General features: G+C 35.8%; 33 protein-coding genes, 3 long non-coding RNA genes, 2 other non-coding genes and 1 pseudogene across 69 annotated transcripts; 18 read left to right on the forward strand and 21 right to left on the reverse strand.

Moving 5' to 3' along the window:
- The first annotated feature begins 3,460 nt into the window (after positions 1-3,460).
- LOC105169090 (uncharacterized) lies at positions 3,461-6,721 on the forward strand. The gene is given in 3 exon segments (XM_011089376.3): positions 3,461-6,051; positions 6,199-6,456; positions 6,459-6,721. Coding segments are annotated over 3 exon segments (3,111 nt in total). The 5' UTR covers position 3,461.
- A 1,079-nt stretch (positions 6,722-7,800) lies between these two features.
- LOC105169091 (uncharacterized) lies at positions 7,801-13,823 on the forward strand. Of its 4 annotated transcripts, none has more exons than XM_011089378.3 (10): positions 7,801-8,010; positions 8,809-8,861; positions 9,433-9,494; positions 10,242-10,389; positions 11,058-11,125; positions 11,287-11,646; positions 11,955-12,461; positions 12,661-12,873; positions 13,020-13,190; positions 13,424-13,823. In XM_011089378.3, exons 2-10 carry the CDS (start codon positions 8,834-8,836, stop codon positions 13,553-13,555), a joined length of 1,689 nt encoding a protein of 562 aa, XP_011087680.1. In that variant the 5' UTR covers positions 7,801-8,010; positions 8,809-8,833; the 3' UTR covers positions 13,556-13,823. The 4 variants fall into 4 exon arrangements, with proteins under 4 accessions (XP_011087680.1, XP_011087681.1, XP_020551930.1 ...); XM_020696271.2 differs by lacking the exon at positions 7,801-8,010 and adding an exon at positions 8,348-8,656; XM_011089379.3 differs by lacking the exon at positions 8,809-8,861 and having other exon boundaries at positions 7,802-8,010.
- A 573-nt stretch (positions 13,824-14,396) lies between these two features.
- Positions 14,397-15,883, reverse strand: LOC110012474 (agamous-like MADS-box protein AGL14). Its single transcript, XM_020696342.2, has one exon. The coding sequence runs from the start codon at positions 15,664-15,666 to the stop codon at positions 14,611-14,613; it is 1,056 nt and encodes a 351-aa protein (XP_020552001.1). The 5' UTR covers positions 15,667-15,883; the 3' UTR covers positions 14,397-14,610.
- A 1,266-nt stretch (positions 15,884-17,149) lies between these two features.
- On the forward strand, positions 17,150-20,980 carry LOC105169092 (uncharacterized). Of its 2 annotated transcripts, XM_011089380.3 has the most exons (10): positions 17,151-17,489; positions 17,647-17,703; positions 17,819-17,896; positions 18,410-18,463; positions 18,837-18,919; positions 19,401-19,500; positions 19,591-19,653; positions 19,832-20,086; positions 20,423-20,483; positions 20,570-20,980. In XM_011089380.3, exons 1-10 carry the CDS (start codon positions 17,205-17,207, stop codon positions 20,674-20,676), a joined length of 1,143 nt encoding a protein of 380 aa, XP_011087682.1. In that variant the 5' UTR covers positions 17,151-17,204; the 3' UTR covers positions 20,677-20,980. The 2 variants fall into 2 exon arrangements, with proteins under 2 accessions (XP_011087683.1, XP_011087682.1); XM_011089381.3 differs by lacking the exon at positions 17,647-17,703 and having other exon boundaries at positions 17,150-17,489.
- Positions 20,981-21,585: 605 nt separating this feature from the next.
- Positions 21,586-28,568, reverse strand: LOC105169093 (uncharacterized). 2 transcript variants are annotated; one of them, XM_011089383.3, is made up of 8 exons: positions 28,419-28,568; positions 26,261-26,997; positions 26,077-26,154; positions 25,327-25,570; positions 24,191-24,290; positions 23,539-23,680; positions 22,542-22,880; positions 21,586-22,059 (listed from the first exon to the last, which is right to left on the reverse strand). In XM_011089383.3, exons 2-8 carry the CDS (start codon positions 26,891-26,893, stop codon positions 21,856-21,858), a joined length of 1,740 nt encoding a protein of 579 aa, XP_011087685.1. In that variant the 5' UTR covers positions 26,894-26,997; positions 28,419-28,568; the 3' UTR covers positions 21,586-21,855. The 2 variants fall into 2 exon arrangements, with proteins under 2 accessions (XP_011087685.1, XP_011087684.1); XM_011089382.3 differs by lacking the exon at positions 28,419-28,568 and having other exon boundaries at positions 26,261-28,406.
- A 1,032-nt stretch (positions 28,569-29,600) lies between these two features.
- Positions 29,601-41,079, reverse strand: LOC105169094 (uncharacterized). 4 transcript variants are annotated; one of them, XM_011089384.3, is made up of 17 exons: positions 40,817-41,079; positions 39,190-39,623; positions 39,007-39,084; positions 38,651-38,894; positions 37,819-38,052; positions 36,494-36,727; positions 35,068-35,304; positions 32,243-32,476; positions 31,980-32,138; positions 31,648-31,889; positions 31,350-31,553; positions 31,080-31,172; positions 30,898-31,002; positions 30,414-30,767; positions 30,220-30,306; positions 29,941-29,989; positions 29,601-29,769 (listed from the first exon to the last, which is right to left on the reverse strand). In XM_011089384.3, exons 2-16 carry the CDS (start codon positions 39,601-39,603, stop codon positions 29,963-29,965), a joined length of 2,946 nt encoding a protein of 981 aa, XP_011087686.1. In that variant the 5' UTR covers positions 39,604-39,623; positions 40,817-41,079; the 3' UTR covers positions 29,601-29,769; positions 29,941-29,962. The 4 variants fall into 4 exon arrangements, with proteins under 4 accessions (XP_011087686.1, XP_020551828.1, XP_020551826.1 ...); XM_020696169.2 differs by having other exon boundaries at positions 30,414-30,764; positions 31,980-32,141; XM_020696167.2 differs by having other exon boundaries at positions 31,980-32,141.
- Positions 41,080-43,164: 2,085 nt separating this feature from the next.
- On the forward strand, positions 43,165-44,055 carry LOC105169422 (protein DMP3). The gene has a single exon (XM_011089814.3). The coding sequence runs from the start codon at positions 43,285-43,287 to the stop codon at positions 43,909-43,911; it is 627 nt and encodes a 208-aa protein (XP_011088116.1). The 5' UTR covers positions 43,165-43,284; the 3' UTR covers positions 43,912-44,055.
- Positions 44,056-44,911: 856 nt separating this feature from the next.
- LOC105169096 (protein DMP3 pseudogene) lies at positions 44,912-45,806 on the forward strand (annotated as a pseudogene).
- A 2,249-nt stretch (positions 45,807-48,055) lies between these two features.
- Positions 48,056-48,815, forward strand: LOC110012485 (uncharacterized). Its single transcript, XR_002287724.2, has 2 exons — positions 48,056-48,145; positions 48,468-48,815. It is a non-coding gene; the product is annotated as an uncharacterized LOC110012485 (long non-coding RNA).
- A 1,064-nt stretch (positions 48,816-49,879) lies between these two features.
- Positions 49,880-58,897, forward strand: LOC105169097 (putative ion channel POLLUX). Of its 4 annotated transcripts, XM_011089387.3 has the most exons (12): positions 49,883-50,625; positions 50,773-50,841; positions 51,089-51,718; positions 52,208-52,390; positions 52,535-52,594; positions 52,678-52,881; positions 53,743-53,991; positions 54,096-54,194; positions 55,272-55,466; positions 56,766-56,858; positions 57,329-57,595; positions 58,143-58,897. In XM_011089387.3, the coding sequence occupies exons 1-12, from the start codon at positions 49,957-49,959 to the stop codon at positions 58,359-58,361; spliced, it is 2,937 nt and encodes a 978-aa protein (XP_011087689.2). In that variant the 5' UTR covers positions 49,883-49,956; the 3' UTR covers positions 58,362-58,897. The 4 variants fall into 4 exon arrangements, with proteins under 4 accessions (XP_088739489.1, XP_088739487.1, XP_088739488.1 ...); XM_088883363.1 differs by lacking the exon at positions 57,329-57,595 and having other exon boundaries at positions 49,880-50,625; positions 56,782-56,858; positions 58,143-58,305; XM_088883361.1 differs by lacking the exon at positions 57,329-57,595 and having other exon boundaries at positions 49,881-50,625.
- A 175-nt stretch (positions 58,898-59,072) lies between these two features.
- Positions 59,073-63,291, reverse strand: LOC105169098 (Cysteine proteinases superfamily protein). Its single transcript, XM_011089388.3, has 3 exons — positions 63,187-63,291; positions 61,008-61,120; positions 59,073-60,125 (listed from the first exon to the last, which is right to left on the reverse strand). The coding sequence occupies exons 2-3, from the start codon at positions 61,109-61,111 to the stop codon at positions 59,249-59,251; spliced, it is 981 nt and encodes a 326-aa protein (XP_011087690.1). The 5' UTR covers positions 61,112-61,120; positions 63,187-63,291; the 3' UTR covers positions 59,073-59,248.
- A 4,914-nt stretch (positions 63,292-68,205) lies between these two features.
- Positions 68,206-70,092, reverse strand: LOC105169423 (glyoxylase I 4). The gene is made up of 3 exons (XM_011089815.3): positions 69,840-70,092; positions 68,787-69,127; positions 68,206-68,478 (listed from the first exon to the last, which is right to left on the reverse strand). Exons 1-3 carry the CDS (start codon positions 70,010-70,012, stop codon positions 68,399-68,401), a joined length of 594 nt encoding a protein of 197 aa, XP_011088117.2. The 5' UTR covers positions 70,013-70,092; the 3' UTR covers positions 68,206-68,398.
- Positions 70,093-75,880: 5,788 nt separating this feature from the next.
- Positions 75,881-78,752, reverse strand: LOC110012438 (protein WHAT'S THIS FACTOR 9, mitochondrial-like). Of its 4 annotated transcripts, XM_088883778.1 has the most exons (3): positions 78,414-78,752; positions 78,031-78,111; positions 75,881-77,685 (listed from the first exon to the last, which is right to left on the reverse strand). In XM_088883778.1, exon 3 carries the CDS (start codon positions 77,606-77,608, stop codon positions 76,379-76,381), a length of 1,230 nt encoding a protein of 409 aa, XP_088739904.1. In that variant the 5' UTR covers positions 77,609-77,685; positions 78,031-78,111; positions 78,414-78,752; the 3' UTR covers positions 75,881-76,378. The 4 variants fall into 4 exon arrangements, with proteins under 4 accessions (XP_088739904.1, XP_088739903.1, XP_088739902.1 ...); XM_088883777.1 differs by lacking the exon at positions 78,031-78,111 and having other exon boundaries at positions 75,881-77,697; XM_088883776.1 differs by lacking the exon at positions 78,031-78,111 and having other exon boundaries at positions 75,881-77,742; positions 78,414-78,751.
- LOC110012439 (uncharacterized) lies at positions 78,691-79,597 on the forward strand. The gene is made up of 3 exons (XR_002287614.2): positions 78,691-78,788; positions 78,896-79,192; positions 79,295-79,597. It is a non-coding gene; the product is annotated as an uncharacterized LOC110012439 (long non-coding RNA).
- Positions 79,598-79,841: 244 nt separating this feature from the next.
- Positions 79,842-82,341, reverse strand: LOC105169100 (uncharacterized protein At5g49945). Its single transcript, XM_011089391.3, has 3 exons — positions 81,094-82,341; positions 80,291-80,494; positions 79,842-80,172 (listed from the first exon to the last, which is right to left on the reverse strand). Exons 1-3 carry the CDS (start codon positions 82,144-82,146, stop codon positions 79,942-79,944), a joined length of 1,488 nt encoding a protein of 495 aa, XP_011087693.1. The 5' UTR covers positions 82,147-82,341; the 3' UTR covers positions 79,842-79,941.
- Positions 82,342-82,760: 419 nt separating this feature from the next.
- Positions 82,761-109,871, reverse strand: LOC105169099 (RNA helicase family protein). Of its 4 annotated transcripts, none has more exons than XM_088883772.1 (36): positions 109,501-109,871; positions 108,477-108,582; positions 108,154-108,341; positions 107,169-107,226; positions 106,567-106,713; positions 106,056-106,471; positions 105,489-105,707; positions 105,307-105,330; positions 102,107-102,218; positions 101,779-101,967; positions 101,119-101,198; positions 100,802-100,924; positions 100,594-100,680; positions 99,294-99,394; positions 98,300-98,357; positions 98,076-98,141; positions 97,095-97,177; positions 96,811-96,994; positions 95,131-95,277; positions 94,954-95,055; positions 94,696-94,848; positions 92,961-93,065; positions 92,174-92,314; positions 91,947-92,036; positions 91,780-91,836; positions 90,398-90,481; positions 88,925-89,023; positions 88,705-88,845; positions 87,645-87,715; positions 87,349-87,418; positions 86,274-86,366; positions 85,446-85,613; positions 84,300-84,392; positions 84,050-84,172; positions 83,121-83,301; positions 82,761-83,020 (listed from the first exon to the last, which is right to left on the reverse strand). In XM_088883772.1, exons 1-35 carry the CDS (start codon positions 109,780-109,782, stop codon positions 83,224-83,226), a joined length of 4,338 nt encoding a protein of 1,445 aa, XP_088739898.1. In that variant the 5' UTR covers positions 109,783-109,871; the 3' UTR covers positions 82,761-83,020; positions 83,121-83,223. The 4 variants fall into 4 exon arrangements, with proteins under 4 accessions (XP_088739898.1, XP_088739897.1, XP_088739900.1 ...); XM_088883771.1 differs by having other exon boundaries at positions 83,114-83,301; positions 109,501-109,870; XM_088883774.1 differs by lacking the exon at positions 105,307-105,330 and having other exon boundaries at positions 83,114-83,301; positions 106,567-106,717; positions 107,173-107,226; positions 109,501-109,870.
- A 193-nt stretch (positions 109,872-110,064) lies between these two features.
- Positions 110,065-111,189, reverse strand: LOC105169101 (WEB family protein). Its single transcript, XM_011089392.3, has one exon. It carries the CDS (start codon positions 111,031-111,033, stop codon positions 110,266-110,268), a length of 768 nt encoding a protein of 255 aa, XP_011087694.2. The 5' UTR covers positions 111,034-111,189; the 3' UTR covers positions 110,065-110,265.
- A 1,360-nt stretch (positions 111,190-112,549) lies between these two features.
- LOC105169102 (nifU-like protein 2, chloroplastic) lies at positions 112,550-115,116 on the forward strand. The gene is made up of 4 exons (XM_011089393.3): positions 112,550-112,795; positions 112,882-112,993; positions 113,628-113,938; positions 114,661-115,116. Exons 1-4 carry the CDS (start codon positions 112,673-112,675, stop codon positions 114,850-114,852), a joined length of 738 nt encoding a protein of 245 aa, XP_011087695.1. The 5' UTR covers positions 112,550-112,672; the 3' UTR covers positions 114,853-115,116.
- A 1,137-nt stretch (positions 115,117-116,253) lies between these two features.
- LOC105169103 (Transducin/WD40 repeat-like superfamily protein) lies at positions 116,254-123,164 on the reverse strand. 2 transcript variants are annotated; one of them, XM_011089394.3, is made up of 18 exons: positions 122,835-123,164; positions 122,231-122,299; positions 121,572-121,754; positions 121,123-121,277; positions 120,863-120,980; positions 120,634-120,735; positions 119,921-120,074; positions 119,675-119,783; positions 119,470-119,572; positions 119,194-119,344; positions 118,981-119,113; positions 118,797-118,903; positions 118,650-118,720; positions 118,471-118,531; positions 117,937-118,164; positions 117,731-117,815; positions 117,147-117,325; positions 116,254-116,743 (listed from the first exon to the last, which is right to left on the reverse strand). In XM_011089394.3, exons 1-18 carry the CDS (start codon positions 123,021-123,023, stop codon positions 116,658-116,660), a joined length of 2,283 nt encoding a protein of 760 aa, XP_011087696.2. In that variant the 5' UTR covers positions 123,024-123,164; the 3' UTR covers positions 116,254-116,657. The 2 variants fall into 2 exon arrangements, with proteins under 2 accessions (XP_011087696.2, XP_011087697.2); XM_011089395.3 differs by having other exon boundaries at positions 122,224-122,299; positions 122,835-122,886.
- Positions 123,165-123,984: 820 nt separating this feature from the next.
- Positions 123,985-128,978, reverse strand: LOC105169104 (ATP phosphoribosyltransferase 2, chloroplastic). Its single transcript, XM_088883779.1, has 11 exons — positions 128,578-128,978; positions 128,440-128,499; positions 127,615-127,728; positions 126,977-127,042; positions 126,762-126,869; positions 126,581-126,664; positions 125,394-125,495; positions 125,151-125,264; positions 124,998-125,078; positions 124,768-124,887; positions 123,985-124,379 (listed from the first exon to the last, which is right to left on the reverse strand). Exons 1-11 carry the CDS (start codon positions 128,818-128,820, stop codon positions 124,284-124,286), a joined length of 1,188 nt encoding a protein of 395 aa, XP_088739905.1. The 5' UTR covers positions 128,821-128,978; the 3' UTR covers positions 123,985-124,283.
- A 2,223-nt stretch (positions 128,979-131,201) lies between these two features.
- On the forward strand, positions 131,202-136,845 carry LOC105169106 (putative magnesium transporter NIPA4). The gene is made up of 9 exons (XM_011089397.3): positions 131,202-131,941; positions 132,892-132,948; positions 134,504-134,594; positions 134,671-134,831; positions 134,934-135,061; positions 135,180-135,317; positions 135,719-135,811; positions 136,384-136,489; positions 136,573-136,845. The coding sequence occupies exons 1-9, from the start codon at positions 131,731-131,733 to the stop codon at positions 136,677-136,679; spliced, it is 1,092 nt and encodes a 363-aa protein (XP_011087699.1). The 5' UTR covers positions 131,202-131,730; the 3' UTR covers positions 136,680-136,845.
- Positions 136,846-136,928: 83 nt separating this feature from the next.
- LOC105169107 (Cox19 family protein (CHCH motif)) lies at positions 136,929-139,351 on the reverse strand. Its single transcript, XM_011089398.3, has 2 exons — positions 139,072-139,351; positions 136,929-137,343 (listed from the first exon to the last, which is right to left on the reverse strand). The coding sequence occupies exons 1-2, from the start codon at positions 139,155-139,157 to the stop codon at positions 137,238-137,240; spliced, it is 192 nt and encodes a 63-aa protein (XP_011087700.1). The 5' UTR covers positions 139,158-139,351; the 3' UTR covers positions 136,929-137,237.
- A 621-nt stretch (positions 139,352-139,972) lies between these two features.
- Positions 139,973-145,373, forward strand: LOC105169108 (etoposide-induced protein). Of its 4 annotated transcripts, none has more exons than XR_002287718.2 (12): positions 139,973-140,238; positions 140,363-140,428; positions 140,947-141,097; positions 141,958-142,010; positions 142,229-142,363; positions 142,474-142,537; positions 142,623-142,708; positions 142,804-142,886; positions 143,937-144,013; positions 144,627-144,723; positions 144,890-144,987; positions 145,106-145,373. XR_002287718.2 is itself a non-coding variant. In XM_011089401.3 (12 exons), exons 1-11 carry the CDS (start codon positions 140,114-140,116, stop codon positions 144,957-144,959), a joined length of 1,026 nt encoding a protein of 341 aa, XP_011087703.1. In that variant the 5' UTR covers positions 139,975-140,113; the 3' UTR covers positions 144,960-144,987; positions 145,106-145,373. The 4 variants fall into 4 exon arrangements, 3 of the variants coding, with proteins under 3 accessions (XP_011087705.1, XP_011087703.1, XP_011087701.1); XM_011089401.3 differs by having other exon boundaries at positions 139,975-140,238; positions 144,608-144,723; XM_011089403.3 differs by having other exon boundaries at positions 144,890-145,373.
- A 3,436-nt stretch (positions 145,374-148,809) lies between these two features.
- TCP8 (TCP family transcription factor) lies at positions 148,810-151,246 on the reverse strand. Its single transcript, XM_011089404.3, has one exon. The coding sequence runs from the start codon at positions 150,903-150,905 to the stop codon at positions 149,391-149,393; it is 1,515 nt and encodes a 504-aa protein (XP_011087706.1). The 5' UTR covers positions 150,906-151,246; the 3' UTR covers positions 148,810-149,390.
- A 5,570-nt stretch (positions 151,247-156,816) lies between these two features.
- LOC105169110 (small ribosomal subunit protein eS12) lies at positions 156,817-159,440 on the reverse strand. Of its 3 annotated transcripts, none has more exons than XM_011089405.3 (5): positions 159,315-159,440; positions 158,892-158,922; positions 157,873-158,164; positions 157,143-157,208; positions 156,817-157,038 (listed from the first exon to the last, which is right to left on the reverse strand). In XM_011089405.3, the coding sequence occupies exons 2-5, from the start codon at positions 158,897-158,899 to the stop codon at positions 156,979-156,981; spliced, it is 426 nt and encodes a 141-aa protein (XP_011087707.1). In that variant the 5' UTR covers positions 158,900-158,922; positions 159,315-159,440; the 3' UTR covers positions 156,817-156,978. The 3 variants fall into 3 exon arrangements, with proteins under 3 accessions (XP_011087707.1, XP_011087708.1, XP_020551233.1); XM_011089406.3 differs by having other exon boundaries at positions 159,278-159,422; XM_020695574.2 differs by lacking the exons at positions 158,892-158,922; positions 159,315-159,440 and adding an exon at positions 158,262-158,285.
- LOC148787337 (small nucleolar RNA Z161/Z228) lies at positions 157,382-157,478 on the reverse strand. Its single transcript, XR_016067114.1, has one exon. It is a non-coding gene; the product is annotated as a small nucleolar RNA Z161/Z228 (small nucleolar RNA).
- A 2,205-nt stretch (positions 159,441-161,645) lies between the features above and the next one.
- On the forward strand, positions 161,646-166,942 carry LOC105169111 (uncharacterized). Of its 2 annotated transcripts, none has more exons than XR_848383.3 (3): positions 161,646-161,811; positions 164,149-164,351; positions 166,131-166,942. It is a non-coding gene; the product is annotated as an uncharacterized LOC105169111 (long non-coding RNA). The 2 variants fall into 2 exon arrangements; XR_848382.3 differs by having other exon boundaries at positions 166,134-166,942.
- Positions 166,943-171,736: 4,794 nt separating this feature from the next.
- On the forward strand, positions 171,737-175,933 carry LOC105169113 (ubiquitin family protein). Its single transcript, XM_011089407.3, has 6 exons — positions 171,737-172,180; positions 172,476-172,620; positions 172,773-172,887; positions 172,970-173,033; positions 173,895-174,060; positions 175,414-175,933. The coding sequence occupies exons 1-6, from the start codon at positions 171,900-171,902 to the stop codon at positions 175,657-175,659; spliced, it is 1,017 nt and encodes a 338-aa protein (XP_011087709.1). The 5' UTR covers positions 171,737-171,899; the 3' UTR covers positions 175,660-175,933.
- A 136-nt stretch (positions 175,934-176,069) lies between these two features.
- On the forward strand, positions 176,070-179,662 carry COBL6 (COBRA-like protein 6 precursor). The gene is made up of 6 exons (XM_011089408.3): positions 176,070-176,959; positions 177,085-177,167; positions 177,878-178,328; positions 178,436-178,586; positions 178,860-179,131; positions 179,241-179,662. The coding sequence occupies exons 1-6, from the start codon at positions 176,851-176,853 to the stop codon at positions 179,531-179,533; spliced, it is 1,359 nt and encodes a 452-aa protein (XP_011087710.1). The 5' UTR covers positions 176,070-176,850; the 3' UTR covers positions 179,534-179,662.
- Positions 179,663-180,217: 555 nt separating this feature from the next.
- Positions 180,218-187,530, reverse strand: LOC105169115 (uncharacterized protein At4g06598). Of its 4 annotated transcripts, none has more exons than XM_011089414.3 (6): positions 187,318-187,530; positions 185,296-185,408; positions 182,922-183,649; positions 182,365-182,440; positions 182,149-182,275; positions 180,218-180,909 (listed from the first exon to the last, which is right to left on the reverse strand). In XM_011089414.3, exons 3-6 carry the CDS (start codon positions 183,629-183,631, stop codon positions 180,710-180,712), a joined length of 1,113 nt encoding a protein of 370 aa, XP_011087716.1. In that variant the 5' UTR covers positions 183,632-183,649; positions 185,296-185,408; positions 187,318-187,530; the 3' UTR covers positions 180,218-180,709. The 4 variants fall into 4 exon arrangements, with proteins under 4 accessions (XP_011087716.1, XP_011087714.1, XP_011087712.1 ...); XM_011089412.3 differs by having other exon boundaries at positions 182,922-183,655; XM_011089410.3 differs by lacking the exon at positions 185,296-185,408.
- A 1,359-nt stretch (positions 187,531-188,889) lies between these two features.
- On the reverse strand, positions 188,890-192,256 carry LOC105169116 (uncharacterized). 3 transcript variants are annotated; one of them, XM_088884316.1, is made up of 4 exons: positions 191,848-192,256; positions 189,887-191,032; positions 189,709-189,793; positions 188,890-189,317 (listed from the first exon to the last, which is right to left on the reverse strand). In XM_088884316.1, the coding sequence occupies exon 2, from the start codon at positions 191,028-191,030 to the stop codon at positions 189,912-189,914; it is 1,119 nt and encodes a 372-aa protein (XP_088740442.1). In that variant the 5' UTR covers positions 191,031-191,032; positions 191,848-192,256; the 3' UTR covers positions 188,890-189,317; positions 189,709-189,793; positions 189,887-189,911. The 3 variants fall into 3 exon arrangements, with proteins under 3 accessions (XP_088740442.1, XP_088740441.1, XP_088740440.1); XM_088884315.1 differs by lacking the exon at positions 191,848-192,256 and having other exon boundaries at positions 189,709-189,758; positions 189,887-191,075; XM_088884314.1 differs by lacking the exon at positions 191,848-192,256 and having other exon boundaries at positions 189,887-191,075.
- A 778-nt stretch (positions 192,257-193,034) lies between these two features.
- On the reverse strand, positions 193,035-198,030 carry CPSF73-I (cleavage and polyadenylation specificity factor 73-I). Its single transcript, XM_011089418.3, has 5 exons — positions 197,667-198,030; positions 197,461-197,558; positions 196,401-196,446; positions 196,170-196,319; positions 193,035-194,930 (listed from the first exon to the last, which is right to left on the reverse strand). Exons 1-5 carry the CDS (start codon positions 197,814-197,816, stop codon positions 193,287-193,289), a joined length of 2,088 nt encoding a protein of 695 aa, XP_011087720.1. The 5' UTR covers positions 197,817-198,030; the 3' UTR covers positions 193,035-193,286.
- On the reverse strand, positions 197,989-198,062 carry TRNAR-UCG (transfer RNA arginine (anticodon UCG)). Its single transcript has one exon. It is a non-coding gene; the product is annotated as a tRNA-Arg (tRNA).
- A 658-nt stretch (positions 198,063-198,720) lies between these two features.
- On the reverse strand, positions 198,721-203,660 carry LOC105169118 (uncharacterized). The gene is made up of 5 exons (XM_011089419.3): positions 203,223-203,660; positions 200,764-200,861; positions 200,607-200,672; positions 199,821-200,512; positions 198,721-199,085 (listed from the first exon to the last, which is right to left on the reverse strand). Exons 1-4 carry the CDS (start codon positions 203,567-203,569, stop codon positions 199,830-199,832), a joined length of 1,194 nt encoding a protein of 397 aa, XP_011087721.1. The 5' UTR covers positions 203,570-203,660; the 3' UTR covers positions 198,721-199,085; positions 199,821-199,829.
- A 3,291-nt stretch (positions 203,661-206,951) lies between these two features.
- LOC105169119 (serine/threonine-protein kinase SRK2A) lies at positions 206,952-210,670 on the forward strand. Its single transcript, XM_011089421.3, has 9 exons — positions 206,952-207,736; positions 207,986-208,060; positions 208,151-208,252; positions 208,374-208,427; positions 208,540-208,632; positions 208,745-208,837; positions 209,258-209,362; positions 209,447-209,545; positions 210,031-210,670. Exons 1-9 carry the CDS (start codon positions 207,617-207,619, stop codon positions 210,346-210,348), a joined length of 1,059 nt encoding a protein of 352 aa, XP_011087723.1. The 5' UTR covers positions 206,952-207,616; the 3' UTR covers positions 210,349-210,670.
- A 1,278-nt stretch (positions 210,671-211,948) lies between these two features.
- TH1 (thiamine biosynthesis protein) lies at positions 211,949-217,520 on the reverse strand. Of its 2 annotated transcripts, none has more exons than XM_011089422.3 (9): positions 217,189-217,520; positions 216,609-216,683; positions 216,429-216,504; positions 216,255-216,330; positions 215,458-215,592; positions 214,938-215,002; positions 214,713-214,840; positions 213,651-213,907; positions 211,949-212,728 (listed from the first exon to the last, which is right to left on the reverse strand). In XM_011089422.3, the coding sequence occupies exons 1-9, from the start codon at positions 217,489-217,491 to the stop codon at positions 212,209-212,211; spliced, it is 1,635 nt and encodes a 544-aa protein (XP_011087724.1). In that variant the 5' UTR covers positions 217,492-217,520; the 3' UTR covers positions 211,949-212,208. The 2 variants fall into 2 exon arrangements, with proteins under 2 accessions (XP_011087724.1, XP_088739372.1); XM_088883246.1 differs by having other exon boundaries at positions 216,609-216,697; positions 217,189-217,328.
- Positions 217,521-219,617: 2,097 nt separating this feature from the next.
- On the forward strand, positions 219,618-232,606 carry RECQ4A (DNA helicase (RECQl4A)). Of its 2 annotated transcripts, XM_088884272.1 has the most exons (27): positions 219,618-219,840; positions 220,507-220,593; positions 220,970-221,067; positions 221,173-221,346; positions 221,754-221,808; positions 222,726-223,157; positions 223,769-223,939; positions 224,022-224,152; positions 224,424-224,802; positions 224,885-225,016; positions 225,809-225,895; positions 225,999-226,126; positions 227,496-227,616; positions 227,895-228,046; positions 228,111-228,246; positions 229,215-229,338; positions 229,404-229,474; positions 229,593-229,661; positions 229,836-229,958; positions 230,039-230,197; positions 230,375-230,455; positions 230,540-230,701; positions 230,878-230,933; positions 231,426-231,561; positions 231,669-231,763; positions 231,887-231,964; positions 232,056-232,606. In XM_088884272.1, the coding sequence occupies exons 3-27, from the start codon at positions 221,045-221,047 to the stop codon at positions 232,423-232,425; spliced, it is 3,645 nt and encodes a 1,214-aa protein (XP_088740398.1). In that variant the 5' UTR covers positions 219,618-219,840; positions 220,507-220,593; positions 220,970-221,044; the 3' UTR covers positions 232,426-232,606. The 2 variants fall into 2 exon arrangements, with proteins under 2 accessions (XP_088740398.1, XP_088740397.1); XM_088884271.1 differs by lacking the exon at positions 220,507-220,593.
- Positions 232,607-234,167: 1,561 nt separating this feature from the next.
- LOC105169122 (uncharacterized) lies at positions 234,168-236,018 on the forward strand. The gene is made up of 5 exons (XM_088883144.1): positions 234,168-234,586; positions 234,826-235,022; positions 235,151-235,249; positions 235,483-235,534; positions 235,674-236,018. Exons 1-5 carry the CDS (start codon positions 234,469-234,471, stop codon positions 235,811-235,813), a joined length of 606 nt encoding a protein of 201 aa, XP_088739270.1. The 5' UTR covers positions 234,168-234,468; the 3' UTR covers positions 235,814-236,018.
- Positions 236,019-236,958: 940 nt separating this feature from the next.
- On the forward strand, positions 236,959-242,591 carry LOC105169123 (uncharacterized). Its single transcript, XM_011089425.3, has 5 exons — positions 236,959-237,428; positions 238,222-238,418; positions 239,256-239,354; positions 241,457-241,508; positions 242,122-242,591. The coding sequence occupies exons 1-5, from the start codon at positions 237,116-237,118 to the stop codon at positions 242,259-242,261; spliced, it is 801 nt and encodes a 266-aa protein (XP_011087727.1). The 5' UTR covers positions 236,959-237,115; the 3' UTR covers positions 242,262-242,591.
- Positions 242,592-243,479: the final 888 nt, after the last annotated feature.

Consider the following 243,479-nt stretch of genomic DNA (forward strand, 5'->3'; position numbering starts at 1 on the left):
GATGAATGTGAGAATGATGTAATTTGGAGGTTGGGCAAAAGTGGTTAGGAACGTTAAGTTTGAATGTTTGAGAGGGTGAAGGAAGAGAGAGATGAGTCTTGCCGGGTCTCAAGACTTATGAGCCCAATCACATCCAGACCTTTTTATCTCCAAAAACAACATAAAAATGGCCCAACTCGGTGGAGGGCGATTCGAGTAATTGAATGTGGCCCATAAAAGCATTTGAGGCCCAATCCAGTATTAACTTATACTCATAGTGTCAATATTATTATAATAATATGTGCGAATGTAAAAGTATCCATTTTCTATCTATTATTTTATTAATATTCAATATATATATATATATAGTAATATCATTTAAAATTATCTTATTTTATATTCTTATCTCCATAGTCATGCTGGTGCAACATAGAGCAAAAGTAAAGTAGTATCTTCTTTCTTAATTTTAAAATAAAGTGAATCCACATTTTTTTTAAAATTTTTATAATTATAAATACCCATTAATCGGACTGATAGATAACAAATCATTCTTGAAATTTTTAAAATTTTACATACCTAAACTTTATGAACTCATTAATTACTCGAACCCAGACGAACTCAAGATAAGAAAAGATCATTGTTGGAAACTGCCGAATGATCCTACCATATGTATTCTTTTTTCAAGTACCCTGTTATATATTCGAGATCTTATACACCCAGAGGACCTCTAATCAAATCACCTTCATCAGTTACTAATAAGAACACCTAAGTATATTGATAGTAGACATAAACATTCCTCTTTTTTTCTCTTCATTTTTTGAAAAGCTAGGGGGAGAAACAAGGTGCAACTTTTTTCCCGCCAAAAGAGAAGAAAGAAAGATTGAAGATACAAACATCATTTGCTTTTTACCAAATGATCAACTGAGAAAGAATTTACAAGTTGATAAAACCCAATTAAATCAAACAGTTGTGAGAGAAAGTGTAGGGGTGAAATTCCAAGTTGATGGCTCCTCTTTTCCTGGGCAGCTTGGCGCCCTACTCAATCATATCACCCCTATTTCTGTGGATATGATGATTGTTTGTGTCGGTTTATTTTACTTTTGTGCATTCTGTAAAATTCATTCGTTTGGTTTAATTTCACTCCATATTTAATCAAAATGTAAATAAATCTGCTTGCGCGTCTATACAAGCAAACAAAAGTCCAATTTAACTTGAAGAGCCAATTATGCAATATTCAACTTTTATTACTTATTACCATTGTGCGTACAAATTTTTAATCCTTTTTCTTTTCTTTACTTTTTCTTTGCGCGTGTGTGTGGGGGGGGGGGGGGGGGAAGGGGTAAAGGAGAGGAATTATAATTTTAAATTATTTAAGGACCCAAACCACATCAATGACTATATTTAAGAACAAAAAAATGAATGAAAAAGTTGAAAGGTGGGCTTAAGTTCACATGTTCTTTCTAGTATTTTGAAGTTTGAGTCACATGTCCGATATAAGCTCTTGATGTATTTAGACAAGAAGGCTCTTCCCCCTTGAGTTAAAGTAGGGTGTGAATGACTACATAAGAAACTGTAAGAAACTTCACTACCTTACATAATTATGTGAGGCCACATGATAGAAAATGGCCCTTCAAAGCCCCCAAACCAGTTGGTTAGACAGACAAGACCCCTCAAAAGGACATCTCATGCACTTGCTACTATCACAATTTCGAACATCAACGGACCCCACCTTCGGATCTATCAGAAAATCCATATTTCAAGATTCATGTCCATTATGTGTGTGTGTATTGTTTGCAACTTCTTTATACTAATATCCCACCTCTCTTAAATTTCTTATGTTTCTTATTTTTTAAGAAAAAACTTCAATTTCTTTCTGAATTTTAAAACTATCCTCTCATTTAAAGCAATAATCTGAAATCACTCACCCTCGATCATTGAATTTTAGAGGTAATAACATAATATACAACGAAACTTTTTCAACTATGGTGTAAAAGACTCAATGGGCAACCAAAATGAATACTGAGATGGAGAAAAGATAATAGTAGAGCACTCTTTTCCATGTACAAAAATAGAGGAGGAGGGACTCTCTTTTTCTTTGTTTTGGAGTGGAAGATCTAAAGCAAAGATCTGTCATCTCTGCTTTTACTTTTCAGCTCTCTCTTTAGGACTATCCCATCTTCTAATAAAGCTCAAATTGGTCCCATTCATGCAGGACAAAGACAGGGAGAAGGACTAAAGCACAAGGGGGGAGGGAGAGAGAGAGGGGGAAAAAAAGCTTCCTGGTGTTACTTTCTTGCAACCTATTCATACTACATAATTATAGATTTCATCAATCATCAAAATCATTGTAATCATATATTAATAATCCTCATCCTTCTACTTCTTTTACAGTCCAAGCTTGTGCAGGCACTGTGTCCCCAACTCTTCTTTTAGCAGTGTGGATTGCAGTGGGAAGCGGAAAATTGTTTACTCAAATGCTAAACTTTTCCTTTAATTTTCACAATTTTAGGAACTAATGCAAATTAACCAATGCAGCATGCTTGCCAAGATTAAAAACAGTTATGAGGACAAAATTCTTAACTGGTGGATAGAATACTGCTCCTAGTAAGGGCACAGTTAGGGGTATGTCAAGCAGCATATGCTAATATTTTTTGGCTTCATCAGAGGACTGGTCCTAGAGTTTTGATAGTCCACTAATATTAATTTTGTTTTCATATATTGCTAAAAAAATCACAAAATGCGTACTTTTGTTGAAAACTAGGATGCCACTGCCCAGCTCTTCTGTTGTCGTTATCATCCTTTCGGTTACTACATGAACATAGTTTGTAATAGTGGCATGAGGTTAGTAGAATACAGACTTTTTCCCTTTAATAGGGCATACATATCCAGGGAAAATCAGAATCCATGGTCATCATTTTTCAGAAATGTGAAAGCCAACTTGGCCGTTCTTGATTGCTGAAAGTGCAATTTCATCATCTCTCACTCAAAGAAAAAGCTATTCTTTTGATTAAAGATGCAGGGTGATTTGGTCATATGAATAAAGAAGGGGTAAGAAAGAAAGGGAGAGAACCAACTTTACCTTTTTTTTCCCCCTTCCTGTCTTTAAATTTCTGTTATCCAACGGCTGCTTCCTGACCACTAAAACCTTCTTTTCTTAGGCCCCATCCCTCCACCCCCTTGTCTGTCTTCCTTTGTTTTGCTAAAGCTAATGAAAAACCAGTACACAACAAATTTAACTCAAAAGTTGATCTTATTCATCTCTTCTTAGCTGAAAGAAAATGAGGAAAACAAGGAGGAGAAAAGGGGAGGCTTTAGCTTCTACCTTGAAGTTGAAAACTCAGATTCAAGATAATTGCTTTGAGCCTGTGCAAACTTGAAGTCCCTCCAATTCCATCTACATTATTTTCCTTTTCGGGAAAGTTCATCATCCGCCGCCCTCTTTAGACCCTTTATCTGATCTAGTCCTTCCACACTCACTTTCCATGAAATATTTCCAAGAAAATATGTTGTTACACATTGTCTTGACACTAGCATTCTTCTCACTTGTGGGAATTTCTGTTTCTTCCTCCATCATTTCTGATTTTCATGCATTAATCGCATTGAAACGAGGATTTGAGTACTCTAATTTGGCGATAAGCACTTGGAATGCTCCAAATCCCAACTTGGTTTGTTCATGGAGTGGAATCAAATGCTTCCGAGGCCGAGTAGCCTCTCTCAACATATCAAATACGGCTCTCAATGGCTTTGTTTCCCCTGATATTACAAGGCTCGACAAGTTGATGGAGCTGTCCATTGATGGAAACAATTTCACTGGAGAAATCAAGATAGAAAATATGACCCGTCTCCAGTTTCTCAACATATCGAATAACCAGTTTATTGGGAATTTGGAATGGAATTATTCCAGTCTTGCCAACTTACAAGTGCTCGATGCATATAATAACAACTTCTCTGGTTACCTTCCAATAGGGCTGTTGAGTTTGAAGAATCTCAAGTACTTGGAATTGGGAGGAAACTATTTTCATGGCAGAATCCCAGCAAGTTACGGGAATTTGGTTGAGCTGGAGTACTTGTCACTGGCAGGTAATGACCTTCGAGGGAAACTGCCCAGGGAATTGGGCAATCTCACAAACTTGAAGGAGATATACTTGGGCTATTATAATGTTTATGAGGGTGGAATTCCAGCGGAGTATGGGAAGTTAGTGAATTTAGTGCACATGGATCTTTCAATTTGTGAATTGAATGGTTCAATCCCTGCAGAGTTGGGGAACTTGAAGTCACTTGATACTCTTTATCTGCATATAAACCGGCTATCAGGGCCAATCCCGAAGGAATTAGGAAACTTGACGAATCTGGTATATCTTGATCTTTCTGTCAATGAATTAACAGGAGAAATCCCTTATGAACTCACCAACCTCAAGCAAATCAGGCTTCTCAAACTGTTCATGAATAGATTGCATGGTTCAATACCAGAGTTTGTTGCTGATTATCCCAAGTTGGAAACTCTTGCTCTTTGGATGAACAATTTCACAGGTTTTATCCCAAGGAATCTTGGCCAGAATCAGAGTCTGCAGGACCTCGATTTGTCATCAAACAAGCTCACTGGTACAATCCCTAAAAACCTGTGTGCCTCAAAGCAGCTTAGCATCCTTATTCTCAGAGTGAACTTTCTCTTTGGCTCCATACCAGAAGACATGGGTACATGTTCAAGTCTTGTCAGGGTGAGATTGGGGAAGAACTACTTGAATGGCAGCATTCCAAGTGGCTTGATATACCTGCCTGAGCTATATTTTCTTGAACTGGAGAACAATATGTTGTCTGGGCCTTTGTCTGAAAATAGTAATACTTCCTTGAACCAAACTAAACTAGGACAAATTAATCTATCCAACAATAAGCTTTCTGGACCCTTGCCATTCTCCCTTTCAAATTTTCCTTCCCTCCAAATCCTTCTACTTAGTGGAAACAGTTTTTCTGGTCCACTCCCTCCTTCCATAGGTGAACTCCACCAAGCAGTAAAGCTTGACCTAAGTGGAAATGCTCTTACAGGTGAAATCCCACATGAAATTGGGAACTGTGTGCATCTCGATTATCTTGATTTGAGTCAGAACAACCTTTCTGGTCCAATCCCGGAAGAGATATCTAGTATTCGGATCTTGAATTACTTAAACCTATCAAGGAATCACTTCAGCGAGACCATACCTGATTCAATAGGCTCAATGAAAAGCCTTACAAAAGCTGATTTTTCATTCAACAATCTCTCCGGAATGCTACCCGTATCAGGCCAGTTTTCAGTCTTCAATGCTTCTTCATTCATAGGAAATCCACAACTCTGTGGACCCTTATTGAAAAATCCCTGCAGAAGTATAACAATCACAAGGCCACCTGGGAAACCCCACAATGTATTCAAACTTATTTTTCCTATTGCCCTGTTAATGTGCTTGCTTGCTACTGCAGCTATCATCAAGGCCAAGTCATCCAAGGAAAATGGCTCAAAGTCTTGGAAAATGACTGCCTTCCAAAAGCTTGATTTTAAAGTTACCGATATCCTGGAATGCCTGAAAGATGGGAATGTGATTGGCAGGGGAGGAGCTGGGGTCGTCTATCATGGCAAAATGCCTAATGGGGTCGAAATTGCTATAAAAAAACTCCTAGGATTTGACGGCATCAACAGCCACGATCATGGCTTCAAAGCTGAGATTCGAACACTGGGTAACATCAGGCACAGAAACATAGTAAGACTCCTAGCATTTTGCTCAAATAAAGACACAAACCTTCTCATTTACGAGTACATGAGAAACGGCAGCTTGGGCGATGCACTGCACGGGAAAAAGGGTGGAACTTTGAGCTGGAACTTGAGATACAAAATTGCACTGGATGCTGCTAAAGGTTTGTGCTATCTGCATCATGATTGCTCGCCTCTAGTCGTGCATCGGGACGTGAAATCAAACAACATATTGTTGAATTCGAGCTTTGAAGCTCATATCGCAGATTTTGGGCTGGCCAAGTTCTTGGTAGATGGGGGCGCCTCACAATGCATGTCAGCCATTGCAGGTTCATATGGTTACATTGCTCCAGGTACATTTTGTTTCCTTGTTCACGTTCTCTTGATTTTCCCTATGAAATGTATTTAACTTGTGCACTAGTAACCAGCTAACTTTACACATGCATTCTACCAAAAGGCTATGATTATATTAAAATGAGCTAACGTCCATCCTACTGCAGAATACGCATATACCTTGAAGGTAGACGAGAAGAGCGACGTCTACAGCTTCGGGGTAGTCCTCCTCGAACTCGTCACCGGCCACCGCCCCGTCGGCGGCTTCGGAGAAGGCGTGGACATCGTGCAGTGGATTAGGTGTTCGACGAATTGCAACAGAGAAGAAGTCACTCGCATCATCGACCCCCGGCTCACCGTCGTGCCAAAGGATGAAGCCATGCACTTGTTCTTCGTCGCCATGCTCTGCGTCCAAGAAAACTGCGTCGAGCGGCCCACCATGAGGGAGGTGGTGCAGATGTTATCGGAATTCCCCCGCCGATCGCCGGAACACCAATCGTCGTCTTCCTCGATCAGCCACCAATTACAGCATCAGCACAAGAACAACAAATCAGATTTTTCTCAACCCTTTTCGTGATTTTTCCAATATGCCTTGATTTCTGTAACATTTTTCCTCTTGTTGCTGTCATTGGATCTTATAAGAACAGGAGATTTGGTGAGCAAATAGAAACAGGAGGAAAATTTGTTTGAAAATACGTAGAGGTAGCCGATCCTTGTACAATAATGTATAAATAGTACGTAATTTCAATCTGCATGCACAGCTTTTCTATCCTACTTTGATATTTTTCATGTCAACTACAAACCAACGTGCCTCAAACTCACTTCTTCCGACTCTTTTACAAGTTGTATAAATATTTATTGCTATTATATTTCATTACAGTCTCTCGTACTAAGACATGGGAGGAGACATCACCCTCCTATGAAACCTCCACATCTACCTCACTTAATTTTGATTTTGTATTTGTCCTTCCTAATTACAACTCCTATTGTCCAATCTTAATAAAAATTCAGATCTATGTGTCTGACCTACCAGATTGATTAATTTTTTTTCTTCAGTCAATTAATATTATTATTTTTAAAAAAATATTGTTTATAAATACCCAATAAACTATTTTTATACATACGGTATAAAATTTTTACATATTAAATAATACTTTTTTTTAATAATTTAATAATTATTTAGGGTGGATCCATTGTAGCCTTTGAACAAATTTGAGTCCACCCCAAGTCCAAATTTTTTTTAAAAATTTAAACTCATTACCAAACCCAAATCTAATCTGCATTCTCACCCCATTTGGGTTGGATCTGTCTAATTGTCATCTCTAATTTTAAATAGATTTTTTAGATATGTGAATTTACCTTAATGTTATTTAATATTTTTTAATAAATTATAAACATAATTTATCAAATTCATATAATTCTTTTTTGATGTAGTGATCATATAACAAAATATTAGTTTTTGTGAGCTTGTAAACTTGCACATTAAAGATTTGAGTCAATTAAGAAGTTATCCAGTCATGAAATTTCAAATATTGAAAAAGTTATTTTTGAATAATATAATAACAATAATAATAAGGGATAATTTTACTCCCCTCCTAGTTTCATATAATTAGACGAAAAATTCATGTGATTAGAAAAATTACATATAATAATAATAATAATATATATATTTATTTAATTTAGTGAAAATACAAAGAAACAGGAGTCTTTGGGCCTTGGGATGCAACGTCGACTCCAACACTATAAAGCTTCTTCAATATAACAGGGTTCTTAAACCCTTTCCCTGACCAGTCCTCAGCAGCTGATCCAACGGGCAGCTGCGCTTTTCTCCTAATCAAGAAAACAACAGCAGCCGTCCGATCTGAACAAGGGTTTAGTCACAGTCCTCTCACTACACACGCCCCCCCTTGTTTCTTCTCTTCTATTCTATTGCCAACGTTCTCTGCAGGTCAAGAAACAGAGTGATATTGTCTCAAGAGGTGGGTTTTTGCGTGTTTCTTTTGTGGACATGCTGAGCGTTTGTAGTCTAGCAGTAATACGATGTTTTCTTTACTGTTTGCTGTCAAGTTTGAAATGGGTCGGGTTCAGATCTCCGTACTCTGTTCTTTTGTATAGTTCTTGGGGGTTGGGGGTGGCTGTCGTGGATGTGTTGACTGTTCCTCTGCTTATTGAACTAGCACGTAGCACATCTGGATTTGTGGGTAGTATGGCGTTTGTCTTTTCCTTATTTTGTGCGTGGCGTGCGATATTCCACATATGGAAGTATATTAATTTCATTTTGTCTTTTTAAGTGGTTCAGATTTTTGTGGGAGGATGAAAATACAGATATATCTAGTTGAAAAATATCCATTTTTCATGGAGTTTATTTGATTCCAAGTGTTAAAATATCCCTTTTGTTTATATCTTAAGCCAACTAAAATTCCTTACTGTTTTATGGCCTTTTGTTCCATGATGTGCAAAAGCTAAGTAGTCTTTTTATGCGTATATATATTTAGAAATTTATAAAGGACACGAATCTTGATCTTCTTTTTTATGTGGGAAGAATAGAATCCTCTTTTGCAAGGGGCATGGGCTTTTCTCTGTAACATTTTACTTTTGCATACTTGATTTTGTGGCCATGGAAAGGTTGTTTGTGTTAATAGAGTGAATAGTGATTCTTGTGCGTGTAAAAGTGTTTCTGCTGTGTTGTTACTAGAGTAAATGCCTGATTCCTGTTTGTGTAAATGTGTCTTTGCTCTGTTCTTACTTTTCTTTTGCTTGGTTTTGGTTCTGTGTAGGTTGGAAGGTTATACTGAATTGAAAATGTCTGGGGAGAAGAATATCGAAGCAAGTATGATCTTTGGTTCTCTAACTGATGGTCTTGTGATTATGATGCGTGTAGCTGTTAGCATATCAAGAGTTCATCAATTGTTTATTTTTGAACTTTGTTTCCTTCTGTTTTTCGTGAGTGTTTAGTTGAACGGTTGTCATGTCATGGTTGAAATGTTCTTAACGATTTATTTGTCTTTATATGGTTACTTGTGTGGCTGTGTTAGGAATACCCACCTCCCATCCCCTAAATTGTGTGAACTGTGTGCTAACGTTCTTATGTTGTTTTGTTGTGGTTATCCCATGCCAATATCAATTTTTCAATTCTGTAATTTTTTATGGGTGTGTTGGTATTCTAATCCTAAGATTTTGCATTCTTGGGATGATGTTTACTTCTTGAATGTGATAGAGTTAATACGAGGGCTTTAAATTCACTTCTAAGTGGGCAATGGGGTTTGTTATACATGTAAACTTTTGAATTAATATGCATAATATCTTAAATTTAGACTTACAGTTTTATATTGGAATGCGTACTTTGTATATGATTTAACGGAAGCCCGTGTTTGATGTCATTGGATATCCCCATTTTGCAGCTGAGCTGATAGCGCCTGGTCCCATATCCGATTCCACAGTGAAACTTTCTGAAAAAGATATGGTATGCTTGTTAACAATGATTGGCTCTAGCGTTATAAGTTTTATCTTTTCTAATTTCTCATTTCTTATGGAGTTGGATTCTCTCACGATTGGATTTCCTGATTTGTTTGTATTGCATGCCTTCCATGTTCGTATTTACATTTTTCTGCTCCCTTTTATTTGACTTGGTTGGTTAGCACTTCTGCATTCCCTTGGTGATAAATAAATAATAATCAAGAATAAATAACACCTTTTTTGCTTAGATTCCTTTGGTAATAGTTGTATTTCTTTCATGAGTTGTTGTGGTTTCATATTATGGTGACACAATGTCTAACCCTTTTCTTTTAGCAACATATGCATCAAATAATTGATAAAGCTATTTGCAAGTATACTATATGACTTCCTAACTGAGGCCTGCTCAGCCCATAAGTGTTCTTAGCATGCAGTACATGTTCTCTGTTTGTCCTTCAAAAAATTGTTTGCATCTCTGCATGTTAGTAGTACATTCAGGAATTTCATTGCGGAAGAGACAATACCATGAGTTGTTTATGCTTCCTCACACATACTTTTGAATGGGCCTTGAAGTATTCTCCTCTCCATAATTACGCTGGCAACTAGAGACATTGTATCATGTGATATAAATAACTTTGACATTTGAAATTTAGTCAATCTCCAGTGTACATGTCATTATGTAGCTGTAAAACTTGTGCCTAGGCCTGCACCTTTGATTTTATTTGAGAATATGTACAATAAGCTCTGATTTTTTCAGGGGAAAGATGGAATTCCTTCCAATTCAATTTCTTCTGTTTCTGCTGCTAGCGATACTGTGTCAGGAAGCAAAGTGGTTGATCAGGCGTCGGCTTTAGAGCATGGGGTTTATTACCCAGCTACGAGCTGTTATGATTACTACTATCCAGGTGAATATTGAATCTTTCTATCTCTGAGGTGGTCTCTATTCATCTTATTCCATATGAACAATTAGTAATTTATTTTTTGGCTTACAGTTACTATAATTAAAATGTTCTCAGAGTATTAGAGCATAATTTAAGACTAGATACTATTGGTATTTTCCCCTGCAATTCATTTGCACCCAAGGCCAGTTTGACCAACTTCTGACAACTCTGTTGTTACTTGGGATCACGAGATTTCATCATATCGCAGCTTCTTTAAAGTCCTTATGAATTTTGCTTTTGATTTGTTAACTTGTGACTCATGAGTAGCATGCCATATACATTAATGGGTCATGTGCTATTTGAATGCATTTTGACTCCTCAATTACTGAGTAATGACTGTGTCTTTTTGCATTCCTTTTGTTTCTCTTTGTTTCTTGCATTTCCCTATTTCGCTCGGGAGATAAATTTACACTTTGGTGTACGGATATTATTACTATAACTAGGAAACACGTGGGCAATGAGGGGGGGATAGGTCCATAGATGGCAGTTTGGTGTTAGGGTCGAAATGATGGTCCTGGGTTCACTATGTTTTTTCATTGAACGATCTGATATGGAGAGGTCGAGGAGTTCTGTAGATCAACCAAATATTTCTTCCCATGTTTGTAATTTAATTATTTTTTCTGTTTCTGCAGGATACAATTGTACCTTTGCACAGTCAGATGACAAAGGCTATTTTAATGCGGCTGGTGGTTCTTACAGAGTATGTTCTTTTCCAACAAACTTGCTGCGTGTTGGCTGATTTATGTTTCATCTTTGAATCTGGCATTTCTATATACCAAATATGGAAATTTATGAGGCACTCATTCATTTGATCTTCTGGATCGTTACCCATCAAATGATGATTTTATGATTTCTTTTCAGGGCATTCAGTCAGATAATACTTCCCTCCTTTATTACCTTCCTGGCTATTCTTATGCAACTGGATATATGGGGGTTGATGGAAAGCCTACTTACGCATCATCCGAGTATCTTCAGCAGCCCTGCTCATATGGATCAGAAGCCTTTCCGTGCTACTCATATGATTCAACTTATTCTGGAAGTGGTTCAACTGGCAAAGCTGCTGGATCCGACTCTGTGAAGTCAAGTGGACATAACATTGCTAAAACAAATACCAATCTCTCAAGCAAGACTTCAGCATTGCCATATAATTCAAAAGTTCAACAGCCGGCTAATGTTTCAAAGTCTGTTTATCAAAATCAGCCTCTAAAGTCACTGAATAAGGTATCTTATCATCAGATCAATGTTCATTCACTTTCATGTTGGTGCAAATTATGAATTTATGCAATCATTTGTTATTGTTGAAATGAGGTGCTGCCTTTTTAACATGTCTCTTGATGCTCCTTTTTTCCTCCGGAGGTTGGGGGGGGTGAGTATGTCCCTTTTTTCTTTTTTTTGGCAATCAACGGCACAACTGGAGCACAGAATTTGGAAATACTTTTGATCTTTGCTTGCCTTAGGTTCATTTTCCAGACTGATGTTGGGTGTCATGCGGATGTCTTACCTTGTTCTTTACTTGCCATATCCTGCAGTTAGGAGGTGGTTTCCAGTCCACTGGCCTCATGAAGGGATTTCACCCTGCTACTAAGTTCTCATCATTTGCAAACCGAAACTCTGGTGTTTTTATGCAATATGGTCCAGTGCATTACCAATCAAATGGTAGAGTATGGAACAACAATTACAGGTACAGGTCACGAGAAAGTTTTGGGAGAAATGCAGAATTCGAAGCGTTAACAGAGTTAACTCGTGGCCCCAGGTCTGACAGTAGGAACAATACCCCAAAGGTGTCCGCTGAGGGACGGACCGGGCTGCCTATTGATACAGATAAATATAACTTAAATGAATTTCAGATAGAATATGATGATGCAAAGTTCTATATTATAAAGTCGTACAGTGAGGATGATGTTCACAAATGCATCAAATATGATGTTTGGTCAAGCACTCCAAACGGAAACAGGAAATTAGATGCTGCTTTCCGCGAGGCAGATGCTAAAACAAGTGAAACAGGCACAAAGTGTCCCGTATTTCTATTTTTTTCAGTAAGCTCCTCCTTTTTCTTTTCTTTTCCTTTCTTTCTTTCTTATTTTCATCTTTGCAAACATAGTCATTCAATAGTATTTATTGCTGGTTTTGTCACATGAAATGAAGTTGATCTTGTCTATCTGCTATTGGCCTATTGTTTTTCTTTTCCGTCTTAGTTAATTGACTTTATGGTTTTGATGGTTGCTCTACCTTCAGGTGAACGGTAGTGGACAGTTTGTGGGAGTTGCCGAGATGGTCGGACAGGTTGATTTCAGCAAAAATATGGACTTTTGGCAGCTTGATAAGTGGAATGGTTTCTTTCCTATTAAGTGGCACATAATTAAAGATGTCCCCAATGCACTATTGAAACACATCATCCTTGAGAACAATGAAAATAGGCCTGTAACTTACAGCAGGGATACCCAGGAGGTATTTTCCTTTTTAACTCAAATCCTAATATTTGACATAGGGACACCATTTAAAAAATCTGCCAGCTAAATTTGACAATAAACTGGAAATTCATGACTTGGATTTTTCATTGTAAATTCCCTAATATCATATTTGTTCTTTGACAGATTGGATTGAAACAAGGGTTAGAAATGCTGAGCATTTTCAAGACTCACTCTGGAAAGACATCTGTACTAGACGACTTCAATTTTTATGAAGACCGTGAAAAGTCACTCAAAGCAAAGAGGAACTCCAGAACAGCTTCTCAGACCAATGGTTTTCAATATGGTGACCGTAAGGTGAGTTTTTCTTCCCCTCCATCAGCTGGCATTCTTATTTATATACGCGTGGTGTAGAAGATGACATAGTTGTCGTGCTTTGCCTTTAAACTTTACTGGTCGAACAAGATTTGTAACCTAAACACAAGCACATGTTGAGTCAAGAAACATTAAACTGCACCCATCTTATGCTTCGACTGCATAGTTATGTCTTTTCATGATTGAGATGTTTTCCCCGTGTTATAATGGTGCAGAAGCATTCGGAGGGAGGAAAAGGGATAATCCGAGAACAACCCACAAAGACGAATGAGCCAGATCCATCATCTCTCATCTCTCTTACCAAGAACCTCTCACTCAATTCTCAGCCACTGAAGAGCAGTATATAGTTAGACGTGCCGTGCCTCCAAGATGCACATAGGTTGATGCTGCCGGAGAATTCCACAGTTCCATGAATTTTTCTTCCCTGATCTCTCATTGAGGCTTCTTTTGTCTTGGGTTGTTAGATTTTGCTGGTATCGATTTAGTTGCTAGTCATCATCAGTTCACCTTTTCATTTTTGATGATTCATCAGTTCCCTCATGATGAGAGAAAAAGTGTTCTTTTTTGGGTTAATGTAGTAGTATCACAAGTATCTTAGTAGCTGTTTTGCATTCATCGGCTTTTTCCTTCTTGAATTCACCTTTCTCATGCTCTAAAAGCTTCTTCCACGAGTATTCTGGTGTCGATAGGTTTTTTGTGAATTTACCTTTTGAATTCCTCTCTCCAAACAAGTCGGAAAAGATTTAAGTTTCATTAAAATTTCGGAAACATGTTCAGTTGAAAGATTTGAAATTCTCTGTATTAATATTCCTAATTTCAAATTAATAATAACGTAATTGAATTGTTATTGTTCCAGACAATGTCTTAAGTGCGAACCATGTATATGATGTAATGATTACAATAAAGTGGCAAGAACTTCTGGAAACTAATTCAGGCTAAGAATTGAATTTGAGGCTAACACAGTTATCAACAAACTTAGATATTGACCGAAAGAAAACACTGATTACATTTGTTGTACATACACTATGATTTAAAGCAATATGATTAATGATTTATCCAACTTTGAGCAAATATTTCCAAAGGGTTTAAGTGTTTATTACTCTCGTCAATTGAATGAACAATGAAAACGACTGGAGTCAGGAGATGTCATAATGAGATTATCCTACTGATCAAAATGACACCATTGTGAACAAACTGTCCTAGCCAAGAATTTTAATTCAGATCAAGATTGATTGATCGCACTTGATATGGATAAAGGTTATCCTCATTCTGACTTGACCTTTCATCGTTTACAATAAAACAAATTTCTGCAGTGTCCTAAAATCAACATTCAAGACAGAGATAACTTCCAAATTCACTAACCTACACATCTCCCAATTCTAACATCATAGCTCTGTCCTTCCTAGTCATAGTACCTTGTCCAATTGTTCTTCATCTGATACTGCACAAACTCCTCTTGTCCACCACCATCATTGTTCTCCCTTGCCGACAACTCCAGCTGCGGCAGTGCCACCCCCGGCACTGCTGGACACTGCATGTACGTCGTGGGCGGAACCTGAACCGCGGGCAGAACAGGCGGTAGTATTGTTGGGGCGTAGTACCTTGCCAGCGGCCTCGGGCTGTGGCAAATCATGGGGTCAACCACGCCCCGTCCGGCCGTGGACTCATAGAAAACGGCCTGGCGCTTAAACGAGGTGGCGCACTGGATGTTCCCGGTGGTGGATGCGCCACCCAACTGCACGCAGTGATCATTGTCGTTCATCAGAAGCATCATCATGGAGTTCTGGTTGAGGGAATGCAATTCTTGGAGGTGATCGATCGTGGGGTAGTGAATGGCCTGCTGATTTATCACTTCCAATTCTATCCCTCGCACACCCGGAGTGTAAAAGCTGTGTGATTGGCTCAACCTCGAATGAGCAAAATCCAACATGTTGCCGTTATTCATGTTGTTCATATTCATATTCATGTCTGAAAACCCTTCCTTGCTCGATCTCTTCAAGAATTCAATCCTAGATTTCAAGTACTCCGCTTTATTCCTCAATGCGGCAGCAAACTGGCGCAAGTGGGGTTCTGTCCTGGAGTTCATGAACTCGAGCCAAGTCGGGTACTTGGCCTCCATGTTTTTCTTGCGTAGTTTCGCAAGCTCGTCCTCGATCTTCCTCTTACGATCATGGAAGAAGTCCGACAGGCCGAATGTCTTGTTGCCGGAATCCCTGTTCTTGGACTTGTAAATGTCGATGATCCGACGTACCTCGTCGAGGTCTTGAGGCCAGATTTCCGGGTCGTTTGATCCACCCTTGTCTTGCTTGGGACCATAGATGATCATGCATGCACTCACATCGCACAATGTAGTGAACTCATGCATTTTCCTGATCAATCCCTCTTTCCTTTTCTTGAATGTTATGTTTCTCGACTTCTCTTTGCTTATCAGTTCCATGTTCAGTTTCGCTCGTCCCATCTCTGACAAATCAAGAAACACACAGTAAGAAGTACAAATTAATGCTATACTGTAGTAATAAAACAAGCAATTTGATCAAAGTTAACATAGAGTATACTAGGAAACTCATCATTAAGACAAGAAAGTACCTTTTCGGAGTTCTTGAGAGAGAAAACAAAAAAGGGGTTTCTGTAATAATCTCTTAGGGTTTTTAGCCAAATTAATTACCCTATGATTGTTATATATAGTAAAACAAAAAAGAAAAAAGAAAAGAGATAGAGAAGGGGGTTTTCTTCAATGCCAAGATGTATGCGCAATCAATAATGTGACACCAAGATTCTTTAGATTTTTGCCATAATTAACAGCTGTTGTTTGGGAATTTTCCATTTTCCCAAATGTATTTTATGGTAAAAGAATTTTCCATGATTATTTTCTCCATATATATATATATATAAAGTCTTTTCCCAAGAAAAGGGGAATCATTAAAAACCCTTAATTTTGAGGATCCAATGTAATTATAAAACCCCTCATTTCAAAAAAAAAATATTTTTCATCCTATAATTTAAGTACCGTATACTTTGATTTCTATTAATTATGAAATCTTTTCTTTTGGTTTAAATAAATTTTAAAAAGTACTCAGTTTCTGTATTTTGGCAGCTCTCTCAATTAGCTATTTTACGGAAAATAACACGTTCCATGCATCGTGCGGGCGGATAACGATCATGTGGCTATGTTAACTTAGTAATTAGCACGTACTCTTTTCCGTTAAATGACAACAAAAGGTTGTCACATGATTAAAAGTGAAAATTTTCAAATTTATCATATAAAAACTAAATATTTATAGTTAATGGGATCAAAAGTGTACGATCCCTTAATTACACGATAAAAAAATACATATATTTCAATAAATTACTTTATTATTATCTTTTGTGATTTTTTTTCTAGCTTAATTGGATATAATACGATTTTCTTTCTATTAATGAAGAAAGTAGCTGCTGAATTTTGTCAAACTTAACTGATTAATATACACACGTGTGACTAATTAATTATTGAATAGATCATTAATTAATTATTATTGAGATTTTCAAGATTCATCAACTTCTGTTAATGGGAAACTAATCCATTCAACTGTAATTAATTAACAAAGTAATTATTACATGTAGTTGGTAGCTAACTATATATATATATATATATATATAATACATTTTTCCTAAATATACATTTTATACATTTGTTGTCAGTAATTTGTCAAAGTGGAATTATTTACAATTGAAATAAAATTGATTTTTAATTATATCGCAATTTTATAATTAAGTTATAATTATATATATTTTTAATATAATTATAAATTTTAATATATAGAAAGTATCATAGTTGTTAATAATTAACATGAATTGACTTTTTTTTATAAAGAAAAATGCATCGAATTATTTCAAGCATTAACTAATATAAAAATTAATTTTAAATAAAAAATGTGTATAGTGTATATTACTTGTGTTATTATTCAAAGCTCAGAACAAAACCCTAAAAATCCCGCCTTTGCTGTGTGGGAAAACCAGATGACAGACGAGCAATCATCTCCGTCTCTTCCGCAGACTTCCCAGTTATCGCAAAATCAATGTCCTGATTTCCTCGAGCGTCCCTCGAAACTGCCCAGAATCGACGGCCGAGATTTCCCCGACGGCGGGGAAGAAGAGGAAGAAGAGAGAGAATTCGTTGAGAGGAATATGCAGAGCACGAATCCCGGGATTCAGAGATATTTAGTCGCGATTGAGTATATTGGTTCTAGATTTTCTGGTGCGCAAAAGCAGTCCACTTGCAGAACCGTTGTTGGTGTGCTCGAGGTGACTTTGTTATATTTTTTTTTGCCTCAGAATTAGTTTCTAGTTTGTTTGATTGAGAGATTTAATTGAAATTAAGTTTGTTTCTAGTTTGTTTGATTGAGAGATTTAATTGAAATTAAGTTTAAGGTTTATTCTGTTTGTCTTTTTTATTGATTAGGATGCGTTTGAAAAATTTATTGGACAGCCAGTTTCCATTTTTTGCTCGAGTCGGACTGTGAGTTTTTTGATTAATTATGTTGTACTTGCGATCTTTTCCTTTTTATTTCTTTCTATAGTTTCCTACTGAAAATGGTTGTTGTAGCTTTTTAATTGTTGAGACAATCTTTTAGGATGCCGGGGTTCATGCACTATCAAATGTATGTCATGTAGATGTTGAGAGGATAAGCAAAAGAAAACCTGGTGAAGTGGTGAGTTACTTTTTGATATGAGTTCTTGCTTTATTATTTATTATTTTAATTAGTCCACTGCTTTAAAAACCGCCTCTAGTTTGTATCCTCTACTAAATAATAATTGGCGTTGATGCTCGTTTTCCCCCTCATTTTGTGATGAAGTTGGATGAGAATTACTTCTGTTTTTTACCCTTTACCTTCATTAGTCCGACCAGCTTCAGAAAATAAAGGGCTAAACAGCTAGAGGTGTTGAGATACTTTGCATTTCTATAGCCTTCCTTTCTCTCCTGATCAAGCTGGGGATGTGGCTGCCTTCTTTCATTACCTACAATACTCTCCACATAACCTGAGCTAACCCGTTACATTCTGTGCTGTCAAGCTAATATGCTCTTTTCTTTTTTTTTAAAGTTTATTAGATAAAGTTTCCCTCTTCTGCTTTGAGACTGATGGACGTCATCAGAAATTCTTCATAATGTGTATAAATCAAATTTAAAGTTATATTAAGTTCCTTTTTACTGTTTTGATTTTCAGTTACCACCTCATGACCCTTCTGTGGTGAAAAGAGCTGTTAATCATTTTTTACAGGTATGCTTTGCCATTCTAATAAAACTGGATTTACACTAGATTCGTAATTTGGTTCTTGCATGCAAGGTTGATTAATCTGTAGGACAACACTGTTTTCCATTTCTCTTTTCCCTACGAAAATCTCTCTTATGTATTTCTGTGCTGAATCCTGGTGTAATGAGCTTTTGATACTTATCCTGCATGCATAATTGTGCCAAAATTTCACATAGTAATATACTAATATCTAATTGATTTATGGTGGTTAGCTTCTTTAATAGCTCGGCGCCATTCTTATGGGCTAAGTTTGTCTTAAATTTTGAGTTGAGTTGCAATTTGTAATTTTAACTTAATCTTTGAGAAATTGATATATATATTTAGTATGGTTTTACTGCAGAAGAACGAAGGTGATATTATGGTGATTGATGTGCGATGTGTTCCATCTGATTTTCATTCTCGATATAAAGCTCAGGAACGCACGTATGTATCAACAAGAAACATGACTTTGGCAAATTGTTACTTGTCCATGAGAATTGACTTGTTCATGTGCACTTATGCAATTTCACCATTTACAAGTCATAAAGTTTCTGATTAGTTTTACTTGTGTCTATGATTTAACAATTATGATCCAAGTACTGGATCATAACGACTTTGGAAGGATTTTGATGGATGTCAAGCTGGTAATCTTAATTGACTTTTTTGGCATTGTAAACATAGTATTTCAAAAGGATTCCAATTTCGATTGTCATATGCAACGGGAAAGAATCTTATGACATCAAATCAAAAAGTTAAGCTAGTTAAGATGAAGTTCAGTACTATCAGTTTATTTGTCACCTGGATGCTCTGTTTGACTGCTCACTTTGCCTATTTCCTTCTGATGATTGATTTGCATGGTACTTTGTTGTTAACTATGTTCCGTGAAGCCTAAAAAGTAAGAACTGTTGTTTTTGTTTTGCTTTAGGTACTTCTACAGATTGTTGTCTGGGAAGGAGCCTTTGTCTACCTTTGAGAAAGACCGGGCTTGGCATGTACCTGAAGATCTTGATCTTTTAGCTATGCAGGTTAACTGGCAAATTTACAGGATTTTTTTCCAATTATTATTTATTCACATTTTAAATTACTGAAGTGTTTTAGTTCTTGTCATTATCCAGAAGGCATGCCAAGTACTTGTTGGACGCCATGATTTTAGTTCTTTTAGGGCTGCTGGCTGCCAGGTTTGTTATGTCTTCAGTTTTACCTAAATTGATATGCTCTTATATCAGATTTTTGTTTCTGAACTTACATCTCTACCTGTTGAAAATTTGAATTTGCACATTCTTTTAACATTGTGTACTTTCTGCTTATATTGTGTAGTATATAAAGTTACCTCTACCTTTTCTTACTTGTTGACAGGCTAAGTCACCCATTAGAACTCTAGAGGAATTAACTATTACTGAGGTTGCATCAAGCCCATATTTTCCTTCAATCTTGGAGAGAGAACAAAGCAATTATGCCAAAACAGAAACTGATTCTCCTTGTGTTCCTGGCATGCATAATCAACATAAGATAGAAAATCCTGGTGACCTGACTATTCATGGATTCGGTGTACGGCAACGGCATCGTTGCTTTGTGGTTACTGCACGAGCATGCTCCTTCCTTTACCATCAGGTAGCTTTTATTTTTCTTAACTAATCGTCTGATGTGTTTTCATCTATTTGCTTCATCCATCCTTTTTTAAATATCTGGAAAACCAGCATGCCACTGTTTTTAGTCATAGGAAAAATAGGCATCAAAGAAAACTTTGTACATATCTTGTCTTGCTTCAAAGAGATTATTCAATTGAACAAGGTTCATGATATTGTTTGGCCGTATGCAGTCTCATCTTTTACATGCAAATGAACACCATCTCACTGCTATTCAGTAAATCTTATATTGTTTCTATGATTGTCAGTTGATTTTTTATGCATTTCACATCTCTTACCAAGCAAAAAATTATGAGCACAGGTTAGATTGCTTGTTGGGGTTCTGAAATCAGTGGGCACTGGTGATCTCACAGTTTCTGATGGTAAGACCGTGTAAAACACCTTCCAGTGGATGTATAAATTCTTCGTGAACTAAATCTTACTACCTGAGCCCAATGCTTCTTTTCAGTTAAACGAATCCTGGAAGCAAAGACTATAAGTGCTGCAAGTCCTATGGCCCCTGCATGTGGACTCTACCTTGGACATGTGAAGTATGACCTCCCTTCAGATGTATGACTTGCAGATGAACCTGTATTCAATGTCGAATCCTTGCATCTTGATGTTTTGTAGGCGGGAGATTGTTCCAATTTCTTGGTTTTAGCCTAATAATTTTTGCACTAGGTTTTGTAGCAGGTAAATGACCTAAAATTTTGTTGGGCGAACCGTCGAAGAAATGACGAGGCACGACTGAGTTTAGGCCCTAAATTAGGAGAACATTTTCATTTTCTTCTGGTCTTCAACGCATGACCTGGGGTTTCTTGTTTGTGCTTGGAACATAAAATGTTGATATTTGTAATGGGTAATTATATTTATACCCCTATTTGTGGTCTCTTTATATAAATTATTCCCCCCCCCCCCCCTCTTTTTTTTTTATGCAACTATCTTTGCCTTTTGGCTAACTACTTATATACCCACTATATCAACATTAATAACAAAAACTACCTTTATTTTTTGAAAATTATACATGCATTGTCAAAATATCTACATTATTACACACATTTCTTTATTTTTGGTGGCTAGGAATTTTTTACAATTTTGCAAGAGTGATAATTTGTGTAAGTAAACCTAGATGAAGAAATGCAAATATAATTATTCCTATTTATAATCGTGTTATACTAGATGATTGGAAGTAAATTTGACGAGATGATGAACATGTAAAAAGAGATGGTGCAAAACTGTTTTTCCGTTATGGTTGCTTTTATTCTTATGAACTTTATACAAGTTTCTCGTATCATAACTAGTTAGAACACTGGAGAGCAACGAGCACAGAGTTAAATAGAGAATGGAAAAGTGTCGACCCACTTGAAATGTGTTCTCAGACACTGTTCTAAAATTTCAAAGTGTAAATAATCATTTAGGTAGGCTCCATATTTTGGAATCTCAAAACTCGAAGACCTGGGAACAACATTCACTCGACAGATCAAATTCTGTGAAATAATACCATGCACCACATCTAAAACATTTGGAGTCCATTACAAAGTCATCATGCTAGTAATATACTCTAAATCTTACAAGCTCTTGAATGCAGATCTCATGAGATGTAAGCCTACACTCTCAATATCATCAACAGAAAAGTAAAGTTCAAGTTAGTGCTCATATGTCTGAATCTACATTTTTGTAAACCTACCATCGCTCAAGCAACAGCACGAATGCAGTGCCTGATTCTCCTGTATGGGGAAAGCAAAAGCAGAGCAACTACTTCATAAATGAAGAAATAGCGGAATGAAGGGAACTCCTCCGTTTGGAAACCCTGTTGTGATCAACCAAAGAATGAGGTCCATTCCAGAAAGAGCTGGAATTGTCGGTAAAGAGGGTCCCGTATAACTCCAAAAGCATTGGATTCTCCAGATAATGGAGATTCTCCAACATTTTAGCTCTCTGATTCTTGTCCAATAACTCCTGCATTTAGTCAGTAAGAACAAAGTCAGGAATTGAAAAGGACTATTTAACAAAGAGATTGCCCAAGATAAAGTAACATCATCTCTAACAAGAACACAGATTACCAAGTAAAGAAGAAAACATCAAACGCATGGGGGGGGGGGGGGGGAGAGAGAGAAGAGGAGGAGGAGGAGTGGGAAGGGGGAGGGAGTAGATGTACAAGGAAAAACAGAAACAATTACAAAACCAGAGAACAAGAAGCAAATAAAACGAAAAAGTAAGATAAATTCTCTTTGACTCCACCAAGAAGCCCAATTTTTGCTAGACTTAATAGGTACAGCATCTCATTAGAATTTCAAGGAGAAGCATACTTCTGAACTTCTCCTTAATAGAGAAAAGCACTTCATATTTAGAAAGTTCCAATGACGACAAGATTAAAAGGAGTAAGAAAGCATTAGTAGTCCATGAGGTTAATAATAGATTAGGTCAAAGACTTTTGCTACCTTCGACCTCTGTTGGTCACCTGCAGCACTTCCATCCTCGTTCTGCTTAGACAATTCTTTCTGAGTCTCATTTGATATGCTGCCACCTGAGCCAATACGTGGTGTCTGATAATGTAGACCATTCTCATCTCCAGATCTATGACTTAACTGAAAATCCTGAGAACCCTCATGTGTTCCTGCAAGTTTAACATCATCCCCATTCTGCTGAGCATAGAAATTTCTGATATGTCCCAATTTCATCTCTTGGCCTTTCCGTTCAATATCAGTATCTGCTTCTGGGGAGTTCTCTATATTTGAGGAAGCATACTCACCAAAGGGACTTTCGCCGTGCGCAATCCCCTTCAACAATTTGAAAAGAAGAAGATTATTGGCAATGAAAAGAAAACAAACAGGTAAAACATGAGTGTTTAAGATTTCTCTCCCCAGAGAACCTTAACCAGCATCTTCAAGTGGGCTGCCACATGGGTGGGCAGATTTTGCAGAAGCAGGATTGAACGTCAGAATGACCATGTCTTAATCCAACCTTCAATCCATAAGGAAAGAAAAAGAACAATCCTCTCATGTGTATTTGAATAGAAGTAAGCAAACAACCCCAAGTATAATAAGGCTGTTATAATTTGAAACAGACTTTGAACCCAGCCAATAATCTATCTTCATTCTTTCTTCTGTGTCCGACTCCCTTCTTCCCAAATAATATAAAAACACACCATACATTGTCCGTGTTTAAGATGTTTAGTTATCAGTTTCAGCATACTCTCTCGCTCTTCCCACCTACTTTTCTTTGCATGACTATCAATGGGTGAGTGTGTCATGAAAAGAAAACTACTCTCAGTACATATTAAAGATTGAAGCTGCAGGCGTTTGAAATAAGACACTTAAAAACCAATGGCACAGGAGAAACTAATACTTCTGAGTCCTAAGGAGAGACACATCTTTGAGTTCTGATGACTAAAGAGCACCTAATAGAAGATAGGAACCAAAATCAGATAGAAAATACCTCTGGCTTAATATCTTCACCCTGCGAGTCTTCACTACCTTCAGTTTGTCCTCCCAGCATACGAGCAATCTCTTCTCGCTCTTGCCTGCGCCGCATCATTACACATATAGCACATTGGCAACCTTCCTTGTGCTTCTTAAGTCTGTAAAGAAAATGTAGAGAAATTAAGAAAAGAGCAACATTTATGATGACCATGATGCATGTAATCCAGTTGCAACTTCATGTTCAGAAAAAATAAAAATAATAAACCCATCAACAAAATTGAAGTTAGCAAAAGGAAGAATAAACCAACAATCTCTACTATGACTGGATCAAACAAAGGAAATGTGGAAGAATAAGACAGGAAGGAATTAAGACAGCAACCAAGGATTCAAGGGAGGAGAACTGCTAGAAGAAAAAATTAAAGATTCAGCAAAAAGGAGTTCTTTAGCTAAGCCCTCCTGTCCATCTACAAGCTAGCCACTCTATCATGGTTCTATTTATCTTTCATCTGATATCCACAGCTAAATTAGTAATGATATTTCCAAGAACAATAGTTTCTTCGCTCATAAATAAATTTCTGAGTTTTCAAATATTTTCTAATTTTGCCTTATGAAATGCAGAAAATAAACAGGGATAAAAAAATGATCTACTGCTTCTTGCAACATCATACCCGTGGAACTTTTTGCCTGAAAGCATCAAAGCACCACCATTCACTGGTGTGTTCCCTTCACTCGAAGGGGTAAGCTCTGCTACTGGATTGCCTTCCAGACCTACAGAACAAGAAATGTCTAGTAAATAACAGAAAAAAGAGTATTTCAAGGAACAGAGGAAATTTTCAAAAACGGAATTGTTAAAACTTTTCATCCCCATAGAAATTGTCCAAAATTGTACTATATAACTTACTATTTTGTACAACAAACAACTGCTACTCCAGATGGATGGTGGTGAATTGACACCCTTGATAGAATATTGTTACAAGGGATAGCCATCAATCCCTTCCTCAGACAATCATGGAGCTAACTTGACTAGACATGGAGTTTTAGATTAGTTGGAAAAACTTACGTTTTCTGGACTTCTGCACCATCGCCTTTAAAAGAAGAGGTGGGGGCCTAGTTTCATATTGTTACTTTAATTGAGATGATTGATTTGGACCAAAAGATCTACTTGGATTTCATCTTAACTTTCAGATTTTATTTAAGTTTGATAACATACAATGTTTTAGAAATAATAATGGTCGAAAATTGGTAGGTATACTATTACATACACTAGTATGTTGTGCCAGCTAGCCCAACTGATCGGTTAAATAAAAGCAAATTCGAGTCAGTAGGGTCAGAAGGAACTTCAGATGAAGCAGTAAAATGGGGATAGGGATGAATATCCATAGTTAGATTTTGAAGTTAACAACCAAGCAAGAAATTTTAGAGTTTACTAACTTGACTCGAGCTGGACAACAAGAAAAGAAGACAAAATTGACCATGAAAATATCCACCCACATGAAGCTCATTGTGAAGATGTACAAGTGAGCAATATTGTGAACAAGTATAGAGTATAGACCTTTCATGATTCAATGTTTGAAGTTTTAAGTTCTTTAGGTTTGAAAGGCCCAAGTTAAGACATAAATTTTACATTAATTCAACCTGAATAGGCATCATGGATGAAAGTTTACTTTTAGACATCAAGAGCACAATCTTTCAAATTCTTGTAAGAAGAGAATTGTAAATCCAACTGATAACGTAAAAGAGTTTGAGCCAAGTGCATCATCCAAACCCAGAGAACGAAGATGAAAAGCATAAATAGAAATATTACCACTAGTTTCCTGGGGTTGATCATTGAATAAACCAGCTGTTGTCCAATACTTGGTGAAGTTTTTCTTCACCCGCTTCATAAGCTCCACAATATAATCACCTTTATTATTGTACCTGTAACAGTTATCCCATATATACTGCACATCTTTGAAAACGTCCTCTGAGTTCTTGTACTTCACACCTTTTTCAAGGTTACTGCATATTGTACCGAAATCCATAGGTGTATCGATGACATCAAAGTAGTCCTGTTTTCATTCCACACAAGCTTATCAATAAAAAACTATTTGGTTATAATACAAGAAGACAATGCCTCGGATCAAGAGCTAAAATCACTTCAAAATCGAGGGCCCTAATGTAGTGAGCTATGCTTAGGCATATCACAATGGTTACCAGCATAAGAATCAGAAGTAAGAGCAAAATAGATTTGTATCTTCAGAGTGTTATGTTCCTCCAATCAAGTGTTGACGGAAAGCAACAATGATAATCATCATATGTTAGGACAAAAAGCTTGATTTTCTATTTTTCTGGAAGGATATGAGTAGTAGGAAGAACCTAAATATTCACACAAGTAAAAGAAGATAGTAGTAAATTATTCACCACATGGTAATCACAGAGCCATGTAAAAACTACGACCTCCCCTCCCCTTCCTCCAATTCCCTCTCACTGGTGAAGTCATACTTAAGAACCATAATACAAAACCTACTGGGCTTCCAACCACACCAACAGAAATGCATAAAAAAGCTCTGCTTACCGGTATTCCAAGAGCAACGGGATTGACGGGGACATTGAAGGGCTCCGCTGCATCCATCTTCATAACCTTTCTTATTACCTAGGAGAAGAACAAGTGAAGGAAGTTAATGTAAGGAAAGTTATTGTAAGAAAAGTTATCATATTTCCCGTATATATTAATTAACTTCATGTACTAGCAGTGTTACCTCTAATGAAGCTTTCAGTTCTTGTTCGTTGTATCTTGACTCCTGATGATGCGATTCAGCATCTTTCTTCTCTGTCGTATCTGTCTTGACCGGCTCAGTATTGCTACATGGGCTCATACTTGAAGAACCTAATCCCCTAGATGGTTTAATCTTTATACCCATAGACTTTTTCAATGTATTCCCAGAAACTCCTCCATTAGTCTCAGATAAAGAGTTGGCACTATCCTCCATTTTCTCGCTAGGACCTCCCTGCTTTTCAGAACCCACTTGCTGGCTGCTCTTATCAGTATCACTTTGAGTTGGAGCATCTGAAGAAGTGTGTTGAGATTCCAAATTTTTTGAGGTCTTGATTTTCACTTTTACCCGTGTATATACTGCTCTACCAAAAGTGCTATTAATTGGTCGTCCTACAGAATTAACATTAGCAAGTACTTCTGGTTGACTAGTTCCAGATGGGGATGGCGTTGCCTCAGTCTCCGCATCCATTCCAGAGTCAATTTCTTCATTGTCAAACTCATCCACACCAGAGTTTTCTTCTGTATTTAAACTAACAACATTTGATGCCACCTCATTTGTGCTAACCAACTTTGGTTTCTTGGCTCTTCCTTTCTTGTTTCCACGCTTTCGCTTCATCTAATCTCACAATCACTTGTCTTTTCTTGGTAAGCTCCCCAGTGGAGACCCAAGCACAACTAGGAAAAACTCTAATTTACTTGATCCGGTAAGATATTTTCAGCCTATGCAACATCATAGGCAAATGATGAAAAAGGGCATTAACAAATTTCTGCATAAAACTAAATAAATCTGCAATAATGTAAGATACTATGTGCAGAACCTTAAAACATTGGCTTTAATAATTAGTGCAATAATAACTTTCTTCTAGCTTCATTTGAAAGAAAGGATGCATTCAGATCTGGATGTCATGATTTGCTAATTGGATCAATTTTTCTATAAATATAAGGCATAAAAAGAATGGAATCTCGAAATTATCTTCTGCCTTCTGGTTGAGGAGGAACAAAATCAGAATTTCACAAAGGTGTGATAGTTTACAGTCTGAGGCAAGCGCCAGAATATGACTTTCAAACACAGATCTTACAGTTGATCCAAGAGAATTTCATTTCAGCCTCACAACTACAACTTCATTTAGACCTCAAAAGACTTACAGGAGAATCCAATAGACACAGATGTTACGTTTACATAATCATGGTATCCTTTCTCTTCCACTGCCAGAATTCCATGTGACAACAAATCAAATGTAACATTAACTACTTATATTGGTTACCCACAGATTAATTAGAAACTCTCAAGGCCTATTCTTAAAAGTAAAAGAAAACAATTTTTCTGCAAGTTTAGCAACTATTGATTCTTATCAGAAGCCTTAATTTGTAAATGAGAACAAATTTTCATGAATTATCAGTTCAGAAAGAAAACAAAAAACAAAAAACAATTCTTCAAGAATTGACGAAGATTCTCCTTTTACTAGTATAATGTTCACTCTGCAGCAATGTAACATAATAGAATTAAAATGATAAAGTTGTCCTAGCCACACTATTCTAGTTAATAGTATTACCATGTTGTTACAATGTAATCCCAAATATTTCTCGTAACTTAGTAATTCCCACTCGAAATGAATAATTACAGATCACCATGGACACAAAATATAGGTTCAAACTTTGCTGTTTTCAATCCCACCAAAAATATCCCGAAATTCATCCAATTACCACGGATGAAAGGGATCTCCGGATCGTCCCATCATAAACAATTCCCCAGAAACAACCCAAGAAAAAGTTGAGCTTCACAAATTTCCGAATCAAAAACCCCCACAACATCCACATGAACAAACCCCAAACCCCACCAATCAGAAACCCTAAAAGAACAACACCCATTGTCACATAATTAACAGGAACTGCACCACGGGCTCGTTTCACACAAAAATTCACAGAAACACGCGTGGAAAACAACAAAAACAATTTAAAAATCGAAACAAAGAAGGATTCTGGAAGGGCATTCATGCAAGAACTACGGTGGCATCCAAACCGAACAGCTTCCACCATTAACAAGAAGATAAAGAGAGAGGGGGAAACCAGAGAACACAGAAACAACAAGTGTCAGTGTATGTGATGTGTACGTATGTATGTATGTATGTATAGATACATACCTCTTTCGAATATTTATTTATATCCGATTTTTCCAAAGTAAAAACATTAATCTGATTGAATTTGCGCTTAAACAGTAAGAGCTTCTGCTTTTTATTATCTTCTTTTCTGTGGAGCCGCTATTTTTGCTATTTCCACTCTCTTGAGAGCTTTTCTGGACGAAAAAGCCCTTAGCAGAGACACATATCATCATGACTAGGGACAAAAAAGGAAATTCATTCTTCCTCCCTTCCCTTCCCTTCGAAATACAAAAATTAAAGTGAAAGGTATTAGATATAATTAAATAAATAACACAAACGATTAAATAAAATATATTCTTATTAATAAGTTAGTAAATACCTTTTCATAATTATATTAGTGCAAATATTTAAATATCTGTACTTTTGCATTTTCGTCAGTATATATGAATAAAACTATTATCTTTCAACACTCTTTTGGTCATAATTAAGAAAATAGGACAGATCAAAAAAAAATTGAAGACACCGTAAGAATGTTATTCAAATATAAAAGAACTGTGCTGTGATTTCTGATATTGATCTTCAACTTAGTCAAAAAAGATATTACATAATTGAAGATATTATATATATATATATATATATATATATATACAGTTTTCAAATTTGGAGGCAGAAGTTATTTTTTATTTGAATGGTCATGAGATATAAATGTGTGTATCCCTTTTTAAACTCATGCAACCCAACACACAGATAAACACCCCAAAATTCAAATACGAGACTTCCTATAAAATATATATAAAAAAAAATTGTACTCGAACCATTAGATCGTACCTATGGAACGTGGGTTATTCTCTACTTGTTGGAAAAGAGATCCAAATACTATATAGTAATTTGTTTTTGAGTAAGTTATTATGTAATGTGTATTCTAATTATAATAAGACATTTATTTATTTGTGAAAATTTTCTTTCTATAGTTAAGTCACAAGTAACAAGTGATAAAAATAATTAGTAGTTATCTGATGTAGTTAATTTGAAATAAGTCCCATGTTTAAACAATATAATACAGCAATGGAGTTGAGCATGAAGGTGGCCTCAGACAAGACAACATATGTTTGATGTTTATGTTATTATTATATGTGTTTTTCATTAAGTATTAATGAAGGGCATTTCTTGTTTATTTCCCTTTTTCAGCAGATATTTTAATTATCACACACATTTAATAATAGGTTATAGAAATAGCACTAGCATGCATACTTGACTCAAAAGTCCAAAATATATAGAGTGCTAATACAACCATGGTTCAAAGCATATTTATAAATATATATATATGTGAACTTGACGTTCTATAACAAAAGTCAATCCACAAGATCTGACGTTTAGTTCAAACTGCCGCAGCCTGTGGACAACAATAACAAAAATTAGGAGTAGATTTTGGTATGAAATTCAATGAAGGGATAAAGTGTATTACTAAGGGCATTATACCCATAAATGAGGAGCTTGACAAGTTATCCCTCGAGTTGTTTTAGAAACAAATAATCATCATCTTGAACTATATAAAACATTTTACCTTGATGGATGTTGCCCGTATTCTAGATTTTTCGTTTGCTCCAACGTGTCTGCATTTCATTAGCCGAGTTCATAATAAGATAAAATGTTTGATGGCGATGAATAAATAATGTAACTTCAAATTAAGGGGGTGATTCTTGTAAGGTCGCTAAACAATCTCAACCATGCATCTGATTGTGTTCATGTCTAATCCATCATATATTTAGTGGTTCTGATTGTTAGCAACTCAAGGTCCTGGGGCATCTAAGAGGCACTCAATCAAAGGGAAGATAGTGCTGACCTGACGCATTGAGGCTCCACGTGTAGTTGGCCTGGTGTCTACTGCCTGAGCCGCTGGGTGGTCGGAAGCACTGGAAGTATTAGCAACCTGTCATAAAGAAAAAAATATACCACTTCTTCACCTTTCATGCAGTGAATAAAAATAGAAGGCCTGGTAAAGGTAAAATCTGAGACCTGCTCTTTTAAGGAACCTACCATATCAGGGACATTCCTATCAGGTGTATTTTTATGCATGGAAGACACCATTGACACTAATGCTGCCATCTGAGAGACCATCTGCGTACAAGTTTTCTCCATGACTGCCATTTTCTCTTTGAGGTCTCGTATTTCAGCATTAGCATCTGATTCTGACACCATTCTGGTGGATTCCGAACAAGCTGGTTTTGGGCTTCCAAGGTCAGGAGGGTAGGAGGGGCCTAATTCAATGCCTAACTCAATACAACGGGTACGGCCTCTTTTATCTGAACCAATGATTTGTGATAAGACGTCTCCTTGCTTATTGCTGTCCTGTGGGGTATCCTGGCCATTTACCCGATACTGGAGTTTCTTCTATCAAAATAAAATTAAAAAAATGAAAGTGCTTTTAAAGATTAGACAACCCCACATTTAACTGTAAGCTTAGAAGAGAGAATAAACTGAAGGTGAATGAAATAAAAAAAATTTCAAATCCAAATCATACAATCACTTCTGAAGATGCTTCATTCACAGGCTTCCCATCCTTGCGTGTGCGTGTCAATATGAATAGTTCTGCTCGTGATAGTTCCTTCCCGTCAGGCCTATTTCGCTGTACTCAACAGATTCAGACATAGTAAGCTCATACAGATAGCTTGTACCTGAAGCCTCAGAAACCATGAAAATTACCTGCTCCTCACGTATGCGTGCAAAACTCTTGCGGCCTGATGCATGGATATACTTTGCCTTCATACGATTGGCCCTATTTGTAGCACTGTTTTTCTGCGGTGTGATAAACTTTATTATCACATTGACCAATCTCAGGTAAAGAAATTCATAACTGAACTGGTACAATTCAAAATCTTATGGTCATAGCCATATATAAAGATATTTTTTTTTCTGGGAGGAAGTGATGTCCTTGGATTTTTTAACTTGAAATGAAGCCATACTAACGAATACCTGAGCTGACTCAGTACTCCATAGTTTAACAAGGGCTGCCCACTGATCTGGAAGGATCCTCTCATCACAATCAGCAAGTCGCGCCTCATCTGTTTGATGAGGGTAGTAATGTGCAGTCTTCAACTTGGATTTCCAATCCTTCCATCTTCGACCAAGGGATTGCAGGACCCAATTCTTACTTGTAGGGTCAATATCAAACCTCAACTTCATCAAATTTGGACATAAATGGAGCGAATTTGTGAGTGCATGACTAGTGCAAAAGAAACCACAAAAAGTATGTGTCAAGTTCTCCACATACCTGAACTTTCTCCCACATATTTTTCTTTTTCTCGGAGGGCACATGCCTCCAGTCAAGATAAGTAAGGGGTAGAAAGTGCCCATTCCGTGCTAGGGTACCCAGGAAGGAAACTAACTTTTGTGCATGCGGGCCAACTGGCTGCCCTTGTGCATTGGTAGGGATTGGTATGCGATCTCCTCCAAATGCCGTGCCATGAGTGGGTTCCTGACCTCCAGATTTCCTCTGCCACTTTCTATTGTGATCTGTTCAGGATAACAGTTGCTCAAGCATACATAATATGCAACTTCTGAAAGAAAGTACAGATTTCAACAAGAAGTAGCGGTATCTCAAACCTGCAGTGGGAGATAATGGCTGTGATTCGGGGGATATAGTTGGGATTTTGCAGGTATTTTCTTGATGCTGATGTTTCTGGCTGTTCATCATGGATGATGATTGCTCTTGGCACTGTATCTGCGTCTGACCTCGAGTTATCCTTTTGAAGAAATTATTATCTGCTAATGACCACAGCCAAAAACAATATGTGAATGAAACAGGCAAGCTTGAGAAAGAAGAAGTTTCTGCCAACATTAAATGATGGTATCATGGAATAGTGTACCTGCTGTTGAATGCAAATGTTCTGATGGACTTGATTCTGGTTGGTTTTGGCAGGTCTTTTCCACCGGATGGCATGCCATGATGTTAATCATAGATGATGATTGCTCAGGAATGGGGTTTATCTGATTTAGCTCCCGGCAGCTAGTGTCATCAGTAACAGGGGGCCGTGGACATTCAGTAGTATGCTTAGTGCAGTTACCATTTAATATTGTTGGAGGTGGTACTTGCAGATTTCCTACAAAAAGGTCAAGTGAAAGGTCAAATCAAATTATCAGAAAGTGGTGGAGTCAAACCATTTGAAGCAAATAAGGTGGCCAACTTCTGATCGAACTCAAAATATAACTATAAATAACATGCACACATCAATTTGAGCAAACTTAATCTATATACTAGTGCAATTACCATCAGCCACACAGAGGTGGTAAATTTGCTGTTATATTTTACATTGAATGGAGACTTAAATGACAGGCAAGAAAATAGCAAAAGGAAATAAACTTGGCCTTTTATTGTTGTAGCCTCATCAGTCATCTCACATAACTACAGGGCTTACAGTCTAGTTTCAAGATACAAATGATATAATATAAATGAGCAAAGATCAGTTATAAAAATTTCATGGTTTCAGTAGCTTTTATACATACCAATGCTGAAACAGGAAACGTTATGCTTAAAAAATTCATGGAGGGATCATATGAATAAAGCTATATTATTCTTATTTTCTGTCAAAATAGCATATCACATAGATTACTTAAGGAACAACTTAATGTCAACATCTCAAACATACTTCAATAAAAAAAATCACAAAACACTAGTAATCACAAGCATGTTCAATTATGATAATGAATTTCAAAAGCAAAAGGATTTACATTACTAAATTCATTTGAGCTGTATGGCCTTGTAAGTAGGGAAATCCTTCACAGATTCTGCTGCCATGCTAATGACTTTGCTCTTTTATTAACATGAAGCTTAGCCACAGATTCCCCTTCCAAAACTATTTGCACTATTACCTGATATGGCCATTATAAGTCTCATTGGCTGCTCCTTTCAACCCCACTACCATCTATACCATCATCTCAACAATCAATTTTGTTTTAACTCTTGCCCTTCGATTGGTTCAAGCATTTTAACACTTAGTTTGCTTCGAGGAATTTGATGAGGAAAGAATAAAACTAGGAAAAAGGAAACTACAGTCAAAGTAGTACAAAATCTCAAGTTTGTTCAGTGGTTTAACGAATAAAGGTACTAAGGATAACAGAGGTAATGATTGTGTCGGAGAAGAGGTGGCCAAATAGGCTTTTCCTTTATTTCCCTTATACATTTCTGAGGGAATTGAGTTTCGTCCAATTATGGGCTATATCTTCCCTAAACAAAATCCTGGTGTCAAACAAAGTGTCTTAGCATGCTTCACAATGGCGATGTTATTCTCAATATGTTAGGTTGTTATCCTGCACGTCATCTTTAACATAAATTGTAGGGATAAATTTTACTTTTCATCCTCCAAGTATGTCACTAGTCCACATTTGGTCCCATGGTACACGGCTCATCATATTGACTCCTCAAAGTTTAAAATTTTCATCAAATGTGGTCCTTGCCGTCAACTCCCTGATAGCTTCTAACAGAAAAGTCACGTGCTACTCTTTCCCTCCCCTGAAACATTGGTGGAAAAATTTCCAATTTCTTCCATTTGCTCTCCCAAATACATTAAGATGGAAATCTAAATTCCTAAATCTCCACCAAGTCTGAACACAAACTTCCTGAATCCAAGCCAAAATTTTGTATTTTTCCCATCGACATCCCTAATTTTCCCAATCCCAAACCCTACTCTTCTTAATTCAATCTGATGACCCGCGTATCAGGGGACCACATGCAGATTACGGACATGCTTGGAGGACGAAAAGTGAAGTTAAACATCAATTATATTTGTCTGTCATCGCCTCAGCATCACTATGAGTAAGCATCACCATGAGTAATAAATCTTTTTAGCATATGTCAAACCCAATAAAGAGAATTCTCCAGTTACTACAGAAACTATTCCCTGAAGGAAACCTTAACTGATAAGTGCAGCAGGTGAGAATATTCCAGTTATAGCAAATTCATCTCAATGAATTTCCAGCAATTCGGAATATAGCTTTTCGCTTATGCAATGGTAAGAGATATTTGTATCCGATACACGATTGTGTAACATCTTTTAGTAAATGACATGTGTATTGGTGTGTGGTTGTTTTGGAGGAGGTTAGAGAGAAAAAAATGTGGCTATGGAGATAAAACTGAAATTTCCCTTCCATATTACATGTGTCTTCTACTAGAGAGTAACAGAATATTTGAATTGCATATGAACGTCCATGCAGAAAATTACTAATTTGGTTCTTCGAATCTTCCAATAGAATACAGAATAACAAACTCAGAACTCCATCCAAAAATGTTGGAGGCCCTGGTTAAACAGTAGCAGGGACAGTTCCAACAACAGCAACTCTGAGCATAAGTTCTAATGCCAATTATTTTCGGACGTCATCAATTGGTCAAGGGATAATAATTATTTACAAAAATTTAGAGTTGTTTGAACTAGTGCATACTGAGTGAACGTCCAACTAATGGAAAAATACAACTATGCAGCTAGCAGGAATCCAAACTAAGTAGAAAACAAGAATCAAATGAAAAGGAAATCTTCAATATTAAACTAAGTGACAGCACAAGAAATTAAATGAGTTGTTCGATGGACATGATTTGCCGGCCAGGAAGTGTAATAATTAATGATTATGATACCTAGATGCGAAGTCCAAGTCAAAAAGCATCAGCATATACAAATTACACCTTAATGACATGGCATACCTCTACAATCACTGTTTCTAGGGCCCTTAGCATGAGAACTTAGCAACTGCTGACAAGTACTCTGATTGAGATGATGCACAGGCATGCAGCTAGCTGAAGGGTCATAAGCCTGCATGTGAGCTGAGTCCATCTGACACTGTTGTTGGTGGTACCTATCTTCAGCATCCCGGCCCAAACCGAATGCATCGCATTTGGTGAAATTCGATGTAGGCTCTCTATGAGGTAAACACGAATGCCCTTCAAAAGAATTAGCATGACATCAGACAGACAACAATATTTGTGTGATATATCATATTACCTGTTGGTAATAATACAGAGGCAATGTAGCATGACAATGTTTAGTTAATGACCCAGTTGAAGCAAGAAGCAATAAACATGGAAACCGCAGAACCATACATGGTCTTCAACATTACTTGATTCAATCAAAATGTGAAAGCGAAACTAGTAAGTGATCTAGTTTCTCCAGTTTCAGATAGGGGCGGATCGGGGGAGTGCACAAGAGACCACAAGTGCAACAAACTTTAGAACAACAAACTTTCTGCGATCAAAGTGACAATGGACTTTTTCACGTACAACTTGCTTAGAGAATCTCAGAATCCACCAAGTCAAAGAGTTAGATAGGAATGAAACACCAAATAATGTCAAAAACCAAATGAAGCTCATATTTTTACAAGAAATTGCAAAAGAACTGTTCTTGATAATATTGCAGAGGTGCCACCACAGAGTCAGGATTTAATAAGGTTTTATACATCCTTTAAATGACAGATGAACAAACATGAAATGAAAGAAATCACAACCACCATGTCTCTTTGATATATACTTATTACGTCTTAATTCTTTCAAATCTGGAACTTCTTTCTCTTCCAGCGGCTTGGGAGGGAGGATGGATTCTATATGATGAATCATACCCACACAAGATTAATGTGCTAAGCAACCAACATAGATTTTGTGCCCTCCAAGGTAGCAGAAAAATATAGCAGAAGTAATCTTTAACAGAGTTATTAATGTCTCAACCAAATTTACTGATATAAAAAATCATTTCACATTTTGCCAAAATCGACTTTTAGGCTCAAGAATCATGTGCCCAACCCCCCAAAACAAGATCTTAATATTCATTAAGCGAGGGAATATAGTATGTACGGAAAGAGAATACTTCGCTCTAGCCTCCACATGGAAAAGATCACTGATTACCTCAGGTGCTTCAATAATAGGATGTCAACTAGCTTCACAAAACTTCAATGCAAAATGCCAAACTGAAATATTCAGACCATCGTTACAAACTAATTGTCATCAGGCATAACATCATAATGCCTTCCCGTGGGATGGACTCTAGCGTATGCATCCATAAGGAAGCATTACCCCTTCACTATAAGACAGATAACAGCATTTCTAACTGTAAAGAATATTCTACACAAACACAACAGACCTGCACTCTGAGAATTTGTGCCACCTTCTATTTGGGAGGGTGGCAATTGGCATAAGCTTGACTGATGCATGCATCCTCTCTGCTGGTGACGGGCCATAAGGCTGCAACTAGGTGGGGGTTGACAAGAGTGCGACAAACTTGGAGTTGCCTCACTGACCCTCTGGCTGCAGCACTTGCCATTCATGAGGTCCCCTGGGTGCAAATGTGCAAAACTGGTTTGCGGTGCAGCCAAGTCTGAGAAAGTTTGAACATTAATGTGTTTTCAATAAATAAAAGGATCATATGTAACACATGATTAACTAGAAAAACTTCCAACCTGAGATAATTAGGTTACTAGGTTACTGACTCATCTCTTCCTTTTCCAATATTACCAAAACCTCAATCCTTCCTTTATGGATAGGGGTGGAATTTGTGGTGTCAGCAAAACATTTAACTGGCTTCTCATTTTACCCCTTACTCTTCTGTCTTAATATGCACGCAACAGAATACTCTTGGGGTACATTGAAGCTAAGAGAGGGCTAAATGTAATGAAGTACAATTTATGGCTAAATGTTGCCTCCTTTATAAGTTTCTCCTTTCAGCTACAATTTGTTCGTGTTGATATTAACATGGACATGTACGCTTATTTTTGCAAATAGTTTACATTTGTTTTTAGTTATTACAACAAATTACTGAACAATTTAACTACCACAGTTATACTTAATGTCATAGAGAAGAATCATTTAAACAATGTGGAAGAAGGTAGGTCAGCATAGGGAGGTGGCAGCGAGGAAGGATAAGGGAGAGAGAGGCAGCATCAAACTTGGACAGGGAGAAGGAAAGGGTTGGACAAGACAGTGGCAAGTGGACACAAAGAGTTTATTATAGGGCTTCACGGTGATTGGCCTTTTCTCATTGTGTCTGAACAACAAAAATTGAGATGGGGGTCAATTACAAATCCACACTCTATAATTGGGGTCAAAATTGACAGATGCATTTAAGATATGTCTTTAAGTTCTTTTAATTAAAAAAAAAAGGTTAAAATCTTCAAATAGACGTGAAAATTATCAGTTCCCTACTTCAGTCCCCGTTTGTCATGAAGAAAACTGAGTGGGATATTTTGTTTCTCAGAAGATATAGGAAAACCAGTAATTTAGCTATTTTAGAAGATACAAAGATTTACAAAGACATAAGCGTGTACCGGGAACACTAAAATGACGGCTCAGCAAAATTAGCAGGAAAGCAGCAAGAATTGATGAATCAATTTTGTAGAAGAAAATGAAAGGAAAAAATAATATAAGCATATACAATTTTCACATAGTAACAATCTATTCACATATACCTACCATGCTGGTGCAGGCCAGGTTGTAGATGTCCAGAGTTCAATGAGCACTGGCAGTGGTAGGATATCTCCTGGGGCTCAAAATTGTGGGTGCCACAAGTTGAAAGTTTCTGATATTGCCTTTGTTTCAAGACTGTCCAATTGTGCTGTTGCAAGGGGGCAGAACTGCTGATGGTTGAACCCCCAGGATCCATATGCACAGCAACTTGACATGGTTGCGGATTATGGCACAGATGTCCTTCATGAAAGATAAGAATGCTTAATAGAATCTGGCAATGCATAAATAAGTACTATATACTACCCAAAATGATATTCCAAAGCCAGGCCTAGGAGCTTGGTCCACTCATTTTATCTCAAAACTGTTAAGATGCCACATTTCTAGTTTGTTGACCTTTCATCAGATAAAAGGATACGGTCTATTGGAACACATAGAATTGATATCTGAATACTAATTAGAGCAATAATATGTCAATATCTCGCAAAGCATAGAAGTTGAAAAGTCATTCATAAGTTCCAGACAACCAATCTGAAGAGCAGAATATGATCTTCCAGGAAATTATAAAGTGAATTTCAACAAACATCCCTAACCAAACAGACACTTAAATTGCTGAAGAAAAAACGATGACCTTTACTCTTGTTTTGAGGATGAATGACTGAGTCAATACTTGATGCCAAACGGTATGATATAACTTAAAAACTTAGCAACACCAATTAAGCAAGTTATATAAACTATCATGGAAAAAAGGGCCTTGGAAACAATAGCTAGTCATCTCAAGTTGAAATAACACTAGATTGAAATCAATAGCAGCACCAACAGGAGCATAATCCATTCTTACCAGTAGTGGCAGTGGATTGTTCCCTGTACAACCCAGCTGCAGTCCACTGCCTCTTGAAGTTGATCTTGACCCGTTTCATGAGCTCCAGTATCAAGGAACCTTTTTTATTATACTTGCAACAATTATCCCAAATAAGTTCCACATCCTTAAACACTTCCTCTGAATTTCTGTACTTGAGACCACTTTCCAGTTTACTACAGATGGTTCGGAAATCCATAGGTGTATCAATTATATCAAAATAATCCTGATTTCAAGTCCATACCACCGAGAAAGAAGGAGAAAGAAAAGAAACATGTCAGTCCAATATCAGAAAAAGATGTGGAGCTAAAGTGTCTGCAATTAGTAAGAAAACATACGGGAATCCCGAGTGCAATAGGATCAACTGGAGCATTGAAGGGCGCAGCTGCTTCCATTTTCATAATCTTCTTAATCACCTAGGAAATAATGGGGCAAGAAATTGTAACAAACATATCTAAAATATCTCGAGCAACGATTAAAAATTAAACTAAATAGCTTGTAACAATGCAACTAACTCTTACCTTATGGGCAGCATCTAGTTCTTGTTTGTTGTATACAGGCTCCTGATGAGAAGACTTTGGCTCCTTTTGTCCGACTCTCTCACGCTGTTGTGAGACTATATCGTTTATTGGATTCACATGTGAAGAAGATATAGCCCTAGCCAACTTTGCAACAGCACCACTAACTGTCTCATTATTTGTTGTCTGATTATCTAAAACCGCATGCAGACCGCTCAGCTTGGTGTGTACTGCCCTTGTTCCTATCTCTGTTCTAGACACAAGTTCATCATTTTCTTCGTTCCTGTCAGAATAATATCCAGGCTCTACAAAGACTTCGCCAGACCCTCCAGTAGAAGGTTTCTTTGATTTTCGTTTTCCAGCTCCACGCTTGCGCTTCATTTCCTCTTTAATTTTTGTTACTAAACAAAAACACATGCCAAAGCTTCTTGAGCCACCTAACGACAGGAAAATGTAGAGTAATCATCATAAGCTAATTTCATCTACAACATGGAGCCTTAAGAAACGAAGGTAAAATTTATAACAGGCACTGCAGATAGAGAAATTGATATAACAACAAATTAGAATTTCAAATTAACATATCACAAGTCAGAATTCAATATATCAAAGGTGGAACAATTTCTAACCAACCATTGTGATGAAAAGAATATGCCAAAGATTTCCAGAACACCTAATCCATAAACCCAAAACCATCCAAACATCTGATATCACTTTGCCATCCTAGACTTTGAATCATCAAGTATAAACCCTTCCATTCCTAGATTCTTCAGTTACAACATGCTGGATTCTCAAGGGACTAGGAGCACCATATAGCAGGGTATATTTGATTATATGATGTCCACCAGTTCCTCATTCCTTCATTTTTCTACCTCCATCTTTGAAAAAATAAATATACCCAAAACTTTCTTGATGGCGATATATTTTATTTCAACAAATGGATTCATAAACTAAATGCTTGTTTTTGTTCCTGATACAAAATAAAATTTGCTTCATCACTTCTAGCATCTGTTACTCATTCAACTTATTGTTTATTCTTTATATTCCACAAATTTTACAGCCTATTCTCATTTGCTATATTCCGCAACTATATGTCTTTAGTGTACAAACATACACGAAAAATCAATTATCTTCTTAAATTGTTAGCTGTTTCTACTACCACAGAAAACTATTACTGGAAATTATAAATAAATAAAGAATAGAGGATTTGATAAGGACAGTTTCTAAATTTGCTCAATTCCTCCCAAAAAACAAGGATTAAGAAAAAAATAAAATAATCCAATCATATACCCAATGCAGAGACCCAGCATGCAAACAGACATAAGAAACGCAACCAAAAAGCTAAATAATAATTCAGAAATCCAGAATTACTCTAACTCCAACCTCATCAAAACAGACTGAATTTCATCCTAGCAACAGCAACGATTAAACTAACACCTCAACTAAACCTAAGCCCCAAAACAGATTACCAGATAATCCCAAGAAAAAGTAAATCCACAGCAACAATTCAGGAGACCTTAAAACCCTTCAGTGCAACTAATAAAGTCAATACATGATCAGAAAGGGAAAAAAAAAAAAAGGAACCTCAAAACCTAAAAACAAAAATTAACAGTTTGTATTATCGGAAATGTACCTCCATCAGCATGATTTCATGATCATATACCCATCACAGAAGAAGCGCTCCCGAGTGCGGCTTTGTGTGGAAGGGATAGAGACAGTTTACTCACAGAGTAGACTGTCGAGGTGAATGTATAATCCGTCGCTTAATATAACGTGGCAGGCCCAACTTGTGATCGTGGCCGTCTGTTTGAGTAACCAATGGCCAAGATCTCATAAAAACTTGCGTCGATTTATTGTTTGGAAGGTATAACCCACCCGCGACCATTTGATACGGAATCGGTGGCAGTATTTCTACTTCCTTGGTGTCAAATACAGTCATCATTCACAAATATACGTATGATATACGTATTTTCCTTCATTCTTCATTTATTTTCATTTTACATAACTAGAAAAATATATCGAGAATATTATCTATAATAAAATAATAGCATATACACAGTACACTCGATGTGTGTAAATATATTTTTAAAATTATAAGTAATTATTTTTTTATAAAAGATTTGATCGTACGTATATATTTATTTAATTGCTTTGTGTTTAAATAAAATTTATAAATTTTGAAACATATTTGATACAGAAAAAGATATATAATACTTTAAGATAAAAATAAACAATTTTGAAGATAAAATATGAAAAACTCAAAATGAAAAAAGAGGAACAAATAAAAATGAAATAAAAAAATATTACTATTATAAAGTTATTGCACAGGAGAAATATTTAAAAAAAAAATGGTTATTTGACATATGTTTTCATTTTGATGTAATTGTTGTTTTAAAAAATATTTTTAGGTGGGGCCCCACCAAATTATTTAAAAGATTTAGATATATTTAATAATTTTGTTAATTGTTCTAAAAAGGAAAAAAAAATATTTAATCGATGTAAAGCCACCAGAAGCATGTGATTTTTCACTATAATTAATTATTATGGCATAGTAAAAAATGACAAACACGAATTAATTATAGCACTGCAACAACTATTAATTATTATTTCTGCAAGTGAGGTCAAAATATTAGTTATTGTTAAAATCATAACAAATGTTTTGTAGATAACTAAAAATTATGGCAAATGTTGATTAATCATGATAAAAATTTAAATTTTTGCAGTGATTTTATTTGAGTATGGTTAATAATAATAATTTATTATGATTTTTAAGTAGTGATCATTTATAGTGTAGTGAAAAATTAATTATTATAGTAAATATGTTTCAACGTGTATATGAAGTGTAAAATAATTGAACGGCTTTTTTATGGGAATATAAAAATTACACTGGAAGAATTATAATATTTAATTACGGCTAATTGCCATGATTAAATTGACCACGATCATGCAACGATAGTCGATTTTGATTTTTGCGAGGGTGGCTATTTGATATTGTCATATATATATATATGATCAAAGGCGAGATGAAAATAGAAAATTACATAATTAATTAGTTATATATTTTTTTTAAAAAAAAAAAGAAACTATAGACACGAAGAATCCATAAAAAATGGTGGACTTGAAGATATACAGATTAGTCCTTGTAGTAGTAATTGGGCATGTTGTCTTAGCAGCCATAGCACAAATATATATATATATATATTTAAATAAATCCATTGGTTGTATATTAATTATATAATTAGGACACGTAATTAGACCATTAATGAATTGTCCATCCACAATTCTTAAATATTTTCAAATATAAAATAAATTCGTTTTCCAGTCAAAATTTTGGTGCTTGAATCAATTCAAATAGAATGCGAAAGAAGGTAAAGTTCGTCAACCTTAATTTATATATACACATGTTTATATATTTATCAACATGTGGAATATACATTTTAGATAAAAAAAAAAAAATCGAAATTTGGAGGATGACATGGGGATGTCATATTACGCCTATAATTTAATTTTTTGTTGAAAAAAAAATGTGTACGAACAACTCAGCTTTCGTTTGACACTTTTGCTATTTTTCAAAACATTTCTAATTCAAATCGGATTTGGTCAAAACTAATTGTATGATATGTGCAATATACTTGCTGTGTGATTGGTGTATAATTAAAAAAAAAATGATCAATCACATGACAAATGTATTACGCTTATTCGGTGATATTTTATGAACAAATTCAGGATTACGAATTCAAATAGTATCAGATGTATGTATTTGTTTCCTTTATAATTTATTTTATTATTATTAATTAGTTATATTAATGTATTTATTAAATTAATATAATGCTAAATTCATCAAAATACCCCGTAAAATATCAAATCAAATATGACCTTAGCAGCCTAGACTAAATCTAAATGTAGATATAACCAAGAAACACACATGCATGCAAGTTGCAACCTTTGCAAACACATATAAATACCTAACACATCTTTGCTTAAGAGATTATTCTATCTATCCCCCACCACATAGTCCACAACTAATTTGCATATATAAACCAACACATCCCTCAAACATCCTTACCTATTTCAAAAACCAACTTCCCCTCCGAATCCAACATGTCCGATCTTAGACAAAGATCGTCAATCTCCAACCTCGACTCGCCACCGCCACCGCCACCGCCACCGCCATCGCGGCCTTCACAAAGCATGCTCTCTCAAGCGCTAGAGAGCTCGGCACACCTGGCCAACCTCCTCCCCACCGGCACCTTATTGGCATTTCAACTCCTAACGCCTGTCTTCACCAACAACGGCTCGTGCGACATGGTAACACGAAACATGACGTTGGTTCTGTTGTTCATACTAGCTTTTTCTTGCTTCCTCGCGTCGTTCACGGACAGCATCAAGGCCTCGGACGGCCAAGTCTATTACGGTTTCGCTACGTCTAGAGGGATGTGGCTGTTTGATTACCCTACCGTAGCAGCGTCGGGGCCGGCGATTGAGCTGAGCAAGTACCGGTTACGTCTAGTTGATTTGGTGCACGCGGTGCTGTCCGTGCTCGTGTTTGCTGCGGTGGCTTTGAGGGACAAGAATGTGGTGAGCTGCTTGTATCCGAGTCCAGGGCATGAGGTTCAGGAGGTGTTGGACATTGTTCCTATGGGAATTGGGCTGATTTCGAGTTTGTTGTTTGTGATTTTCCCCACCAAACGACATGGTATTGGGTACCCTATTACACGGGACCGCTGATTCTTTTGTTCTTGATATGGCGTTCGATTCGATTCATTGGTGTATTATGGTAATTTGATGTATGTTGAAAATATTTATCTCAATTATGTTTAATGTATTCCTATTTTGATTAATAAATTATTATTCTTAATTATAACAATTTAATTTTTTAAATAATGTGTCATTTAATAATGTTTCAGACCACTTAAATAATTAAGCATAGCCCTGCTAACTTCGAAATTAAAAGGCCTGTGTTAAAATATTAATATTAAATGATTTCTCATGTACACTGTCTAAATATTAAGATGTAGAGGATGTTTGGGGAACTTATTTAATATGTCTTATAAGATATTTTTAGAATTTATAAGATGAAAGTAGGATATTCTATGTTGATTGTTATAGTACTTTGAGCTTTAATAAAAATAGGAATATCATTTACAACAGGCTCTTTTAAAATTTGCCTAAATTATAAGTACCTTCTCGTTTTTGAAAAATTACAAATACTCTCTTACAATGAGCTGTCACAAGGGGTATTTGTAAATTTAGAAGATAATGATAACTTTTTAAATAATAGTAGAATATTTATAATTATGATAAATTTTAAAAAAAAAATCAATTATAATTCATCTTATATATTAAAAAAAAAAGAAATTACAGATAGGAAGAATCCATCAAAAATGGTGGACTTCGAATTAAATATATGTAGTCTCCTGGTGTAGCAGTTTATAATTTTAAATTTGAGAAAGAAAGACCAAGTTCAGATAAGGACAGACACTGCAACAATGTCTCAATCATGAAGCAATTAGGGGAATCGAAATAATTAATTGCAAGAAACTGACAATTATTTCACATATGTTTCATTATATAATTGTTGCCTTACCAGAAATATATTAATTATGTATGTGGACAACCGAGGCCTATATAAATTAATGTCCAAACTAAGTTTGAATTTCGTGTAAAACATGAAACAACGCAGACATGAATCATTTTTAAACTTTTGATCCACCAAGGAACTCCCTCAATGAACTACCCATCCAACCAAGCATACATACCTAACACATTTTTCCTTACCAAAAGTCTTCCATCCCACGACTATTTATACATACCAAACATCCATACCTATTTCAAATATCCACGCACAACAAAACTTCCCAAAACATGTCGTCCCTTAGACAAAGATCATCCACTACTCCGGTCGACAACGATGTCGACTTGCTACCACCACCCCCACCGCCGCCACGGCCTTCACAAAGCGCTCTCTCTCAAGCCTTAGAGAGCTCGGCCCACCTAGCCAACCTCCTCCCTACCGGCACCCTATTGGCGTTTCAACTCCTAATGCCTATCTTCACCAACAACGGTGTGTGCGACATGGCCACACGTCCGATGACGTTGGGTTTGTTGTTCGTGCTAGCTCTTTCTTGCTTTCTAGCGTCGTTCACCGACAGCATCAAGGCCTCGGACGGCCAAGTCTATTATGGTTTCGCTACGTTTAGAGGGATGTGGCTGTTTGATTACTTGAATGCAGAGAGCTCAGGGCTGCCGGCCGAGCTGAGCAAGTACCGGTTGGGTTTCATTGACTTCGTCCATGCGGTGCTGTCCGTGCTTGTGTTCGCTGCTGTGGCGTTGAGGGACAAGAATGTGGTGAGCTGCTTGTATCCGAGTCCAGGGCATGAGGTTCAGGAGGTGTTGGACATTGTTCCTATTGGAATTGGGCTGATTTCGAGTCTGATGTTTGTGATATTTCCGACCAAAAGGCATGGTATTGGGTACCCGGTTACACGGGACCGATGATTTTTCCTTCTTGATATGGTGTTTGATTCATCGTGTATTGGTAATTTGATGTATGTTGAATTTTTTATGTTGTTGTTGTCTGAATTATGTTGAATGTTAATTAAGGCAGCTGGATTGTAGCGTAACGGCATGAAATTCAACTGAGTAACTTGAAAGAAGAAGCAAGGATTGATGTCATCGACACAACATTAACCAAGTACCCAAGAAATTAGGAGTGCGAAATATGTAATTGCCAGCAAGCAATCGAGGTATTATTGACTAGCTAGCATGCATGCATATTCCTACAAGATTCCCATTCCCAGATTATTACATCATAAGCTCCTTATTTACAATATTGGAGCAAAAACGACCAAGACACAAACACTACTCTCCAATTCACATGACCTTAAACAAACATAATTCCACCAGAAATGGCTGCCTAATTGGCCCCTCCAAACTTTCTAATTCTCCTTTCGAATTAGTGTAAATTACAGGGGCCTAATTCTATCATATTTATTAATTATAATTATAAATAAATCTTAATTATTTGAAAAATTATAAATGCTTCTTAAAATTAACGGCCGTTCAACAAATACTTCGTCTTGACAGTTAATTGGAAAAGGATACTATTTGTTAGACTGTTGTTAATTCTGAGTGATTATTTATAATTTTTCAAATAATAAGGGAATACTCGTAATTATGACAAAATTTCAAAGGAGATTATTATAATTTACGTTTAGAATTATGTATACATTTTGATTATGTGTATTTATATATATATATTAACCTCTCCGATTATTTTAATGATGGACCTCAAAATAATGTGACAATATAAGTACAAAATAGTAAAGTTCAAGATATATATATATATATATATATAACTTTGTGTGATCCCCTAAAGCTTTTATTTTGGATCCGTCCGTGCTGTAACCACCTCGGCACAAATTTGATCAGCCATACGTAGGACTGTCTGCGATGCAGGTTAGGTTAATTTAGGTAATTTTTCAACTCAATTTAATATTTGTGATTTTTAAAAAATTTAGTCTAAGCCGAACTCGACAATCATTAAAATCGTACTTTGCGGTCTAATTACAAGATTGGGGTGGATTTTACGATTTTTAGTATAGAATTAATCACTTGTATAATTATAATAATATTTTATGACAATTTATGCTTTTAGTATAATTATTTACCATAATCAATGCATTTTTCTACAGTGATAGTTAGCAAAAATATGAAAATATAATATATCAATTATGATATGTGAAACATACATGGTTATATATTTACTATAGAAGAATAAAAATAAATGTAAAAAACTTACCTATTTTTTTAATAAGACTGTGAAAAGGCCCTTATTTCGAATTAAATTATAAATTAAACTGACCATAATAATATATAAATATTAAAAAAAATATTATAATTTAATATTTGTTGGTTTTTTTAATTATGGTTTAATAGTTGTAGTTAAATATTTTCAGTAAGCCTCATACATTTTCAATAAATATTACTCTACCTTGATGATCACATTACATAAACAAACAACAAAAATAATAGACATTGTCCCATAGATTACTTTTGTTCATAAAAAAAAATATGCTTTTTCAAGTTTCTACGTCGTATTTTCTTCTATTTATGTAGCCTATATATTTTTCCTAGTTACTATTAAATTTTTTAAATATTATTATTTAAATAGTGCGACCAAAACTTTATTATTATTACTATGTGGCCGAACGCGGTCTATGTTGTTTATGTAAGTATAAAATCAATCTCAATTACCAAAATACGATCTCTTTTTACTAGTCCAAAATCAACCCAATTCACCCTTAACCCATCAATTATGGTACGATTTGAGTTGGGACAATCGTACGATTTTAATAAACACCCCAACTGTACATACATGTTTCGTTTTCGCACTGTGTAATATCTATCTTGACCTTACCAATATAGAGACATATATAGATGATGAATATGACCTTCCTTATTAATTCATATGTGGTCAAATAGTCAATTTTCAAATATACAAAGAAGGACAACCTAATCCTAACAAGCAATGTGGATAAATCTCAAAAGGATTATTGCAACCCAATATAAATATCAGTCTAGAATCCTCGTACAATGGATAAACCTTATACAATAGAGAGATTTGTGTAATATTTGACAAAGAAGCTTTTCATAAATATTCTTTTGACCTATATATTTTCCATTCAATCTCTACTTTCTTAATATATTTTTGCTATCTTATTATTATCTTTACAAGGTTGAATAATAATTCAGAATAAAGAATTTATTGCATTCAAATTTAGGAAATCTTCTTTATTATTACTTCCCATTTATATAATTAATAAAGTATATTATTATTGTACTATATATATTTAAAAAAAAAAACATTCAATTTCAAAATATTGGGAAGAAATTGTGCTGCAAATGGCAAACCTCTTCCACTCTTTTCTGGCTGCTATCTTTTTCTTTGTTCTCATCTCAGGTACAAATTATGTATTTAACATTTCTCTGTTTTATCCAAATAATTAGATATCAAAATATATTAAATATTTGTTTTGTTCTTATGAATTATATATAATTTGAGTAATATTTCGGCAAATAATCAAATATAAAAGATTAAAAGATCGATTTTTCATATACATATCATAAAAAAATAAATCCGTACCTGTAGTTCATAGTTTTTTTTTCTAATTGTAATTTTCGTAAACCCGAATAATTAGATATAAAAAGAAAAAAAATAAACACGCCCTATTTTTATTAATGTGTCGAAAAATTTTATAATTTTAAAATTTTAAAATTTGCAGGGGGTTTGGGGAAAACTTGCCAATTGGACATAGGAGATACCTGCACGTTGCAGGCTCCATCAGTGTGTGATGGCATATGCAGAAACTACATGGGAGATGTGTTTGAGTACTCACAATGTCTGAATGCACCAGGTCACAAAGATTTCTACCATTGCAGGTGCTTTTACAAGTGTAATGGTTGAAGCCACTCCACTTAATTGGTGTCTCAATATATTATCAACTATTACTTTGCATTTGTTGGGTGTTGGGGTGTATTTCATAATTAAGGGTTCTTGGTGGCCTCTTGTTGTAATAATTTGTTGTCGTGGTTATTGGCTGTTGTTTTTATGTTATTATATTTTGTATGTATGATAGAGAATGGTCGAAATCTGGAAGGATCGACTTTAAAAATTATATTAATATAAATTATAGTAAATAATCCTCTTAATTAGGAACGGCAATTGAGTGAGTTATTTTGTTGTCATTCAGAAATTTGCTTTTTTTAATTTTAGTAATACTTAAAACCCTAATTACAAAAACTTAGAAGTCGTTAAGCCCCACTTCTACCATGTTTGCCACACATATATGGTGAAAGCGCATAGTGAAAAGTTCGCTCCAAAACCAATTCAATACTGTTCAGGATCAACCATTCAATGGTCCTGAATGAAATAGTAAAAAAGCAACATATAAACATTGTAAGCGTAGAAAAAAGAGAGAATGAATGGTGAAAGCATGTTAATCCCGAGATCCGCCGTCCATGGAAATGAAGGATTAGTTTAATGAAAAGGAGTATATTCCGTTCACAAAATTAACTTAATTAATTACCTTTTTTGCACTTTGATCCTTTTAGTAATTAGCCAAATCACACACCCCTTTGCCCTTTGAGATTATCTCGTCAAGGAATCGAATCTTGCTTTTTTTTTTTTTGGCCCCCAAATCCTTCATCACTCCCAAGAAAAAAGAAAGTAATATTGAATTATTACGGTTTATTCTTGGAGCATGTTCGATGCGTATGTATATTTGACCAAAGATAGCTACTACAGTTGTTCACAATTAATCAATATAGATTCATCGCTCAGCATTTGTTTGGTCATGCGATTAAGCAGATTAAACTTGCACCAATTCAACTACTATTATCAAGTTCGAAAAGAAAAATTTATTTTTCTTCAAACCCAGAATCGGGTATGAGAATAAGACGCTTCTGGCTGTTTTTGTAATATTATTTAGGGTGAATAAGGAGCTCCGCTGATCACAATGTATGAGTATAAAAAATTTCTTTTATATTAATATAAAAATGAATAAATAGAATTTTTTAAATTACGTTTAGGAAGAGCTCTTTATAATTTAATTTTAAATATTCTTAAAAGAGAAGGGGTAAAAGAGGAAGTTAATTAATTAATTTCCATGTTATTGTTTTCTCATCTCCTCTCTTATCATAACTGTAAAAACAATAAACTAACACTCATCCGACAGTCTGAGTCACCTTCGTTTCTCTCTCACACTCACACACATGCAAGCCACCAACGCTCACTCCGTCGCCGGCCAGACTCCGGGGAAGCCCGAGAGGCCACCCCTGAACAAGAAGTCCAGGACGACCGACTCCGGCGGTGATGACGCCCAAACCCCTCACTTCCCCGCCGCCCGCCGCCTCTCCCCTTCCGCTTCTTTCAATTCCACTTCCTCCACTACCTCCACCACCACGAATGCATCTTCCTCTGCCCCTACTACCACCGGTGGTGGGCTCAGCAGCAGCAGCAGCGATGCTTTCAGCTTTAATTTCTCGGATCGGGACTACGTCTTCCCTTCCAATCTCGGTCCATACTCCACTCGCCGAAGCGTCACTGTCAAATCTTCTTCTTCTTTCTCCAAATCTCAGCAGCAGAAGCAGAAACCGCAGTCTCAATTGCCTGTTCGTAGCACCTCCATGCCGCCTAGTTTGAGTAGTGCTGGAGGGGGAGGGGGTTCCACAGCTGACTCGGCTCGGGGGATTGGTTCCCCAGTCAGTAAACCCAAATTAAGAGCAGAAAAGGATTTGAAAGCGTTGTCGCTTCAAGCATCTGCCTCAGCGTCGTCGGCCTTGGTTCGTACCTCGTCGGTGGTATCTGAGCCTCGTGATTCAGCTAATTCTTGTAGTGTTCAGAAGACTTTCTCGTTCCGAAATTCTTGCAAGGCATTTTGGGTGAGCACATATTCTCATCCTTCTTCGCTTTGTGTTTTCGTCACTTTCTTCTCAAAATAATCATTGACAATGATAGAGACTTCAAATTCTAATACTGCCATTACTATTGATGAGTTGGGGATTGATACTTTTTCCTTTCACTTGCAGCTCAAGTTTTTCTGCTTCGTTTCTGTTTCTTATGCAATTTTCTTGAGGAATAAAGTCACAAGGCTTCAGGTATGTGCAAAGTAGAATACCTGCATCTTATATTCATACTTTGTAGAACTATGACCACCATTAGGAAGTGAATAAGTCTCTAGTTCCCTTCATCCCCTCCTTTTTGAACTGTTCGCGATGGCATGTGGTTTGATCTTCGGATTAATCAAATTGTGTACACAAAAATAAATAAAAGAATAAGTAAAACTGATTGTGTAAGCATGTCATTCATCAATATCTGATTAGAAGGTTGATATTATCATTGCAGGAAGAGCACACCAACCTTCGTAGATTTTGTAGTTACGGAAACACTATTGGTAGTAACAGTATTGAAGTCTTGGAGCTTGAAAATGGGAGATCATTTTTGTACTTAAGCAAGACTGACCCCAGAGCGATAGCTTTATACACAGTTCTCGTTACTCTCATAACACCATTTCTGTTGTACAAATACGTTGATTATCTTCCGCGAATAAAAAATCTTTCCAAGCGGATGAAGGATAGCAAAGAGGAGGTTCCATTGAAGAAAAGAATTGCCTACATGGTGGACGTGTGTTTCTCTGTCTATCCTTATGCAAAGCTGCTAGCACTTCTCTTTGCCACTCTGTTTCTCATTGGATTTGGAGGCTTAGCATTGTATGCTGTAAGTGATGGCAGCTTTACTGAAGCTCTTTGGCTTTCTTGGACCTTTGTGGCAGACTCAGGAAATCATGCAGATAGGGTTGGTACTGGACCGAGGATTGTTTCAGTTTCTATAAGTTCAGGAGGCATGCTTATATTTGCCATGATGCTGGGACTTGTTTCAGATGCTATTTCAGAGAAGGTGGACTCACTGCGCAAGGGCAAGAGTGAGGTCATTGAAAGTAACCATATTCTCATTCTTGGATGGAGTGACAAATTGGTAATCCTTTCATTCTTGGTGGTAGATTGTTATCGTTGGATCTTACTGGCTTTTGCTTTGTTCTGCCATGAAGCATATTATCTTAAGCTTGAAAATGTTCTTTTGCAAATTTACTGATTGTTACTTTTCTTTCTTTCTTAGAGGCCACTATTTACTGCTCCTCAACCATAGATTCCTAGTTTGATGGATGAAAAACTTGCTTGACCAATCTATTAAACCGTGTTGCTTTGTGATGGCTACTTCATTTTCTTTGCTGGACCAAGAAGTAGACCCATTAGATCATTGTATTTATGCTGGATCCTATCAGTGCATTGAGCTTATTTTGTTTGTAATTGGGCTCCTAGCTTTCTGGCTTTTGCCCTTAAAACTATGGACAGTGTAGTATACTTCAATTCCTACCAGCACTGTCCTCTATGCTATTGAAGCCTATGAACTCTCATCTGGAGATGTGTTTTCATTTTAAGATTAAGGAATGATCCTTTATTACAGGGTTCGCTTTTAAAGCAGCTTGCAATAGCAAACAAGAGCATTGGTGGTGGTGTTATTGTTGTACTTGCAGAAAGAGACAAGGAGGAAATGGAGATGGATATAGCAAAGCTTGAATTTGACTTGATGGGAACATCAGTTATCTGCAGAAGTGGTAGCCCTCTTATACTGGCCGACTTAAAAAAGGTACCTTAGCTCAACAATTTTCATGGTAAAACCAGTATTAAGATGTATCATGAGGGATTATAATTTTTCTTATAGTCACATTGGTGATCCCTTTTCTCCCTGGCGAAGCATTCTATTTTCATTTCTCATTTTCTTTTGATGTAGGTCTCTGTCTCGAAGGCACGTGCAATCATTGTATTAGCATCTGATGAGAATGCTGATCAGGTCTTAACTTTTGATCTAAAATCTCTTACCATGGTTAATGTTTGGGACAACTGTATGCTTACTGTTTTGTAACTTGAAATCAGAGTGATGCACGCGCTCTCAGGGTTGTGCTTAGTTTAACTGGAGTAAAAGAGGGCTTGAGGGGGCATGTTGTTGTAGAAATGAGTGATCTTGACAATGAGCCCTTGGTTAAGCTTGTTGGAGGAGAACTTATAGAAACTGTTGTTGCACATGATGTGATTGGACGACTCATGATACAGTGTGCTCTGCAGCCTGGCCTTGCACAGGTCAGCTAAATGTGATTTTGCAAATCTTCTTTATGATTGTGGTATATAAGATCATGTGCAAATGATAAGTTCACTCACTCATTCAGATTGTCTACCTCTTATTATCACAATTATCATAAGAAACCATCGTTCATAGAGTATTGTGTGATCTTATTATCACAATGATCAGAGAAAACCAATCTGAGAGTTACATATATCAGTAAAATCGTTCTGTAGAGAAACGTGCTTCCTTGTGGGAGCAGTAGAGTTGTGATGCAGAGAGGTGGGCTGCTGTCTTCAAGAGCTCTTCAGAAATTATGTGAAATTAAAGGATTCTTTTTCTTGTCCCTTTTTTCACTCAATCATGTCTTGGGGGCCATACAAACTAGAGCTGCATGTTAGTTGAAGATTGCTTTTTCCTTGAGTAACTAATTATAGTTATCAATTACAGCTGAAAACCATGTTTTTAATGATTATTTGTGTCGGTTAACAGTTAAGTGGATCAAGGTGCTTGTTTATGATAGTGTGTAAGAAACAAATGATCCTCTGATGTTCTATATATTTAACTTTGTGAATTTCAAAACTAGAAATCTATGTTCATTAATTAACAACAGCCATCCAAAATATGATTCTCTGCTTCTGATAATCAACACTAAACTTATCAAATTGAAAGAAGTAGAGATTCAAATGACAGTTATGGTAATCCTCTATAACATCCTTTTTGCTTGAAAATGTTTCATTAATTTCAGTTTCCATTTTTTAATAGAAGTGAGGTCTTGAAATGCTGAAGTTGCTTCTTTTAGCCTGCGGATATGACATCAGCAGTTGCTCGTGCTCTTTCATTTTTCTTGGGTGTACTTAAATAGCGTCCTGGCTTTGCAGATATGGGAAGACATTTTGGGGTTTGAAAATGCAGAGTTTTATATCAAAAGATGGCCGGAACTGGATGGCCTTCGTTTTGAAGATGTACTCGTTTCTTTCCCTGATGCAATTCCTTGTGGAGTAAAGGTTTTTGCAGATGGTGGAAAGATCAAAATAAATCCAGATGATAATTATATTTTACGAGAAGGTGATGAGATTCTTGTCATAGCTGAGGATGATGACACATATGCCCCAGGTCCATTACCAAAGGTCATACTCTCTACTTTGACACATTAGATGGTTTCTACGGGATGCGTTAAACCCTGTACACGTGTACCATTCAATGTGGTTCTCATACACCATATCTCGTGCAGATTCGGAAGGGTCTATGTCCTAAAATAATTGATCCTCCAAAATTTCCAGAAAAGATTCTATTTTGTGGTTGGCGACGTGACATTGACGATATGATTATGGTGATTTTCTCTACTTGTTACATTCACGTTTCATATATTTTCGTATTTATCTCTCTTATATCGCACTTTTTGGAGTTCTTTCATTTTACCATCTTAAGTGTGGTTTGATGGGTTAAAGTTGTTTAAATTGGAGCAATTCCTGGCTGCTAAGACAAATTGCTTTACGCATAGCGTGTGTGTGTTGGTTGAGGAAAGGGTCGGAAAAAAATGCTAAAGTGATAAAAAAAGAAAGTGTTATTGCCAATCAATTCATTTTCTAAGGGGAGGTGATAATTTTGTCATGCCTCAATCTCAATTGGTGGCCTGAGCTGCAGTCTCCAGCTCCTACTTAGGCTTGTCATCACGAGGACGATCTAACTTGTAGGGTCAATGAGTAGTTCATTCCTCTTCTAATATTGGCCCTTGCAGTTCGACAAGTTAAAGTCTGGCACTTATAATACTCAGCAGCATGTTAAAAGTCCAACATGAGATGAAACTTGGAATGATATCTCATTTGACAATTAAATCTACTCTGTACCCATACTGGCCTATAGAGAAAAATGGTTAATCTGTTTCATTTTGGTTAATTATCAACTACAAAAGAATGCATCTCTCTCCCATGTGAACGATGACGAGATGCTGACACCATATAAGATGAGTACAAACCTATTGTGCATATGCTTCTTAAGTTTCGTCTTTCCCAAAAAATTCTAAGCATGTTATCTTAGTCTTGTTCTTCAGTCAGCTTCTCCTTTAATTGCTCATCGACAAAATAGAGCATTATCTCACGCACTTGGTTGTAAGAAAGTTGATGCATCTGTGACTTCATTCCAACAAATTAGACTATGAAATTTCACATTTCATAATGTTGTACTTTGTAATGCTAATCGCTTTTTGAACATCTGATCGTGAAATGTGACATGCAATGTGCGCACCCTGATCTTAATCCAAAACTGAATTGCTTTTTAAACCATCTCTAATATCACTTTCTGGATATAAATTTTTGTTCAAATGCCCTATTAGTTTAACTTTAGGCTTCTGAATTCGTTCATTCTTATCTGTAGAACTTGTTTGTTATACTGCTGTGCCATTTCTTAGGTATTAGAGGCGTTTTTGGCTCCAGGATCGGAATTGTGGATGTTCAACGAGGTTCCTGAAAAGGACCGAGAAAAGAAGTTAACAGATGGTGGCCTTGACATTTCAGGATTGGTTAACTTAAAACTGGTCCATCGTGAAGGGAATGCAGTCATTCGACGTCACTTGGAGAGTCTTCCATTAGAGACATTTGATTCTGTAAGTATTGTCATGATCCTCTTGAGTTCATGTCGCGACACCTCATGAATGCACCATCTTAGTTGATACCTTCATTTGGTAATCTTGAGTTCCCAAGGAAATTGTTTGGATATGAAGTATTTTAAAGAGTTCTACTGCAGATATAAACGCCTGGAAATTGAATTGTATTACTCTGAAACTCAGCTAAACCAAAACAGTTAATGTAGAGGAAATGTAATAAGTCGTTTATTTCATCACTTAGGTTTGTTTCAACAAGGGAAGTCAATGCATGTATAGGCTCTACCAAATGTGAACAGAAAGATGGAAATAAATGAGCCAAGGAACCAAAGTTGAGAAGGTTATTCTTGAAATTCTTTTAGTGTGGAATAGATCCCCTAATGTTGTTCCCGGAATCTCCATCAAGCTCTTTTTTCTGGATGTGATGCCCTTGGAGCTAGAATGCTCTTTTTTTCTTAAATTTAAATTAAAATGAAACTATGTAGCTTTATCTTGTCAAATAGCAATCTGAATGGGTAAATTGGCCAAATCTGTTCTTCTGTTTGTAATGAAATGACTAAATCGAATCCATTATATGGGGAGCTAACGGCAACAGTTTGCAACTTATCAAACAGAAGTTGGAATCGGTGATTTGACCCACATATGTTTACTATTTATTCTGGAAGTCTAGGGAATCCTTGGAAAATGAACTACATGGGGGCAAACAGATCTTCACATTTTGTTATCTTCCTGTTTCTTAAGTGCTCAGGGAGCTCTACTGTCGAATATATGAATTTCCTCCTTACAGGTTTACATATGCTGTTATTGTCTGAAGTTTCTTAGAACAAGTTTGGTTTGAACTTTTACCATAATTAGTCAATGGATAGTATATAGTATTATTATAAGAAACTCTCTACTTTCTGTTACATGTGATTTTATTACTAGACACCCTGAGCATGCATCTAAACTAAACTACATAGCTGCTGAGAAATTTGCAATTATTTAAACTTGGTTGGCCATATACAATGATATTGTGGTTTTTTTCTGCTACACTTATGAAAAAAATACTGAGCTCAAGTTGTTGGTCTTTAAGGATTCCAAGACCAGACATCAGGCAAAATGTAATACATATACTGTGCCAAAGAAAATTTGGCCTGACTCATTTAATTCAGAAGTCTGTTTTTCTCCACCTAATGATTCTGCAACTTGACTTGGAAATAAACTTGATTACTCTCAAGCTTGCATTTCTGAAACATTCAAAGACTTGTTAAATTTGAGTTTCTAGGTTCGCTACTGTGGCAATTACTAACTCTAAGAGAACAGATTTTAATTCTTGCAGATGAATCTGTGGAAGACTCTATTGTTCACTCTGATTCACGATCTCTCGCCACTCTCCTCCTTATTAGAGATATACAGGTCATTTATCTTTCTGCTTTCACTTGCAGCATAGAATCAATACCTAGATCTCATTGCAACTGCTTTCTTGGTTTTTCTATATTGTTTTCTGTTAGTAGCATTGTCTTATGCTTTCTTTTTACCTGGATTCCTGTTCTCTATGCTCTTAGGTTCGCCTGTGCTCTTTTCTGGGTTTGAACTCGGTATTTTTGGTCGTCGGATTTTGTTTTTTCCTTTTTACATTTTATTTCCAAAAAGTTCAATTTCTTTCTAATTTTGCAGTGGTAGGATATAACGTTGGATGGACATATGATTGTTATAATGTATATTTTGTGAGAGATGTTAATTGATTGCGGGAAATGCAGATATGCAACAATTGTTTTTCTGGGTCATATGGCTTCATGTTTTGCATCTGTTTTCACATTACATGTACATGAACCTAAGGTTTTGGATTCTTGAAACTAAGTAAAACCCCTTATGCGTTGCTGCAGTCAAAGCGACTTCCTTACAAAGACACTAAGTCCCTTCCTTTAAGGCATTCCGGATTCTCCCAAAGTTCATGGATTCGAGAAATGCAGCAAGCTTCAGACAAGTCAATAATTATAAGCGAGATATTGGATTCTAGAACTAGAAATCTCGTGTCAGTAACAAGGATTAGTGATTATGTACTATCGAATGAGCTGGTGAGCATGGCTCTAGCCATGGTGGCAGAAGACAAACAAATCAATCGTGTACTAGAAGAACTTTTCGCAGAAGAGGTATTTGTCATTATCACTCAAGCATCTGGAAGAACAATTTTCCTTTTAAGTACTAACTATATAAAGCAAGGTTATTATAGAGAATCAGGGTTTCTTTCCCACGACCAAATGATCATGAATTAGGATATGCAAAGTGTTCAAACAAGTACAGTTCCTCTTATATTCTCCGAGAATGTCATTTTTGTTTATAACACATAGAATGTAATTTTGATCCAACAGTGCTCCACAAGTTCTATCAGCAACTTATTTTGGTGAAACTGTCTATTGTCTCGAAATGAAAATTTGCAAAACTATCAGCAACTTTGGTCATTTGTAAAGTTTCATAACTGGTAAAATTTATTTATTACAATCTGTGCTGGAGGCAAATTGATGTGATTTAGCTATAATTTTTTGCATGAAGTTGGGGTTTGTAACTGCAGTTACGACTGCGATACAACCATAGAACTATTTACTTTCTCAAGCTGCTAGCTTTCTGCAAGTTAACATAGCTAGATTCTACGTAGTCTAGATGCTATAGAAATCTCAATAATAGCTCTATGATATGCAGGGAAATGAGCTGTGCATAAAGCCAGCAGAATTCTATCTTTATGACCAGGAAGAACTCTGCTTCTATGACATAATGATTAGGGGTCGGCAGCGAAAGGAAATTGTGATTGGATATCGACTAGCAACAGCAGAGCGTGCAGTGATCAACCCTGTCAGCAAATCAACACCTCGTAAATGGTCTATTGACGATGTTTTCGTAGTCATTTCCTCAGGTGAATGAGAGAGAAGTAACAAGTGATGCGTCAATGATCTTCCAAATGCTTATAGGATGAATGAAGTCTGGACATCTGCCCTACAGCACTATGGAACATGTGCTCATGTTGTTCATGGAGAAATGCCAAACATCATGATCCCGTGAACAATGGCATTCTTCAGTTCAGATTCAAGAAAACGCAGAAGACAGAGGGAGGGACAATGTGTTTCTGTTTAAGAAAAAGCCGCTAATTTAGGCGACAATTGAAGTTCAAGAATGGGGTAGCTACACTGACATGATGAGTATTTTAAGTACATGTTAAGAGACATCCTCTGACTCGAAGGTAACTCAGGTGTAAGAAGATTTATAGGAGGATGCACTAATAACTCTTTGTCGAAGAAAATTACCAGGTGTAGGCTACCTAGGCATATATCCCCAAACTCATTTTGTATGTTTCTCCAAATTTGAAATATTAATATTGAGGATTGGATATGTGCAAATATTGTGCAATTAATCGGTTCCCATTGCAAATAAAGGCTGTAGGGAGAAGTTATTAGCCTTCATATTTTTTTTCTTCACTTGGACCTCCTTTATTTTTCTTCCCATACATAAGTGCTAAGGTGCTTGAACAAGGGTAACCCTTCAAAATACAATAAACAGGTGGTCATCAAGTAGACAATCTTTTATCAAGTGATCATATTAGTAAATTTTTAAGGTATAACCTTCAGCAGACAACAATGATCAGGAACACAAATGCATTGTTTTCCCAAAACATGCTTGAACAGAAACAAGGTCTGTTAGCATCTCCAACATCATCAACAATTTGATAAGAGAGCACATTATAGCTTCAACTCATTGTGCCCTGGTATTAGATACATAGTATCATTCCAAGCATTTTTTAAGCACAAAAACGATTATCGCACTGAACTGGGGACAACAGAGTTGTAATGCTCACCAAGCCCGAAAGCATGCCTGTGATATGACAGCATAATACTCAGACTAGACGGTCCAGTCTCGTCACCAGATTTGTACTCCTTTCCCATCTCTACATCAGGAAAAGATCCTGAAAAAATCATGATATGTTTCTTGAGACAATGGGTCAGAGCACCAAGTTCTAGTTGTCCACCCCATGCTGCCGTCGACTCAATTTCCCGACAATAATTCTCAAACCTTTCTGTAAGGGAGTCCTCTGGTTCTCCATCTGCCATATTCTCTGAGAGGAAGAATGGGAGAAAATCCATTGCATGCTTCCGCATATAAGCAGCCACCATTTCCCGAAGCTCTTGGTAAGTATAAGGAGAAGACCCTCCTGAGTGGAGGGCCAACTGATCCTCGACAGCTCGGTAGAGGCAGTGCCCATCGGGCTTGATCTCGTTGATGGTAAATCCAAGGGGCTCTAATTTTTGTTCCAACCTTTCATTTTCAATCAATCGATCACTCACAATCTGGCTCTGCTCTTCTTGTATTCTTTGTTCCCTGGCTGCTTCCTGTTGAGCTCTTTTCTCACGCCTTTTGACGCTCTTACTGGGCTTTGACTGTTCCACATGATTGGTGACTGAAACCCCAGCTATGGCTTTAACTATATTATCAAGATTTCCTTTCTGTTTATCAGTAGTGTTACTATAGCCTAACAAAGCTAGTTCCTCGGCCTGTCTTTCTTTAAGCTTGGTTGAAAGTCGATGTATCTCTTCATCAACTTGCTTCTTCTTAGCCTTCTGCTCAGCCTTGCTGCCTTTGGCTGCGGCCTTTTTCATTGCCATTTCCTTGCTCTGCAGATCATTAGTCTCTTTCCTGCAATTGAAAATTTCGGACATGAGCTGCTAAACAACTTTCACAGTTTGATGGAGAGTACATTGTCTCTTAGCTCATCTTTTTCCTTCTTTCTCTGAACTAACCCACCCAGCCACTCAAATCAATTTCCTGCCTCCACAAGCCCACAGCCCACTCAAGCTCCTTCCCTAGCCCCTGAATCTGCACCTTCAATTCCTACATTCCCTAGTTCTCCAAACTCCAGCCCCTTCCATATCCAATATGTCCCAATCCCTCCCCCCTCCCCAGTCTCAGACATGTGCTCTTTGTGTATGTGTTTTACATGGGTGTAGTCTGTGGTATATATATGTCAGTGTTTGTATGTATAAATATGCTATGGAGAGAGAGAAAAGATGGGAAGACGTTTTGCAATTTCAATATTAAGCAAATTGGTAAAACGTCCGAATAATAATTTATTTTGGTTAATTCTTTTTTCTTTCAGCGGGCTGTCATTAGACGGACAAAAAGGCCTTTAGGCTCTTTTCAGCTTCCTATTTGCTTATCAGCGCGATTATCCGCTCAAGTAACTTGATTATACTTCAAAAGGTGTTAATGTAATTATCCCTTTTCTTTACAAATCATCCATAATACTATGATTTTCTATCTATTCTGGGGATCTCTGCAATTTATCATTGCATTAGCAAAAACAGAGCAAATGTTGCTATCAAATCTACCAGATGTGGATTCAATCTGATTTAACTCAATAAAACAAAATCGAAAACCTTTTTCAAAGTTCACCAAGGTTTAGAATAAAGAAAATCTTAAATCAGTCTCTATGCAAGTTTTTTCTTTTCTTTTTTTTTTTTTTGGGGGGGGGGGGGTGCTGGTTGCGCTTTACTAGAAGGTTAGACATAGAATTAGTACCGGTGTCTAGAAAGCATCTCTTCAAGGGTTTCTTTCTTCTGCTCGGACACATTCTCTGAGATCACTTCAGACAATTTATCATCTACTTGAGGATTGTCAGCCATTTAATTATCCTGAAATCAAACCGTTCAGAATGTTGTACTTTGAATTAATGGAAATCTAATTAATAATAAGAACCACGGGCATAATAAAAGTAGTTTGAAATACAGTTCAGCCAGTTTGAATAAAACAAGTCGCCTTCATTGGTAATAATCAGATACAAGTAGACCCATGATGGATATCAACACTCTTAACACAGTTAACAAGCCCATTTACCCTTCATATTAAGTTATAACATCTCAAATATAATCATAAAGCACTAATCAATCACGTATCAAGATCAACTTCAGATGTTAGTCCAGATCTTGATAGTGGTAATACAATCTATAAATACCAAGGATAAGACCAAACAAGTATGCAGAAACAAACTCTACCAGCATTAATGATTCCTACCGATGCTTTTTTTTTGTGGTTTTACAACTTGACACTCTAATCGATGCTTTTTAATTTGTCATTCTTTTTCTATTAGCTAGCTTCATACTGTGAGATCACAAAGTAAAATGCGCACATACACATACAAGTCCATTGAGAAATTCCGGATGAACTTAAGAGTTGGCGAAGCAACTTAACTTAGAAAATAATTAGGATCTTATGGTAAAATTTATCAGTATGAATGTATGGGTGAAAATATATACATGGAGAGAAATTCTTTGAGAATGTCTGTATCATTCACATTTCATATAGAAATAGGAGAAACAAGTTGAGCAAATAATAAACTCCAAATGTGTTTTCTTGGTGCCTTTTTGGACATACATGCTAAAGATGATGATGGTTCCAATGACTTGAACAAGATACACTAATCATCAGAATGTGCCATTCAGGCCGTATATACATCTAATGAGCCTGTTCACAGTAAATACTCAGCTCAGAAAAAGTTCCAGTCATGTTATGTTTTACACCCATCTTTATGGTTTTGTGCAATTAGTTATGTTTTAACGCCTTAAAACAAAGCCATATAAATCAGGTCTTCATATGCAAGCATCCACACTCATATTGCTGACAATAAAATGTCAATGTGACAACAGACTTCTTTCATAGTCATTGTTTATGCAACATAGTGCACCCGTTTTGTGTAATTAAGAAGGAAAGTAGGAAAGAGATTAACAAATAAATTTCATTATATTGTTCATACAGCTTTTCCTTTGCACTTTTACTGAATATTCTCAACTGTTACTTCCAGTCAAGTAAACGATCAAGACAAGTAAGCATCAGGTACTTCATGTTAAAACTTCATAATGGAAGCTACCAAGTAACCTAGGAAACATCTTAAATCCCAAATGCTATGGAAGAAAACACGTCCACTTGGCAGATGATACACAAACTAGATTCTAGGTCAGGAGCTGATGATAAAGAAGAGTTACAGAGTTAGAAACAACTAGGCTGCAAATCCAGTAAACCTAAAAATATAACTGAAGTTCCAAATATGTATAAAAACTACCTTTATAACTTGCACACCAAATAAGATAGTAAATGTATCAAATACAAAAAAAAAATCAAATAATAGTTTGAAACTGATAATGCATTGAAACAACCACTAAAAGACATGAACCCACCCAAGAAGAGAGGAAGGAAATGTACAAATTAAGAAACATAAACACAGTTATACAAGAAAGGCCACACATACAACTAAATTACTACTGCCATTAATAGCGCATCTCCATCGAAATAATTCAAAACACAGATACCCACACTGATGAACTAAAGCCACCAACTTTATAAGGCAAACATCCACCATAACAACAAAAGATAAACTAGAAAAACGTCAACAAAGATCAATTCTCTTCTTTTATTGACATTAGAGTTAAATCAAGCACACCCACATACAAAATCGAGTCCAAAATCAATTCACTTGAAACAAAAACGTAATCCCATGTCGGAACAAGCTCGACGATACACAAAAACCGCGCCCGCATGAAATGCGGCGGCGCCAGTCACTTGAGACGAATTTCTTGAGGAAAAAAAAATCACATGTAATTCCCGGAATTTCCTAAAAAATATGTCTCGATTGAAGTCTGAATAACACTGTTGCTACCAAATTGAAGAAACAGAGAGACAAAATGAAGAAGAAAGAAGAGCAAACCTGGTATTTGGACAAGCAATGGTAGAGAGGTGGGCGTTTGGATTGAGAGGGTATAGGTTTTGGGAGCATATACTTTGTCTTAAAGAATGAAATATGCCTTTTTCCTTTTCTTTTTTCTTCTAAAAATTTCTTTCTTTTATTAATCTTTTTATCCATTCTTAAAATTTAATTTGACATTTTAATTTAATTATTAAAAAAATTAATCAAATTCCACTCAATTATCCATCAATTATATTATAAATTTCAATCGTTAATAACTACAATAATCTGACATATCAATAATCAACATCAGATATCCATAATTAATCAATAACTATTATTAAAATAAAACGACACCCATAATTTTATAGTTATGCAATTTCAGTCCCATCAATATTATTAAAGAAAAAGAAAAAATATATATTCATACGAGTTTTTTTAGCTATATTATTATTTTTTATATTATATCTAACAGTGAAATAATGATTATATAAATAGATAATAAAATAAATAAATAAAAATTATTAATTGGATATCAAGTAGTATTAATAATAAAGTTCAAGTATTAATTAAATTATTTATAATTATTCAAGTATTAAAGCGACGCTAACCATAGGATTTTAGTACCAAAATAAATTTTATCTTTTATTAATCTGGTATGGGCCAGCCCATAAATAATTAAATCAGAGTGGAGGTTCTATTGGGCCTTGATTTGTTTCAAATCGGCCCAAAAAGATATACAATTGCAATCTCTTAGTCAAGTTATTTGGGCCGCACTCCGAAGATCCGAAACTCCATAAAGGCCCATGTAATGCCTGAGCTGGTTAGGTTGAAAGCTTTTCTTTTTTTTTTCTTTTTCTTTTTTTTTTAAATAAATCAATTACGAGTATACAATAAATTTATTCAATTATCAATAATCAACATACCAATTATTGATATTAAATATCTATACAACCAACCGACAACTAAGAACTATACATTGGCACAATTCAAACGCATAACCTCATGATTGTAGGATTTCAGTTTCTCCAAAAAACTCACATTTATTGCCGAAAGCTCTTCTTTTCTTTTTATTTACTAGCTGGTGTGGCACGTCGTTCCCACATACATATAATAATTATATTAAGTTTTAAAATATATTATAAATAAGAATAAAAGTATAAAAACCAACGAATCGCATTTCAAAAAAAATTATAAAAAGAAAACCAACTTAAAGTATTTGACACAGCAAAAGAATTGGTATAACAGTGTTAAAGAAAATCATGTTGTCATATTTTTAAGAAAGTAATTATAATTAATTTTAAGACCTATCCAATTATGGTATAATCATCGTATCTAAAAATTGATACGACAGTATCACTAACCACTGTTTGTGAGTGTAGACGTCTTTATATATATATATATATATATATATATTACTATAAATTAGTTATATTATTATATTATAATATCAAGTAGCAATGAATTAATAATTATTGCTATTATATTATCAATTAATGATTCTAAATGTAAGAATTGTGGGTATTTCTATTTACATTAGGCCTCATTAATTAAATATATGATAATTAAAATTTAATTTTTTTGCATAAAGTTAATTGTAAGAATGAGTGTTAAAGTCAAATCATAAAAATTATATTAAAGTCAAATTATTAGTGTGTCATACCAAAATATTACTAAAAAATACATATAATTAGTTTATAAAAATCATTACTATTATTTTTAATTGTATGTAAATATATTAAAAAAAAAAGTGATGGTTGAGATGAGAATGACAAAATATGTGTATATATTTATAAAGATATTTCTCAAAAGAAAAAAAAAATGATAAAAGGAAATATCATGTCAAGATAAAGTGTGTCGGATTTGGAGACAGCATTGAGGCCTCCCAAACCGTCTCTAAAAGTAACAACTTGAAAACAAATTATTGACTCAGTTAAATTGACAAAAACAAAATTATTATTGCAAGAAAAGAAGAAAAATATAATTCGTAGACATAGCATTATTTGATCTTCATCTTTTGGTGTAGTATTAAATAACAAGAAAGAAAAATAAAGATTGTAAATAATCGACATAATTTTGTCAAGCGAATACACAATACGTACTTGAATTAATAGCAAAAACGCCTTCAGAAATTCCGACAATAATATAATAACATTTTGTTCTAAATTAAATATAATTTATAAATGAAATAATTTAGATAATGATATAGGTATATATCTTATGAAGGTCGTACTACGACCTCCAACAGTAGTAGCGATATTCAGATAAATTCTAAATCCATTTTATTAAGTTAACATATTTACGATTCGACCCCAATATATCCTAAATCCTAATATGTATGGACTCCTTATGAGCATGAATCATTTTGACGTACGTGGTTCACGTCCAACCGTATAATTGAGATAAATCTATAAATAGTGGCCCTTCATAGAGTATTTACAATTTTTGATACCCTAATGTTCTTACAACTTGCATTGTTACTTCTCTTACAACTTACTGACTTAAATATCAAAGGGTTCTAAATTGAGACGTTTTCAATATGAGTCCAACGGTAGCGTATTTTTAGACTTACGATCGAAAGAATCAATTAAAACATCATATTTGACTATTTAAAAATAATAATAACACAATCTTAGTGATCCCAAAATTTGGATAGAACATGACAATTCTGATGAGTATTGTAACATGTGCACTGTATTATGATGGATGCATAAAGCAGAGCTTTTTGGTTTTGGATGGATGTGTATTTATTGAGGTATCATGCATGCCAATGGTCCCTAATTAGAATTTGGACTTTGGAGGGTCAAAATTCTAGTGCCTTCCAAAATATCTGCATGTCCATACAGCTTTTGTATGCAATTATTCTCAATTAATTATTTGCCTGCATTGCGTATCAATATCTTATATATTTTTTGAATTTATAATAAATGCAATAATATCTACAAGAAAAAAAATAATATTCGAGCGGTATTACTTTTCTGTATTTTATGTATTTATCATATCTTCGTATATTCAGAGGATTGTAAATTTTAATTTTATATATATTAGTTAGTTATTATGACACACTGTTCCTGCGTGTATATAAAAAATGATCTTTTACTCTTTAAAATATATAAAATCAATACATTATATTAAAAATATATAAAATTTTAAAAATTGAATAAGTTAGTTATCTTATTAGTTGAAGGGCGTTTTTGATTTTATGAAAAATTGGTGCGATAGTGTCACTAACCGTCGTTTGTGAGTATAGAGAGTATATTTTTCTTATATTAGTATAGAATACATTTTGGGTTAAAAAGACTAAAAAGCCCTCAGTGAGAAAGAAAACAACAAACCTAATAGCAACAAAAGAACAAATAATTAGAGGTGAAGTAATTAGAACCACAAATGTCCTAAACCTCATCCAAATCATAATACATTACCCCCACCCCCCAAAGAAAATAATTAAAAAATATATATATAATTAAAATAGTATGTGTGTATTTGACTCTTTGATGAGTGGAAGGGACCAAAAACAAGAAATGATTAGAATGGTGGGGGCAACCTGCAAAAACCTACTCCACATTGTAAGAAAATCAAATGATCCATGTCAGCATGTACGACAAAAGAATGTAAGAAATACAAATAGGCACCAAACATAAACATAATTACATATATGGTCACTTAAATTATTATTTATTTTAGATTATTATAATGTTTGATAAGTGCCTGCTTTTATACGTACTTGGAAAATGTGGTCACTTATCAAGTTAATTTTTTTTTTAATTTTATAAATCTCTCTCTCTCTCTCTCTCTTCTAAATAAATGATGAGTTGATTGAATTTTTTATTTTAAATAATATTATTATATTTTCCATTCTATGTTGCTATTTATTTTTCTCAAAAGTCGATTAATCACGTTATATATTTCATCAATATATCAAGATTAATTAGTTATTTTAAATTATTTAATTAAATTAACAAAATATCATTTTCAAATACAAGAAACTTAAATTAAAAAATGTGAAAATCTTGAGTCCTTATCAACAGTTGATCCAAAAATGGAGAAAAGTGAGGTAACATATATATATATATATATACAATTTATGACTATTTTTCCAATTGAGATATTTTTTCTCAGTGCATTTATTATCAATTGGTCAATATACCTACTCTAAGAACTTTATGGAAACTGACAAGTGATATTTATTGATATATATATTTATTAAATAAAGTTTCTCAAGAAAACGATTTTTGCTATATAACTATAACTATATATTTAAATTGAATAATGGGCCGGAATGTTAATTATGACGTTGTCTCTACATGGATAAAAACTCAAAACTGCTATTTTAATCAATACATCAATATATCTGAAAATAACAATCAAATCAGAAATATTAGTAAGATTAATAAAATTAAATTCATGACCTAAGTTGAAAGTGAATTTGATTTTACGACACTTAAAATTTTACTCTATAGTAACATAAAAAAGAAATATATCACTACCGCTATTTTTATTTAGTTCTTTGTTTTTAATAAAAATATGATGTGTTGGTTTATATATTTTATTCTTACTTAAAAATAATATATTTTAAAAATATGAAAAAATATTTATTATATATATATATGTAGAGACCACGTGTTAGGACAGCTAAATTTTTGTTAAATCAAGAGCTCAGCAGTGCAAATTTTCTAATAATATCAGCATTTGCACTTGCACTGAACTAATAATCACGAGTTATATTATTCAATTAAAGCACAACCATTGCACTTAATCATGTGCTTAAAAACAAAAACACTCTAATTATGTGACCAAACATGTTTGCGCACTACCAATCATGTCTTAGCTCTCCATTAGATACATTACAAATTTGAAATCACGAGTTTAAATAACATTGAATATATAGATATTTATCTCACTTTATGCGAATTTATTTAATTTAGCTCATTATTATTTTTTATATTAATGTATCGATCGATTCGATGATTTGCTTGATTTATTAAGTTATTAATGTAATAAATTACTCGTTGAAAAAAAAAAAAAAAAAGGAAAAACATGTTTGCACATCATTCAATGTTTTCACGATATCGCAATGAGCTTCAATTACAACAAGAAAACAACAAATTACAAACTATAATACACTACACTAAATATCATTTATGTTGGTGAAGAAATAATATAAATTTTTTTGCATATAAATATATATATATCATCAATCATCCATCATGATCATGATCATGATCATCATCTCTCAAATAGACAGGTTCAACATGTCCATTGCCAAATTCTCCATCATCAATGCTTCTACTTCTCCACTGCACTGCATCTTTCCTGCAAATTTCATTACTTTTTCAGATAAAAACTCGATATTTTAAACTATCACCCGTCAAATTACACATAAAAAAATATATTATTAAAAAAACCCTCGAAACTATATATTAAAATAGCATCAAACGGGCTACGTAAGAAGAAAATCTCCATAATAATACGATAATCGTGTTGATTAATTATAGCCCGTTCTCCAGCATGTGCTATACTATAGATATTTATAAATTAATATTTCGTCGCTTATATTTATTTAAAAAAATATCATGAAATTAAAATAAAAAATATATAGCTAGATAATTTGATTAACTTACCATAGAAAGAGGGTGCAGTAGTAGTGAGGTTGAGATTGGTGGAAGTAGGTATCTTCTTGAGGGGACAAGATGAGAGAGGAAGGACGGGGAGGTTTTGGCAGTTGCAGATTTCAATCATGTACCCATCAGGATCATGGAAGAATATCTGATCCACGATGATCCCACCCTCTCTCACCACTGCCTTCACGTACTCGATCTTCATCTCTTCCAACTGCTTCATGATCATATCCATGTCCGAGCACTGGAACGATATGTGGTTGTCTTTTGGGTTGATTTTCCCCTTCTTTCCGGCCACATTATCTGCTTGCAGCAAGTGGATTCCGATCCCATGGTTGAACAACCTGTAAATATAAATAATTCGATTATAAATTTATTATTTATTTAATGATAATTATAGCAGCACGACCACGAACACGAAAAGCTTTGAATTGATCTGTGGGGTCCCCAATTTTTACAAAGATTGAATCTCAAGTAATAATGGGAGGAACTCAATTTAGATGCAAAAAAGAGTATGTGTCGAAGTTTCTTCTGTAATTTGAGTTGGCCAATTAATGAGAGGCAGTTGGAGAGTGCACCAATTGATATCATGTCGTGTGAGCCCTATGTAGTCCAAAGAAACTTTAGGGCACGATGGGCCCGCCAAGTAATTTTTACTGGCCAGCTTCAGATATTTATTACTTGTACTTGTTTACATTTGTGGTTGCAAAAATTGGTCCTTTATTCATTAATTTCATGTATTATTTTTCTTTTATATATATTTATTTTGATATATTTTCTTCCTTAATTTATGTTAGAAGTGCTTATTCACGTTGATGCTATCAAAAAACATTCAAAATTTATTTAGGTTGAGAACTTGCGACAAAGATGACTCCACCTGGATTTGAGAATCGACAATTTTCAATTTTAAAAATATTATGTTTGAATTGATAAATTTAAAAAACGAGCAAAGATTGAGATTATAGAAATATGTTTTAGGCAATATTATTTGTGATTGAGATGGTGTATTGGAAGTTGAAAAGAAAAAGAATGTAGGTATGAGGAAGAAGATCGTACCAAGCACCTTCAAAGTCGAAGGAGGAAGGGCGTTTGATGAGGACAAAACCCAGAACCTGCTCGTAGAATTCCACAGATTTTGCAACAGATTTACACACAAAAGAAACATGGTTCAACGCCAGAAACGGCATCTCCCTCATTTCCTTCTTCTCATTCATAATCTCTTTTCCCATATCGATTTTTCACTCTCTGTCTCTCTATATGTGTGTGTTTGTGTGTGTGATACCTCTGCTCTACTTGCCTATCTATCTATCGTTCTGAGGAGGTGTATATATATATATACAAATTATATGATGATGACGTGGATATATGAACAGAGGATGGAATGATTGATTGGAGTCGGAGTCTGAGTCATGCCAACGCGAGACACACCTGATCCCTTTCCACCCAATTGCTATAGCTACGTACGATCTTATCCACCGACGCCCCATCCCCATCTTCTTATTCATCATGTGCCTCAAAACAAGTATCACTATTCTACTCTTCACTCAATGGACCACATGCACTCACACTTTTCCTCTCTCTCTCTCTCTATATATTTTTATTATTAATTATATTAATAAATACTTCTGCTTATATATTCTGAAATTTTTAATATTAAATTAATCTATTTACACCAACGTGAGGTTTCCATACAAGAGGTACACATATTTTAGGAGTTTATAATCCGGATTTGTCCAAATTTAAACTCTCAAGATATTTCATTCACACTATTAATGTTTGTTTGTTGAATTTAGGATTTTTACGCTAAAATTACAATTGAATGCTTCTGTATCCGATCTAGAAGTGCTCATGCTCCCATTATTTGCTTGCCGACCCACAATAGAGGCCTTCTGGCCCTTAAGGGCACATGTTGTTGTTCAAGCTCTCGTCGTGAACAAGTCACGTTGACTGTCATAAAATACAATCCCAATCAAACGACGAGTAAAAATACCCCATAATTATTATTATCCCACACCTCTATTAATACTATGTAATTGTCTATGTACAGGGAGTCGTGTTAAGGTAGGTTAGGATTGTTGCATAAACGTTATTTGTATTATAATTTAAATTACAGATTGAGATCAATTTAATTTGAAGTATATTATACTATATATTATATCTCTTATGATTATTAAATTTGGACAAAAATATTCGGGATGATTAGAATAATATTGCATGCTGATGAGGGAGATCTGCAACTAGTTGAATTAATAACAAAAGTTAGCATGAATACCACCAACACCATGGTGGTTTTGTAGTCGGCTGTCCAATTTTTATTTCAAGTCTCATTCAAAATATAGAATATGTTGTTTTAATTAGGTGTATTATGAAATAACGATAACTATCCCGTAATATTAGATTCGGTGATAGTTGAGTTTGACTTACTAGTATGTTAGTGGGACTACGATTACTAAGTTGAGTAATATTTAAAAAAAAAGAAATACGTACGTGACGATTAAGAATCCTATGTGGGACAGCCGCCACAACGAGTTTATCGATCCCAAAAAAGGGATGTTTAATTATCAAAAGAAATAAAGAGCAAGTTAGCATGAATATGGCTAAGATTTGTTGGAAAGTTGAGTAGGATGGTGATGTTCGCATGCTTTTGTATAATAGAAATTATGACAATCCAGCTCAATACCAACTTAGAATATGTCCATAATTTCAACATGTAAGAACCACACAAACCATCATATTATAAAACTCCACTTTTATTAATGACTTCATATATTCTTCTTCTTCATTCTCATGTTGATCTGACTCGAAATATGCAACTTTCTTAAACTGATTCAAATAAGTCATGTATTCTCTCTAGATTAGATTTTTAATAGGTTCTGAAGATTAAAATACGCACGTAAGGCTAGTCGGAACCATCGCCAACTAAGATCTTCCGACGCTCAAGTTAGTTCGATCAAGATAGAAATGTGCAATCCACAGACATACAATTGAAAGTAATAAATGCAGGTTATCTCAAATGATTTGTGTCTGGGTATTTATAAGGACCAAATGTACAGTGTTAACTGAGTCACGTGTAATAATTTGGGTGATTTTACCTTTCATCGTGTGATGGAGAGCCTGTACTGCTATCCAGGTAGATTTGCGGGTCCTAGCACGGGTTGAGGCTCTAAAGACCCAACCCGCGAGCGGGCACGTGGGTCCTGTGGGATTTTGTCTATTTTGCCCTTAAGTGAGGAACTTTTTCGTTCTTTTGAAATGAAATAAATATTAATCCTCGTCACATGTATATATCTTTTAGTGGGGCTGACTTGTTCGATTATTAATTTAATTTTTAAATTGTATTTGAATTGAAAATTCTAAATTCATATTATATAAGTCTATTAGATTTGAATTTACAAACATAAATTTGAAATTTTCAAATGCCAACTAACAAGAAAATATACATAATTAAATATGACGATATCTCACGTTATTTAGTACATATTAGATATTAAATTATGGTTGGTTAATCCTTGTTTGTATGTTTTGCAATTTGTGTTGTACGTGATATATATATATATATATATGCATATATGGGTAATAAGATTAAGATAGTTTGAGTGTAGAAAATTCAATAGCTTGCCAATTTTGCAATTGATGTCAAATAATCAACACAATTTACGTGTTGAACTATTGTCAATCGCTTCAATTGGTGCACAAAATATGACTTATGTTATGATTAATTTTCATAATTAAAATAAAATAAATTATGGTGAAAACTAATATCAACAACGGTTGCTCGTATAATGACTATTAGTCTTTATTTTTAGGTGAAACCAAAACATTAATTACAACAAAAATTATGATAAATAGTGGTTAAATTTAAATTTTTCATCGACTGTGGTGAATAATATTGATATAAGTTGTTCCGTACATTTTAATTAATTGTACTTTAATAGTTAATGTTGATTCCAATTTTATTTTTTTATTATATATATGATAATATAATAAGACATATATGTTGAGTGTACATAGAGAATTAATTAATTAAAACTTGCCCCATTAATTGCACTAAGTGAAGAAAATTAATTAATTTGGTTGTTTGAAAAGTCATGGCTCATTTAATTTCAAGTTACTTATAAGTATAATTAATAGAATTACAAGTTATAAATTCTATTTTAATATGCAAACCTCATCTCTAATTGATGTGACCCACACAATCATTCACACATTAATTAGTTCTTGTAATAAAATTATATTTTGTTCTCATAAACAGCGATGAAATTAAGGTTTTGGTCTCCGTGACTATGTGTTTTACTTATTCATTTATTTATCAAATATATTAAGATACTGATGTAATAAAACACTTTTACTCAAATAATCATGTTATTAACATTTTCAACAAATGTTGTTATATTTATTAATAAGGACAAGAAGGATTTTGATTAAGTGTAAGTATCACAATTATTAATAGGTAGTATGATTAGTTGATGTCGTACATAGTTAGGTTTAATCCACATCAAGGCCAATGGGGCCCTCCACTTATAACTCTGTTTTTTCAATCTCCTTCTTATCAGTAATTTGAATGTACGAGTTTTTAGATACTATTGTGCTTTAAAATTTTTAAATTCGCAATTTGAATTTATTATTATTATTATTTTTATCGACAGTCGAACTTTCCAACTACTCTTCATCAATAAACCAAGTGCACGTGTGTGGACCTATTTTTGTTCCACTTTACATGCTTAGCTTTAAAAGTTATGATGGAATTTAATATATTAATGTTATTACGGAAGTAATTAAAAAAACATATTAACCAAATATGAAACTCATAGTGATCAACATTTCAAATATTATGACATTAGATGAACGTTCGTATGCTATACGATATACAATTGAAAAGAAAACATGTAAAATAAGGGAAAGAGCACCGCGTCCGTGTTGTGGAGTTATTTGTGCATGTGAGCTTGAGTGAGAGTGAGAGTGAGAGTGAGACTCCACGTTAAATAAATTGAAATTCATGAAAAGAATAATGTTAAGTGGTTAGGACATTGATGATCGAAAACCTCTCCGCCTCCACTCTATGTGAACAAATTGAAATTCATCAAGAGAATAATGTTCGGTGGTTAGGACATTGATGACCGAAGACCTCTCCACCGTGAGCCCACGTGAAACAAATTGAAATTCATGAAGAGAATAATGCTAGGTAGTTAGAATATTGAACACCACAGACCTCTCCATCCCCACCTCACATGAAATAAATTGAAATTCATCGAGATAATAATATTAGAAAGCAAGCGGAGTAGGTGTTGGTGTTGGACGCGGTTTCTTGGAATTCCAAAGCTACTGCAAGAAAGAGTGGAAGTAGTTAGAACCCATCATCCAACGTGAACAATGTGCACTATTTTCTTCTCTTTTTTTCTTTTTTTTTGGTTGTCCTATTTTATTATTACTTTACATATTTAAATTTGAGGGTGTAATATGCTATTTTTTAAATTTTAAGATGTAATATGCAAAAATAATATAATTTGAAGGGGCAAAATGTCAATTACAAAAATTACTGAGCCAAGGAGAGAAGTGGGACTGTGGGAGAGTGGAGGCATAACTTTTTAATTAGACCATTGTGCCCTTTTTTTTTTTTTTTTTTTTTTTATGTCAACATCTTATGACATTGAATTTGATTTGAAATGGGCGGTCGGATATCGGACATGTTTTTCATGTGCATTGTTTACCCTTTTAAAAAATTAGTTGTTGTTGTGTGCGATTTCTTATAAGCATATAAAAAATAATAATTATATTTTATTATTTGAATTATAATTTTTTTATATTTTGATCTTTTAATTTTTTTTTAACAACTTAATATCTCAAGTTATGAAAATTTGCACTTTGTCATTTATAACTATTTTTTTCACAAGTATTTTTGTCAAAAAAAAAAAATCATGTAAAGTTTAAAAGTTATGTGATGCAATATTTTTCATATATGCACAGCATATGATATTTTTCTACAAAAAAAATCAGCAAAAAAAACGATCATATATGGTAAAGTGCAAATTTCGTAAATTTGAGATGGTAAGTTAACACACACAAAAAAAAGTTTAGATATCAAATTGTAAAAACAGACGTAGTTTAGATGACAAAAGGTAATTTATCCTATAAAAAATTATATTGTGAGATGAAGAGAAAAAAAAAAATTATAAATAGATACAAATCGTAATGGGATGATGAAAAAGAAAGAAGTATTTGAGAAAAAAGAAATGTGGGGTAAAATAAGAAAAAAAAAATAATGTGGATTTATTAAAAATATGAAAGTTTTAAGCAAAAATAAATAATAAGAACATGAGAGAGAAAAATGAAATAATGGGTTGAGAGGAAAAAATATAATTTTAAAATAATTAAAAAATAATAAAATTATGAATAATTTTTTTTAAAGAATAAAATAAATAAAAGCATAAAATGGGACAATAAAAAATTGATACGATCAATGACTTTCATATCATTATATTAAAATATAAATTATTAATTCAGTAAATTCTTCTATGAGCAATAGAGTAATAAGTGTAATAAATAATAAAAAAAATACCCATATATATATATTGACATTTGAACTAAAATTTTATTTTTGTGATTTTATTATAATTTAACTCCATATGATATTATAAATAAGTAAATTATCATTATTATAATTAATTTTTTTTATATTTTTTTTAAAATAAAATAATTACTCATTTGCAATATCATAAAATATCGCTTGCATTTCCCCCCTTATTTTTGTAAAGTTATGAAACTTGAGTCTAAACCTCACTTGTAATGTTTGGACATAGCACTTTCACTTTTTTATTTCTTGATTGATTAGACTTGGAGTTGGATTGGACCTAACCAAACAATTGCGTCCATCCCCATACTTTTTATGTTTACAGTCTTTTCTTTTTTGTTTTTCGTTTTCAAAATAATAATTATATTATTATGTTCAAATATAAATTAAGAAGTCAGTATATTTTTTATAACCAACTTACTAATAAGTTAAAAAGAAATAATTATTAAACTTAAAATTAAACTACTTAAATAGATTTAATAAAATTTTAGTACTCGTGATTGATATACAATTTAATAAGAGTGAGATGTGATTGGCGGAGTTGGAAAGGTGGATAAAATTTCCCCAAAATCAAGAAATGATTCTTTTACTATGTATCTCTTGACAGTAGAGAAGGATGAAATGGTGTAGTAAGAAACCTTGTCTCGTCTCAGACACAACCATAATTCTTCTCCCTCTCCTCTGTTTTGTATTTGCTAAGACAGAAAATGATCACAATTTGAATAACAATGCCCAGAGACTCTAATGAGTGTGTGTGTGTTAATGCCTTGAAAATCAAGCTCTTTTCAGCTACCATTTTCTCAGGTATATCAAACAGGAAGACTGGCTTCAAGTTTGCTCAAGACAACACTATTTCCAGATTTATATCATAGCTTCAATCCAGTTGCAGCATTGCTTTTGTGAATCTTACTCAACTCCACTCCTGTAATTCACATTTTCATTTCCCTCATCCAGAAATTCAACGGAACAGTAACATCATCATCAAAGTTCCGTTGCTGTTCACCCAAGACATTCGCAAATGCTGTCACTAATCCTCCTCATCGTTGCTTCTCCTCCACATGTTGCCCTCATCTTTCCTTTTCCTTCCTTTTGAAGAAGAAGCTGATCCTTTTCTACGGGCAGTGACTCCATTTCTAATTGGTTTTCCCCTTCTCAAAACCAGATTCATGAGACTAATGTACCTGTTTCTCATAACCATCAATGGATGCTTTTCAAGCAGTAGATTCTTTCTATACGCCTCCCTCAGAACGACAGTTTGGGTTCTGATCTTGTTCGATACATAGAAGATCCCTGGAAAATGCACCGAAGCCTTCTTAAACCTCACCCGCTCAAACCCCCAAAACTCCCCTAAACACAACACATTCTCCCTCTCCGTCTTCTTGGAAACCAGCAAACTCAGCAACTCGTGGATCACCCCCACCGCCCACTTCTCCGCCTGATCGCTGTTTGGTGCTAAATGAAATGCGTTCTCGTACGGGGAAATGTATGGCAACTTCTGCCACTCATCCACCCATTCTACCACCCTCTTCTGCAGATCAAATCCTCTTGGTAAATTCATCGAAAACATAACCCTCGTTCCACTTTCCCCTTCCCTTCTCGCCCTCTTCTCCATTTCCGAAACTGCCAATTCATCCCTCCAAGAAATCAACTCCAACCCGAAAACAGCGTCACCCCGCGAATTCCGAAAACCCATATTGCAAATTTGAAAATAATCGGGGAATTCCAGCAACAATGTCAACAAATAATCATGCGGCAACCCCAAATCGTACTTGAACATATCGATCAAATACAATGGAAGCTTTCCAGCCCGGTTCAGCATCAAAAGCTTAGCGAGCCTCTCCGCCACGCCTTTTCGATAATGAGACATACTAAGTATCAACATTTCATCGTGGTGAAGGGAGAGGACTTTAGGGGTGAGCTTAACGTGCGGAAGGGAATTGGCCCTGTTGGGCGGGAGGAAGATTTTGAAAATTAAGGGGTAGTCTCGGATGAACTTCTCGGCGGCGGTGGGGAGGTGGAGTTGGGGTTTCAAGGGGGAGATGGTGGAGAGGGATAGGGTTTGGGAGGGCTGGGAGAGGATGAGGGTTTTGAGAGAGAGCAAGGGTTTGAGGTTTTTTTCTCTCTCTACGGCGGTATCGAGGTATGGATCGCGGACCCATTTGATCCTGGCGTTGATGAAGGTACGGGATTGGTTATGGTGGAGGAGGCGGCGGAGATGGTGACGCACGGTGGTGGGGAAGTGGAGGACTGGAGCCATGTCTTCCAATTTCAAGAATGTTCATGTTTGTATAACAGCATGACTTAAGGATCTTGATTGTCATGCAAACTGAGATTCTGTTTGGAAAACTGAATTTAGATCAATCACCATCTTAATGCAAGATTGTGTTTAACCTAGAGATGAAATATAGCCGAAGAGAAGAGATGAAAAGCAAAAATCATCGACATGAAATGAAAGATAAAAGCATGTTGTAGAAAGGAATATCCAAAGCCTAAGCAGTAGTATAACTAAGTAAATTATACACTATAAACTATAGTTATTTTGACTTCATGTTGAGTAGTTCCTCTTGTTTTACCATAATAGCTTGAGATGTTATGTTTTACTAGATTCATGAAATCTTGTGTTCTTTAAAAAATGGGCAGAGAGTACCGCAGGAGAATGAAATATCCAATTGGTTTAACCTGTAAAGATATCACAGGCTGCACAAGTTCAAGCATCCAGCAAATCCAGACTTCAAAGATGATTATTTTAAAATGAAACAACTGCATATGGAGATCAAGCAACTCTATTAAGTAAACATTGGATTTGTAAAAGATCAAGCAACTCAAATGAATCCAAACTCAAGCATATGTAAAAGATCAAAGTGAATGGTTATATATCATGTATACAAATAGCTTTGTGCTTCAATTTGACATTTCAACAAACACTTAGCATGCATGAAAACTTACTTTCAAAATCAAAATATAAAACAAACCCACCACTAACCAAAAATCTAATTTCAACAAAAGTACATCACTGTTACATGATTTCATCAACAAAACAACTCCAATCGTTGAAAAATTACCTGGTGCAATGCTGAAAATTGGCAAAAAGCGAGCGCGGACTGTCAGCAAAGAAGGAGAGCTCGTCGACGTCTGGTGGGTGGCGCGGCCGCTGCGACGTCTGGTCGGCGACAGCAGCAACGGCGTAGCAAAGAAAAGGCTTTTGAGTTTTGGGGTGAAAAGAAAACACGTGAAATCTGACAGGAGAATGTGGCGTGTATAATGTATTGCTGAATTGCACTTTCTTTGATGCGTTTTTGTAGAATTTCACAGCTTAAAAATGTCCACTCTGACTAACAGGAGGCTGATAGTTAGCCAGAGATAATAACAAGGGAGGACTGTAATTCTCAAACCACTGGAGGCTTGTCTAATTATCTACAGTAACAAGGGAGGAAAATGTAAGTATTCCTGTAAGACAATTAAATGTGTTAGGCATAGACAGTTAATCTTTGATTAAAGGTTCTTTCCCACTACTGATTTTGTGTTTTGTTTGCTATTGTGACAGTGATTGTTGGAGAAATTGCAAATTTTTGCATTTGCCCCAGCCATTCTTGTTACCCCTCTTGGTGCACTCAGCATTATTATCAGGCATGTTACTATGTGGGAGACCTCAACTAATTACAGTACCTTGTTTTGGTTACTGATGTGTACGAGTGATTGCAGTGCTGTACGAGGCTACACCTTTTTGGTATTCTCGGTTGTGCTTTATGTGTTGTGGGTTCTACCACAATTGTCCTACATGCTCCACATGAACGTCAGATTGAATCTGTGAGAGAAGTCTGGGACCTTGCCACTGAGCCAGGTCAATTTCTGATCCAACTTTCTAGACCAATCTGGTTTATTGAATTGCAGTATTATTCTGTATTTTTTCTGCTGAGCTTAAATGATCTTGCATCTCCTGCAGCTTTTCTCTTATACGCCGCACTGGTGATAGCAATCGTCTTCATTCTAATATTTCATTGTATTCCACAATATGGACAGACGCATATATTGTTCTACATTGGTGTTTGTTCACTGGTTGGTTCATTGTCGGTAAGTCTTGCTAACTTTTAGTGTGCCCTCTTCAGTTTGCTCCTCCTTCCATCCTGCCTTCATACAACCCTAAACTATATTGCATCTTTTATTCTATTTTAATATATACAAACCAATGTTATGTGCTGTGCACCTTAAATGTGGTCGCTGTTACTACATCTCTAGACTAGTCATCAAGTGTTCCAGTGGAACGACGGTCAGTGAGAATTTTCGGAGAAAACATCAGGATTCTGCAGTCACATGACTTAATCACTTTCTTAAGGCAGTTACTGCGACCACCTCGATTTCCTTCCAATTCCCGCGATCTGGTAAGAGAGCTATTACCTGTTTCTTCATGGTAGAACTATGGCTACATTTAGGAACCACTGAAGTGGTCAAGTTGAATGATGTCTACAATGTCTAAGGTACACAACTGAGGATGAAGATAAAAGCAGGATCATGCCTCAATTGAACGAAAATTACTGTAACTCACAACAATTGCATGGGCATACAACATCACTAGTGTTTCGGAAATAGGATCTAATGAGCCCTAGTCATCTTGAGTTTTGGCATGCCCTTCTTCATTTGGCGGGCGCGCTCTTTAGCCTCCCTCTTGCGAAGAGCCTCAGCACTTAGCTTAGATTCAGCCTCATCCAACTTCTTTTTCTGATCAGCCTTCTTTTTCTGCAAAGCTTCTTGCCTCGCATTCTGAAGTTCTTTGTAAATCTCCTGGGCAACCTTTAATCTGGCTGCTTCTGTTTTAGATCGAGCCTGAGGCACGACATTGAAAGTCAGCAAGCAATCAAATTATAAGAAAATGCTTAAATATGAACAAATTTAACTCCTTATAGCAAAATGGGTAATGTTTCAAATATATGACTATACTTACATGTGAGCTTAGCTTGTATCGGCCAATTAGATCAATGTAGTAAGGTATAAGAGCAACCAGTCGAGTCATATCAGCCATGTTGTTAGCATCAGGGATGGCAAACTTAAACACTAGCATCTTCTTGTTCGAGCCCAAGTGTTGATCAGAGAAATGCATTGAGATGAATCCTTTTCCAAATTTCTCGAAAGCTTTATCACCAAAAACCTTCACAAATTCCAAAGAAACATTACAATTATCCTTTTACAAATTTCTCGAAAGCTTTATCACCAAAAACCTTCACAAATTCCAAAGAAACATTACAATTACATTGATGACGGGGCCATGATAAGTAACAAAGTAGCACATGATATGATAGGATCGAATTTGTTAGCACAAGATTCCAAAGAAACACTATAATGGGGGATAGGATAGATTTAGATAATATAAGATTGCAATGATATGTCTGGAAATCATGAGACAGATGGGAGCAGGGGCTAAGGAAGCCTATGATGCCTTCTGTATACTTCCGCAATGTAAAGGAGTTCTGGGAGTTCGTTTGTTTCAAAACTTGACACGAGTTCATCAGAAAGAAAGCCTTGAAATAATAAGCACAACCAATGCTTCACTGACTTGACAAGCTAATCGCTGAAATACCCAATAATCCAGTTAAGCTATAGCTTTACATAGTTGATATTACCATCATCAATCCCTCAATTCTTTAGACATAAGTCAAAAACTAAATTAACAATAAAATAACATATAAAAGATGAAAGCAAAATCCAGATATCAAGGAAGCCAAAAAAAGAAAGAAAAAGAAAATCTACCTGATCAAGCACAACATCAGTGATCAAATCCCCCGCCACCTCCTTGGATTCCGACACTATCTGCAGCTCCTCTGCCACCCACTTCCTCCCACTTGGAGGCGCCACCAGTGCTGCAAACCTCTGCAAGTCCCTTTCCTCCTTGTGCATCGTCTTTGCCAACTTCTTCCTCGCCAATGCAAAAACCACCTGGTCCATCGCATCATCACTCATATAAACCTCGAAAGTGATCTCATCCTTACAAGGCACCACCATATTGTACAACCTGGAGATCAAGTCATGCCTGCTCTTGAGCTCCATTGTGGCCAGCACTCCTGAGCAGAACCTCCTCCCACTAGCATAGAACCTAAACACATTCTGTCCTTCCTTCAACAAAAGCGGAGAGTCCTCAGTCTCCCCAACTCCCAACAAGCTGAAATTCTTATCGAAAATCGAGTCTTTGGCTGCAAACCTAGTCGCCCATGCCAAGGCAATATTCTCATTCTCCCTTTTCCCCATGAAATAATTAATCGTAAACAAGACCAAGAACGGAACACACACAATTTCAACCCAATACGATGTCAGCTTCTCTGGAAATTTCGCATCCGATCTCGGATCCTCGTCTGAATTCTTAGCTCCGGAACCCGCATCAGATTCAGAGACAGTAGCAGCAGATTCATCAACGACACGAGTGACGGGTGGCGAATTTAAGTTGTGAGGAATGCCTTCAAATTCATCCTCATCCCAGTAATCAAACGAGGAGGGGGAAGCGGGCTTGGGTATCGAATCAGAGTCGTGAGCGGAGACGGGAGAATCAGCCTGGGAGGCAGCGGAATAAGGGGGACCATGGTGAGACTCGGGAGTGGAAGTGGAGAGGGAGATGGAAGGAGGGGTGGAGCGGAGAGGAGGAACAATGGCGTCGGGTTTGAGGTCAGGGATGGAGAAATCATCGTCATCATCATCGGCGTCGAACCCCTCGAAGTGGGGGTGGGCAAGGGAGGCGGAGAGGTGGAGGAAGAGGGAGAGAATGGCGATGAGGAAGAGAGAGAGGGGGGAGAAGAAGAATCTTTTCGCCATTCTTGAATTTATTTGATCTTTCTGTCTGAGTTAATTGTGTTCAACAACTAGTGAATGGGCAGTGCTCTGCTCGCATTAACCAAAGTGGTAGCATTATTACTTTGTGTGTGTGTGTGAGAGAGAGAGAGAGAGAGAGAGAGGAGAGACATTTTTGGGTAAAATATTCATTATCCCAAACTTGGAAAAATGATACACGATGGTGTTCAGAAGACAGAAATTTATGAATGAGAACAAGCATGCATTATCATCATCAATCACCCTCATATTTTTATTCACAATCATTCATACTCTGATTTCTCAATTATACTACGTACTTATATTTGTCAATTACATTTTTGTGTTCCATTCCACCAATTATGAGTAGAAACTTTAACATCACTTCATGCCTCCCGTATAGATCGCCTTTTAGATTGTTCAAACTCTCCCCTCTGCCTCTGCAGCAAAGAGATTATAGGAGTTGGATGGATGACAAAATAACATGTCATGCCATTATTCTTCATGTTTAGCAAATTGAAAGGATGTTCTTGTTAAGCAAAAAGAATCCAGAAATTCTTCCATTTTTTTGTCATGACAAATACATGTTGATATTTCTTTCTGTTAGTCATACAGTAAAATATCAACAACTTATTAACAATAATACAATAAGCCATAAAGAGTACATGAAAATTTCTAGCATCAACATTTGACAATATGAGACATAATTAGAAGCTCAAAGTCTCATGGTCCATCCATACAGTTTGAGAAATTTACCCACATAACCTTCTTTTTTTTCTCCTACTAAATGTTCCTGAATATTAACTGAGCAGAAAATTAATCAACTGATGATGCAAGAGCTTCCATGTCCATCCAGAACATTTTGTGGGAATATAATAGCCTGCATTTTAAGTTAGCAAAACATGGCGTCAATATGTTGGGAACGGCTGGCTGCTGGCAAACATGAATCAGACTATGTTTTTTAACAACTCACAAGATACCAGGCTGTAATTCAATGGAGCAGCACACACCAATTGTCTTGTTAGATGCAACCATCTTGAAACACAGGCTTCTAGCATATGCTCCGGATGAGTATAGCACAAGTCACTTGGTCGGTTTATCTTCTTCCAGAAACAAGTGAATTATAGATCTGATAACTTCATTGTCGACTACTGCAGCATTCTGGAAGGCAAGTAAAGTGATATGATGAAAATTTAGTGAACTGAAGACCATATCCCCTTTTAAGCCTGCATGATTTATTAAAACTTGAAATAATGATGAAAAAATTAAGTGTTTTTACTAATAACAATAGCTAATGTGATGGTGAAATGCATGGTTCGCTATCAGAAGTTCCAACATAGCAGCAGACTCTAAGTTGGCAAATTGGCTTAGCCCTAGTTTAAGTTCTCATAACTGCTGTCCTAGCTAGCCCAAATCAAGACCATTACATCCAGCAATGTTGACAAAGACGCTTTCCTAGTCAGTTGCTGGACAAGATTTTACCACAGTTTGTAATAACAGTGATCTCATCCAACCAGGAACCACATCGACACACTAACATACTATCAGGTTATAAGGTGACACAAAACTCACACATGACGAAGTATTAGTGGATAAAAATATTTCAGTAAAACACACGTGCGTGCAGGTACTCCTAGAAATATATTAAGGCTCAATTTTAGGTCTAGTCACATTAGCTGGGACTATGATGTACTTTTGGATCCAACCAATAAAGGTTCGGTGAAAGAGAAGCTAGCAATCCAGGTGATGATCTATCCATCCATCATATGCAGGATACTAAACGTCAAGCATGTATAAACATGATATGCACGAGGTACAAACAAGGAGTGATTGTTTTAATTCCTTATCCAACGACAAACTGAGACTACAATCATGACAATCTTTAACCAGCAAAATCAGGATATAGTACCTGTGGCTTGCTAATGAGCTCCTTCAGAATAGAATGAAGAGTAAACCGAAGTTCTTTGAAGAGTACAGCAGTTTGTGCTGGTGCTGCCATTTTAAGCCAATTATCTACAATGATTAATCCACTCTGCAAACTCAAGAGCAGACATCATTAAAAACATTGGCTATCATGCTTTAAGGAGTACAGAGGAAAAGCAAAAAATGTGTGAAGCTGCCAATTCTAATATCTTTAATAAGGTCGATGAGAAAGCTACCTGATGCTGAACATTTATTGATCCACCAAACAACAATATAGAATAGGGGGAGACAATAGTTGTGTCTCGCAGGAACACTTTGTTTGTCTCAACCTGCAGTTATAATGAAAATAATTCCAACATAATGAATGGTAAAGTAGGGAAAGAATAAAAAGAGATGAAGAAGTATATACAATGGGAATATAAGAAAGAAAATAACTAGCCAAGACGTTCAAAATTTAAAATATATGATAAGTATGCGTGTCAACAGAAGCATATGCCTTTTGAATGTCAGTCTAAAATCCTAGTAGAAACTCAAAACCTAAAATGACCAAATATAAAAGGCTTTGAGCAAATCAATGCAAAGGACAACACGCCTAACAAATATAATGTAGAACACTCTCCACCAGATCATTTCAGGTCGTAGTTTTATTTAAGATTCATTTCTATTTATTTTTTATTTATTTATTTTAATAGAGATCTCAACTTCACTTTTGGGCATCACAAAACAAACAATCAGTTAAGCACATAAAGAGCTGTGAGATAACTCCTCATAGCTTCCTATTAACAGGAACTGCTAAAGAGCAAAGAGGACCGGTAAAAGAAATTTCTTAGTGACCCAATTTAGCTATCCAACTAGCATGATTTCTACCACAATATCCCCCTTTAAGAATACTTCTTCCCTCATTTTCTGTTTTCTCCTATACATAGACATGGGACACATCAAATCCTGAATGCCGACGCTTGGATTTTCCATCAAATGTCGAAAAAATAATGCACCCTATCTTCATGACAGAGTCAAAGTCACTCCACATACCATGGAGCACCCTCCCCCAACAATGGTAATGAAATTCTTGCAGAAAGTGAATATATGCTGCATCACTTTTCATGAACTTCTTTGTAGCTTTCTATGCCAAGAACTGCCAACTCCTATTGGGCAGAAGGGGAAGAAAGGAGCCACTATAATATTGAAGAAACCTAGGCACCAACTTCGAACCCAAACCCAATAGGCATTTTGCAAAAAAACCATTTTCGTGATGGACTGAGTGGTAGTTTTCTTTACTCCTTTTCTTTGTTTTGTTGTGAGTAGCAGGTTTAGCACTCATCAGTAAGCTTGCATAATTGCGGACCAGCCTGCAAGGCAATTGAGATTAGAAGTGCTCATACCTTTTCAAGAAAGACCAGATATGGATACTGAAAAGTTTTCTGGCTACTGTTGACAGAAGAAGGGTGTATGTGGACTTCTCTTTTTCCATCACACCACACAGGACGGCCTCCATTGTTGACTCCTTCAATGGTAGCAACATTAGGATACAGACCAGCACATAGTATTGCCTGCATATGCAGCTTGAGAATAAATAAGAAAAGAATTTTTTCCCCCTAAAACTCAGTGAAGTTAACATTACAATGGAGACCCATAGATGCTAATATCTTCTTCTCTTAACTGATGAATGATGGACCCTTCACTGTAGTTTTGTATTTCAGTTAAATTTATAACATCCTTGTTAATGCTAAATCTACCAGAAAACAGGACCAGGTTTGGTAGGCCATAGTAAACAAATTTCCATTCATATTTGACCAAGCTGTAAAAATAGCGTACAATCAAGTTCCAAATTCACAATAATGTGCTCTTGTAAGAGAGTGAACGCATATAACAAATTGGCTTTTCCCTCGACAAGACTTGATTGTCCCCAGGACTCTGAAAGAAAAAAGTAGCAAGGAAGAACCAGTAAAGAATAAAACCATCAAGCATAATGTATGCTTTAAATTCAGGGAAATGTGCTTTCGTCAGCGAGTAAAGACATAACTATAAATGGGTTTTACAAGCACACGGCGTGATTATTTGTAAAACTACAAAAGCAAAAAAATAGCAAATGGAAGAACATTACCGCACATCAACCCTAATGTCTAAACAGATTGTGAGAGCTACCTCATATTTAACATATATCAAGTGAATGAAATGCTAAAACTACTCTCCATACAAAAAAGTTTTACCTTCACTACCACAGAATGAGTTGAGTACTGATTGAATGGCTGCGAAAAATCTGAAAGGAAATTATCAAGCTTTTCTTTCTTTTTCCAGCCAACCTGCTTAAACAAATTTCTTGATATCAGAACAAAGGAAACATTTGACAGGCAAAAAAGTTCTAACATCTATGTTTATAGGCAGCAGGGGTTAGGGTGGGGGAGAAATCGTCACCAAGTCAAAAACGATTTAGTCAATACAACACACAAGCAATAAAAATAAAAGAAATATGATATCTCAATAATTTATAGATCTTCTGTTCATAACATGGGCCAGCTATCACATCCCAAGGTATATATCGATGAATCTCAAGAGAGATATCTGAATGTGCAAACCAAGAAAATTTGTATTTGTGTAGAATATGAAAAAGGACTATGATCTGCTTTTTTGTTAATTATGTTCCTACTTTCATCCTTAGCCGGCTTCTCAAAAGAATCACGTTCAATTTTTAACAAGAGTTTAGCACTCTTTGTGTGGTAAAATAAGTTGAGTAATGCATAAATGGGTTCACTCTAGGCGAAATCAAGTCCACCTCCTAACAGGATCTTTGGTAGATTGTGATAGATATATAAGGACTAACCAACACAGAGGGTTACTGTTTAGGAACAAATATCCCAAACCCATGCTGGAACAGTTCAACACGCACATTAATTATTCTCATTTGCCAATTTGTGATGTGTCAAGCTAGAGAATCAAGGAACCCAGTTGACCTCTGGTTAGGCAGAGAGCATCTCTGTGAGCATTTTTTAACAGTAGCATTCTACCTTTGATTCTTTTATGATCCTAATAGGATAAATTTGATATCAATGAGAATATTATGCATTTAAATCATCGACATTTTTATTACTTCAAATTCAATTTTTTTTTTGGCATATTGTACAGGACCATTACAATTCATTCCACTTAAAAGGACTCAAAACACACAAATCTAAATATAATAATCAGTGAAAAAGGACTATCTGCAGTCAGCAAGGACAAGCATCCACAAAGTTGATAACTGGCAACCGCAACCCATTGAAGATTGGGCAACTGAAGTAGACATACCTGATAATTCTTTGGAATATTTATCAGCCCGATATCAGCAAGCAATGTACCAAACTGTATCCTCATGTCCCTAGCATAATGGCACATGTATAACTATTTAAAATGTATGTTGTACATTTTAAATTTTAAAAATATAATCCATCCTTTCTTTTCTCAATAAAACTTATGTTGACTTCCATTTACTAATTAGCGAATGAATGTCACAATCAAAATAAAGAAACTGCAGTTTAGAAAGTCTCTGAGAAGTTTGAATTAATTATGGCCCGATCAAATCCAACCATAGAGAGACATCATACCTTATCATGTACATAACAGAGCTACTTAAGAAGTGGGAGCTGCAAAATTTTTGGGCTGCCTTAAGTCCATGCTGCCATAACAGAATAAATTGTTACCATAGATGTTCTTAAATTGGTGTGAAACACGCATCTTAACCATGAAAGATCAATGAAGGCGATTTCAAGAATATGACAATAGATTTCTTTTACTTTTAGCATATAGCAATAATGTAAGAAGGAAATGTAAAGTGACAAGATGTCTGAAAAAAATAACGTTAAGTAGATATACACATCCTAGTTATGAAAGATGCAATTCTAACAAGGTTGTGGAGAAATTCACTTTAAGTGTTTAGAACTTCATAACTCTTAAATGTATATCCAAAGTTATAAGTGAAAAACTGTAAGCAGAAATGGCAATTTCTTTAAATAAGCATATACACTATTTAGGTCTGTCCAGGATTTTCTTTTAGAAATATAAGCCCCCTCAAATGCAAGCATCTAAACTGTTCCCATGTGAGGCTAATTTATGATTTTCATTCATGTTCAAGCTGATAGTCGTTTTCCAGATTACAGCTAATGGGGGCATTTGTTAGACAAAGCAATTTTCATGAGGTGAAACAAATTTCAAAGGAGGAAGTGACTATAGACAGTATTTTAGGCAAACCTCAGGAATTATCTACATTCTACACATACTTAGGTGCTACTCCGATGCATGCTTCATTCTCAATTACATGTGTAATCAAGCAATATTTCAACTCTCAGTTTCCATGTGAACAGAATAGGAAAAAATAAACTCTTTGTAGGATCAACAAGAGCATGTAAACAATCAAGCTTTGTAACAAAATCTGGTAAACAAGTATTTTATCACATCTGAACATTGTGAAACTCAGGCAATAGTAATAGCAAATATGGTCTCAAAATCTACATCTCATATAGTTAGTGGCAAAGTAATAAGGCAGACAAGGATGCAGCACATAATATCTCAATTAGTTTAACATGAATATGATATGAAAAAATAAATTATAGCGGAAAGCTGGGGGCTTATCAAACAATACATGGATTGAGGATTAGACAGACTAACCACACTTAAAATTTTATCCCATTTTTGATATGCAACCATCATTACTAGATGATCAGATTGCCGGCTACCATCAGCTGCAACAGTTGAATCACTAGTCTTATCATCCAACAAAGCTAACTTTGCTCTTTCAACATTTTCCCTCTGCAAAATGTATAGTAGATATAGTATTGTCACTTCTTTCACATTCAAGAGAAAAGCAACAAAGTCTTATTGCAAGCACCTCATCTTTTGGATACACAAATGGAGACTTGTAGCTCAAGAATGCTGAAATAGTAAGAATGGGTGACAAACATCCAAATATTGCACCATATACCATCATCTGCAAGTTAAACAAAAAAAAAAAAATTAGATTGGCATTGACATAACACAGTAGCTCTTTTGAGTCCAGCTGAAGGCTAAACTTTTTCATCAAGAGAAAACACCAAAAAGACTCCATGTTCAGTTTCCCCAACTTCTTTTCTAAAACAAAACACTTGACTACACTTGGATCACCACCCTTGAACATATAATCAAATTCCAGCATAAATGCAATAGGCAAAGAATGTGCGACAAGAAGTCACTATCATGCATAATCCTCCAAATTGTTTGTGTACTATCTTAAAATTAGAAAATCTTAAGTTCCTTGCCCATGTTTTGCATGTGTTATACCATGATAAAAGTAGAATTTATTACTTCCAAGGTTTTCTTCCAATGGGCAGTGCCTCATGCTTAGGGTACTCCTACCAATGATGAAAGCCAACAGAAGTAAATGGAAGCAGGGAAATCATGAAGGTTTTATTTAGAGTTCTAAGTCACCTAGGATTAAAGATAGAGGATTAATTGACATGTAAAACCCATTCACAAGTCTAATCCTTATCCTTGTAAGAGAATCTTTCCAGATCTAGAAGTACTTATATAATCTTTGTAAGAATATTAGATATGTGAAGAGAGAAACAGAAGACAAAAACTTATGTGGTTCAGCCATACGCCCTACGTGCAGGAGGCAAATGCCCAAAGGGTTAAATTATGTTATTCTCTCTTAATTTGAGAATAAAACCTTCACCTATTTATATAGGTGAATTACATATGTCGATGATGGAAAATGGAGGAAATATCTCCAAAATCAAATCATATAGATATCACAAGAACCACTTAGATTTGAGATCAATTCATGATTCTCAACAATCTTCATTATGTCAATAGGGTGCATCATTGTTAAGAACTGATATCCAGTATGTGGAGAATTACCTCAATCAAAGTGATTCTTCTTCTTCGTCTTCTTTGACATTGTTATTAAGACTATCAATGCCAGTTTCTAGACCTACTTTTTCTTTACAGAGATAAACGACTTCAGAGAGCCCAATCAGTCAACCTGTCTAGTAAATGACATTTCCAAAAGTACCAGAAAAGGTATGTTCTTTGGTTTCTGTTAACCGCTATCTAGCATGTGAAAAGAAAATGCATCTTTTCACACATTCATCTCAAATTGTCCCATAGGCCATAATCAAAACATTGTCATTTTCTTGCGGCTTTCAACCATTAGATCTGGTAGAATTATAATAGAAATCTGACCATATCTGCTTTACAACAATATTGAAATATATATACACAACAAATTTTAACAGACATGCCTCAGGATGGTAAAATAAACCTTCAGTATCAAAACATTGAACATTTTGATAGTGTTAGAGAAAGGTGACTGTATGAAGTATACCTTTCCAATCAGTACATCAACTGGGAGTTTAGCCAGATGATAACCAAGAGGTGTCAGCTCTTCATTCCCCTCAATGGCACCAACCTATGCACGTGATTCGGTCAAAACATGGTCATTAGAAACACTACAAACACTAATGTCTTTACAACAAATTTCAGGTTGTTTATACAGACTGGTAAACAAAACAGAAATTAACATTAGCAAATATTTCCAAGGTGTTCAACATCAGAAATGAATATCTTAGCTTGAAAACATATTCTGGAAGAATGCAAAGATTTTTTAGGGAGGGTGCGTGAAGTTGTAAATTTCAGGTGGCTTATACTGACCAATAAAGGAAACAGAAACTAGCATTAGGGCATCGTAAACAAGCATCTTAGGCATAGTATTTGGCATCAGACTATAACATTAAGCACAAGCAAAAGACTCCTTAGGGCGGGTTAGGCAATCACGAATTCATGATGCTGTAAGAGTTGAAGTTAAACCAGCATTACGATCACCACATTAATCCAAATATCATCTTGAAACACAAGTTGTTTAGATAAAAAAAATCTCCCAATTAAACTACAACTCTGATAACGGTAACAGACAGAATACCCCTAACGTCTAAGAAGCAAAGTAAGTGGCTAAAAGAGGGCTGTTTGTTTGGGGAAGTTTGAGCATGTATCCATACCCAAATAAACCAGTAAGAACCATATCCTGGCATCTGCTAGATTACCCAATCCAGCAAAGTATATTACGAGCACTTAATCCACGACGACATCATCACACGGACATTTCCAGAACCATAAGCAGTATTTACTTTATTGAATGGCATAAATATTTATCTATTTGGAGATACTAGTCAAAAGCAGAATTTAGAGGAAGTTCAGGCCCCACAGTTTAATGTTAATACTATCAAATCTTGACGATGATTTAACCACTTTGGTAAAAAGCAGATAGCAAAAATGGGTTTTCATACTTGAGCTTTTCCATTCAGAAAATATGCACTAAACCATTGTTTAGGTTTCATGACAGAATGTCACTTGAATTCTACATAAACTCCTGGTTCTATTCATCAAAATCTAAGAATGCTGAAGTGCTGAGGTTTGGTTGCAGATACTTATCTTTGTCCAGTACAAGATCATTCAGTTAATTCAAATACATTATGAACAAAATCACATTAATCACAGTTATTTATAATAAGGGTTTAACATTTTTCCTTTCACTTTGTAACCCTCAAGCTATATCTATTGGATTTATACACTATCTACGTTTCTATAAGAAATCAATCCTTGGAGCTTGCCATTGTGCTTATAGAAATAAACATCTAGGTAATGCTTCCTTCTTTAATGCAATGGCCAGTAAGAAAGCTATGCTTTCCTAGCTAAGAACAACCACCCTACCTCATATAGCGAAGAAACTGCTGATGCAATAGCCCCTTCCCTTGGAGGTTCCAGAGCCTGAAAATTTTTAGAAAACAAGCTGAATGGAAAGAAATTTTGAATTTGCAACCAAGTCTACAAGGTATGCAAATCAAATAAACAGCCAATAGACCAATAAAAGAACTTGCCTTAGACAAAAATTGCTTTATTCCACCTAGAGAAAGTAATTTTACTTGCAGGCACAACTCTACCAGTGGCATTCTCATCATCTCAGGAATCTAGACAGCTCGAGCATATTGATACAGTGTCAGAGATAAAGAACAATCAAGCCACAATGAGGCAACTGCAGTTCACTAAAACAATGAACCTTATTATCTTTCTATTTATCATTACTGGTTCAAGGGGCAGTGAATACCTGATATGGCCGCATTAGCTTTTCATATCTGTGACGTGTATATAAACAAAAGCAAATTCCTGGCTTCACACGTCCAGCTCTACCTCGCCGTTGCCTAGCATTTGCTTGTGATATCCAATCCTCAACCATGCTTGACAGTTTCTATCCGCACCAATTACAGTACAAGGTGTTATGTTATGCTTACATGCAGAGGTATTATATGTATATCATATGGATCATACTCCAAAGAAACAGTTTCTCATGACTACCTCTTGTGGGTGCAGAGAGACCAAAAACATGCACCAGAAGGTGCACTAAGGCAAATCGATTAAGACATACACGCAACAATCACAATATTCCCTTATAGGAATGAAAAATGTTGTGACACCTATAAGATTGCAGGTTTCTCACAGCACTACTGCAGGGTTGTCTATGGAGCAAACTGATAACTAAAACCTCACTGAACTTCATTTCCTTTTGAAACATAAATAAAAGGCCCCCCGTTAATACTTCAGACCTTGGTGCGGCACACAAAATCTTTCATTAGCAGAGAACAGAGTTGACTACCTTCGTCAATCCATCAAGATAATGAAGTATGCGTATTACTGTATTTTTTTCTAAATACCCACATAGAAAAAGTATCCATATGACACCAGAGTTGGTTATGAGCATAATATAGTGCATTAATGATGCGTGCAATAAGAAAATTAAGTAAGCTGGAGCTTCCCATGCCAAATTAGGGCATGCTCTCTTGTGCTGTCAATGAACTGAACCTTCTTAAGGATGTTCAACAAAAATGAGCACCAACCTTCTGTGGATTATACCGATTCTCCTTGTGCTTTCCACAGTCTATCACATATACAACATCGTCGATAGTTATACTTGTTTCTGCAATATTTGTGGCGACTATAACCTGAAACACATTAAATAAATAAATAACTTTTTCATTACAATAAATATGAAAATAAAAAAATCCCACCATCAAATCCTACAGATAATAGAGTCGCTTTTGTTCCCAATTTTCCATTGTAAACAATATCTTCTCTTATTGACAAGAAAACAAAAAAATTTATGTTAAAGTTCTTTTAATGTATTAATATCTCTAAGAGAGGAAACAACCACTTGTTCACTGTAGGCAAAACAGAATAGTAGTCTTGTTTATTTCCTTAATAAGCCCACCAGAAATTTATGATCAACTTTTTAGGCATAATGAAGGTCATCTGGCATGTTTGCAAATTAGAATTGCTACTCAAAGCATACATGTTATAAGACGTAGAGTCATAAACTGCGCCACACTACAATTCCTGATTCTGAACAAATTATTTGGTCAATTAGAGATAAGTAATCCAAATTAGGGATCAAAAGGTAGAATGCATGTCCATGATTACTTTATGGCGTATCACTTGGCACTGCTAAATTACTAAAGCCACTTTACTTTCAAATTATGTCTTTTTTTCTAGCACGCATCCTTATCATTGAATTGCGCCAATTGGTCCTCTTACTTCATTTTCTATCTACCCGTGTCGTCCGGCGGTAACTAATATGTTCCTCCCTGTATTTGAACCATGCCTATATCCACAAAGTACAAATCATTTGCATATGACTATTTGTAGGAGTATTCATGCATCATGATACATTTTTATGACATAACATATGGTATCCTTAAAAGGTAAAAGTGTCTTCTAAGCATATCTGTCATTATTCTTTGACAAACTATAGATGATATACCATTGTATTGGATTAATCATAGTGGAGGTTTATATAATTGGACAAAGCACAATGGAGCTGCATTGACACACCATAAAACTCATGAGAGGTTCATTAGAGGTTTGTGTAAGTTTTTAACAACTGGATAGATAATATCCTCTAAACATTATGTTCTTTCTATGGATGTGAGCTTCAATGGAGCTACATGAAATTGGGTATATCACATGGAGGTGCCTGCATATTTGAGATATCTATGATTCCCCTTTATCTTATTTGGTTAACCTAAACATGATGCAGGAGAAACTATGTTTCCTTACAAAGTACACTATAATTAGATAAACGAATGAGAATACGCCTCGTAGCATCTCTGAACACATTTATGTTTTTTGAGTTTTCAAGACACCACTGTCTAGATGTGAAACTGTGGAGTCTGACATACATAATTTAATAAAGCTAGCCAAAGATATTTACATAAATCATCACCAAATTTTTCAATACCTAATCCCTATTAGGAGGGGTCAATTTACTGATTAAGATTTCTCTAGGTCACCAAGAAAATTTGTCCCACTTTTAATCTGAAAGTAAAGCTTCAGGAGTTCTACTACACTACATATTTTTTGTGCCAATAGATATAATATTACGTGATGCAACAACTTACAGAATGGAATCCATATAAAATGTGTATAAAAAGTCGTTCACCTTTATAAGAACTTCCAAAATAACAAACTTGAGAGGACATGAAAAACAACAATAAAAAGTTGAACGAAATCTCAAAGGCGAGATACTCAGCATAATTGAAATAGAATAACTATGTCAGATCAGTGAAGAAGAGTTACCTTGCGTATGTTAGCAGGAGGTTTCCGAAACACCTTCTTTTGTTCCTCAGGTGCTATAGATGAATGTAATGGGAGGAGCCATTCAGATGAATGCCCTCCGAATCGGCGAGAAGCAGCAAGTTTATCTAGTAGCAAATGTATTTCTGCAACACCCTGTCATATGGAAGACATATATGACATAGGGTCTAAACTGAAATTTTTAACATGCCATAGAGGCTGAAGGAACAATGACTCCATGAAAGTATAGCAGCGCCCTACCGGTAAAAAGACTAGTATCGCTCCCTCAGGATAAGTTTGATCAACATGGCATACCAGGTCCTCAAGAAGATCATAATCGATAATATCTTCATTCAATCTTCTCTGTAGTATGGTCATTCAGAAGTAATTGCAGCATTGCTCATGAAATGTAATACAAATGATACAAAAGATACATACCAAATTTTGGCGAGTTTGCTCACTGTAACTTAGATAATCACTTTTATTGTAATAAGGGTTAGTAATTTCTTCAGAAAGCAAGGACTCATCACCCCAGCCAGATAAGACAAGATTTTTCTTTCCTCTACTGTTGCCAACTGGAGCATTCTGCGAGAATTTTATATGAAAGCACACAGTCAATGTACAAGCAAGTGTGCCGTTATATAAGAAGCCAAAAACCATATATGCAAAACAAAAATTTCTGAAGACGATAAACGAGAAAACAAGCAATAATAGAATAAATAAACCTGGAGAAAAAGCCATTATATATTTTATATATATATATATGTATATGTATATCTCAATGAATTCCTTCTAAGTTACCAGGAGGAGAACAATAAGTCCTCATAAACACAGGAATAAATTACAGAAAAAATTGCTCACCAATCTCTATGGAGGGGCCCTTAAGTCAGACACCCAAATAAACCTAGTCCCTTGGACCAAAGAGAGGCAAGTTATGATTATCCGCCAAATGCAACTATTAGTTAATTAGTAATCATGGAGATACAGGCATTCTTTTTGGCCAAATAAACCAAGCCATAGCAACCAACTGATTTCCACAGCATCTTAAGACCAACAATCACAAACTCATACCTTCTAGAATTTCTACACCATTTCATATCTGTGGATTTATCAAGAAGGTGCATAGTTCACAAATCTTGTTCTTTAGGAACCTTGAAAGGATAAGAATTTCCTAGGAAGTAAACCTATATTAATTGACGATACCGCAGTGGCGTTTTATTGGCCAAGAAGAGTAATGTATGGTGATGATTTTTTACAGATGTCCAAGATCAATATGCCACACTTCATGTGTTGAAAGTGCAACATAGTGCAGATCTTTGGCTTCACCAAGAAGCTGCTGACTCTTTTCAGTCCATTTCGCTATCATGGAAGTAGAAATCAAATCATCTATGCATCACCATGACACAGATAACATTGTTTGATCTTTGTGACCAACATTCTTGGGAATGATACTCCATGGTCATCAGCTTGTTCGTCAGAATGATAATAAACCCCCGTCACAGAGAAAAAAGACAGGAAATGAAAAGAATAAGATATGCCAGAGAGTTTAACCACACAACATAACTTGAATCTAACAAGTTGGAGAAAACACACTACCTTACCTTGATTCTCAAAAATTCAGCATTAACAAATTAACTACAGGTCCTATTTTGTAATGTACCAAACGACTCCATAATTAGTTAGGCAATGTCAGCTTCAAGAATAGGGATAGGTGAGAGTGCATTGTGTCTTATACATATGGCACAAGGGAAAAGGCAAATTCTTTCACTAAGAAACACCTTCTTTGAGGAAGTTTAGTCAATGTCTTGTTGTTGAAGGATCCTCTTTAAAAGAATCCATCTGTCCCAGGGTGAGAAATGAGACTACAAACAAAAGAGAAATTGGAAACTTCACTACTCAAATGTTTCACAAAGTATTTCCTATTATGATAAGTAAATTTTTGAAAGGGCTTTATCATGAACAAACACCACTAACAAGAAGTCAGATGCCTACAATCGAGTTGAACAAGCATAAAATCGCTGAATGACCTTTATTTTGTGGTTATGAAGTTGTATAACAAGTTTTCAAGGCACCATAATTTTATGAAGTTGCCTTTATTTTGTGTTTATAAATTCGTACCTTTTCTATCCCAGCTATTCCATAGTTTATAGAGGCAGGAGAATCTGAAGCAAGACGGTAGCTCAAATTTTCATGTATATCCTCAAGAAACTGGGTTGACACAGGATGTGTTCGTCCTTGAGCAGTAATCACAGGGCAATTACCAAAGTACTGAGAAAACATGTGTGAATCAACAGTTGCAGACCTACATGACAATGTGTATACAACCATTCAGCATTATGTGCATCCTAGAACATATCAACCAGCAATACATGCCTTCACTGTAAAATAGATAGATTACATACATAAGAATAACTTTTAATTTCGATTTGCTGTGAGTACTTTGCTTCTCTATCAGATTCTTCAAAACAATGAGCAAAAAATCCCCCTGTTACACAATGAATCAGGGAGAGTTAGATCACTTTGCCAGGCAAAACTTAATGCACAATTACGTGGTGCCAAGAAGAAAGATAATTGCAAAAGGAACGGCTTCCCTGTATATGCCTCATTTTCAAAGTTATTAGTAATGTTGATCATGCTTATGCTTATGTGAAATGTAGGAGCTCTATTAAGGTGTACACTTCAATACCATGACATGAAAAGCTTGAGAAAGTCCCTAGTAAACTCAGAGAGAAGCAACCAAAAAGAAAAGCAAAGGGTGGAGAAACTACCTAACCTCGTCTTTGTTAAAGGTTTTGTATTGACATAACATAGAGACCAAGGTAGCTAGCTAAGGGGCTGTAGATGAAAATAATATTAGGAGATCAAGCGGATCAACAAACAATTCTTTTAATTTGGAAGTCTAAAGCACATAAACTGACTTCTCCAACTTCATAATCAAAGCTTATCTTAGTTTTATTTAGTAAAGCAGTGAAGCAATTTCTTCAAATAAGTAGATAAAATTCTTACAGTGCTACTGAAAAGAAAATTTTCAAAATAAAACCATAAACGAATCAATGACGCACATTCTTACAACTCTTATGAAACACCACTAAGATAGTATATATGTTCTATCAATTATATAAAATGTGCAAAACATTCAAAACTTGCACGTAAATTTTGAATACTAGATGTCATTGGGATGATTTTCTGAATCAGCAGAAGGAAATTCATTAAAGTTACAGTTGACTTAGTGTGCAAGAAATCATGTCTTCTCTTGTTAGTACTATGTATTTTAGTTACCAGAAATGATGATTCGATACAAGTATGCTTAAACATTTTCCAGTTAATATCCAGTAGGCATGGAATCCCAAAGATACACAAGATCAAAAGCATAATGAACTAACCAGAAGAGACCTCTCATGCACTTCATCAACTATGACATGACTAATATCAGCCAGGTCTCTATTTCCCTGCAAATTCAGAGCAGAATAAGGAAGAGAGGAAACGGACAACAGTATGCCCTTCATGCCAATTTTCGTTCTGCTTATACAACATCTACACTTACATCAGTAACATTTATAACTGGATCAAAATCAGTCTGCTGCCTAAAAGAAATCAGTGAACTTACCGATATCATCCTCAGAAGAATGCCAGTAGTACAAAAGAGAAGCTTCGTTCTTTCATTCCTAAAGCAATGAAAGCATTGATGAGGAAACACAAAGTAATCCACGATTCACCACAAGGTGGTGATGATAATAAATATAGGCATGTACTGGAAACACAACTAAATAGGTTTTTGGTGAAAATTAGCTTCTAATAGATTAATTGGTTTAGGGTAACGAATACACATTCAATGGGGGAACTAAGGCAGTGATTGGCTTTCAGAGTCTAAAACTCCATAAAAAATTACTTCATAATTAACCAGCATAAGATGTATCAGGTACATAACTTTACAGAAAATGCAATAAGGTTTTGAGCAAATACCTTCAGCCGACCAACTTTTCTGACCTTCAGATGTAGCAAATAATAATAAGTTCTACCACGTACCCTCACTCTTAAGAAACTAGCACATGCTCCTACAGACAGCATAAACATCTTGAAGTTTGTATCTAGAGTAATTTTTGGATTCTTTCTCAGCTAACTAAGAGACTACAGCCACACAATATAACCAACAGTGAATACATGCAAAGAAAAAGGCACAAGAGAAAGTGTTGGATTCCATTCTAATATATCTAAAAGTTTTCCACACAAACCGCCAACATTAATAAAAAATTCATGAATGCCTTATTGTGTTCCAGCATTGCTAACAATTTTCTAGGACTCACTAAAAGAAGCAATAAACCCATGTCTTATAAGAATAATCATGTCTCTGTTGCAAATATTGGCTCCGAGAACAGCAAGTCAGGCATAACTAAGTGAAAACAATTACAAGCATATTCCACATAAAAAAAGTTGAAATAAATACTGAAATAAATGGGATGTGAACCACAGATATGAAAGTTTTGCAGCATGAAATGACCATACCAACTGAAGATTCATTCTTAATTCGCTGAAGAAACCATTTATTTATGGAAACAAATATTGCAAAGAAGAATTTTTACAAAAGAATAATAATTGGGCACCTTGCACTATCTAGACGGACTTGATAACCAACCAAAGAATCATTTGATCCTGGAGATGATTCACAACGCTCATCAGCAACTCTTTCAGCAACAGAAATGGCCTAAAAAGGACCAATAAGTTAGTCTGGGCATAACCATCACGTGTTGAATCTTAAACTGAAATATGACATGATAGTTTTAACTTGACTGTTCATAGCTCTTCTGATCTAAATAATGAATTTTTGATCAAAATCCTGGGGAAGTTTCCGACTACGGGACACACTCAGGCATCAGTACTTTTTTGAAAAAAAAAATAAAAAGGTACACAATAATAAAGATGAAAACTGCATGCACCATTTGTAATTTATGTTTCCACACAAACATGTCAACATTTGTAACCAACCCAAGGTATTTCCTCAGTGTAGGTTCAACGTGAACAGACACTCCTTTTGACACTGTTAGATGAAGCCTATGCATTTTGTTGCTAGAGCTAGAGAGATGGAATATGGTAACTGGAGATGTAACACAGTTTTGCCAATACATCTTGTAATCTGCTGTCCTAGCAACTTGAATAAATTTAGGTAGACAGTGACGTATTCTCATAATTTTTTGGCTTCCCTTTTTCCTGGAAGGTCCAGGAGAAACAAGCTACTTTATCCAGTTTTTTTGGGCTTTAAGTTGAACAGAGGTCCTCATTCTCGAATTTGGAAAAGCAACCAATTATCTAGAAAATGGATTGAAAGCCCTCAAAGGCAGAAAGGTCACAACAGTGCGCCTAATCAGGGCTAATGATCCAATCGTCATCCCCACAAATGATACTCTATAGAAATCATGACATCTAGGTGAAATGGCATGGAAGAATGGACAGATTTATGGTTGAATGAAGGACATATAAATTCTTACTCTACACCATGGTTCATACTTGGACTCTCACTTGTCAGTTTTGTACGTAAATTTTCGCTAATAAGTGAAGATTGCATCCTAAGAGCCCAAGAGAGAATATGGACTGTTCATGGGACTTAATTTCTTGGTGAAAATGGTGTGCATTACTAATGAATATCACAAAAGGTTCAGCACCATAAAAACATGAACCAACATGATGGAAAGCGACTCTCATCAGGGGCACCCTTACAACAGGAAAAAAACTAACAGTACGTAAAATTGTGCCCATAATAGAAGAAACTGTAGCAAACTGAGTACTTTCACGCAGTCCACTACATCCAAAATATCAGAAAAGGAAAATTACCTTCAAATGGTTTCAAGGACAGGCTACACATAACTCAAAAATACCAGAATAACGGAATTGAGTTATACTACTAACCGCAATTCTCCTGGGCTGAGTGCAAATTATATTACAGTAACCACCATGACCTGCTTCAATCATGTTATCCAATATATACTGTGGCACCTACATAACCATCAACAATAAACAGAGAAAAAGTATTCCCAATAAGTAAAACCAGACCACGCAGACATTTAAAATTCCGGAACGAGTTTCTTGTTGAGGAAAACTACAATGGATCAAAGACCTGAGTTGTCTTTCCACAGCCTGTCTCTCCAGAAATAACCACAACATTGTTTTCTTCAAGTAAATTCAGAATGTCATCCTTCAATTCAGCAATAGGGAGGCTAGATCTTGACTGCAACATCTCCTTTTCAGCCCCCAAAAAAAATACAGACACCTCAATTATTATCTCAGATTTGTATAGAGCCACAAGAGATGCCCCAGCAACTAGGAAGGATTATTAGCCAGTTAAAGTTCATAAGTGGTCAAATCAGCTTTACATACAAACGCCCCCACTTGATCCCCAATGTCTCACAAATTTGCTAGACAGAGAAAACCAACCTTGTACTTCTTCATTTCTTTCTTACGCTCTTGTTCCTTCTTCAGATAAACGCTTTCAGCATGCATATTTCTACGCATGCCTGCAAATGAAAAATATGAAGGTAAGAAAAGGATCACAAAGGATACTCAAGAGCTTAAAGGAACATTGCATCTTGTGGTCAACAACAGCTCCAGACTTGCACTTAAAGCATCCATATCATCATGCATATATGGCTGCTTAGAGATTGGTCATTAGCATGCCTGATAAGAATGTTTTTAATGCTTTCTCTAATAGTCAAAATCATATCCTGCAGTACACAACTGATTGAACGCCTTAATCAATAGGCATAATGCCATGCCACATCACAAATACATCTAGGATTTCTTGTTGTATAAAACTAATTTTTTCCACAATTCCATAGCATACTTACAGAAAACTATGGCATATTTCGAATAGTGAGACAAATCAGCATAAAAATGAATCAGCAGAATCCGTAATGGAATGGAATAAAGGAAGTGCAAGTTGACTGCACGCATTAAGCTGACCTGATCATGTGCAGCAATACACAATATTACTACATCCTAAAATCCTTTTCCATGAGATGATATTGACCACACTTCCCTTGATAAATACCATAAAGATTATTTACATATATATAAAATCAAATATATTTGGCATACTTTCAGCATTGCAATCAGTCCCAGCAGCAGTATCTTCAACAATACATGGCATTTGAGTCTCCTCTTGATGAGCGCCATCACTGACATCAGCTTCAACAATACATTCAACCTTGTCAGCATTCAATAATGAGTCCACAAAACCAGCCCTTCTATCTTCAGGTTTATCTTTTACAGTTGTGAACAATTCTCCTGTAAATTTCAAACAATAAAACAACCAGAGGATTAGCTATACATAAAATGGTCATTAACTATAGAAATGAAAATTTTTCAGATGGGACAAAATTCACAGTTATCAACTTAAAAGAAATAGTGGGCAAAAGTAATGCACCTTCTTTCCATTTCAGTACGAGTGAAGCATATGGCTCTGAGAGTGCTAAGTGAACAGGTAGATCTGGAAAGAGTGAATGGAGTGCATAAGCTGCAACTCTGTTTTGTGCATCCTGGGGTGAAAAAGGTCAGGTGAGAGCTTTCTGGAAGAATTTAGTATAATAAATTCCCTCTGATGTTAAATGTTAAAAGAGAGAAGAGACCACTGTTTCCAAAAACAAACTTGTGATTGAACTGGAGAAGCAACTGGGAACTAGGTTACCAGTCGAATCGGTAGAATTGTTTCAGAAAACCAGCTGACCCGGACCCCACACACACACACATACATATATATATATATATAACATCAGTTTCGGAAAAGGTCTTCTGTAAATAATTGTCTACCCCATGATCATTTGGCAAGTTAAAATCTATCCACATAAACTGGTGCCTGCAAAATGTTGGGGAGGTGGCTCCATTTCCTCCTTTCTTTTATCATTAAAAAGTATATAGAAGTAAGAAATCATAAGGAAAACCCCGTTTTTCTCTTTGACATTCTTACTTCCCCTACTCATCCATCCACTCTTCCCTCCCTCCCTCCTTCTCTCTCTCTCTTTCATTATTCTCTTTCTTCTTTATATCAGTGTTATTATTTCTCCTGATAAATCCTCTTTATGGTCATTTATCGATGCCAGAAATACTGCATGACAACCGTGGGGCAGAACCATGTCCGGTTGCTGTTTAACTAGCTGGACAGCCCAGTCCAATCCGATTTTAAAAACAATGGAAAAGATAGATATTAAATGATGTCAATAAGCTGGTGCATAACCCTTAAAAGAAAGAGATGCTGATTAATCATCCCAATATAAACAGGTACTGAGGTAAATAATGGAGCTTTAGACCATTCTGAATCAAAATCAGGGTCAAATGAAATTGCAGACCAACAGCTCATTTGCAGCTAGAAGACTCAAACAAAGAATGCAAGTCTTCTCCACAAATTCTTCATGCTAAGCAAAGCATTTAATATGTTCAGGAAGATGAAACTCTAATATAATTTGATACCAGAGTTAATAGTTTGTAATATAATTAACATCTTTGGTTGGCTATAAAAAAGCATATCAGAAGATGAGGCTGCTCAATATAGAGCACTCTTTTGACTTAGGACATAGTGCATTCATGCATATAACAGTAGAAATATTTAAAAATTGGTTTTAAGGTCCATTTAGGAAGATCCTAAACTCCAAAAGGAGATAGGGGCCATCATTCCCTTAGCCTTGCCTGTCACATACTCCATTTCTGATTTTTTCTCCATTTCATGATCTTGGAATTATGACCTCTTGCACATGCTTATTCATAAGTTTTATTCCTCGTGTTGAAGGAAAAAGTTAGTGAAGGTTGGAGTTTCCACAATGCAAGAGCATGTGTATCTTACCCAAGAAGCTGTGATCTAAATCTCTAGGGAAAAGACTCCATTCTAGGTATTCGTCCTCTGGTTACTCAATGATGCGCATCAGGCTACAAAATCTCAAAGAGGGCTAAATTGCAAACTTTGTCCCACAAAGAAGGGCCGGTGCCATTTTTACCCCCATGATTTATGGGAATTCTTTTTTGGCCCAGAACGTTAAAACAGTTGCCCACTTAGTCCCGTTAGCAACTTTCCATCATTTTTTATCAGAAAATTGCAAATTACCGTGTCAAGTAACTCCATTTTTTTCCCTTGCTGCATGTGGGATCATGTTTTCAGGGAAATCTACAGCAAAAATTGAGCTTCCTCTCTCCTTAAAAGGTCAACATGTTGACCATGAATAAAAATGAACTTCCTCTCAAAATCCGGGTAGGCGATTCCACTCATATGCAAGAAGGGAATGGTTGTGGGTTCGTTGCTTGGGAGGATAATGCTTTTTGTATAAGTGCACATTTGATTATCCGCGAACTACTTCATCTGATAAATAGGATGGAAGAAGAGAATGCCAAGCAACGTCGAAGGAACAAAATCTTATACTTCCTTTTTGTGTGTGTGTGTTTTTTCTGATAATAATTTGAAATGTAAGGAAATTGAGATACGATTAAGTTTTTCTTATAATAAAACGTTGATGTTGTGCCTAAAGTGAAAGTGCAGAAAATATAGACTAGTGCCAAAAAGGAGTTTCTTTGATTTCCAATAGCATCGACAAAATAGAGGAAATTCAACACACAAAGCAACAAGACTTACCAAAAAGAAACAAAAAGTAGATTTTTTTGCTCAGACATCTCACCGTCGTGGCAACAGAAGAGAAGAAAGTAGATTTCTTTTTCACTTTTCTGGAAGCATATTTTGAAAGGAAGTTCATTGTTTTTCATGGTCAACATGCTGAGGTTTCAAGGAGAAAGAGAGCTCATTTTTTGCTGTAAGATTACCCCCCCCCCCAAAAAAAAAACCATGATCCTACGTGCAGCAAGAGAAAAAAAATGGAGTTTGTTGACAAACTAATGGTAATTTGCAATTTTCCTTTCAAAATTGACGGGAAGTTGCTAATGTGATTGATTTTGCAACTCCTTTTAACGTTTTGGGACCAAAAAAGAATTCCTGTAAATCACTGGACTGAAAAAGACATCGACCCTTCGTTATGGGACCAAATATGCAATTTAGCCTCTCAGAGAGCATTAAACTGGCCATATTTTTCTCATTTGAGGGAACATAAGGGTGATCATATCTGACTTGATTGTATATGGCACCATGTGACACTATGTTCCGAAAGTGTAGTACCACGGCACTGATTCAAAGTATACAACAAATTCACATGATAACTAAAAGAAATGACTGATAAATAAAAGATTTATTGCTCCTCAGTTCAGCATTTATGACACTAAACAACATATCACTAATTCTGTGTTTATCTTCCTAGTATCTGGAAAGTTTTTCAATATATCTGTTAGTAATTCTTAGTAATTCTGGATTTATCTTCCTATTATGAGATATAAGATATAAAAACATATTTCAACTGAACTACTACAACTTATATGCATATAAACACTCCTGTTCTTTTATAAGTAATATATGCAAAAAGATGAGGCATACTAGAGTTGGCAGGTCTACCCAATAGGTGTAAACATGTTTAACTAACACGAGAATGTGATATATCCTGCAGAAAAATCCCCAACCCCTGCCACCAACTAAGAGCTGCAACAATTTTGAAAATGCCTCACAATTTCTCCTACTCCTTTTGAGCGATATAGACTGACCTGTCCTGTGATGATTTTATGTTGCTGGAAGGGATCAGTTCTCCAGTGAATTTGAGAGTGAGAAAATGGTTGTAATCATTTGCACAACAAACATCAAAAGAACATCCCATTTAATATGTATTTTGCCAATTGTAATAACAATTTTTGCAACTGCTTGCAGTGACAGAGGCCAGGGTTTATACCTCAGGTGTATTAAAACTTTCATCCTGACTCGGGAGCTGAATAGTTGTCAAACCTCCAGCTTTTCTACTTTTACCCCTCCCACTAGCTTTCCGCAGTATGCTGATAGAGTAACCAGAATTATGCCCCTTACCAGAAACTTTATCATATTTTGGCGCTTCCCATCCTGATCTTTGGCAAAGTTGGTGAAGAAAAGCCTTTGGGATCTTCTTTGGATCTCCCTATGTTTATGATTATACAACAAGGATTAATAATATCCACAATGATGGAGAATGCAACAACCATTTAGTTCTGATGAAAACCAATTTAGCCACCAAGAGAGGGTAGGTAGAAATGAGAGAGAGGGGAGAAATGATGAGAGAGATGAAGATGATACATGATGAGGTAACGAGGATGATAGACCATATATTGACAAAAGAGAATAGGATATATCTTAGAATCATATAGAGTGTCAGAACAGATCGGATGGATGCAATACTACAACAAATAAAGCATTAGAAAATTCTTTCCTCAAATTGGCTCTGCTAGCATTTAATAGCCTGATCAGCCTCACTGATGGTGGATATTACCTTCTTCCAGATTCCTTCCATTTTCTCTAAGTTCTTCCCACTAGAAAGCTCTTTCATTTTTTCTTTCTTTTGTAGATCCAATATCTCAGGAGGTAAGACTTGATCGGGCACACTATCCTCCAAAAAGAATTCACCAAGTTCTACATCACCTGATTCCTTCTCCAAAGCATCTCCATTTTGCGAAGGGAAACTTGTGAATCCATTGTCAGTTGAATATTCATGTGAGTCAGAGCTGTCAACTAGCTTTTGATCAACTTCAACACTAAACCCAGTAGGGGCTGTTTCACCTTCCATATCAGATAGGTTAACAGGATGACCATCAGAGTTGTAAGAAGGTACAGGATCCGATGGTGCATCCTTAGATGCATGACTAGAAGAACTTACATATCCAGATTCCAGGATATCAACCGATAGACCTGAAAATCAATTTAAATTCAAAATTCTACAACATGCACCTTAAATGTGGTTGAGAAAGATGAAAGTGAAGACACGCGTTAACTTCGTCCAGTACCTAAGGCTGATATCTCCTGCTTGAGTTTCCGAATAATTAGACCTGCTTCTTCCTGGCTTTTTTTGTCACCCCTATCTTTTGCATTTGCAGCTTGCAGCCTAGCAGCATGGTAATCCTCAACAATAGACTCATAGCGCCTTGGTTCCAGTACCTGCCAGAAGATTTCAAACAACAATCAAAGCAGGATTTGCAATTCAAAGAAGGAAGCTTCTTACTCTTGTTTTCCATCAGTTAGACAGAAATCATCAATCCCCACAAGACATGGTTATGAGTTCACATATTCCAATTGGGGTCAGACTGAAATTTTCAAAACAAAGATCACTTTTTAAAGTGAAGACGTACAGGTTCAAGCAAATTGAATCAAGAAAAAAATAAAGGAAAACCTTGATGGTTATGTGACTGTCAGTCAAGCCAAGATGTCAGGATTCCTTGTAGGATGACATAAATGCTAAGATAGGCAGCACGAATAAATAAGATAAAACATAACGTAAAGAAAACAAATGTTACATCTTTATCTGTATCAATATGTGCATAGTTATCATTATTCTTGGTAAGAAGTCAGTGAATTCTCATGGTGCTACTGTAGACCACAATAACTGCAGGTACCTTCTTGGAAGAACCATCCTCCATCGAATGAGTTTCCCAAGAATCAGAATCATCCTGCAAAGTAAAATTTTATCATTAATCCTCCAAAAATGATGATGATTCAACACAATTATATCAATTTATCTTCTGTTAATGACTAGGCATAATATTTGACCTGATAAGAACTGAAAAAGATCGTTTTAACAACAATGAAAGAAAATGAGAAGTCCTGAATTCATTATAAATCCTAAAAAGAGCCATTACTCTTCACATTATTTGCTGCTATGAGTTTCTTGAAATTGGAAGAGCAGTTTTTTGGTGGTATGATAGGTGAAGAAAGACCCTATTTCATATAAACGTGGATCTGCTCTAAATGTGATCTTTACATTATTATGTGACTATCGTATGCTCAATTGCGTGGAGCTGAAAAATCAATCCATATTTCCCAGAAGCAAAGAAGACACTCGTCTAGGGTTTTGCATCACTCAAGCAAACACAATGACATGCCTCTATGCACAAACGGCAGACAGTGGATACAGTATTTAAAAAATCACAGGAAAAAATTTCTTGTTCCTTTTCTTTTCCCAGAGGGAAAGAAGATCCGGGGAAACTAAGTTATTGATGTTTTGCATATCGAATTATTATAGCCATAAAAATATCTCCAGAAAAGATCCATAGACACGCATGAATAGAGGAGACAAAGGAGGCAAAGAACTGTGCAAATGGACTCAAGGGGCATGTAATACTACACAGCAAGAGTCCTAATAAAATCCAGGCCAACAAGTTTGGTATAAACCTACGAATTAAGGACTAGCTAACTAATCCTTAACCCATCTCCCTCAGCTAGGAACACATTTATGTCCAAGGTTGGGGAATTCAGTGACCCCAAGATTCCCTTGCATGTTATAGATCTTTTATCCTACAGAGATGATGCAAATTTGTTTAATATAATAAATCAAGTCATCTGGGATGATTCAAATCTAAGCCGACATATGGAAGTACCTCTTCATGTTGTTCCATGTATCGACGGATCCAGTCTGCTTGAGAACGCTGAACGGAATCTAGTGTTTGATCATCCTTCCGCTCTTTAATTTTAAGACCAACTTCTGCCTTCTCATGAACTACACTTGCTGATATATCCCTCGACGAAACCCAATCTTCACGAGCAGTTGATATGACGGCAACAGAACCTGCCCGGAAAGTGCATTAGGATGTGGCTTATGCTCTGTGTCAAAACAAAATCCTTGGTAAAATGCCTATCAGGAAAATTTAGGCCTGAATTCAGTATTCATCTAAGATGTCATAAAAAATTTACATATCAGTACCTCCACTTGTTTGCAAAGAACTACCACTAGAAAACTTCAGTGGGAGCTCATTTCCTGGAATATTTAAGCACAGCCAATCCAAAGCAGTCTCATATGTTGCATTCTCCTAATGAATATAAACAAAGCAGAAGAGTTGGTACTGATTTTGAAAACTAGCCATGTTAACATAATACTATAACTAATACTTGAACTCAAACAAAATTTCTCATGATAGACAGAGGAAACACAATGGAGAATCAGTAGGCACGAAACACTTTACTAATATTTATAGACAAAATAGCAAAAAAGTGGTTCAGAAATATATATATAAAGCCAATATCAAACAGTTTTTAGCACTGGTGACATCTATGTAGAGTATTAATTATCACTTTACAGAAAGAAAAAAAATTTCTCGTGGTAGACTGAGGCAACATCTTGATGAAATGCATTCGTCAGAGCCAAAAACAATGAAGGTTCTCTCTATAATTGCCAAGCCAAGCCCAAGGCTGGGAAAGGGCCAGGAGGAGATTCAGGTGCAAAAGTTGAGCTAGCAACCACTTTTCGCTCATATTCACTTTTGCCAAAATATTTTTCTCTCACTGATACATGCACCATAACCTGTTCCAGTATTTGTATTTCACTTAGTACAGATTGTTACTTTTCTATCATCGGTAGAAGTACTATAACCACTCCAATTAACTTGCAGCGGTCTTCAACCGAGAATTCTTTCACTGATAAATGCCTATAGCCTCTCCCAACTTAGATGCATTTCACTTAGGTATTTGATCTCTGTACTTTTTCTATCATTGATGAAAGTACTATAACCACTCCAATTAACTTGCAGCGGTCTTCAACCGAGAATTCTTTCACTGATAAATGCCTATAGCCTCTCCCAACTTAGATGCATTTCACTTAGGTATTTGATCTCTGTACTTTTTCTATCATTGATGAAAGTACTATAACCACTCCAATCAACTTGGCACCGAACTTCAATCGGGGATTCTCAATTTAATTAAACAAGCCAACTCTAACTGCGCCAGCCAACCTTGAGAGCGGTGAGAGCAAGTTCAATCTGATCATCTTTAAATCCCTCGCAAGACAACTTCTCATAAACCGAGCGAAGCCTCTTGGCCTTCTGCTCCTTAGAGAGGGAGTCTTCAACGACCGGAGAAGGCGTCGATCGTCCGGAGTTTAGAAGAAGACGGCGGAGGCGGCTCTCATTCTCCGCCGAGAGTTGGAGTTTGGGACCGGTAGACGCCGTGGGTTTCCCCTTTGATGACGATGACGATGACGCCTTCTGCTTTTGCTGTTTCTTCTTCGGCGCCATTTTTGCGTACAACGCTATCACTACGCGCGCTTGTCACAGAGCTTTTCGAGAGGGAACTTCCGAAGGCGGGGATTCAGCGACGGGTTGAGATCCGCCGGAGTTTAATTGATGGGCCTTATACGAGTTGGGCTTATTTGTCTAACTTGGGCCGGACCATTAAGTGGCCCAGCAACACGTAGCTGGACGATTCAAGTCATGTATACTTTATTGCATGATGATGCATGTGTGTGATTTAATTTTTTATAAGTTATTATTTTAGCAATAAAAAAAATATACAAATAATTAAATTATCAAATGATAAAATTTGATTGAACAAGTACAATACTTTAGCACCCACCAAAAAACTATCATATTGGTAACACATTTTACACAATATAAACAAGATTTAAAGAAAGAAAGATAGAAAAAGTTAACACAATATATTCAAGAGAACAAAACAAAAACAACAAGCATTCTTATGATTCAACCTTATTCACACCATCATCAATTCCACTGCAGGTGAGAAGGTGCATAAAGAGGATTATGCAGAGTAGTGGAAGTTCTCTTTTTCCTTGAAAACAAGTCCCCTACAAGAGGAACAATTGGCTTCTTTTTCATCACTAACTTCCTCTCCTTTTTCCTCCCCACAAACAAACCTTCCTTCTCATCTCCAATACTCAAGATTTGTGCCAAGCTTTGTGAAGCACCACTCTCCATTTTCAAATATGCATCCCTTTTCTTCTCTTCCTCTCTTATAATCATCGCTCCATCGGCCCCGTCTCCGCCTCGGCTTGCCGCCCTAGCCGCCACTGCCGCCTCGGCCAACGCTAGTTTCGACATGTTCTTGTGGAGCTCAGCATTCAATGAGGCCAATGCCACCTCCGTCTCTGATTCTCTCTCCTTGAGCAGCTTAAGCTCGGCCTTAGTGTTCTCCAGCTCAGCCTCGAGCTTCCTCACTGTGTCTGAGAGCGTCGTGGCGTTACTACAGCTCGAACCCCTCGGACTAGGGGACGAGTGGCTCCAATGCTGTGGTTCTGGTTCCACTACAGGACTCGGTGCAAAGAACGGAGTCTCTTTCCTAGGAAAACTAAAGGGCTTAGGGGTGTAAATCTCTCCCGCCAAGAAACGCTCGCCAAATATGGCGACGGCCTCCTTGACGGAGCGAAAAGGCCTAGAAGTGTCGACGTTGGAACGGTAGTCGACACGGGCGGGGGGCGGGGTTTGGTCATGATCAACATTGGGATCAAGAACTTGGGGTAGTTCTAGTTCCATATGGTGTAGTACTCTCTAACACAAAGACAAAGGTGAGAAATGGGGTGGTTAAATTTCAATATTGCAAGAGATGGGACAAAGTATATAGGATGAGACATTTGAGTTTTCTTTGCTTATAAGCCAAAATATGAGGGGAAGGAATTAGATGTTGGTATAGTAGTATAGTGTGTGTGTGTGTGTGAGGAATGAGATACTGTGATTTGAAGGTTAAGCCAACATGGGATTTTGCAGGGGTGGTAGGAGGTAGACAACTCAACTAACTTTCAATGGATGTGGTATTATTGCATACACATACATTAAACATAGGAAAGATCAAGTTAAACAACATTAAATATTAGTGAAGTGTGTGTGTGTGTGTGTGTTCTAAAAGTTGTGTTTAGGTTTTGGGCTCTATGGATTGGGATATTCCAACAACCTATGCTTGTACATACCCTTAATTATCAAATGATTGGGTTCAGCAGACAAAGATTATGTGAGTGGTGCTGCTTGACTTTGTTATGGTGAAAACAAGAGTTAAAGAAAGAGATTGTAAAGATACTAATGATGAATAGTATTCTTGTAGTATAAGAATATCCAAATGGATATGGCCATGTGACGGGTCGGGTCAGGCGAGTCGGGTCGAACAAAGAAAGTTGCCCTCATCGTACCATACTAAAGTAATACTTACGCATAATATATAAAAAGATTTTATTCTACTTTACATATGAAGTTTTTGGTTTAGCATTATATTTTATTGAATCTTGATATCAAAATTATAATTTGAATAAAAAATTGAAAAAAAAAACTATTGTTTTTATATATTATGATAGTTTATTAGCAATGACAAATCACAAACAAAAAACTAATTTGAAAAACAAAAATATGTCTAAAGTGTCAAAAAATCGATCTAATGTATTATAATTGTACTTCTTGAAAAAGCGATTAAACATATTTGAACAATCTACAAGTTGCAAGGATTGTTTTTTAATTTTTCAAAAATTACAATTTTGGTCCCAAATGATAGAGTGTTGTATTTTTGTCCCATGCTTAATACGTTTAGTCGCATAAAATAAAAAATTATAACATTTCTGATCCCATAGAATAAAACTGTAGCACATCTAGTATCATAGGAAAAAAAATATAACATTTTTTATCTCAAGTGCTATCTATCGAACCAAATATAGTAAGCCAATAAACTATGAAACTAAAAGTACAAGTTCTTCTTTCGTAGCGGACCACAAATACAATTTTCCCTCCAACTTTTCTCCGTCTTCCCCCTCCAAAGTTGCTGTGGGGGTATTTTGGGTTCTAATTCTTAGTAAAATTCTATTCAAAAAAGAAATATATTTTTTACTTATAAACGATGATTTAGCATATTATTATATTAAATTTTTTATTATGTTAATAATACTCTTAATATTATTGTATCGGTTATATATAGTTTATTTTTATTATTAATTATATTTTAAAATATAAAAAATGATTTAGACGAAACGCGTGTTGGCATTCTATTGACCCTTGGAGGACGCATGAGAGTCACGGGGCTCCATTAAGTGAACAGTATTGGCGTTGGGTTGTGAAGAAGAGCCGAAAGCCCCACGATCACAAACACACAGCTCAACTCCACTGACTGAAAACAAAGTTTCGTTGGCACACTACCATGGCTGCTATCAACAATCACTCCTCTGTTCATCAATCCAGCCTCCGCCAAACCTTCGACCCCTCTTGTTCGCCTTCCTCTTCCTCCGCCGCCGCTCTATTCCGCCGGCCTCCCCCTCCCAAGGTCTCTTTCTTCTTCTTTTTCTACCATATATATCGCCGTCAAGGAAGTTATCGGATTTATGTTTCTTTCTGTTTAAATGTTCTTAGGTTTGTAGATTTTTGGGCAATCGGATTTCGGTTTCCCGGAGGGTCAATCTGGTGCGGGAGGCCTCGTCGTATCATTTTGGAATTGGTTGGCCTAGTGGTTCGCGGCGGCAGGGTGAGCTTTCCGGTCCACTGTCCTTGATTTGTATGAGTCTATTGTTTGTTTGGAATTCATAAATTGGTGTTGTTGATTCAGGTGAATTAGAGGATTGGTCAACTGTGTATAATCAAATTGTTCGAGTTCTTCTGCTACTTTTATGCTTGATTGTGGATTGGAAAATAATTGATATACGCTTGGAACAAACGAAGACAGTGTAGTTTTATTTTAGCTTTTCCTGTAGGCATCCGTCTCCAATCATGTTGATCACTTCCGTAGTCTTGCGTTAGAAAATTCAACTCTTTTGCATAATTCCAGATTGAGAACTTTTCGATGGGGGAAGGATATGAGAAATTAATTTATTGTTGTTTCTTACGTACATAAAAGTTGAACATTCCCTTTTGTGTCTACGCAGTAATTGTGTGATTTGAATCAACTATTATGTTTTCATTCTATTTTTGCCAAGATAATTTTGTATCCAAGTGGTAAGCCTTTCAGCTGTGCAGTGTGCAAATTGGGCATGAGTATAGATATTCGCTTAGAGTTACAAAGTTTTGTAAATTCTGAGTAGTCCGGATAATGTATGATACATTCAAACTCAAGTAAATAAAAGTATACTGTCAAGTTTTTAGAAACTGTATGGATTGTGCAGGTATAAAGGCAGTTGCCACTCCTGATTCGGCTTTGGAATTGCCACTCACAGCAGAAAATGTTGAGAGTGTGTTGGATGAAGTCCGCCCATATCTCATAGCTGATGGGGGAAATGTTGCATTACATGAGATCGACGGAAACATTGTAAAGTTGAAATTAAAAGGGGCATGTGGCTCCTGTCCTAGTTCTGAAATGACCATGAAAATGGGCATCGAGCGCCGTCTAATGGAAAAATTCCCCCAAGTTGTTGCTGTTGAGGCAGTTCCAGATGAAGAAACTGGCCTTGAGCTGAGTGAAGAAAATATAGAAAAGGTAGACATTCCTCCCACCTTTGCATGCTTCTCTTTCTTCGTAATGGTCTCAAGTTAATTGTGATATGTTGCTGTAGATTATGAAATTATCACCCACATTTTTGTTCCAGAGTCTTTGTAACTTTTTTCCTCCCCTCCACCATGTCTATATGCATGTTTCACCTTGGGCATATAGACCACAAGAACTAACAAAGTCCCGGATAATCGTAATGCTACTTTTTCTCCTTAAAAAGTATTCAACCAGTTTCCAAGACAACCCTCAATTTCTAATTGAGAAGTTTATAAATTTTTGCTTTTTGTTTGAGTTTGACGTGTAGATGCCCTCCTACATTTGGCCTTGGATATGGGGTGAGGAATGCTGTTTGTATGTTATATAGGGGTAGAGTGAATGGATATGGGGCGAGGGACACTGTTTGTATGTGATGTAGGAGTAGAGTGAAGCCCTTGCTCCTGGTCTATGTAATTGCCGTATGAGTACTACGCGTCCCTTTTTCTCCTTCCTAACTTCAACACCTACCCAAACTTCCTCTGTGCCCCACCCCCCAACCATTATCTCACACCACCTAGAATTAGCACTAACAAATTCCTAACGGAGCACCAGCCACTGCATAGCATTCTAAGTATTACAATCAAGTTGCTAAACATGCATCTCTTTATCTTTAGTGCCATCTTGTTCATTAAAGGCCTAGGTTCAGTTTAACCTGACGACTTGAACTTTATCAGGTACTCGAAGAAATAAGGCCTTACCTTGTTGGAGCAGCTGGTGGAGATCTAGAGCTAGTAGCAATTGAGGAGCCGATAGTTAAAGTACGAATAACTGGTCCTGCAGCTGGTGTGATGACTGTTCGAGTGGCTGTTACTCAGAAACTTCGAGAAAAAATTCCAGCCATTGCAGCTGTGCAGCTATTGTCGTAATGTATAATTTACAGATATCTCCATGCCAATTATATAGCACAAGCTCCTAAAATTGGAAGTCGGAATGAAGACTGGATGGAGGATTGGTGCAGTAAGTGAGATTTGAACCTTTACTACAAGTATTGGGCAGGTGTACACTTTAGCAGTAGCATGTATCCGTTTCAATGTCCTGCTGCTGTGTACATATAAACCGTGCCATTATTTATTATAGGATTTGCAGCTATTTACACAAAATATTTCTGCCTTCAACCTCAGGTTCTTTAACTTGGCAGCAGGCTGTAGCAGATAACATGTTATGTGCAACACGGTATAGTACATCATTTAAATCTCCAAAAACTTTCGGATTAGCCATTGTCGACATCTTGCACGAGAACACGTAGTGCCTACTAATTATGTCACCGCATCAGCTAAAACCACATTTTCTGTGCAAATCTCGATGTGAATTACTGTACATCTCCTGAAAATTGTTACTCTGTTTTGCAAGATCACCTCTGTTGTCTTGCCACAAATGCAATGAAGAAAACACCCTCAACCCTCAATCATAGTCCAAATGGACAGTGATCCATCACCAGGAAGCAAGAAAAAGAGGTAGAGAGAGAGAGAGAGAGAGATCACAAATGCAGGCTAAAAGTGAAATCATCTGAGAGTACTCCTGGCTTCAGCCTACCTAGTGAGGAACCAAAACGTTGGCAGCAGTTCATTGCGAATTGATGAATAGTCAGTTAAAATTTAGATCACTATGAAATATTAGAACGGCACCAATTCATCATAAATTCAGCCAACATTTGTTATTATTATACTGTTCAACGACAGTTCCAACTCAACCAACAATTTACCATCCTTCTACAAACAAAAAACAATGTAATGCAACTGAATACCAGGCATGATTCGTAATGTGATTTGATTTGGTTCTTCCAACATTAACAGGAAAAGAACATAGGTAAATTTTTACGACTGCGCTTCAATGTCTAAAGAGTGCCAAGGGTGCAAAATTTTAGCTTAAAGATCAGTCCCACTACAGAATGGCCTAATTCAAAAACCTTTGAACAGTGGAATGAACACTTATTGTTATCTTATTTTGTTGCTTAGGTTCTAGATTGGCTGGGGGGGGGGGGGGGGATGCCAGTCTCTTCCTTAATCTAATGCGGCCTCGGGTGGACATTGCCCAGTCCATCCAAGATTTCATCTCTAAGTATTTATATTCTTAGACTTGCAATACATGCCCTACCAAAACTGTCTTCCAATGAGTCAGTTGCAGAATACAGCTGGTCACATTCAGATTGTTTCAGCAAACTGATTTACGTGAACAAGCCAAACACCTTCTCACTTCAAATCCACACCAAAAGGCAATGAAAATCATAGTCAACACCAATAAATGATTGAAAAGGAAAATGCAAAGGGTTCATGGTAAACATTTTGTAAAGATCACATATCTTTAAGGAATGCCTGCTAAATTACAAAGTTTGCACATGTTCGGGGAGAGGGTTATTCCAGCTAGTTAATTAACAATGTAGAACAGGGATAACTCCACTGAAAAGCACATCAGATGTTATACAACTGGAACAACGTGTATAATAAAAACCGAAAATGGCATGAGACTTCAAAATAATGTAGCTCGATAAAAACAAAATTTTGGCTACTTTATCCTACAACCAGATAACTGATAATTCTTTGTGATGCAAATCTGTACGAAGGGAAGATGGAAGAAACCCGGATTGCCCACCCACCTCCCGACAGAAATTGACTAATCTTCAAGGCCTTCTATAAAGCTGACAGTGTAGGAATGCCCTTCAAGTATGAAGAACTTAATGACAATAGAGCTTGATCAAAGAATCAGCACCTGCAGTAAACAACCAAGGTTGCCTTGGATGGAACTTACAGTCCAAAACTCCTGCAAAAATCACCACCAGGAATATTACAGTAATAGAACTCCTGTACATGCCCATTAATAGTTATGAAACTGTCCCATGTCATAGTACACTTCTATCAGAATATATGAACACATAATCAGGCGTGAATAAAACAACCGCCGCCTCTTGCACATCTAATTACCAGAGGCAGGAGGTCAGGATTCGTAGACTCAAGACAGAATCACCCACAATAAAAACAGACCGAAAATTACACACAAAACTAGCACCCAAAATCGTAAATATTTATGTTATCTGGCCATCTTCAAAGAAAACTTTCTGCATGTAAAAGCCACAAACTGTACCTTCACTAAATACGTAATCAATAGGAATGAAGACCATAGAAATCATGATTGAAAATGAAGGCACAGATTAAGAAAAAATTACCTCTTCCATCAGCACTGGAATGCCCTCGAAGAATCTCCAAAGGAACAATCAACGGATTCTGATTCATATCCGAATAAACCATGCCATGAAAAACATAAGCCGTGCAATCATCAGAGCAAGAGGCAAATAAAGGGTAGGAGCGATGGTAGGCTACGCCAGTAATGTCCTTCGGATGACACCTGCATATTTGAATCAGAACCATAAGTTAGAGAAAACATTAACTATGAGTAACCACAAACGTGAATAGTTTAAATTCTCTTTCTTGTTTGTTATGCTAACATCTGCTATTAATCAGCATACGTTGAACATGGTCACGATAACGAATTGCCATTTTTTGATAATTGACCGAAATGCAGCAAAAGCACCAGTATTGTAAGATTCCTGATAATAAGCAGCATACCATTAAAATCATGAACATGGTTTTCTTGTTCATATAAATTTCTAATCACCGAAATGATGTCAATAAGTTAGTTCTGAAAAGCTTCAAGATGTAGATTATATGACTTCAGCCATATACAACAACTTCAAACTATCACGGCACTCAATCAGCAATTTCATAACAAGAATCAATTGTTATGACATACCTGAGGACTCTGTAAGGTCGAGATGAAAGGTCCATGTCAAACCAACACAATTTTCCATCTTTGCTTCCAACAATGGCATTATCACCTGCATTGACATGGGGCTCAGATATGTGTAATTTTGCATCATTCACCCATAACAGCATGCATGTGTCTGTTCACCGCATGCATGACGTGTTCGTGTGTATATGAGAGTGAGAAAGACATACCACCAGGGTGGATAGCTACGGAAGAGATTTCACGGACTCCAGCTTCAAGCTTTTTGATAAGCTTCTGCTTTAACAAATCATAGACACGAACATCTTTCTTTGTTGCAGTGAAGAATATGGAACGAGTGGGATGGAAAGCAGTAGAAACAGGAATTCCTTTTGTCTTGAATGGAATTCGCTGAGTAAGTCCTTTGGAGAGTTGGTGAATCAATACTGATCGCGATTCACGTACAACTAGGTCAAGAAATAACAAGGTCCGAATTGAAACATACTTCCTATTATAACATCACCTCATCCCCCCATAAAAGAATAAGCTATTTCTTCCTAAATGTACCACACATACTAAATATTGACAGCAACTTTAGTTTCATGCACCATGCAGTGCCAATAACTACTTCACAGAGCATAAATTCTTGCACTACACACCACACTTCCACCAGTACATTGATGACAGGTATTTCAGGAACGAAGTTGATATATAAATAGGGCAACATAATGAACCAACTAATGTATTCACAGCTGGGAAAAGGATATCAGATGGCATAAGTGTTGAGAGATAGTCTCCTTTCCGATGCCATTCCACTTTAGTTACAGTCTGCAATTCAATATTATCAACACTTAAATTCAATGATTAAATCCTGAATATACAGCATCTTCAGATCCATAAGACAACTTAAATTGAACTGTGGAACACAATTAAGACATAAAATTACCTTAAAATGCTTCAATCTGATTCCACCATGCCTATCATCTCGAACCCAGTTGACAATAGACGCACTTATATCTGAAGTAGCAGTTGTAGGTGAGTTGCAAAAGTTGAGAGTTAGATAAAGAGCACATAACTTTTTACTCATACTCACCGGAATCATCTGTTGCCTTTTGGGGTTCAACATGGAGTAGCTCTTCAATCTTTTTCTGTTGTTCATGACTTCCACATCCAGTGTCCAAGATAAACACATCTTGGCCCCTGCAAAGATCAGTTTTTACATACACTGACATCCAAATTTAATAAAAAAAAAATTAAGACCATGCATTTATTCTTACGCTGCGACAGCTAAGATAGGAAACTCCGTCAGAGGATTCCATGCAACTTCCTCGATGGTTTCACCTATATCCCAGACCTGGAGACATCTTCCAGTTTCGACTTCCCAAATGCGAACAGTTCCATCTTTAGAACCTTCATAAATTACAGAATCGGATTAAACCCACTTCTAACTTCCACATTTCATTGAACTCTAAATACAAATGAAATCAAACCAGAAGCAATCCATTGCCCTGTCGATTCTGTACAGATGGTAGTGACGGGACCCTTATGGCCTTTGTACTCGAGATAACAAGTGGTTGGATATGGTTTAAGATCTTTACGGCTAGGCAGCTTGGGTTTCAAGGACTCAGGATCAATATTAATCTGAAACAATTGAACAGGTTGTAATTCACCATGAATTATAGATTTTTAGCTTCAAAAATAGTTTCATGGACCAAATGAAAAGTCAATCTCAAGCATCTAGATAAGACATTATTCGTTATACATACACGCTTTTTCCGAACTCTTGGGCATAGATAGAGGTCCAAACACCGATCAAAAGTTTCTCGAACAGCTTTCTCATATGCAGGAACACTTCTCAAGGACGTGTGCCTAAAATTTCACAAAGAGGTTAATTTTTTCATCTCCCACTACAAAGTGGCAGACGTAAAAGATCATCAAAAACTGAAGAAACAAAAGCCGGAAGGCAGTTACTGTTTTGGAATGAATTTAGGTCGGTCTTCCTCAAACATGAGCTGGTAAGAATTTATTTCTTCTTGCGTTGGGATGTATTCTGGAGAAGGATTGTAAGACTCCTCATGACCTGAAACCATACTTTAGGTTAGAAGAAATAATAATCCTCGATCATTGTGAAAATTATATTCGTTATACATAGTCAAGCATACTGGTGCCATTAACAATACCCTGTTATTTCAGGTAGAGTGTGTATTGCAAGCACACCTGGCAATTTAGGTTTTGGTGCAGGAATATATGCCAACCCCTGTCTTTCTGCGGGGGTGGAATCATCCCACAGCGCATAAAATCGAGGCTCTTCCTTGGGTTTATCATCAAATTTAATCAGCCCCTTCCTGATGGCCCGGACATATCGAAGAACCTGTAGTTCAAAGAAGAATATAACGAATTAGCAACTTATGATAAGTAAAGTTCATAAAAATCTTTTACAAATTAACTACATCTGTTTTATCTGAATCCACGATACGCCAGCTCACTGATCATTTAGAATTTTAAACTGTGGCAGGGGAAGACAAGATAAAAAGGTCATTTGAGTACAGAGAAACAGGAAAAAGATGGAAAATGCTAGTACTAACAAGTCCTCACTCCATGAAAATTTATTCATCTAATTTCTGTTTGCGGAGAATGGGCAAAGAATACATTCATAAATGATACAAAAGTATTGAAACAACTACTTCATATTCTCACACCATGAGGTTAATCTCGTCAAAACTAAAAACATATTAACCAAGACAAACACTGGCCAATTACTCGGGATATAAGTATATCTGCAAAACCCCTTCATTTATGATGCTAATTAAGATTTGATAGAAACCTACTCCTTAATCCTTAGATAGAAATGAAAAGGAAAAACTTAAAAGTTTCAGCGAAAGAAAATGATTTCATATTAGGCATGAGTAACAAGTTTGAAAGCTATCTACCATTTTACTCTCCCACTTTGAAGGAATGAAGCGTCTCTTTGGTTCTGGTGCATTAGAGAGGGGATGCTTAGCACCATCCCAAGCAAACCAATCAACATAAGGCTGCACGGAAGACCAAGATCATAAAGAGTTGTTTGAAGGAAGAGGATACATAATCTGCACAATCGATATTTGGGGGTAAAAAGAATAATAGACAGCAAAAAATGAGGAAAATGAGGACACTACGCACAGCATATGGATCGAAATCAGCATGGGGTGCCTTTCCTTTCAGTAGTCTGCGAATAAGTTTGGTCTCTTCTTTCGTCAATTCCACTTCCTCATCATTATACTCATCATATATCTTACGCCTAAACACAACAGAGCAAAATATGAATTAATCATCATCTAGCATTTGTTAGGGATGTGGCATATCCTAAGCGTACGTGGTTTTGCCCCGCAATAACATAGGAACTTCAATTCAAACAGATACTACTGAAGTTACATACTCACCAATTCTTTGAGTCATCAACACTTGCAAGAAAAGAATCCAGCTTACTCTGTCTTTCCTTTTTCTTGATCTTCTTTCCAGATAAATCATATCCAATATGTTCCTCATCCTTGTACCATTCCAAAGGAACATTTCCAATGGTGTTACGAGGTGCAACCTGATTTTGCCCCCAAAAAGCATAGAAAATTAACCGCAGGCCAGCAAGTAAGAACTAATAAATAGGACAGCTCTTAGCAAACAATATGAGTGGCTGACTCTATTCCTCAATAATGAAGTTTAAATTGCAAAAGGTGAAGTATAAATAGCTGCAAGTTAGACTAGTTTTCTCAGACCGTTTTTCTTCTTTTTTACTGTGGTTCTTAATTTTCCAATCTATTCTCTTTCAACCTTCAGTCACTCAAGAGATGGAACTGATATTCCTAGTAACTTGAAACAGGTAAGTCAAACAGACCTCATCTTCAGATGAATCACTCTCCTCAACTACTTCACGGGAGTCATCACTTCCACCATGGCTGTCTTCACCATGATAATCATCATTATCATCACCTTCTCCAAGACTGTCTCCACTCGAATGGTCAGTATCATCATCACTAGCACCAGTAGGATTACCACCATCACCTGCTCGCACAACATCCTGCCACAATATGAAATCATATTATCTAAGAAATAAACTAATATTGAAGCAGGAATTCATCGATAGTTGGACTTTAACATAAAGTATATACAACAATACATCTGTCTGCTGATGCAACAAAAAGGGTCATTGAGTTCCCCCATAAACATGTAAAATACAATTAGAAAAAAAAAAACTACTGAAACAAATAGAAATCCCATCACACAAACACAAGTCCATACCAATCAGTATAACAAATAGCCACAGAATCAACAGTTAAACTTATGTCTATTCAATTTATAGTATCAGTCCTTCAGGTTACAACCATGTAGAGTAACAAGTTTAGAAATTTAAGTTCAAGATACATCAGCAAAGAGAAGAGGAATTATGACATAATAATATGAAGTCCAAGTGTCCAACCTGGCGACCACCTTGAGCATACTGAAATTTGCGTTGATTACAAGAATGACAAATCCAAATTGAGAATTACCATGTACCTCATCCTCCGAGAGTTTACTTTGCTCGGATCCAGATTCGCTTATTGAGCCATTGTCCTCAGATAGACTCTACATAAAGTACAAAAAGAAAAATAAAATCATTTAGTTTGATTCTTGTTTATAAACATTTTTTTTCTTCATTTCGTATCTCAGCACTTCAGATGTAACAAAATAAATGGTCATACTCAGCAGCTCAGTCACCCAAAGATCATTTGGTTTGCAAATTCTAGACTACATTACATGGCCTCTTCCATAAACTGCACTTTACAAGTAATATTAGGAGTAGATATTTAACAAAGTTTTGTCCTTACATAAACAAAATGAAGGCTACATCAAAAGTTGAACCTAACATTCTAACACTAAAATCTCAAGCATAATCGCTCCTGCAAGCAAAATATCTTAACAAACTTTTCCTTTCACTCAATTTTTTTTTTTAAAAAAAATCCATAGTCACACCCAAGATGAACAGTCGCTTCCTACAATTACGAGCATGTGCAGCTAAAACTCTCAATCAAACAATTCAAACTATCGGCAGAAAGGGAATCCAATACTTCACCAAAACAAGTCATGGCAACTGAAAAACCACTTAAATCTTAGGCAATACCTCGTCATCATCCTCTCCAGAGTCCGAAAGGAACGGGGAATCTTCGGAACTTTCAGCTGCTGCCTCTGCTTCTTCAATTCTTTTCAGATTTTCTTCCACGTTTTTCTCTTTCAGTTTCTGCACCTTTTTCTCGGCCTTTTCATTCTTGGGCTTGCCGGAGCCGTTCTCCTTCCGCGGCCTCGGTCCCATTCTGCGTGTATTGAGTGCGTGTTGTGTGGGTTAAGGAAAGAAGGAAGCAGAGTGCAGAGGGAAGGGGGCAATTGGGGATTCCAATCTAGGGTTTTATTGGGGTTTAGCCGTTTAGGTGAGCTTTCAGCGACTTTTTGTTCTACAATGCGCTTTTCATATTCGGATAATGAAGTCACCTTCACTATGGTCTTCTTAAGGCGATTTTAGTTTTATTTGGGTTTCGGCCCAAACTTGATGAATGAATGGGCCACAACTCTCGTAAGCAATCTTGATGTTGCTGATAAATTTCAGTGAAATGCTGATATTCTCATGCATAAATCAATACATATATATGTTATTGTCGCGTTTCACAGCCGAAACGGACTATTGAAGAGGACCGCACGATTGGGAAGGCTCATCTGAGCCATTGAATAGGGCGCGATAAATTTTGGGGGCTGATTGAAACATCGAAGCAAAAGCGGCGTCGTTGTGGAGAAATTAGGCACGAACAGATTAAGGAAGGAATTGGGGAAATTAAGCTCTGATACCCATTTCTCATTTGGGCAGACAACAAACCACGTGGATGGCGGGGATTTGTGCGGTAGCTAGGGGAATTTGGAGTTGCCTTTTTTAACTTTTTTGCAGAACAAAAGAACCAACCAATTGCAAGCTGAAGACGAAGGAGGAGCCAGATCGTTTTCTGAATTTATTGTCATTTTCAGCGTTTGTCTTTTGTTAATTTTTGTTGCAATTCCATGTAAAAGGAGCCAAGGGCATATTTGGGTTCATTGTCAAGAAATTTAAAGTTTGTTTCCTTTCCTCTCATCTGTGTCTCTCTTTCTTCTCCCATCCCTGGTTCTTGTTTTGGTTATCTTCTAAATTTCTCCCAAGTTCATTACAGATATAATTATTGTTTACAAGTTACACATTGAAAAATGAGATAGTTTTGTTTAGACTCCCTTAAGATTATGGCAACCTGGAATAAGCAGAAAACGTATATCCGTGAATATAAATAGATGTTCTCAACAGGAGTTTTTAGTTTAATCCGTTCCCTCTCATACAAATTAAAAGAGAAGATCCGCGATCATTCGCCTGAAACTTAACAACAGTATGTGGCCATAGCTATCATCTTATTTTAGATGCAACAAGAGATGATAAGCCTGTCCTACCAATCTAAAACAAATATTGGCATCTCCACTGAAAAAGTGTATATATAAGTATCTTTAATTTCTCAGAGCTGCAGCTCATGACTTCTCCCGAGGTCGTATGTATGGTATATGATTAAAGTCCCAAGTTTGAAAGAAGCTGGCGCCATCTTGGAGTTTCCTCATCGAAGATGTAGGTCAGAGGAGAAACCAGAACCCCGCTACCTCCAATCTGTGTGAGCGAGAGAGATTTTGAGTGTGCTAAAGGCAAAGAGGAAAATGAGCGAAACCAACAGAATGAGAACGCCTGTGATGAGGCTCAGAAAGCACACATCACACAAACACAGACCAAATTAAAAAAAGCAGAGAGAGAGAGAGGGAGGGGGGGAATAACAATAACTAATAGATTTAAAACAAAATATTTCTCAAACAATGAATTTTAAGATCCTGAAGTCAACCCATGATATATTATCAACTGTTGAAAGGATGTAGTTCAATCCCCTCCACCACTTTAGACTTTAAAGAGTCTGTAAATGTCCTAATCAAGATCACCATAGCAAATACATTATTCTTGTATCGGCATATACAAACAGATGCAGAATCTAAATAAGATTTCTTACCACCCTGAGCTGCTGAACAGACTTGTAAAGTGCTTTTTTTGGTACACAAATAACTATGGCATAATAGTCTGCTACCACTCGTCCATCACGTTTACAAAATACTGGGCTAACAGTCGGTCCCTGCATCCAAAGGCATGAATGTGAATTGTTTGCAATAGATAAAGGATGAAATTAATAGACGGTGCCTGTTAGAAGGTATTATTATGCAGAGGAGAAGTTGAACCAATAACCTGTAACCCAGATAAAGATGGTTGGCCTAGAACTCGCTCAGCCACTTCATCCGCGCTGCTTCCTCTCATGTTTGCAGTTACCTGTCATGAGAACTATAAATAATAGATATAACATGGAGCGGCAAAATAATGGAGGAAACAAATTATTCGCACCGTGAACTGACCAACAGCCATTAAACGTGCCTCTAATCTCTCAAGCATTTCATGAGTGATATCAAGCACACCTTTTCGCTGGACCAATGACCTTCTACTAGCAACAAGAACAGCCTGAGATGATAAACTGAGATCAGAAAATATTCTGGAAACAATTAGTCTATACCAATGGCCATAAACATTCCTCAGATGAGATCTCATCATAAGGTATGAGATTTGACCAGCAAACATTGAGCAAATTACCTGACTTTCCAAGATAACTCCACCTTTAATTTCTTTCAAATTATTTTCTCTCAGTGTTGTTCCACTACTTACAAGATCCACAATAGCATCAGCTATCCCCATCTAAACGAGAGAGAGAGTTGGGGGGGGGGGGGGGGGGAGAAAGAAAGAAGTAGTCAGCATTTCTCAGGTCATAACACATAAAAATGACATCCGTAGGTTGCATCATTCACACAATGAGAAACAAGTATCCACAAAATTATTGTAGCAATGCGATTTTTCATCAAAGCATCATATTAGAAATCCACATACATTCAAATAGCACATTTCAATGGAATTTCAAGATAACTTATCAGAACGGAGCCACTAGCAATAATGTACAAATCAAAAGAACCTGGGAGAGTTAAATTGAACAGCACCTAACAAATGTATCTTGTTGGCATGTGATTCAAGGAAATTAACCACTCTTTGTTGCTTGAGGACAGGTAAAATGTAATATAAGGGTAAGCTCCAGTATCTTCTCCCTCAGACACTCAATGTAATTTATCAACTGAAATTTCCATATTTTTACCTAAATAACTTTTTTGCAGTTCAAATTGCACAATTTCTGTTGCAAAGGGCTTGAAGTGGCTTCAAATATCCCACCAATGGATTGAACAACAATAAACCAATACTGGACATAATTAACGGTTCGCAGTGCAGGCATTCTCTGCAACACATATTATGCTAACAGAGTGACTGTTACAGCCTTTATTCACTGTTCTTCCCCCTGGGTTCATGATGCATGCATCCCAGGCTCCATGAAACAAAGTGATTTTAAATCAAGAATTTACAAGCCAAAGTAATTCATGATGCATGTTGTAGCAGAATCACGAGTTTCAACATCAAAGTATGTCAAGATAAATGTATTGGATTGGATATCTGAAAAGAGTCAACATTATTTATGCAGTGCACTTCTAGCACAAAGGACAAATGTTTATTTACAAATTTTCTCATAATTCCCCTCCAAATAGTAAATCCACCTTGCTCACTGAGGAAGTAAGAAATAAAACATAAAAGACCTCTACTTTTTAGAAAAGAAAAAGAGGGACAGAAGGTGAGCAAAAACTTAACGGGGTACCCAGGGAGGAGAAAATGCGAATATATATAAATTCCGCAATCATATTCCAGGAAGATATACATATTGATATTAAAAATTCAATGCTTACAGCAGGAGCTGCTTCCAAAGCACCATCAGCAGTAGAAAAGGTGACATATCTCATTCCATTTTCCTTCATAAACTTGGGACCCAACTGCAAACAAAAATGTGAGCTAAATAGAATCTTTTCAATATAAAGCAAATATAACATAAGGAAAAGAAAATGAGGGAAAAAAAAAATTAGATCATACATATGTAAATCCAGTAGCGACTCTTAGAGGTCTCTCGGTCGTCCATTGTGGCATCTGTGCTAGCTCTTTCAAAGAATTTACATTCTCAAATATGCCATAATTTGGAATCTAACAAAAGAATACAATTATATGGCCGCAAGCATATTCAAGTTAAAAGAACAGTCTAAGAAGAACAAAAATGTTTGCAATCTATTGCAGTTCTAAAAATTATTTACCGCCAGAGATAAACGGCAATCTCCATACTCAAGAGCATCATGGACAAGAATGAGATCTTCATTTCCCTACAATTATAATCTAAATGAGGAGAATTTAATTAATGAAGTTCGTCAAAGTTAATAACTCTTATATAGAAGTTATTAATAATCTTATACCAAAACCATCCAACATAATACATAAAAATATCATTTTGGAAAGACTAGAGTTGTTCTTTTATGCAGTGAGAACAAACCAAAGCAAAATACTTGCACCAATCCTCATTCTAGAAATATTGCTCCAATAGTAAGGAATGCTTCAAATTTTGACCTTGGAAGTTGGATGTAGATAGCCCTGTGGTTTGAGGGGGGAAATTCTAACACCTAACATCAGGAACTTGAAAAGATGTCCCATGAGGACCAAAGGAAAGAAGCCTAGGAGAGATAAATGTTCCCTGAAGAACACTGTAGGGCAGGAAAATTCACCAGTCACGGAGTCGGGAGCATGATATATGAAAAGAAAACTCTGGTTTGGTTGATTAAGCAAGTGAGAAACTATGAAAGAGAAAATTGAACATAAGAATTCTCCCTAGACTATTAACTAGCACTGGTCTCATACTAAATACATCATATATTGATAAAATAAACCCTGCCGGATCCACCTGCCCATATTCGTTTATTGTGTCCAAACCAACAATTCCAAGGTCTAAATCTCCGGATACCAATTTCCTCACAATGTCCTTCGGCCGCTGAAACCAAACTTCTAAATTTGAAAGCTGCATACCAGAAAAAAAGGCTATATGTTAACAACATAGAGATATATAAACCAGGTATATACTCATGTAGATGAGAACATGAGGAAAAACTAAACTCTCAGCTCAAACATATTCGCTATAGAGAGAGAGAGAATACATCACGAGGCATTGCAGAAATTAAATCCAGAGTTCAGCATGTATTGGAAAGGCTATTAGGAGAAGTATGTGAGAGTTTCGAGTATATGTTTCCAACATTAAGAACATAAACCCAATAGAGCTTCATCTTATACTTATTGGTATATGCTACATGGAATCTAGTTTTCGCACTTAACTCAGTCAGATGTCATATTTAATAAAGCAGAATGACTGAAATCCTTCTTAAAGTAGTCTGGCAAGTCCTAGAGCTTGTTTTCATCGATATAAATCAGGCCTCAATAACCAGAACCTGAATTTGCCTCTATGAGGTTCTTTCCTACGGTAGAAAACAAATAAAAACTTAACAGTTTCACTTAAAATTTAAAATCAACGATTATCTCAGAGTGATCCGCTGTTGTCGTCTGTGGAGAAAAGAAGACCAACACAATTAACTATTCTTAAATCAACAACCAAAATGAATTGATAACTTTTACTCAGCTGAAATACAATAAAGTACTAAGTAGTAACAGAAAAATGAATCAGGCAACAGTTAAATACACAATTCAACTTGCTTGCATACGTAAACGAAAGGCACACCTGAGGAATTTCCGCCACATACTGCCGTGGATTCACCTGTCTCACTGACAATTGACAATCCTGCACATAAAATAAAACGAGTTAACCTAGTAAAAAGTATGCCGAACACCACAAAAACATAATCACAAAATCAGATACCTTGAGAAGATCAAGAGTGTCTGTAGCCATTCGTCCTTTACTCGGCAATCCAAGCCGAACTTCATTCCTCTCCAAAGGCTTCTTATCCACATTCCCATTCACCAAAGTAACTGGCGACGCCGCCGAGCAACACGAAACAGAGAATTTCACGGAGACGCAGTTACCCGCAGAAGACGACGGCGTTGAGAACGGCGAAATCGAAGCCGGCAAAGTTTGCAGGAAAACCGTCCGCAACACAGACATTTCTTCCCGACGTGCAGTCCGTGTTGTACGTGAGAGAGAGAAAGGGAGGGGAGCGGAGGGGGAGACTCGTCTAGGAAGAGGGTGGCGTTAGCACTTAGCAGAATACTACTTGCACTTGGTGGTGGTGGTGATGCCGAATGACACGTGGCATTCTCGTGGGACTACGGCTGAGATTCCTTTGTGATTTTATTTTAGTACTCAAATTGGATTCTCTAAGCAAATTGAATTTTTATTAGCATCAGTGAATTAATTAAATTTTGATTAATAAAAAATTTATTTATTAAATAAAAACAACGAATCATATAAAAATTATATATAATTATACTAAATCATGCCACTTTCTTTTTTTTTTTTTTCCAATTGAGATCGTATTTATTTCTATGAACGAAGTTATTAATTATTATATTTGATTGAATAAATTATATCATACGAAAAGAACCCAATTTGGCCCCGACACTATTATCTGTATACAAATTATGTGGAGAAATTATAGTTTATGCTTGTGCCATGACATTGGATTTGATTCAACTAAATTAATTAATAATCTATTATAAAATTTATCTTAGTCAAGTGGGGCACAATTATTTTTATTAAATGGATTGCTAGATTGAGTTTGGTACATTATCCTGTCCAATTAAACGAAAAATGAAATATTTTAATAATTAATCATGTTATTATTAATAGTCAAAGTCTAACCACGTAAAAATCAGCCAACATATTTAAACATACGTTTAACCTCATTGGATGACTTTGTAATGATTCGGCTCGTATCATAAATGTGCGACGTTTAACCTCAAACGCTAAATTACAATGATTTATGATAATATATATGTATCACTCCCTACGGTACTAAATCTAATTTTCACTAATTAGTATACTATTTTCTTAATTACAATCCCTTTCTATAAGAAATTTCTATTTAACCCGTAAAATAAATTTTATTTTATCCATTTAATATATATATAAATATCGTTAGAGATAATAGTAATCGACAAAAATTTATAATTACTTTCCCATAAATGTACACAACTTAAAAAGGATATAGCAAACGTCCAACTGGACAAAAATCTAAAAGTGAACCCAACAACAACTAGGATGTATACAACCATATAACAATTCATTCAACATCCATGTAACACTAACAATTTTAAACATTTACTAGCAGTTTCATAGATATAAAGGTAATTATTACGACAGTCAGTATCCACAATCAAGTTACAAAACAATCCATATATTATAACCATATTAATATATATATACATATATAAACCAATTATACTTGCCTCAAATTTTCAAAACGGCTTTATTAACACGAAGAGCTGTTCAACCCTCCACTTTATTGTCACGTCCCATAGTAAATTATAATATATATAATCAATACCTCGTAAAAATAATAAATTCTAAATAAAATATTATATAATACTAGTATATTTCCAACCAATCTTTTTATACTGATTATATCGAAATTCAACCATCTTTCCATTCTCTTTTAAATAACTAAATTTTCTACACTTTTCATGTATATATTTAATTTATCGAATAACTCATACGAATTCGTTTTATTAAACCCCCAAAATAAATACCGTTCTTAATAATATTTATAATTTAAATTATTATAAAAATTTTATATTTTTTTAAATATATTTTTTTAATATTTTTATTAATTTCTATTAATTCCTCGCTATTATATAATATAATTATGTATTGAGTTAATAGGTCTATGTGAATTGACTTGTGGAGAAAGATGTCTATGTGAATGGTCATTCACAATGTTGATTGTTCCCAAGAAGTATAGAAATTATGCCATAAAGAGAAGTCATACAAGATTATGAAATCAAACTCCAAATTACAAATTCTTGAAATTACTAACAAAAGAAGAAATATTATCATTATTAATTAAAATTATGACAAAAAACGACCGCTTGACAACTAACGAAAGATAATATTCAGTATCATTTTATCAGATGCTTGTATGAATATGAGTTGTAAAAATCTTGAATTGATATATTATTCAGGAAATAAATTATTAGGAGCGTAGTTTATATTGGTTTGAGTATTATAAGAAATTTAAGCTTAAATTATAATGAGTTTTGATTAGATTTGTGATAATTACAAATATTCTATCGTTATTTTAAAAAATTATAAATATATTTTTAAAATTAATAGCCGTGTAACAAATAATTTTTTTGTGATATCTTAAGATAGAATATATTTATTAATTTAAAAAATAGTTATAATTATAACAAAATTTAACAGCCCTTATGTAATTTAAAAATGAAATAGGTAGAAGTATTCAAATGTATAGCTATACCGAAGAAATAAATAAATTATGGTGGAAAAAGGGATGATTTTTTTTATTAAGATAAAGCTATGAAGGTGGCGTGTTGTGCTCCGCTGCTTCAACCCATCAAAGCCCAAGTCGGAGACAAGTCCTTGTTTTGGTAAAAACTATTCTTACTGATAAACTATTCCTCTACTTCTACACTCCGCGATCTGAAAAGAATTCTCAGCGCAAAAATCCGTGTTCTTTGTTTGTTTTTTTGGGTCAATTTCCCAGCTGTTATTTCTCCATTGCCAGCCAACCATTTCTTCACTAGGCCTATCAGTGTTTTTTCTTTGCTTCGTCCGCCGACAATTATAGATCTTTCGTACACAAACAAGAACCCCGCAAAAATCCCATTTCATTTGATTATTATAATTGCTGTTTTCCATTTCTGGCTCGAGATCGCTAGACCCAGTATATCTTTCTACTGGGCCGGAGGTGGAAATTTTACAGACAGACATTGGAGGCGGAGGGAAGAGATAACCGACTTGTTTAGAGTGAGTTTTTGTTGTTGATGAGGTGGTGTACAATGAGAGTGTGATAGCTAGGATTCTGGGTTTTGTTTCTTTATTTGTGGAATTGTAAAGATGGCGGCTGCGACGGCGGCAGCGGCGGCGACGGTGACAGCGGCGGAGGTAGGTGCAGCTGTTGCTGCGACGTCGGGTTCGTACAAGGGGATGTCATCTGACAATGTAAAAGGATTGGTTTTGGCTTTATCTTCCAGCTTTTTCATTGGCGCCAGCTTCATTGTTAAGAAGAAAGGATTAAAGAAAGCCGGTGCTTCCGGCGTCAGAGCTGGTAACTTTAGACTTCATTTGTAGCTTTGTAGTGCCTGCATTTTGATGTGGTTTTCAGGGAGTTGAAAATTCAGGGAGGTCAGGTGTTTGATGTATTGTTTCGGGTTGCTGAATTAAGTTTTCTTGAGCAGAATGAAGTATTTTTGTTCTTGCTGGATTATTGTATTAAATTATGGTACTGTGCTGTGATTGCATTTAATGGTCAGGGTCTTGAGTTTTCTTTACTTGCTATTCTTGGGTGCTGGTTAATATATGTGATAAACAATTCTATGCTTGCTGTCAAGATCAATGCTGGATCCGGATCTGTTTACAGGATATAGTGTAGACAACATGCTTCAGGCTTTATCATTGCTCCGGAGGGACAACTTAATGGGCTGTAGTACCCTTGATAAACAAGTTGGTGGAATCTTGAATTGCTTTACGGATGTAGTTGCCTCATGTGAAGCATTTATATTCATATGTATAAGCCTATTGTTTCCTTGTTATAGTCTAAGGCGAGAAGTTAGCCAACACCAGACCATCTTGCTGTTTTTGCCCTCGACTCACCATTTTTTTTGAAGGCTCAATTTGATTTCTGGAAAGTGAAAACCATTGTTCTTTTCTGTATTAAGTTCCCTTGAAGCAGGGTCGGTCAGCTTCTATAAGTAGCTTGCCTGGATTTGCTGCTGAAGAAACTTTGCTTCTGAATTATAATAAGTGCTCCTTCCTATTTAATGAAACCTTTCTTTTGCAAATTTTTACTTGCCCATTTGTATTTTATCTTGGAGATGCTGATCTAATATCTATGAGACCGATCTGGAATATTTATTAGTTGATGAGAAACTAATCTAGGTTTTATGTCTTAATACCTATGCTTGTTCTCCTGTTTTTATGGTTATTTGCTCTTTGCTTGAATAAGTCAAGTTCTCTTTAGAATCTAGATTTTGATTTGTCTTATTCTTTCTTCTACAGGAGTTGGAGGCTATTCGTATCTATATGAGCCACTATGGTGGATAGGCATGACAGCAAGTGAGTTATCACCTCTATTTATGTTGAGTAAAACTCATGTCATGTTGAGTGGTATTTTAATAGAACAACATGACATACCCACATGGCACATTGTAGAGGGAAAAAAGAAACTACAATAATCATCCAGTGGCTAAATCCACAAGGATTGGTCTGTTCTTTCTATACAAGTTACTCACTCTTTACTTAGTGGGATCATAGAAACCTGGAGCATGTGTCTCTTGTTTAATGCACCAAGTTATCGCATGACTCCTCTTTCTATATTTAGATTAGTATATCATGCTCAAATGTAACAGAGCAATGTGAAGAATCAACTGTGCAATACAATTGCACGATAAAGATGAAGTTGATTATTATTTCTCATTGTAGTATGTTGGGTCATTGTTTGTGTCAATAATTCTTTTGCCTTGTGGAGCACTGTGGGTAAGCTACAGGAACTTAACAGGGGCACTAACAAAGGTGGGGAGTGTAGTCCATGCATGATTTCTCCCATTCCTGTATCTGACTGAAAAGTTATTGAGACAAAGATATGATGTTGCTGGCCAAAGCTTCTATAGACTAATAGGTGTCCTGCTGACTGTGATTTGACATTATGTTTTTCGTAAAATCTAGAAGTTTTTGAAGATAAAATCTGAAATAACTAACCTAGAAAGGTATGGTATGGTTATTGTTTAGCAGTAGAGGGATCTTGACGAAGAAAGGGAGAGTCAGCATTCTGATTTTGGTCCGTTTGATTGAAATGTAGGAAATAACTTAGAACAGGAGACCTTAAAGTTGCCAAATCATCTACTAGTCCTTTCGGTCTGTATTTATTACCAAGAAATTTCATCAGTTCTTTGGTTTCTTGAGCATCAGTACATGTGCCTTCGTATTTCAGTATTACTTAATGTTTCTATGGGGTGAAAAAAGAACACGTGAAATCTGACAGGAGAATGTGGCCTGTATAATGTATTGCTGAATTGCACTTTCTTTGACGCGTCTTTGTAACATTTCACAGCTTAAAATGTCCACTCTGACTGGAAAGTACCCTTCCAAATAAAATATCAATTGACTACCCTTAGAATCCTCATCTCTGTTTCGTTATTATTCTCAACCTCTCCCCCAATCGATAAGTTCCTTATTCAGCCAGTTTTCTACTTTTTATGTTTCTTCGCTTTGTAATAATGGGTCAATGAAGTGCATTCGCTTGTTCCTATGGATAATTACATAAACCTCCTCCTTTAGTTTCAAAATTAGAAATACCTCCTTCTGGCCTAGGGAATTTGAGCAATACTTTCTAATAAAGTTATCAAAATATGTGGGGAAGTATTGCAAAGTTTATAGAAAATAAGATTCCATTTTGATTACTACCAGGACGCTGATAGTTAGCCAGAGATAATGGCAAGGGAGGACTCTTATTCTTAAACCACTGGAGGCTTGTCTAATTATCTATAGTAAGAAGGGAGGAAAATGTAATTATTCCTGTAAGATAATTAAATGTGTTAGGCATAGACAGTTAATCTTTGATTAAAGGTTCTTCCCCACTACTGATTTGGTGTTTTGTTTGCTGTTGTGACAGTGATTGTTGGAGAAATTGCAAATTTTGCAGCTTATGCATTTGCCCCAGCCATTCTTGTTACCCCTCTTGGTGCACTCAGCATTATTATCAGGCATGTTACTATGTGGGAGACCTTAACTAATTACAGTACCTTGTTTTGGTTACTGATGTGTACGAGTGTATTGCAGTGCTGTACTTGCACATATTATTTTACGGGAGAGGCTACACCTTTTTGGTATTCTCGGTTGTGCTTTATGTGTTGTGGGGTCTACCACAATTGTCCTACATGCTCCACATGAACGTCAGATTGAATCTGTGAGAGAAGTTTGGGACCTTGCCACTGAGCCAGGTCAATTTCTGATCCAACTTTCTAGACCAATCTAGTTTATTGTATTGCAGTATTATTCTATATTTTTTCTGCTGAGCTTAAATGATCTTGCATCTCCTGCAGCTTTTCTCTTATACGCCGCACTGGTGATAGCAATCGTCTTCATTCTAATATTTCATTATATTCCACAATATGGACAGACGCATATATTGTTCTACATTGGTGTTTGTTCACTGGTTGGATCATTGTCGGTAAGTAGTGTGCCCTCTTCAGTTTGCTCCTCCTTCCATCCTGCCTTGATACAACCCTACAGCAGATGGTTATTCCAGCAGCTGTCTAAGTGTGAAATCATAAGAGATGTTTTGGCAGGTTATGAGTGTCAAAGCACTAGGAATTGCATTGAAGCTAACATTGTCAGGAACAAACCAGTTAATTTACCCCCAGACCTGGACCTTTGCTATGGTTGTCACTGTTTGTGTCCTCACACAAATGAATTACCTCAATAAGGTAAAGAATGATTTTCTCAGTCAATGAATTCTTCTCCACTCTGTAGATGTTTACCATAGTTAGCTTTTTCAACTTCTGCTCTATGTTGTGCTGAAAATAAACAACTTCTGCTGTACGTTTACTTGTTGCTATTTTCTGAAGTACATCTATCTTATTTAAATACCTTATTGATATTATAATTTAATGTCTCCATATCCTAACATGCCTGGTTTCTCTGAGGTAAAAAGATATATTTTCATTCTGGGCAACTTTTTTGCTTCTCATCTCTGGTTATGGACAAGTACAGTCACTACATTCATCTTTGATGATATAGGTTCTCATTGGTAATAGCATGAAACTGTTTTGCATTGCTCCCCTATTATCTGGTTGATTTTCTTATATTTGGTGAATATTGAATGCAGGCTCTCGACACATTCAACACCGCTGTCGTTTCACCTATTTACTACGTCATGTTTACATCATTGACTATCTTGGCAAGTGTGATCATGTTCAAGGTAATCACTCTGCTTATGGGATCTCAATTCAATTGTTATTTTGATGTTGTCATTAGTAGATGAAGGTATATAACTGGAAATCATGTTTCGGAAGACTGAATTAAGTTGTGAATTCGTTCTAATGGTGATGAGAGAACCTAATAGTTGCGGTCAATGGATCCAAAGTTCAACTCCTTTGGTTATGTTATGCAAAATTGTCCCTTATATATGTGGTCGAATTCTCGTTTGGTTGTGGAGTGGATAAGTAGCAAGTACCCAAATAAGTTAGCTTAGAATGAAATTACTATCACCACAAAATTATTGCTGGCAAACAGTTGTAGGTCCTGATGGTCCCTTGTGATTCTTGGCATATTTACTACCCATGCAATCAATGCACTCTTTCCCCATTTGCCCCATAAATGTCTTTTGTTGTGTAGAATTAGAGGAACTTCTCCGAGCCACACTATGATATCGTTTCTGTTTTGCTATTTCCATTATTAACCCGTCCTTCTCAAGAAGGAGAAGACGATGATGATGTGATGATAATTTCTGATGCATCACCATTAACGATATTCATTTGTCAACAAGAGCAGGACTGGGACAGGCAGAACCTAACTCAGATTGTCACAGAAATGTGTGGATTTGTGACTATTCTTTCTGGAACCTTTCTTCTTCACAAAACGAAAGACATGGCTGATGGTATGAACCCTTTGTGGATTAACTACTAGCTCGTGGTCGTTATAAAACAATGGAAATGTTTTACAACCACAATCTTCATGCAGGTTGCATATCAACAGCCACGAGACTTCCTAAACATGCTGATGAGGAGGATGGCTTTGGCCAAGAAGGCATCCCTTTAAAGCGGCAGGAATCGGCAAGAACACCCTAATGTAATTCTTTATTGCAACTTGTTTTTGTCAAAAGCCCAGCTGGTAAAATCAAGCTCTTTTGGAGAAGAGACCACACCCATGTCATATTGTATTTATCAGATACTGGAATCTCCCAACACAATTTTTTCTTCAAGTGAAAGGGAAGGAATGTTTCTTTTCTTGGCCTTTTCTTTCTTTCCCTTCAGTACTAGAAAATGCTATCCATGTTCTACTTCTGGATACAGCTGGAAAACAATCGTTGCCAAAACTTATGACTGAGAATTGAACTCTATTAATAAATCGGTATAAATTCCCATCATTGGAATATCCATGCAGGCTTTATAAGAGAGTAATGGTTGACACCTTTCCGGTCCTCTCTCTCTGTGTCTAAGCAGAGGACTGTAATAAATTATTCTGGACATCCACCAAGGATTCGGAATTTGTTAAGAAACTCTAATATTACAATTTACAACTTGTGTGCAACAAAATTTAGCATTTATAGACACTGAATCATTGATCTGGCCAATAGCAAAAGCAACAAAAATTTCTGCCTTGAGCCTGAACAAGCCATCCAAGGTTTACTTGTTGATTTGCTTCAGAAGACCCGATACTGATGCACAATGTGTTGATTTATATTCACATTGCTCGCAGCAAGATTGCAGCAACTGGATAACTTTGACACACCTACAGCACAACAACCAAGACAAGTGGATAAGGTATAAGCCCAGGAATATGACTATCTAGAACAGTGTCAAAGTAGTTTGATAAAAACAGCAGATAAAGTCTGAAATAATTCCTCGAAGAGTTATATGAGTACATATATATATATATATATAGCAAGCAGTCCACTTATCATAATGATAGCTTAGGAACATAAGAAATTAGAGTGTGTTCCAGCCAGGGACAGAGTTCAGTCTTAACAAGGTAACTAAAACCATTGACCTTTTTGAATGGAACTCCTAAACCATCTCTCAATCCTCATACCTCATATATCTAACAGTAATAATACCACATCATTTTAAATCACGAACTGCATTTGGACTAACCAGAGTAGTTGTTCATATGATTCAAAACTTCCACAGGCTCATTAGTTGTTCAGCAGAACAACAAAAGCTTAAATGGCTTCTAAATCTAAATCATGATGTATTTTCAGGCAACTCTTAACCTTTACTTACAAACGTTATATATATTTATGTAGAAGTAACCTCATAATTTAAATCATAACATCTTTCAGGTAACCATTGCTAATGCCGTTCAAATGTTTCAGTTTTTGTATGCTCACGTGTTCAGTAGGAAAAAAACAGAGCTGCAATGAAGTACTATCGGAGAACTAAGTGCCTAAGATTATTGAAGCAAGAGCACCTGTTCCTATAGAAATCAGGCTTTCTTGTAGTTCAGTCAATTCCATGAATCCCATGGCTTATCAAAAAATGACTGAGAAACTGAATCTATAGTGATGATATCAGTAAATGTACTAGTACTTTACACGACTTGCATAATTCACATGGCGCAATGAACTGACACACAAAGGAACACCTTATCATGCTTCATATAAAATGATAATTTCAAGAGCGATTAGAGGAGTTCTTATCATATTATCTTATCATTTCAACTACATTCCTAGCCAAGGATTTCATCTTTTGCCTTGAGCGGGAAAATCAACACCCGAAATGAAAACTCTCCCTTCTTCTCCCACAATTACGGATAGATTGATTGCATTTCCTTTGGAAATGTTCATAAATGGTAAACATAACACTGATTCCAACTCTAATAAATTCCTCAGTGGATACACAATGATCACCAATTTGATGACGACCACAAAGACTACAAAATATTTGAACTAGCATACATCCATGTTTCGATCAAAACTCAAAAGAAGCAACATTGGCCTGGATCATTCCTCCAATTAAATGAAATACAAGAAAATAAAAATAAAAATATCAAGAACACCTAATTTATCAAGCACTCTTCTTACTTGCAGGTTTTTAGTAAACAACACGCTGAAACATGGCAAGCAATTCCACAAATTAAAAAGAAACTGTATAGTGCTGCTTTATTTCACAAAGAAATCTGAATGAATTCATCAAAAAAGTTTTAAGTCTGGATAAAAGCTAAAAGCATGGTTGGAAATTTTGAACTTCCAAAAACCAAAGCAAACTACTCAAGTACTAAGTAACCGAGTCAGGGATATTAAACAACCACATTGAAATACAAGACACGCCAGAAAATATTCACATAATATTCCGGAAAGAAAACAAAAACCAAGTAAATAATCTACATAAAAAGGAAAACCTCGAACCGCTTCATGATCCCGCAAGAGAGGAAAGGGTTCTTTACTTCCTTTAAGACTTTTACATACATAAACTAATTACAGAAAGGAAAAATCATACCCTAAAATATAAAAAAGCTTACTTTTGCGGAAGGAAATTGTTCTTGGAGAGGCAGGCTTGAATATCGCAGGCTTGTTTCTTACATGGCTCTTTACTGGGCTGCCCCATTTCTGTCACTTCCCTTCTCCAATTCCCTCTTCTTCCCCTTCTACTTTATGAATTGGTGAGTATTAAGAAAAGGGCAGTCGATCAAATTGCCGATGCTTGGAATATAGTGGAGAAGGCCGATGATTCTTTCAAGTCTTGATAGAAAAACAGAACTTTTATGCAGTAGTCGGTTTGTTTAAGGTTCTGTTTGGATGTGTGCATTAGACACAAATATATATTTTAAAATACGGATAATTACACTCCATTTACGACGTAGTTACACGCAGATATCTTGTAATTTGTAAAATTATATTTAGTGTTTTTGAAATTTATTTATGTCTAATAAATAAATTCTTTTTTTAATAAAATTTTACCGAACTTGCTTATACTAACAAAAAAGAATAAAAAAAATCTATATTTATATTGTTAATGATTTATTGCAGATTAGTTTTATGATCAAATAATCCTCATACGTTTTCACGTATTAATATACGTGAGGAACATATTTTTACCATTATAAGGGTGGTTTAGTCAGAAAAAATTGTTTGATGTACTCTAAATTAGTACGAAGTCAATCGAGGGTATATTAATTTTAATTTAATTGTTTTTGTTAATATCAATAAATTTAATATTTTTTTATAAATATAGGGACTTATTTATTAAAAAAATAAATATCAAGAATATTAAATATAATTTTTAAAATTATAACAAATTTATGTATAATTATATTAAATTTAAAAGATTGTAATTATTTCTTTAAAATATACTAAATTCATTTTTCTAGAATTTTAGTAGGTATGGAGTGTATGGACTTCTAAATAATTGATTAACCCAAAGATCAACTAGAACAAGTGTTGGGGGGGCGGCTCATAAAATAAAAACCTTTTCTTCAAAGCAAAAAGATACCATTTTTGTTCTTACTCTTTATTCTTCCTAATCTCAGGACTCGTCCCAGATACCAATTTCTTGAAATTTTCATGTATACCTCCATGGACGGTTCGATGGGCAGCTTCGGAACTAGATTAAAGCAGGCATCGCTTCTATGGGTGGAGGGTTTCAGGGAGGCTTGCTGTCTTCACCGTGTTGTTATCTACTGTCGCAGGTGCTAAGACTGGTGAAACCCAATTGATGATAATTGCCAACTTCTTGCTTATCCAACCGAATTTTGACCTTGTTTGTATTTTGTCTTTTATCTGTTTGTTTGTTGGTCGCAATGGATGTTGAAGGTCAAGAGAGGTTGCCATCCGTACCGGACAGTGTTTCCTCTTGAATGGAATCATCTTCTTGGGAAGGTTCGTTTCTATCTCAAAACACACACACATGCCATGTCTGCTTGTGTGTCGTTAGAGAAGGAGCAGTAGACAGGAAATGCTTATTAAAGTTTGTATCTTTATTCAAATTTTCTTCTCGGTTGTTTGAGTGATTTTTTATGTTTGATTATATTGCCACATGCATCTTTCTTGTGTCGCCTGTTTGAACCATCTGGTATAAGATAAATGGGTGATCCTAGCGAGGATACTTGCGTCGTGCTTTATGTCATCTCCACTAATTGTATCCTAATGGATGTATCGTAATATTTCGCTCAGAAGTTTGTTGAGACTTTTCTTCTGTTGCATAATCAAACTACAAGGAGCACCTGTCATGTGTGGCATTCTGTGAAAAATTAGGACTTAAGACACAGCTAAAGATAGTTGCAAAGACGAAAGCATATACTAATAGGTGGACAGACTTTTTTATGATACCGATTTATTAACAAGGTGTGCAATGATGTGGTTTTTGCGATTGATTATACTATTATCATGTTTTGCAGCATACTTGTTCTAAGGTCTGTTGTCATTCCCACACTGCAATGGGTGTTGCCTGATGAGTGCCAGCTTATTAATTATCAGGAATCATGTCCTTTTGGGGGTATTTTCAGATTCTATTCCTTCTTACGACTTGGACTGATTCAACTCTTCTATGTGAGTGGTGTTTTTCGCTTCATAATGATCTCCATGGTTTATTTTGAGCTTTGCTTGAGTGAAAAAATTGCAGACAAACAAAAGATTCCCCAATCATTCTGTTTCATGTGTTCTCATTGTTGTCTAAAAATGCACAGGCATTGGGACTATAGATGGCTAAATCCAAGCAATGTGTTTGAGAAGTGCTAATCATTCAAGCATTCCTAATTGTTTTTATGATTTTAATTGCTCAAGTTCTCAAAGAATTTTGACCTTTCATGTTGCTTTTCTTATTGACTAATTGATCAGACTTGTCCAAGAGCTGCCCAAATAAATCTGGATGTTAACAGCTTGAATCCTACAGATTAGATGTAAGACGTTTGTGGCACTGGTATTTTTCCATAATCTTATCTTCAAGCTATAGGCCAACAAGAATGTGGGGTCAATATTGCAATAACAAGTAGGAATCATTAACTGACATTGTAATGACTAAAGCTGCTGCATAATGCCAAGAAATCTCATATGATATGGTAGTGACTCCATTTTATATCACCGTGAATTCTAATTATTTGGAGAACATTATTTTTGCTCTTTAAGATATCTTCTGATGATCTCTTAGGGCTCCTTTTTTTAGCTTGGAATATATAGTAGTTTTGCCTTTTGGTTGTTATTTGAATCTAATTTTGTCACTTATTCAAATTATTTGCTAAGACCATCAAAGAACCTCCTCTTTGGGTGTTCTGTTCATGAGAAGAATCCTGTGCCTTTCTCCCTCTCCCTCTCTCTCTAGACACACACAAAGTCTGCAAGAAGAGCATGCATTATGTGCTGTAAATGATTTCATTAAATTTTTTCAGTGGGTTGACATAGCAATTTTGCAGGTATTCTGGTTCTACCCTATGTACATATCCAGCTTTATTCTAAGCACCCTATGGTATTTTCGCCTCCTTTCTTTTCTTCTACCTGTCTTTTTTACTTTGATTATATTGATGCTCTTCCCACATTTTACCGCCTAACATTGTTGTCATATCTTACCCCAAATATAGTCACGGCCCTTGCTGATACACTATCTGTGGCATTGAAATCTAGAATAAACGTATTCTATATTGTTATCGTGCTTTGTCATCAAATCATCCTCATATTTCGATCCAGGTATAATGACATTGCAAAGTATGGGTTTTTCGCAATAGAGAAGAATGGGGCTTCTGGTTCCGAATTATCTGACAAAAAGGACTCAACTGCATCACAAAATATGTCTGCCAGTGATAAAACTACTGACCTTGAGGGGTATGCCTTGAGTTATCGCTTTTAGACTAATTTGTTCTGAAGAATGTGCTATCCCACAAGGTTCTAAATTATGCATACAAAATTCTCCTGCTGCATTGTTTTATCTGCAGCGTAATGATTGGGATAGCTGAACAGGTCTACTCAGTTCTCCTATTGAGTTTCTTCTTCCTGGAGGTAAAATATTGTAATATCTTTTTATCTTATAATCGACTGCTTATTCCACCTTTATATGAATTAGATAATCCTTAGTTGTTTGCAGGTATATATTACTGGATTCATCCCTTACATTGGAAAGGCATTGAACTTTCTGCTCCTTGTATGGATGTATGCTTATTATTGTTTCGAGTGAGTAGTGATGTCCATGCACTATTCGGTTATCATTTTGGATGCTCAATGGGCTGGAGAAATGTTACACTGACACGTTTCCTCTCATTTTTAAGGTATAAATGGAATTATTCTGGTGTGAGTTTGGACAAAAGGCTGGACTTCTTTGAATCCAACTGGCCATTTTTTGCTGGTTTTGGTAAGAATATAGTGACAGAAGTCTCTTGTTTTTTACAATTTTATCTGGAATTCACTTTGCTGCTTGGACGGACCAGTTTGTTGAGTTGGTTTGCGTTACCAATGATCATTTGAACTATGCTGAAACAATAAGTAATTGTCGACGGAATGTATTTCTCTCTCGTAAAAGATGAAATAAATACATTTTATAGACCTTTTATCAAGTTGACGCTAGTTTATTTAGCAACTCCTTGATGAGACTAAGTGAAAGGTTATAACATTAGATCTACATGTACATTGTTACTGTATAAAAATGGTAGTTTTGAGAAATTATGGTAGAGTGTGCATAACTTTGTCCTTTGATGCATTAAGATAACTTTGGAAACTAGAGAAGAGATAACAGCTTCTGATCCCCATCATTGAATTGACAACTTTTTCTATTAGATGCTGTACGAAATAAGTATGCAGCAAAAATAAAAGACGAACCATTTCTCTTGGAGTGGTTCAGCTTCTATGAGCTTGAAAACATAATTTCATCTTATCTACAGAAAGGGATGATATTTTATCATCGTCTATTATTTTAGATATAGATCAGATATTCCTTTATTCAACGGTCCCCGACTATTTTGACATGCTACTCGTCAATATAAAGCCCGCCAACAGAGAACTATATTTGTGGCGTTTATACAGTTTGATGAGATGAAATGGTTAAATGGGTTTTACTCTGCTGGATGTTCTGGTTTCAGATTTTTATCCCACATTCTCCAATTAATAGTCTATTTAAGGGATTAAAATAATCTTCAAAGAACGATAATCAGGTTTCTAAGACATGTGCTGCTATGAAATGTCAACCATGATGGATATCTATTTGAAAATGTCTCGAGTATTGAGTTCGTCTTCGTGATATGTTTGATGAACTTTAACTCCACAGGTGATACTGAATCCCCATTGCAAGGGGAAGATGTTACAACGTTTTGTGTTGAATCTGTCATCGAGAATTTATCTTAATAGAACTATTTGTGTAGATGTATTGATATTTTACTGATAGAATGTTACGATTGTATCCTATTAGGAAGCCCGTGTATTCTCGCAGTATTCTTTTACTCTCCCCTGGTTAGCTATGGGGTTATGGCTACACTCTATCCATTAGTAAGTGCTCTCTCTCTCTCTCTCTATATATATATATATAATATGTATGTGTGTGTGTGTATCTGAATGTGTCTGCATTCGCTCACTTGTGTGTGCATTGATGGTTTACATCTTCATTTCGAGTTTCTGTTCTTCCAAGTTAGGTGCTTTATGCAGCACCTGTTTTTCGTGAAATTTTTTATGCTGTTTATATCGCCATCGCATCCTGTTTTCATCCAACTTCAAACACTAACCTTTCATTTCCAGATTCTTGTTTAAGTCTGATCATCATGATAATCTGTGCAGAAGAATGACCATATTCTAAATAATAGTGATAGCGCAGAGTCATCTGTTAACATTGTTTCATTATGGAAGCCTAAAAGATACTTGAGATAAGTAGAAGAATCTATACCCGTGAATAGATTGTGAACATGCTGCAGTTTTCTCTCGCTTGTTTTCATTTTCACTAAGAAACAGGCTTGTGTTAGGTACCGGCATTTGCTACATTTTAATTGCATGGCATCATTTTTTGCTTGACCCATTCCGCCTAGCAGAATGTTTGGTAGTGTAACGACTTTTACCGTTCTGTGGTAATTATAGCTTGTCTTTTTCTAGTTTGTTCTGACTGCTACAGGCTCAGAAGCAGACAAAGCCATTGCTTCTCAAAGAAAGAAATGGAAAGGTGCAGGATTGGGAAGGATCCCTATATTCGTCTCTGCTGATTATTTATCGTAAGCCACCACTGCAACCCTCTAGTAACTGTAAAATGACTTGTAAAGAAATTCACATAGATGGATAAACAACCTTATTTACATGATACTCGTAATTGAAAAATATTGTTAGCTAACAGAAGTATCAAATTTAATACGTTTTCACAACGGATCCCTTTGTTCCTAGGATGAAAGTGTTGTCTCTCTTCCCAATGGAACGTCGGCAGCAAGTGGTGCACAACCAGAAAGCCCTGTGATCACCGAATGTTACCGTTCGTCAAAATGGTATGTCTTTGAACACGAACCCAGTGCTTTTGGACTCGTGAATCCAACATGTTTTTGTTGCCCGAATTGTGCTTCTTGTTATACTGTGCGAGACTGGTTCTTGACATCATCCATGTAGGTCAGTTAACGTGATTTTGCATCATGAATATTTGGAAGAATTCGGATCAACAAGAAATCTATCAGTTGTTGGAGATGTGTGTTATTCATCATCTGTATATATAGAAATAAGAAGTGGTGATATAATTATGGGTTGAAATGAAGCAAAGGTTTGATTGTAGAGAAGCACATGGTGAAATGTATAAACATGTTTCTCTTGATGGAAACACTGTCCAATTCTCTACTGTACACTCTTCTTATCTCTTTATAAAAGCTTGCACATTTGAATGTGGTGTGATTTTTATCTTCTTTTTTTTTTTGCGCGTTCCATATATATAAATAGTCAGATGGTTGATACATACTGCTTATTCGTACAAAGTATCGAATGTAGCATGAATCACATCTTCACATGTATTAATGCTGAAGTTGAGAATCTCCAAAAATGAATGTTGCTTGGAATAAATTCCAAGAATTATGACAAGTGTGGGTACTGATTGATCCCTTTTTAGTCCAACTTGTCAACAAAAAACTAGGGTTTTTCAATAATGGATGGATGAATCGAGTGTGTTGCACTGGTCTTTGTCCAGAAATACCAAAAACAAATATGAATCCCCTCCAAGGAGTTGTGCATTGTGGAGAAGTCACTTTCTATGTTTCTCCAGTGGGCTTGCAGTAGCACATACATAGCAGATGAGATGAGACCCAACTTTTGGTGATTGATGGATGATGATGATGATGATGATGATGATATTCAACATCAACAGTATTGGTGCACGTGGGCCGCGTGTCACCCAACTTCATCTCATTTTTTCCTTTCCTTTCAATACGACAAGTTTTGGGTTAGAAATTTATGCACCCATCACAGTGGAGCCAACTCACACGCACACGCACTGCAACGTGCACACTCAACCAGCACAACGTACAACTCATCACAACACTGAACCCCCCCCCCCCTGCTTGGAGTTTTTTTTATTTGATTTTGAATGATTCGGAATTTATAAATATGAATTTTGAAGGGTTTATTAAAAAAATGCGATCTTGATATTGTCTTTGAAAAGAAAAAAATTATTGTAAATGACAAATTGCGAACCCTAATTTTACAAAATAGCAAATTAGCTAACATTTATTCGTTTAGTTGGTAAGGACGTACTACATTTAATTAATATTTTGATTTCCTTCTTTCCGTACTATGTTGGAGGGTAACATGTAAATATCATGTATAGTTACGACGACATGTCCAAACCTGTGATGATAATGAAAATCGAAGCGGCTCAAAGAAAAAAAAAAGAAAAAAGAAAAAGAAAAGTGATAACATTTCATTGCAAGAATCACGGATTAGTGGAATTAATTATGGATTAAACTGCTCTTTTTCACATCCCAATGCACATTATATTTATTTCTAATTAATAATAATAATATGAAGTGTAAAAGTATAATTTTGTGACATTTATTTAATTAGATATATATATACAAATAGTAGTGTGGAAAGTGAGAGCTTAATGTCAAAAAGCAGTTGACCTCCAATTTTGGTTCATGTAGGTATTATCTACCAAAATTTACATCTTTTTAGGTATACAATATCTTTGTCTGTACTTTCCCCTCATTTTCTGCCTTTTTATTATTTTTTTTTCATTTATGCAATAAATAAGTATTTAAATTAACTATAGTATACAACTACTATATAAATATATATATATATATATAAAATAAAACTATATTGTTGGATCAGTTATAATTAAATTATTATATTAATGTCCCGTTATAGCTTATCAGGTCTACGTAGTGACAAGATTCAAATTTCAAACTTTTTATTTAGGATTGAAGTTTTTGGTCACTTGAACTCGAATCCCATCTACGTGTTTTAATAATTTATTATATTTTAGTTTTACCATTTGATATGGAATTATTGATGCACTTTGTTAGATCAAAATGAACCAAGCTCGAGTCATTTAATCTCGTGTGTGATTTATTAATTTAATAAATTGAATTTAAATTAATTTTTACCAATCAATTTAAATAAAATATCGAATAATTTGATTTATTTTTTAACTCTAACAAGGAATCATCCAACACATACCATGATCTACGTGTTGGGATTTTGTAGCAATGGAAATGGTAGGTGGGGGGAAAAGGTAAAGTGGAAACCAGTTTCCAGTGTTTGGTACTAAGTTGATTCGAGGTTGTGAAAGATTGAGGTAAAGCTGTAAGACTTTGCATAACACGTGTTAAATTGTTAACAAGTTTTTATTTTATTTTTATTTTTATTTTTTTAATATGTTCGTTGCACAATACACCTTAAAGATGAAATTAGTTCTATTCGAGACGAAAGAAAAAACGAGTTAAATGTACCATAGTTGACTTCACTTTATATTCGAGATGGAATTAATCGTGTTTGAGGTGAGAATAAAAAAGTTCAAAAAATTGTACCTAGTAAGTATGCCATGACCAAAAAAGTTTATAAAATATCTATTTTATGTAAACTATTTTGATTTCTGAATATTTGGGTATATATACGTCGCAAAATATTAATTAACGAATTAAAGTAAGAAAAAAGATGCAGTTAATACCTAAATTTAAATGTTTAGGAATAAAAGGTAAAATTACGATGATAATAATACATAATAATAATAATAACACCATAAATATAAGGTACGTACCAACCATATATAGCAGGGTATAACGTATTATTATTCGAGTAGTAAAAGTAGGCAAGAAATTGAATTAATAAAAGTTGAGGGGTGGTCCAATCTTTTCAAAATTCAAAAAATTGAGTGGTTCCCGGCAAGATATTCAGGAGATGTGGGGCTACTTTTGCACAAAACATGTTAAACATGCAACACAAAACCAGCCCCACCATTATTGTTTTAATAATAATAATTTTAAAACTATCACTAAAGATACATATCGTGATTTTTTTGACACAACGTAATTCTAAAACACATAATAGCCAAGCAAATTTTGATACGAGTCGAATTGATAATAATTACATATACAAACATAGCGATAATTGTATTTGTTATGATCGAGTTAATACACATTTTTAATCGTTAATTTGGTGTTTCGTCTCTATTGTATTCCACATATCCACTCCAAATAATTTGTAATACACATTTTGCCATCAATATTTAATTAAATTCTCTTATTAAAAAATAGAGGTCCTGATTCCAAATCTAAATTATTCACTTTGGTTCTATTCTACTCCGAAAAGTGCAACATTTTATGTGTTACATATACAAGACATGTGTGAAAATGTGCATGTGATTGTAATATGGAGACAAAAACAATTGTGACATTCAAAGGAAGTGAATTGAAATTTCTCTTTCCATATATACAAAACGTTCCAACTGTTAATTCAAAATTCTATATATTTTCATTCCAATTTTGTGTTATAATTTCTTATCTTCACTATATATCATGTGTGTATTTATACAAATTGTAGTGTATATTAAAGAAAATAATTTATAAACTTAACATATATTCGTTGCACGAATTATATACATATATATACCAAATGGGACGTAAAAAATATTAAAATAAAATATCTGAACCATCAATTTAATTTATATGTATATAATTAAGGGACTAATACAAATTTAATATATACATACATAAAATTCATATCATCCATATACTTGCATATATAAATTAAATAAAAAATACTTTATAACAAAAAGTCTGAAAATTTTGCAGGATATACAGAAAAACAGTACTATCAACAACACACACTTTACGAGCAAATCATTTCTACTTAATAATAATATATTTTTCTTGGATGGAAAAAAAATAATAAAAAAACAAGGGTTGATTGTAATAAGTAGTAACACAAAGCATTAATTCCCCCCTCCTATACAAATCTCTCTCACTCATCATCATCATCATGTCATGTCCCTTCGGACCAAACTACCAAATTACAATTTCAAATTCTTCACATCAATCTACACAAATATTTAAGATTCCACCCCACAACCAAAAAGAAAAAGAAAAAAATAATAATAATAATAATACAATATTACTAACAAGAAATCATCACAATAGAAAATTCCAAAATCTGAAACTGATGAATACCTCTGTCTTCTTCCCCTCTTGAAATCCATCCATTGTCTTCCTTCCTTCAGAAATTCACCGTCTTCAAATCTGATGCAGCTGCAATCTTCAATGGGTTCTGATGATGCTCTCTTTGCCCACTTATATATTAATTAATCCAAATAATTTGAATTTTCATTGGAATTAATGAGATTCTTGGGATGATTAATCATGATAATGTCTGACCTCGGATATATATGTGTGTGTATCGATCATCGTATGTATTACTGAGAACTGTTTTGGCCGCCATCATCGTCGCTGTCTGTAGCTTGAGGCTGGTGCTGCTGCTCAACGTTTTCTGAGTTCATGCTCAGACCAGTTCTTGAATATGCGTTAATGGCTGCCAGCATTCCCAGGTTCGACTCCGCCGGATTAACTCCTAATCCCAGATGCTGAGAGGGCTGCTGCGGTTGCTGTTGCTGCTGCATCAGAATTGATCCTAACTGCAGTGGGTTGGCTCTTCCGCCTTGAAATTCAAGATTCCCTGGATAGTTAAATCTCGGCATGAAATGCAGCGGTGCCTGCAGGGTGTTTCCGACGCCGTGCGCGGTGGCGAAAGGCCACATCTGGGCTGCCTCCGATGGGCCCGTAGACGAGGCTGCTGCTAGTGTTTGAGCGCTGTTGCCGCCGCCGGCCGCTGCGGTCATGGGGAGCATCCAGAATGTGCTGCCGCTGGCACCACTGGTGGGTGCCGGCGTCACGGCCCACATGGCGGCGGCTGGCATCATGTTCGCGTGCCTCATTAGGCTTCCCGGAGATTGGCCCGCCGAGTCTTGGGGTTTCTGCAAATTTTGCAAGCTGTTTTGGGACTTGAATTGCTTGTTTGAAGGCGAGCTGCTGGGGCCTTCGGCTTGAGAATTGTTGGCGCCTTCTTCTTTGAACAAGTCTTCTCTATATCTCTTCCGCAAGTAGTTCTCCGTCTCCTCCTGTCCGCCGCTGCTTCCTCCCGCCGCTAAGGTGTCAGTAATCTGAGCGGCTTGTAAAAGATGAGGCGGCGGCTGCTGCTGCTGTTGGTGGTGGTGAAACCCTAACATATGTGAGAAATTCTCCTCGTAAGGATGGTGGGCTAACCCCAGCGCGCTATGGAATGAATGCGGCGCGGATTTTGACGGCGGAGCCGAGAGACTGGAACCGCTGCTTCTGAGAGAGATGTTAAGGGTGGAGAAATTCGCCGGAATCGTGCCGGTACCCGTGGCGGCGATGATGGCCGGCTCGGCTTGCTGTAACAGCCACTCAATTGTTTCTCCGTCGGACTTATGGCCTAATTCTCGGGTCAGCTGAAAAACCCTAGCCGCACAAGCGGCCGGCATGCGGATGCGCCGGCCGCGGCCGTCGACTTTGGTGTGGCGGTCCTTGGTGGATCTTTTGGGCGGCTGTTGGGGTTGTTGCTGCTGTTCTCCCTGAGGCGCAGCTTGTACTTGTTGGGGCGGTCTCTTGGAGGTGGTGGGGTGGTCAATTAGGGTTTCCGATCTGGTGGCGATGGCCAGGGAGGCGTCGACGAGCTGTTGAGAAGCGGAGGGTGGTGAAGAAGCAGTGGGAGGAGGAAGAGATGGTGTATGGAGGGGGGAGATGAATGGGGGGGATCGGCCATGGAGACGGTGGAGGAGGTGGGGAGGAGTAAGATGATAAGGCTGAGAGGAGGAGGAGGTGGTGGTGGCGGGAATGGTGGAAGAGGAGGAGGAGGTGGTGGAGGAGGATTGTTGTTTATTGGTATGTGAAGAAGAATCAGTGAGTTCCATGTGGGGTAATCAAGAAAAGAATTTTGTTGGTGGGTTCAACTTCACTTCACCTCACCTCACCTCACCTCAAAGGGTTTGATGATATTTTCTTGTTTCCTTTTTGCTCTTCTCATCATTCATCAACCCCAACCCCATTTCCTCTTCTCTTTTCTCTCTCTAGAACCCAAGAAAATCAAGAGAGAGAGAGGGCTTGAAAATCTTGCAGGGACCTAAACTAAGAGTTTGAGAGTTTTTTTTGTGGGGTACTTTTACATCCTCTAATTGACTCTTGTCTTTGTATCTCTCTCTATCTATCATATAATATAATATATACATACATATACATACACGCAGGTGGGGTGGGGGTGGGGGTGGGGGGTTTTGGAAACAAAGAAAGTAGTAGTAGTAGTAGTAGTAGTAGTAGTGTAGGTGTGTAAGAAACAGGAAAAAAGAGAGAAGGAAGGGGAGCACTCGTGGGGTATTGTAAAAGGAATGTGAAAAATTGGCTTTGTTTTTACCAAATATGTAATGTAATACTCATCTACTGTCTCATTCACTCACCACTCAAACCTTAATTAATACACCTCAAACATCTCCCACTCATTACACACTCATCATCATAATACACTCACACTCACACCCACACCCACACTCATATTAATGTCGCCCTGCAACAACATTAACATCCCATCTCCTCAAATTTCACAATTACCCAACATCATCCACCTTAATTTTTCTTATTTATATTAAATTTAAAATATATATATATAATAAATTTATTCTGTGATTAATTATCTTTTTCAAAATTGTACATCAATCACATAATAAGTTATTATACTTACCATATAATCGATTCAAATTTAATCTAAACTATAATTTCCCTCATCATCATCCTACTCCTCTTACCCATAATATATATCTACTTTTCACGCACACCCACAAAAAAAAAAAAAATCTAATTTGATCGACATATTATTGTATTGTTATGTGATTGATTACATAATTTAAACCATATATACGCTAATCACATGCGCGATGTTTGCATTGTGCTGGTCGTCTGATTTTAACTTGAATTTTTAGCGGATTCCAATCTGAGCTAATTTTTATCATAAAATTAAATTGTATTTATACTCAGTTGATTTAATTAAAAAGAAGGAATTAACATATGGACTTCATATATTCTTATTTAAATGAATATGTTTTGTGGGACATTATATCCATCAATCACTGATTTATATATTTATCAGTTTAGCCCTTATATTATAATAAAATTGATCTCTGTATATATATTTGCAACAAAGTGGAAATGAAATGTATATTTATATTTAAGTTTATGTTAGAATAGTTGGACAAAAAACAATTGTTTTTATTTAATTTTAGGGTATGCTGATTGCTGGGTGGCAGATGGGCTGTGCAGGTAAGCATCAGATAAAGCATCTAATGCACACTGTACGACAGCTCATCCCAACTCAACCCCACACTTTTTTTTTTTTTTTTGGAAAAAAAATTGTATATAAATATAAATAACATATTCTTTTTTGTTTAATTTTAATTCCTTTTTTCTCGTGCAATTTAATTAATTTTGGGAGCAAAATTGGCTAAAAGACGACCAAAGTGCACTTGTTCATGTCTTTTTGGAAGTTTTCTATTTTTTGTGGGACATGAATTTAAGTGCTGATTTTCTTGAAATGCACTTATTCATTTCACTAATTTATTTATTATTTAGATCTAAGTTGGATATATATATATATATATATATATTATGGCTATTCTTTTTTACATAATTGATATATAGAATCTAATTTGGTCATATATATTCATTCATCAATTTATTAATGATTTTAGCTGATTGCAGAGCTCTTTTTTCTATTATATATATATATGTATTAGGTGATTGCATTATGGACTAAAGCAATTTTTTCAAAACATTTCCTTGAACTTAAAGATTGGTGAATTAGGTCAGTAAACTTGTGGATTTGAAGAAAAATTCATACTAAACTTTTCAGAAAATATTATCCATTGACGATTATATTTTGTTTCTGAAGCAGTGATAATCAGATTACCTTAAAAATTCTATCTGATTTTCATCTTGTTGCACATCCTGGATCTTTAAACTGCTCGTAACCTAAAAATCAAAGAGATTAAGGTGCAATATCAAACTTAATTTTTTCAACCTACCCATTTGTGATCCGATCGACGGTTCGAACGGTCCGATCATCCAAATCGGAGTGGGTTTTAAAATCTTGGTCATGTGTACATTCAGTGTTTGAATTAGGGTTGAGCCATATCGGCCAAGATCTACGCGTAAACTTATAAACCCCAGTATGTTTAGACATTTTACTGTTCTAACTATTATTTTTTTTAATGAAAAAAAAAGGGTTCTTGACAAGTTGAATAACAAGTAATCAGCTACCACCAACAAGACCCAATTATTACCTTTTAAAATTTAGTTCATCAATGATTCCAATTTGTGTTTGTGTTAGGTTGAACAACTAATGAATAATAATAATCAGCCACCAATAAAACTACTAAAAGTGCTAAAGTTGGCTTTTGTCACCAATTAGAAGCACATCTTACACTTTTCCACCACTTGAAACTATACTTAATTCACCCAATTTTCCCTCAATTTTGGTAGCATTTAACTCAGATATAATCAAATTAAATACAACAATTATAGGTACCAAACTTCAATACACTTTTGTCATAATATAGGAAAAAAGATTCACTAGATAATATAATTAGTAATTTTTTTTTAAAAAAAGGGTCATAATAATCAAAATAATTACCATAAATATGCATAAAATGTGCCGGCAATAGAGATTTTCGTAACAAGAATTGTGTAAAATATTCCTTGATTTACAATGGTTTTTAAGCCGCAGTGATTTATAGAATAAAATATAATTAATTTTTTTTTGTAATGAATTAATATTATATTTTTTGGAGTAATATTTATTTATAAATTAAAGAATATATATATATAATAATAATTAATTAGTTGATTGGATCAAAGAAATTTTCTTGTATGTTGATGATGAGTCCAAAGGAGACATATCCCATCATGTAATTCAAACAGATGGAAAAGGACAGTTTTGTCCAATTATATATATATATGTATGATCATAATCAAATTTGATATAATCTAATCATGTCCACCTACTATAGAAAATTGAAACCAATATAAGCATGAACATATATAATTAATTATCAGCAACAATCAGCTCACATGGACCCACTTTCCTTGTTAAATATTTGGCCATTCATCATTCCTACAGATAATCATCAGAGTTATGATGAATTAAAAAAAAAAAAAAAAATAACCACACAAAAATCAGCCCCACATCCTCATCTCCAATCATACAAATAAACAATATTCAATTTATTTAATTAATAAAACATTATCTTTTAACACTCAAAATGATTTTTTTTTATTTTTAATTTTCGGAAAATGGAACTATTCCACTCTGTTTGGTCTTTAATAAATTAATTGAGGTCATGGAAGAAAATAAATATATATATATATATATATACACACTACAACATAATCATTTATTTTGAAATGCAAAGAAATCAATCGAACTGGTTGAGCTCGACTCGTTGCCACCCGTAGCTACATATTTGCCATGACCATACCATGATCAATTATGTATATATTTTTTATACTTATTGAATTTTAGGGTTGGTTTGGAAGAAAAAGGGAATGGGTAAATAAAACATAAGAGGGCCTATTTAATTATGATTGGAGGTTGGGTTAGGTAGGAACTAGGACCAATTTGACCCGGCCCACATAAGATTATACGGTTTTTGACCTTTATATGATGATCAAATACATAATAATTATGTTATTATAATATACATACATATATATATAGTCCTATGTAAATTAGTTAGACTTGTTTGGTATTATTATTGTTTTTCTATTGGTTCAATTTTCTTCCTGCAACCATATATATTACACTACAAAAAAGAAAAAAATGACTATTCTTTATATTGTAAATGACTGCCGCTTAATAATTAAGACAAATCAATGCTATCTTCTATGACAAAAAAAAAAAAAAAAAATCAAGACGAAAATTTAAGTTTTAACTGCAAACTCAATATTTATTACGATTTTAGCTATGATTGAAACATTTATTCTAGTGTCAATTGTGGATTATACTAAACCCTTTTTGAATTCAATTAGATGTTAATGTTAATGAACCATAACTATGTAGTCCTATTCCTAATAGATTGACCCCAAAATAGCATATCCAAATTATAAGAAATTCAATAGACGCGACAATTGCTCAATTTCAACCCTCCCATTTTATATTTGTTCGAATATGTAAATAGTTACATCTTTTGTCTCAATTAATAGATACATAGTACGTGTGCAAATATATATATATATATATATATCCTCCATTTTATTTAAAAGAAAAGATTGAATTGATTTGGTGGTGGGAGTTCATAATTTGTGGGCAGCAAAAAAGGACAGTAGATTCACTGTTCAAACATCATATGATATGAAATTATGAATCCCCACTCCCTTTTCAGTTTTTCCCTTCCCTGTAATGATAAATAATAATTTAAAAAAAAAAAAGAAAAGAAACTGAGAAAGGGACCCTTCCATTCCATATTCCACTGTTTTCTTACAAACCAACGACCCTACAAACTTTCAAAAATCAAAATTAAAACAACAAAAAATAAATTATTAAATGCTGACACAAATGTCAGCAAAAAATTAGTATTATTAAAAGCCCCCACATGGACTTCCTTTTTCGAGTAAAACCCAGTTTTCGATTGGTCAGACCCCTTTTTCTTTGTACTGAAACCTCTCAACTCCATCCCAACATAACTTAAATTCACCAGTAAATTTTTAACCTCAATGTTGATTCTCATTTTGTTCTGTACCCCACCTTGACTTTCTTTCCCCCTTTTCACCTCTCCATATTTTCTTCATTAATATTAACAAATTGTCAATAGAATTTCCGACCAACACTTGTAAAATTAGTGTTCCAAAGTAAACTTTTGGAGTAATTCTTTTTATATTCATTCCATGAATGGCGGACGGTAAAAGTGAAAAGTGGGGTTGGGTTTTCACGTTGGAGTGGTATTGAATCGTACCATGTACTAGAGGGTTTCAGTTTCAGGGAGTGTTGATGGGTCATTGTCAGACATCATGAATGGAGGGGAAGGGGTGTGTTTCCAGGACCAGCATGTATTACATATTTCATTTCACCATGTTGTCCAAAAGCAGATAAATTTCATTGGAGTTGGGGTGTTGTACGTGTTCTTGGACTACTACTTTTTGAACCTCCAAGTTGAAGAAGTTGTTGGGTGTAACAACATATTATTTCAACAGTAAATATGTAGGTGATGTGGTTATAAATGAGACACAAGACAGACAGTGTTCTGGATTTCTTGCTTTTGATGCAAGAACAATAAATCACTCTTTTTCTAGATTTTAATTCAGCTTAAGGAATATCTTTTACCCCATTGCAGGGATTTGTTTACCGTAATAACAAGCGTGAAATTACTATTTTGTCCATCCTACCATTGCCACTTGATATTCGCATCTTCATTGACCGAAATTTTCCTTATTGCCCTTGATCTTTCAATTTTTATTCCATGGGAGAACGACAAAGACAATGTTAATCAGCTAGTCTCCAAGAATAATTGAAGAGAAAGTAACATGTGGGTTATACGAAAATGTTTCAGAGGTCGATTCTAGTTCTAATGTCCTTATTTTTCTTGGTAGGAAATTGACCCTCATAGTAGATGAAACAATAGATTTGTACAACAGTGATTGCCCTTGTATCCACTCCGGGGGCGAACTGGCAAAGTGCGACAATTTGACTTGATATAAAAGCAAGCTCAAGAGCCAATCAAATGAGAGCAGTAGGAGATGAACGATAAAGGAAAGAGGATGAAAAATAGTTCCAAGAGTTGGAAGTTTCAGAAAATAGCAAATAAATATATTTTCCCAATCTTTCAACCCTCTAAATGACTTGGAAAGAGTTCTAAACTAACATAGGGAAAAATGAGGCTACCAAAGTAGATCAAATTCAGAAAAAGGCTCTTTCTATAAAAAAGGGACTTCGTCCTCAACCCATCTCTAGTGGGATTTCACATATTCCTGAACTATGTTAAGGCCCTCGCTTTCTTCTCCATAATCCTGCAAGATGATTAAATCATAACCATGATTAACTTCCTATGGTTCTTTAAAGGAGGAATCGAAAGGATGAAATTATACAATTCACATAAATCTCTAGCCAATACCTTCACAACAACACAGGAGCAACCAACCACCTTTCTTGCTTTTCCTTCAGAATCAATTTTACAGAGCTGAATGCAAACAATATAGTGACAAATATGAGGTCTTTAAGCAAACTGATGAAAGAAAAACAATTACTATCTCAGACAATCAAAAATAAATTTGCATTAAGTAGGGGTAGAATATATTAGGTAGCAGAAACATGATTGTTACTGGAATCAAGAATGCACGTGCTGAGGGAAGTAACCATCAGAAATATTGGATTATAACATCAGCATGACACTCAAGGTGTCTCAGACGACCGTCGTGAGATATTTAAACCCAAGATCATCCTTTGGATGCAATAGAGAATAGTTGGACCCTCTAACTCTCATCTGGCCCTTAATGCCCTCTAATCTTTTCTTGAAGACCAATCAAAACTGCCTCAGAGTATTTACTTAAAATAGGTAAGAAAATCATTAGACTTATGTTTCCTCCTCAGATGTTCAGGTAGGCATAGAAGACACCTAACCAAATTCAACTGAAGGAATATACTCTAATATAGGGAGCTCCATTCATCTCTGAGGCATAGTATTAAGTGCCAAAGAGCCAAACTTCAGCCCCATTAGCCCACCCCGCAAGCCTTTCCGACTTACTGAAATTTGGTCTTCCAACAACAGAGGAGATAGACAATATCTCAATTCTGGAAAAGCAAAACATAGAAAATTTAAGAAAAGGGACACAGTAGTCACTTACTCCAGCCCACTCGCCTAAAGTTTTAGCACTAGGCACTGTGATCAAGCTGACATTATGGTCAGCACACAGGGCTTTCACCAATTTAACATAATCTGCTTGGTCACAGTCCTCTGCCAAAACACAGAGCTGAGCTGCATGCTTCTCAATAACCTTAGCAGCCTCATGGAGCCCTCGAGCAAGCCCACCATGAGCCCTTGACTTTCTCAATACCAGCTGCAATGCAGTCATGATATCCATAGGCTCTCCCAGAGCTGGAGCTGGTGCTGGAGCCTCTGCAACAGCAGCATCCTCACTGTAAGAGGCCAAAAGAAAACAGTGAATTAGGAAGCTCGTGAAAAAACTGGGAAAAGAGTCGAACCAACCCAAGTATGAAAATTATCAATACTTTCCACATTTGCTTAGCCCTTCAGAAGGAAATTAGGTGGAGATGGTTATCACTGCACAGCAAAACGAATGCTGCCAGATGAGACTCATTGAATGATAGATTGGCCACATATCCTCAAGCAACTTACAGAAAAAGTGTACGTGTGGGTACTGAATGATATCAGGCAGATCTTCAAAGAGGATAGTAGAATCATCCAGCAGCAGAGGTAAAATAAAAACAACAATATGTTGACAAAATATACTGGTAATGATGGAAACCTCAAACCTCAAAAATTCATAAACTTGTTTTTCTCTAAAACAGACCAAAAAGGGGAAGAGCCAATCATTGAAATGATAGTGCAAGGGATGCAGTAAGACGGGAAGCCAATCTAACTTGGATAAATCATGCAACAACACCAAATCCAACTTCCAGGACTTAAAATGCACACCCTGGAAAGCAATCCAATAGGTCTAACCAAAAGAGATAACAGCAGTATAGATGTACATGAAAATTACCGAATTTCAGTCTAACCGAAAAACAGTCATGCTCTTTTGCATCCATATTACAACTCATGCAGAAAGTAGGACATTTCTGTGTATGAATTAGGCAAGAAGTTACAACTACAAATCCTTAAAAGTTCAGAATTTCAAATTACCCTGACATTTTCCTTCTCCGGATCTTCTAACCTGTTGGCACGAGCGAACAACCAACACAATCAGCAAAAGTAAGAGAAGAAAAACACTACGCCAAATCACAAAAGTTCCTTATTTCCCATACTTGTTAAAAGAAAATCAGAAAAACACAATAAACCTCCATCTTTGAAACAGCACAATATTTTATACTAAAAGATTCCAAGACCAATATAACAATAATCGAAAACATCATATGCAGAATCACTGAAACAACTCCTTAGGTGGATACAAACTTGGAGCAATTCAATTCGTTATACAACCTGACCAGGTAAAGCAATTCCAAGCAAGAATCGAAACATTCAACTCGTTCGAAAACAATTCCATATCAATACAATAAACGAATAATTACTTATTGAACCAAGTAAAATGCTGAAGTGACAATGCACCAGAAAGTAGAGCGGCGGCGGCGATACTTAGCAGAGCGGTTAAAGTGGTGGTGGAAGTGAAGCTGAGCAGAAGTATAACTTTATACTGTCTGAGATGCGGCATAAACCCTAAGCCTGAGGCCGAGGGAAGTTTCAATCTTCATTTACTAAATTACCCCTGGCCTCGAAGAACCAGAAGCACTGTTTCCGGATAATTATTTCAATATTAATTTATTTCAATATTGATTAATTATTTAGTTTAATAGTATATTAATGATAAATTGTAAAATATTATCAAATTTAATTACTGATTTATCTATCCATACCCAGATCTATACTTTATTATTAAGGGATAATATTATTTTTGTATCTTATATTTTAATATTTTTTTCATTTATTTGATTAGTATATTTTTAAAAAATATTTACTTCTAAAATTTTAAATTGGTTGTGCTCGGATATTTGAATGTGCTATATATATTAGTATTTTATTATTATTGGTTGTATCAATTATTAAAATTATTGATGTTATAATTCTTTTTCCACAATGTTCTTAATTTATTACTCAATGCGATTTGGGGAAACCCGAATAATAATAATTTAGTAATACGTGGCATATTTAAATGTGTGTGCACAATTAATTTTTAAAATTTAAAAATATATATATATATTTTTAAAAAACTATCTCAATTGGATAAATAAAAATATAAAAAATTATTGAGGAAAAAAAATTGAATGAAAAATAGGTGTGAAAGTTGGGAACACAGATAATAAAGAGGTTGAGAAGAGAGACACTTTCTCTTAATAATAAAATACATATATATGCCTCCTAAAACTCTTTGATTGGGCCCACAAGAAAGGCGAAACAACTCAGTTGGATACGAGCTTAGCTTGCCCATCAGTAGGGAGACAAGATCGATAAGCTTACTTCCTACTTTATTAATTGACAAGCCCAATAAATAAGTCAATTCCAACTGGACACGTCATCATATAACTAGACGGGCATATTACATCAGGGTACATCACCTTAAAATATCTCTAAGTGCTCCTAATAGATTGATGGCAAATGAGCTAGAAATCCACGAGTAACTGATTTTTGGATATTTCAGGCAAACCAGTATGACTTGGTAAAACAGTCATATTTATTTGAATTACAAACGATTTTTTTTTAATAATAGCCATCTCAATGGGCTTTCCAACTGTGTATCTACAATACCCCGGCATCCTACTCTATACACGCCTATAAATAGAGATCTGTACAGTCATTTGATAATATTAAACCTCACTCACAAACTCCACTTATTTTCATTATTTTCTATTGGTTTACATTTTGCACTCCATACGAAAATATAATAACTATCATGCTTTGCACTCTAAACTTACATTTCGCACTCTCGATTTTTAAGTTATTTTAAACTTACATTAAGCATTAGGTAATAATCTCTATTTTGTAGTGTTAGTCCTCATTGATCTTATGATTTTCCTTAAAGATTCTGCGATATTGTGGTATAGCAAAAAACTTAGTATGCATCATATGGATATAATTTTATTCAGATTAGAATATTTTCATCGGAATATAAAGGCAATTTTTATAATTATAATAATAATAATAATTCACTATTATTATTTTTCTCATGTTACATTATTTTTATATATCTAATTTTGCATGACGCCCTAAATATTAACTCAAATCAGCTTCCGTCAAAGTTATTTTTTTATTTTTTACAAGAACAATCCAAATTTTTTACAAGAACAATCCAAATTTTTCAATATTGTCTCTTCTTTTTAATATTTATTTTCAAATTTCTAATTAATACATTTATAAATAATTATTAATTTTAAAAAATTAAATTAATTATGCACATACATTTGATCGTGCCACATATACTAGTCTTTAATTAATTATTGGTTATTATTTCGTGTATTAATCGTTGTGGCACGTCATTTTTTCGTGTGTATAATAAATAATATTTCACATTTTTTAAGATATATTATCATAAAATAAGAATAAAATACATAAAAAATATCAACATAAAACTTGACAGGTTAAATAAACCAGTTATTTTATTAGTTGAAGTACTTTTGGATCATAAAAAAATAATATTGCGGTATAAAACATGACACATTTTCTGTACAACACTTATTTTCTTTGTAATAGTATAGATTATACTATCTGAAAAATTTTGCATTTAATTATTTATTATGTTAATTAAATATAATTTTAATTTTTACCAACCTCAATTTAATGTTAGTTTTGAAATTTAACTTTAATTTATAATAATTATAAATTCATAAATTTAAATAATATAATTATTTAAAAAAAATATTTATTTCAAAATAAACTAGGGTGGACTAATTATCTGGTCGGTGGGCTGTTCTGATTGAGGAAATTAAGCATGATAATTGATAGGCCATCTGCCGTGTTGTGTTTTTCTGCTATTCAAACCCCAATATTCAAAGCTCAAGAAACGATCTATCGGTCTTGTTGAAGTTGATTCTTGTTACAAATCTGTGGTTTGGTATATCTCCTCTTTTGTTCTCGATCCTGTTCACGAGATTCGTGTGTTTTTGGAATCTAAAAGTTTCGCATTGATTTATCATATGCGTATACATGATTCCGTTTTCTATTCAAGTGTTAACTTTGATTTCCCACAGTATTAGTTGATGTGATTGGTAGTATTGGATATCAATATTGAGTAATAGTTGGGAGATGTTTTGTTTATGAATGTATTTAATTTTTGTGTTAGGGTTTTGAGTAATAGTTGGAAGATGTGTTGTTTATGAATATACTTATTGTGTGTTAGGGTTTTGATCAAGAAATTACCCTCCGGAATGTTAGTAAGGAGGCCTAACTCTAGTTCCGTCATTTGAGATTTATCATGGCCTGGAATATCTGAATTGATGAATGATAGGCTTGTTTTGTCAACCATGGACTATGTGAGGATGTGTGAAAGTTTAGTGATTTCTTGAGTATGAACAAGTCGGTTCACAGTTGTGACTGCTACGATGTGATTGTTTGACAGATTGTTTAGTTCTATCCCTGGTGAAAGTGTAAAGTTTGTGTATGATTGCCATTAAATTTAGGTTTTGGCATTTCGGGAACTTGTCAAAAGGATTATTGGAAGAGCTTCATCTATGAAGCCGCCTTGTTTTTGGGCTTAATTATATACCTTTGTGTTCTCAGTCACTCATCAAATGACAATTAATCTGTATCATATATCAATCTATTGAGTATGACGATCTCTTCAGATTATGGATATTGTTGACCACCGTCGGCTCTTAGATAGTTCCTACTCCACTAAGGAATGGAATCCAACAAAGAAACATATTGCTCGGATGGTTATAACTCAACTTACATAATTCATGATGTGAATTCAAGTTCAACAAAGGAACTTATTAATTTTTGACATAACCGACCCACACTTGTTCATATACAAACACGTGGACTTGGAAGTAATGAAATATGCTTGAGTTAACTAAATTGCTAGAAATAACGGAAATCCGCGTCAAATTAATGAAGTAACAAGAACATGAACTAATGATTGAAACATACTAAGTACCTATCCAAGCTTTCATATAAATGCATCTTCCTAACATTCCAAGTAAAAACTTGAGATTTGGTAAAGTCTAAATGTTGCTTTTATAAGATTTCAATTATTTCTTTCCAATAATAAATATTTATACTTATGTTAATATTCTTTATATGCCATTTGTATCATTTCAAGTTGAAAATCCTAGACTTATGTTTGAAGAATTCTTTATTTAGAATGTTGTTTGTTGGAGATACTGATATAGGTTAAGGCGAACTTGTGTTGGCCGAAATATATTTATTGACGGGAAAATTAAATCGAAGTTTGTTGATGACTTCTGTGATTGGTAAAACATATTGATTATTATGATCAATTGTCTCATATTAAACTTTTATCATCTTGTTAGCACCATCATTGTTTCAGCTGTGCTGTGGTCATTTATTTAATAACAAGTTTAAAAGCATCAGATATTTAATTTCATTGTTACCACCAAATGCCAAAAGTTTGTGATAAGAAGCATTTATTGAACTCATCTACTTTGGTTGCTTCCCTTAACCAGTTGTCGTTATTTCTTAGTCATCTTTAATCATTACAATTGATGGAGTTCATCATAGTATGCATCCTTTCTCATGTCATGCTTAGAAAACCATGTTGCTGCAAGCTAAAGAACATAGGACAGAAAATTGCAGGGGTTGCTAGTTGATTAAATTATTCTAGTGATGTTTTCCTGGAATAACCTTATCAACAACCATCATCAAGAATCTTACATGCAGTTACATGTTGTTTGACCCTTCTTATTTTTTAAATGATTAAATCAATTCAAAGTTACTTCTTTTTATCCTATTTTTGTCAATCTCTCTAAGTAGTGATCATAATTACGAGATTTGTTACATAATTTTGTAGCTTTGTTTTTGGTTCACAATCCCATACAATATAATATGAATGGATATTTGCGAAAACTATATTCTGCTTAGAGTCTTAGACTTTTTTCTTTTTATTATTATTTTATTTTTTCCTTAGAGTCTTAGACTTGTTGCTACATGTTATTGGTCTTGTAAACTATTGTTGAAATGAGGAGGATTTGAGCGTTAGTCTGTGCTTCTGAGAAGCATAATTGCCTTTGGATATGAGTCTTGTGAGAAGAATCTATGCTGACAGACAATAGGAGCATCCTAACATGAGCGAGCCTTCATCTCACCACTGTTCTGATCAGGATCCTATTTTATCATCATTTGAATTATCAGTTATGTTTTTCTTATTGATGCATAGATCACTTTTCTAATTCCAAGCATGGATATCTGACTTTGTATGGTTTTGTTGGAATAGTCACAGTGACAAATGCTGTTAATGCCTTAGGAGGACTTGTACCTATGCTTACATCCTTCTATATTAAGCTGCACTTTTTGGTGCCCAGCACTCATTGCTTGTCATGATGCTGCTGCTGACATGCAATTGTATGCTGCTTGTCGATCCAGATGCTATGGCTGTAGCGACAGTTGGAGATCTTAGTCCTCATCCTGTTGTTGCAGGTTTTGCTTTCTTTCCATATATTTGTTCCTTAGGTTTCCTTCTGACTCTGTATTTACCGATGCACATTGGATGCTTCAAAATGTGTCCAGAAAAGTAATAGAAAAGAAAAAAATAGACATGTGTATCCAATATTTTTAATATGTAGATTAGGCACGTCGAAATGTATAACATGTTAAAGTATCATAAAGTTGAGATTGTTTAATGTCGATATACTTTTTGTGTTTACTTAAATGTTAAATGCACTAAAAATATATGTATTATACATTTGAATAATTAACTTTTTCCTTTTTACCAAAATATCACTGACCTATTTTTTTCCAAAAACAAACACTATCACATAATTTATAATTTTATTGTAGTGTAAAGAGAATTCCTTATCCATGTCATAATGTCCATATCATAGTCATGTAAGTATTTGTTGTTTCTGGAGGATGTACCTTATATCCTTGTACTTCATATTGCCTCTATTTTGGTTCAAATGGTAAACTACTGCCAAACCAAGATTAGGATTATATTTGGACAGGCCACGATTTTGCATTAGTATGCTGAATCTATTCTTGAAATGATTTGTTCTCAGGATTTGATTGAATGACCCAAATACTTCAACTCTTAAATGAAGTAGTGTTCACTATAGTATCCTGAAGTAGTTAATAATTTGATATTGTTGAAAGCAACTTGGATCTTGTTCCTTAACCCTGAGTTTTTTGCTTACCTTCAGTTTTCTGGTCTTGTGCTTTTCTGTTCTCTGGTGAATAACCGTTTTTCCTTTTCATTCCTTTTACACTGTAGCAAATGACCTTTCTGTCAGTCTAATGTATAATGTGATTTGTGTGGTGTGTTGGAAAGAAAGATACTACCATACGTCTAGAATTCAAAATAAATCTGATTTGTTGCGTCAAATGGCAAGAAATTGCAGCCAGAGGATCTAGCTCTTTGGCTGCACAAGAAATGCGCAAAGTTGGTTGTGTGTTTTTAGCGCATTATCTCTTTCTTTCACAAAAATAATATATATTTGTATCTTCATCAGAATCATGTTTGGCACATATTTTCCAAGTCAGTTACTGGAGAAAACCTTCAATATTGGTTGTCGAAAGCTAGCCAAACAACATTTTAATAGATGTAATTTTAATTGAACCTCCGAAATTAGCTTATTTCTAGTATTTTCAATAGATCTAATTTCAGTTGAATTGGAGAATAGGAAAATGAAGAAAGGGTAAAAAATTTTAATACAAGAACATAAATATTTTTTAGTCTGAGATTGAACATGATGGCACTTTTTTGCACAATGATAAACAACAGGTAGAGGATAGATCATCAGTCAATACTTAAACCTAATTAAAGAAATACATGTTACATTTTAAAAAAAAAGAACCTTAAAACTATTGACTCTAAGTTGAAAGTTGAAATGAAATCCCTAATAAGAGTTCTTCAAACCAAACCCCATTGCTTCACTGTGGTCTTACATGAATCTTAGTTAGCTTCTGCATTGCTTTCTGCTGCTTGTCTACGCCTGTGGTTGAAGATCCAACTTTTCATCACTGTTCTAGTAATCCCAATCTCTGCACATATACGAGTAACTTCTTCTCTAGAATACTCCCGGAACATCTTCCAACCATTGCTCTCTGCAATAACCCTCAATCTTTCACTTTGTTCACGTGTTATCCTTCTTCTACGCAAGCTCACCTCTATCTCCTCTGTCTGTCGTCCACTAGCCTCCTGAACCGGCTCTTCCGGCCCCTGAAATTGCTGATTCATTGCTTGCCTTCCTATTGGTGCAGCAGTTCGTGCACGCCTTGTGTATATAAACTGTTGCTGTGGGACTGGATGACCAATTACAGGGGTCGGTTCAGAAGAAGTTGCACGGCTCGTGGATGTTTGCTGATGAGCTTGTGGCTGTGGGTGCAGAACAGGAACTGTTGCTGTGCCATGCTGCTGGGAAACAGCATTATTTTCAGCCTGTGCACGAGGAATCTCCACCTCCACTCGCCTGTGGAAATTCCGGTGGCAATGACACGCAGCACAGACTGTGCTGTTTGTTGTGCTGGCCTCGAATAGACCACAACCATCAACAATATAGCCCATGATTGTGGTTCTTGCTGCATGATTGTGCATGCATTCTCTGTACATCACAAGGACTTCAGCCCTTGCTCCTTGGGAACTGATGTTGACGTTGATGTTTGTGGCCATTTCAGTAGCAGAGAAAGATGATAACAAAAGAGGTTTTGTTAATGTTTTGATTTAACAAAACTGCAGATTGGTTTCCGATGGTGGTGGGGAAATGAACCAGAGGGGGGTTTATATTCACAACTCAGCACGAAATCTAATCACAGCAAGCTGTCTTTCTGTAAAGTTGTAGTGCAATTTTAGTATGGAATTTAGTGTGCAATATCTCTATCTCCTTTTCTGAATGTGTAAATTCAGTCAGTATGTATGTGAATATTGAAATCTAAATAGATAGGCTTAGAGTTGTAATGCTCTTACTATTCAAAAATTTAGAACGGGATACTAAAAGGGTGTATATGAATTATCGAGCTGTAAATTTGTTGACCAGCAAATTTATTCCAAGATTAATGATAATTTTTTGCGCATATCTTGCACATAGTCGTACTTTGCGCATATTTTATACGTAGTCGTTCTTTACGCATATTTTGCACATAACTTTAATTAGTGCATTGCAATTGTATTTTTTTTTTTTTTTTGGATAAAGCATTGTAATTATAATCATTGCAATATGAGTAAATTTTACTGGAATGTGACTCATAAACCAGTCAAAATGATGTTACTAAGATTATTATGACATACCTTTCAAGTCTTTAAGTGCAACAACTCAAAATGAGTTTGTAATTTCAAAAATTGGCATATTAGTTTCCTTACTTGGTTGTGAAAGTTTGGACCAAATTAAATATGTTGCAAAAAATCATTACATGGGATTCAAATTTTAACGTTGTTTCACTTGTTTCTTCGTTTCCTTTTCTGGTGTATCATTTTATAATGTTCAGATAATATCTAAACTTATTTGTGAAAAAAATAATAAAATACAAAATTAAGAAGTATAATTTAAACCACTCTATATATAGTCCTTTATTATTAATTAGCTTGCATAAATTTAATTTATTTTTTGAGATATTAATATTTGATTAATCCTAAAGTTTAATAAAATAGTCTACCTACAAAGAGGTTTCATTCACTTTAAATTGACAAAAAGGAATGAAATGTTTACAATTATATTACGTTCAACTTTGTTGACTTCTATATTAATTATTAATTGGTTCAAACAAAATCCAAATAAAGTTTGTTTTGAATGTTGAACAATATATAGAGTCAAATTTATAAGCAATATATGTATAGATTTTGTGGCATATTATTTAAAGTTTTCATTTATTAGTAAATTCACATATGTACCTAAGCTATATATATTATTGGAATAAGATTATTGTATTAGACATATATGTGCGAGAGTTTATTATGAGTGATAGTCTCTCTTGATTGTTTGTTCTGCCACAATAAATATTTTGTGATGAAAAATTAAATAATTCAGATATTAGTCAAAGTTATATAAACTATTTTGCACAAAATGTTAATGTGATTTGTGACTGCATTAGTGATAAAAAGAAACTATATTATAGGTAAGTTTACCCATTTAATTATCATTTTTATTCATCTTTGACTACATACATTCATACAAACAATTAAAGAAGAACGCAAATGACATGAGAGAACCATAAATTATCCGACAACAATATTTTTTATATTGTGATTCATTGAGTATCGTTTTTGTATATAATACATATATATATATATGTTAGTTCCCGCGTTACTTTTAACATATGATTATTGGCGATTTGGATAGACATATTATCATAACTAATTCCTAGTTTTCGTATTTTGAATTTTGTGCCGTGTATTTTATGTGCAAAATTATGTTACCGAGGGCCGCTACATTTTTATGTTGGACAAAACTGCGCCAATCTTAAAAACTCATTGCTAGTTAAATATATACTATCATTATTGTTGTTGTTGTTATTATTATTATTATTTGTATTCAAGAAATATTAATTTGAAAACTATATCTAGAATTTAAAAGCGAGTTGCTCAAGTCATACTTTCTTATCCCCTGGAAAGTTTCCTTTTCTTTTTTCTTTTTTCTTTTTTGATTTTCTTTTAGAGGGATAACTATTCAATTATAAATCTCAAGATATAATCAACTTCCATTTTCAGTTTTCCCCCCTTTTCCTTTGATTTAATTTCATGTGTTTATGTATTCTTTATAGTATTATTTTGAGTTTAATCGCATTATTAATCTCACACTCTTTTAATAATTAATTTAATCTCAAAATTTAATATTGGTACGCAAAGAAACGTCCTACTATTAAGTTTTTGACAGGATGACCACATGCTCCGCACATGACTGTCAAATGCAGCTAGTCAAATATTTGTCACATCTTTAAAGGGAGGAATGCAATTTTAGTACTACAACTTAGGAGAGATTGACATTTTTGATCCTACAGTGCACGACTTGATTTCGCAATTTAGACCTGTAACTTTAAAGTTTTGACAATTTTATCATCTTTTTTTTTTTGGTCAATTTAACGATTTTAGTTATATAAATCAATTTGTGCAAGACTAAACATGCCAACCCCCAAATTACATTGCTAAAATTATAATTTAATTGAGTTTATGTCACATCCAATTTTCTAGTCAAAATTGACCCAAAAAATGACCAAAATTACTGAAATTTTAAAGTTACATAATTATATCACCCCACAAGTTACTGAATTAAAATGATAAATTTCCCATCTTGAAAATGTAATTTTAGTTTCACACTATGTATTGTTGGTCCCATGCAAGATCTTTATTTTCATAATGTCAATTCCAAAATAATTTCTAATAAATTAATTTGACCACAAAGTGATAGTTTACAAGATGTTATAAATACATAAGAAATTTAAATTAGTTAAGATCGATTGACTTATATAGAATTTGTCTGAATTTGAATCGTAAAAAATCATGAGATGAAAGTTGAATGCAAATTCAAACTAATAAAAAATTTATATCAAATGGATAAATAATATCAAAATTATAATTTTGATTGAAAAGTATTTATACTTTATTTAATATTTCAATATTTAGTGTTATATGGTTCCTCCCCACAATTAGTGTGTATATTCAGAAGTGCATTATGTTGATGTAAAATAATTAAGCAAATATTTTAACTTAATAATTAAAAGGATCAGATTTTTTGTTGCAAATCTTATTCTCTTCTACACTATTCAACATAAACACGATTTGATAACGTAGAATTCGAGAAAAATAATCAATCACTTGTCATGTAATTGATTTAACTCGACTAATTTGATTTGGACGAAAAAAAAGGGGATAATTACACTCTCTTTTCTTGAGGTTTGATGTAATTACACATAAACCTCATGCGGTTTGAAAAATTACATTTTAATACCCTTAAAGTTTGCTTCTATCTAACAAATAAGTAACCCGTTAGTCAAAATTCATTGAATTTGCTGATATTGACAAAAGAATTTGAATAAAAATTAACATTTACCATCAATTTATTATTGACTTATAGCAAATCAAATAATTTTTTTTTAAAATAAACTACTCTTATAACAATGAAAACATATATACGTCTTCACATGTGTGAAAACATATGAGGGTAATTTGATTTGATTTGCAATAAGTCAGTAAATATAAATTATTTTTTAAGTTTTTTGTTAATATAAACAAATTTTGACTTATTTATTAAATGAAAATCAATTTAAATATAATTTTTCAAATCATAAAAAATTTATGTGTAATTACAGTAAAATCTGGTATAATAGGAATATAATTATGCTTTAAAAAAATATAAAAATTAGATATATTAAATAGAATATAATATGAAATAGAAATTTCAACCCGTAATTTGATCATCTTGAGGTCTAAGTAAAAGTTGAAGCGGGGTGAGGCTCTCCCGAAGACAAACAATGTGAGAAGCCTTTTCATTCTTCTCCATAGGAGCTACAAACCGAGGAAACTTCCCCACCACAAACTCCCCCTCTATGTCCTTCTCTAGTAACCTGTTTCCAGTGCGCGGATTCAGCGCCAGCGCGTAACGACGACCCTCACTTACCTCATCAGGAAATACCACCGGAAACTCGACGGCCGCCTCTTCGGAGTAGAGGGTCAAGAAGACACCACCTGCCTCTATCAAAGGTGTGATGCTGCCGTGGATTTTAAAACCATCGAAGACCCCCAGACGACGTGCAATCCTTGAGGTATCTGATGGTGGGACGAAAGCAAGATAAAACGTCTCCAGTTCCAAATCGAGCACCACCGCACAACCGTGGTAAAAATCATAATCACAGCTGTGCATCCAGTACAGGTGTCCGTTAACGCAAAAACTTGGACTCTGGATCATGTCGGCGTCCTTATCACTCTCCTTTCCTCTCCATCGGCACGAAGAGATGGGAGTAGTGAGCGTGAGAATCTCGAACGCGGGACCGACCGACCATTTCGATGTAGGGGGTTTGCGGAGTCTAGTCAGTCTGACCAATTTATACGCCTTACTTGATTTATCGAAGCCCAAGTAGCAATGCGTGTTGATGATATTCACGTGGATCGGCGGTTGAGGGAGGTCCTGCATCTCCAACGTGCACACGTTGAGGATAGAAACTCGATCGACGGAATAGAAACACACGAGGCCATGGACGACCTGAGTGAAACCTTCATAGTCGGAGTATGGCACCCTTAAACGACAGACAAAGTTGCAGTTGTTGTTTGTGTTTCTCCGCTGGAGCCTGGCGTAGTAGAACTGGAACTCTCTGTCCGCGCTGTTGGCTCTTGATGCGAGTAGTCCGAGGCAAGGGGTTTGATTGCGGTGCGTCTGAATGAAGTAGTAGTTGCTGATGATTGAATTCCACTCTCTGGATATGGATTTGGCTCTGTAGAGATCGTAGACGGACAAGTAGGAGAATATTTCCCATAGTACGTCGGCCGGAAGATGTGATGGACGGCGGCAGAACCCCGTCCTCATTCTTGTGTTGTTATACTCAACCATCATGCTAACTGATAAGGCGAATACGTACGCAGTATATTCATGAATGTATAAATGAAAGTATTGGTATCTTAGAAGATTGAGTCCAAATACGTAATAATCATTAGGGCGTTTGAATCGGGATTGGATAAGGAGCAGTTAGAGTTGCAATGGCAGAAGCCTTTTGGGCTGTTTTTGATTGAGATTGAGATAAATGGGTTGAGTTGATATTCTTCAATTATTATATTAACTGCACTCATTATAATATTTATTATTTTTTGTGTAATTTAAACACCAAAACTTATACTTAACGTTTATGTAGTCTAAGGAGATGAGGTAACAACAATCATCATTCAAACAATCTCCGCAGCTATATAATATAGCCATAATTATACTCTTTTTTATTTTTTAAAATTTATATAAATTTCATCGTACCATTTTCCAAATGGGTTTACACTAAATATCGATTCCGATTATACCTTTACTATAAATAACTAATATATTGAACCGCTCTCTCTGAATGGCGAGTGGAACGTCGTCGTCGGCCTCCGCGGTGGCGCTTTCGCCGTTGACGGAGGAAGAGCTTACACTGACGGTGAAGTGGAGCGGAAAAGAGTACACTGTTAGAGTTTGCGGCGACGATACCGTGGGGGAACTCAAGCGCCGTATATGCCAGGCTACAAATGTGCTGCCCAAGCGACAGAAGCTTCTCTACCCTAAAGTCGCCTCCAAACTGGCTGATGATTCTCTGCTTCTCTCTCAGATTCCGCTCAAAGCCGCTGTCAAAATGACCATGATTGGGTATTTCTTTACCAAATTTTCTTCTGCCCTCGAGTATTTATTAATTGGTGGCTAACAGAGTTTCCCAGGAATTTTGCTTTTCCGTAAAGTTTTGATTTTTTTTAACTTTGGCAGTTATGTTTAATTTCATTGCGTCATGCAAGTGCTGGAGTTATGCTTGAGTTCATCATCTCTTTCTTTGGTTAAACTCGCTCTGTTGCTGTTGTTGATTTTATGCTTGGACTGTGACTTAGCGAGTTGATTTACTAGTATCTGTGTGAAGCAGATACTTGAGATATTTTTATGTGATTTGCAGTACGGTTGAAGATGATATAATTGTGGATCCAGTGGAGTCCCCAGAGATTATTGATGATTTTGAACTTGGGCAAGATGAAGTCGTGGACATCAAAGATAAGGATGTCAATAAACAGAAATTGAGACGCCGTATTGAGCAGTACAAAGTCAGTTTTCCCTATGCTATTAGTCTTCATGGGTTCAGATGACTGTAATTTAATTGTTCTGCTAGATTGCCGAATGTTTTTAGGGTTACCAAAAAGTAGGTTTTTTACTTGATCCTTGGAGATGATCTTTGTGTTCCCTGCTTTCATGCTAGATTGAACTCCGAAATCCCTGTCGTGAAGGCAAAAAATTGCTTGTCCTGGATATCGATTATACTCTTTTCGACCACAGGTCTCCAGCAGAGAATCCGTTAGAACTTATGCGGCCTTGTAAGTGTTCATTGTAAAAATTGCTACTTCATTGTAAGAAAGGCGTCTTGATATGCTACCTATTCTGTTATCAACTACACAGATCTTCATGAGTTCCTCTCAGCCGTCTATGCGGAGTATGATATCATGATATGGTCTGCAACCAGGTTAAGATTTTCTGCTCCCCATTATTATTGTGTGATGCTGCAGTTTTTGCTTCCGCTCATATATTGTTATTGGAATACAAAGTTGACATATTGAACTATGGTCATAACAATTGATACCAAAAACGGCTATAGCATTAAGCAAACAACTTTTTTTCGATGTCTCATAATTTACCTTTCCAATTCCAAAGTGCTGATATTGCTATGCCTAAATTCTCTCTTTGAATTAGTGATCGGAGTAACAATTTTGAAACTTATGTTCTAAATAGGAATCTCACCCTGTATTTTGGGTTGCTGAAATCTTTTAGTAAGTTTAAAGTTACTCTACTGACTGCTTCTTATTAATAAACAGCAAAGCCTGTAGAGGCATATCTTTTCTCCAGAATGTGTCTCCTCATGTTTGCTTCTGGCTCAATCAAGCGGGAATCCTCCGACCTTTTGTCCTTTATTGTCAGTTTCTGACGTCCATGGTTTCTAGGCTCTCAAAATCATGCGGAACTAATAACTTAGTTTTGCATCATAATTTCACTCTGCATGAGTATTTATCTTTGTTTAAAAGTTGTAAATGCTGCATGAGTGATGTTTATTATAACCATTTCACTATAAGGACCAGAAAAGGATGCCAGGAATAAAAGAGTATATAACTTATCATATACCTTTTTGATGTTTTTTGTCCTCTAATAGTTAAATAATATTGTTTCACCAGTACTGGAAATGCACCGTGTAGTGGATAATAATGGGTTTGACCATTACAAGTTTCAGAGTAATAACTAGACTGACTCTTGAGGCTTACTAGTGTGAGTTACTGTATACATTTTTATATAAACATACAGTAGCTTAGATGAAATTACTTCATTTTTGCAGCATGAAGTGGGTTGAATTGAAGATGGGACAGCTTGGTGTACTGAATAATCCTAACTACAAAATTACAGCTCTTCTTGATCATTTGGCAATGATCACCGTTCAGTCAGATACTCGTGGGGTCTTTGATTGCAAACCACTTGGCTTGATTTGGGCACACTTCCCTGAGGTTTGAACTTCATATTTTCCTTTTCTTACTTTGTCTATTTACAAATGGTATACCTGAAAAAGAAGAAAAAGAAAAAGAATATTAGTTGTGACTTGTGAGGCTGCTGATCAAAACTTTTGTTGGAATGGTTTTTCTGGTAAGAAAGGTGAGTTCTGCTTTTAACTTTTATTCACAACATCCTGTTACAGGATTCGATAAATTTATTGCAGAATATAAGTTCTGCCAAGTAGGGCCCAGATTAGTTTATTCTTGTTGATTCCCAGTTTATAATTTCAGGATAGAGGATCCTTAAAGTACTAGGTGATAGAGGGAAATTGAGTCTATAATTCTGAAACTGAATTGAAACAAATGAAAAAGGAGAGGAGAAAGTGTTGTTAGGTTACTTCGTGTTGGAGTTCTTCTACTGGATTTCTGAGAGTATATTACCTTACCTTAAATGGGTGTTTTACGGATAATAAGACAAATCATTAGCTATCGCTTAGCCCATGCTTGTAGAAATTTTCTTCCCTACCTTCAACTTACGGTAAATTCTTCTAATATTAAATACTAGAGCCATATCTGCATGGAAAACCAGTTATTTTCATATAATGTCATTATTAATACATCATACACCCACCATTAATTTTGCATGTTTCCGTCTTTCTTTTTTTTATTTTTTGTGACATTCCTTTTTAATTTCTAATGTGGATGTTTTACTTTTGGATATCCTAACTTGTCTGGTGAATTTTCTTTGGCATGTGGATTTACTTATTGCGCTTCTGTACTGATGAAGGTCAATCAAATTCCTCCATAATTTACAAGATTTTTGATAAAATAGTAAATGAGTCTGCATGAATGACTGAATTTTTTGTTATCATTAAAAGCAGACATGTTCATGATATATAAGTTAGTCTCACAATTAAATCGTTAAATATTCCTAAAATAACTTAGTACTTTAAGGACCCTTACATACTGATAACCAACATTATCAGTTATACACACTCTGGAAGAACTCAGCATTGTATCATTTGTACTTGTATAATCATTTGATCAGTAGGTTGTTCATGTTTTAAGTCAAGTCTTACTCACAGCATGTTCAGACTGTTTTTGTTTAGTAATCTTAAATTAATCAAACAGTCGACTCAGGTGTCTTGCATGCATGCAGTCTTAATACCTAGGAATCTATTGGGGCCTTTACAGAGTTGAAGTTCATGTGTGGTATTACCCAAATATCAGGGGCTAACAGAATCCTAGCTAAGCATACTATCAAAACTTTCAACTTCTATAATAATATTACTTTGCTCAAACTTTTCACATCTAGGTATACAATAGTCCGATTTCTAACTTGTACAATTCCTTCTGATATATCTGCAGTACTATAGTGCTAAGAACACCATAATGTTTGATGATTTGAGGAGGAATTTCGTGATGAACCCCAGAAATGGTTTGACCATAAAACCATTCAGAAAAGCCCATGCAAATCGCGACAGTGATCAGGAACTTGTAAAGCTGACCCAATACTTGCTTGCTATAGCGGAGCTCGACGATCTTAGCGCCCTTGATCACAGGAATTGGGAATCATTTAACGAAGACGGTTACAAGAGGCGCAGGCATGCTTAGATTACAAATTTCTTTACCAAACTATAATGCTACTTCCCTAGTGTCTCCTGCGTTCACCATTTTACTTATTTGACAAATGCACTTCCCTTTTTTTTTTTTTTGCTTTTATAATCGTTATTTTCTTTGGTCGGGGTGGAGGAGGTAGTCGGTTTCCAGGGTTTGGCAGCAAGGAAGAGTAGGTGAAAATTGGCGGATGAATAGGTTTTTTACTATTATGTTCAAATATTCGTGGTTACATATTTCAATGTGCAATCTGAAATATTGGTTCTTGGCACTCTTTTTCTTTTCTGAACATCAGAAGAGAACATTGCATTATATCCATGTTTGTCTGAGTTGTTACAGATATTGTTAATAGAACGGGGAACACAAGTGATTATATGATATCAAAGTTTCAGACAAAAACAGCGGGCAATCGTCATAAATTTCATTCCTACAACCCGTTGGTGCTTTCTTGGCCAAAATGTCCAAAAGGTTATACGGAAATACTAACAACTTCAAGTATGCCATAAGACTTCAGTAATATGAATTGGAACTAACTGCATTAAACTAGCTTCATAAGACACCACGAACGCCATGCAGTTCTCTCCATCTCTCTCTCTCTCTATAATTGTATGTATTGTCATATAAATATTGATATATATTAATCGAATCTTATATTGCAAAAAAGATTAAATTGTTCGCTAGCAACTAGATTCCTAGTCCAGGAAATCTTGGTCGAAAAATTACTGGCAGGGTAGTTCTACTTGCCATATTTCTTATTGCAAAAATCGAGAAACTATGTTAGTTACTAAGTAGCATTAAATGGGATATAATGAAGGAATTCGGAATGAAAAACAAAATTTTAAAACGAGAATAAATATAAAGAGTGAATGCTTAAAGAATGGCAGTAAAAGTTTCCAAAGTAGAAAGGTTTTTCCCAAAACGGCAGCCACCAAATGCGTGAGTTTTGAATGCAAAAATCCCGCAAAGACGCATTCTTGGCACCCACCCTCAATTCGTGGGAACACCAATAACGCTCTGATTTATTATTTCTTCAATCTGACAGAGAAAATATAGCAAAAAGGATTATCATACACACAGTACACACACTGAGACAGACATGCATGTATGTTGAAGGGTTTGTGTCTCTGATTTAGACAAAGAATTGAGCCAGAGAATTTATCAATCAATCAATCAAGGGGTTTTGGAAGAATGGATCTGATCCCATGTTTGTTTCTTGTCAACCAGCAAAGATCATTCTATGTTGTTGTCTTGATGACTGTACTTCTGTTCAGTAACACCAGTTTTCTATCACCAGCCGGTGAGTTTTAGTTAGTTGTGTTTGAAAATGTATGGGTTTTATTGTGGATAAAGAAATGGATTGGTTAGTTAAATGTCGGGTTTATTCTGAAGTTGTTGTGATGGTGAATTTCAGTGGTCATGCAGATGGTTATGATCCGTTGGATCCTAATGGGAACCTCACTATCAGATGGGATGTCCTGCAACAAAACGATGACGGTACACAGGATGTAAGAAGCTTTCTCTTATCCTGCAGATTTGATTAATGTTGTACGTGTGTGTATGATGCTGGTTGTGCCATCACGCATCGCCTATCCTTTTTAGAATAATATCAAGTAGTTCTAGTCAGACAGGCAATAACTCACTTAATTGTATCTAACAGGAAAATTTTGATCACATTGCTCTTATTTATCAGATTTTACGTATGTTTGATGTAGCATACAGGTAAATACCAAGCAAAACACAAATATACCCACATGGCCATATATGTATGTACTTGTTACACATTATATTGATCGAGAATTAAACGTGTAGATGTAATTTAAATTGTAGGTAACAACATTTGGATTCCTAGATTTGTGCTTCTGTTCTTGAATAACTTCTTTAGTGATTTAAGTTGTCGGGAAGCAACTGGAATATGGACAGGTTTTGTATGTTTCTAAATGGATCCTTCAGTAAAAACTTGCAGTTCTCAGACAAATGTCTGTTGTTATCAGACAACTTCAAATGGATCCTAAATTTAGGAAGTTGTCAATTGTTGCTGAATGTATACAGTAACCTTCTACTGATTCTTGTTTACTATGTAATTTTCGCGTATATTCTGTACTTGGCTATCACGAAGAAACTCCAAATATCATGTGAATGTCCTAAACAACTTCTTAAATCTTGGGACCGTATTACATCTACTAAGTTTAGTTCTAAAACTATTATCCTCTTCCAGGTAAGGTTAACGATTGTGAACTACCAGCTATTCCGCCATGTAGAGTTGCCGGGGTGGAAACTAAGTTGGAAATGGCCAGGCAATGAGGTCATCTGGAATATATTAGGTGCTGAGGCGACTGATCAAGGAGATTGTTCTGTATTCAAAGGAAAACAACTTCCCCACTGCTGCGAAAAGGAACCTGTGATAATCGACCTGTTGCCTGGTGCCCCTTATAACAAGCAAGTTGCAAATTGCTGCAAAGGTGGAGTTCTCTCATCCATGATGCAAGATCCTGGAAAATATCTTGCCGCTTTCCAGATGCACATTGGAAGTGCAAGTGACAGTTCTGTGCCCCGACTACCAGCAAGATTCACTCTTGGGCTTCCGGGCTATACATGTGGAGAGCCGTTCAAAGTCCCACCGACCAAATTTTTTGAAGATCAAGGCCGTCGGAGGACACAGGCACTTGGTAACTTGAATATTGTTTTTAGAGCTTCTTTGTTTTGGTTCTAATTCTGGTGGAATGGAATCTTATGGCAGAACTTTAGAATTTTAACCTATGTGGTTCTGTTGCAGCGACGTGGGATGTGACTTGCTCGTATTCCCAGTTCAGAGCTTCGTCTGCACCAACGTGCTGTGTTTCATTGTCAGCGTTCTACAACAATACCATTGTTCCATGCCCAAAATGCAGCTGTGCTTGCCACGGAGATGGGGCTGGATGTGTCAAGTATGTAGCATTGACTGTTTCTTTTGCCTCTGCTGCAATATTTATCGCAAACTCTCAGAAAAATATAGTAACAACTGAATTATTTTGCCACATTTGAGCCTGTGCCATCTGCGTAAAACAGTGCCCTTTTGCTGTTTTAAGAATGGAATATGCTGAAATTATAATGGGAGAGTTTTATGACAGAAACCGTAGCTCACAGCTCTATAAAAACGTATAAAAGTCAGAACGCAATTGACTAGGATATATTACTGATTCTTGATGCCAAATATGCAGGCCCGGAAAATTGCCTCCCGTGCTGCAGCTAGAGCATAATGAACCACCAAAGCCGGTGGTGCAGTGTTCTGATCACATGTGCCCGATAAGAGTGCACTGGCACGTGAAGTTGAGTTACACACAATACTGGAGGGTGAAAATCACGGTCACGAATCTAAATTATGTCAAGAATTACAGTGAGTGGAACTTGGTGGTCTTACACCCTAATCTCAGAAGTGTTACGCAGGTCTTCAGTTTCAACTATAAGCCTCTCAACATATATGGCAACATAAGTAGGTGCAGTTTCCTGTTTTTCTTGATGCTATGATGTTAGTTCTGTAACTAGCGTAGCCACTCTTCTCTCTCTTCTCCGTAACTTGAAGTGGCTGCTATACTTTTCAGATGACACTGGAATGCTTTACGGGATTCAGTATTACAACGACATGCTTCTGCAAACGGGGGAGAGTGGGAATGTACAGACAGAAATGCTGCTGCATAAAGATCCTGGGATTTTTACTTTTAAGGAAGGATGGGCATTTCCCAGGAAGATCTCCTTCAATGGTGAGGAATGTGTAATGCCGTCGCCTGATGATTATCCTAGGCTCCCAAACACAGCCCATTTCGATGCACAAGCGGCCTCCTCTGTCAGTATTTCGCTCTTAGTTTTGTTGCTGACAGTGATAGTATTATCGTGAATGGTTTTTTTCCTGCAACAGATGATGTTTTCCAGTGTGTTCATTGGATTATTGATTCTTGAACTTGGCATCTCTCCACACACACACGTGTATACATTGAGGGGCCATTTCCATTGTTCTTCATTTTCCTGCTGGTTAGCGAGTATGTTTTTTAGATGGTAAAAGTCGACTTGTTCATCCAGCTATGGGGAAAATCCTTCTCCAAATTAAGTTTGGTCGAACTAAATATGATTGGGTCACTTTTCTAAAATTATACACCACTCACATTTCAAATACATTTCACTTGATGTATAATTAATTCAGGTCTGGCTAATCAGACTAAACTAAAATTTCACCTATGGTATCTCTCCAATATTTGGACTCTTAACTCAACCACACATACACAAGTATCTCACAAGAAAATCCAAGCTCCACAACAATGACGCTTGGCGTCCTTCTCTAATGTTCTCGATCATTAGCATTTTAGTTTCGCAACCCACATCACAAAAAAGTATTCTTGTTTCTGAAGATTCATTTTACGTATTTTTCGTTGTGTTTGAATGGATCTTGTTTCCTTAGCTAAATAGCTCTCAAATTCTCTCCTGTGATAAACAAAAAAGTTTCTCTTCAACCAGATCAACAAGTTCCAAAAACTGAAGGGATATATAATTAATTTCAGAATGCTCAATAAGGGTGGGAAGAATATTGTTGATCATCAACAAACAAAAGCTGCATAAATTGGTGGACCAACAAATGGGAACTCAGAAACTTTCCCTCTAAGATTACACGTACATCACTAAGTAAATGACTGAAAAAACTATGAGAAACCTTAAAAGTTCTTGCGGAGCAACAACCACCTCCCAGGAGGCAAGAGGGAACCAAATATTTATTACTTGAGATACAAGGACATGCTAGCGATTATGTTTAGATAACCACCTCAGGTGAGTCACTGGCCGGAACTAGTATGATCCGGCAGACCACCAGGTGCACATGGCACTAAGCTTAGCAGGGAAAACCGTCACTTACAAATAAAAACAGGATGAGAAATAAAAACGGGAAATACGAGCAAGGACCGCAGGACATGCCTGGCTTTCATCCCATGCAAGGTAAAAAGCTGCTTTATGTCATCTGGCATGGCTTGTCCATTGAGGATGGTTAGGATAAAGGGCACACAGCAAAAGGTGAAGCTAGATCAGTCTACATATGAAGTTGGCCAGGAACAGAGTCGCGACCAGCAGTGGCTTCCTTGGGCTTGAGGGAGAGGTTAGCAAATTGTTGATCAAGATCTCTGCTGTTGGCACGTCGATGGCCAGAAGATGTCTGCTGGAGTGGCTGCTGTTGTTGCTGAAACAAGGCCCGTAGTCTTCCCACTTCTCTCTCCAGCACTTCGTGCTCCACTGTAAGAAACATCCAAACTTTGAGTTTCGGAGAATATAATGCTCATGATTTTTCAAAGTTCAATAACTACTTCTCAGATTAAGAGGAGCTACACAGAAAGAAAGTGGTAGTAGCTGTCTAATGCGTGCCCTATAAATAAATATCTTTTAAAGAACCTAACAACTTCCCTAGTAATTCTTTAACATATCCAAAAAGGTGAATTAGAATGAAAGGCAGGAGAACCAAACGGCCATCATGCAGAAAATAGCAGCACTAACCCAGGCCAAAGATGAGAAGTTCTGAATTATTGTGTTAGTCAAGAAAGCGTACAATTCATGCACATGGATGCAATATAGCTGGTTTGATACCTTTTCATGATCAAGAATGTAAACAATGAGCAAAATATCAGCCATCAGGATTATATATTATTTTGGTACGATCAGCCAGAATTACAGTCTTGGTAAACAATAGAAATCAAATACACAATGTTCCAAACAGCATCCTAAGTTCTATATAATGAAGCATGGACTGGATACAATACAAAACTGATAATTTGGTATTATAAATCTGTTTATTTGCACTTCCCACTAGTGAGATATCGCCCTAGCATGCCCAGATGCTTGAGGACTTTCCTGAAGGTATCTAGTGTTTGATATGAATCTAAAGGAAGAGGTCCCCACAGCAGTTCGATGCCAGAAACATTATCTTGAAGAATGGGTCATCAGTACACTTCATCTAGTGCACCTTCTCCCTTACATTCTTCCCCATACAATCATGCAAATATCCTCATTATGATGTCGGCCATCTGGGTTGACCTTACCTCAGGCACTCACCCATAGGTTCCACCTTTGGGCATGAGTAGAATTGAGTGCCTGAGTAGAATCATGTGCTATTAACACCTTGTCATGAACCCACATGAGCCACATCCATCTCTAGAAAACCAATTACTAAGGAGGAGGAAAAACCATGCTAGATAAGGAGGTCCAGGAACCTTTCCCTAACTGACATGGGATGGGAGCCTCACAACATGCTCTTAATTTTATCTATTTTTCATAATCACATAATGGAGCGTCTACTCCACAAATCTTTCTAACAATTCTTTGCCATTTCTGTTCACTTTTCTTTTATTTTCCAGCACTCGTACTTGCCAGTAGAAGATCATGGAATAGTGTTAAAAAAATAAAGAATGCATCACAACATACTTTGGTGTAGGTAGCATTACTGGCCACAGCATTGATTAGCAGGAAAAATTGACTTACAATACTTGATAAGCTGCTCCTGAGCTAAACTTTCCAAACGTTGCTTCAGTGCTTTATTCTCCATACTCAGGATGAGATTTTGCTGGTTGAGGAATTCGAGTTCAGCAGAAACTTCAGAACCTTCTGCCTGCAATTGCAAACAACATAGTTATGTCACGAGCTCTAAAGAATAAGAAGTGTAGAGTACATCTGAAAATCTTGTCTATAAACATTTGCCTGTAAAGCTTGGACATTTCTTTCAAGTTCAGCTATGTATTGGAGCTTCCGCACCCGTGAACGTTGTGCGAATTGCCTGTATTAGATAGGAAGTGTCAAGTCTCCAGCTTCAAATTAGAGCTAAGATTCCTTGGAAACCACAGAAATGTTATTAATATAACTAAGCAAAACATGTTGAGCAAAAGGAATTTATTTGACCAAGTTCTTATGACAGAGAACTAAAAGACTGTTTTTCCATTTTCTGAATCTTGTAATATGGAAATATTTTTTCAAGTTACATGTCTAGAAATCGTACTTAAAACAAAGAAATGAAATTGTCATGTTATGCTGAGATTTGATACGATCATAGGATCTACACCTATATTTTAATATAGTTATAAGTGTACAAGCAGCAGATACGTTCAGGACTATATCAGACGCTGCCATACCACCAGTTCATAAGACAGGGTCTAAAACCACAGGTTCCAAAAGCAACTACTTGCCAAGATAATTAACCAGTAGCTATGAGGCCATCAGGTCAGTCAAAATTACATATCACATAGAGGATAGTAACATACTGCTTGGCACGTTTCGTGTCTGTTTCTGAAGATTTGACATGACAAGAGTCCTTTTTCTCAGTGGATCCTTTCGGATCTTGAGGGACCGATTCAACCAGATCCTGCTTTTCCGTCGACAGAGATGGATTCTTATCTGCGTCTTGAGAAGTGCCCAATGATCCTACATTTTGAACAAGGGTATTGCCTCTGGGAGAAGGAAGGCCACGAGGAGGAGCAACAGGTGCATCCCATGGCTTGTGCTTAGTTTTAATCGAAGGATTTTGGTCTGCATAGAAAGAGCTTTGCCTTGCATCCCTATAAATATCAAAGTCTTGAGATCCCCATGAAGACAGTGGAGTCATATTCTTGAACCTGTTATCATCTTGAGCTGCATAATTCATGCTTCCGGCATTAACTGAGTCAATATATGCAAAGGAATCACTTGATGACCGGCGATGACCCCCTCTCCGTACAGGTGTTTCTGGCTCATCAAGGAGTTCATCCAGCCAAGAAGGCTGTTCCTCTATCAAAAAACTTTCAGATGAAGTTCGCTGATGGTGTGAATTTCCATCCCTGGGCTTTGGAAGAGTTTTTGGACCAATTGCTGAACTAGGTATATATTCAGCATAGGATGGTGATATGCTAGGAAATGGACTTTTAGGGGGCAGTAAAGAATTCTTCCCATTGTACAACACACTTCTAATGCTAGATGGTCCCTTGGAGTTTGCCATAGCCAAACAAACCAGTTCCTGAAACTTAATCAACAATAGAATGTAAGGAAAAATCATAAAAGCAATTATCCATTATCAAATAAACAAATATAAGTTTTCTCTCAAATACTAGAAGTATCAAGGGAAGAAAGCAGCACAAGACAATGCAAACTTCTAGAAAGAAAATGCTCATTATGATAAAGTAAGGATTGAGATAAACCAGAATATCGTCTAATTATGATAAATCTAGGATTCAGACAAATCACAAATTTCTGTTCGAACACGGATCACATTGTCTCGACATATTAGTATCGCCTGCAAACAATGCTTAAGCATGACCACTAAGAATACAGGCACACACCTGTTTGCACTTGCCTCAAGCCACTCATCCCCACATACATGTATTGGCACACAAGTCATTTACATGCAAAGATCTAACATCCAAGGTTCATACATCTTTCAGTGCCCAGCTGAAAAGCAACATCAGCATATTCGAACAGAGAATCAGTCAAATCAATTTAGTACAAGCCTGAAGCCCCATTAATAAGTTTGCAAGTTCAGAAATGGAAACTCATGAATCAGCCACTACCAACCAAGCAATGGTCACATGGAAGCTTCCATGTAGCCTCCTCCATCTAAAGAGCTACTTGTATGTGTCTAACACAAGTTTGTCACTAACAAGAGGGAAAAACATGGATCTTTCCTTTCGAACTTTTTTGTGCTGAAGCAAACGGGTCTGTTACATAAACTAATGCCCTCAACCAACCCAGAAATAAACTAATGCCCTCAATCAATAGCATAGGCCATGCCGTGAGGTTACTTTCATCTCCAGTTAACACTCTACAATATAAATAAGAATCAAGGATGCAAATTCACTTGATTCGTGCACCTATATTCGATATCAAACTCATCAAATTAGCAAATACATTATTCAAAAATGTTGTTCAACCGACAAAAAGTAACTTTAAGGAAATATAAAAAATGATAACAAATAATAACAAGGTCAGATTATAGCGCTTAGCAGCTCAAAAGGCACCACCACAAAACCAATTAACAAGCCCCAATTTCTGACTAAACATCATAGCAAGAAGACACTAAACCATTTAAAAACTCGTCAGTTCATGGGTATTTCTTCCCTTAACAGTTAATCTTGAACCTGTTGTTTAGCTGTGTGCACAAAGCCTTCCAATTCAGTATCATGATCTAAAATTAAATCATTATGAATTAGCGCTTTTGTACACAAAGCCCAAAATTACATATCATCAACCACTGACAAGGAATGCCCAAAATGCTAAATCTCAAAAAGATTTTCAGGCAAATCTGACAGTAACCAATTTCCATTTAAAATAATGCAATAATAATATCAAAATCCAACTGGAGAAAACACAACCAGACACACCCAACCTCATTTTCATAGAGAACCAAGCTACAGAAATTTAAGGACGATTCACTTCCCTAGACTAATCCTTTTCACCAGTCCCAAAAATGAGCCTTCTCTTCTCCTGATACTACATAGGCCAATCAAACACAAGTACCCAGAAACAATAATTTGATCAAGAATTTCGGTGAGATACGAGAGTGAATGACTACTAAGCTTAAAAAAATTGCAAATAAAGATAATGACAAAGTCAATAAAGTGAACCCAGGATGGAAATCTACGCTCAATAAGATTTTCCCTGTTTTACCTAGGGTTTCTTTCTTCCTCTTCTGCAGAAGTCTACTGTGCTCTTTACTTGTGTTTCTTCTTGTATTTATCGCTGTCTTTTCCTCTCTCTACAGTGCTGAACATTGCTGGCACCTTGTGGTGTGAAGGTATGACTCTCCAATTAGAGCTTTTGACAACACAGCATGAGATGTTTTCATCTCTTTTTTTTATGCTAGCATTTGTATAACTTCAAAATGTACCCAAAAAGATTCCCACACACTGGCACGTGCATGCATAGGTCCAGAGGCCCCCTCCCACCCTACATCTCTCTCTCTCTCTCTCTCTCTCTCTCTCTCTCTCACACACACACACACACGGGTAGACACAAAAATGAAATCATGCAGCACTCAGATTGTTCTATAATTAATGGTCATAAATTCAATTCAAAACCCAGCTGAAAAACTTGTAACATAGGTTTTCCACATGTACAATTGACACAATGAATAATAGGAGAAACTGTTTTTTCATTACTTATTATCACACTTGCAATTGGAAAAGGGAACAACATCATCATTTAGCAACGTGAGCCAATGATTAGACCATTTTTCTGACCCTAGATTCTCAGTATACTCATCCACATTTAGCAATGTGAGCCAATATAACGCATTTAGTATGATTACAAAATCATTAATAAGAAAGAAAGCAGAGATAATTTTTTGGGAGTATCAAGAATCAATTATATTGATTTCCATAAAAGGTTTGTACCAATCATGGATTCTAAAATAACATGATTTTATTTTTGGTTCATAGAAATAATGGGATTTAACCCTTTGCGATATTGTGTCCTAGATACGATAAATGGCTAAACTATGTAATTCCTATTTTCTTCTTCTCTCTTCACATTTGTCACCTATCTAAAATTGACATGGTATCAAGAAAAGGTTTCACTTCTCAAGTTCTATATTTGCCTCCTTTATTAGAAGTGCACGATGTTCATTATGTGCAACTTCTTGCAATTTTTAGGAGTAGCTCTGGACTAATCCTCCGAAGCATCTCGTTGTATCATGTATTCATCTGTCTATGTCCCTTCTTTTTCCATATCAAATTCTATTCTAGATTTTATAGTTGGAGGCTTGGAGGCAATGACTGACATTCTACTACCACATGGGGTAACACTGTAATATTCTCAAAACTCACAACTTACTTCCTGTTTAACACTTCAAATTGTACTCCATATTGACGTATAGAGAATCAAGAAGTAAATTATACTGATTTCCGTATATGCTTAAAGCAATCTTGGAATTTTGAAGTCTTAAGATTTTATTTTTAATTGATAGAGTAATTCACTTTATCATCAAATATATTACATGAACATTACTTGACTTGTATTTCTTAGATATGACAGTTACGTTATCCGATAAGCATATATCTGCTTAAAAATATCATTCTCCTGAAACATTTATGCTGGTATAATTATCCATTGCGAAAAAAAGATATCCTGATATAGCTGTTAGCAACTGTCTGAACCTATAAACAAGAGCCAGGATCACCCCAAACATTGTAGCAGCAAGGCAACAGGACCAGGCATAAGCCTGTTCCTTTACATGTATTTATTTCACTCAACATCAGAATAGGAAGATGTAATTTACAACGGCATTAAACAACCAAGTTTGTAAACCCACACCACAATTAACAATGAAATTACCGACACATAATCAGTGTTGTTGGGTGAAGCACGAAATTGTCCACTACAAATTACTAAACAGAGTTCTGGAAAAGCAATTCCCACAGAATATCAGCACTATGTGTAGCTGAAAACAATGCAATACCAGTGCTGATATCCCACAAATCCTTGTCTATTCCCCAAGAAATCCTTGTGTATTCACCAAAAAACTCAACCTCTTCTCCTCAAACGCATTTTTCTCAAACCCCATAAACTCTAATCACGATTGAATCGTAACACAAAAAGAATCCAATAATCAAACTTGCGCGCATGCATTTAATACAAAAACAGATAATAGATTTGCAAAAACAAAACAAAAAAAAAGGAAGGAATGCTAACCTTCAATAATTGCGAACAAAGATGTTAACAATGTGATATTGAGGAAGCCAGAAAAGAAAAAGAATGAAAGCTCAATAAATTATTGGTTTAGGGCTTCCTTCTTCTGCTCCCCCCTTTCCTTTGTTTTGGCTTCTTCTTTGTACTTGTCTCTCTCTCTCTCTCTCCCCCACTTGCACATAAACGTCTGTTGGTGAAAAGGTATGTGGTTCTTTGGATTAGAGTTTACTTGACAACCAAATATGAGATGTTTTTCTCTTTTTTATTTTTATTATTATTATTATTCCCTTTCTTTAACTATTTCTACCTAAACCCAACCCCATTTTCATCTATTTTTTTCAACTCATTTTTCATACTGATTTAATAAGAGAATATGAATCCAAATAAATAAATCAACTTTAGACAAAATCATTAATAAAATTAATCAATTAAACAGGTGATTATTTGTTTGAATAAATAAGTTAGTGGTTGCTGAATCTCACCAGCATTGCCTTTTTTTTTTTTTTTTTGGTTCCATTAAATGTATATTTTGTTGTAATACTATTATTATATTTAATTAATTTTGATATCTTAATATATATATATATGTATTCAATTAAGTAATATTGTTTTCATCAATAAAAATAAAATTATATAAGAACTACAAAATAGAGAGCAAGAAATTTCATTTGATAATTACCTTTTTTCTATTGACATTTAATCATTACATAATTTTTATTTTTTAAAGAAAGAGAAGCGATAATAACATATTATTACATTAATTAATCATTTAGTATGTCTACGAATAAACTTTGCGTCATCCCCCTAATCAGAAATGAGTTTACATAAATAAAAACAAATATCTATATACATAAAAGACGAACTCGTGACTTTTTACTTATATAAAAGTTACAGAATATTAATCTCATTCCTAAATAAAATAAATACGTAGGTGGCATAAATTTTATATACTTATCATGTGTATTGAGTGGAATACAATACGGACTAATATTTTGATTGTACATTTATATTTTCACTTAACATGAAACTCACGTTATTTTTGTAAATATATTGGTAATATGAATATAAAATTATAAAAAAGATTTCATATGGCTTATGGGCTGTGGAGTGTGGGCGACATGTGGTGTGTGACAGTATTACAGCAGATTATTCAATTCATATATGTACATTATCTAATCTTATGATGTTATAAGTGATTAGGGGAGTAAGGAACATTACAGATAGCAAAGTATAGTTGGTACATAAAAACTAGTATGGAATTGCTATTAATACAAAATTTGAGTGTATGGTCACTGTGAATCCATAAGTATACAATCCAATAAATTGGATCATGTCCAGATGCTGTGGCGTCATAACGTTCCTCTGGAACTGGGGCACACAACAAAGTAGATGCATTGAAAGGGAAAACAATATGAAATCTCAAGAATAGCGTTAATAAGAGAACAATCGGAAGAACAAGGTATATATATATTCAATGTTATACCTGATACTGTATCCTTGGCTGCAACGTGCGAGACTATTACTAACAGGTTTTTTCTGTCAGAACAGCTCTTGCATGTATAATGGAACTTTACATAACAACAAACCTAAAATTCCTTCATGTCAAATATGTACACAAATACACAAGTCTCAAATCAGTCATAAATCTACTTGCTCACCCTCTACCTTGTTGCTGAAAGAGGCAATAATATAGAAGATATCACATAGGTCGGACCAAGTAATCATATCAAGGATCATGAGCCACAGTAGAAAATGCCAGGGAATGTTGGTATTACACTAATACTATAAGCTCATAATGCACTTCCAAAGCTACAGCTGATCTGTCTGGAATTCCCACTGACTACAGTATCTAATGTACAGCAAAAATTATATTCTCAGCAGACTGAGATCCACTTCCTAAGAACAACAGTGTGTATTCAACCACATAATCGGACAGAGTCACCATATCTCCAGCAAAACGCCACCTAGGAATAAAAGCTATGCCCTCTCAATCTTAAAATAACCTGCAGAAAGCAAAATTTAGTTGCGATGTTAGTCATGAGGTACAGAATTTATAACATCAATTGATGTCGGGCAAACTATTTATCCCATTATCATTAAGATTCAAATGGGATGTTAATTAAGATTACATCTAAAGTAAAGTCGCCCACAAACAAGAAAAACAAGGTTAAACCTAAAATAATACTTGCTGTGACTGAAGAAGGCTTTATTTCAAAGAGAAGCACCACTAAGCAAAATGGAGCATAGTCGAGATATGTTTCAACAAAAGCAGGTCCATCATCAAGTTCATAGAGTAGCAGAACAGTAGACTAAGTAAAAATGTAAAATCAAACTTGTCAACAGAGTAAAAAAGTGCTCATGAAGTCCATAAATGATCTGAAGTTATAGCATCACCTGCTGAATCTGTAACTTCCTGTCAAAATATTGCACCAGTCATTAGCAGCCTAGACAAAAAATGTGGCACGTTCTGTCAAGCCAACTGTCATAGGAAATAACAAATGAAGGCACCCCATAGAACTCTCAGTTTCTCTAATATATAGAAAACCACAATTAGATGGGTGAAAATATCTACCTAAATCTACATAGAAAGGACTCTTTCATTGAGGGACTGAGAAGACCAAGCATCCATTGTCCCAGCGTACTCTGATCTCTCTCCCTACATGGAGTCTCTTCTCTCGGATGATTTTGCCCCATTTACCAATCAGATTGTAGTAACTCCCACGCCATTTCAACTTCATCACAAACAAATCGCCTGTATCATCATCCCGAGCATTGATACCAACTTGATGCTCATTCCTCAACTGCTCCCTAGCTTGGTGCGTCCAGTAAAAGAGAATATGATCTTCCACTGCTTTGCCTGGCAAAGTAAGGAATGGATGATTTGTATCCACATCCGACAATGTGAGAGCTTTCTTGATCGGCCAGTTATCATGTCCAGATGCTGTAGCGACATAACGTTCCTCTGGAACTGAGAAGTATAAACAATTATTTGTCCACCGTATCCTGATCTCTTGTCCAACACCAAGTCCCTTAAGTCTAATTATATTCCCCCATTTCCCAATTAAGTTATAATAATTCCCTCGCCACTTCAATTTCATCCCATGAGTATCACCTGTATCATAATCTCGAGCATTTATAGAGACCTGCTCTTCCTTTCTCAGTCTTTCCCTTTCTTGGGGTACCCAGTGAACAAGAATATGCTCTTCAACAGATTTACGAGGCAAAGGGAGAAAAGGATGATTAGGATCAACATCAGATGATGTCAAGACCTTCCTAATAGGCCAGTGGTCCTGTATCAGGGGTGCTGCGACCATTCTGATTGGTGGTACTGCAACAATCTGCTGTTGCGGAACAGAGAAGTGTAAGCAACCATTAAACCATCTTAATTTAATTTCCTGCCCAACTTCAAGTCCCTTTCCACGGACAACTTTTCCCCATTTGCCAATGAGATTATAATAGCTACCACGCCACTTCAGCTTCATCACAGACATTTCACCAGTATCATCATCCTGAGCATTAAAACCCACTTGACCTTCAGCTCTTAAATGCTCCTGCTGTTGAGGTGTCATGTACACGACAATATGAGTTTCAACTTGTTGTCGGGACAATGTCAGGAAAGGATGGGTGATATCAACATCAGAAAATGTCAGAGCTTTCTTGATAGGCCACTGATCCTGCACCTGAGGTACAGCATTGTAGTATGCTGTCCTCTTCATTCCTATACTCAAAACAAACGGGAAAACCATGAGATTTTGTTATTTTTAACTGTAAATGTTATCTTAATAAGCAAATTGAGAAATCCTTTTTCAGGATGAAACAAGGACTTCCTAGTAGAAGTTACTGCAAATGAAATCAACCATCAACAGCTGCAGGTCACACTTGCCTGCTAACAGAGACATCAGACACTGCAAAGTCCTTAACAAATAAAACATTTTCACTGTTCTTTTTGCTTCAGTTTTGCTTTTCAATTCCTAGAATTCCGTCTTCATATCACCAAATGACCAATATGAAACTAAAATAAGAAGTTCTAATCACTTCCAGTACTTTGAAGAAATCACTAATAGATGTGTGACTAATGGAATACATAAATTATCCCTCAAACAGCACAAATATCAAAATTAAGCCATGTGCGCCATGATTTCCCAAGAAAAGGTCCGTCAGACATTCTCATCCACCTTAACATGCCATGAGCATTCAACAGAATCAAGGAATCCAGAAGAAACAAAGTCCACAAAATTTCAGTTCAATAAAATTAGAGACTCTACAAAGTCAAACGCTTTTCCGTTCAATTAATAAACTCGTATAGAGCAATAACAAAACAAATCTAATTGATGCAACCAAACACATCCCAAACCATGAATCAGAACGCTGAAGCCAAACAACAGATAATCGCACCGCACCAGGTTTGCACGAACATACAATCAAGAAAACTACATAGCATATCCAATTCTTCGATTACGGTCACATCCCAAAATTGGACCTTTTATCCATTCATAACAAGAGATTAAATCGCAACGGAAAAAAGTCTCTCACTTTTGTACGAAGAGCTGAAATTCTCCACTTGTAATCGAGAGAGGAGACACCAAACGCTAGATCCTCGCAAGCTGATGATAAAAGGAAGCAATCGAACGCCACAAGAACTCAACAGCAAGAAGGACCGATGAGGTCTTTGACGTGAACTAATGAATTCTCGAGCGTGAAATGGCCAATCAAATGGGAGCTTTCACGAGGGTTTGGAGGACCAAGTAAGAAGAGAAGAAACACATATTCCGTGAGTAGACAAAGACCATGATAGAGCGGCGGCTGCGGCGGGTGTCAGTCGTGGCGGTGGTGGAAGGCGTGCCAGAATTAGGGGTGATATCTTGTGTGACCAAAGCCTGAGAGATGTGTGTGTGTGTGAGAGAGAGAGAGAAGTTTGGGGCAAGGGAAATATGGTGTGAATTGTGGGGGTGTAGATGTAAAAGTACATTTGCACCCCGGAAGTAAACCTTCTTTTTTTTTTTCCAAATTTAAGTACGCTCGATCCGCATGCATAATTAATTTTTATATTATATTTATTTAATTTTAATTTATATAAATAAAAATATTATTAATCTAACTAATGTAATAAGATATGGGTTTATGAAATAAATAAATTTAATTATAATTATCAAAAGTAGTTTACTCTAAAATCTTGAATCTTAATAAATAGTTTAAACAATCTTTTTTTTTTTTCTATTTTACTTGTATAATAATTTTTATATCCAATTTCTAATTTTTTAAATAATTTCATATAGCACGTTAATGATCTCTTTCTCCGTCTCAACTTCTAAATATTAGAAAAATATATATTCAAATTCCGTAATGTTTTTACTATTGATAACTCGATATTTTTAAACAAATTATGTGATGAAACAAAATAAAAAAAAAAAAAGTGAGTGAATTCTATTTTTTACTTAAACTTGTCAAATTACAACTAAATGAATTACGGGATGAAATACAACGGTAAGGTACATACAATTTATTTTATAGTTGAAAAATGTCGAAACATCATAAAATAAGTATATAATCTTCAATATTTGATGAATTGTATTATTATTGAGTACTACTTAGTAAGAGGTGATTTATGTTGCAGTTTATATTGTGCGAGAAAAAGTGGTAGGCCATAGCTTGGATTTGGTTGAGTTGGGTGAGAAAGGATTCTCGCGGAGTTTACATAATTGAACCAAATTAAGCCAATATAAGGTAGAAAAATCTAATGGTACTTGACAATTAGGGATAGCAAATAGGGTGAGTACAATTTTGTTTTATAGTGAGGGATGGCAAATGGGTAGGTGAGAGGCCACCTTTTTTTGATTAAATTCATACCAAGACATGTTTCTAGTTGCAGTAACTGTGATGCCTACAAAGATTACAACAACTACGAGCAAGTATAGCAAGAACAAATGTAAGAAGGCAGCCGCTGTTTTTTGAAGGGTGGTGGGATTGAGACACTAGCAAGATCCCTGAAGCGGTATCGGCTTTACCGCACTTCTGATTCGTCTGAATGCTGTCCTCACTCGTTCTTTGAGACCTTCGTTCTCACTTTCAACTTCACCGCTTTGTTTATCAAGATGAGCCTCAATCCCATCAACGTTGATCAATAGCTTGCCTTCCTCCTCATATTTCACGTCTCCAAACAGCGAAACTAGAAGTGCGTGCATAATCTTGTCTGCTTTCTTGGTTTCTTCTTCATCAGTTGGTTCGTGTTCGGACTCAACCACCACCTTTGGCAGTTCTCGACTAGCATTTAGAACTAGAGCCACAACAGAGTCTGAGACCATATCGCTGATAGGATCAGCTGTCCAGTGCAGCGAAACGTGATTCTCCGACTCCTGTTTCAGTGTCACCCGGTCATGCACTCTCAAAGTTGGAGCCCCAGTTTCCTCATCAGTTGAGGACTCGACACTTTCATAAATCTGCTTAAGCCTGTGCTTAATAACAGCAAAGGCACCAGAATATGGGATTGTAATTCTCTGAATAATGTTACCGGTAGAAAGTTGAGAGAAGATGTGAAGATCCTCGGGAGCCATTATCTGATAGGTGAAGCCTTTTTTTACAAGCAAACCACTGACAGTTTCACCAACTGCAGGTGTCTTTTCTGCTAGCTTTCCTATAGCTTTTGCCATTTTCTGGGAGTTGAAGTGCATTTCTACAGACTGGCAGTTCTTTGGGGTAATGATTTTGGTGTTTCCATCTGCAAAGACGGAGAGGAGTTTCTGTTTGAGTCGTCCCATTTCATTTGCTTCGCCATGAACCAATATGATGTTGGGGGGCATAAGCTCTTTAAGGAATGTGCTTGTTTGATTATAATCTGCATGAGCCGAGAAGGAAATATAGTGTACTTGCATGTTGAGAGGAGCAGTGAGGCCACTTGCAAGGGTAACTTCCTTGGGTTCATTAATAATCGTCTTGGCCAATGTCCCTTCCACAACATATCCAGGAATAACACAAGCATTTTTCTTGTCTGAACACCATTTATCAAACAGTTGTCTCGACAAACCACTTTGAAGCCCACCAGGGCTTGCCATCACCACCGCTGGTCCTATATCACGAAATTCATCGAGACTCTTTAAAGGAGAGATGTGTTTGAAGTCGAAGGGATTTGAATTGGCAAATTGATTCCTGATTCTCTCGTTCATGGAGTTAATGTAGGTCTGGTATACTGCCATACACCTTTTGGCAAGTGGGGAAGCATAATATATGGGGACATTGTGGAGATCAGGATGGCTTGACCAGTACTCGTCCAGTATCAGTAGTAGTTCTTGTGCTCTGCCAAGAGCAAAAGCGGGAATCAGGACACGACCACCTTGAGCAACCGTAGAGTGAATGACATCAGTAAAGAGCTTCTCTCGTATATTACGTGGTTGATGATTCTGAACACCATAAGTTGATTCGATAATGCAAATATCTGGTGAGAATTGGGGGAGCTCAGCAGCACGGAGGTGTCGGTCTTCTTCACGTGAATAGTCTCCAGTATAGAGGACTCGAACACCAGCTATGTCAACCATAAACATGGCAGCCCCAAGGACATGACCAGCAGTATAACACCAGAAGCGAACACCATTAACTTCAAGAGTCTGATGGAAGTCAATAACCTGGAGCACAAGAAAATTCAAGCAGTGACGATAGTTACAGTTTTCTAACATTTGAAGTCAATAAAATGCATAAATAGTTGAAACTCGAAACACAGAATTGCATTAATCAATTGATATCTTCTGAAAAAAGTGCTGTCAAGGACTGAACCATGCTGTTTTACTAGAAATTTACAGCACGGATAACCAAGTTCAAGGAGATTGTAAAAACTTCACACGGAACCAACTCATAAGCCTTAAAATCCCCGAAAATTACAGAATTCTTCCAAAGCACACATTTATTTTAAAACTATTTTAGTTTGTTCAGGCAGCTTTACTATGACCACTTTAGAGGAATATTGAAGTTGATGTTTATATTTTAACTTCTCGGATCTATGCATTGACAAGTTAAAAAACCTGTTACTAAAATATCCAATTCAGAGGAGAAAGTAACAGTAGATAAAGTTTTTATGTCACTGTAAATATATTACATTTCAATTTGCAATTTACATAGAAGCAAATCTGAAAGCCTAAAACATTAAGGATGAGCATCAGCTGATGAAACCTATAAATGCAAGTTTATAGTTTGTCCTGGACATTAGTAGACAGTACATTACTTGTGAAGGAAAAAACAAGTGGGATAAATCACCACCAGACCTCTTTGCCCTATCAATGTCCATATATCTCTCTTCATGCCATAGCAAGCATACAGTTCAGACATTCAATGCTATAAATCAAACACATGTAGGTTATACTACGAGATTGTTAAATTTCATTTTATCTGAGTTGAGTTCTTTTAAGCTCCGAATGAGATGAAAAGACTATGACCAGAGCATTAATGAGAGAGAGACACAGAGAGGGCATTAACAATGCACCAATCCATTGCAAACTTAATTATGGCATCGTACATTACTTCTTAAGGCAATAAAATTACATTTACAAAGCAACATGCTCATAGAGATTACTTCAGGCAGACTAAGCATTAACATACATTTGCAGACATATGCCAAGCTCATTTACCTAACTAAATTTATAATTGCACCCCATAATAGGACATAAAGGACAGATGACCCATGAGATGTTATCCCATGAATTAAGGGAGTGAAAGATGTAAAAGAAAAGAATTAATAGAGACATTATTTCTTTAAAGTTACCTAGGTGCCAATTCATAAAAGTTGATATACAAGTAGAACAAAATTAGTATCCAAACTAAAATGAAAATGCCAAATAGGAAAGAAACTGAAATGTGCTAGATAAACAAACCTCAATCTTGTCCATGGTGCGAAGTATATCTTGTTCATCATATAACATATCTTCAACGGAGACCTTACTAACTTTAACATAATCTGATAGAAGTAACTTGTAGATGGCCTTAGTTGCATGAGTCATAAAAACTCTCCCTCTGAATGTGGTCTGTAACACAAAAGGAGGAGATGAGCAGCACTGTTACTAGAAAACTATACCTCATCGTTAAATCATGACCAAAAAACCAACCTTCTCCAGAAAATATGGAAGCGAAGCAGCATGGTCCAAGTGAAAACTACACATATGAAACATCATAAGCAACGTTAAGTAAAGGAAAAACATTAGCAAAAACCAGAATCAAAGTCTATCTCATAATTATCAATTATCTAGCAGTGCCAAAGCATGACTTTGGTCAAGAATGACGAAGAACAAAATAAAAGAGTTGGATATCAATCAAAACATGAAAACACCTGAATAGTCAGGGAATCATCCAAAAAGAATATTTGCAAGATACATTCACTAGATCCATCAACTAGATGATGATTCTCAAAGTAATCAACTAAGCCACTTCTCTGGGTTACAGCACATCATCTGCTTTTTCTCCTTCAAAACTTTCTTCTAAAACCCTTTCATGCAGTATAACCAACGGACCACATTGCAATATAGGAACAAACAGATACACAACCTAAAAATATTATTTAATTGACATCAATTGCAAGCTCAATGTATATACAATGCACAACCACTCACAGAAACAAACTACTTCAGAAGACTAAATGTGTTGCCTGTTATTTTCCTCTCTGAATAAAATTTTAAACACTGTATGCAGCCACTAAAGTAGGGGGTAAAAGGATCGCTAAACTTAATTTCTAATAAAGACAAGAACCATCACAAGAGCGAGATACATCTTGAAACCAATGCAATCACTTGAAAACCATGGAGATCAGCATTCTAACATTTTTCTATAAAACTATTAAATTAGCTCTTGTAAACAGATTACATTTATAAAGCTTTAAACAGTACTGATCAATCCAGTACTACAACTTCCTCCGACCCAAAAGAACTCATTCAAAAAAAAATAGAGTTCAGTAATTGCTGACACCCTATCAGGTTTCATGCATAAAGAACAATTCATTGATCTGTGCCATCTGAGCTACGAGAGTTCTCATAAATATACAGTTTCTAACAGCAATAGAGCAAACCACAAGAAGCACATTCATCAAAAACGTTATGAAATACAAAAATATCCATCACACTCTAAAGAAGAAGAGTGCATAAAAACAATAAACAGAGTAAAGTAGAAACAAACTGAGTAACAAGAAGAACATCAATGTTTGAAGGATCAATCTCATCGAAGTACGGCAACGCAGCCATGCCCGAAAAAGCCGGATGAATGCCGCAATCAAACTGGAAAAAATAAAAAGTAATTCCGGTCAATAATTCCAGAATCCTACCGTCCCACAAACGCACAGAATTCCGTAAATTAATTAACAGAAAATGGGCAGCAAAATGTACCATAACAGTCTTGCCCTTGTAAGACATGTAAACACAGGAGCGGCCCACTTCATTGCCGGCTCCAAGTGGTGTTATAATAAGCTCATCCCCTTCACTCGACGTCGATGAAGTTCTCTTTAGTGACGAGACTGGTTGCCCAGTTGAAGCCATTACTGCTATCTGCTTCAAATCCCGGACGCCAGTACCAAAATTTTCTAAAAAACTGCTAAAGAGGAAAAATGAAATGGGGCTAAGTTTTAAACTTTGTGAGAAAATAAACCCTAATTGCGGGTTCTGGTCGGAAAAGATTTAGCATAACGTCTGGCAAAAGGCAAAGAACAACCGACCACAGTGGGAGTCGAACCCACGACCTTCTGATCCGAAGTCAGACGCGCTAATCCACTGCGCTATGCGGTCATTTGTTGATAGATACCAAACATTTATATCTTTGACAATTCGGACGTTATCAAAGTCAGGTTGATCAACCTTGTGAGTTGTTTAATTTCTCATATATCGAAACCATTTCTTTAGTAATCATGATTCTCAAGCCTAACATCTGTGATTCATTGACGGAATCTCGTGCAAAAGATGAAACATTCAAACTAAGTCATAAGAAAACCATGCAAGTCGGAGTCCCATTGTCTCATTATAGCGCTTCATATCTCGAGATGGACTCCTTTCAGTTGAAATTAACAAATTGCAGTCACGCAAAATCGCATCTCACTACAAACAAATGGAGTATTTCAGTCGACAACGGCATTTCAAGTTTACAACCGTTAGTTCATTCTTACAAGAATATAATTCAGCAAATTTATGTATTTGTTTTGCTCAAAAGGTAGGTAAGTTTTCAATGGTGGACGTAGCATTGGATCAAGGGCGTAGGTGGTGAAAATATCACCCTCTGTAACCCAATAGCGGACATTAGAACGGGATAAACCCACCCACTGCCACAGTACAATAACAATTACACACTATAATTCAATCCCACATTTTATCAATTAATGAAGTCGTCTGGTGATGGAATATGTAGGTTCCTTTAACCAAATCCCAACTCCAACAGTATAAGGGACCACTATGGATAAAACTCGTTTAGCTATTGGTTAATGTAAGTTATTAACAAATAAAACCACCTCGAGAAGTGATGAATTCAATGTATAGTACATGCGTCTTCAAACTCCAACCAAGGAGGAGCAACTGTATGATTCATGCAAGACTTCAGTTCCACCAACAACATAAACTAAGCAGGGTAACCTATTTACCATGGCCATAGATTCAAAGGCTTTTTCAACATCTAACTTCAACATGACAAGCAATACACCTCCTAGACTCTCCTCATTATGGAAGTAGAAAGACAAATGAGTGCATATTCTGGCGGACAAGTTGGCATCAGTCTTCTCGTAGAGTGTCTCAAAGTAAAGACTGCTTCTTATAGTATATATCCTGCAACCATATGTTCATGAAACCATCAGTAATGGCTCTGCCAACTACTAAATTACAAAGAACCAGAGATGGTGAAAAGTTGGCACATAGAGCATAGTATATTGACGCAGAATAACCAACTGATCAAATTATTAAAATCAAACATACTCCTGCAGATACACCAGGAAAACATGTAAGAAGAAAATCGGCATAAAATGTTTATCCACCCTATGTACAAGATAGTCACTTCGCATGTCTTCATGATGTTAAGAGATGTTCTATCGAATGCATATAAGGTATCAGTAAAGAATTTCCTCATAAATAAACCATAATCCTTCAAGTAAGAAGACAAGTTTGAACCTTAGGATATAAATCAATCAGGATCATCATTAACAGCATCAGTTACACAACACTAGCCCATGAACAAGAAGTACACAATTCATGAAAACCTTTACGAAAGCTTAGAGTTACAAATTTTACAGCAACATATACTATTATAAGTACATTTTAAATTTATAAAAACAGGTAGTATAAACAAAATTCTTATATATACATTTAGAATAATATAATATACATTGGTTATTAATAATTATATCAAATCTATACTCATCAATATGTGCACACACACTGTAGGCACACATGTTACAACATAATAAACACATAGATTAACAGTAAATATTTCACTTTCACAATAGACAACCATGAACTGCATGCATCTAAGAGAAGGCACAAAGATGCAATGAAAGCTGAAACTACCTCACTCGGTCAATTGTTTCCCGTGGATGAAAAGTTCCTCTGTCCTTGAGCATACTGGCTCTCAGGCTCTACTTGATTGAAGTTTCCCTGATAAGGCGGCATTGGATTTCTTTCACCACTTCCTGCAGCATTACTAGGTGGTGGGCTATAATTTTGTTGAGGTGGGAAATTTGGTGTGTTCCCATAACTTTGATGAGGTGGTCGTCCATAGCTTTGCTGTGGCCTTGGTGCATAGCTCTGCTGTGGTGGTCCATAATTCTGCTGTGGTCGTGGCCCATAGTTTTGCTGGGGCGGTGGCCCATAATTTTGCTGGGGCGGTGGCCCATAGTTCTGCTGGGGTGGACCCCCATAGTTCTGCCGTAGTGGCGGCCCGTAGTTCTGCTGTGGTGGCTGCCCGTAGTTCTGCTGTGGTGGCTGCCCGTAGTTCTGCTGCGGTGGCGGCCCGTAGTTCTGCTGAGGTGGCGGTCCGTAGTTCTGCTGCGGTGGCGGTCCGTAGTTCTGCTGCGGTGGCGGTCCGTAGTTCTGCTGTGGTGGCGGTCCGTAGTTCTGACCAGGAGGCCCTTGGCTATTATATGCTGCATTTCCTTGCTGGTATGGTGACTGCTCTCTTGGACGCCTATCCCTATTGTTGCGTCTCCCATAGTGTACTGGGGGTGGTCTAGGAAAAATTTCTCCATTTACATACTTGTCTCCTGCAATACAATGGGCATAGTGAAACAAGAAGAACATTAACAAAGCACTAAAGCAAAGCGCCCAGACTTAGTAACTGATTGGAATAATTCTAACCTCCATATTCCTTATTTACCGGATCAATGTACGAATCCGGCAATACAAATACAACTCCTGGTAGACCTAATGACAGCAAAACTTCAGAGTGAATACTGGCTAATATTGTATTGCATTGTTTAATGTATTTGACATAAAAACGTCATAGAACACCTACTCTTAAACTTTTCAGATGTTTCTTCTGAGCATTCAACCTGAAAACCTTGATACGTTGTTGTACTTAGTGCATATATTTTCTTCTTTGCTTCTTCCACACTGAACAACAATAAAGTAAACAGTATTAGTTGAGTAAAGTAGAACAGCAATGAGTATATCATCGCAGCATCCTTTTCAATACTAAAACTGAACCTGTAGCACCGTGAAATCAAAATACAAACTAAAACCAAGAATTATCTGAAAAATCAAGCATTGCAAGTTTAGAGAAGTCATTGTAATACTTGTCATTGCTGGAAGAGTCCAGGTAAGTTAGTGATAATAACAAGAAACAAGAATATTTCTAGGATGAAAGTTTTGGACAATCTCTTTCTCTCAAACCATTTTTTTGTAACCCGACAAACAAAACGCCAAAACAGGGGGGGAAAAATAAAGAAGAAGAAGAAGAAGAAAAGAATAACCAACTCCAATCTCTTATTGAGAAAAAACAGGAACATGTATAATAACAGAGTAGTAATCATAACCGCATTGCGAATTACAAATAGGCACATCAGATGGACTGAAGTCTTAAACTAAGTAATTCCCGAAATCCCTCTCCAGAGTCTAGGTTCAACCAAATTCATATCACCAAAGATCAAAGGTCATCCATTATAGTGAACACAAAAGTCTCCTCTCTTACATCCAGCAATTTAAAAGTTCAACACTTCGACTAAAGTTTTGTTTCAAAGTCCAGAAACTTTATGAACTATCAACTATGAAATAGCGGCCTGGAGGCCCAACATTATGTTTATTAATCAAATCTCAGAATCAGAGGATGCACTGTAAGTGGTTAGCAGTTCCTACTACATCACCAACAAGGGTTCCACACACAACAATTGCACATGGAAATTCCACGGCAACCGGCGCTGGAGGGCGAGGGCAGCTACTGGAAGGGGGTAATATGGGTAGGGGCCACGATGATGGGGACTGGGTTGAGGGGCAGCGACGAGGGAAGGGCTGGGGGGGGGGGGGCGGTGAGGGGGAACGGGGTTTTGAGTTTGAATTTTTTTTAATACAATAATATATTTTATTTTATGTTATATATAATTATATATAAAAAAAAGTATACATTTTTAGTAAATAATATCATATAATAATATTTTATTATATATTTATGTATAAAATAATATTTTATTCAAAAAAATCTTCCAAAATCGCTAAGAGAGAGCGTGTATCACACATTCCTCTTTAAGGGGGTATTTTACTTCATTTTAAAAAGTACAAGGGGATATTTTGCTATTTATTTTTTCACAGGGAGGTATTTTGCATCTTTCCCCATTTCTATAACTATGAATTTAGCATTAGCTTGTAACCAGAAAGAGGACAAAAATAGGAGAAAGAGGGCAATAGTGTGACTGAATACCAAAACGATTATTGAACAAAAGACAAGAATAGTACTATATTGGAAATACTGGCTTACGTAATCTTTTTACATCCATTGTAAGACTGTATATCAAATAGCCTTTCCAAATCCGTACTGTAGCATAAAAAGATTTTTGGAAAAAAACAAAATTGTGCTAATAATACTAATTTTATTTTTTTCCATCCCATGTCATATGGTGTAAGGAGAGCCTTAACTGTTTGCATACCATACTTAAAACTGGCACTGGAAGAAAATAGATGCACTACTAATATGCAGTTGTAAAGCTACAGTTTGAAAAAAGAACAGAAAGCAATTGGCATAGGCATCACGTAGTTAACCGAAGCCATACACATTCTGAAGCCTATGCCTTTCAATGTTAATTTTATACACAACCAGGAGAACTTGCAAGGCCCTAAAGATCTTCCCTGTCGTCCTCTTCCCTCTCATCCTTACTACCAAATAAAAGTACAAAGCAATCTAATCATACAGAAAACCAAAAAGAGAAACTCCTATGAGAAATCTCAATGAATCAAAGGAAAAAGGAAGAAAAATATTAAGACAGGAAGCATCTCCGTAAGCATAAAACAAAACAGAAAATATTTCTAATCTTAAGCTAAAGCAACTTCGAGTTCTTAGTCAAGAAAAGATTGCGATAATATAGAATGAAAAACCAACAGATTGACTGGTGTGAATGCCTTGTCTCAGCTAAATCATATATCAGGAGTAAATAAGAAAAACAAAAGGGTTCTTCATTAGCTAAAAGAAATAGCATCTCCTCCAAATGTTACGTGTTACGTGCATTACTCATATTTATTGCTCCCCCGAAAAATAGAAAACTTAACAGAGGCACATTAAGATTAACCCCAACCAGATAGAAATAGGTAATCAAAACAGAACTTCATTTCCTAACAACTAATAAGTCCCCAGAAAGAACACTTGTTTTCCTAAAGCCGAACTCGAAATATCACGTATTAAAAATGGAACGCGCTCAATATGCACAGAAACGCAGATGAACAACGAAATATACAAAGACGTGCTACGAGTAGAGCGTATTGTTTGACCTGCCGAAGATCTGGGCAGCTGTATTAACGTAGGTCTCAATCATTTGTTCTCGAGTAAGATTGGAATCCTTGGGGAAATCCATGGTGATCAGCCAGTGGTTGTAATCGCATCCTTCGAAGAGGATAGTGTCAGGCCCAATTTCATCGGTCTCCGGATCAAATGTCTTGCGGAAAAGCGAGGTGGTTGAAGTGAATGGCCGCACCAATTGGGTGGAGAAGGGGGCAGTGGGGCTCGGCAGAAAGTGAGTGAACGCTGAGGAGATTGGTTTGGGCTGATAGATAGAGTGGTGAAGGAGAGAAGACGAGACGTAAAGAACGCGGCGGAGGCGGACGAAGCGAAGGGCCATTGGCGACGGTGGTTGCTTGTGGTGACGAAGACAGGGTGAGAAGAGTAGCAGGGCTAGGGCTTTAGGGGTTTTGGGTTCCAGAGACCGAGTAGTTGTTTTTCATTTCAAAATGGAAAACCGGCGTGGTCGGGTCGTCGGATCCGCGGGACATGGGTCGGGTGCTCGCGAAAACCAATCATAACAGATGCGAAGTTACAGAAAACTCCCTACCATCCTTCCTATTTTCACAACAAATTTTAAATTATTTTTTAAGTCATTGTAATTATGCGGACAAGTCATTTAGAGTTCTTTTATCCAAACACACCCTATTGAGTATACATGAATGGGAAAAAGTTATACATGAAAAAAGATTGAAAAGCTATAAATACACCAGAAATACAGTATTATAGAATTTCTTTTTGTCTCTAATTTCTAACAAAAACCCTGATTTTACATCATAAGACAACCTTCTACCTATAATTTTTGGTACAAAAATTTAAAATAATCAGGGGGGAAATTAGATTTCCCAAAAAAAATTAAAAAATTTGTCGAAAGGCCATTATAAAATCGGATAAAAAGAAAAAAAAAACTATCAATTGCGCAAGATGAAATGAAAATAGCAGAACTTGTAAAATGTTAGTAATAACAATCTTGTAATATAATAAAAAAATAATTTTTTTATTTTTCTTCATACGAGCTCGCGAGCCATTAATATTTATTTTTCAATCTTATAATCATGTTTCTTAAAAAATAATAAAATAAAAAATATTTAGAGGCGTAAAATAATACGACACACTTTAAGGAACATTTGTGTAATATAAATGTGAAAATTTATGTAATTTTGAAGAAAGTTGAAAAGAGTTAGAATTTTGAGCTGCCATTTAATAATAATGATCCGAATCACAAATTTCAGATTTGGGCTAAAATCCAAGAAAATTTTGCTACATAAAAACTGATGAGATCATAATTTGTTGAATTCAATTGTGAGTTGTACCAAACAGACCCCAATAAACAACCCAAGACAATGAGTGTAGTGCAGAGTGTCAATGAGAAGTATTTTAAGGGTGCAATATGCCAAATTACCCCAATGTCCTAAGTTACTCATATGGAGGCTATAATTTTATTTATTTATTTATTTTAAATAAATTACTAACAATTATATAATGAATTTCAATGATTAACGGTCAATATACGTTTAGTACTAATATCAAGTATATATAATTAATCAATAATTATAATTAAAATAAATCAATAATTATTATTAAAATAAATTAATATACATATATTTATACCACTCGAACCCATGACGAAGCAATAAAAAAAACACCAATTTATAGAGAAAAAATTGATTTAGTCGACCTCTCAATACTGATCTCATACTCAATTGCCTGATGAAAAATCGTTATTGTCATTGATGACTTGGCTGAAATCAACTTCAAAAAAATAGGCAAAACTCCCCTTTGTATTTTCCAAAATATTGCATACTCTCCGATATCGTTACGTAAGCCCTAACGGTGTTGAATTTTTATTGAATTGACCGTTATACACTTTTTTATAACAATAATTGATCTTTAAATATAAAAAATGGACGGTCCAAATCCTAAGTAATTTAAATATATTTTTTTATTTATATATATTTATATATACACTATAATATATATATATATATATATATTTGTAGCGGGAACGACCGCCGCTACATGGACGACAAAGTCTCGCCCATGCACAAAGGGGGCAACCTCGCGTCACCCCATCCTTCTGGGGCCGACATCGCCCCTAATGCCCAAGTTCTAACCTCCATTGCTCAATCTCTCGTTGCCAACAAAGAAGAAGAAGGAAAAATTAAAATAAATAAATGTCGCCCCCTTACCATGGGGGCGACCTCGTCCCTAATGTCCAGATTCCGTCACCCAATCTTAAATCCGAAATGCACTCTTAAATCCTTTAGAAATGCTCTAAAATCACTAGCCAAGTGAATCCAAAATCCCTTCACAAATTACAAGTCCATTTTTGCTTTGTAAAATCAAAGTTTGAATGTCAAAAAATGATGTATTTTGGTTAGAGAAGGGTATGATTAAGTGAAGAATATGTGGGGAGATTCCATAACACAAGCACATAAAAACAACTCCATATGTATTTTATCTTATCTTTAGCACACCATCTTATTCTAGTTAGGTAAAATTGTCCTTTAGCTCCCATGAATTAAATAATGATGATTTCATCATTATAGTTTATCACCAACTTCCTATTTCTATTAAATTTTCTAAATTTTTGTATATAAATCTATCTTTTTTATGCTATTATGATAAAAGAAAAAAAAACAAAAAACGTGTATCGTGTATAATTAAATTTTTCACAAATATATAAATATTATTTTTAAAATTATGCCTGCACATTGAGTGTATCTGTCTACTAGCATATAGTAAAAACGAGATAAACGAGATAATGCAATCTTTAAGAACTGTTTATCGAATTTTTGTCATTTATGAGGAGAGTTACAAATAATTTGATTAAATTAAATGATTAAAAAAAATATTTTTATTTGAGTAAAACAATTAGACATACCACGTATAAAAAATATTATTTAATTAAATATATAAAATCGAACTATTATAATCCACGTGGTAAATACATCAATGTCTAATTTCCATTCAAATTTGAAACTCAAACCAAAATATTTTCAGCTTTATCAATAATTTTGTTAAAACTTAATATGGAATATTTTATCAACTTTTTAAATAAACATATACATTTTTTTGAAAAAATAAATTATAAAGAATATTAAAAATAGCAATAATTATATTCTCCTTCCATGATATTTGTTTAATTACACGTAGACCCATGTAGCTTGAGAAATTAAATTTAGCACTCCTAAAATTTATTTTCGTCTAACAAATAAGTCAATTCGTTAGTCAAAATTTACTAATTTTACTGAAATCAACAGGAAAAATGAATAAAAATTGAGGTTTATCCTCGATTTGATTATTATTGATTTATTATAGGTGATATAATTTTTTTCGAACTAAACTACCATTATAACGATGAAATATAACTCATTATATGCATTAATGCGTGAAAACATATGAAAGTAATTGGTCATAAAAAAGATTTATTTAACCTGTAATAAGTCAATCGGAGTTAAATATAATTTTTTTTCATTTTTTTTGTTAACATCAGCAAATTCAATGAGTTGTGCCTAATAAAGGAACTTATTGTTAGACGAAAGTAAATCTCATATGTTAGATGTAATTTTTTAAATATAAGAAATTTATGTGTAATTATGCCAAATATCAGAGAACGACCGTAATTATTCAAAAAAAAATATGAAGATATTTGTATTTTTCCCATGTGGCGCATATACACCGCCAAGAACAGGGGGGGCCATCAATCACTCTCAACCAAAATCAAAATACAATTGAAAATCCTTCTTCTTTATTCCCCAACTTGCAATAAAACTACTCCCCCAATTCTCCTTTTTTCTACATAATAATCATTATTATTATTATTATATGAATAAATGTTTAGCAGTCTGCAATTCTTCTGCAAGAATCTGTTTCTCATGCATATGCACACACTGATAAACAACCCACTACCGCTTCATATTCCTTTCTTTTCTTGAAATCCCAGCAAATCCCAACTTTTCCCCTGTTTCCCACTGAAAAACCCATTTGAATTCCTGTAAAGGCATTACCTTTTTCAGAATTTGAGGCGTTGGGAAACCCTATTCTTGATTTGATTAGAGCAACCTGTTGTTACCCTTTTGAATTTCGTGCATCTTCAATTATTTGATTCTGGAATTGGGTTTTTTCATTGGCGGAATCCCTTTGGAATTAAGTTCTGGAGATGGTGATTTGAGGCCTAGTAGGAGGTGTATGGTATTTGCTTTGATTTTGGGGATATCTTGTAGAAATCTCCCTAATTTTACCTGAGAGATCAGAAAATTTGAACTTTTGGTTTTTGATTTCTGGGACTAGAATTTGTGGGATTTGAGCTGAACTGGGGGTGCGAAATAAAGCTCAATCTTTTGAAGGAAGGTTGATACAGGGATAGTGGGAAGAAAGGAGCAAGATGGAAAAATACGAACTTGTGAAGGATATAGGGTCTGGAAATTTTGGTGTGGCCAGGCTTATGAGAAACAAGGAGACTAAGGAGCTTGTGGCCATGAAATACATGGAAAGAGGACACAAGGTTTGCACTATTTACATTTGTATTGGTAGATCACCAGTGTTTTTCTCAGTTTTCATTTCTTATCTTTATACTTGTGTTTGATTGATACGTGATATTTGTGAATGTGGAATCTTTAGAGTCCCATTATCCTGATGTTCAGCGTTTTAGCTTCTCCATTTTGAAGTATTTAGGTGGTTTATGAAATTGTGGGGTCTAATATGCACTTGAGTTTTCTCAAGAATTAAGGCACATTTGTGCTTTTGCTCGTAGATTGATGAGAATGTGGCTAGGGAGATCATAAATCATCGATCACTTCGGCATCCGAACATAATTCGGTTCAAGGAGGTGAGGAATCTAATTCGCAAAGAGTTTTTTCCTGGAGTGAGTAGAAAGTTTATTATGCTTAGTTTCAAATACTTGATTTGTGATGTACAGGTGGTTTTGACGCCTACCCATCTAGCCATTGTCATGGAGTATGCTGCTGGTGGAGAGCTCTTTGAGAGAATCTGTAATGCTGGACGATTTAGTGAGGATGAGGTATTACGACGTCTTGCCCCCCACCCAGTTGGCCTACTAAAAGATGGTGCATAAACAAAATGGAGAAATGTAAAATTGTTTTACATGCTGAGTTTTGATCAGTATTTTATTGTATTTTCAGGCCAGGTACTTCTTTCAACAGCTTATATCTGGAGTGAACTACTGCCACTCCATGGTGAGAGAAACTGGGCATACATGTTGGCTCATATATGGACATTTTTGAGTTTACAATTTTCACTGAATCCTGTACATCTCTGCTCACTTTGCAATTGTGTTATCTTCTGCAGCAAATTTGCCATCGCGATTTGAAGCTGGAGAACACCCTTCTGGACGGAAGCCCTGCTCCACGACTGAAAATCTGTGATTTTGGCTACTCAAAGGTAGCTATTGTCTGTGCTGTTTAGATTTATTTGTTATACCAGAGTATCTGTGTTTGAGAACTTTATACATGAAGCTTTATGACTCAATGTGTTGCTTTTTTCTTTGTTTAAGTCATCTCTGCTTCATTCAAGGCCCAAATCAACAGTTGGCACTCCTGCTTATATTGCTCCGGAGGTTCTGTCTAGAAGAGAATATGATGGCAAGGTAAGCATGTTCTCCTGTTTTTCTGGTTGGTTCATATTAGTTCTGTAATAATTAGTTGCAGGTGATATTTAATTTGGATTTTTAGTGTATTTTCCTGGGTACTTCTGTTTTTTAAAAGTAATTTTGGTTGTTTCCGTATCTTAGTTTATGTAGAGTGTGCAATGTAGTCTTTAGCTTCTTTCTCATCAATTTTTTTTTCATATTCATTATTATGATGAATAATGCTATGGGAATGGTGGTATACCCCTTCTTATGGTTCTTGAGAAAGGCTAGGGATTCTACCTGTCTTCATAACTTTGTTGGGTTCTCTTCAGCATCCCTATGTCTGTGTGTATCTCTGCACGTGCAGATGTGTATGCACAAACAGAAATGCATTTGTTCTCACGATATGTTTGTGTTGACTGTGGTTGGACTGTCCAGTTGGCTGATGTATGGTCGTGTGGTGTGACACTCTATGTTATGCTGGTTGGAGCATATCCTTTTGAAGATCAAGAAGATCCAAAGAACTTCAGGAAAACTATCCAAGTAAGCCTTCATTTCTTGCATACATGTGATTTCATGAACATGATTAAGCTTCTTCCTAACATACGCTTTGGTGATCTTCGCCAGAGGATAATGGCTGTTCAGTACAGGATTCCCGATTATGTCCACATTTCTCAGGATTGTAGGCATCTTCTGTCTCGCATATTTGTTGCAACTGCGTCCAGGGTATGTATTTCTCTTGGATGATCATGTTTGCTAGAGAACTGACTTCATCTGTATTTTGGTGGCCATTAATAATGCCTTTAACCTAATTGTCAGATTGACTTTTTACACTGAAATTGTAACCTTCAAACTTTTCTTTAGAGTCCTCTGTGCTCTTTTAATGAGTGTTCTCAATTATATTGTAATCACTGTCAAACTTTTCTTTAGCTGAACTTGATGGATTTATAGGTGATCCACTTCCTTGTGTTAGTGCCTTATGTTTATTAGTTGACGTGCATATTGTTTTTTGAATGTAAAATAAGCTTGAGATTTTCCAAAAACTTTGTATTACTTGAACTTGTGGGTGTTGTACGGTTTGTTAGGGCTTCATCATACATTGGTCTTTTATATCCATATTATATTTCTTGATGGGTCTACCGGCTGCTCAAGATTATGCCTATTTCTTGATATATTTATGCATAATGATGTGGGTGTCATACTTTGAGCAGAGAATTAGCATAAAAGAAATCAAATCACACCCATGGTTTCTGAAGAATTTACCAAGGGAATTAACGGATGTAGCGCAAGCAGCATACTACCGCAAAGAAGACCCCACCTATTGCCTTCAATCTGTGGAGGAGATCATGAAAATTGTGGAAGAGGCTAAAACCCCTCCTCCAGCCTCCCGTTCAATTGGAGGCTTTGGCTGGGGAGGCGAAGAAGAGGAGGATAAAGAGGAAGATGTAGAAGAGGAGGAAGAAGAAGAAGACGAGTATGATAAACAAGTTAAAGCCGCTCATGCAAGTGGAGAAGTGCGTGTGACCTGAGACGTAGCTGCACTCATGTCCAAACAAGGTAGATTTAGTTTTACTAAACCTGATCCTTTGGTGGTTGTAAAAAGTTCAGCTACATGAGATGTGGGTTCTAATAAGTCTTTTGTAAAGTTTTAGTTTTATGATTTGGAGGCTTGTGCATTTTATATTTCGAGGGTAGTAGCAAAAAGTATCGTGTGGTGAAGCTGTGAGTGTTTGTTTTCTGGGTTAGGTTTTTAGAGCTATTGTGTGTTGAATTTCATCGAACATTGTGTATTTTCATGTGGGGTTGTATTCAACTGTATTTGACTTTATATTTATTCTCGTCTTTCCTCCATCTGTTTCTTCTTCGAGCAGATCTCCAGGAACGAGCTTCTTGCAGCTCTGTTTGGAGCTTGGGCTGTAAGCAGCTCATTTTAGACTACATTTTTCTGACTCACAGGACCAATGATTATATCGCACTTGACTAGGCACGACATGGTTGGATTCATGGTTTATCTCACCCATGTTGTCATCGTCGTCTACATGGTCACAAATGGTTGGCAGAACAAGTTTTTCCTTCTTCTTCTTGGGGTTATGTAAGTGTCATACTCCACCAGAGAAACAACAATAAGAAGATTAAAAAAGAAACAGAGCTAGGAACTTTGAATAGCAAAAGCATTCATTATGGTACCGGGCAAATGCAATTCTAAGGAATTTTGAGGGCAATAATGCTCTGTATGCGCCCTGACTGAAATCTTTATGGGCTGCTGTGAATATCATTCCATACCCACCCAACCCCATTCTTTCTCTCTTCCACCCCACCCCCCAACACTTGGGAACTTTAAAACATGACCAACCACGCTTTAGCTTAATGGTTAAAATTGAGGTTCATAAATAAGTTAGAGGTAATGTGTTTGATTATACCATACATGTAGGTATTTCTTTTATTTAATGTGAGTAATTTATTGTAATAAAAATTTATTAATCGAATTGATTTATTTATCAGTTTAAATTATGCATTGTCGTTTAATTTGTTTAAACAAAAAGGAAAAAATTCCATAAAGAACAACACTGTTGCTCTGTATTTTAGAGATGATGTTGGGAGTGGGACGCAGGACCTATCCCATGCTTTGAAGTCTATCATTCTGTACACTGAAAATGGACAGGACGCCCATAAGTTTCTGGTAATTCAATGAACTTGATGCTGCATTCATTATTCGCCGTCGGAATATTCTACAATTCAGTCCAGTGGTGTTGAATGGACCTACAGACTCCATCGAAACTGGTAAATTCTGAGATTACATTCATTCAGTGTTTAAATTTTCTGTTGTTGTGAAGGTGACAATTTTACAAAATAAAGAAAATTATCATCTTTTATTATTATTTTATTAAAATTTATTTAACTTCAGCTTTTTGATTCGGTCCTCATCAGAATCAAGTCTCTGTCATTTCATTATCGTGATAAATATAGCTTTTTTTTTAGTGGGTCGTGATAAATATAGTTCTGATGAACAACTTTATAATTATTGTTGACCACAGTAACCTATAAAATCATGAAATGTTTCAAGTTGGAGGGACCCGTAAATAAGAACTTAAGGTTTAATAGACCATCTATATCTGAAAAGTAAAAACATGATCAACTAAAGTTTGAGAACATATATTAAAAAGATTGAATCATCAAGAAAGATGACAGGTCCAGGAAAGGAAATCTAATTTGTGAAGTTAGTGTATCATTGATCAACGGAGCCACATAAATGCTATAATGTTTATTCGATTCATTTTGATACAATCAATTTGACACCACTCAGTTGTTCAATTCGTTCACCTGCATATCAGTTGGATTGAGAAATGACAGTGGCAGTGTCAAGAGAGAAGAGGCTCTCAATTCCCTGCCTAGGTAGAGCCGATGATCACTTTCAGCAAATTTTGGGTCTCAGTCGAAACGGATTCCCTGTCAAAGAGAGCAGATACGACTGCAACTCCTTTCAGATTTGGAACACCTAATTCCATAACGGGTCTTACATTTGAAATGCCAAAGCCGCCAATGGCAACCACAGGCAACTTGGATTCCAAACATACAGTTTTCAGCCCGTCCAAGCCCACGGTGAGATTGTTTTCTTTTGTATTTGTTGGATAGACACCACCGCAGCCAATGTAATCGGCCCCATCAATCCATGCTTTCTCGGCTTGTTCTGGTGTTTTGCAAGATACACCGATGATTTTGTCGGGACCGAGGATAGTCCGGGCAACACGAGCGGGCATGTCGGACTGGCCAACGTGAACTCCATCGGCATCACAAGCAAGAGCAATATCGATTCTGTCATTAATCAGCAAAGGTACACCATGGCTGCGGCATATTTCCACACATGTTTTGGCTGCTTCCAGAAAATCCCGGGTGTCAGCATCCTTTTCTCTGCAATGCAGCAGGTTCCAGAGGTATCAATTAACAAGAGGAATGTGGTAACAGAGCAGGCAACGGATTTGATTATAAGGCATAACCATCTAAATTTTTAAGTGAAATGCTATATATATCTCAAGACTAATCCACGCAAGACAGGTATGACAAACACGATGTGCTTTATGCATCTAAAAGATGTCGAATGAAAGTGGGATGCAGAAGCTTAAAATTTTCTTGCAAAACCATGTCTTGTAATGGCAACTCTCTTCAACATTGAAAAAGCCATGCAGATTTTTGGCTTATCATTTCAAGGGTTAGCCAAGGCCGTGTTGGATTCAGTAGCTCTTGATTACAATAACACAATCCACGCCTATTAAGTTTGAGGTCAGGTGTATATAAGTTGTTGAATCAAATCTTGCCACCAGTAGCAATTAGGTTTACACAGGCTCTTATTCAACAAACCTGAATCCATTCAGCACGTATTCTGACTATATTTTCCCTTCTTAAAAGCTTGAATTTGATCTTTAAATTGTAGGACTCTTTCAAAAGTCACAAACTCAAATCTTTTCCTTGTTAGACCACTGTCATAATCAATTAGACCATACAAGATTGCAAGCCAATCACTTTTGAAAAAGATTATGTCCCTGAAATCTAGATAACAAATGTCTAGCACAAATCATATGTTCCTGAGTTCCTCTTCATATGGATAAATGTGATGCAGTATCCAGGAATTCAGAGAAATAAAAATGGATACCCTAATTGTTAGTTGAACAGGTAAAAGAGATCAAGCAGCTCTCTTTTCAAGATAGGGACAAATCATCTTTCAATTAGATACCAGTTGTTTCCTGAAACTAGCTGCAGCTTAAAATGTGGTAGTGGCTCCAAATGCCTCTCTCTATATAAAAGAACAATTGAAAGGAATGCATTTAAAGCAAACCTCAGCTGAACTATAGTTGCTCCTCCTTCTATGGCAGATTTGACAGCATCCCTCATGGAACGGCCCCACTTTTTATTCATCCTTGAGTCTGTGACGGCATACAAGAGAAGATCGTTCGGACTAAACAGTCGGCGCGCACATAGATCGGGGGCACTGTTCTTCAGCTTCATCAAATGGTCAAAGGGACCTTGATGTCCTCCTCCAATGAGAATGTCCTTACTATAGTCCAACGCTGACTCAACATAGTGCTTTGCTATCTGAAAAGAACAATACATAAACAGAAACAGTATGCATTTGAAATATCAGATTGGAAGTACAAACCAAAATCCAGATAAAGAAGGAAAACAGAAGAGGAAGACGGAGAAGCATCTCTCTGATGTTAAAAGAGGAAAGCCGAAGAGGAGGAAGGGAAGGTATACCAACTCACTCTCCACTTATTTTCTTCAAGCAGGAATAGGTGTACATGGAGATGATTAAGAGTTATATGTTAAAATGAAGGACTCACATCTGCTAACTTGGTGAAAAAGCTTCATGAGTTTCCAGACACACACACACACACATAATATTTACATAGAGAGAGAGAGAGCGAGAGAGAGAGGATGTTTCACAAATAAATGACAAGAAAACAAGCATTTTGTGGCAACAAATAACATACTTAAAAGCCCAAATTTGGCTGAAAAGAGATGCATCTAGTTACTTCATAAGAAGATTTTCATTGTGGCTTAGTAGTTAGTTCTTGAGTAGATGTCATCTGCGAGAGGGTATGCTAGCTTCTGGAAAGTAGGATGGTAAATAGGAGTTGCATCCGCTCCGAAAATGGAGTGAGGTGCCAGAGTAACATAGTTCCACCGAAGAGGTTTCAGATGACATGCGTTACATGGTGCATAGTCATCCAGAGCATGCCAGAAATGATGGCGGGCATTTAATTTGTTTTCGTTCAAACACAAGTCCAAGTGAGTAAATGGGCCGCCAGGAAATGAGAATGTTTGGGAACTTTGACGTACTGTACACATCCACAGACAGATGGTGTGACAATAAAAAGAAAAACAGCTGTTCAATCACCTTAATAGCAGAGAGCACAGAAGAACCTCTAGCTAGTTCAGCAGCTATAGAGGATGCCAAGGTACAGCCAGTCCCATGGGTATTCGAAGTGTTTACCCGCGTTGAGCGAAACTCATAGAACTCCTTACCTAGAAGGTCAAATCATGTGATTCTATGAGCTCCAATACCATTTAAATAAGTACAAGAAGCAGTACTTCACAATTGCAAAAAATATGTGCAGTGTACCATCAAATAGAACATCAACAGCATCAGAGGATGAGGGAAGGTCACCTCCTTTCACGAGTACATTCCTGAAAAAACAGCAAATTCAGGACAGTAAATCATTTTTAATTTATTCCTGAAAGCATGTATTAGAATTTAGAAATGAAAAATTCCGCAGTCATGATAATAAGTTATATAAGACAACCAAAACCCATTTTGAGCCGCCAAAGACTCCAAAAACAAAATAATGGATTTTATAGGACTATTCTCCAATTTTTTTGACAATTCCTCCAAAATAAACCAGCTCATAGGTGTTCTCAAAGATAGAGCTTTAGAGTGAAGTCGGTCCCCTATTACTGCACATGTTACTCAGTCAGGTCATGGCTTCAATCAAAGACTTCAAGGATTTTGCATGCCTGTGCTTGCTTAAGAAACTATATTTTATTTCTTTTTCCAGGAACAGAAAGATGACGACCATTTTCCAGGAGTAGTTACATAAGCATAACAAGAAGCATGTAGAAGATTTATAAAGTCAAGAACTAACCGAGGGCCAATATTATGTATAGACTTCGCAGCAGAATGCATATCAGCAACTGTTTCCAATGGTGCACCACCGAGTAAAGCAGATGCCTCTCTTAGATTAGGAGTTACTATATCTGCCAGAGGAAGAAGCTCCTCCCTATTGTAAGTAGCAAGTACATTAATAAATATATTAAACAGCAAGGTAATTCGCCATATCCAATCCTCAGCAGCTCTTGTATTACTATAACTGAATGCTCAAAGATAAGTTCTCCTATAAATTTAGAAATGCAACTCCAGTTAGAGTCACAGAAGAAACTTGGAGAAAATGGACAAATGGGAAGAGTTTTGACCGCGAATATGATATAACTTGGATATCCAAAAACAGTAATACGGTTTTACTGAACCCTGAACCATCTCTTGCTATTTTTTATGGGTTCACTTTATATTGTGGGTCGATGCACCAATTTAGCTAGGATTGTCATTGATTTATTATGTCTGTCACTTCACTATTTGTAATAACTCCTTGGCAGTATCCATTAAATTCACTAAACAACAAAACAGATTTCCATCTGGAGTAGTATTCAAATGATTATGATAGCTAGTGAACACACACACGATAGAGGTGGATCCGACCCTGACTCATTCCTAAATTAATTAGCGCGATTGAAATGGTGCAAACATGAGAATAAATGTTCCATAAAACCACTTTTATATCCTCACAACCACTTCTTACAAAATATGCAGTCTTTGTGTTAGATAGGTCAAGGCATAACAACTTCAACCGCCAAGAATAAAAGGGGCAGTCAGTATAAAAAATACCTAAAGCTAGCCAGCACCGAGGAACCAGCCAATACATCACCACTTGTAGATACCATGACAGGATCAACCACCAAAGCTTCCTTCATAAAATTCATATTGTCAACAGAAAACCACATACAATTAGAAACAGTTTAAAGAATGACAGTGTGGACTAAGAAATATTACTGCCAATACCTCCAACTTGGAACTCCTTTAGGCTCTGACAGAGGACCTTGACTATACCAGGTGAAGGCAGCATACCTGTTTTCACCTGTCATTTCCAGCAACTAAATTATCACTTACACTAAGAATACAAAAGTTCATTTTGGAGAAAAAATACACAGCATCACCAAAAGTTGAAAAAGATAGACTTACAACATCAGGACGCATATCTGACAGCACCGACTTCAATTGCTCTCTAACAAATTCCTCCGTAACAATATTCACTCCCTAATAACATCAAACTAACAACCACTTTAAAGACATTATCAAAAGATATAAAACCTTGATCCGAACAAATAGCACTAAATCAATCTCAACTATGTTTCCATGAAGAAAATATTCCAGATCTTCCAAATATAAATTCTCCACACCCTCTATTCTAGTAATTAGTCACTCTCTCAGTCACAGATTGAATTTTCTATTGCAAATCCTATTACATCTTTTAAACATCCACGCTCCGTATATAATCTTTCCTAAATAAAATCCATGATCTCATCTCTATACACTTGGCCTGGTGTGTGTATATTGTGATGGAACAAAATTTAGAATCGAAAAATCCAATCCGCTCTAGTCAACCAAACTCGCTTCTACAGACTAAGTTACTAAACTTGAAACCCATACGTAGAAAATAAGCAAAGAGCACCAAAAATTGGGGGTAAAAAAGAGAAGACTAAAGCTAATAATAACCAAATAACTGAATCGACGGTTCTCACAATGTGAAACATGAAGATACCTGAACTCCGACAGTGTTCTGCGCAGTAACGGCGGTGACAACAGTTGAGCAATAAACCCCGCGCGCGGCGCAAGCCTTCATGTCCGCTTGTATGCCAGCGCCGGCGCCGGAATCGGAGCCAGCAACAGTCAGGACATGAGGAACTCGAACTCTACCAGGCGGCTTTAGCTCCTCTTCTTGCTGCATTGCTCTCAGATTGGAAACCCCAGCTCGACGAACCCCTCGTGAAATTGAGTGTATGTATCGGAATTGATGATGAATGGGAGCGGAGGAGAGCGCTTGGGAACACACGTGAAACCCCATGAAGAAGACTGTTGGTGTTGGATGCTGATATTTTGTACGGTGGTCTTCGCACCAAATTTATTTTCGCTGCACCCGACACGTGGCGCGAGGAGGCTAAGACTTGGTGTGAAGGATTGTATTTGACGGCCTGGATTCATAGTAATAATAACTTAGGATGTTTTCTCTATATCGCTTTTTAATTCCTTTATGTTATTGATTATTATGAATTATCATTTATAATATAAAATAAAAACAATAATAATCTACAAGTTAATGAGATTTTAATTAATAATAAAAAAATAGTATTATATAGAAAAAAGTAAATTTAAATTATGTTACTAACAATTTATCAAATAAAACTTGTAAATTGTTTAGATAAATATTAAGAATTATACATTTATCTGTATTTTAAACCAAAATAAAAGTTGAACTGTAAAAAAATAATATACAGTGAATTTTGAATAAAAACAAACGATTATAAAGGTAAATTATATGAACATTAGTTGAGTTTACTTTTAATTGCACAAATATTCTGTAAATAGAAAATATATATATGCATTTAAACTGTAATTATAATTTACATATATACCTCTTCATTGGGAAAAAAAATAAAAACTCAAACAAAGATCATTTGAGGTACATTACATCGACATCCCATCAGAGATTGTATTTATAATTTTTACAAGAGTATGAGGTGGTTGTATAATTAATTTAATGTTGAAGTAGCGTCAAATTGATTTATCCTAAATATTTACATTGTGTTCGGATTTATTTTCTGAGTGTTTTGTATAGATAAAGAGAGAAAAATATATATAAATAAGTATATATTGGTTACAGTGTGTATATTTAGATTTATTTTAAAAAAAATATAAAATAATTGTTGTATGTTTGATGTTGTGTTTTGAAAAATAAGTCGTCGTTCATTGCCAAGTTTTATTTTTATATATATATATATTTATATATATATATAAGTGTTATATGTTTAATGTTATGTTTTGAAAGACAAAAGTCACTATTTATTGTTAAATTACTTGTCTCTTACATGTATTTATATATATATGTGTGTATATATATGCTTTTATGCCAAATAAAAGAAAAATACAGGATATGGTGATTTTACATGAAGCCAAACAAACATAGTCTTAATCTAGATCGAAATATGTGACTTTCATGGGCAAGTCCAAGCTCGCCACGTATCCGGCCCAAACTGTAAATGGGTCGTGAGGAATAAACAAGACTAGTCGAATTCGTCTCCATATAAGACCCTTCAACATTCAAGTTAGTTTTGATCGAAGTAGAAATATGCAATCTATAAGCTAAAAAGTGAATGCAATAAATACACATATTACCTTAAATAATTCACTTATAAAATATTTATAGGACACAAATGTATAGTACGAATCGGGTCACGTGTTATCATCGACACACTCATAATTTTTTATTCAACACTCCAATTGGTGTAATCATCGCAAATTTCATGTGATTTGAATTTTTTTTTTATTCACGAAGTTTGTTTTCGTTCAACAAATAGATTCACCCTTTAGTTAAAATTTATTAAATAGATTGATATTAGCTAAAAAACGAATGAAAATCCATATTTAGTCCAATTAACTTATTGCTAATTATACATGTCAAATAAATATTTTATAATTAAATTAATATTATACATATTAACACGCTAATACATGTGGAGAAATATAACTTCACATTTTATAAAAGTAGTTTGGTTAAAAAAGATTTGTTCAATAAATGAATAAAAAGTCAATTCGAGGTAAATATGAATTTTCATTCAATTTTTTTTAATAATATATGTAAATTCACTGAATTCGGATCAATTGATTAATCTATTTTTTCGATAAAAAATAAATGTTTGTGATTTTAGATATAATTTTTAAATTACAGAGTATATATAATTATAAATTTTTTATGGAACGAGGTGTAATTAGTTTATTTATTTTTTAATTTTAGAGAATGGTGGAGTAATTATTTCTTGTTCAGGATTAGCTTTCGTCGTATTGGGTAGGTAGTTGCCGGGCCCCACCGTACCCGATGCTCAAAAATGGACCCGGGGAAAGGGAAGACCCATATAACCCGACAAATCAAATTCGGGCGGGTCAGCCCTAAATATTTGCATCCATTCATATTATCCCGCCATTCGAAGCCCGCCTTGGTTTGAAGCTCCTCCTCTTTTCTTTATCACCCCATTTCACACAGACACACACACACACACATCTTTGCTTATACAGAAATACACCTCCTAACCACTAATCACATAACTAAGTTAAAAAATTCAAATTCGGGTGCCGAGTAGTTTGGAGTCTCATGTTCGATGGTGCTGTGATAAACTACGGGTAATCCATGTACAAAAAGGTTAGTTATTTATTTTTTTGTTCAAATAACTTGACTGTATGTTTGGGTACAATGAATGTGAAGAGCAGTATACAAGTTTCTGGAGAAATTCTTTTCATTAGGTATCGGGCAAAGTCTGGCGATTTTTGGCCGAGAAGTCCTGATTAAAAGCGAGTAAATGCATTTTTTGTTTTTTGCTTAGTACGTAAAGAAATCACAAGAAAAAATAAATGGCATGAAATTAGTTACTATCAGGAGCAAGGAAGATATTTTTGAGTATAAAATCGATTGTTATTTCAGCGGAGAAGAATTCTAAGTGCGGATTGACTGAGAAAGCTGGTTGGTGCTGATACAACCATTGGGGAATGGGTTTATGACTTTAATATTCTAACAAAGAAACTCAATGTAGTTTCTTTTTAGATTAAATTAGTTATATCACAGACTACATTTGATCTTCACATCCTTAGCTGGATATTCCCGATTGTTATTAAAAATATCTGAAGAAAACACGCTTTAGAAGTCTTAATCCATTTGAGATTTGTTGTGCTTCCACAGACCACTACTGAGGATGACGACGACATTGCATTACTTGTGCAAACTGTTGGCACACATGATTTGCCACATTATTTGACATAGCTATTGCCAAATTCATTTGATCACGTGGTTCCTACTGTGCTTTGATGACAGTTTTAGCTGCTCTGTTGGGAAGACCACTTCACACTGACTACTCCCCATTTAGGAGGAATGCTGGCTATTACAGTTCAAGATGCTAATGTTAGCACTGGCAAGTCTGTGCTCTGATAGGCCTAGGAGTTGAACTTAAACAATACCTTTGGACTAAACTGTGTTTGACAATAGGAATAACTTGTATATCCTTTCTACTTGCATCTTGATATTTTACCTGCCCACTATGAATCTATATATCTGAAATTGTAGCTTTCTGGGTGCAAGAAGGCAAAATCAAATTAGACCACCCATGGCAAGTGCTGCTGTGTTCCTTAATTGTTTCTTGGCTAATTTTTCTTGTCTTATCTCGTATATTTCAGTCTCATGTTCCCTTTTCAACTGCTCACTGTTTGATGGTGTCCTTGCTTTTGACAACGCATGCTTTGTTTCTTGGATCCTTACCGAGCTGTGTTCTTTATTGTAGTGCACACCTAGGTAAATGCGTTGGGGTTTCTGACAACACAGATAACACAGGAAAACAAGAGGAATATGTTATCTAATGATGAAGGAAATGCATGCCAGGCAAGGACACTGGAGCTAACCTTTCAGTTCCTTTTCCATTTGTTTTCATTCCATCCTACATATTTTCCTTCAAATTTTGTTGAAGAAACTTGCTTGTGTATGTAGGGGAAGCAACTTGAATGGCGATTTGAAATCTAGCCACAAATTGCATAAAGTGAATTGGTCAGAACACGCAAATGCGCAGAATAACTTCTTGAGCCAAGATAAATTCTTGAGTTCAAACTTCCTCTTCTCTTTGTCAACTCAAAAACCTCAAATTGATGGAGCTATGGCTGCAAGGTATCCTGCAACTAGTAATTTTGAGGATGAAAAAGTAGAGCATCCCTTGCATGTTTTATATGCAAATATCTATAGTTTGTTTTTATCATCTTTCATTGTTTGGAAGTTGTCATAGACTAAAGCTTTCTGTTGAGATTTTTTCACCCCACTGTAAAAACTTGTTTGGGACTATTAATATACTTGCCATGGAGTATTTTCCTAGCAAGTACTGAGTATAGTTTTGTGCTTCTCTTTGTAGATAGATTGTGTTTTCTGAAACATCTCTTCATTAGGTCTCATGTTCAGACTAAACAATTGAGAATTTGAATATGCTCATGTTAATTGAAAAATCATCTAATCTGATTTATGGATTACCATATTGTAGTACCTCTCTATCCTTTACTTTACACTGTCCTCCTTATATCCAGGTCTATGGTTTGTCAAGTTCAGGGAGCTAAAATGCACAACACACAACTTGAAAAGGTGAAGTATCAATTGCATCAGCATGCTAATATCTTTTCTGGTTTGTCTATGCGCTTCGACTAGATACTTTTGCCATTTTCACATTATAATTATTTCTTTTTCATATGCTGCTAAACTTTTTTATTGGCTGTTGCCTAGTATAAGGGTCAATTGCTTCAAGCTGACAGCTTCTAGATTGTGAGTTCAGATAAGGGAATAGTATTCGCTTATCCGTAGTTTTTACCGCTAAGGGTCAATACTCTTCGTGTTTTACAGGTAGTTTATGACATAAAGCACTTTTGATTGGCCCTTAAAGGCGAATCTTTGTAAGTTCACCTTTGTGACCGTGTGCCAAAGCCTTTCCTAGGTTGGGAGATGAGATGTACCATACTCTGCGGGCAGAGTCCTGCACAGCACCACTGCAGAAATAATATGTTTTTTCCATATAAAACTCATGTGGAGCTTAACTCTAAATCAAGGAAATAAAGCTGAAAAAACAATTATATAATACCTAAGGATCAAACATTCATGCTTTCCGTTCTGTTTGTCTAACATAGCAACTGGAATGTTCTCCCTATCCCCTAGGTTCTGTATTACCTTGCTAAATACTTGTTGAAATACCCACAGGATTGCTTATCTCTTATGCTTCTTGTTATTTTTCCCTTCTATTCTCTCTTTTTGTTAGTCTGCGAGTCAGATGTATCTTGGCTGTCTTATGTTGGCTCTTTGTTTGCCTTCTGTTCACTTTTTCTCTTGTTACATTCAGTGAGCTATTGATAGACAGGAATATCTCATCTTACCACCAAGCAACCTCATCTCTGTATATAGTATCTTAAGTCGAAGCAATCTGCTCTTAAGCTTAATTGATATCCATTTTTACTTGAATTCATAATTCTTCAATCCATCAAATGATGTGGAATATGTAAAAATCTCGGCAGGCTTGGCAGCTTCTCTCAAGCCTTCAGTTATCTTCCAGAAATTATACCAAACCTGGAAAAAGTCTTCCTCTATCCAAGGATGTAAATGCATTCATATCTCAGATTTCAAGACGAACAACTAAAAAATGCTCATCCGTTTTGAAAAGCACAGTTGCAGAATCTAATCAGAACTATGAAAGATTCAGTGGAGGTGATGTAAAAACCAGTGAACCCAATAAGAACTTGGGAAACTCTTTTCCGTCCCATATTTTTGAGGTTGAGGAAGCTAGACAGGTTATGGTTGGGCAGAAGGGTTCACACCCACTGATGACAGATGGACTGCAAAGACAAACCATCAATTGTGTTGCCAGTAAATCTAAGATGCATGCAACTGCAGCAAATGGTCCCAAGTCTGCTTCTACTGATGGCATCGATGAGGACGACATTCTTGAGGTAATTCATCAGAATGGCTTATGATATGAAAAATATTTGAATTTTCGGCTTTGACTAGGTAAGTGCCCGTGAGTAGGACATTAGTGGTTTTAAACAAGTTCACCCAAAATGGACTAGGATCACAAGTTGATGAATACTGTAATAATAAGGCTGCCTTAGAGGAATATCTCTTCCTAAAAATTGATTTCTGGAGATAAAGTGAGAAGAATGAGTTTAGAGAGATCTGATATGATCTGAGATGTGGCTTGCATTAGTTGTCCTCTAAGGAAAAAAATAATGATGACTATTGATGGGATATGTCTTTTTAGGGTTTGGATAGGTGGGGGTGAGATGATTTGTTGAAAATTATGGGGTTTAGGATTTATAGTAGGTAGGAAATGAGAAATACAATTTATGGTATTTTGTTGAGTATGTCAAATAAATATGAGTTTTGAAAAAGTTTATTTTCAATGCATTTTCGTGAGATGAGGGGGCTGCCTAACCTTGGCTGTCCTTACTGTGTTAAGAAATAATGAAAGCCATATTTACGCTACTTCTTCTTCTTCATTCTTTTTCCATTCTCTCAAGTAGAGTGATACATTTGGCAAATGACTGAAGTTTCCATTCTTCAGAATATTGATGTGGACCAGATAGTTTTGGATCATTATCAGTCAACGCCTCAACCGTCAATCTCTAAACTTCCACCAATTACTCCACATACAAATAAAGACAATTTTCCAATTCCTGCTGAGGAAAGAAATTTGCCTCCTGAATTGTCCTTGATGTGTAGTCACAACTGTAAGGTAATCTTTTAGATAATCTATACCATGTAATGATCCAGACTTACTGCCCAAGTCTTGTACTTGACATCTGATACTGTTGCAGCTAGGATTTTGTCCTGAAGCTTCAGGGCACCTGCAAGCCATGAAGGATACTCTAATAGCCATATCAAATGATCTTATAGACAATGTAGATGAGATGAGTTCGGAGAAAATAGAGATCCTTCGTCAAGAAAGGTTTGCTTATCTCTCTTAGCTGTTGCCTTTACTTCTGTGATTTAATAGTTTCCCTGCTTAAGCTTTTGAAATCAGAATATTTCACATACAGATGGAAAAGGATTATGCAACTATTCGGGGCTACCATGTCTAGAACAATTTTAATATGTTAGCCCAACCCTTTTTTCTCTTCTTTGTCTTTATGTATAATTGTATACCATGCTGCATTTCTTTTTCTTTCATTTATGTTAGTGAGATCATCTATAGTTTATGATTTGCCCGTACTTGTTAGGCAGCAGCTGAAGAAACAAATTCAGCAACTTGAGATATATCTTCACACTACATCAGTCCATGAGGAAAGAAAGATTTCACAATTTTCTGCATCCACAGCAACTCCTATGGCGTTTCAGTATGAGACCCCTCCAACAGTGCCATTTAGAATTGATCCCACAAGGCTTGATTTCCAGTTCCAAGCAAACAATGAGCTGCGCGGGTTGGATAGATGGGGTTCGTCATCCATGTCAAGTTATTCCACTGATGGGTTTAGTGTTTCAACTGCCCCATTAGAGAGAGAACCATATGTCCCCAAGTATATTGAGATCAATTACATAGATGGTTCAACTGACAAAAAGTGGAGTAGTAGAGAATTTGCTTGGACAAAGAAGCTAGAGGTTTCTATTCCATACACTCTTATTTCAGGTACCACTACTTGGTATTCTTACTTTTTTTTCTTTAAATCTATTTGACTTTCAGACAAACAACAAAAAAGTGTTTGGCAACCATTCCTTCCGCCCAAACCAGAGAGAGGTGATCAATGCTACAATGAGTGGATATGATGTATTTGTTTTAATGCCAACTGGAGGTGGAAAAAGTCTGACTTATCAGGTTAAATAATCTCTTTCTGCAGCATTGATTTTGTCCTCTCTTTAGAACATTACTGAGCTATGTTATTTCTCTAACTTTCCTCATCTTAGCTCCAGCTGGATGTTACTTGGGCAAGCATTGTTACAATTGCTAATTTCTCATTTACCTTATTATCCTATTCAGCAGAAAGTTTTGTGTAGACCCAGTCTGAAAATGACAACATTCAAATTGCATGTAGCTTCATGTTGATGATTTTCACAGTTTTCCTTTGCTATCATCTGTAGTTACTATCAGCTGGAACTTTGTGCACTCAGGAGTAATGTTTTATCTACAGCAAGCCACTTTAATTTCATCTTGGAGGGGATAGTCAATCATTTGTACTCAGTTATGATATGCATGCGCACTATTTTATCTTACAAGAAGTGAACTAGTGAAGTTCTTTATAGATACAAACCGAAACATTGTATGGTGGTCTTGAGTCCCCAATGGCATAAGTGGCCCTAACATTTCTTATATTGATTCTTTACATGTGGCCTTGAGGTCAGGGAAACAGATGTATGTAGTGAATCAAATTTGACAAAATCGGGCTGCATTACATCTTTGGGATCATGTTACTCTGATTTCTAGTTTGTTTGTTCTCAGAACTTATATACTTCTCCTGGAGCTGAATTTAAGTTGATTTTTGTACCTGTCTACTTTACTTTACCAGTCGGTATAGAGTGGGAATTCTATTATGTGCCAATTGTAATTTAAGTTTATTTGGTATTCTATAAACTGGCTTTTTGACGTGGTATGGGTGCTTGTTTCTTGTAGCTTCCTGCCCTTGTATGTCCTGGGATAACTTTAGTCATTTCACCCCTTGTTTCACTTATCCAAGATCAAATAATGCATCTACTGCAGGTAATCTTCCCGTCACATTGGTTAAGTGATATGTTGATTTTTATTTAATTAACTTGTGGTGACGGGCATATTCATGTGTTTCTTTCTGTCCAACAATAACCAGGCAAATATACCTGCTGCTTATCTAAGCGCCAACATGGAGTGGACAGAGCAGCAGGAGATTCTCAGGGAGCTTAATTCAGATTACTGCAAGTACAAACTGTTGTATGTAACCCCAGAGAAAGTTGCTAAGTAAGTAGAGGGTTTCCAAATTTTCTAGAAGTCCATCTTCAAATTACAATCATGTAAATCGACATTTGGTCCTGTATGTTCAGATACCAGAAGTTTGTGAACTCATAAGGTGCTTGTGCCTTTAACTGCTATTGCTATTCTAAAATTACTATAGAGGGACTGCAGATGTTACAGGGATGGTCCCTGTTCACCTAAGAGTGTTTTCAGTGGTTGGAGGTTAGGTGTTTATGGAAAAGCAAGGCCTGTTTTTGAGTGCATGCATAACTTGAATGATGACATTCTTTAAAAGAAGAAATATTATGAGATAATATGTTGCCTGCATCGTTTTAGTGTTCCCCCTTCTGTTCTCAAAGGATGTTGCATGATGTGCATTTGTATTTCCAATTGTATGAATTTACTTTCTTTTAGGATGTGGCTTCGCATATGCATGAGTCACTATATTCTCTGTATCAGAAGTTTATCCAAGGTAAAATATAATTCAGATATAGTTTGTTACTATGTTACTAGAGTCTAGACTGAGTTTTCTGATACTTGGTTCGAACCCTAGACTCTTTCGTCTTTGTCTTTTCTGCATAAGAGCCTTGGCTTTGCTGGATCCCGGAAGCAATGAAGGTCTTAATGTTCTGTCTGGAATGGAAGTATTCTTATGGTGCCATATATGGTGGAAATGTGAGGTCCCAATGAGCTGTACTAATGTAAGCATTTGTAATAGTCAGTGGTTGATTGAATCAAATCAACTTGAGCCAGAAGCCCTCATTTTATCTGCTGTACTTATGCAGATAGTAGTTTTCCCTGAATCATTTGTTCCTCCCAATTATATTTCTTAAAGAAGTCTATTAGTAATTTTCACAACTATCTTTATTACTTATTACCTTCTTTGAGTTTTCTAGTTTGATTTATATAAGTTGTATTTGATGTTATTGTTGCTCTACAAGGAGCACATCTTGTACCAAGATCAATAAGAAAACTTTAAAACACATGTAGTTTGAAAATTTAAACCTGGAGCTTGTGTTTTTATATGTCTGAAGCGTTTCACAGTTTATAATCGTGCAAGCTGTAGTTTCTAGGCTTTTTTCAGTTTCCTTGGCTGCTTTTGAAATATTCTGTCTGTTGTTGTTGGTTTGCAAGAGTGATAGGTCACTCTGAAGTCAAGCTACTTCTATTTCTTCTAAAGAAGGATAGGACTATTATCTGCATTATGATATCCATTAACTGCTTAAAGTACTGCATTTGTTGGTTATTTCCCTGAACTTTTTGAGAGACTTACAGGAGTTCCCAACATAAGCTTATGCCTTTATGATGACCATATTTGCAATAGGCATTTCTTTGCTATTTTACATGACTAAGTATCAATGGTCCGTGTCTGCAGAAGTGATGCCCTACTGCGTCAGTTGGAGAGACTACATGCTCGTGAATCTCTTGCTCGGATTGTCATTGATGAAGCTCATTGTGTCAGCCAATGGGGACATGATTTTAGACCGGATTACCAGGTTCTGTATGTTTAATTGCTTTCCGATAAGCTGTAATTATTCATCTGCATAGTTGAGTCAAGTGCCTTGTCAGACTGCAAGGTCAATGAATTGTACATTATGAGTAATTCAACAATTTTGACATGTTTTATAGGACTCAGAAAGAATCTGGAAGTTATATATATATATTTTGTGACATGTTTACCTCTTTGCCGAACAAATTCTATTCCCATGATAACATTTTGGAATTGATTGGGTTCATCTTATATTCTTATTAATTAGTTGTGATATCTGCGCAGGGTCTTGGTATATTGAAACAAAAGTTTCCGACTATACCTGTGTTGGCCTTAACTGCTACTGCTACTATGAGTGTAAAGGAAGATGTTGTGCAAGCTCTTGGTCTAGTTAATTGCATTGTTTTTAGGCAAAGTTTTAATCGTCCAAACTTAAGGTAAGTGCTAAATTAAGATTTATAGCACTTTGAATTGCAATTCCTTATGCTGCAAATATTGCAGATATTCTGTTGTTCCCAAGACTAAGAAGTGTGTAGAAGATATTGACAAATTTATCAGAGAGAATCATTTCGATGAATGTGGGATCATTTACTGTCTTTCTAGAATGGATTGTGAAAAAGTTGCTGAAAAGTTACAGGTTTGTCCATTTACTTTGATGTTCCTATTGACTCAATGGATTGTAAAGACACAGTTGTGATTCAATGTGAATTACCCCACTGGTCTTGTATGAAATAATTCTGAAATTTATAGAGCATTTCTATCTCTCTGCTCATAAGCTCATTGTACGAAAGTCATCAATCTTAAGTTAAAGAAGATGAAAACTGTTAACTTTTGCACTTGGATTACCATCTATTTTTAGATGATGCAACTTAAAAGATGGCCCTGCTTTTGTGGCTGTGGGGGTGGCATGGTTGGTAGGTTACATACTGGTATTAAATAAATTTAAACATGGGAATAAATAACAATCTAAAGAACAATGATACCATATTGTTTAGTCTAGTGTCAATTTCCTTGGCATCTCAAACTGATCTGTGTTAATCTCTCTAATGATGGATTATTGAGTTGCTATGCTCCCATGGGTTGCCTTGGAAACTGATAACCTGTTCAGGGCATTGAAAGGAAAAGTTGATTGACTTCATTAAGTTAAGAGAGCAGTAGGAAGAGATGGAAATGGCGTTGAAATTGGTAGGATGGATAAATATACCTGTTTTTGGCATTCTACCATGCATTTGATCTTCTTCAATATGTGCATCATCACAATGTCCCATCTGTTTAGCAGACCAAATAATGTGTTGGTGCAAAATAAACGTGGATTTCTACACTTGAGTTTTTAGCATTGTATGGATAGTCCTGCTTGAGCTATTCTATTGTGTTGCCTAATCCTATCATTTTGTTAAAATCCTTCAGGTTCAGTGTTGAAAAAATCATCTTTGCAGGATTTCACATGATTTGTATCTCATCTCTGAGTATAGTTGTTTCAGTTTGCGATGCCATAATTTGGCTAGTTAAAGTTTATTGGGTTTATGGCATGCTTCTGTGCAACACTAAACGGTGTATAAACCCTTAAAATATATTGGAAGTGTCATGATTTTATGCATTTTTCAGGAATTTGGACACAAAGCAGCCTTTTACCATGGCAGCATGGACTCTGCTCAGCGTGCAATGATTCAGAAACAGTGGAGCAAGGATGAGATCAACATAATATGTGCAACAGTAGCATTCGGGATGGGTACAATTTGCTACTCGTTTGCCTTTGAGCTTATAACTGACTTGTACTGACATCAGTGATTTTAGGTATCAATAAGCCTGATGTTCGGTTTGTCATTCACCATTCTCTTCCAAAATCCATTGAAGGCTACCATCAGGTAGTCCGTGGAGCGAATTGTTGTTCCTCCTTTTTCTATTGTTATATTCAGTAATGTTTGTATTACGATGATTGTGATGTATCCCTAATATGGTTTGGCATTACCTTCTGTTGTTTAGGAGTGTGGCCGTGCAGGTAGGGATGGTCAGCCTTCATCCTGTGTTCTGTACTACAGTTATAGTGATTACGTGAGTTCAAAAACTGGAAGCTATTTTCTCCATCCTTCAATAAAAATTTTCTTTGTTCTATTCTTTCAGTGTGGGCATTTCCTAGTTTGTGTGAAGATAGTTATCTGCATTTCTTGCACACATTCATGTTCTGACAAATGCCACTCTTTGAACTTGGATATTCTCTCTCTTCAGATTCGTGTAAAGCATATGATTAGTCAAGGTGAGCAAACTCCCTTTGCATCTGGATATAATCGTGGAAGTACGGCACCCTCAGGGAGGTTATTGGAGACAAACACTGAGAATCTCCTAAGGATGGTATTACAGAGTATTTTGTCGTCATCCTGTTAGAATTACTATTACTAGATTGCTAACATCTTTTAACAAATGATTCTCAGGTTAGCTACTGTGAAAATGATATTGATTGTCGACGTCTCCTACAGCTGATTCATTTTGGAGAAAAATTTGATTCTCTAAACTGCCAGAAAACATGTGATAATTGTTTGAAGAATCAAAGCTGTGTGGAGAAAGATGTGACTGAGATAGCCAAGCAACTGGTTAGGATTTCTGATTTGATTTCATTTTTAGGCTGTCTTATCTTTCTATCACATAGCATATACATTTGCAGTTCTTCATCACTTTCTGATTCTTTTTTTAATATTTTATTGGATGTATGATGTCAGTTCGGTCTATTTACAGTTTGAACAAAACAATATGCGATATGCTCTATACAGGTTGAATTGGTAAAGATAACAAGACAGCAGTTTTCGACTGCCCATCTCTTGGAGGTCTACAGAGGCTCCTTAAGCCAATTCGTATGTCCTGATGATCTGAAGTGTTTTCATATCTTTGTCATGTCTTAGGCAATTTATTTGACGCTGTTATCATTAAAACCTCAGGTCAAGAAACACAGGCATGAGACTTTGAGTTTGCATGCAGCTGGAAAACATTTGGCCAAGGGTGAAGCATCTCGTGTACTCCGTCATCTGGTCATTGAAGACATTCTTGTTGAGGATGTAAAGAAGAGTGACATATATGGATCAGTATCATCAGTGGTGAAGGTATAAAAGTTTTTTTCTTGAAGCTCTGTCTCTTGGAATAGATTGCCTTTACATCTCTCACTCTCTTTGTTTCTGTCTCTCTCCTTTCCCTTTCTCTCTACCTCTCATGAGTCTCATCTTTTATATCTATATTTCTGTATTTAAGAGTTCCCTTTTCGCATGGCCTTTTATCTCAGGTGAATGAATCCAAGGCTTACAATCTCTTCGCTGGTGGCCAGATTATTAAATTAAGGTTATGTTGTTTTAGAATTATAAGATGCAATTGCTCTTCCTTTTGGTGTGAGTCTTTTTGCCACAAAATCAAGTGTCACATGCCGTTAGCAAGTCAGATACTTGTTCACCTATGTAGTTGCTTATACATCTTCGATGGGCCAGTAAGATAAACTTCTAGTGACATTTCTAATTGCAAGCCATTATTTAGTTTGCCGAACTTTCTGCAGGGAGTCTGTGCTCTGCATACCTAGTTGCCTATAGATGGTTGTCGTCCATTAGCTTCTTCCACGAGTTTCTGTATTTGTTTCATCTGATTAATTTTCATGTAATAAGCCAAAATGACAACTATTCCTGTTATGTCATTCTGTAGAACAACCTTGTCACAGTTCTTTCATCAACAATTATTCATCATTGTTGTGATTTGAAACAGGTGGTTCCTCTCGTATTGATTTGCCTTTTGGCTCTGTCTTGAATTATACTGACCCCACCTTTTTTTGGAAATTACCCTCAGATTCCCTTCTTCTGTTAAAGCATCTAAATCAGGTCGGTCGGAAGCCACTCCAGCAAAAGGCTCACTAACATCACAAAAGCAAAACCCTGCACAGATGGCTGAACCAGCCCAACAACCGCACTCTGAAGTGGATTTGGTACATTCATGAGTTTTTAGTCAGCCCGTTTTTACATTGGTGGTTTAATTGAAAACCATCCTCAAGTAGATGTGCAACTATTTACTTTCTCGTTCCTGCCCACACAGAACCTTTCAGCCAAACTATATTCGTCATTGCGAATGCTTAGAACTGTTCTTGTCAAGGAAGCTGGAGAAGGGGTGATGGCATATCACATTTTTGGGTATGATTAATCTCTTATTTCTCATACTTCATCGACTTGATTAACTTTTATTCTCAAAGTTTCATTACATTTGGGAATTCTGCAATGACTTAACTTTCTTGCTGTTTGTCTCGTCCTGCTTAGAAATGCTACATTACAGCAGATCAGTAAGAGAATACCCAGAAATAAAGACGAACTTCTCGAGATTAATGGTATCGGCAAGTAAGTCATTTGAGAGCCTCATATGAAATCTTCAAACTTATAACCTTCCAACATCCATCAGACATCTTAGCTGACAATACAATCGTTTCAGGGCAAAGATTACCAAATATGGAGATCGTATACTGGAAACCATCGAAGCTACAATCCGGGACTATTACAAAGACAAAAACAGCAGCAGCAGCAACGATAGCACCGATTCAAAGAGGAGAAGACATGCCACTAACGGCTCCAATGAGGATGACTTCACTGAGAGCACTGGCCGGACCAAGAAAAGGTTAACTAAGAAGCAGAGCCAAACATCCAATTCAACTGATCATGCATGTGTTGTTATCGACGACCAATTTGAGGATATAAACTTTGATGACAACTTATTTGATGTCGAAGTTAGTGAAGTTGATCAGGGTAGTGGTGGAAGAGTTCTACCTTCATGGTCAACCTCAGAAAATGAGGTTCGTAGTTGATGTCATATTGGTTTTAGAAGGTTTCTTCTTGGGGGGAAAATGTTGTGTTTGTTTATTGTCAATATTATTTTTCTTCAGGGGATTAGATTTTCCAAAGTGTAAAATCCTTAGGCTGATGGGAACAAGCATGTGGTAACTGGTATTTACCAATGTATAAAACTGGTGGTATTTTTCATTACAACTTTGTATGCCAAAAATGTCAAGTTATTCTTTTGGATAAATTAAATCAAGCTACTTTAAGACTTAATACTATATAAATACCCTATTTGAGAAACTCTGGATACACTTTTGATATGTGGCATAATTAATCCTTGGATGGACAATGTTATTCTTGTTGAAATTTTAATTCTTAAAAAACTTAAAAAGACTTTTAAAAAATTTGATGCTCGATGAATGTTATTGTAACAAAAATAGAAAAATATGATGTTGGATTGATGTAATTATCAAAGAAATAAACAAAATATAAAATTATAACTCATAGTAAAAAAATTATTCTTTGTGCAATTCCATGCAAAATTTGAATGAAACCCAAGGATAACGTACGTAATGAGAGTTAATTGTTGGATAAAACATCATTTATTTTTGGTCTTATATAATTTTGTGCTATAATTTTGATCCTTAATTTTATAATTTTTTACGTCTTTAGTTCAATTATTAAAAAGAATATTAAAATTATCGTAATTGGAGAACATAAAAATGTTGCACAACATGATCCATCGTATAACATATAAGAAAGGAGACTAAAATTATACAATCATACTGTGAAAAACACTGCTTGATCATTTGACATAATACTTTTTAAGTCCTAATTTAACTCAAATTCAACAAATTGCAAAAAAAAGTGATTGACCTATTTCAAATTATGTATTGCTTACATAAATGAATATTATTCACTCATTATACAATTTATTTAAAATGAAAAAAAATCAAACCAAATTAGAATTATCCAAAAAATTGGCAAATGATATAGTCTTATAGAAACCAAACAACAATATCTTTGTTTTTGAAACAAAAAAAAAAGAAAAGATAACATTAAAAATAGAAAGAATGCGAGTATCTAGTGATCCTATCCGAACAATTAAGAGAAAGAAAAATCTCAACTCACGTGGGACCAAAATTCCATAGTATGCAACGTGTCAGCACCGTTGCTCCATTAGTGGAAACCATTCTGCGGTGAATTGCCGCCTTCAGTCGCTAACTGACAAATCACGCATCAATCCCACATTAATTTTTGATCTCTTCTTTACTCTTCCTTGGTCGGTTGGAATTTCAGCTCTGTTTGTTTGTGTGGGAGAAGCAAAGAGAAAGAAAACACAACAAGATCATAGTAATGGTTTTGCTTGGGAATGAGGGGAGAGCAACCCAGAATCTTGTTTCAAGAAAAGCCCATCAAGAGATGGAAATGAAAATGGAAAATGACATTCTTTGTGGAAAAAGATTTCATCCGGAGATGGAAGATGACAACTCTAATGATGAAGAAGAGCATGTGGGAGGTGGGAGTGGAAATGGGATTGAGGAGGAGATTGATGATAGAGTTGGAGGGTTCAACAAAGATATCCCTCCGGTTGATGATGTGTGCCCCATCTGCTTTGACAGGTTCATCATCCCCTGCAGATCGAATTGTGGTCACTGGTTCTGTGGCAAGTTCTTGTTGCTTCACTTCTTCTTTGGAGGCTCTCAATCTTTCATGCCTTTTCTTGTCATAATATACATATATGTGAAGATTTTGGCTTAGAGTTGTTTCCAAGAATCTTCTTCTGGGCCTTCCATTGTTTCTTGTATTTACGTTAACTTTCAGGTTTTTATTGTTGGACTAATGATTGATCAGTTAATGAAGTCCTCCTAGGCATGTCTCTGTTGAATTTCAATGATGGGGTTATAAATTCGATTGACAAAATCAATGTATTAGTTTCTTGTTCCTAGCAACCAATTCATGGGATTTTAGTCAACTTCTCGCATCGTTGTTTGGAGCTTGGTTTGAGTTTTTTCCGGTTCTGTTACTGGAATTGCTCTCTATGCAAGTTTAATGGATCGCCTACTACCATGTCTTGCTTGAAAACTTTCTCGAAGTTGTCTGTTCCCCGAGCCCCCAGCCACGAGTCTGCTCGTCTTGCTACCTTATGGTTCATGGACGTAACGACGATGTCTTACTTGTTATCATGTATTTTCTCCACATCTTTCATTATGAGTCTGTAGGTGATTTTAGATGTCTTACTTGCTATCATGTACTTTCTCCACATCTTTCATTTTAGGATGGGTGTGTAGGTGATTTTAGATGCAGCTGTGTGAATTTGAGGTGTTTGTATTGATAATTTGAGAACGCAATAGTTTCAACTTCACTTGTAGTGATTCTGTTATGGTTTTTTCTGTTCTAATAATATGTCTCTGTCTATTTTTCAGCGAGCTGCATCTTGCAGTTCTGGTTGTTCCGATCATCGATTAAACCATGCAAGTGTCCCTTGTGCTCTTGCCGGATAGTTAACTTGAAACCAGAAACGTCTCAGCTCATCCAACCGCCAGATGATATTGTTGAGGTCCTTAAAAAGGTCCACCAGTATAATGGCCTCTACATCAGCGGACTGCTTGGCGCTTTCCATGTAAATACGTTAGGCTTATGTATTTAAAATTCTATCTTTGACTTCTGCGATCCTTTCTTTCTTATAAGTTTAGGAACAGTGTATTGTAGTGCATGGATGTGATGATGATTTGGGCTCATATTTGGCAGAGATTACTAGCATTGCCACTGTTCATGGGGAGGGTATTTAGAGTCCTAATAGATCCTGATGGCTTGAGATGCACCTACTACATTATGCGCCTTCTTGGGGTAAGATTGATTGCTGGCTGTGGTTTGATTGAATCGTAGCACTACTTTGCTTGTTTTTGTCTTCTGTTTTCCTTGTACGACCTGTTTTGCTTATACTTAAGGTAGTTGGGCATAGGTTTCTTACTTTATAAAGGTCGCAAATACATAATGCTGCAGATAGTGTTGTTTCATGCATGACACCTCTTTCCATCCGAGGAGTGCTGATGCCGGTTTTCCATTTCTGTCACTTGCAGTTGTTTCTGGCCTTGATCTACGAAAGAGGGGAATACGAGTTCATACCTACCGGTACATTTCCTTCACATTCAACTTTTTTCACTGTAATTTCTACTGGTTACGACACTCCATATACCCAAAACCAACATCTGGGCTAGCGGACGTAAGTGGGAGTTGTCGCTCTGAGCGAACGTTGTTGCTTTCCACACAGGTGGTCTCGGGATCCAGAGAACGTTCGATGTGGGTGCAAGCGTGCTAGTCATCAGTCTCTTTTTCATTGGTATGGGGTACAGATACGTGCTCAGATATCGCGCAAGACGTTTTGCAGCCATGCAAACTTGGGATGGTTGAGCGGCCGGCTGCATCGCTGCTCGGTCGTAAGGGCTGCTTTAGATTTGCCACCCCACCTTAGCTAGTTTTTAACATTTGACTTGTATCTAGATGTATGAATTGCAATTAGCTGGTGCTGAGGTTGTAAGTTTAATGTAAATAGTAGAATTTTGGCCCATTCTGTTGCTATTGCTCATATATTTCAAAACAAATCTTTTCCACTCAATTAATCTTATAAAAGGTGATGATATTTTCATTACATATACTGTGTGAACATGTGCAAGCCTAATTTGATCGTTAAAAAGATTTATTTGATTTTTAAATAATCAGTTGAATGTAAATATAACTTATTATCAAATTCTTTTAATAATATTAGCGAACTTTTATTTAATATTGACATAAAATGATTTGTCTCTTAAAGGAAATTAAATTTTATGAATATTAAATATAATTTTTGAAATTATAAAGATTTATATATAATAATATCACGAATATATGTAATTATTTCGATAAAGTTTCGTCTTTCATCATTTTGACGATCTTAAGACCACTTTGATGGTTTTGATCGATTGAATCAGTGTTCAAACGATAATCTAAATCAAGGAAAAAAAGATAGTTGATGGTTTTATTAAGGGATAACTACACTCTCCCTCCTTGACGTGTATATATATATATGTATATATATATATATATATATATATAGTTTTAATGATTGAAAAATTAGTTTAGTATTATCAATATTTGTTTTTATGTCAGAAATAAATGTTAGTTAAAATTTATTAATATTAACAAAAATACTAAATAGAATTTTATATTTATTCTCAACTGTTTTATTATAATGAACGAATATATTCTAACCAAATGACTCGTATAAAAGTGAATATATAATTCATTAACAAAAAAAATATTTTAACCTAAAAAAGATCTATAAATGGATTGGATAAATATGATTAACTTATCAAAGGAGTTTTGATTGTCCTTTTTATTAAAATCCAAGGCCAGAACATTGGGCTGCCATTTGTTCATAAAAAATAATATAAATGAGTTTCAGTAGATAAAATATTATTTTAATATGTGATATTAATAATTAAAAAAGAAATTGAATTAGCTGAGGTTGCTTGAAACTTGAGTTATACCCCCAAATTATACTAAATTGCTTTTCTACCCTCGTGAAGTAATGACAAGAATTATGTAAATAATGCCTTGCGAAGATTCGTGAAACCCTCGTGTTCGTCACAATCAATGCACGCACATTGCGAATATGATCACACCGTTTCATTCAAATTCACCGACAAATGAGAAGTAAATTTTCGTCAGGGAAAAATGAAATCCTGGATTTTCTTCTCTGGCAGCCGGGATATCAATCCGAATCCGGAAGCCGATGATCTCCGCGTCGGGGAGACGAGTGGGGGAGGAGAAGCGCCGGCCACGGAGGAAACGGAGGCCTCTATCGAGAGAGAAACAGTTGCGGGAACTGCAGATGGTGAGGCCGATCCGACGTCAACCCCGACGACGTCTGGTGAGGGGGAGAGGAGAAGGGCGTTGATGGAGGAGCCACCCACTGATGACGTATGCCCTATTTGCTTCGGGGGTTTTGACGTTCCGTGCCGGGCGCCTTGTGGTCACTGGTACTGCGGTGAGATTTTTCTTATTTGGGTTGTAAAAAAAAAATGACAAGACTTAATTTTTGCTGTTAAGATTTTTAAGTATCTGTTTAAGGGCTGTTCTCATTATGTGCCTTTATGATCAAACAGAGCTTGGTAATGGCGTCTGCATGTGTAATATCCTCAGAAAGATTTTGAAAAAAACAAGTCATAATTTAGATTGTTTTACTATTGGTGAATGAGGCTGAGCATTCAAGATGTGTGAGTGAGACGGAGGGGGGCTTGTGAAAGTTCTGCGGTGTGCACTCTGTATTGTTAACTAAAATATTCTGAAAGTCCTGCAGTTTCCTTTTGCAAAACTTTTAATTAATTCTTCAATGTGAATAGTTTCTCTGGTGAGAGTCTGTCTGTTTGCTTTTCTTGAGTGTGGTATTATAAAAGTGTCTGCAAAAGGAGTTTGTGATAATCTTTAATAAACCTATTCTTATGTTTTGTTATTCTTAGAGGCCTTTGATTTGCATCTTCGACCTTACCTAATCAATAGCTTACTCAACTAGCATCATCTTCTTTTATTGAGAATAGGAGGAGCTAAGATCCTTTGTGCAACTCCTTAGCTCCAGAAACACAGATTAATTAAAGTTCTGGTACACTTTTCTGGTTGAACTGCACGAGAAGTTTACTGGTTTAATTAGCTCTGATAAGAAATACTATTATAAGAGTCAGAACATCCCTTCTGTAAATGCTGGTTTTCTGCTTTGTTAAAATTGTTGCTGTTGTTATCCTTCCTGTTTTTTCTTTATCATAATTGTTTTGTGTCTCCTACAGGAAGCTGTATTCTGCAGTACTGGAACTTTAATACTTCAATGCAGCCATGCAAGTGTCCTATGTGCTCGCAGCTCATAACTAAATTGATGCCTCAGGCATCATTGCATCAAAGACGTGAAGTGGAGACTACTAAAGTTTTACAGAATGTTGGCCGCTATAACCGCTTATTTGTCGGTGGCATTTCTGGATTTATGCTGGTAGGTTGATGCATTGTGGAGATTCCTTTTAGTTCATATTCTTTTTAGTTTATCCTGTTCTTGTGATATGGTGGAATCAGATGAGTTGGGATAAAAAATTACCTGGACTACATACGACTAGAAACATTAAAAGATGACGCTCATTTTTCATTGGCATGGTTGACATTGTTATAAATAATAATGTCATAGGATGTGCTTAGATTTCCTCTCATTTATTGCTTATACTCAGATTTCTACATCAGATTAGGCCTGATCAGTTTAAGACTAAGTAAGGACCTTGAAGAAGCTAAAAAAAATTGAATGTATAATTGTTGCTGATAGTCACAAGCTCAACCTTATTTCTGAATGTGGGATTCTTCTTTGATAATATTTAAATCGGTGTCATTAGCAAGTTCACATATTCTTTGAGAGGTAAGAAAATGGAATATGGTGAAGAAACAATAACCCAAGTGGATGACAGCCTTAGTTGATGTTTATTTATATCATACTTAAAAGATATTACGTGCTATTCCATAACCACTAATGAATTGGCACATACTGTGGTTATTGCTGTTCTGAAATTTGCTCTATACAACCTTTAACAGTGTCCCACAATCCTTTGTGTTGACGCTGAATTAATGAGTCAGGCCTTGATCGTTTTGGTAAACAAAAGCATTGTATTGAAGTTGTCTCTACAGTAGAATGTAACTAAACCCCCCTGCCTCCTCCAACAGGAAGGAGTTTTTTCAGCTTTCACATGATCAACGATAATCTTGATGTCATAGATTTTTTATTAAACCTCATACTATGCAATCCTATATGAGATCTTTGACTTCTCTTTTCCATCTGTTTTGACAGAAATTTCTTGCTATTCCATTGTACATAAAGAGAATGTGCTATGAGATGCTGAATCCTGACAGGCCTGGCGTTTATCTCCATGAGATGCGAGTAATTGCAGTTAAGTTCATCTAACTGTTGGGGAAAATAGAAAGGGAAGGAAATACTGACCTCTCTTTCATGAATCATTTTCATGTATGTTTCTTCTACAAGACCATACTGTTTCGGTGGTCAATATTTTGTCCTATATAATTAGTGGTTCTTGTTAGTCAATTGCTTCTAGAAAATTCTCTCTTCAAGCAGAAGCAATCGGTAGAAGAAGTGGAAAGAATCTTATCGTTGTTGTTTTGAGGTTGTGTTTTTTTTTTCCCCAAGTATTACTCTCTTTGAATGACATTAATGGGGGATGTTAGGAAGTATTTTCCTGCCAGAACTTTTTGTGGCTCTTCTTGTCCTGCAAAATCTTCTAGTAAGAGAAAATTAACAGTTGATGTTAGCATATGATGCACTCATATTGGCTTTTGTTTTCTCAATGGCGCTTTTCCTTAGATGCATTTGTCCATGTATTATCTAGCTATTCAGGGATTGACTTCTATGTAGAAATTTCTTTGTTGTTGCTGAGACTCGCTTTGCATCACAAAAATCATCTGCTTTTTCGTATTCAAATTAAGATGTTTGCTTCATCGTTTCGAAGTTAAGATGCCAATAGTTTGTGAATATCCGAATGCAATCCCCATTCATTCGCATTTGCAGATAGATTCTCACTGTAACTACAATTCTTGATGTTTTGAACATTGATTCTCATTAATAGCCTTCATCAAATCATTAAGCATAACTTGATAAGCTTTTCTTGTTTGCAAGAGCATGGTGCTCCACCAACACTATTGTTTCCAATTTGAAATCTCTGAAAAAAGAAGTGAATACTTTTCAATGCAATTAGATCTGACACTATATAAGTCAATGTTAATTCAGACACTCAGTCAAATTTATCTTAGTCAAAGTCTTGTAGTGGTTCATATTCACATTTTGCTGGGGCATGTAGATAAAGTGGCAGTTCACTGCTTCCCCATGATGGATTGGTGTTTCTTATTTATTTCGCCAAACTTCTGTTTGCTTCCCCTGTTTTAAGGTGTTTATTGGATACAAATAAATGAAAATTGGAGATGTAAATATTCGCTAGATTTACAACCAGGAACTCAATGCGCCACAACTAAATTTTAACTCTCCGTGGATATACATAGGGTCATGAATGTTTAATCACATAAAAGGATCATGTTAGCAATGCGTCTATTTGAACTATTAAATTATGCACTATTGTGAATTTTTTGCTGGTTTATAATTGTCTCATTGATGATACTTTCTATCTATATTACAGTACTCTTTAGGTTAGACTTCTACCATGTTTATAACATGTCAGTTTTTCTGCAATTTGCTGTAAGTATCATTCTTATGTTTCGCTGGCCATGTGGTTTGAAAAAATACTATTTGTTGATTTATATTACTTGCAGTAGTTAGTTTGTAAATTTGTATGAGCTGTAATGCCTCGATTCGCATGTGTTTCTTGAAGATTTGTTTTATTAAAATTTATGTAACTTTCGAGACAAGCAACATATTTTATGTTTATCTCTCATACTTGATGGGAATCATGCGATAACACAAGAATCGGATTTTCAAGTGGTAAGAGTGGCAGTCATGTGGCATCTTAGTTGCATTTTTCAATTATGATGTTCCCGCGTGAAATAAACCTAATGATTATCAACTGAAAGTTAGGCTGCCCACTAATGACCAGGGGACGTTCAGAAATATGGAAATGACTTCAACTCTGTAAACGGCTTTTTGGCCAATACCATAATAGCCATGAGTTTCCTATATCTAATGAGATGTATGCTTGGATAATTATCCTGTAGACAGCATATTAGGAAAATTCTGAGGCTCATATAGGATTCCTCAAAATGATAATATACCTGGAAAGTCTAATTAGAAAAATTCTATTCAGAGGACAGCAACTGGATGGTAAATTCATATACAACATCTTCTAACGTGCAGACAGGAATTTGCGGTTATCTAAACATTTTTCCGTGTTATTTTTCTAAAATTTGATGCATATGTTCTGTCAGCTCCTTGTATAATGGATACTTATCTGCTCTGGATTTGATGGCTTTTGGTTGTCGATTCATTGTCTCTTTTGCTAATGTCAATTTTGGATTTTCTCTATTTTGCAGTTGTTCCTTGGAATACTCTACTCTTTCGTCCCCTTTGATTTCCTCCGAATAGGTACTCCCCTCGGACTACATAGTGAATTGTTTCTGAAGAAAAACATTAAGATGTATAAGCCAAGCTGCATTCTTTAGTCTTCACGAATTTTCAGCCTGGGATGCAGTACTCCTACCATCCAAATTTGGAAAAATAAGATGATGGGGTGGAATTTAAGGCATATTTACAAACGCTTAAAATAAGCATTTATCAGCTTATAGTTTGATTTATAGTTTGTGCTTTTTAATTGCTCAAATTAGCCGATTTAAGTCAAAAGCTATAAGCAACAAACACTCCCACTCAACTTTTTCGCACTTTTCACTTTTGGTTTCAAATAATACCGACTTTAATAATGCTTAGATTGCAACTTTCTTTACAAATAATTTTCACCACAAAAGCATAGGCCGCCATTACAATTACCTTTTAACGGCATGGCATGCCTTCATATATGTTGTTAAAGTTTCTTGGGTTCCAATCTTCAAGAGGCATGGAGATATTGGAGAAGGCATTGATCATCCACTTCTTTAGTTGCTTAATATTTCTGGAGCAATCATTCTGTTATTCTCTTTATTTGTTATTCATGTGAAGTATTTAATTCTCATTCCGAGCAATTTACTCCGACTGTGTTCAACAGGTCGTAGGAACATCATAGATGTGTTTGATTACTCTGCCTTCGCTCTCTCATTCATCTTGTATCTGGTTGGCCTGTATCTCCGTCGAAGGCGTCTAAGAAATGTTAGAGAGTTAGTTGACAACCAGGCAGGGCACGATTAAAAGTATCGCCTGAGATTAGTCGTGCCTCTGCATCAGTGTTGAATGTATATGTTACTCTGGTTCACACCACGCATCGCCTGGTCAACCAAATTGGCAAGTTGTCATTTAGATGTCTGGTGTGTATATAACTCTGTAGAAAATTACAAAGAGCATCTTTACCAATTTGGTATATTGTTGTTAGGATCACTTTGTACAAATGAGTGTCGATCTGTTGCTATGGTTGCTAAGGAAAAATCCGATCACTGCACAAGTATTCTCGGATATTAGCAAATCTTTGCTCGTGTATAGATGTCAATAAATTATTGTATGGAAGTATTTGTTGTACGTTTATGTTTCTGATTTTGCTAACCATATCTTCATTATTGTATGAGTTCTTGCAGCCTACCCAGTACCCTCTCCTAACCTTACCATTGACAGGGAAATTTCGGACTTTGAGCTGCTCACCACGATCTCCTATATTATGTAACCTTACTAAGGTCTCCAGAGTAGAAGGCAGCATTTGACTTCACCATCTAAGAAAAATCCATCAAAAACTATTGGGAAAAGAAGGAACGTCAACTCATAGTTTTATTGAACCTTACAAAGGTTCAGTTATTTTCAGAAATAAAATAAAGAATAAATAGCAATCAGCTTTTCTCAGTTTTGTTATAAATTATAAATATTTCTTTGTTGTTTGAATAATTATAAATATTTTTAAAATTAATGATTGTTTAATAAATACCTTTCCACAATGAATTGTTATGAGAAGTATTTATTAAATAATTGTTAATTTTAAAGAATATTTATAATTATTTAAACAAGGGAGTGAAGGGGTATTTATGATCTATACTATTATAAAAGAAACTTTATTAATCGTACTAATTTTTTGTTATTCTATCTTATTATTTCATTCATTTTATGCTTTCAAATAAAATTATTCATAACAGTAATTTTAATATTTTTTAATTATTTTATATTTATAATTTTTTTTTTCAATCCACTATTTCATTTTTCTCTATATTTTTTGCCTCATAAACTTGCATAATTTTAATAAATTTTATTACGATTAATTTTTGTTCTCTCATATTTTTCATATTTATTTTTCTTGCAAGCTTTCATATTTTCACTACACCTACAATTAGATCCGGAAGATCCAAAACTAAAAATAGTGGTATTTGCTAGCAACAACATAATGGAGGCAGTCAATCAATCTATCACCCACATTTCTTTTTTATCATT

The sequence above is a fragment of the Sesamum indicum genome, linkage group LG8 (genome assembly GCF_026168435.1).
Source record: "Sesamum indicum cultivar Baizhima isolate 11 linkage group LG8, ASM2616843v1, whole genome shotgun sequence".
NCBI lineage: Eukaryota > Viridiplantae > Streptophyta > Magnoliopsida > Lamiales > Pedaliaceae > Sesamum > Sesamum indicum.

Bases quoted from the DNA above. Each gene is read 5' to 3' on its own strand.
- LOC105169091 (XM_088884081.1), top strand. From the start codon at position 8,732: ATGCCTGATTCCTGTTTGTGTAAATGTGTCTTTGCTCTGTTCTTACTT. The intron at 11,126-11,286 runs GTATGTTCTTTT...ATTTCTTTTCAG, and splicing joins CGGCTGGTGGTTCTTACAGA to GGCATTCAGTCAGATAATAC. The intron at 13,191-13,423 runs GTGAGTTTTTCT...ATAATGGTGCAG, and splicing joins TTCAATATGGTGACCGTAAG to AAGCATTCGGAGGGAGGAAA.
- LOC110012474 (XM_020696342.2), bottom strand. From the start codon at position 15,666: ATGGGACGAGCGAAACTGAACATGGAACTGATAAGCAAAGAGAAGTCG.
- LOC105169092 (XM_011089380.3), top strand. From the start codon at position 17,205: ATGACAGACGAGCAATCATCTCCGTCTCTTCCGCAGACTTCCCAGTTA. The intron at 17,704-17,818 runs GTGAGTTTTTTG...ACAATCTTTTAG, and splicing joins TTTTTTGCTCGAGTCGGACT to GATGCCGGGGTTCATGCACT. The intron at 17,897-18,409 runs GTGAGTTACTTT...TTTGATTTTCAG, and splicing joins AAAGAAAACCTGGTGAAGTG to TTACCACCTCATGACCCTTC.
- LOC105169093 (XM_011089383.3), bottom strand. From the start codon at position 26,893: ATGAAGCGAAAGCGTGGAAACAAGAAAGGAAGAGCCAAGAAACCAAAG. The intron at 25,571-26,076 runs GTAAGCAGAGCT...GAATGAAAACAG, and splicing joins CCGTTGCTCTTGGAATACCG to GACTACTTTGATGTCATCGA. The intron at 22,060-22,541 runs GTAGCAAAAGTC...GACTAAATGCAG, and splicing joins GTGACCAACAGAGGTCGAAG to GAGTTATTGGACAAGAATCA.
- LOC105169094 (XM_020696167.2), bottom strand. From the start codon at position 39,603: ATGTGTTTTTGTTTAGTAACAAAAATTAAAGAGGAAATGAAGCGCAAG. The intron at 31,003-31,079 runs GTAATTTTCATG...TGTTGAGTACAG, and splicing joins CACGCATACGTGAGGAGCAG to CGAAATAGGCCTGACGGGAA. The intron at 29,990-30,219 runs GTCAGCACTATC...AATGAAATGCAG, and splicing joins GTGGAGCCTCAATGCGTCAG to ACACGTTGGAGCAAACGAAA.
- LOC105169422 (XM_011089814.3), top strand. From the start codon at position 43,285: ATGTCCGATCTTAGACAAAGATCGTCAATCTCCAACCTCGACTCGCCA.
- LOC105169097 (XM_011089387.3), top strand. From the start codon at position 49,957: ATGCAAGCCACCAACGCTCACTCCGTCGCCGGCCAGACTCCGGGGAAG. The intron at 52,882-53,742 runs GTCAGCTAAATG...CTGGCTTTGCAG, and splicing joins TGCAGCCTGGCCTTGCACAG to ATATGGGAAGACATTTTGGG. The intron at 53,992-54,095 runs GTCATACTCTCT...TATCTCGTGCAG, and splicing joins CCCCAGGTCCATTACCAAAG to ATTCGGAAGGGTCTATGTCC.
- LOC105169098 (XM_011089388.3), bottom strand. From the start codon at position 61,111: ATGGCTGACAATCCTCAAGTAGATGATAAATTGTCTGAAGTGATCTCA. The intron at 60,126-61,007 runs GTACTAATTCTA...TTTCAATTGCAG, and splicing joins GAGATGCTTTCTAGACACCG to GAAAGAGACTAATGATCTGC.
- LOC105169423 (XM_011089815.3), bottom strand. From the start codon at position 70,012: ATGGGAAAAGAGATTATGAATGAGAAGAAGGAAATGAGGGAGATGCCG. The intron at 69,128-69,839 runs GTACGATCTTCT...TTATATTTACAG, and splicing joins TTCGACTTTGAAGGTGCTTG to GTTGTTCAACCATGGGATCG. The intron at 68,479-68,786 runs GTAAGTTAATCA...TGAAATTTGCAG, and splicing joins TACTGCACCCTCTTTCTATG to GAAAGATGCAGTGCAGTGGA.
- LOC110012438 (XM_088883777.1), bottom strand. From the start codon at position 77,608: ATGGCTCCAGTCCTCCACTTCCCCACCACCGTGCGTCACCATCTCCGC.
- LOC105169100 (XM_011089391.3), bottom strand. From the start codon at position 82,146: ATGGCGAAAAGATTCTTCTTCTCCCCCCTCTCTCTCTTCCTCATCGCC. The intron at 80,495-81,093 runs GTAGATTTTCTT...GAATTTGTGAAG, and splicing joins CTGATGTTGTGCTTGATCAG to GTTTTTGGTGATAAAGCTTT. The intron at 80,173-80,290 runs GTAAGTATAGTC...GTCGTGCCTCAG, and splicing joins GATACAAGCTAAGCTCACAT to GCTCGATCTAAAACAGAAGC.
- LOC105169099 (XM_088883772.1), bottom strand. From the start codon at position 109,782: ATGGCGCCGAAGAAGAAACAGCAAAAGCAGAAGGCGTCATCGTCATCG. The intron at 94,849-94,953 runs GTAGGGCGCTGC...TCCATATGACAG, and splicing joins CGATACTAGTCTTTTTACCG to GGTGTTGCAGAAATACATTT. The intron at 85,614-86,273 runs GTAAAACTTTTT...CTGCATATGCAG, and splicing joins CTCATTCTGTGGTAGTGAAG to GCAATACTATGTGCTGGTCT.
- LOC105169101 (XM_011089392.3), bottom strand. From the start codon at position 111,033: ATGGAACTAGAACTACCCCAAGTTCTTGATCCCAATGTTGATCATGAC.
- LOC105169102 (XM_011089393.3), top strand. From the start codon at position 112,673: ATGGCTGCTATCAACAATCACTCCTCTGTTCATCAATCCAGCCTCCGC. The intron at 112,994-113,627 runs GTGAGCTTTCCG...TGGATTGTGCAG, and splicing joins TAGTGGTTCGCGGCGGCAGG to GTATAAAGGCAGTTGCCACT. The intron at 113,939-114,660 runs GTAGACATTCCT...GAACTTTATCAG, and splicing joins GTGAAGAAAATATAGAAAAG to GTACTCGAAGAAATAAGGCC.
- LOC105169103 (XM_011089394.3), bottom strand. From the start codon at position 123,023: ATGGGACCGAGGCCGCGGAAGGAGAACGGCTCCGGCAAGCCCAAGAAT. The intron at 118,165-118,470 runs ATATCCTTTTCC...ACCTAGTTGTAC, and splicing joins CTCAACACTTATGCCATCTG to GTGAATCGCGATCAGTATTG. The intron at 117,326-117,730 runs GTATGTCATAAC...TCAAATATGCAG, and splicing joins CGACCTTACAGAGTCCTCAG to GTGTCATCCGAAGGACATTA.
- LOC105169104 (XM_088883779.1), bottom strand. From the start codon at position 128,820: ATGTCTGTGTTGCGGACGGTTTTCCTGCAAACTTTGCCGGCTTCGATT. The intron at 127,729-128,439 runs GTGTGCCTTTCG...TCTGGTATGCAG, and splicing joins ATGTGGCGGAAATTCCTCAG to CTTTCAAATTTAGAAGTTTG. The intron at 126,870-126,976 runs GTAAATAATTTT...TTCTTTTGTTAG, and splicing joins ATTGCCGTTTATCTCTGGCG to ATTCCAAATTATGGCATATT.
- LOC105169106 (XM_011089397.3), top strand. From the start codon at position 131,731: ATGGCGGCTGCGACGGCGGCAGCGGCGGCGACGGTGACAGCGGCGGAG. The intron at 131,942-132,891 runs GTAACTTTAGAC...TTTCTTCTACAG, and splicing joins TGCTTCCGGCGTCAGAGCTG to GAGTTGGAGGCTATTCGTAT. The intron at 132,949-134,503 runs GTGAGTTATCAC...CTGTTGTGACAG, and splicing joins GTGGATAGGCATGACAGCAA to TGATTGTTGGAGAAATTGCA.
- LOC105169107 (XM_011089398.3), bottom strand. From the start codon at position 139,157: ATGGGGCAGCCCAGTAAAGAGCCATGTAAGAAACAAGCCTGCGATATT. The intron at 137,344-139,071 runs GTAAGCTTTTTT...GTTGTGCTGTAG, and splicing joins AACAATTTCCTTCCGCAAAA to GTGTGTCAAAGTTATCCAGT.
- LOC105169108 (XM_011089399.3), top strand. From the start codon at position 140,114: ATGTATACCTCCATGGACGGTTCGATGGGCAGCTTCGGAACTAGATTA. The intron at 144,014-144,607 runs GTAAGTGCTCTC...GTCTTTTTCTAG, and splicing joins TGGCTACACTCTATCCATTA to TTTGTTCTGACTGCTACAGG. The intron at 144,724-144,889 runs GTAAGCCACCAC...CTTTGTTCCTAG, and splicing joins GTCTCTGCTGATTATTTATC to GATGAAAGTGTTGTCTCTCT.
- TCP8 (XM_011089404.3), bottom strand. From the start codon at position 150,905: ATGGAACTCACTGATTCTTCTTCACATACCAATAAACAACAATCCTCC.
- LOC105169110 (XM_011089405.3), bottom strand. The intron at 157,209-157,872 runs GTAAGTGACTAC...GTTTGCATTCAG, and splicing joins CTTTAGGCGAGTGGGCTGGA to CTCTGTAAAATTGATTCTGA. The intron at 157,039-157,142 runs GTATTGGCTAGA...ATCATCTTGCAG, and splicing joins GCTCCTGTGTTGTTGTGAAG to GATTATGGAGAAGAAAGCGA.
- LOC105169113 (XM_011089407.3), top strand. From the start codon at position 171,900: ATGGCGAGTGGAACGTCGTCGTCGGCCTCCGCGGTGGCGCTTTCGCCG. The intron at 172,181-172,475 runs GTATTTCTTTAC...TGTGATTTGCAG, and splicing joins GTCAAAATGACCATGATTGG to TACGGTTGAAGATGATATAA. The intron at 172,888-172,969 runs GTAAGTGTTCAT...TCAACTACACAG, and splicing joins GTTAGAACTTATGCGGCCTT to ATCTTCATGAGTTCCTCTCA.
- COBL6 (XM_011089408.3), top strand. From the start codon at position 176,851: ATGGATCTGATCCCATGTTTGTTTCTTGTCAACCAGCAAAGATCATTC. The intron at 177,168-177,877 runs GTAAGAAGCTTT...ATCCTCTTCCAG, and splicing joins ACGATGACGGTACACAGGAT to GTAAGGTTAACGATTGTGAA. The intron at 178,587-178,859 runs GTATGTAGCATT...CCAAATATGCAG, and splicing joins GATGGGGCTGGATGTGTCAA to GCCCGGAAAATTGCCTCCCG.
- LOC105169115 (XM_011089410.3), bottom strand. From the start codon at position 183,631: ATGGCAAACTCCAAGGGACCATCTAGCATTAGAAGTGTGTTGTACAAT. The intron at 182,441-182,921 runs GTATGTTACTAT...TATCTAATACAG, and splicing joins GACACGAAACGTGCCAAGCA to GCAATTCGCACAACGTTCAC. The intron at 180,910-182,148 runs GTAAGTCAATTT...TGTTTCTTACAG, and splicing joins GGAGCAGCTTATCAAGTATT to TGGAGCACGAAGTGCTGGAG.
- LOC105169116 (XM_088884315.1), bottom strand. From the start codon at position 191,060: ATGGTTTTCCCGTTTGTTTTGAGTATAGGAATGAAGAGGACAGCATAC.
- CPSF73-I (XM_011089418.3), bottom strand. From the start codon at position 197,816: ATGGCTTCAACTGGGCAACCAGTCTCGTCACTAAAGAGAACTTCATCG. The intron at 196,320-196,400 runs GTTGGTTTTTTG...TTTGTGTTACAG, and splicing joins TTCCATATTTTCTGGAGAAG to ACCACATTCAGAGGGAGAGT. The intron at 194,931-196,169 runs GTTTGTTTATCT...CTTGTGCTCCAG, and splicing joins GCACCATGGACAAGATTGAG to GTTATTGACTTCCATCAGAC.
- LOC105169118 (XM_011089419.3), bottom strand. From the start codon at position 203,569: ATGGCCCTTCGCTTCGTCCGCCTCCGCCGCGTTCTTTACGTCTCGTCT. The intron at 200,673-200,763 runs GTAGGTGTTCTA...TGCTGTCATTAG, and splicing joins AACATCTGAAAAGTTTAAGA to GTCTACCAGGAGTTGTATTT. The intron at 200,513-200,606 runs GTTAGAATTATT...ATTGTATTGCAG, and splicing joins GGTAAATAAGGAATATGGAG to GAGACAAGTATGTAAATGGA.
- LOC105169119 (XM_011089421.3), top strand. From the start codon at position 207,617: ATGGAAAAATACGAACTTGTGAAGGATATAGGGTCTGGAAATTTTGGT. The intron at 207,737-207,985 runs GTTTGCACTATT...TTTTGCTCGTAG, and splicing joins ACATGGAAAGAGGACACAAG to ATTGATGAGAATGTGGCTAG. The intron at 208,061-208,150 runs GTGAGGAATCTA...TGTGATGTACAG, and splicing joins ACATAATTCGGTTCAAGGAG to GTGGTTTTGACGCCTACCCA.
- TH1 (XM_011089422.3), bottom strand. From the start codon at position 217,491: ATGGGGTTTCACGTGTGTTCCCAAGCGCTCTCCTCCGCTCCCATTCAT. The intron at 215,003-215,457 runs GTTAGTTCTTGA...CTGTTTTTTCAG, and splicing joins ATACATAATATTGGCCCTCG to GAATGTACTCGTGAAAGGAG. The intron at 213,908-214,712 runs GTGATTGAACAG...TGTTCTTTTCAG, and splicing joins CTGTGCTCTCTGCTATTAAG to ATAGCAAAGCACTATGTTGA.
- RECQ4A (XM_088884272.1), top strand. From the start codon at position 221,045: ATGATGAAGGAAATGCATGCCAG. The intron at 228,247-229,214 runs GTTTGTCCATTT...TGCATTTTTCAG, and splicing joins AAGTTGCTGAAAAGTTACAG to GAATTTGGACACAAAGCAGC. The intron at 229,959-230,038 runs GTATTACAGAGT...AATGATTCTCAG, and splicing joins CTGAGAATCTCCTAAGGATG to GTTAGCTACTGTGAAAATGA.
- LOC105169122 (XM_088883144.1), top strand. From the start codon at position 234,469: ATGTCTTGCTTGAAAACTTTCTCGAAGTTGTCTGTTCCCCGAGCCCCC. The intron at 235,250-235,482 runs GTAAGATTGATT...TGTCACTTGCAG, and splicing joins ACATTATGCGCCTTCTTGGG to TTGTTTCTGGCCTTGATCTA. The intron at 235,535-235,673 runs GTACATTTCCTT...CTTTCCACACAG, and splicing joins ATACGAGTTCATACCTACCG to GTGGTCTCGGGATCCAGAGA.
- LOC105169123 (XM_011089425.3), top strand. From the start codon at position 237,116: ATGAAATCCTGGATTTTCTTCTCTGGCAGCCGGGATATCAATCCGAAT. The intron at 237,429-238,221 runs GTGAGATTTTTC...TGTCTCCTACAG, and splicing joins TTGTGGTCACTGGTACTGCG to GAAGCTGTATTCTGCAGTAC. The intron at 238,419-239,255 runs GTAGGTTGATGC...CTGTTTTGACAG, and splicing joins GCATTTCTGGATTTATGCTG to AAATTTCTTGCTATTCCATT.